The 207,631-nt window shown below is 35.5% G+C and overlaps 1 protein-coding gene across 2 annotated transcripts; it reads right to left on the reverse strand.

Moving 5' to 3' along the window:
- Positions 1-451: 451 nt before the first annotated feature.
- Positions 452-201,621, reverse strand: LOC117335640 (ephrin-4-like). Of its 2 annotated transcripts, none has more exons than XM_033895779.1 (7): positions 201,318-201,621; positions 11,397-11,517; positions 9,001-9,181; positions 8,278-8,382; positions 7,240-7,383; positions 5,200-6,878; positions 452-4,032 (listed from the first exon to the last, which is right to left on the reverse strand). In XM_033895779.1, the coding sequence occupies exons 1-6, from the start codon at positions 201,443-201,445 to the stop codon at positions 6,709-6,711; spliced, it is 849 nt and encodes a 282-aa protein (XP_033751670.1). In that variant the 5' UTR covers positions 201,446-201,621; the 3' UTR covers positions 452-4,032; positions 5,200-6,708. The 2 variants fall into 2 exon arrangements, with proteins under 2 accessions (XP_033751670.1, XP_033751669.1); XM_033895778.1 differs by lacking the exon at positions 201,318-201,621 and adding an exon at positions 68,977-69,433.
- Between the last annotated feature and the right edge of the window lie 6,010 nt (positions 201,622-207,631).

The following is a 207,631-nucleotide window of genomic DNA, read 5'->3' on the forward strand; positions in this document are numbered from 1 at the left end:
TATGGTATGGTTGTACCAGGAGGTATGGTAGAGTTGTACCAGGAGGTATGGTATGGTTGTACCAGGAGGTATGGTATGGTTGCACTAGGAGGTACGGTCTGGTTGTACCAGGATGTATGGTATGGTTGTACCAGGAGGTACTTTGGTATATATGTACCAGAAATATTGTACTTTAACATTAGATTCTATGACGTAAATCATGCTCCACGACAGGTAAACAAATAACTTCTCCAATATGTTCCAGAAATACTTCATCACAATGGATCCTTTCATCATGGTATAATTGGTCAAGTAATCATTTTCCTAATAAACCTTTTGGAGACCAAATTTTTTTCTCCTGCTACTTCTGAACATTTCGCCATCTTTGACAATATATAGCAATTTTACTATTGTATGGTGCCAGACTCTTAACACCAGGTTAATTGGTGAGTAAAAAAAAGTAAACAAGAACTCCATTTTTATGTTTGTTCGTTTTTATTTCTCTCCTCAGTAATGCCTTTCAAACACTTTTCCATTCATACAATTCATTTGTGTCACAATATTTTGCAAAATAACCTTCAAAATTAAATTATTCCAATGAGCATACAAAATTTACAAATTCCAGTCTATTGCACAAGATGATTTCATTAGTGGTTCTAATTAATGTAAACCTCTCATTGTTTTTGATGACAAGTATTGTATAATTTAATCATTTTGTCTCAAATTACTTAAAATAGAACCTAACAATAGGCCAATATAATTGATTATACAATATTTAACACACTTTTACGAGGCGCAAGCCAAGAAATGTATTGCATAACAGCATTATATATCCATTACACATAGCCACTAATGTTGCTATGATGTAAACCATTTTTAACAAGAGTATAATTTAAATTTTTGTTCATTTGTTTCAATACATCAAAATATTACAGTGAAACCTTGCTCATTTACGTCCTTGTTACTTACAGGGCATGTGAATCAACATTTAAGATATTGACCTTCACGCTGTGGGAATCAACATTTAAGATATTGACCTTCACGCTGTGGGAATCAACATTTAAGATATTGACCTTCACGCTGTGGGAATCAACATTTAAGATATTGACCTTCACGCTGTGGGAATCAACATTTAAGATATTGACCTTCATGCTGTGGGAATCAACATTTAAGATGTTGACCTTCACACTGGGAATCAACATTTAAGATATTGACCTTCACGCTGTGGGAATCAACATTTAAGACATTAACCTTCGCGCTGTGGTAATCAACATTTAAGACATTGACCTTCACGCTGTGGGAATCAACATTTAAGACATTGACCTTCGCGCTGTGGTAATCAACATTTAAGATATTGACCTTCACGCTGTGGGAATCAACATTTAAGACATTGACCTTCGCGCTGTGGGAATCAACATTCACCTTCAGGTTTAGGGAATCAACATACATTCACTTTCTGAGTGGAAGCTATTCACCTTCAAGCCCTGGTAATCAACACAATGTTTACAAGACAGTTTCCAGTAAATTAATGCTACAGTATATACATCATTCACAAACTAATCCCATATGAGCAAGGATTCCACTGCAGTATAAAGATCAATTTCTAAATGTGTGAATTCATTTTGAGGATTTTTTATTCGCATTGCATGAATACACAAATTACTATTGTCTTTTTCACACATCACCGCACACATTTATTACAGACACACTTACTCGAATTACAGATACACCCAACTTCAGCCCGGATACACTTCAGTTGTTCACACACTGGACTCTCTCCTTTCGATCACATACTTGTAAAAATCTGCTAGCATCACACCTCACAAGGCAAGCACAAAGGGCGATAATCACTGCAGGATTGCCCTGCACGATAATCGAAAACACATTTCCGCATAAATATTTAACATTTTGAATCACTGCATTAGAGTTATCTACCCTTCAAGAGCAGAGAACTATGGATTTTTCATTCATTTTCAAAACAAATGTGCCTTACACATACAAAGTGAACATTGTGCATGAAATATCAAAGCAACAAACTCTTCGCAAAAAAATAGTTGTACGTTGTTTACCGTGATGATACACATACTTTCACACTGCTCGTGGTCGACTGTGTTTTCCATCAGTTTTATTTTACAAACTACACAATAATTACAACTGTACAGAGATATCTACAACATTTTTCATTTGAAAAACTTTTGTACAATTTGTTCAGATTAGCAGACAAAACAGCACACTTTGATAAATAATGAGTTAGACATGCCCCTATCACATGGTACACAACACATCCACAGTGTCTAACTCTGCATGCCAATATATATATATTGCTTTTCATCATGTCAAAATTACTTTTTAATATATATTTGATGGAAACAATAACTAAAAACATCTGAGGTTAAATAAGAGCTGGATGACTTTCCGGTGTTATGGGAAAACATTTCAATCCAACTTCTGATATTTCAATTTATGGAAGTATTATGGTAAGTTCATTGAGAAAAGAATAAAACAAATTCACAATCATTTGTAATTTAACTTAATTACCCATTGTCGCTCATTATTGTATGACAAGGGTCATCATGCTTGAGAATATTTGAAATTTTAATGTTTTTCTTTTCTCGAATATATAAAATCTGTACTATATATGTATTACATTCAATGAAAATTCTCATGAATCCATAGGAATATGACATTTTTAAAAGTATTTGAAATGTGTTTAACACCAAATTTACCCAATTTTGAGGATAGAGTAAGATATAATCAGTTATTGTCTCGATTAAATATAATTATGCATATTCATTTATCCATAACATTGAATTTTTAGAGTGAAAACCATCTTCACTTAACATAAACAACAACGTAACACACATATATTACAGAGAAGGGATCGGTACACAACTCAAAATGGTTCTGTGAGCAATTTGAGATTTTTGTTTTTATGATTAATGATTCAGTAACAGGAAGAATAATATAAATAACCACATGGTGATATTTACTTGGTTGAATATTCATCACATGAATATTATTAAATATGTGAATATTCATGTATGATAATTACATGATTGAATATTCACATGCTTATCAATATGTGAATATTCATATATGGTAATTACATGTACATTGTTGAATATTAATTACATGAATATTACCTATATCTGAATATTTATGTATGAAATTGATCTGAACATTTGTAACATTCAAATTAATGTATATGTACATATATTGACCATTCATCAGCATCTGACACAGCACCTTATCAATCTCCAATCAGAAACAGACCCTCCAGCACATTATATCAATGATAATAGGTAATATCATTTTACGGTTGCATTGGCTTTACTTTATGTAATGCACTTGTCAAGCTTAATTGTTTTCAAGTTACTGACTTAGTTTTAAAGTAGAAGAATCCCTAAAGTAACCTTAATTACTGAATGTCGATTCAGTTCAGTAAAATTATATTATATCTAGAAAACTAGTATTTTTATCTGACAAAGAGTAAAACTGTAATAAGGAAACAAATATTTAGACAAATCATTCTATATATTACCCCAAAAAAATTCAGATCTCAAAATATCTTTTATAATCTAATATCAATTGTAAGTTACACTAGACTTATGTTTTCAGATTTTGTATCATTTAATCCATTATCGAGCTATTGTTCATAAAAAATCCATCAATCTCTACAAAGTTTGTTTTTTCAAGTCAAACAATTTTATATGATTATTTTTCTAAACTGGTCCATCATAAGAGAAAACAACCAACATTTGACAATATACAATATATGATATGTTTTATGAACACTGTAAAAAAGAATATATACATAAATATTCATAAGTTGACATTTATGATTATTACGAATAATCAAAAGCTAATTATCATTATGAATATTCATTAGTTGACACTAAATTATAATGTAAAACTTTACATTTTATGAAACTGACGAGGTAATCTGGAAATGATATTTGAAAGGCAATGTCTGTTGACTACGAAATGTTACCTGTACACGTGTAGGCTGTGTAAATGTTACCTGTGTAGGTGTATAGGCTGTGTAAATGTTACCTGTACAGGTGTTGACTGGGTAAATGTTACCTGTGTAGGTGTAGGCTGTGTAAATGTTACCTGTGTAGGTGTATAGGCTGTGTAAATGTTACCTGTACAGGCGTTGGCTGTGTAAATGTTACCTGTACAGGCGCTGGCTGTGTAAATGTTACCTGTGTAGGTGTAGGCTGTGTAAATGTTACCTGTACAGGTGTTGACTGTGTAAATGTTACCTGTACAGGTGTAGGCTGTGTAAATGTTACCTGTGTAGGTGTTGACTGTGTAAATGTTACCTGTGTAGGTGTAGGCTGTGTAAATGTTACCTGTACAGGTGTTGGCTGTGTAAATGTTACCTGTGTAAATGTTACCTGTGTAGGTGTTGACTGTGTAAATGTTACCTGTACAGGTGTAGGCTGTGTAAATGTTACCTGTGTAGGTGTTGACTGTGTAAATGTTACCTGTACACGTGTAGGCTGTGTAAATGTTACCTGTACAGGTGTAGGCTGTGTAAATGTTACCTGTACAGGTGTAGGCTGTGTAAATGTTACCTGTACAGGTGTTGGCTGTGTAAATGTTACCTGTACAGGTGTTGACTGGGTAAATGTTACCTGTACAGGTGTTGACTTTGTAAATGTTACCTGTACAGGTGTAGGCTGTGTAAATGTTACCTGTACAGGTGTAGGCTGTGTAAATGTTACCTGTACAGGTGTTGACTGGGTAAATGTTACCTGTACAGGTGTTGGCTGTGTAAATGTTACCTGTACAGGTGTAGGCTGTGTAAATGTTACCTGTGTAGGTGTTGACTGTGTAAATGTTACCTGTGTAGGTGTTGGCTGTGTAAATGTTACCTGTACAGGTGTTGACTGTGTAAATGTTACCTGTGTAGGTGTTGGCTGTGTAAATGTTACCTGTGTAGGTGTTGACTGTGTAAATGTTACCTGTGTAGGTGTAGGCTGTGTAAATGTTACCTGTGTAGGTGTTGGCTGTGTAAATGTTACCTGTGTAGGTGTAGGCTGTGTAAATGTTACCTGTGTAGGTGTATAGGCTGTGTAAATGTTACCTGTGTAGGTGTATAGGCTGTGTAAATGTTACCTGTGTAGGTGTATAGGCTGTGTAAATGTTACCTGTGTAGGTGTATAGGCTGTGTAAATGTTACCTGTGTAGGTGTATAGGCTGTGTAAATGTTACCTGTGTAGGTGTATAGGCTGTGTAAATGTTACCTGTACAGGTGTAGGATGTGTAAATGTTACCTGTACAGGTGTTGACTGGGTAAATGTTATCTGTACAGGTAATGTCTGTGCAAACGTACTGGTAAGCCTTTAAGGTAATTTGAAGTCAGGAAAGTGGAATGCATGGTCTAACTTTTAAAACAACAGATCCATCAATCATAATACATATATCAGATCATTAAATAAAGCATCTCTTTACATCTCCAGATGTCTTTACACAGATGAAGATGACTTGTGTAAAACTGGAGTTTTTTTCATTACAAGTATTTAGACTTGTCTCCCCTCCTCCCTGTTCCAATCTCTGATCCTATCATCAAATTTATTCTTCAAAGATTATTTTTTCTGATTCTACACTGTACTTAAGTACAGCTTGTTCACAATATTGTTATATTAATATGCTACCGCATTGTTAAATTCATGATTTATATATATAAGCCAAGGGGAGATAATTACTGAAGCTGAGATTATATTCTGGGACTATCTTAGACTGCTACATCATGAAGACAACATTATTCTGCTGTTTAAACAAAATTCTCAGATCACAACAAAAATCACAGCAGGATATGAACAAAATCAAAATAAAAGAGTTCATCGGTGTAGACTACCACACACATGTATCAAGTTCCTTCCAACATTGATGGATGAGAGAACAGGTCCCTCTCAATTCTACTTTCTTATACAGTCATAATCCAGTGGTGAATGTTTGTATCCAATTCGATGAGGATGTTGGAAGTCTAATTGAATGATGAAATTGTGAATCCTCATTGAAAATATCTCGGTGTTTAAAGGCGATGAAAATGAAGATCACAACATCATCAAATGAACAACTTACATGACATTGGAAATTGATTGCATTTTAAACTGCAATAGCTTAGGTCTGATGAAAATGATGACATTTGATTGGCTAGTCCTGATGAAGCTCACATTCATGTGCCATGGCGCAACCATGGTGATATGTACACAGATGGCAGTCACACACGGCTGAACAAGAAAGTTCTCCAGCAATGAAACCTGCTCAATGATATCCCCAGGTAATGGAGAAGATTCCACAATAGGTGAACAAGACAATTCAGGTTCCAGGTCCTAGAAATGATTCCACTTTGTGATGCAGACAGTTCGGAGGAAATACAATCTCCCATTATGTGGAATAAGCAGAATTGGTGACAACATTGTTTTTGTTTCTACTAGAAACAGTGTTCAAACATTTGCTGGCACCAGTGATGACCATGACTATATAGCTATATAGCCTCATCATGCGTTGACTTCATGACCTTTTGACACTGGAGCAGTGGTGATAACGAAGGAGGAAGGTCAGGAGGAAGGTCGTGACCTTCGTTGTGAGTGCCGTGAAATGAGGACGTGGTTTAACGCTATGAAATCCTGGGGACAGCGTATTAATTATGTGTAACTTTTTGACTGTGTGACATCACTATGAATGCTTTGTCAATTTAATTATTTTTGGCTAATACTATCGTACTAGTAGTAGTACAAACGTCACAAGGGCTAACACAAAAGTCACAGTAACACTGGCTTGCACTTGGCCCACCCCTGCATTGATAATGCCGGTGTTTTTCTCCCCACCAGGGGCTTCTATCACTATATTGGGGTCCACTGGAGTTCCATCTGGAAATTTGCTCGCTGGAAATAGAAAATGTAATAATTGTATTAAATTCACTTAAAACAAATTAAATAAGGAAGTTAATTTATGCAACACAATTTAATCTATGAATCCAGTCTAATATATTCCAATTTTATGAGATCATTTATATGCACAGTGCATCTTCATCTTATATACCAAGATAAGAATACTTCTATTTTATAATGAAGATTTTCCCAATAACCGGAGTAAATTTTCAACATTTTCACACCATAGTTTATACTGTTGATGATAATATCACAGCTCCCAGCATGACGTCATATCATCTCTAATAATACTTAGAAAGTAAGATTCAACAGCAGAACATGACATGTATTGTTACCATGGTAACATGATGCTTACTTGGCTTTTTGGTGGTGGTTGTTGGTGGTTTTGTAGTTGTAGGTGTGGTTGTAGACTTCGTGGTGGTTGTTGGATGTGGAGTGGACGTCGTTGATGATGTCCTGTTAGTTGGCGATGTATGCGACGTATGTGGCATTGGTGATGCTAAAAATAAACATACCATTACAGTTAGTTTAACCACAGAAATCATTTCAAACAAAACTATATATAGATTTGGTTTTATTAATTTACTGTGTGTTAACAGACCAAAGACATCAGGGCTCTGTTATAAACTTTCTCTACTGCTGTTCATACAGATTGTTAATGTCACGTGTCCGTATCCAAGATTGGAGCATTTTTATAGTAAAATTTAATTCCTTGGCTCCTTGATTTAGAAAAAAACATCAGAATAAGGGGTTGTTATATTATTATAACTACAGGTATATATAAGGTCTTTTATCTGGTATTTAACTAATTTTATTAGATGATGTTCTTATCTTCATGACTATTTTACTTTACATTTGTATAATTTTTTTTTCTTTATGATTTTGTTTATTAGGTATGTTTTTTTCTATATAGATATTTTTACAATGTAATATTAAGTTTTCTTTATATAAGAATACTTTAACAATATTATGGTTTTTTTTGTATGACTCTTTTTACAATAACATGTTTTTTCTATTTAAATATTTTTTACAATATAATCTTTTTTTCTATATGACTTTTTTTACTTTGCATTTGTATAAATTTTTTTCGATATGATTGTTTTTGAAATATAAAACTTTTTCTTTGTAAATATTATTACAATGTAATTTTTTTTATATATGACTATTTTTACAATATATATATTTTTTTCTTAATGACTATTTTTATAATATATAAATATTATATATATTTTCTTTATGACTATTTTACTATACAATTTTTTTTCTGTATGACTATTTCACTATTTTTTTTTTTTTTTTTCTATACGAAATGTATCTCTATTTCAAAATACAATTTTGTTTTCTGTATGACTATTTTTACAATATATTGTTTTTTACGTTGAGTGTTTTTTACCTGTTGTAGGTCTCACTGTCAGATCTAAAATCAGACGCATGTTTCTCGTCCAACAGGAGCCGTTCACCTGGTTATTTATGCCATTCTGTGTTCCTGTAGATGTGGCTGGAATAAGTAAAATAAAATACATATATAAGTATGTAACGCTCCAGTAACCAGGTCACAGGAGACACATCTACATTTGTACAGAGTGTTCAATTCCATTAAGACATAGCTAGTGTCATCGTAAAACACAGACATCTTTGTGTTAATAGATTCAAACTGCTCCCAAAGTCATTTCTCAAAATCAATCTAAGCTGCTTAATGTGAGATTTCTCTCCTAAAATGACTAGATTTATGTCTAAAGACCTATAAAGTTTTTAGAGTTGACCTGGATAAAGCAAAAAAAAGCTTCGATCACGAAAATGTTGACCTATCTTCAAGGTCACCTGCTGCCAGTTACTGAATTGACTGAAGTTATAATGGTAAACTGTCTTACAACATTATGTATTGATGTTGATCCTGGAGAGATAAAAATCATATTGTTGCACCGATATCATTAACACCATATTTAAGTAATACTATGATGACAATATGAGGACATGTTGATATTGCTTGATCTATCAGATTAATGAGATACTTCTCAATGTTAAGTGATGTCTTATATATAAACTTAGATATCATATGATCTATCAGATTAATGAGACTTTTCAATGTTAAGCGATGTCTTATATATAAACTTACATATCATGTAGTACTTTTTCCCTTCCGCGAAGTCAGGTAGGTTGGGGATCGGCTGGAAGGATAGTATCAGTAACGTGAAGGGTTGGCTCACCTCCCCAGGTGTGGAACAGTTTCTAATTTGTGTTACATTTCTTGATTTAGGGTTTATTATTGTACAGCTTTCATATTCTTCCTTTGAAACCTGAAAAATCAACAATATTTCCATAATTAACCGGAGACAACATGTGTAGAAATCACTAGGATGATAAGCTGTACTTGGAACTAAATGTAGTAGTGAACTTTCTTCATATTTTTGATTCTAAATAAAAATGATTGTTAGATCTAACCTATAATCTTGCTACTTATATGAACATTGGCTCTATACAGATGGATACAATCATGTTACTAGAGGATCTGGGCTCTATACAGGTGGCTAGAGTCATGTTACTAGAGGACCTGGGCTTTATACAGGTGGCTAGAGTCATGTTACTAGAGGACCTGGGCTTTATACAGGTGGCTAGAGTCATGTTACTAGAGGATCTGGGCTCTATACAGGTGGCTAGAGTCATGTTACTAGAGGACCTGGGCTTTATACAGGTGGCTAGAGTCATGTTACTAGAGGATCTGGGCTCTATACAGGTGGCTAGAGTCATGTTACTAGAGGACCTGGGCTCTATACAGGTGGCTAGAGTCATGTTACTAGAGGATCTGGGCTTTATACAGGTGGCTAGAGTCATGTTACTAGAGGACCTGGGCTTTATACAGGTGGCTAGAGTCATGTTACTAGAGGACCTGGGCTTTATACAGGTGGCTAGAGTCATGTTACTAGAGGATCTGGGCTTTATACAGGTGGCTAGAGTCATGTTACTAGAGGATCTGGGCTCTATACAGGTGGCTAGAGTCATGTTACTAGAGGATCTGGGCTTTATACAGGTGGCTAGAGTCATGTTACTAGAGGACCTGGGCTTTATACAGGTGGCTAGAGTCATGTTACTAGAGGATCTGGGCTTTATACAGGTGGCTAGAGTCATGTTACTAGAGGATCTGGGCTTTATACAGGTGGCTAGAGTCATGTTACTAGAGGACCTGGGCTTTATACAGGTGGCTAGAGTCATGTTACTAGAGGATCTGGGCTTTATACAGGTGGCTAGAGTCATGTTACTAGAGGATCTGGGCTTTATACAGGTGGCTAGAGTCATGTTACTAGAGGGTCTGGGCTCTATACAGGTGGCTAGAGTCATGTTACTAGAGGGTCTGGGCTTTATACAGGTGGCTAGAGTCATGTTACTAGAGGATCTGGGCTTTATACAGGTGGCTAGAGTCATGTTACTAGAGGATCTGGGCTTTATACAGGTGGCTAGAGTCATGTTACTAGAGGACCTGGGCTTTATACAGGTGGCTAGAGTCATGTTACTAGAGGATCTGGGCTTTATACAGGTGGCTAGAGTCATGTTACTAGAGGATCTGGGCTTTATACAGGTGGCTAGAGTCATGTTACTAGAGGACCTGGGCTTTATACAGGTGGCTAGAGTCATGTTACTAGAGGACCTGGGCTTTATACAGGTGGCTAGAGTCATGTTACTAGAGGATCTGGGCTTTATACAGGTGGCTAGAGTCATGTTACTAGAGGACCTGGGCTTTATACAGGTGGCTAGAGTCATGTTACTAGAGGACCTGGGCTTTATACAGGTGGCTAGAGTCATGTTACTAGAGGATCTGGGCTTTATACAGGTGGCTAGAGTCATGTTACTAGAGGGTCTGGGCTTTATACAGGTGGCTAGAGTCATGTTACTAGAGGATCTGGGCGTTATACAGGTGGCTAGAGTCATGTTACTAGAGGATCTGGACTTTATACAGGTGGCTAGAGTCATGTTACTAGAGGGTCTGGGCTCTATACAGGTGGCTAAAGTCATGTTACTAGAGGACCTGGGCTCTATACAGGTGGCTAGAGTCATGTTACTAGAGGACCTGGGCTCTATACAGGTGGCTAGAGTCATGTTACTAGAGGATCTGGGCTTTATACAGGTGGCTAGAGTCATGTTACTAGAGGACCTGGGCTTTATACAGGTGGCTAGAGTCATGTTACTAGAGGACCTGGGCTTTATACAGGTGGCTAGAGTCATGTTACTAGAGGACCTGGGCTTTATACAGGTGGATACAATCATGATACTAGAGGGTCTGGGCTTTATACAGGTGGCTAGAGTCATGTTACTAGAGGATCTGGGCTCTATACAGGTGGCTAGATTCATGTTACTAGAGGGTCTGAGTATAAGGAAGGGAGATATGATATATAGGGTCAATATTATGCTATAAGTAGATATCAACAGCAAAAATATTGATCAGATCTAATTTTTCCTTTAAGGTCATTAAAATTTTTCTTTCTTTTATGAACACGAGGTGAATAAAGCGGTACTTACCAAGAATATGGAGTAGTATTCCCACTTATCTGGACTTTCCTTCATGTCAGTGTAGTCAGGACATATAACATCTATGTTATCATTGAGTTGGACATGTATTGAACTATCACGTCGACGAAATCTGAAAAACACAAAAGAAAAATACATCAATGATACAGAAAAACATGTCGAATTGCTTTATTACAGCATTCCCTGTAACAAAAAGATGCCTGCTTTTGCAATTTACCTGAAATCAAGAGAAAGAAGTGGATAGATTTCTTACTTACCTAATTCCCTACAGTACCGACTCCCTCACTAATTCCCTACAGTACTGACTCCCTCACAGAATCTCACCTCCAACCCCAGGAGAGTTACAGTCAAAGGCTAACAATCACATGTTTTCTCAGTTTCTCTTAATTTTCATTATTGATTTTAAACACAAGAAAACTTCCAGATGTTTCAAATTCCGAGACAAAGGGATATATTATCTCGGTTGAGTGAGCTCTGTGAGTGGGTATATTTCGGCCCTGTGAAAGCTATCCAGGTTCTTGACAGACTTTGTACTTACCTGTTTACACGACATCAAGGAAGTCTGATCATTGTCACATGTTAAGTGTGATAGTGTCTACTTTTGTTTGATGTAAGTTACACGTGTTGATGAAAGTGTCCCTAAAGATGTCCATATGTCTGGGTTACATATTTCCTGTGACCTTGCCTTTGGATCTTAGTATCAAGGTCACAGAAGATCAAGGTCAAAATCAATTTGATCGCTTTGTATATATTTTTTTGTGTGGATACTGTGTATATATAGCTCTGACAACTTATCCTCCCTACCAACAATTAATCTGACAACCAATCCTCCCAAATGCAACCGACAATTAATCTATCATTTGAAGAAGCACTGCCTCCCATCATTTCCCCATACTGACAATATTAAAAGGTTTGACATTTTATTTCATCTTTATAACTTAATAGATGATACTTTTCCTAACATACCTAACAGAACATCCTCAGCTTACCCTCTGACCTTTGGTAACCATGGCTTACCCTCTGACCTTTGGCAACCTTGGCTTACCCTCTGACCTTAGTAACCTCAGCTTAAATTAGCTTAATTTCTGACCTTTAGTAACCTTAGCTTACCCTCTGACCTTTAGTAATCTCAGCTAACCTTTTGACTTTTGGTAATATAACCTCATATTAGCATTTTGACCTTGAGTAACCTCAGCTTACCCTTTGATCTTTCATCATGTTTGCTTACCCCATTGACCTTCGGTAAACTTAAGACACCTCATTTGACTTTTGGAAACCTTAGATACCCTAATGGTAACCTTAGATACCTCATTTGACCTTTGGTAGCCTTAGATACCTTATTTGACCTTTGGTAGCCTTAGATACCTTATTTGACCTTTGGTAGCCTTAGATACCTCATTTGACCTTTCATAATTTTAGATTCCTCATTTGACATTTGGTAACCTCTGTTTTACCATCCTCTGACATTCAGTGCAACCCCATGACCTTTGTAAACTTAGGTATACCATCAGACTTTTGGTAAACCCAACTGCGGTAACCTCTGACCTTTGGTAAAATCAGCACATTGATGTTATTTTGTAGCTATCATTTGTGTCTGTAGACTTGGACAAATAAAATTTCTCCCACCATCGGCCTATTTTAAAAGTAACGGACATGCCACAGGAATAATGCACTGCTGCACTGTTAGAAGTGTGCATTGAGACATCGGTTCACACACTCTAACAGGATTAATAACTTCAGTACCACCCGCTATAGTACATAGGTAAGAATTGGCTATCGGTTACCTCAGTATTATCCTTGTACCATATCTTTTGAAGCCGTAGCTTTTGGTAGATGACTTGCAGCCACAGATCAATTTGAAGTAATTGCAAGTATCACAGCCAGGGCTCGCCAGCCTTGTCCACTCAACTAGCCTCCCATATAACCATCACAACCAGCATATTTATAGGATAGAAATTAACACAATTATTTCTATACTTCTATGACATGCATGTCCAAGCTCAATAAATATCATGTTCCCAGTACAGAATCGATTCCTCTTCCTTGCAATTTCTGTTGTAATCACTTGAAGAAAGTCGAACCACATCCACACATACAGAGGATATTGATGTACAAATGCTAACTACCAGGCGTGGTCCCACACCAGTGACACATGAGGATGAGATTTACAATCAAGGTATATACTGTCAGCTCTCTATATACTCCTGTCACATCATTTGGATTGGGCTGTTTTATACATGCTTGTTTATTTGTTGAGTTTTTATAAAAGTCTTAAATTAGGAAATATATTCCATCATAAAGAAATAAAAAACTGGCACCAAATTGTACTTGTATTATAGCACTCTTCTTTTTTTAACATGTAAATAAATCTTTGAAGAAACTAGTGCAAATGCATGTTTATGTAATATCTAAAAGCCGTTGTAATAGCTTAAAAAAATACAGTAATTTTAATGATTTGAGTTTTCGTGTGGGTTTTGTCATATTGCTTTCGGTTGAGGAAATGAAAGTTTAAATTATGTCCTAAAAACAATTCGAAGTGATGTGGAGATGAGAAATAAGGATAGGAAGATGAAAATTAGTCCACAACATGGTGAGAAAGAAACCGCACAGCTTTGATGAGCTGAATTCTCGGGAGAGTTTCCATGAACAGATAGCTAATTATATGTTTGGACATTTTGAGCAATCTTACATGCTTCATTAAGTGTGCCTCGAAAATTCATCCATCAAAAACCAAAGTTATAGCACCTCATTGACCCGGAATTAAATCTGTGATCGGGCTGAGGAAGTCACAAAGAACCTAGTGGATTAGCTGTCTTATTTCTTCACAGAGGATGAATGCATTACAGTTCTGTCTTGATATTGGCTAAAGTCATCTTCACAGTTACAAATAAATCTCATATTCCTGCAGAAAGAGCTTTATCATGGAAGAAAAAAAACTAGAATTATCAGCGTTCAAGTGTAGAATTTGTGTGTGTATGAATAAAAATGTTTTCAGATTTGACTGATTTCTAAAGTGAAAATGACAAATCTAAGTATCAGGCAATTAAGATATCAATGATTAATCTTGTTTGCCTTATTCCACACATAATTTTTCTTTCTAACAAGCAATTAATGAAATAATGATTTGGATCACCAAGAAGCATTAGTAAGACACACCACCCTATGTCACTCGTCAACGTAATCCAAGACGCCAATGTTCGTCACTGAACTGCACTTTTTGTTTTGTTGAGACTTTTCAAAGATGAAACTGACACGCCTCATTATTAACTTTAATTACAAATACATGCCAGAATTAAAGTGTCACAAATCACACCAAACTCAAAACACAACTAAACTTGATACTGTCAATGTTGACCTACCCCATCCATTAGCACTAATGACCATGAGCAATGGACAGGGCCTTTGTAGAGGTTACGTCAGTATTATGGAGACGTGTCAAACTGAGAGTAGAAAATGAAAATATCCCACGCTTCATGAAGAGTATTTAGGGCTAACTACCAAATTTAATATGTCTGCAAGCATTCTGTTATTATAAAATGTCAAAAATTTTAGAATTATCTGACAAATAGTAGACAATATGTGATATATAAAATTGATGTAAAACATCGTATAATGAGATCAATTTACTAAAATATCCAACTCATTACCATTGAAAATTTAAATACCTACGAAAGGAAAGTAAAAAATGGTAGTATTTATTATTTGTCGTAAATCTTTCTTATTGCCTAAATCAACCCTGATTATACAGGTGTGATGATTAACTGAGCAAACCTCTGCAGACTTTCCACCATTGCCAGCGGCATTTAAATATTAAGGTATTTTATGTATGGGTATACATGTTTATGTTTAAAAGTAAAATTGCAATGATGATGTTTTTATTTACATTAACAGAAATAACGACCATTATACATGCGTAAATCTAGCGGGATCCTTTTCAGTAGACCGTCCACTAAACGTTGTGTACAGGAGTGTCTACCATCGGGTTACCAATCCATATCTCCCTGGATCCACACTCTGTGATAACCTGACTTCTGTCCGCCCCTCGGTGGGAGCTGGACTTACAGGCTATACTGTGGGAGACAACTCCCGCGGGGATGATGAATTTGACAGAATAACCTCCTTACGACATTTACCCTACCACTGTCAATTTCCACAGTGATTTGTTTCTGAAAATTGATTTAACCCTCATATCAGCTGTCCCTGAAAATTGATTCCACATCGTGTTTTGCAAACATTGGACTGACAGTTGTGACGGGTAGAGCTCTAGTCAGACACTCGATGGGAGCCAGCCCCACCCCCATGAAGTATCAGTACAAATTACTAAACCATGTGAAAGCATAACTTTCTCATCAAAAGGGAATAAAACTTATCTCTAGACAATAAATCATGTTTTAAAAATTACATAAAACAGAGAGGGAATGGCGATATTCGCCTGATCATCCATCACTAAGTATCAATAACGGTATATTGAGTTTCCTGGTGGATTTCTCCACCTATTTATCAAGATCTACGGTCTGGGATTTAATTAATCTAGGTATTTCATACAGGGGTCAAGGCATTGGGGAGCAGGCCAAATTTAGTGACAGTAAGTCACAGACCCTGCCCATGTAAGATGTTCTTAGAAGCATTGATTGTGTTTGAAATTTTGACAGCCCAAATTGATGGCATCGGTTGTTCTCCTGGTCACTTCCCATCATGCAACATCCATCATGAACACAAGACATCGACAAGCTAAGTTCTCCCTAGAGAGAACCCAGTCCTGTTTTTCCCTGTGTATAACTTTGTATATATACTACATAATTTGCCTCATAGCAATACCCTAATGCCCAGAAATCCAATTTGCTGGTTCTCTGGAGTTAATACTTGACTGAGGTGGGGTTGTTTTCCTCCCACTAACCTCAGGGGGAAATACACAAATATATCTATTGTCAGTGTTCATTTGGAAACTCATTTCTACTGAAAGCCATAGAAATCGCTAAACAATAGGAACAAAAAGCACTAAAATTGGATGGTTTGTGAGCATTTGTCTTTGAGCAAGTTGTGAGAATATTACTGTAAACCTAAATTAAAAAAAAAAAAAAATAAATAAATAATCAAAGAAATAAAAATACAAGGCCTGATATTTTTCTGGTACAGAAACCAGTGAGCCAAGAAAACTAATACCATTCTACAGGATGTTTTTGGTCATTATCTGCTTACCTTACTGCCTTTCTAAGAGTTATCATATTATGCTACACTTCAGATTTCATTATATAAAATAATTTTTTCTGTCTAATCACCGAATGATTTAGTAATTTGCCATTAGAAGTAGTAATGGCTGAAGTATTAGGTTTTCATCAGGATCTGCTTCTTTTAAGGTTGGTGATCAAACTCCATAATCTCCATAAATCTGGACAAAGGCACATAGGGCTGATCCAATTCTGTCTCTTAAATCAACGCTAGGAATAATGGAAGAGATTGTTACTTATGAAAACCCTCACGGCTGCCTCTTCTTGATTCAGTTAACATTCTATTCCTTGAGTTGGGAGCCAATCAGATGGAAAATGAAGAAACTGTGAAAAGGGGCAAATAATGAACTTAGGAATCGTTTACACAAGCCAGCTAGGTGGCCCTTAGGGAGTCGGATCAACTTTCTCCTCATTTTCGCATTAGATTCCCTTTCCATTTTCAAGGCGTTTTCCTGATGAAAATTCTCAAACTGTCACATTGAGTTTGACATCAAAACATTCAATTGACCCTGATTTTCGATAACGAGGAAAAAGTCATCCACCGTGAAAGAATTTATGAAATCTTAGACTTGGATGAATTGAAAGGGATTTGATTTATGGATGAATAATGACGAAATTAGCTGATGAATTTCTTCTCCAAAATTGTTGTTTCCCAAGTAATGGAAGTGATTTTAGGAAAATTGATTGTTATTTCATTTGGACAGTTTGTGTTACTCACAGCTTGTCTTGTCAAATCCAATTAAAAATACAAGTTTTATTTAAAACATGCATTAATTTAAAAAATGATATAAATTATTATGTAGTATGACTACAGGTAGAAGTGTAGTTTTCAATATTTAGTTGTTCATCAAACATTATCATCATCTAATACAAATTGAACATTGTATAAAAAGAAAGTTTTACTGTTAAGACTTTCTAAAGAAAAGTCATTATATAGAAACATTAAATTTCACTGAAAATTATGAGCGATGACAATTTTAAGAAGACTGGAATAACAGTACTACTCTGATCTATTGTAGAGACTAGATCCCTGCCCGCCAATCTGCCCTCGAGGCCAGCTGTTCTCAACAGGTAACTGGTCCTCTAATGTGGAGGGGACAACTTCCCCGAGTCTTTATCATCTGCTCAAGCAGAAGACATTAATGACCTCACAGTGACCATTGCTCATCATGAAAATGGACATGTACTACAAAAGTGGGCATTTCAACCGATGACCGATCTTGAATAGGGATAAAAATTATGGACCCAAATGCATTTGGACAGGTGTCCTGCTGTGATAATATGTAAGTGGAGGAGATTAACTGTGGAGAACCAGGGTCTGAATTGTGTTGGTCATTGCCGATTTGGTGACCAGTATGCTGCTTTCACACCTTGGGCCAATGGTCAGTAATTGAGGTAGACAACATCCCAATGGTGCTGATAAAAATCTGTGTTACCAGTGAACAGACCGACAACACCTAAATGTCCACAATTCACACTGTCGGCTAGAAAGGTCAGCCTCATTGTACTTACTAACGGGGGCTATGATTGATGGCTATACTGGTAATTTTCTGGTTCAACAGTTATCCACATACAGTGTTACTAGCATTATAACAGAAATTGTGTTCATTTGATGTATTAGAAGAAACAATATCTGCGCTCTCATGGTTCTTGTAAGCTCCAGACAGGACATTATCAAATTTATTTTCTAAGGTGGGACCTGCTTTCAAAAAACTTGAGACTGCTCCGACATGGACTATTTGCCAAAGTTTACTTCACAATCGAAAAAACCTAGAATGATGGACCAGACAATAAATAGACATCTCACATTTAACCAAAAGTTTATAGTAAAAATCCTAATTACCTTTATATACTAAAATGGCCACTTTATTGGCAGAAATTAAAATTAAAGATAATATTAAAATATTGGTTTTAGCCAAGATGGTCATTTGATGACAAACTGTGAAGTTGACTGTTTGAATAATTGTCACTGCTGAATTTGGACAAATGATGGCTGCATGCACAGACTATAAAATTTAATAGCAGCAAAGCTTGTATAACTCAAACATTGACACAGTGTGAAACGTAGGACCCAGTTTTCTGTCGCTAATGATACTTTGTACATAGTTGCTCTGCCATTTTTATAGCAGGCACACCTAATGACTGGTCAAGACCCGAAATCCAATTTCGTCTGACATATGCCGGTGGCTAAATTGACAGAATAGAGTATACTTGTAGCATCTTTGTGAAGCAAATTTCTTGGGAATTCAGAAAATACTATAATGCCGAACCCTTCATACAAGTCATTTCGTTGCTTTTATTGCTTGTTGTACACGCTCTGAGAGTCAATCATGGCGATGGTTGAGGAAGGTTTCTGTCAAAGCTGAAGAGGATCTAAGCCGCACAAGTATAGAAGATTCCAAGGCTGGTTTACAAATCAATTCTCCTTAAACTGGTAAATTTTTACCTACAAGTTATTGGATACGCTAAGGCCACATTCAGTGTATTTCATTAGTATGAGATCATTTGTACACAGAAAGACCACCATTAATTAAAAACCTAATTCAATTTACAGAAAATAAATTCTATTACCATGCAGATAGATAGCCCAATTGAAGAATTATATGCACACACAACAAAAAAGCTACAAATCTCATATCATTTATATAATCAATTATTAGGTTAAAATGTCGCACATTTTTTTCTGCATGAAATGACATACAAGTAGATCTCTCAACAGTTACAGAAACACATCGTTACTCAATGATGTCAAAGTAGAAACAAACTATTGACTATTAACAGAACCCCTATCTTTATTTCCAGCTTGATCTGTCTGAAAAGAGGTATTTATGAAATTAATGTTGAAGACCTGGTCATGATGGCCATTCATTTATTTAGCCATAAATCTCCAGCATAAGGATGATGTGCCATCAACCGTGATAGGAGATAGCGTGCTAACAGAAGGTTTACCTCTTCAATTCGGTGCGACTCTGCAGAAATGCTCTACACATTTCCTACGAACTTAATTAAGCTTTTTTCAAGTAAGAGTACAACTGTGCTTGATAATGGTTAGAAATAAAGAGAAAAGAAAATCTCTCATTTGACACTGAAATCTTAAATTATGTCATTAGCAAGAAAGTAATGTTAAATGTCAAAAGCTGAAATTAATGTGGGGATTTTTTCTAAATAAAAAATGATCAGTCGTTTAATTCAATGAATCCACAAATGTGTTCTCATTTTCTCTAGGATTTCCTCAAAACCTCAAATTAGAAATCCCAACAGTTACAATCACTCATTAGGTACAGCATGTTTTTAATTCTAACATGTATTAATTAGTAGCTTTTGGTGTACTATATGTGTGAAAATACTAAATTGGTACATCAGCATCATTTCAGTATTTTTATACAGCAAGTGTGACCTTGGCATTGACCTTGAAACCCTGAAACATAACGATGTGCAGAATATACTCAGACTTTGTATAAAGTTTGACCAAAATCTGTCATTTTAAGAATGATGTTACTAAGTGTTTAAATTGAATCAGGATGGAAAGCGACTCGACATGACTTGATAGGACAAGATGTACAACCCCATTTTATTACGGGGTATAAAACGATTATTGACAATTGATATCTATGTATTTTATATCAGGCAATACAAAAGATACTAGCTATATAGTTTCACATGATTGGACAGTTGACGTCAAGGAAACAAAAAATTGGGTTGGATTTGATCAAATTAAGAAATAATCAGATGGTACCAACCAGCCAAAGTCGCATCAATAATGAACATTTCGTTATTTTGTATATATGCAACAAGGTATTTTGATTCTAAATCAGGAGAAAAAATCTTAAAAAAAGCAACTTAATAAAGCCAGCTTTAAATCAATCCTAATATCTTATATTGATTTTCAAGACAACTGAAAGGAAGCTGCATCACAAACCTCAATGATCCGAAATAAATATGTCACTGAAAATCTTTACCCAAATCAAGGTCATTTGGAAGCTTGAGAAAAGTTTGATGGTCTCATTATTTATAGAATTACATTTAGTTTTTATAAAAACATAAAGAAACATTTATATGATTCAGATTGCGATGGTGTAATAAGATTGGAAAGGACCATGCTGTTAAGATGAAAATTTAGACCCACAAGCCTGTCTGTTGCCATGCACAATTTAGAATGGTGAATAACATGAGTGCTCGTGCTTTAACTTCATTTGACAGAAATTTATGGCTACCCAGCAGTCAGAAAGAGTGATACGTTTCTGTTATGGTTCAGTATGGTAGCGAGTCTTCCAATCGCGGAACAATTTACGAATATTTCTGACATTATTACTCCGTTAACGTCAGACATGTCCTTACTTTATTTGCGCTAATCGTTGCGATCGCAACTCATTATACAAGCTTTCTTATTCTAATCCAAAACAAAATTAGTTGTTTCTGACTTATTGATTCCAAAATGAGTGAGTTTAGAACAAAATTGTAAGCATTTCAATTTTGCTTGGATGGATGTGTGCTCGGTCAAAACAAGATGTAGCAGAATGTGGCACCCTCAGGAAAATTATGTGACAATAAACGACTGGGAATTGCTTGATAGGGCTATCATCACCATCGCCAACACAAAGACGCCAGCTCTGTTTTATGGAACAAAGGGTGATTTCACTGTGTAAATGCCATTTCCACCAGCAGATGAATATTTCAGGGGCCTGGTATATCAGTAGGGTTTAATTTATTTCTGTAGATAAATCTACAAAGATTTGTTTTTTTATTGAGAAATGCGGTCTTTATTCCATTGTTCTATTGCAATTGCCAGTTACTTACATCCAGATAGGATGATAGGGACATAGTTGGCAGTATATGACACACTCCTCGGGAAACATCAATGATTGGTCAGTCGAGCTGTGACTATACAACTGTAAAACTTCAGAATGGACACTACATGAATATAAAGTTCAACCCTTTGGAAAGAGTTTTTTCTGACAAATACCAAAACTTTTTTCACATTTACATTTCAGAAGTTAAGAATATCAAACAGACCATATGTAAATCATTGTGGATACTGATATTACCTGAATAATAACCTCCAGCGTTTACCTGTAAAATAACCTCCAGCGTTTACCTGTATAATAACCTCCAACGTTTACCTGTAAAATAACCTCCAGCGTTTACCTGTATAATAACCTCCAGCGTTTACCTGTATAATAACCGCCAACCTTACCAATCAACTGTCTATTGTCCCAGCGTATGCCGGATTCTCTAGATGACATACACACTAGATGATAAAACGTGGTATTGAATGATAAAAGCGACTGGTGAAGGTATTATGATGGTGTGCTGTCTATATCCAATAGTCAAGCATTGTCCATTCAGTGCTACTTTCCAATTAATCAATTTGGGGAAACCAATTGGAAAGAGTAAGTGTGTGTAAGCGTCCCATCGAGAACTGCCGAGAAATTTGGGGACTGGACATGCATATTAATGAGCTTAGTGAAGTGATTGATGGCCTTTATATTGGTCAGTTAGGAATACGTAATGACCTGGGACTATGAAAACAAAGGGCAGCATGTCCGTCTGTATAGTCTGACCAAAGTGTCTCCCCCGGAGATGACTAATGGTGAATTCCTCATCCACCCATACATCACCAGTCCAAGGTGAATGCTGGTTTGTAAATGTCCCCAGCAATTAGTCGCCTCTCAGGAGAGGACACAAGATATTGAATTGCCCTCTGAGTTCTCTGTGTGTGTTGGTTTCAGTGCTGTGTGGTCGACAAGACAGACCCTCAGATACTTCATCATATCAAAATCTGCCAATCTTTCATCATCACACCACATTTCAAATCCAACACTTTCTAAAAATTATTTCCAATATGATTTATTACTTGACAAAATTTCAAGGTTTTGTGTATTAGAAGGTTTAATCATTACAGCATGACTGATTCTTTTGTTCTGAAGTGACCATGATCCTTTTTTTCAGAGTGACCGAACATGAGAGCAGTCTTTTTTCCATAGAGATTATCACTTTCTAATTCTTCAATATGTCCGTCATCAATTCCACTATCCAAACACTCTGTTATGTTTACACTCTGTGTGGTTTTTTTTTCTGTCAACAACTTCACCCCATTAAAAACATCTTTAACAAATCTCAAGATGAAGTAATTCATATCTAAACTGGAAAACATGTTGTTGAAATAACAATTTTGAAAAAAATAAACGTCAAAATATTCATCCAACCTGAGCATATATATGATTCACTAGAACTTTCGATCCAGTTGGATGAAAGTTAATCTCTTGGAGCATTCTTCTTATGAATTGAAGTGCTCTCTAAAATGACAAAATCTCCGAGATCATAAAGAATAAAGATGGAAAACATCAGGCATTTAAGTCTCTTCTACCTAAAAACGGACCCGACACACACTCAAAGCTCCCTGGAGCTAGCCATGCAGCACACCTCCTGTGATAAGACACGCAATATGGTTGATATATCCTAATATCAGTCAGATTCTAAATATTTCCATCCTCCTATCTCAAAACAGAAGATGCAAATGTGAGTGTATCTGCTTTGTAAGCAGCAACACTTTCATCGTTACTTGTATGACATGACAGGCGGCCCTGCAACAAGGCAGATACAAATGATAGGATTGTCTATAACACATGACCCCTGACCTTTCCTTCTATACATTAGATATTTGCGGCTGCTCATTCAGCAAAACTTCAGAAAATTCCACACATCAAACACTGAGCCCTTTATGTGTAATAAAGTCTATGACTTATAAAACGACATGTAAGATGATTTAAAACAGCATCACAGCCCTTTTAAATCTACACAGGCAGCGATTTTACGATTTGACATTGATGATATGCTAATGTAGAGTAAGCTTGGTAAATCCCAACATAAACCAATCCTCATGACTTTATGCCCAAATTATCGCAACATGGTTCATTTTGTAATCTTAACTTCTTCTACTGGATTTTCTGGCAACAAATAATCAGAAAAATAAAAACCTTCAAGATTTTAAATTCCCCAAATGTCGTTATACACAGGCCTATTTTACTTTTGTTGTCACGCCATTTTCCCCCTAGTTGAATGTTGTGTCGTAAAGCATTGGGATGATTCAGATGGAGTGAGGAAGAGAAATGTGCCTTGAGTAGTGTTTTATTGGTAAAGGATCCTTAATCCCATCAAGTGTATCCAGCTTTTAAGGACAAGAAATATTTGGCCTGGCTTCAGGTCTTATTCCAGCATTCACAGTCACTAGTCAATCACCATCTTGAAAACTTCCATGTAAATTGGAAATTTCGATGTTGTATAAGATGGAGGGGAGGGGGGCTTTCTGCCTGTAATTTATTATTGGGTATTTATTTAACCATAAACTCCTGTCACTGAGACCCCTTTTATGACCCAGCTGGGACACTCCGTAGGAAATGGACTCTCTCTAGCTGTGTTAACACTACCGCAGGGTTTCTGCGGTTTTCCTTTAATGAAATGAATTTTAGAAGCCTGCATCAAAATTTATGTTATTTAGTTCCTGAAAATCATGCAATCTAGTTTCCGAGGCAGTGTTTTGTCTCAGTGTTGGTTGATCTTGGTACGATGTGTGTGCCGTTGTTATGTACTGCGACACATAATCAAAACCAGTATGATAATTATAAGGAAGTACAGGACAAATTGATATCTTGTTTTCCTAACAGTGGGAGTAATACCAAAAATATTCTAAATATCAGCCTACCACTAACTTTCTTTCTCAATCTAACTGTTGATAACACTATTCATGCAGCCACAAAACTCTGTGTGAAAAAGAAGCTAATGACACCGATTTTCAGGAGACATATACTCTTGTGAGCTCACACCGTTCAAAACAAGAGTGAATAATGCAACAACCAGACAGGGACTCGAACCCACGACCTCCTAACTCTACACGGATGCTCTAACCATTTAGCTACCTGGCCATCGATATTCAGCCCAGTCGAGTTCCACTATACGCTCATATATGGTAAAATCCAAATACCAAAATCCTGTCAGTTGAAATTGTGATGAAAAGAATGATATTTGTGTATCTCAGTGATTATCACAGTCTGTTGGGTATTTCCGAACCCATGGCAGTTCATCAGACAGTATTTGCCAGGTATATAAGGCTCAGAATATATTGTGTGATAAAACACTGGTAAAGCGATTCACAGTGAAAACAAGTTAACACAATCATACTGCTTTATGGTCTGTCATTTCATTTAATTATGCATAGCTCATAAAAATACCTCATTCTATTTCTGATGTGCTAAATAAAGGCAGTGTAAATAAATGTCGCTCGTAAAGTGGTGGAGAGGCAATGAAAATTGGGGCCCCTTATGTCAACAAAGAACAAATCAACATAACAGACTGAGACCCAACTTCTGCCTAAATGGTTCATTTGTTTTATCTTAGAAATGCTGATTCTCTTTGGTATAATGGAGTTATATATAGATAAAGACAGTGTAATCCTTTAGGGGAATCCCATCAGATCATACAAATGATATACGTATATATAACACAATAGTTTTCCTGTGTCTATATGCTGACTGTGTCATTCCTCTTTTGGATGTGTGTGAGGGTGTGGGGGAAGTTCCCTTAGAAATATTAAAATATTAATTTTATTATCATGTTGTGGATAAATTGAGTTCAATTATATCTGCTATAATTAAAAAAAAAAAAATTTTAAGAAATAACTTAAGAAATAATTTTGCATTGTGTTGACTGATGTCACTTAATGACATTTGCTATTCTGATAACTATTTTCATTGATAATTTTGTAGAGATGATTATTTCATATAAAGCAAGTACTTCATCTTTGTGACATTTTCTTATCTCTTATCCATGTGCAGTAAAATAAAAATAAAATGCAAGTGTTCCCGCGGCATGACAGAATCAAGTGTTCCCGCGGTATGACAGAATCAAGTGTTCCCGCGGTATGACAGAATCAAGTGTTCCCGCGGTATAAAGTGTTCCTGCGGTAAAGTGTTTCCGCGGTATGACAGAATCAAGTGTTCCTGTGGTATGACAGAATCAAGTGTTCCTGCGGTAAGGTGTTCCCGCGGTATGACAGAATCAAGTGTTCCCGCGGTATAAAGTGTTCCTGCGGTAAAGTGTTCCTGTAGTATGATAGAATCAAGTGTTCCTGCGGTAAAGTGTTCCCGCGGTATGACAGAATCAAGTGTTCCTGCGGTAAAGTGTTCCTGTGGTATATGACTGAATCGACCAGAGAATCGTTTGACACCTACCAGTGCTTCCTATCCGTAAACTGCCCAAGGGGAGAGAACAGGGACAGAGACGGCATTTATGACATAATAAACATGTCAGCTGATGATGATATTGGAAACAAGTGCTGTGTGGAGAGTGAATATAACATGCTGGTTTCTTCATCTCATCAGTCAATTTCACCATGTCATTGAAATATTTATCATGGAAACAAAAAAAAGATGTAACAAGTAATCTATCTGTACATATATATAGACCCATGTTCTAGTGCTATTTTACTGCCAATCTCCTAAGGGCTTGTCGTACACCGCATAACATCAAGCAAGATATTGTCTAACATTTATCGTACAAAGATTAACTGATTTATGAAGAGGTTTACTTTTATCGAAGATTTAATCTTTGCTTTGTCACCACTTCTTACTTTACCTCTCTTTTATATAAATATATAAATTTTTTGCCCTGCACATAAATTTGTTTTTATTTTCATGTTCATGGAGAGAAACAGCTAGTGTTTGTGACAAAACTTGCAGCTTTATGTAATACACTAAAGGTTGTGAAGCTCATATATTGCCTACTTTTTGTGTCATGCCAACACTTTAACAACCATGCTGGTTCCAGCTATTCAGTTGTACTGTACAGTTACTATGCCAACAAGGATACTTTACTGTTTTATGATCAAAGAGTGACCACTATCCAATGACATTGGACCAAAGAGACTGCAGCCTTCAGACCAGGGAACCCTTGATAATCACATAGGCCAGTTTGTTCTAAGGGAGCAAATGTCCCGACTTTGTCAACATTTGACACAGTATATATAAAGCAGGAGAATGACTAGGCAGGATGGACTAGGAAGGATGTAGGTAGGCCTCCCACTTACATCCCCTTAATATCTTGTCCAACATTACACTTTGGAGAGCTTATTTGTCTACTCACCCATTAAAATTATACTTCGGAGAGCTTATTTGTCTACTCACCCATTAAAATTATACTTCGGAGAGCTTATTTGTCTACTCACCCATTAAAATTACACTTTGGAGAGCTTATTTGTCTACTCACCCATTAAAATTACACTTCGGAGAGCTTATTTGTCTACTCACCCATTAAAATCACACTTTGCAAAAGCTTAATTGTCCACTCATCCTTTAAAATGACACTTTGAGAGGTTATATTTTTATATATTCATCAATTAAAATCACACTTCGAGAGCTTGTCTATATCACCCATTAATTAAGCTGTCAAGACCTTGTCCATTCACTAATGTAAAATATACTGTCAATGCCCACAAACATGACAACATGGAGCTTACAAGCCCAATTACCAATCCATATCTCTTTGAGTCCTTGCATTGTCCATTCACCTATATAGCTAGCTATTACACCTTTTACTGATGTGTGTCACAGCTGTCCCCAACTACAAAATAGGTCTAAATGTGTTGCTATACTACAGCTGAGACAAACTTTACAGATGCATTATAACATTGTTTGTAAGGCCAAATTTTACATTTCATAACAGACTTTTCTCATGTTTTCACACCTGCCCTGATTACATTGTTGAAGCATGAGATTTTACAATGTCGCTGCCCATTGCTACCTCTGGATCCATAACTGTTCAAACATGGCAGTATCAATTGTTTGCAGACAATCGGATGCTTGGTGCCATGCTTGATTAGGCTCCTTGTGACTTTATGAGTTCAATCTGGTGAAGTTTATGCTTGCCTTATTTGCAATTCTTCTGTTACAGCAGATTTATGAGTGTGTATGATTTAGGTCTCTGGAGAATTTCAGCTCTACAAGCAAATAGTTATTCACCTATTTAGGATTATACCGTTTGTTGAGATTTATGTTTGTTATATCTCATATCTCTGGTCGTAATGACATGAAACTTGTCGATAAAAGTTTGAATTACTCTGGAATGTACTGAAGGTTAGCATCAAGCCACAGTGTGTAAGAAACAATGGTTTAATTTAGATTAACAACCTGTCAACTTGGCATGCTATCCAATCAAATGTGACAATAAGAAATTCTAATTCATTCCAACTATTTCACCAAACTGAATTTGTAATTAATTATATAAGAATACAGTCTGTGATTTCAAACCTTAACAGATTGATTTTTATACATTTCCTGTCTGTAGTCATTTAAATAGCTCAGTTTTCTAATAAAAACATCATGTTACAACAAATTTAGACTGCAATAAATCACTTTTCCTTGTTCACACTTTACTGACAGCCGATGCTCTCTAGTTTCTGAAAATTCTGTGCTTTTCCCTATTTCACTAAACAATTTGTAGAATATTGGTAATAATTTGTAAGTTATTTGATTGTTGGAAAGGTTACAACCACCCGTAAATCTATATTAAGTTCTAATTGAATTTTAACTATGATTACCAGTTTTCATGTCAAAATCAATTACGCACTTTATTTCAGATATCGCTAATATTAGACAAAACTTTGATAGTGATCAAAAAACAAATTGTAAATGGGCATGAAATTTCAGTGCTTGCTGAATGACCTTGTTCTAGATATGGCGAGAATAGCAATAGACCTAAATATCAATCAGTTCCTCAGTAATAAATTTTCTGTTGTCTTTAAAATTTCTGTGTGAGCTTTAAATGTTTACTTTACAACAGATATTTAACTTTCAGTATATAAACATTGCTATCAGAATAATCCATTAGACAAACCAAAGATTTCTCCTTCAGACTCATGGTGTAGATACCTTTCTGATAAAAGGATACATACAAATTTCATTTAAAAGTTTCATTGAGGCCTAAGGGAACCTTACATACTAAAGCCAAGGCGCTCTGTAGTCAACATAAAGATCTCGAACAGTATTTCAGGACCTGGTGGAATGCAGTCAATTCACCACAAGAAAATACAGTCTGTAAACAAAGTTCTCATTCATTTTCACAAAGTAGGTAGATAAAATGGCTCGAGGCATTACAAGTTGTTTTCACATCTGTGAAACTTGCTTTTCAAATATTTTTTATGAAATCAAAGGTAAATTACATATGGCTAATAGAAAATGGTTGTTATAAAACTTGAGTATTGAAGTGTTTTGTATTTTATATAAATATTCAATTGCCGTTTTACAAATAAATCCATCAGTGTCATTTAAGGACAAAATCAAACCTTCATTCCATTTAACAATGAAAGCATCAAAAAGTAATTAATTGTAAAGTTTCTGATCAAGATGAAAAGGTTTCAAACAATATTTGAGAAAAAGATAAACCTGATGTGTTAAAAACTTTGTGAGAGCCACTCGGGCTAATCCCAACACACTTAGCTCAAATTACATGTCTATATTGTACTGTAAACAGCGGACAAAGACTGGACAATGGCCTCGCCATCTTACAGACATTTTTAGGTGGCATTAGGAAGGCCATCAAAGGAACACACTGCCTAATTGAAACAAGATTTGTTTACATTTAATTGTATTCAAACAGCTACGTGAATGATCACCAGAGGAGTCGGACAATGGAAGGATTCAATTAAAATGTCTCAAGAGTATTTCTTTAACAAATAAAAGATCATCGTTTGTGTGAACCACCCACATTCAGGCAGGAAAACTTTCAGAAATACAAGTGTATTCAAGGATTTTTTTCAGATTAGAATTGAATCTACTCTTAAATGGTTATTGAATTTGATGGTGTTCAAAAGATATGGTGTCAATAGCCACGTTCAACAAGACACTTTGTGTAGATGTAGTGTCAATAGCTACATTCAAAACAAGACACTTTATGTAGATGTACATTATCAATGGAAAAAGTCATATAACAAAACAATGTCCTTTATTAAAGGATTTTTTCACAAACAGAAAAACGTGAATGTACTGTAACAGAACATTACTATATATCTCTCCAAGGTCAAATCACCACTAGGACGTATCGATGTACCACCAATGACAGACCTGGCCTCAATCACAAACAAATTTCTATTCTTAAAAGTGGAAATCACCAAACCACGACCAAAAAATCATTAAAATTGTAATTTGCACTATCTGAAGCCTTGTAGCAATCATTACATTCCTTAAAACCTCACATTGCACTTTAATTTTAATTTATGGTGTGAGCTTGGAATGCAGACAATTAAGTGAAATGTGGAGTGTTCTTTTGTCGTCCATGAACCCAAATGCCAGCACAGAGTTATAGTTTCAAATACCCCTGCTGCACCAAGAGCTAATGATTTTCATACATCAGAAATTGTAATAAATTATTAGCTCATTTAAATTTTTTTCTTCACATTCTACAAACATACACAATACAATAGTCACTTTTCACAATTGTGTTCCACTAACACAGCAAACATCATAATGTAAAATTAAATTGGAGTTATATTTGCAGACTTGACAAATGTGATATGAATGTGTACTTGCTGCCACTAAGGAGAATGACTCTCCGATAAATTACTTGATACACCCTCAACTAATAATACCCAGACCCTAGTTTTACATGTGAATACTGCCTTTGCTGGCACAGACAGGCATGAAGGAGCTCTTGACCTTTCAAGTAGAATCAGTTCAAGATGGCGAATGAAACACCGTTGTGTAATTTATGCAATACCAGGGGCTGCTACCTGGAAGATCTCTCGTAACCTCTTCACAACTTAAGTTGTTTCTTTGTAATTAAAGTCCCAGCGTAATTTCAATCCTAGTTAGATGTTTTCACCTGTGAAGATTCTATATGATCCACCAAGTTTCTCTAAAGCTTGATAGGTATGCAGCCTTTCAGCCTTGGAGGTAAGAATGGTGTATAGTTTATTGCAAGCAAACAGTATCACTCCCAATAGATCCAGTCTTCCTCCAAGGTAAGGTAATAACAATAGAACGTGTCTTTTTACAATTCCATGTCCTCTCATTGAAGTTAATACATGTTAATCTTAATTTGAACATTACGGTAACTACGGTGATGCAGATGTGTACAGCATTACCATGGTAATACCTACTCAGCGCCTGTATCAATGTGACCATACTTGTTTGCTATCCACTCGTATGGTGAATCTGTGTCCATTAAGGTTTGATTTAGTGGAAGGCCCTGTGTAAACGAGTGTAGAACCCATGTAAACTTTAACCGGATCACGTCCACTTCATGTCGAGTGGTCAATATATATCTATAAAGCGAAACAAGAACCTTTCGGTCATCTGATTCCCACAGACATCCTCCAACAATGATACGTCACCAGAAGCCGTCAACTTGAGGTAACCACATTGGTGTCACTATAAACATACTAACAAACTCAATCATGTCATTACATTTACTCGTTAACCGTTGCCAGATTGGATTCCGATTTCACATTTCGTGTCTTTTGATCCATTATAAAATTTGCCAGAGGGCTAATCTGTACCTGGGTGTTGTCTGTACTCTTAGAAGGAAGAGTGTCCGCCTTGTCATGACGGTATAAACAATGAAGCTGTCAGCGATTCTATAAAGGATAGAAGCTGTTACGCTGATGCTAGTATGAAGATCATGGCACTTTTGGTTGTCTGTTTTTTTTTATTATGGTTTTGCTGCAAATATATTGATTTTCCAAAAGTTAAAAAAAATAAGAAGGCATAAGGTTTTGTTTCAAGTCATTTTTTTAATGGTAAATGTTACCAGCTCTTAAGTCGGCCTCCGTCATGTTGTTCCTGTTTATCTTATCTTTTATTCGAAAGTGAAAAGTGAAAGTGATGCGAATATGTTATTGAGTAATCATAACAGGGAACATCTTGGAAACCAACAATGGGATAAATTGTGCTGTTTCCTCGGTGTTCCGAAAGATTATCATTCCGACCTTCTACACATTAAGTAAAAGGTACCAAAACCATGAGGGATGCTACCTCTATTGTACGAAGCACAATGAGGTTAGCGAGTGAAGCCTACAGATTATGGTTCTAACAGCATACACATGACACCTTATCAACAGTCACCTAATTGGCATTCACTTCAATTAACAACCTTTGCATACCAATGTTACTAAGAATTGGAATAGGATTTAAGATTCACATTTGATGTGTCAATGAGAAAGGAATTGTGTGCGCCTTGTTAACATCAGGTCTGCATGGAATTCACAAAGTTTTAAAAACCAATTCAAACAATCTCAAATTGACAAATTGGCTTGTTGAATCTCATAGCCATGCAGTTCAAGGCTCTCAACCACAATGAAAAAATGAAGAAATCAATACATCTTTTTAAATAACATTCTATAATATTTTTTGGGTTAAATAATAACTTGTCTGTAACGGAAGTTTGAGGAGAATATCTAACGTTTAACCGCACTTCTAGTACAGAAGTTGAATGTCTAATTTGTAACCCTACGATTTATGTTGATTTAAAGAAGGTATCACAACTGTATAGAATGTGAGATTTATTCATCAAAAGCTTGCAAAGTATACAACTTAAAAAAATTCAAATTGAAGGTGAAATAAATAGAATATTTTTTCTAATCACCAGGTTGTAAGATTTTTCTCATCTTTCCATTATTCCTACTGGCCATATTTTACACTTTGAGTTGTGAGGCTGTATTGGTGTACAATAAAATCAATGTTTCTAGTAGATATCCAATATAACAATGACCTCGTATCATCGAGCCGTGCATGTTCAGGGGCAATCTATTTCACCGTCATAGATCGCTCACAGTGGCGAGAAGTCTGCTCAGGAAGCAGGCTGTTGGTATGATTGGGATAAAGTAAGTGTATTTGTCATTTCTGTATCTTTTCTCAGCCAAAGAAATTTCAAAGAAAAGTCTTATATCTCAATAGATCTATTCACGGTTATTGGCGTATGCGCTCTCCGTTGGGGTAGCCATTTGCCCTGAACAGATGATGTTATGATACGTTAGGAGAGTATCTGGCAGCTTGCATGACGGACGAACATTAACAAGATGAAATGGTGTTGAAATTCTGCCCCACTGCTAGTGCATTACATTATACCTTACTGTGGTGAAATCCTACAATATTTTTATTTATTTCAGACCGAACATGTTCTCTCTATAAAAATATTTCAATTTATCATGTGGTTCTGCGTCAATACATAATCAGAGCTCTGTTGAGAAGATGATTTACAAACCTAAATAGTTTGTTGATTGTGTTGGCCATACATGTTTGTTTCATGTAATAAAATTTTACAGATATTACGTAGAATGATGAACTGGACTTGATTGTACAAAATCGGCAACTGACTCGGAATGTCGAGTGGAATACATAGGAAGACAGACCTCGTCGATCACTAGTGCGATGTTCCTCCGCATACAGTACTGAACAGACATATCAATAAAACCACAGGTGGGATTATGTAGTTATTGAAGGTGACATTTTAAAATATGACAATTTAACTGAAGCGTACATTATAGATGTAGAGTGTATCTGGCCTGAATAGTGATCAACTCCTTGTGAAGTATTGACAGTGTTACCTCCGAGCCAACTTTACACACATACACATCAACTCGTACATGCATCATTATGTGTGCATCAGCGACTCTGACAATTTCTATTAACGGATCATTTCCCTTTTACACTTGTTCAATCAAGTGTAAACAAAACAGCTATGAGTAAAATTTATTTTCACTAACAGACCAGGTAACATCAAAAGAAGCACTGAGAACAGTTTCATTTTAAATCATTTAGGTGTCATTCGTGTATTGTATTCTGAAAATTTACTGCATAATGAAAATAAGTTAAACTAAGGATTCAAGAGATGCGAGTGTAATAATGTAATAATGTCTAGTAAAGTTCAATATAAAAGTGACATAATAATATTACAAAGCCGACACAGACCGAACTTGGAAGTCAGACAGGGGTGTGTGAGAAAGGGGTGTCAGTTAGGGGTGTGTGAGACAGGGGTGTGAGACAGGGGTGCGAGACAGGGGTGTCAGTCAGGGTTTCCCAGTTAGACAGCCCCTATCTCTTCAATGCAAGGACTTGATGAATCCTCCACTGTAAACCAAAAGCACTAATATTTGACACAATAATTTTTTTCAGATTTCTTGGTAAGCCATGGTTGCTTCCAGTATATATGTAACCAGGGCATCATAATTATCAGGCAGCAGTTCCCTTTGAGGTCCACATCATTTAATGGGAATTATAGGCAGCATGTTAAATTCAGTCCCCCTACATAGTTTAATTTCTTATCATTCACTATAACAGTAGCATTAAAACAAGACAGTTTAAGTATTTTACACTTGTATTTAATCACCATAAATCTTTAAATTTTCTTAATAAGATTTTTTCCCATTTTTCCGTTGGAAGGGAATTCTCACTACTGACTTTCAATCAAGAGATCTGTGTAATTTACACACCAAACTTCCGTCTAGGGTTCTTTATTAAGGGTCGCTGGTGACACTTATGATCACCTTCCATGACAATATTCTGGTGAGATTCAATACTACAAATAAACACGGCTCTAAGTCCGGCCCAATGAAAACAACCCCCTGGCTTTATAATGTCTATAGTAAGTCCTGACACCTCTGATGTATCAACGACACCCGAGCTGGTCGGTTTTACCAATACAATAGCAACATTTCTATATAAAAAAAAAAAAAAAAAATAGAGAATAAACCAAAGCAATACCCATCATCTAAAATATAAGATTGAATATTTCATGAATAATGCAAATGTGTAAGTGCTTATCTGCCTTAGATTTTCTTTTCTATTTGGAGTTAGTCTCCCTAGGGAAGACGAAATTGACCCCTCTATGCAGGATTGTCCGGTTATTTTGTCGTAGGATATTCATTAAGTCCCTGTCCAATGTCAGGATTTAGCAGCTCATTTGACTGATCAGAGTGAAGCCTGTGTAATTGTACAACAGAGGTATATCACTGACTAAATCTATCATCAACATCTTTGTTACCCACACAAAAGGAAGGACATGGAGTGACCGTTGAGTGGACACTAAGGGTCAACCAGTGACCACTTGAGAAATAATTCACAACCCAATGAGTGATTACATGCAGCAAAGCTTTAACTGGTAAATCGAGATAATTATTGATTTTCACAGTAATTATTACATCAGACTGTGAACGCTCTAGGTAATCTATATCCACTATCTCTATAAATCAGTAAGTAATTTTGTTAGAGAAAAGATTAACTTATAAAAACATTATATAGTGATAATATAATGTACAGTGAAAGATCTTTGTAAATCGATGGTGTAAATTACTTTTTCACTTACAAGCGATTGCAGTTATTATGCAATTTCTTATTAACTAAAAATACCTAATGGTGTTTTGAAAGTGTTAAATATGATCATTATCAATCAACTACACCAGTATTGTAATAATTAATATTATCCAGCACATCAAGTAATAATCTATAAAATCTTTGAGTATGTACGTTTACGCTTGAACAATCAAATGAGTTTTACAAAAACAAACCCCAGTGGTCATGGTAGTAAAAATTAAACTAGAAAAATAAAATTCTAATTAAGCAAGGATAAAATCATCTGATTGATATAACTTAGCCATAATTGAAAATTAATCATTTTCTCATCATCTTTTAAAACAGGGTGGTTTGACAAAATTTGCGTCAAAATAATGATTCCAAAATTGACAACGTAAGAGATAAGGGAATAACTTGTCAATGAATTTTATCGCTATATCTCTACTGTCCAGTGGATGACGAGGAGGATTGTAAGGAATCTGCCATTTTTATCCTTGTTACAGAAGACTAGTACAAAATGAAAAAAACATTTCAAAATGTCCATAAAAGAAAAATCAATGAGAAATATCTTGATGAAATAGCTGGCATGTATTGTAGAACTGAAAGTCATTCCTAAATTAAAACTTCTGTCAATACAGGAGGATTATATATTACTACAGAGTGGGTGTCCGAGGCTTCATGGGATCGGAGAGGAAGCATGGATATTTTCCGTGATGGGAATGAAGCCTTTATCAGAAGGGACTGGATCTCCCTGTGGTTCCATGAACGATGACAATGGTGATAGTTGTCCCGACCAGCATACGTACAGCCTCACTCCTGTACTAGTTCCATCATCCCAACATTGATCCAGATCTTTCCCAATTTATACTCAATGTCTGGCCATATATGTCGGGAACGGTTTACCCAATTCCTCCCGAGTTTTGAATAATTCTTACAGATATATTAGATTGTGAGGGATTTTTGTCCACATTATGCTAGCAAACGGAGCGGCAAAGGCAAGTTATTATTTTCCGAGTTGTCAAACCAATTTTGATGCTTTAACAATCATGTGAAGAGTTTCCTCTATACCAATGTTACATAATCAAAAACTGATGGATCAAAAAACAGGATGCATTTCATCTTTTTATGCCAAATTACACTGCATATTGGGAGAGACTAATGTGTTTGTCTGTACGGGCCATGAAGCCTTCTGCAGGTCACAGCGACCTACATGTTGGGTGAAATCTGATATAGATGTTGCTCAATGTATTCCATCAATCTTTGATTAGATCACAAGTTGGAAAGATTGGATCACAAGTTGGTAAACTACAGTAGAAAAGGACAATAACGAAAATGATTTGGGAATTACATATCGTACAACTGCAAATTACCTTCATGTATTTTGAAAGATGAAATTATTTACAATGCTGTTTTACAGATAAGCTTCAAAGCTATAGTAAACAGAAGAAATATCTCAAACCTATCAGTACATGTGTACTATAATGTTTTATATCATTGCTAAATATGTTGAAGTTGCATCAGGCATGCACAATTTTTGTCTCTGCCACTTGTACTTTTGTCTATGGCTACTGTAGCTATCAGTACAGCATTACACTGCCCTCTATGGTCAGCCCACTATCAAAATACTCTCTATACCACTATGGTCAGCCCACCATCAAAATACTCTCTATAACACTATGGTCAGCCCACTATCAAAATACTCTCTATACCACTATCAGCAAATTGTTGTACTACTCTCTATGGTCAGCCCACTATCAGAAAATCGTTGTGCTACTCTCTATGGTCAGCCCACTATCAGAAAATCGTTGTGCTACTCTCTATGGTCAGCCCTCTATCAGTAAATCGTTGTGCTACTCTCTACAACAAGCCCTCTATCAGTAAATCTTTGTGCTACTCTCTATGGTCAAGCCCTCTATCAGTAAATCTGCCGAACTAAGTTTGTGTCTGGGAAAAAAGAACAATCGTTTGATGTTGACAGCTATTTTTGAACTTTTCATAATTTTCAATGAGGTGGGTCTAAGAGATTGCTGTTGACCATGAAATCACCCCCTTTTCTTGTAAAAGCTAATGAGCCAATTCCATAAATACCAACCATTTAAATCCTGAACAGACTTTAAATGACTAAACTTGTTTTCTAGTTCAAGTCAAATCTGGCCTCGAAACATAAAATACGAATGTGTATCACTCCCAACAATATCAAAGCAACAAATTCAACAATCAGATCTTCTAAGTGTTACAAATCCAAGACTTGTGAAATAAAATTATGTCTTTGAAAATAAATTGTTGGGACATCTAAAGAATCCAGGACCAGTTATGGTAGATTTTGTCGTAAAGATTGACATTTGAGTCATTACAGACTTTGTACAGTGACAGCGTGAGGTTGGAGTTAACAGGCTAATCATATGCTAATTGAATTAGGTGGCTCAGGATTAAGCCTAAAGGGGTGTCCATGGCTGACTGTTTGTTCTGTACTCCAGGAAGACTTCACCCAAACACAAGGTACTCCATTCTAGACAGTGGGCTATCTAATGTACACAAACACCACAGGACATTGCCGAGGCTAACAACTCACCAATCCGATTACCAGTTATACAAACCCTTTACTAATCTGACCAATCAGAAGTGGTTCTACTTAAACTGAACAATCAAATGCTATCTGTAGGTGAAAGTTTTGGTTAACCTAGCCAATTAGATGATCCCTTACATAAGTACAATGTTTATGCTCAGCATATTACCTTATCTTGTACTATCATAGAAACACCGATAAAAGGAACATAAGGCTCGTCATCTCTAGGTCTCCATAGCTCGACAGGTACTTACCTGTGCCGAAAATTACATTCTTGATATTAATGAATGTGTCTACAGACAGTCATAACTCAACGGGGTGCTAACACAGCGGCCTTTATCTACTTTACCCTGTGTATTAAAATCCAATGAAAATTTCTCATTAACCAAATTGTGAAAATTGACGGTAATTCATCTTCGTCTACACTCACAATAGAAAAATGATGTATTTTGTGTAGAGCATTCTTCAACAGTTATGTAATTGCTGTACCTTGTAGTCAGGGCAGCTCATACACTGGACTGTCTATATATACCAAGATCATTAGTGCGTAAAGGAATTCTGATAGAGGTCATTACATACACCAAGAGGAATTATCGTAAGAGCTCACAAAATGGATGGGAGACCTGATGGTTTAACAGAATCACTTGACAGATTTATGGCAGCCGATAACAAAAAACTCTTAAACATCCCATAGAATACGTCAATTATTAGGATACAAAAATTTTACAGGCAAATTTTTTATGGAATTATAATAATACACGCTGGCAAGTCATAATGCATTTCACAGACATTAATCTATAATAAATTGGAGACGTCTAATCTCCCGTGGGGGCCTCTTCCTTTCTATTTATCATATTTGCACAGCCTTTCCATTACCAAGGTGAAATTCTCCTAACTGAAATGACCCCTTCTAGGCCCAGGTTTACACCACAGCCAAGGTTGACATGCAGACCAAAATGGCCTTGACACATCAGGGGATTTGACAATTGTTCTATGGAACAAAGTACAGATGTTTCATCACCGAAACGGATCTCTTCTCTCGCAAAACATTCACACTATCCCCTGCATCTTCCTTCTTATAGAATTCTGGAACAGCATTAAGATATAGAATATTCTAGATCTGTAATTATTAATTACAATATTAAGATGTGGAGTACTCCGAGATATTATTTTGATATTGTTTACAACATTCAGACTTAGTACACTGTAATACTATTTACATAATCTCTCCATTTCTATTGGGTCGCTTCCAAATCACTCTCATATTTATCATTTCCTTGTGCCATTTTAAACACGCAAGTGTCCGGATGTCAAATATAAATGATTTTAAATGACCTTTCTGAAGCTGTGTCTTGTGTAATTTACAGAAACTGTGAAAATATGAGATAATAATTTGACCTTTCCCATAAAACCAATTGTTCAAATAGAATAGAAAACACATTCCTCACCCCACAGTTTTAGAGTATTACATCTGGAAAGATATTTTTATCAATTATAACTACTGTTACACAGACAATTTAGCCATCTTCCATGACAAATTGCTGTGAGTAATATCAAACATTAGCCGTCAGTTAGCCTTCCCCTCCCCCCTCCCCTTCTCTCCGTCCTGTTGCTCACTTGGAGAAAACTCAGCAGAATTAATTTCCCATTTCTCACTGGTGAGCAACAAACTGTAATTGTACGACTTCCCTAACATGTAATTTAACAAATAGTTAGCCTTTATCACCGAACCAAAGCAAGTGTAATTTTGTCAATATGAAAACCAAAGAAAATGTTTATGTAGAAAAAGTGATTAGTTTTTCGTTTGATTTGTAATCTGAGTTTCTATTAGAGTATAGTATGTTGTCAGAATCTCCGTAGTAAGAATGTATATATATAGCTCTATATTTGGTTGTTTTTTATGTTCTAGGAGATATTTTCGCCTTATTAATTAAGATCAGTGGTAACTTGTGCAGAAACTTCTGCCTATGATTGCTGTACATGTACACATCTTATCTGAAGGTATGTTGTTCACAGTACAGTACAAAGGTATATATATATATATCTAAAAGCTACATTTTCTAATTAATTCCTCCCAAATCAAGGTTTGTAAAAGAATGATATACAATTTCAATATCACTAATGTTATACAGTTATGCATGACGTGATCCCATTTTATTACCTGTTTCAAGTGTATATCAGACCTTAATTCACTCAGGTGTGTTAACAGCTGACAACATTGACGTCCTCGGTGGGCCAAGTCTTACTTTTACTTTATAAACATCTACACTTTTTAATTATTAATCAAATTTTTAAATAAGTTATGTATAAGCTGATTTTTAACAAGCATACAAAGTACCATTTTTGGATGAGATAAATTTATCATTGTAGATTACTTCTAATTAAGGTAAAAAATGTATGAATAAATAGCTATATAGAAAATGTATAAAACTTTGATAAAGATTGATTAAGTGGTGTAATATGTGGTGCAGTCCCATGTAAAGAAGTTTAAGTATGACCAAACTTTGATGATGTATGATAGGATTATTCCTCACACTTTGTGTGCGGACACTTGGCTCACACTTCTGTGAATGGACACTTGGCTAAAACGTCTGTGAGCGGACACTTGGCTCACACTTTTGTGTGCGGACACTTGGCTTGTAATTTTATCATAACAGTATGAGAAGCTAACTGAACAGATCGGCCTGCTATCATTGAATTTAATGACATTTCAATGACTGGTAACCCATACGAAATGCATCGTCCTAGCTGAAATCCTTACTCATCCAACACCAATGTCGTGGCTGGGATACTTGGCAATGTCTGGTTCTCTTAATAGTTTATCATTTCTTTTTTTCTCACTTTTTGAAGAAAATAAATTCTTTATATCTAGCCACTGATGGATAATTTATGTCTCTCGATATTGAATGTCCAACAAGGTCTTACCTAAAACTGAACACAAGCTGTGTTTAAAAACATGGTATCTGTATCAACATGGTAGCTTGTTTCCAATTAAAACACATCAGCAGTTTCCTGTTACCAATTCCCAAACAAAGCCCCATGATTTACTTACACATTTATTAAATGTTCCATGTCAATTTCAAACAATAAAATTGAAGCTGATACATTCATTGCATTAAAGGAGTCCAGGCAGTCATTGAACTGCCTCTAAATATGTTTTCACCTAGCTGCATTAAAAACTGCATGGGTGATGATTCATACTAACAGCCCCGAATGTCCAGGTGTAAGTTACAGGACGACTGTACATGTATACCTGACATACGCCAAGCATGCTAGCACTAAGTTAAAGCACCTGACATTCCCGTCGTTGTTATAAATAACCTCAACACATGCCATCAGATCATTAACAATGACAATTAAACAATGATACAAAGTTATCTGAAATGGCACAACACCAAAACAAGGCCCAGAGACAGAAAGTGATCTTATATATGATACCACACAGAATGAGAGACGTCCCAGCAGTAAACATTCATACCTTTAGATGTTACCAATTAGAATCTAACTTGATGCAAAAGTTGGATGAAGTCTTTGAAATTCTGGTCCCCTTCACAGTGTGTACCATATGTTGTAGACCAATATTCCCTATCCTACCCCTTACCCTCATATTACACCATATCAACCTGAACCATGGGGGCTTATTAATATCAGCTACCAACAATGTATTGACCTTTAGTCCTATTTATCCTGGATGTTATCCTCTATTGCAGACATATTAGCAACACTACAGTGGTATATACGTCAATTCACGACATGGGGTTTACGATTGAAGGTACCAGGAAATCTGCAGAACATCTTTGACAATCTAAGTTTGACATCTCAACTGCCTGAAGTGGGCCTAATGGGATGTATAATCTGCTACTGTACAACATGTACAAGTCAGCTTCTATAGAGTTGGTAACGAAAACCAGGAAGGAGTACATCTCTTCCATACGATTTGTATAAAGTTTTTTTTAAGACAAACAGAATACCACTGGTCTTGGATATAGAATGGAGGAATGGAATAGGTGGACAATGAATCAATGAAATTGGACAGTGTATGTCTGAAGGGGTCTCCGTGGGCGACAGTGTGACCTTCTGCTGCAATGAAACCAACATATAAGTATCATCAAAGTAAACAGATGGTCGATACCCAGCTATGATTCCAGACCATATGATTCCAGGTGGAGAAATCAACCTCTAATATCTGCAAAACTGACCACCATAAAGGTCAAGGTCATCTCTAAAAATGGGTAAAATGTCAAGGTCATCTCTAAAAATGGGTAAAATGTCAAGGTCATCTCTAAAAATTGGTCAGTACAACACTTTTTTCCGATTTGTTGCAAACATTAAAACAAAAACCCCAGCAAACTCACCACAGCAATTACTGAAAACCTATATGCACTTGTACCAAAATAATCCAATGTTCTTTGGTTCTTCAGTCAGTAAAATATTATCTATGATAATTCCAAATGGAATCTTCGGGGTAAAACGGTACATCTGTAGATAACAGTGTTTCGAACTTAAGTGTTTATATATATATGCTAAAACCTTTATCCTATGTTAAAACCTTTATCATAGCTAAGGAATCTTGGCCATTGAATGCACATGCTGTGCCAACAGGATTTAATGCTAACAAATCTGTCTGTAAAAACATTCTATGGGACATTAATTTTACAAATGCATATCTGCATTCATGGTATCTCAAACACTGAATCAAAATTACACAAGTAAATTTTCACATATTTCAGACAGGGATTAAATCATTTATATGGATTTTATTATACTTTACGGACTAATGATCTAGATTTTAATATTTCATCACTTGCCTCCGTTTTCATGATGTGAGGTGCCATGTTGAGTCCAGTTAACCCAATATAACGAGTTCATGTTCAATACCAGTTTCTATAACAACCAACCCTAGTTTCTATAACAACCGACCACAACAATTTGATTAACCAAAACCCCTTCAAAATGAAATACAGACTTGAAATTACATTTCAAGGACTGGCCCAACACCCATCCAACTTGTTTTAGTTTTTCCCAATTTAATCGTTAGGCTTCCTACTGTTTACACAAGTGTATATATGAACCAGTTACAACATTTGTACAGGAATGCATCCATAACAATCCATTTTTTATGCTTGCATGATTGAGTTCAATTAAGATTCATGATGTTTGTTACTGGTGTCTCAAATAAGGATTTTAGAAGTGGGTGTCTGTGTGTCAGGTGGTAGTTATACATACAGCAATGCTCTTTCTCTACACTAAATGCACACCCAAGAGGTTCTGTAGTAACACATTTGTGGCCATTGTTTCGCATCTGTTTCAATTCACAAATAATTTCACATAAAACTGCAGAGAGAACAGCCAAACATGATGTATTTAATACATTTTGATAAAATTAGAAAATTTATCAATTTATACAATTCTTATCTGAATGTGAGCTTTAAAAACTGTTTTGTTTATTGATTTTTTTTTCAAATTCTGGTAATTATATAAAAAGCTTCAACTCAATAGCCAATGTCAACTTTGAACTTTTCAAACAAAATCACAAATTAGGAATTTTCTCATTTCAAATTGGATTGCGTCATGCACCCTTATCATGAGTTAATTAGAAGAAACGGAAAAGATTTGAATAATTTAAATGAAATGGAATCAGCATTCATATATATATAAAGAGGAAGTGATGTGGGTCTGGATTGACGCTTGAGCATGAAACATAAACTTTATTGTACTTTTCTGTTATTTTGAAAGCCTCTTTTTTATTTCAAGATTAAAAAAAAATTAACCTACATATCAAGTAAAAGGTTTGCAGCAGCCATTTTGAAAATTGAATCATGGGAGATTCATTGACCCAGCTGTACTTAAGACCATCAAACTGGTTAGTGAGATCAAAGGGCAAGGTCATTGAACTGTGAAAACCTAAGTATGCAATAAAGCAGTCCACAGTCATTTAAATGGACATTTTGTCAGGGGACAGTATACAGTTCCAACTCCTGTAGAACACATTCTGTGTCTACTTCAGAAATCAATCAGGGCTCTATTCCACACTCAGAGCTTCCGCAAATTAAGAAAAACTCATCCATCTGTTGATAAAATTCAATCTTCTAAAAAACCTTTTTTTTGCTATAAGCTAATCTGAAAAACTTGGGAGCTGATATTGTGAGGCAGTGGACTAAGAATAGCTAAAACGAGGCTGACAAGTGATGATTCGGAGAGATGGCTAAGTATTATTTCGCACGATATCACTGGCAACATCACGTTTCAATTCTTTGATCACCTGAAATTGACGACCGGTTCTGCTAATACATTTACCAACACACCAACTGTTGGACAGAAATTCAATAAACTTCGGCATTCCTAAACAAATTTTATTTTTCCATCAATGCAGGACCAGGTTTTGTTGAGCAGATATAGGTGTGTGACATATGTTCAGACTTTTATCAACACTTTGTCAGGTGATTAAGTTCAATTCATACTCTATTCAAATCATAAACATCCCAAGGTAAATGTTATTCAAACATGGAAGATCCTGGCTGAGGTCAAACATATTCCCTTTGTAAATGGCCTCATTACTAAATATCATAACCTTGTTGAAGGCCTATTTAGGCATCCAGACTGCATGATTCCAGACATAGTCCTATTCTTCATGAACTATAACTGATAACTCCGTTGTTTATGTAAAACTTCAAAACTTCACCGTCAACTAAATACCAAGATAAAAAAAACATTTTCCACATAAATAAACATCTTTTGTATTATCATCATGTTACTGACTGGTTTTGATACAATTTTTTGTCTGGTTGACTTGATGTCTCATAGTCCAACACAGAAAAGCAAAGATCAGTCATTTGCATTTATTTTTTTTAGCCTTTCTTGGCAGTGATCCTAAAGTTTGAAGAATGGGAGGTGAATTTCTTCTAGAATTTCAATCAAACCAATCTTGATAAAAATTTGAAAATCTTAAGTGCACATAAATCCTGCAAATTACACAAGACCACCAGAATACGTCTGTCATCAAGCAATCTGGAGATAAAGTTTGGAATTCTAGTATCACCGAACTCTCAGCAGTATGAACCTATCTAATGAGATAAGATCCCTTTTTTTATCCCTCCTGCTGTCTTCCGCATCAAATTAGGAAGGAATCCAGCAAACAACTCGCCTGAAATTGACATTCAAGAAGGCAAATTTGACATCATAGCCAATCCTCTAACTGGCATTTTTTTACCATTAAATATGTTGTATTTTTAGCCAGAAGATATGAGTTTAGGAAATAAATGCAGGTGTTAGTATTTTGCTGTGATATTGTGAGCAGATGATAGTGTTACCATCACATTTGTGTGTTCATCCCACTATATAACAATACCTGTACAAGGTTTTCATTGTAAAATCTACAGCACAGGTGTGTCAGCCAGTTGTTACTCAGGTGTGTGGGAACAACTTCTACAGGTAGGTATTGTTTCCTGAGGACACTTTCAAAGATGGATGACAAGAAAATCTAAGTCTAAAAAAATGTGTGAAAAAGATTAATGTTGTGTTTTTTTCCTCTTTTTCTCTTCCTGTGTGTTTTGTGTGTAGGATCATTGTTACACAACATCCTGCAAGGAAAGGTAGTCTGCCAAGTGGATACACGATACTGAAACAATAGGCAGTGTTACCACTGGTAGAACGCTTTAGCCTTGAACTGGTGGTGTCAATATAGAATATACCAACTGACCCCAAACTAATTATTATACAAGAACTGTCGGAGGTAAAAACCGACAACTTAAAAAAGTTAGAAATTAAATATTGTGTGTATTTTTACTCCACTTTCATCGGTTAAGTTCCTTAGATTATGGGTATATTTAATTTAGATATCTGTTGCTAAAATTTGACAGATCTACATAAATCAGATTAATTATTGGTTATGAAACTAATGAAACTATTCAATGTTAGTCTTCATATCTCTTTATTATGCCCATTTAACTTGACCTTTTACCTCTGACCCCTGATCGAAGGTACAAATATGCACAAAGATTCTCAAATCAGAATGTCCAAATACTAATGTCAACCTGATCAACAGTCACATCTTATCTGGTCTGTATAACTATACCTCTGCACTTCAAAAGAGTTCCACAAAAGTTGCATGTTGTTGTCAAGATTAAAATAAACAACCCAGAGAAAATATTCTAGTCCTTGCATGACACAGACAACAGACAGACCATGTTGGGCGTAACATAATTTCCCAAGGTAAATACTCGACAAGGGAAAACCAGCGAAAAAAGTGTGTCATCTCCAATGGAAAGATGGCTAGACACTGCTGTACATGATAAAGAATTTAATGAGGTTGGTTTAGTAAAACATGGCTTCCCTGATTAAGATTAAATCTGCAGGTCAATGTTAATATTTTTAATATTGTCATAGGTCATGCCTCACATCTACCTACTCCTGATTAACAACTGTAGACATCTTATGGTAATGTCCTTCATGTAACTGTGGCAGGCGATATCTTCATATGATACAAGGCATTATATACAGACATCAAATAATCTGTGACATAATTCATATGTTTTACAATATTCATACATATTACAAATCATACGCAGTCACCACATGCATGCACGTCACAGGCATGGAAGGCCGTCCTTAAATGACCTTAGCTATTGATAGGATGTTAAACAAATAAAACCAAACCAAACCAAACATGCATCGCATATCACAATTCATATATGTATTACAATTCATACGTTTTACAATTTATATGACACAAAGTGATTTAATATACTTGGTATAGATTTAGAAAGTCACTGTTCACTGTCCAACATAAGGAATCCTGTCATTAAAGATACTGATCAGTGATATTACCACTTGGTCCTGGATAATTCACTTTAACCCTGACCAATATGTATATCTTTTCCCCCTGGAATATTCTGTACTGAGGTACTGTAGGTTCAGTATCACACACCATCAGTATTAGATAACAAACAACCTGTACCAATCTACAATGTCTAAATCCACAGGATGATTACAGGATAAAATGATCTCTCTCTAATCAGACAATCGTACACTGTAGTACACTGCTGTGTAATAAAACAATACTCAACCTTCTCAACCATGATAGATAATTCACCTAATAATTCAGAGTAATCTCCCCTTGGGGAAATTCCGAAAAAATTCTTTTTATATTATTGAGCCACTTTTTCTCTGTTTTATTTGAATGTATGAAACAGCAAGAGTACTTATGGCCTTATAACTGTTTAAAATCAGTAGGTCAGTATGTTTTACTTATCTGTGAAATCCATCAGTTAATGAATTCTTTACATAAGGGAAATAATATTGCCTGACATAGAGACACACATTAGACACAGGGAAATGGGAGCCTCATATTTGTAAATATTCTGTTTGATGTTTTGAACTCAGGACTCATGCATCAATAGTTAACTGCTTAAACTCAATATTGATTGACTAAAAAACAAACAATGGATATATAGACATTTGACTTTGCACATATAAAAAAAGAAAAACATAAATCTTGGATTTTTCAAATTAGACAAAAATTCAAGCATATAATGATTTTGGATGTTGACAGTGCTGTAATCCCTGTACCATCGACTACTCAAGTGTTCCATTCACACTCAGATGCATCATAAAGACCATCAGACAGGTTCCATCTCCCTGTCACAGAGGATGTTGACAAATCTAAATGTTTCCTTCAACAATGACATCTTTTATTGTCAAAGGATGCAGACTCCAATTAGAGAATGGTTGTTTCATGTAAATGGCTTATTCTGAATTCTACCTGTGCGGATTGGAGTAGAACACAGCTAATGTTGGACTGAGTTGACTTTTATTAGCTAAAATCCGAAATTAAGCATTAGCAAAACCTTTAAGTAATTTCTTGTCACGTGAATTTTCAATTGTCAGGAAATGACAGGTAGTGAGAGGGAAGCCACCTTTAATTAAAATGTGTTGTCTCATGTAAGAAAACTCCATTATTTTCTCAAAATCATTATTGTTTTGGTTTTAATTCTGGAAGATCCAATTATAAACATTACAACTTAACCTTAACCCTGTGTAGACAGGAATATGTTGGTTCTATCCGTGACAAAAATACTATTTTCGGTAGAATTTCTACTAATGGATACTGGAGTTCCAGTTCAGTGTGAATGAAAGAGACCATATATAGCTAGCAGATCTATTAAATAAACAGCCTTCCCTAAACAATTCATTTGTAAAAGTTTTGCTGAAGAAAAACAATTACTTGGTTAAATGTTCTGGAAAAGTCTATCAAGCAAATTTGGAAATTGACAAAAATGCTTTGTCTTAATATTATAATAGAAATCAACTGTTTTGTGTTTCAGCAACAGGCAAGGACATTTTCGTATCACACCAGTTGAGATGATATATGGCACTCCAAGTTAAGGTACACATCTTACAGGGAACACTTTATTCTCATCTAATCAATTTAATTTCAGGACATAATTTTTTCAATGTGTCTTGTCTGGGAATTTTCAGAAGCCATTGAGGATTGAAGTTATTGAAAAATCAATTGACACTCTCCAAATAGCAGCGATATATTATTGTGACTTGGGCAATTCAAATTGAAACAATTACAAACTCGCACCGATACAGACTCGTGCTGCTGAAACGGAGCAATATTTAACAAAAAACCTGCATGTGAAAACCAGTAACAATGGACATCAAAAACAGCGCAAGGTCTCTTCACACTTAGGCCAATAAGACATTTGACTGAAGACTTGAGCGAATTTGTCCAGTTGGGGATCTAACCCCATAAGTTACAATTAGAACCTTTAGAATTCCAGCTCAAGGTCATGATCAAATGAACACAGAGAAACATTCAATACCCAATACTAACCCCATAAAAACTCTTTATAGAGTTTTAGTATAAATAAATTGGATTATTTTCTCATATTTTTCTTTTAAATTCATGGAATTGATGAATACAGTAGTGATGGAGATCCTACATTCTGCCTGACAAACAGGACAGAAATCATAGCTTGTGCCCGCAGAGTAAAACATGAACCAATACACAAAATGCTGATTTTCTCTAAACACAAAATTCAATTATCAGCTTCCCAATGCTTCTATTCACAATCATGACAGAGAGAGGATTCTATGCCAAAAAGTTAAAATTGTTACATCTGGATTCACCCATCTGTGGAGCAGTATGTCTGAAGGGGGTGTGTTGACAGCTAAGGGATATTTCAGCAAGTCCTTTGCCTATTACAAATCCCTGGAGACTTGAAGAAAAAATATCCACTCATTCTCACCTATTTCTATCTACTGCTTTCGTTCTGAGAGTCCTTTTTCTAGTTGAAGACTGTCGTACAAAAAATCTCAGGGACAATAATCCTGATTATTTCAATGATGCTTAAACACATCTTACCAGATAGTTAGAGAGTATGTAGTCATTAGTCAATGACCTTCATCAGGATTTCTCACATCACAGATCCCTTCAAACACTCAAGCAAACACACCCTATTGAGAACAAATCAATGTACGGCAGCGAGCACCAAGGACTTCCGGGAACTTCCTCGGACTTCCGTACACCATTAAGGAATTCCGGGCGGCAAATATGGCTACCTAGGTCGCTATTGTGTACAGGGATGAAGTTATAGGGTCTTCCAGTTGCTATGGCGACAGCGTGGCTAGTGTACCGTTAGATAGCCTGAATTAGGTCTGAATCATAGTAAGACTCGCAAGAGATTAATGATTTAATATTTTGTAAGTAACTATTGGATAAATTAATCTTGTCCAAGAAAATGGACACTTGGCTGAAGAATTCAGTTGAGGATATTAGAGAAATAAGACTGTCACCTGAAATTAATTTCTACCTGTACACGTTATTAACATCTACCATACCATGTCATATACACATATTGCTCACAATAGAAAGATTATGAACTGAATCAGAGGAAGACCATATATCACAATGATTATGGAAATACCCTGATGAAGTTACGATCAGAGAAAATTTGAATATGATCTCAGTTGAAGCTTTGGAATCAATGAAAGCCACTTGTTGGAGTCGCTAAGCATAGCTGGAAACTTGAGGCACACCATCAATAAAACTTGTCAGTTTCCTTCTGGCATGTGACGGAGAGTTTGCATGTTGAGTCTCCGATTGCTTCCATCTTCCTGTTAAATCACAACAACTTTATATCTCTTTTTTCTGTCTCTGCCAGTCTAAAAGTAAGGCTGAAACATTGCTAATATAGGCTTCCATGGTGTATGATTAAAGACACCTATTTCAGGGCCCAAGGGAACCAAAAGAGCTATTCACTCTCTGACACCACTGTGAATACAGAACTCAACTGACAATCAGGGTCTCACCAGAGCTTAATATAAAACTTTGGGAAAAGACATCAACATTTTAACATAAGTAAACAAGGGTTGAGCAGAAATTTCTCTATGCTTTTCAGTTTTGAAAATTTGGAAATCTAGAGACAAATATTAAATTTGATTTTATTTCAGGTCTATTTAAATCTTTTGTTTCCATAGCTACATAGTATACATTACAATAGGTCGATGATTGAACTTTTAACCGATTCCAGCCAAACCCTCATAATGATTACTCTGCATATATCTAGCTCTATTCTGCCTAACTGTTGTTCTGATTACTCCTCTTATCCAGCTTTGATTCTGCCTAACTATTGACCTTAGTTTCATTTCTGCTTACAAATGTGGTCATTCATGCAGTAGTTAGGACCAGGCGGCTAGCTGATTATAGTTTTTGAAATTGGCCAGAAGTTCACCAGGTCACGTAGGTGTCGTTTGATGACAATTACATTCAAAAGTGAAAGACGCTAATAACATGTGATGTCTTGATATCAGAGAGAGTACAACCAACCAACCGGGAACTCTTTTTGCCCTGGAGGTAGAAATTTAACACTTGGTCGCTGTCGCTGATCACAACCCCTGAAATCACCTGAAAGGATATTTGAGGAAATTTCACCAGCCGTTGTGTGCTCTGTGTTCACTCAGCATACAGTTCATTGTTCTTGCAGATGGCGAAACATGATCCTTTAGGAGTCTAAGCTTTGATAGGTACAATGGAAACCATGTTGTTATGAAATTCAGACTGACATATTGCCCTAACAAAACATGAGATATATATTTAACAGTCTATGTAATATAAGACTAGGAGATCTGCATCCTGATTGATTTAAAATACTTGATCTAATCACATTCTGAACCAACACAACACAATTGGTCATAAACAAATACATAACCTAATCTACAAACCAATTAACAGACAGCATACAAGCATCCTGGTTCTCCCCAAAAAAAACCCTTTTTCCTGCTATATTTGGACAAATATTGACAAATCGACACAGCATTAGTCATATAGCATTCCATCATATTTGTGTAGCAGATACCATGTATGGACATGTCATAGATTTTAATAAAACATAAATCCAATTCCTAATGCGAGATACCAGATACAAAGCGAGCAGATCGAAGCACTTAGGCTGTCATGTAAACAATGTATGTTTTATAACACATGCATATGAAAATTGTGCAACTGTAATTTACTATGGGACCTTGTAAAGGCCAAAAGAGCAAGGATATAAAGTAGTATGTCAAATATACTGTACTGTATCTGATAGATTGTCGATTAAGTGTTAAATTCAAGGTTCCTGCTGTAGAACCCGAGTATAAGCATAAATACAGGAGAACATTGTTAATTCGTAGTTAAACATTAGACAGACAAAGCGGATGAGATCTGAGTAGAGGAGGTGCTGCCACCTATCACTCGGAGACTACCGCCTTATGGCTGGACACTTCGCCCAGCCAGGCATGACAAACTGAAACCTTTACAAAACAGAGATGGATCCTGATTAAAGGTAGAGACTCTAACCTCACGATTTGTGAACAGGGATGAAATTGACCATGTAACTGTACATAATGTAAACTCTGACATACTGTGTTCTCACAGAGCCCACAGCAACTAACAATTCTCCAAAGTTTAAGGGTCAATTTAGACTTTTTAAAACCCTTTATTGCTTCAAATGACCATGGCTCAGACCTTGTTTAAAATCGACCAACCATTGATGTTACCAATACCATGTAATTAGGTCGTAAGTATCATTGACTTTGAGGATAGGGTACATTTCACCAGCTTGTTACCAGCTCCAATACAGGCCTTGTTAACCAAGGACAGCCGGTACAGAGGTGATCTGTCTGCTTTAAGACCCTACTGGATGCAACCTCATACCAGATCTGAAATATTAGCTCATGGATACCACATTAAATTTTATTATGAAATTTTCATGGGGATTCATCTTCAAATAAAAGGACATCATACAAGATTGTCTCCATGTCATCAAATTATAATTCACTAATTGCCTTGTCTTGAAAACTTCATTAGAAAAATCTATATCTGTATAATAGTAGTACATTTAACATATTCTAATCTTCATTATAAAGGTTAATTAATTACAGTAAGCACGTCATAAAAACAACCTTCAACTGCCATACAAAACACATGCATGCTGTAATGAGACTATTCAACATATCACATACTCTAGGAATTCTGACAGCTACAAAGATCCTTCCGATATATCAACCCCATACAAATATTAGAAACGGCTCATGATACTAAAGGACACAACACTGCATGTGGATATACCGACTACACAGTCTCGCAATTCTCCAGCGACTCTGGCACATAATCCCTGGCCTCTATATTGTCCAACTGTCAGAGATCTCCTTAAAATTTCAACAAAAATTGACTTTTTATTGTTATTTAATTAGAAATGTGTGCAGGCACCCATGCTTACTGCTACAGAATTGCTATTGACTGAAGAGTCGATAAAAAGCCGTTGGTATCGTGAATGAGTACGCTATTGTTTACCCCGTGTTATCAGCCGGCAAACTTACTATAGATTTATTGATGAGTAATTGAACGTAACTAGGATTCAATCACCAAGACTACAGGCATCTACCGAGTGATCGAACCAGCAAACACCTACATATCTTTAACAGCGTTCTATAAAATTTCACAGAAAGAATATTTCCTTTAACATGAAAAACATTCATAATTTAATACAAATGCTGATCTTAACTATTTAAAACAAAGCAGAAATGGCCTTGTCTTTGAAGAATGTTATCATTGAAACACTGACATGCAGGACTTGTGATTCAGGAAGCAATTTAGTTTTACTGTCATCTGTTGATAGGCCTTAACAAAGGCAGCTTACTGTACGAATACATTGCAAATGTTGCCTGAACTGCTATCCTACAGCTACTTTAGTACATGCATATTTTCTAAATGTTTAAAATTGAATTTAACGGAAATCTTATCGGGATAATCAATATTTAATGCAATATCCTAGTTTTAAATACGTGAGTTCACGAGACTGTGATTATAACATAACGAAACGATTCAATGCATAATTCATACCTATTTTTTATCTGCAATAAAAGTAGCATTTGTAAGGCAGTAAACCATACACCAAATATGATGTGTGTAGGGAAAAGTAAAAGGCTACGACTGATGGAATCACGCAAGCCCGCACACTTTATGGGGTTTACCATAGTAAACCGTACATATCCCACATATGGAGGTATTCATCAAACAGCCAGGGAGAGGAGTTGCTGTACTTTATCAATGTGGTGCACTTTGTATACAATGCATATATAACTGTATGAATGCCGAGCCAGCCCAAAGGACAAAGTCGTAAGTGTCCCGTAGGAACCACGACCAGCGTTTAGTTTTGTTCATTTTTCTTACCATAGATATATGTACATGAACCATCCATTCCTTTACCATAGTTGTACACAGCCCATCTACCCCTTTACCATGGTTGTACATCAACCTTACGGCCATAGTCTACCCCTTACCATAGTTGTACACAGTTCCTCCACACCTTTACCATGGTTGTACATGAACCTTACGGCCATAGTCTACCCCTTACCATAGTTGTACACGGCCCATTTACCCCCTTACCCTAGTTGTACAAAAACCTTTCCACCCTATTCTACCCCTTACCATAGTTGTACACGACCTATTTACCCCTTTACTATGAATGTACATCAACCTTATTGCCTTAGTCTACCCTTTACCCTAGTTGTACACGACCTGTCTACCCCCTTACCCTAGTTGTACATAAACCTTTCGGCCTTATTCTACCCCTTACTCTATAGCTAGTTGTACAGGACCCATCTACCCACTAAGTAGTTGTACATGAACATTATAAGCATAACCACCCCTTACCCTAGTTGTAAATGACCCATCCATTCACATAGTGCAATTGGATGATTGATTTTTACCCTCATCCCTGCCGCTACATCATCAAAATTTTCTCCATTATAAGGTATCACTGCCCTCTACATTGCTGTCCCTCCCAGCTACCAACACACCGGTGGTGCATGCTAGAGAGATGCACCTGCACTTTCAATGATTCAATTATCGTGTGTGTTACTGACAGCTTCTAGAACAATTAGATACTAAACAGCATCTTGTCTGAAGAATCCTTCCAATGTAAGACGACCACCAACACTACCTCACCCCATTGTTATGTATTGACAAAGGAAGTGTGTTATTTGTCTCCATCAATCGTCGCAGTCATATTTGTTGTCCCTGCTCAATCTTGTTTACCTCCGCTTGCCATTAACGTATAGGCCTGCTTTTATAGAGAATATGTAATCGTTTAATGTAGAGGGAGCAGACCATGGTGCTATTGCATCCATGTATCATGCAAGAAAGGTTTGGCCTCGACGCCGATTCCTTGGACTTTCCTGACCAGGGCTGCCGGTCTGTGGACAATGTTATACCAAATAGAAATCTGCTTCAATCAAATTGTCATGCTTAGCAAACAAAGCTAGACAAATGCGCGAACTTGTGCTTCCATTATTGACATGGAGCCCATCTCGGTCTGTGACCCATGATGGCCGTATTGGCTGCCAAGGAACTCATACCATTTCCCTGCTAGGCCTATTATAGCTACTTGATATAGAAAGCAGGCAAATTCATAAAAAAAACCCGGCTGAATCAAGACAATGTTCAGAAAGTGATCATCATGACTACATTCTTGTATCGAAGGTTTGTAACGAAGAGAACAGATGACACTGGTCACTACAGGTGTTTAAATTGATCATTGATTCCTTAGAGTGGTCAGCTGTGTGACTGTGTAACATTGTCCACTGGGTATTATTTGTTATTACAGATGGTGTTGACCAAGTCATTATGCGCTGGACAAATGACCACCACAAATCAGGCCATGGTTGTCCACATGGACAGGAACACACACCATTTGTCGGTCAGGTCAGCAGCCATTTGTCACACCATCAACAGATCAAACAGGAAATATTTACTATTTACTCTGGTTTCAATAGTGGACAAATAAGAGAAAGATTAACACAGTGAACCATATGTCACAAATCCTTAATACAAACTTACACAAATTTATCTTATTCCAAAATGGCGGAAATCAATACCATTGTAAATCTTGCAATTTCAGATCGGAAGGGTTTGCATGTCTTTCAACTCTCTATGGTATCATGGAAATGTCATCTAAATGAAAAATTCCGAGTTTGGCACCAAATATTGAACGGTGTTGTTATTTTGTAAATTCATCACCAGGGTATATAGACAATACAGATATGTAAACACAACACTGTCACTTCTGTACACTATCAGACTCTGGTAATATATGTAAATTGGATTCCCAAAATGATGAAGATATCACGCTATATATCGAAATACAAAGTCGTCCCATGTGTAGTTCTGGGTATTAATCATAACTTGTGTTTGCCAAGACGTAAAAAAACCTCAGGAAAAGGTCGGATGTTGACCCTGCGTATTAATAGCCCTCCACAGAGATGGAAGAAGTTACGAAGCATGTCCAAACAAAACCTTCCCACGAGTGTGTTTGTGAGACAGGCCGTAATCATTGCAACTGTGATCCTAGTCTGTCCCCATATCCCAGTGGCCAGATATGCAAATATTGAGGTTCCACCTTATGTAGATGAATGGACTCTAACAGGAAACAGTTATAGGTCGTGGGGATTAGGTCGAAATGCTTTGTGTCCAGTTAAAGACTGACACTAATTCTAATATTGTGTTTTACATTAAAATATCTCTGAGAATGTTTTTCTATCTAGCAGCTATGATAACACAGTTGTATAAAACATTTAGGGAATGTTTTATATCCAAGCAAGTGTCCATCAGAGAACAATGGATATTAAACCATATATTATATACTGAAATTCCAGTATGGACATTCGAGAAACCTTTTGACAATTGATTTCCTTTCCAGTAATAATATATTGGGACTGGTTTGAAAAATTACCCTTCTTGTATAAGATATTTGCCCTTACACAGCAAATGATTTCAATCAAAATTCCTATTTATAATTAGAAGATGTCGCTCAGTCAATCATTTCCAGATCGGCTACAGTCACTAATACAATAACTATGCTAATGACGAACTCATTAAAACAATGCTGATGACATTAATACCATATATCAGATGTTCCTTAAGGCTATTTCACAGTGCTGAGTTGATTATATCAACCTATCTACCTACTTAGACTAGGCTATAATGCCACGGTTGATGGAAGTCCGTTCTCTCTGCCAATCTTCTCCGCTTTATTGTGTTGACAAAACAAAGCTGTGGGGATTGATAGCTCCAGGATCTTCAGAAGAATATTCTCTGTACCAGAATGACAATATATTTTGAAAAGATAAGACCAAGGCAAACATTTCTTAGACCATGTAATAGTGATTAATGATCTCGTTTCTCAGAGCTGTTTGTCTTTGGCTTTCATGAAATATCTTCAGGTAAAGCACCATTCAACAAGCCAAATACTTCCTTACAAAGCCACTCTTTTGTGTAAAGCACTATCTCAGGGGAAACGCATGAAATATTTTCCTTTCGGAATCCACCATCACAAAAAAGGAATCCCTAGGCACGTTCGTTAACTCGTGTGTGATGTTATTTAGGTAATTTACGTGTGAGGGTCACGACTGCTAAGTCCTACTAAACCTGCCCTTCTGTACATCTGTCGAGTGGGGATTACCCATCTCGATACGGCCTAGTCCCCAAGCTTTTCTACAAAGCTGCCTCAATTGTTCATATCACCCTGGCATCCTTACACCAAAATGAATGCATTAAAGGCTGGATTTGTCCTCATTTCATCTAAAAGTCATTTCAATATCGAGAAAAAAAATACAACCGTCAATTCTTGAAACTGCTTCTGCTGACTGGATCAAATACCAATTAGGTTTGGTCTCTGGCCTGTACAAACCACTGTTGGTGACTCTTAATCACTCGTAAAAATATCTCAAAATGAAACATTCCTATAATAACATTTTCGATAAAAAAAGAAGTAAAATATGTTAAAGTAAGAAAGGGATATCAATACAGATGTAAAATGTTGGGCCTTGATCATATAACATGCTACTGGCCAGAAATATTATTCATCTATTTATGGATTTTTTTTCTAATAATCACTGCTTGAGCATTTCGCAGACCTAGAAACCCTGGTGAATAATTGATATCATGATCAATTTTAAGCTTGAACAAACATTATTACAATCTAAAATCTGCATTCTGTCATTCGCTCGGAAACTGAGATTTTATTATCAGTTAATTTTTTATCTGATTGCAGAAATTCAAAGTATTTTCCGAAAGTCCTTGTTAAGGCATTGGTGATTCTTTTTTAATGGAGCATGATGAAAACTTTCAGTATATGTCAATATCTGTATTGACTAGAATTTGTTAGCGGTACATGTGATAACGTAAAGCTGCTACAAAGGAAACTCATTACCTTTATAATCACAAGAGCTAAACATGGTCAGCCAAGTAGGTCTGGAACAAGCTTCCCAATGACCGAGAACTCAATTGAACAAGCTTCCCAATGACAGAGAATTCAATTACATCTATACACAACCGACAGTATCAGATTACCTATACAAGCATGTAAGAAACTTTGAGAGCCGGAGAAGATGAGCAAAGGATACAATGTTACTTCCTTCTAAATTGCATCAGTATGCAATATGTTTGGTAAAAAGAAGATGTTTACAAACATGTAAGGTAGAGTCGTTGGTTTATACCAGTGATATCTGTCCTCATACAATGTCTGAAATATTACAAATCCTAAAACAGATGATGATAATTTTTTTTTAAAGTTGTCTTAGGTAACCTTACATTAAAACACCACCATGAACTCTGTTGAAGCATGTATAGAATGTCACCTTAATCTTAGTGGAATCTAAAAATATCTGTCGTTATGGAAATGCTAACCTTGACCTTAGCGGAATAAATCTGAAACACAAACTTAATCAAGGTATATACAAGTGCTTTAGTTACTTGTACCAAGTCTGATGAAAATAGGATTCTACAAAGACTTCTAGGTTAGGTACAATCCTCCAGAAAAACAAGGAGGCCTCAATGCTACTTCATAGTTCAGGAGTGCCAGCACTGCACCATTATCTGAAAGGCTGCTGTGGTACAGAAAATGCAGGAGCAATATTCTCCAGATTTTAAGTATTCCTGCCAAGCAATTTGAAATCATTCTAACACCTCTTATCTCCAACTGATAGGATATCATACTGAGGCATGTATTTTAGGTCATTTTGGTAATGAATTTTCAGTTCTGCTAATGAACAAGCAGCGTTATGAGGTAGCAAGGAATATATACCTCGTGCCTATCGGGTTATCAGCATTTTAGTGGCACAAAAAGTGGCTCTTCCAGACACCACTTACCACAGGATGGTGAACCATACCCAGTGTGGAATGCCTGACATGTAATACTCATTGGGTATATCTCCATATTCCCTGGGCTGTGTGCACCAGACATTCATTAACACACTTTCTACAATTAAAATAGCTTTTATTCACACGTTTACCATTCCGTTGACTGCTTATGATTCAATTTGCAATAAAGGAACAATTCTTATAATTCAATTGATGAATCGAATCTAGAAATGTCATAAAACTACCACCAAATGACGTGTGCTTTATGGAAATTGCCTTTCGATAACTCTCAATGGTTCTAAATGCCTGGTTGTAACTGTGTTTGTCTTAAATTGAGGCAGTACCTTCTTACATTATTGTCCCCTTGTCGTCAACCACCACCCCAACCTTACGACAGTTCTAATTCAATTGATGGATCAATTTTCCGACTGGTTTCAGTTTGTATTTGAACTATAACAGCTAATGCAGTTAAATTTGAACATAAAGTACAAGCAACCCTCTTCCCCTCCATGGATCCTGCTTAGAAACACACGACAGTCCTGATCAACCAGAAGAATCGACCTCTATAAACTGTGGTGCAGTCTTTCAACTACAGATCTGCCAATCTCAGCCTTACACCAGGTAATCGGCTTCCAGGGGACTCAATCTAGGGGCAGCTTTTGATAACGGACAGGGGGGAATCATTTTTGGTAAAAATCTGGTAAACTGACAAAATAACAACATAGGGTTTCAAGAGTTAATAGAAGACAATATTGGGATGTTTTATGGTTGCCAACATGATATCATTGAAAAATACTATCTTCCCTATGGTGCGATATGAAGTGTTGAAAATTTGATGATTCTAATTAGTGGACCAATTACAAGTCATCAACTCAGTTATCTTTTTCAGGTGACAATATCAGAAGGGGACATAACTAGGATTTTACCTAGATTTACAAGCTAGGTACTGTTGTTGAAGATGAGAATGCTCATCATTCTGGAACACCTGGTTCGTACTCCATAAACCTTTTCAATGTCTCCATACATTATTCCATAATTATTGTAACATATTAATTGTCAAAATTGTCAATTAAATGTGATTATATAGTGATATAATGACAGGTACTATTTTCATCTTTACATCAAAGACTTATAAAAATATATGAGGTTGTTTAAATGATGGATCAATCAATTAATGTCTATAAATAGACGTGATGTAATCATTGCTTTTACTTCTTTCTTAACATGTTGACAAGTTCATAAATAAACAGACATGAAAACAGCCTGAAACCGTGTTGTCATTGCTGATATCTCTGAGGATATTTACAGAGACACCACAGGGTTAAAAATGCCCACCAAACACAGTGATAATGGTATCTAGGAGAAAGTAAACGTGGTAGGTTTGGCCTCGGGTGGTATCGGTGACCAGACACCAGTTTACCTACCAGACAACAGTACTGATCTGTTTAATCAATGTCTCCCGATCTTACTTTGAGGAGAAACATCTTACCTCCCCGTCATACACCTACACCTACAAAACTAAATTTAACTTAGTAACATTGAAAACTTACCTAAATTCCTAGAGGATAATCCAACATATTTATTGGACAAAAACTTTACAGCTTTCATTTGCCATTTTAATTTTTTGAAATCTAAAGGGAGATATTAGAATTTGAGTTATATAACCTGTAGAGCAATGTTATAACCTTATATAGATCAATATCTATCAGTTAAAAACCCAAGGGTGCTATGGCCAAGTAAGGAAACGTGTTAGGATGCAGTAATCCCTCCACTGGGTCAGTGAGCTAGCTAATTCAATGCTGAGTCAGACAGGTGCTAATGATAGAAAAAATGTATCTGTTTATTTCGAAAAAATTCAGGTGCTAGCAATTGTTAACGATCAACCATTATATATAGCATGCTGAATGTGTAAATTTAATGGTTAATTTGTGATATCTTCTTAAAATAACTTAAAAATATAAGACTCAGATTCAAGAATACAAAATTTTAACAATTACCTTTTTATATTGAAACATACATTTCCTTCAAAAATTATCAATACAGTTGATGAAGAAGTGTTTAAAAGGGAAATACAAATGTAATAAATATTCACTGGATAATATATGTCTGGAGATTTGTCTGGTTATCTACAGGACAGGTAAAACATGACAGGTAGGTTTTTAGATTAGAACTTGATTACAGGTGAGAGAATAGTTTGATTAGGTCCTAAGTACAATGTTGATCTTCTGATCAATACATACAGGTGACTTGTTTTAATTACTTGTAAACAAACAAAGGGTTGCATTACCGGTTTGACCTTCTCATCGCGACATGACCTTGGGGGCAGTCTTATGAAGTTGTTATAATCTAACCCTGTGGGTTTGTTTTTTATCAGACAAGAGTAGATAAGGATTAATTAAAAAGTAAAACACATTCTACTGATGTCCCCCTGTAGACAGATTTCTGGTTAGATAACACCACTAGTGTATGTTGGGGTGTTTCTCAAGGATAGAGATTTCACTTGTAAGTTACTAGGTTTGTGATGAGGGTGTGGTTCTGATCGAGACAATGTAAAACTTGTGTTGTCAGCATAGTAATGATGTCATTCAGATCTGTACACGTTATCACTGACATTAGATCACATTTTTTTTTTTTTTAAATATCATGATTTATATTTTTATAATTATCACTTAGAGATATTGATGAATTTACAAGTTCCTTATCAGTTCTCCTCTCTGGAATTAATGACTTTGTAAAAGCATGGTAATGTTAAGCTGACTAAGCTGAGTGAACTAATTGATATAAAGATGCACGATGTGCATACCTATACATAATAGAGGGGTGGAGTCTGTAAAAACATCTCCTGGACAGCTTGGTCTGTCTTTAGTCTGACAAGGATACACAGTAAACCTCCCATCTCCTGGTCCTAATTATCAGTCGTACATGGGCTGTATTATAGACTCCGGCTGTGGGGTTAAACTCATAGAACAATTACCTACATAGCTGTGATGATCTTCTTACTACCAACCAATTATTTGAACCCACTCCCCATCATCAGCAGCTATTCAACCTCATTCTGTCTGCTTCCCTCCCCTCTGAACAGTATGGTAGCCCCTTCAGCCTGTCCTCAATTGTCCTTCTCTCTGCTCCCTCCCCTCCTGTGTATAGCCTGTCCTACCCCCCCCCCCCCCCCCCCCCCCCCCCCCCCCTCAGTAGGTCATTCTATCTCCCCCTCCCCCTCTGTATAGCTACTTCTGCCTGTCCTATACTGCCCAACCCCCTCCCCTCTTGTTTGCTCCACCCCTCAAAAACCATCAGTAGCTCCCCCTGCCTGCCTCTCTACTCCCCTCTCATCAGGAGATATTCGTGCTCTCCCCACCCCCTCCTCCAGCTGTGCTACATTGTTTTCATGTTTACCTTGGGGTGTCCCTGATGGAGGTATATTGTTGTAACCCCTTCACACCAGAGGTGAGAATAGCTAACAGTTTTATCTGTATGTAGAGACTATATACTCCCACATCATTTGATGGGTCTGTAATGGTTTACTGTAATTACGACTTTTAACCAGGCAATTATCACACAATCAGCCTACTTTGCTCAGTTATAAGAGCAGGAGAGTTTTGATGTCCTTTTTAGATGTTATTTCTTTAAAGTTGCTTTTTATTGTAAGACTTTAATGCAAAATTTTTAACCAAGTAGATTTAAAACTGATTCCAACACTGGTAGTCAGGAAGCTCCATATTTGTTAAATATTAGAATGGTGTCTATCTATCAGTTCAGTGGTCCTCGGTTCAAATTTCTGTCTGGTGATTGTGTTTTTCCTTGACTGTTATATTTGGCACCAAACTCAATACTCTCACATGGAATGGTTTATGGTCTAATGTGTGTCTTTCACCTGGAAGACTTTGTTGTTGAGGATGAGACCGATATAGAGAAAATTGTGACATGTGTATTTCTATAATGTAAAGACTTGTGTATTTCTATAATGTAAGACTTCAAACGTTCTGCTTTGTGTCAAAATTTTTAACATATATTATTGGATATTTACACTTTTGTTATTTGTCAAGGTAGAAAAATAACCAGAAATATATAAGTATCTTATGATAAAAGTTCAAAAGTCTTATAGGACGACAACTTGCTGTGACCAGTGATGAACAATAATTCAGAGGTACCAGGTTTGAGTTCTGGTTGATGTCATGGATTCTTTCTCTCCTTTAACCACAAAAGAGTTCCACAGGAACCAGCAACAAGTTTTTGCCCTGTTGATGCTCTTATCAATGGTGTTTGTACCTAATGTAGAACTAAGATCTGGTCTACTTGATGTTCAATATATTAACCTAGAGCTATCAAACCAACTAGAGCTAGAGCAATGAAGCAGAAATCACAGTTGATTGGTTACACAATCTATCAACACAGATTTCATTCAGAAGGGTGTGGAGTTTACTTGTCAATAAACGTGTACTAATTGTACACACCTGTGTATCAATATTATCACACGAGTGAATCAATAAAATGACCCGCTTCTATTGGTCAACTGGTCACCTTGGTCATCAGGATGGTCACATACAGGTAAATGGACATTAAAATAGACTGATACATCTTACCTGTGAATCCATTAACCTGGGCTAGAAATAAAGCCTTAAGCCAATATATGGTGCTTTAATTTAACACGGACACTATGGTTCAATTAGTAAGTACTTCAGAATTGTTTGATGGTTTTGTTGATATCACAGAGTGACCTTGGATTTATGGGGAAATTATTTTACTGTTTATCACCAATACCTGAAGTATAGCTTACCCTATATAAACCACTTGTAGAGTACTGATAAATGATAGCAGCAACAATCACTGGACACAACCACTGGACACAACCACTGTAACGTTGATCTCCACAACCACGCTAATGGACACAACCATTTCTTATTCAAACGTTGGATGAGAGATCCACCGATCAATCCATGCATACTGTTCAATATAATTATGTGCACAAACGAAACATTCATTATTTCATCATTTTTCAGGTGAACTTTACGTTTGAACTTCAGAGACAGATTTCAACTTCATTAAACACAATAAACAACTGGGACAATTAAAATAATAATTTTCCACATGGTTTATCCTTATAATTACTTTTTAGGACAGTTTTTGGGTGAATAAGTTCTAGTGCAGAAAATCTGGTATATCACTTATGTGAAAGTAAATCCGTAGTGTTATTAAATTTTCCAAATCATCTGTGAAATGTAAACATGCTGGCATTGGAAAACCATGAATACAATGTGCATGCTGCATAAACCCTACACGCTTCACAGTTTGTCTGGAGCATCGTCCGACTATTCCGTTTCAAACAGAGCGGTTTTAATGTCATGCCTTTGGTCACATGGGAGTACCAGGAACCAGAGAAATGTTCTTGCTATCCCCAAGTAAAGCACTAAAACATAGCTGTTTCATACTTCTACAGAGAATTGGGCATCAGCGGGTCTTGGAAGCAAGGTTTATCAATTGAAAGATTATGAGAGAAACATGTGACAAAATCTATAGCAGATGATCAAAGTAAAGCTGAACCAAGGGTTTCATGATGAAAAATATTTCGAAATATATGACACTACAAAATCTGCTGAAAAAGCAATATGTATGTGAACAGAACCCAAGATTTTGTATTTAACAATCCATTTAAAATTTAATGGCTATAAGCAAGTGATAGCTAGGTCTTTATATACTTAATGACAATAACTTTGGCAGCAATGTTTGATGTACAAAAAACACATCAATCATCGAACCCCTCCAGTGAATGTGACAGCAAGGCCATCCAAATTTTTAACAACATCCTCTTGGCAAAAAATGCTCTTCTTCAAATGCCATGAAATTCTGCGCCAAAGAATAAGCATCAAATATGCCTGATACTTCACATCTGCAATTAATCTCCAAGGATGAATTTCGAGGAATCAAACTTTCAGAGGTGTTAAAACAGAAATGAAAGCAAACCAGAATCTTTGATTTAAAGTGTGTCTTAGTCACATTCAAACCATGCACACTCAACCTGATCTTCGCCTGATGTAAAATCTAATTTTTTTGATTCGTCATCTTAATCCTGACAAAATGCTAATTTGTATTTATATACATATAATCTCTGGCTCTATATACTTAAGCCTGATGAATAATCTGAATTTAAATTTTCAGTCAGAATCATGGATTGTAGCATGAAATTAACTTGGCAGTCTTTGGAGATTGGAATACAATTCAAAACATTCTTATCCGACCATATAGATGTAAAAATTGTCCCTGAGTGATGATGAGATACAGATGATGTATTCTCTAGTTACTTAAATTCCAAACTTAAGCAAAACTTTATAAAATGCTTTTTAGATTTTGTCTGGACTATGTTATGATAAAAGTTTAGTTTTGCATTGATAAGCATTTTTTTTTTTTAATTTGTGTCAAACTAACAATCTAATATTTAAATTGAGGTATTGCATAATGCTTACCCAGGTTCTAGTGGTATATTACATGAACACACAATCACACATCACATTCATATCACGGAGAAAGAACCACAATTATATATTGCCTAATATTCTTTTCAACAGCCAGACACTTGACTGATGGCGCCAAATACATGACAATTAAATTATAATTACAGGAAATATTCACCGTTTGCCGTTCATTTTTTCTTTCTTTTTAGTGATTAATACACAGAATTACAATCTGATCTACCAGTAGACTTTTGAAATCAAAATTTAAGTACCATCTGATAATATCACTTATGTATAGGAAGAATTTGGCTTTGAGGAATTTTAATTTATTTAGTCAATAGACCTGTATTAACATGTGGAAATTTGTATTCCCTATGAATATAGCTGTACCATGCACCACTTGTAACAATGATTTATATAACATGTCTAACCATAACTACAAAATTGTATGATTGACATTCCAATGCCTTTAACACTTTCTCCAGATATGATAGCTGTACATATGGCATGCTGTTTTATGTAACCTTGTACCATAAAAACACACACACACACAACATACAGTGGATACCGATATACACCTTATTCCTCTTCCCTCACTTCTACAGCGATTACAATCACTCTCCAATAAATGTTATTTGATTATAGGTCCCAACACATGACTGTTAAGATTAATAAATAGTAAAATGGAAAGTTGGAATAATTTCTGAAACCATCAGCAAATCTTTCATCTTGGATACACTGTTTTTAAACCTTCAGAAATGTATATAAACTCATTGAAAACATTCCGAACAAGGTCTATAATGAAATACCTGGAGATCTGAGCATACCTGTGTTCACACCTAAAGAAGCACCTGTCAATTTCTACCTGTGTACATATTTATGCAACATTCCCTTCAATTGAAAATAAAATGAACTTGAAATATCAAAAAACCTAACAGGCCTGAAGTGAATTTGAAAATTTATGTCTAATAAAGAACTTGAAAAAATAAATTAAGAATGCAGGCAATAGAATAGATCTATCGCTGGATTTTAATGACAATGAAGAAACTAGATTTCCAAATCAACTTGTTCATATAAATGCCTGTCCAAAGAAGCCACCGTCAATACAAATGTTGTATGTTTTGACAAAACTGTGAAGGAATATTGAAAGGAACTGAATGGATACAAATCTGTAATGGGTCCATGTTTGTATGTCAAAATCAGCTAGGCTTTAAAATACACACACTGTTTATTTGAGAATCAAGTGTACAATTCTTCAATCCCAGACAAAACTCAGCCCTTTTGGTTGTGTACCGCTTCAACTTGATCACGACTTGTCCTTTGTGTGAAACCGTTACTCTTTATGTTGCGAGAGATGGGTGGTGTTCGTTTTATATTTAAGGAGATTTTCCGACTATGTAAATGGGAATTTCAAAATCTTTATAGTAAAAGGCCTTTAAAAATGCTATTAAAACTAAGAGGGTGTCCAAATTATACTTAAAACCTATAAATGTACACCTACTATTCGGGGCACTATACCAGCCTAAATGGGAAAGCTAGATTGTATCTCACCCATACTGCCTTCCCAACCCTAACACTGGTCACCATTATAGTAAACTTTGTGGTCGGTCAGCTTTTAAAGTCAGTTTTATAGAAATATGATCAATTTCAATCAAATTCCATTAATTGAAATAAGCACTGAAATTTGTGTGAGTATTAGATCTATATTCATCGGACCAAAGAAAGATCTGTTCATTGGACCAGAGATAGTCATTCCTTGGCAGGTGTGTTCTTCACGACCGACTGTCGCTGTTAAATACATCTGAATCACCTTATTTTTCCTAAACCATTTCCGGCTGACTGAATCTTTCAGCTTTTATTATGAATTGATACAGGCATAAGTTATCAGTGTTATTAATCATCATTCAAAAATGTAAAATACTAGTACATATTTAACAGGTCATGAAATTTCAATCTCCTCAGTAGGAAAAAAAGACAAATTATATTGTGGAGGTTTTAATACAATTTCCTTTCAAACTATATCAGTTTTTGACAATGTGGCCAGCTATTGACAAGACTTAGTCGTGACTTTTCTTGAAAAGGTCTGTTTTTACCTCAAGCGCTTGATGATAGGGGTCGAGAAAAAGACACTTTTCAGACTGGTACTAAAACTGATCTCACTAAACCAACCCACACTTGTGGTCAATGTATTATATATATACCTGTATGTTCCCAAACAGGTAAAAATGTGCCAGGTACAGGTAATTAAAGTGGGCATACCCGACAGACTTTCAGGAATGTCGTGTTTAGTTTTCCATACCTGAATGATAACGGATGGGAGTGTAATTGACTCATACCAAAGATAGGGAAATGATTGCCTCACCATAATAACACAACATCTTCTAAGAATCCAGGCCAGAAAATTCCTTTTCATTTTTATGATAAACATCTGCATTTTAGTCCTATTTTACAAAATTTTGGGACAAACCATTGTTGTGTATAAGCATATTATGCTCTCTCTTTTTTTTTTTTTTTTTATACATAATTGAAATTCGAGAGGAATTGGAATTCTGATAAAATCTTCAATCGTTTCAGATGGTTTTTTTTTATAAAATTTAAAGGTACAAGAATTTCTTTTAAAAATCTGCTGTTACGTACGTAAATGAAGGTAATTAAGAAAAAAATGTTGGATGTAATACGTACCTTCAAATATATAAATATTACTGTTATTGCCGCATTAATTATCTCTGACCTTGGTAAACCCAGTCTACCAATATCCAGGTAATACATGCAAGTTCGTCATTATCTACATATAAAGGTAAAACACCAGGTGAAATATTCAGACTGAGGTACGACTTGACAGGTTAATTACCGAATATCACAAATGTCTGACATATCATTATAATATCTAATAACCCCAGACTCAGGTGTATGTATTACATCTTTTTTATTTAACCAATGTCCTTTATCATTTCCACGTACTTCTAATACAAATCACCTGTGCATATATTACCTTGAATTAACAAATTCAATTTTATATTAAATCACCTATACCACCTAGTTATCTTTATAAATAACACCTACATAACTCTGATATCATTCCAATTATCTGTGTACCTGGTGAAATACCTGTAAAACACATGTATGATATCACCAATAAACAATCTGTACCTGGACGGTTTCCATTTCACTTTGAACCTGCTTGTACCTTTGTCATTAGCTAACTGTACATCCATCTTGATTTATGTATGTATTGTATGAATCAATACATAAATCAAAGATTTTCTTTCAATTAGTATTCCCAAATGTCCCCTAGCCTACCACTATCTGTGTATTTCCTCCTCTATCTAAGTCTATCATTACACATCTGCTTTGGTTTGTTCACCTTTCTCTCATTTTCTAGGAAGAAATCTAACTTGATAAAATACCCAGCAAATAAATCAGCCATCCCCAGGGAAACCTCTTCAATAATTCATCCTTTCTTCCATCTCTCCATTTCTTCATTCCATTGTCATCATCGCCTCTTCCACATCTATTTACCTATTTATATCTAATCATCACATTTTGTGAATGTAATTGAATTATGAGAAAATTTAAGAGAGTAAATATATGGATTTATAGTGCTATTTAAATTCATGTATTCCTCACTTCTAATTCCAATGTTGAAAATTACTTATTAAACCTATGAAAAATGTTACCTGAAGGAGCAGTTATGATATACTCGAATGTTTATTTTGTATATTATGTTTTTTTAAAACATACCATCAAGATAACCTTCTGTTACTGTTAGTAGTGAAAGGTCAACCCTTGCCTGGAAATCATATATATATAACAATGGCTGTTTATCAGGGACAGGTAAGACAGCCAGTAGATAATGTAGGTACAGGTATGCTCATTAATCAGTTTGACAGATATATTACTATTGTCCAGGGGAAACTCACCTGATTGACAGGTAGATGTGATTCTACTTAACTGTGTCATTAATGGTCAAGCACACCTGAAAACTCAGGTGTTCCTAATGTCATTATGGATACAGTCTTAATTGAGTAACCTCTGACCAATGGTCAGTAATGCTGTGTCATTTGTTACTTTGACAACAGGAATTGGAGTCCTGTCTGGCTTCCGACGACTTTACAATGTAATGTTTCATCTCGTTCGTCTTGTGTAGCCAAAAACACCGGTTGTCAATGTCATCCGACATTAATTAAATTGTCATTATTTTTCGGAATACTTCCTGTAAAATCAATTAAATTTAAACTGAATTTGATTGTTAATTTTAATTCTTCTGTTATTTAAAAACCATAGAAGTTATAAAGCAATGTACTTACAGTGTGTTTGAGGAATTCCAGTAAATTGGGGGCAGTCTTCTGCCACTATCCACGAATGAAACCATTGACATCGCCAGAGGAAGCAAAACCACTACATATTGTAACAGCCAAGGCATCTTCCATACATGGCCGGGTAGTCCCAAACATTGGGTCATTGTACAACTTTATAAACACCCGTCGTATTGCTCATGTACCAGCTCCTATCTCCATAGTAAACACACTGACGTATTCCAAAAAAAATCCCGATTACATGTTTCACACCGTAAAAACTTCGGAGAAAAATCAGCACAAAATTTGTCACCTGAGTATATGGTGAAATATATCGGCTATAATAGCTCTGCTTTAGTTGTTAAGATAGCTAACTCACACATGGCTGTTTTAAAGCTATAGCAGACGTGCTCTCTCTCTTACACTGGCATAGTGAAACTAGCACACACGTTCTGTACTGAGCAGACCTGCTGAAATCAACAACCGAAGGGAAACCGAGGTCACATGACCAACACACCGGTGGGGTGCCGAATGGGGTTCAATCGACGTCTGCAGGTTTTGCGCTTCGTATGACAGCTTTAAAGTCCGTTCCTGTATTTTACGTCTCTGTTTCAATGAATGGGAATGCTTTGTATGATATACAGATAGACACTTTACACCGAGAGGAGTTAATCCCTTTGATATGCCGGTGGGGTTTAGCGATATCAAAACACTGGCTAATCTCAGGTATGCTGAAGAACAGTGGGGCATTAATTACAGGTAAACACAAAGCATTTCCTGTCCCCGTACTCATTAGTCCCTATTCATCCCTTCGGTATATTGTCACCTGGCACACTTCACTACTTATATATGTAACTCACTACATAGGTACACCTCAACATAAAATGTTCAAATACTAGTTGTTTGACATAAATGTTACACCCGTATTTTAAATCTAAGGATTCTCTGTTTAAATAATAAAAATAGTGTAATCAGTCAAAATACATACATTGTATTTTTTGAAACAACAACAACAAAACTTTAACAATAAAGTTGTACATTGTGCTAAATGGAATCACTTTACAACAATGTAACATAATTATTATCATTTAACAAATCTTTACATCCTTATATGGTTAAGCCAATTAAGGTTATTATCTGTAAAAAAAAAGTAAAAGTAGAAAATTTAAATAAGTTTGAAAAGTTATGAATATTAAAATGAATTTTAGACTTTAAATCTAATTACTATGATTATTCTTACTGACCTAACTCGAAAAAAAAAACAAGTCGGATCTGAGTAAGAATTATATTTCCTAATTTTGGATTTAGTGTCCATATTTATATCATCAATATATCACAGATTTGTCTACAGTGCTCCAGCATTACATTGATTGATCTCGGCAATGGGAACGAATTAAGCCAAGTGTCATATTGAAAATTACGCTTTCAGACCTTCACTGGGAATTCAAATACTCCATTTACACTCGAATGTCCTGCGATAGTGAAGGGTGTCCATTTGTACTGGCTGGTCGTATCAGGGTAATGATCCGAGACCAGGAGCTTGGTTTCAAGCAGGTGAAACTACAGGACGAGCTTTTGACGTTTATTTCATTTCACCAAATAACAAATGTAAAAACAGTGGTGATAAGGTCTCTATTAATTGGGGCTATCTGTATCAATTTAGAGGGAACTAGCAAGAAAAATGTATTCATCATTTATCCATGAACTAACCTCACATTTAGCCGACGCAAATGTGATCCCCAACTCCGATATCAGACTTCCCATTTCCATGAAATACTCCTTAAAATTAGTCATAGAGCTCTCATCAGTTTAATGAAATTTTAACTGTCGGACAAGAAAAATTGTTGAAAAAGTTTTGTTACTCCTCTTCCTGAATATAAAGAATATTTCACTTAAATAAGTTAATCTAATATAAAAGTTAATCATTTTTGTGTAAGTGAAAAGGAAAAATAGAGATATATTTTGAACAGAATAAAATAAATACAAAAGAAAATAATGAGCTAAAAACAATAATTATATGCCAGTGTATGAGTGATTCATTGAAATATATATCAAATCTTTATTTCTAATTACTTACAACTATTCAAAATGATGGACACTTCATAAAGTTAATTACATACTTTTGTACCTGAGTTTAAAATGTGTCAATTCACAGCGACAGGAAGAAAGGGGAGACAAACCCTACCTATTTACCTACTGTCACCTGTACAGGTTTTATAATCCATTTTAACTAGAAACAATTTAAATAGTAAAGTCTTCATTTATATATTGCATTATAACATAAGGCAAATCTACGTCATCAAATTCAAAGAGAAATAAACTTAATTTGAGAGAAACTGTGAACTATTTTGTTACCGAGATTGTAAATCTCTACCACAACAAAAAAGATTCAGAAATCCATTTATTTTTTTACCTTATCTCGCATCCAATAATATTTGATGACTTCCAGACAAATAGGCTTACACAATTTATTTTTTTTGTTAAGTTTTTACAGACAGGAGTAATGTGATGTCCCTATATATACACTGGTGTGGGATAAAATCTATACAGACCAAGATAAACCAGCTTATCAGTGAAATTCTAGTAAAACTTAACCAATTTGATTGAGTAAGAAACCTGTGGCGGAAGAAGAACCAAAGCCAGGGGTCGATAGAGGTCAGAGGTCATAGTGTCTGTCTGTCCATAAATATTCCTGTGGTGTTAGATTACATAACAGATGGTAAAAGTCCCCAAGTAATAAAGGACAGAGTTTATGTGCTGCAGAAAGAAATTACTGACTCGGGAGTCCTTTAAGGGCTCATAAACCTTCCTTTTCATTCAACAAAAATAAAGGATTATGTCAAAACTGTTTTGTTCAATGTGGCTAAGTATGGGATGGTCTACCTCTTTGGAGCTGGTTTTGAGCTATTTATTTTTTTCCCTTGTAACATAAGGGAATTACACAGCTCACATTATATTTAACGTAAATCTCCCAGATTTTGAATGTGAAATTACACTCTGTCTAAAAAATCCTCACATACACGCTTTTCATCGTTAGCATCTGTCATATTTCCGTTCTACTCCCTTTGTAAAACATTTGTAAAAGGGAGTCCTCTAATTTTGTCGTCCGCTTTGTAAATGCATTTTATTTTCTAGCTGTAAAATTTTCACCTGAACACTTTAGACGGAGTACAATGGAGAGATACACTTTTATAGGTACCAATGTCTATGGACCCCTAACATTAACAGGTATAGTGTGTGACATTGATTTAATTCAGGATAAAAATGGCCCAGTTTTATGAGGGGGTAGATCAGTACATGTTGAGAGGGACCCCAGATCGGATGTCAGCACAACAACCTACTCAAATAACTGACAATAAACAGCCAAATATTTAGGAGAGAACTATTCTGGCTATTTTACATTAATGTCTGAAAAAGTCGTTGGGTAAGTTCTATCAGACAAAGTGATAAAGTGTTGGGTAATTTGTGTTCAGGGTGTAATATTTGTGAATTGACGTCTTTGCGCAGGGAATTGACGAAGACCCATAGATAAAACCATAGGTAACACACAAATCATTGTGATCAATGGAGCCGGGGACCTACTCTACACATCTCATGATAATCTCATTATGTAGTGATAATTACTTTCTCATGTCTGCCGAAATTTCTTAAAATTTCCATTTCATGAAAAACGGACAAAGTTTTTTGTAATATGTTTATAAATATATAACACAAAACAATTAATTTTATTTGATTTTATCAAAGGACGAGTCAAGTTTTAATATCTTTTATCAATTTAAAGGCATCGCAAATTGTTTTGTAGATTAATCTCAACAATAAACAAAGTTTTGTGTAAAAATAACAATTGTATAATGACAGCAATTTCCTCGTTATTTCAAAAATTTGAAAATTAAAATATGAAATGCATGACTTTACATATACATAATGCATTTAGTTTGATTTATTAGATATTAGTTGTTTGACAACTTAGAAAAAATGTTATTAAAAAAAATCATAACATGCCCACAATAAAGTGATAATAAATTGCCATAGCAACACCATGAATACATAGCTATTACATAATCATTAATGCTCATGCAGGGTTATACAGAAGCTTGTTTGATAAAAACTCTTTGAGAGAATATTATAATAGAGCTCTAAACACCTCAATGATTGAGACTCCCATATCCCTCTTTTATAAGCATGTAATTTACAAAACTATTCATGTTGTCTTCATTCAATTTCAAACCCCGTATTTTTTCTCCTTAAAATTCACGTTTCTGATATGATCTCAAGAAAACATCTAAATTGATTTTAAGGGAAGAAAAAATTTAATTGAGTATTCTTATTTTCATTTTTATTTGTGTTTGGGAAGCTCAAAATCAAATTCAACTGAAAAGCACAGACTCTTTGAAAAATGCATTATTGGACCAAACATGCAACACTGTAGTATAATGAAATTACTATACCAAAACAACATTCACCACAGCCAGTTGTATTATAACTGCAAGGCATTATCAAGACATAAAATAATTTCTATTGCTTAAAAACAGGAATTCTGTATTTTCTAGAAATGAAATATAGATTAGGATTTCATGCAGTAAAACATTCAGTTTTCAATATGGTTTCTGTTGTGTTAACTGAAAAGCATTCGATAAATGTTCAGCGTTTATTAAATATATTAATTAAATATTTTATTGAATTTAAAATTGAAGCAAAAAAACAGTCATGATATGTGATTAAAGATAAAACCCTGCCCCCAATATTTCAATTACAGTATAAACAAAGGGAGGTAACAAAAATGTTGAAAAAATGATTTTGATGATCTGACCTAAACGAGTTAATCCTGATCTTGAAAAAAAGAAATATATGAAAAGATTACAATTTCTGAAACATTGTTGGTCTACTGGGACCACTTCAATGCTATCATAAAAGGGAACTTTTCTAGAAAATTTGATTTATTACATGCAACAAATAACTATCATCTGTTATAATAAAGTTGTGGTAAGTAGACCCGATGGGCATCTACAGACTTGCAAACTTAGAGAGATTTTTGACCTGTTTAAAGCAACCCCCTGTACTTATATATAAACCACATTCAGATAAACTCCAAAGCAACCCCCTGTACTGGTAAACCACATTCAGAGAGACTCCAAAGCAACCCCCTGTAATGGTAAACCAACTTCAGATAGACTCCAAAGCAACCTCCTGTAATGGTAAACCAACTTCAGAGAGACTCCAAAGCAACCCCCTGTACTGGTAAACCACATTCAGAGAGACTCCAAAGCAACCCCCTGTACTGGTAAACCACATTCAGAGAGACTCCAAAGCAACCCCCTGTACTGGTAAACCACATTCAGAGAGACTCCAAAGCAACCCCCTGTAATGGTAAACCACATTCAGAGAGACTCCAAAGCAACCCCCTGTAATGGTAAACCAACTTCAGAGAGACTCCAAAGCAACCCCCTGTACTGGTAAACCACATTCAGAGAGACTCCAAAGCAACCCCCTGTAATGGTAAACCACATTCAGAGAGACTCCAAAGCAACCCCCTGTAATGGTAAACCACATTCAGAGAGACTCCAAAGCAACCCCCTGTAATGGTAAACCACATTCAGAGAGACTCCAAAGCAACCCCCTGTAATGGTAAACCACATTCAGAGAGACTCCAAAGCAACCCCCTGTACTGGTAAACCACATTCAGAGAGACTCCAAAGCAACCCCCTGTAATGGTAAACCACATTCAGAGAGACTCCAAAGCAACCCCCTGTAATGGTAAACCACATTCAGAGAGACTCCAAAGCAACCCCCTGTAATGGTAAACTACATTCAGAGAGACTCCAAAGCAACCCCCTGTAATGGTAAACTACATTCAGAGAGACTCCAAACCAACCACCTGTAATGGTTAAAACCAACTTCAGAGAAACTCCAAATTTGTTAACCATCTTCGAGACTCTGAAGCAAACTCTTTTACAAAAGACCATCTCCAGACTGTTCTGAGAAACAATTCCAAATTAGGAGATGTGCAGTACACACAGATTACTAGTAAATATGATTGGTGTCTCCAGACAGGTAATTTTGTTTTGGCCAGACACAAAAAACAAAGAAGAGTTTGAGATAATATAGGTAGTGGCGTAAAACACGTGGTAATTAAGTAGCGTTAAAAACTGATTATAAACGACCATATACCTGAACAGAGTGATTTGCGACGGCTTCTTGCAACAACATTTTCTCTCCAATTTCCCATTTTTCTCATTTAAATTGCAATAGGAGAACAATAAAAAGCAACTTTGAGGGTAATTTTGTCCTTCCATTATCCACGATGGACATCCAAGATAACAAATCCTATTGCTTATAGTGGTAAAGCCCAACCACATTCAAGTTAGAAGTGGGCTAATTTTGTCTTCACGACGTGATCCTGAATCCATATAAAATGCTTTCATTAATCTGATTTTGCCTACCCCAATCGGATTTCAGTGATTCGTGAGATCCGTTGTCGGGTTATGGCCGTCCGGTCTGCTATATGTCCATTGTTTGTAATCCCTGTTTGTGACCTTACGAATGAACATGAAACCTATACAGTTCCTTAATGAAAAATCTGTTCAGTAATTAGCCCCCGTCTCTCGTCAAAGACAGTGAATAAAATATGCACTTCTTGGTCATACGACAGTAACTATGACCAGAAGCTAATCATAAATGTAAAACACTGAAATAATTTCGACAAGACCTTTATAAAATTTCTTGACTTTCACATTTTTTACACAAGAACCCAGTTTTAAAATTCATCAATTTCCTTTGGTAAAGTAATTAAAATAAAATGCTCATTTGGATAGTGTCACATGATTCTGTAATGACAGACTGTCAAATTGTGAAAACTAATGCAAAGGTTATTTTGAGGTCAAAAGGAGAATGAAGTAGGGGAACAAAGGGAGATAATTTGGAGTCACAGGGCAAATTTTAACAGGTTACACACATCAATTATGGCCAATGACAGAAATACATTTCCTTTCCTCATGATATTAATGGTCTGTATGCACTTGCAGTGCAAGTTTTCGTCTATTAGACACGGCTACAACTGATGGACCCAGCTGCTAATTACAATTCAACTACAAAATTCACGGTCTGATTGAGATTCGATCATAACAAAATACAATGTTTTATAAATTGTAGTAACCCGCTGCTGGTTATTTTTCATGTTTATAGGTATATAAGCTTGGAGTCATAGGTTGTTTTTCAAAATATGATGAAATTATCAAAATGTTTCAATAAATTTTTCATTATAACTTGGTAGGGTAGTTGATTTAAAAAGGACGTAAAACTGAACAATGACAGAAATGCCCCAGAAGTAGAGAATGGTTATTTTCATATCTCACATAAACTGTTTAATGAAAATCACTGAAATCTGATGGAAATGATCATTGTAACCAGTCCCTTGGGGACAGTCCCCTCTAATCCCCTATGGCCTCCTACAGGGTCTCTGAAATCGCAGCATAATCATCTGTATAATAATAATATGGCCCCATGCAAGGGACTGACCATTGGCTATTTCAGATCAACAATCCCCTGGAGTGTCCGCAGTATCAAGTGACCATTCATATCCATTATCAGTAGTACAGATTATGCATGTTTAATATCTTATGACTGTTATTGCTTGGTAATCTCTTGTTCATTTTTAATCAATATCTATAATCATTGATGAATAGCTCCCACTATTGTACTCTTGTCCACCACAAAATAGGTCAAGCTTATGAAACACAAAGCGAAATTTTCTAATTGATATTATTTTTCAAATTACAACTAGAAATTAATATTTTCAACTTCAGGACAAATCCTTTTTAAATCCAGAGCAAATTACTTATCTCTTTCCAGAGATATTGTTAGATAAATTATGTTTATATTACTGATAAAGTTGACGAGGCTTGATACATCTAACCTGCTTTGTTGTATGTTAATATGTTAATTACCAGGTGGATCAGGTTTCTACCAGCAGAGACTTTGGGGATTGTAATTAAAATCATAGCATGGAGTTTCTGCTACAACACTGTATCAACAACTGTTCAATGATTCAACATACACTAGGTATGTGTACAAGTTTTTTGTGTAACACCTTTCCCAAACCAAAAAAAAAATATAATAAATAATAGATAAATAAAGCTAAAATTTCATAAAACAAAGACATCTTAAAGTTGTAATGCTTTGATACTTTAGAAATGTCCTTTAAAGTTGCACCTTTTATTACACAGCCACTGAACCAGATTTTATTTTCAAGCATAAATTCATTTTCTTTGAACAATTTAAAAAAAAAACCAACAACATTGTCTTTGTTATTGCTGGAGACTCATTGAAATTCAGTAACTGGACACTGGTCAGTCTCTGCTGACTCACTAAGGACATGGCCTGTCCAAGACAGGTACTAGTTATATCTATTTATACCCTAATTGACCAGTAAATGATCCTAATTTTGATCATTACTCTGAATGTAGAACAAGTGTTGGGAGTGTGTACTTTACCCCTCCTATACTGGACACAGCCACAACTGCTGTGAGACTGTTAGGGGTCAGTATCTGATCCACACAAGTCCAGCAGCTGGAGCAGGATCACCCCCTGTACAGTGACAAGTGGACTGCCATCAGTAGGTAATTACAGGCCTGGTAGGACTCCACTCTGACCACTTAGGAACAGTTAGTGGTGAATGGTCCCATGGCAGGGACTAGTGACTCTAGGAAACAATCCCTCTATCCTACAAACCCTTTTGTCTGTACCCACAACACATGTTATGTTACATGCCAATGTTTGTGTACATACAATATATAAAACCAATTTGGACTGTCACCAGTCTCTAGAATATCAAAAGTATAAGTAAAATTGAGCTCTATAATTTTGATTTCCAGGTTATATCTGATTCTCGACCCTAATTTTCAAACTAGGGGGAGATAATCTACATGTAGTATTATAATTCAGATTGGCAATTTTTCACACAAACTGATGGCCATACAGTTTAACGAAATCACTACAGATACCAAATATATAAATCAACAATTAAGATCAAGTAGAACTACATGTATAAGTATATATTGCAGAGTTGATACAATAATTCCTGCACACTATGTAGATAGTATTGTATAACACAGGAATATATTTGGCACATTACATTACTGACCAAGGTCATAACAAAATATTTACATTTGCTCTGCATTTTCCTACTGACACAATGCTAAGAGGCAGTTGTCACCATACGCCTATAACACCCAGTGCCTCAGGCTGTAACACCCAGTGGGTCATGTGACATTAAAAAAGGCGGGATTTTTTGTGTTGGTTTAGTTTTTTTTAAAGTTGACGAAAATAGTAAGACAATGTATATATTTTTTAAAGTTGACGAAAATAGTAAGACAATGTAAATATAAGTATTGAACTGTGGGAACGGGTTCCCATGCCATTTGCCCACCATACATCTTGCTGCCATATCGACTATATGAACATTAAAACCACTGTTCATTACTTAAATATATCACTTCAACTTAATACAGGAATATGTGTGTAAACCTATCAATGGGTAACACACTATCTTAACGGCGGATATATAGGTGTGGAAAGAAATTTAAAATGAAAGTGTTTAGGTCAGAAATGTACATTTATTTTCTCATTCTCAATGACTTCTTTCACAGTGAGTAAAACCAGAGTATACCAGTGATAGTATGATCCATCAATCATGACTAGGACAGAGTGTATGTGTACTGGGGGATGCTCCCCCTCCCCGGGACTCACGATTGATGTCACACAGGTTATCAGGAAGCTATCACCAAGAAAAAACTGCAAGGTGTCTATTGGGGAGATGGAGCTGTTATATTGATATCATTAATCAGAGTTTATCAGGGTGGGGAATGGTTGGCATCTCTGACTGAGAAGAGGGGTTCAGTTGGCCATAGGCAAACCATTAGTGCTAATAGTCCTTCACTAACACAGTAAACATCACATATAGGGGAAAGATTCCTTACAATCCCAGCCAAAGAGTATTCTAAGTGTTATGTTGTCATTGAACCCAGTACATTGTTTTCTCAGTGGTAGCCTCTGTTGAAACACTTTCCCTTAACGTTGATGAAGACTGATATCTTGTTATTCCTATCAACTTTAAGGCAGAAGAAAAAAATCTGTGGCTGACAGGAAGTAAATCAACATTCTGTTGACAGTAAGTAGAAGTCAACTTATTGTTGACAAGAAGTGGAAATCAAGTTTCTGTTGACAGGAAGTGGAAAACAAATTTCTGTTGACAGGAAGTGGTAATAAAATTCCTGTCGACAGGAAGTGGAAAACAACTTTCTGTTGACAGGAAGTAGATATAAACTTTCTGTTGACAGGAAGTGGAAATCAACTTTTGTTGACAGGAAGTAGATATCAACTTTCTGGAAACAGAAAGTGGAAACACATCCACACCATATTGACCACTGGAGAATAGAAACAAATGCTCACCACTTTGACAGATATGAAGTGGAATAAGCAAGGGAGTAGAAACATTGACAGGAAGTCATACTGACAGGAATCTAAACCCTTGTTACATTTAGAGTTAGTCTTACCTTCTATATAAAGCAACACAGGAAGTTGCTGTTAGCCTCTCATTAACTGGAGGGTTCAGCCAGGAACAAAAAGTGAAAAGTACCGTCTTGAATGTCCCACAAACTAAACAAGAATACTCGCCAATGCAATTAAGCTTATCTTATCAAATAATTAACTGACAAACAGAATCCCTGATAAGTTTTGGTTTACTAAAATGTCTACCAGGCCGACCTAGACATCCAGAGAGGCCACGGCTCCAGGAGGTATTTGGTTCACCAAACAGCATGTATTTATAGTGCGCATGTGAGATGTCTCAGCAGGAAAGTGGCTTAGTTATAAAAAATTATAAAAAGATGAAGACAGTGACAGAACATGGTTTCCTGATACGGCTATCCCATACCAGCTGTCTAATGTTTGGAGAGGAAATTTCACAGATGATTTCAGAAACAGGAAATGTACAATTTCTTAATTTGACCAATTAACTTAACACTGGGGTGTTAATTCCAGCGGAATATTTGAAATAAAAGACTAAACTTTGAAAGAAAAATGCAATTAAGTTTAACATGCTTGATTATTTTTAACAAGTAGATGATTTGTAGAAATATTGGCTTCTTATCATGTATAATGGGCAGTGGATCCGGGTGTTCTTTTTGGGATAAACTTAGAGAAGTTATGAAGAGTAATAGGAATGCATTAGGTAAGAGTACAAATGCTTGGATGTGAAATTTGTTAAATGAACAGATAACAAATCACTCTCACAGCAATAGAAAGACAGCTGCTGATAGCATAGACATTCATCCCCAGACGTCTTACGGGAGTTTGAAGACAATTACCATGCAAGGAGACCTCTTCATCATTTCTTTAACATACATTTAAAACTGTTCAGATTTTGAAAATAAATCCAAGTGTTATAGCATGGTCGTGTTTAGAACTGAACATTACACAGTTGTCAGCACCAAAGTATTGTTTCAGGAAACAATTAACCAAATTGATTAAAGAAATATTTTTTGAAATTAAATTGACCATGCATGCTTTCAAATATATATAACAGAAATAAAGCGATGTACACATCCTACATCTGTGGAGTGTAATATTTGAATCCAATGATTAGTCCTCAGTAACACATTATCTAAAAGATGGAGGGCAATTTATACAGAAACGAGTTACTGTAGTGCAGCCTAGAATATTAAGCTGGATTTGGAAACTGAATGGAAATTCCAAATCTGAACACATCTATGATTTAACACCTGGTCAAGGAATCTATGTATACCTATTGCACCTGATCAGGGAAGCCATACTGCTCCATCTAAACAATTCCTCACAACCATATCAATTTTGGGAGCTCCACAAACACAAAACAGCATTTGGTGGAATGTTGGAATTGTTCCAATTACATTAATTTGTTCCAAATTTTCTTCCCACATCTTGTGGTAATGCTAAATGTCTGCGTAATTCCAGTTTATTTACTTAAATATCAACATGTCTATGTTGAACCCTGGAGTCTGGTACAGTGTAAGACAATGGTGTAAATAATCAGACGTTGGCAGTCATCCTTTCACAGATTTCTAACACTTACCATGGATACACTAATCTTTCTGTACCTTTTACTTTTGCCAAAACCCTTAACTGTGTTTTACCATGGATCTCATCCATGGGTACTCAATGCAAAGCATGGAAGCTCTATAAACACATACACATCGTAAATATTCTCAAGTTGATGTAGTGACATGTCAGTGCGTACAGAAGCTCCTACATGACTGTGTTTCTCGTACAGAAGCTCCTACATGACTGTGTTTCTCGTATGGAAGCTCCTACATGACTGTGTTTCTCATACAGAAGCTCCTACATGACTGTGTTTCTGGTACAGAAGCTCCTACATGACTGTGTTTCTCGTACAGAAGCTCCGACATGACTGTGTTTCTGGTACAGAAGCTCCTACATGACTGTTTCTCCAGTTATTGGTTGGGTTAGATTCTGGCATAATATACAGATTCTATGCAAGTTTTGAAAGAAAAATTTAAAACAAAAATTGAAGATTTGAATCGATGTCTCCAGTTTCATTGTACGAAGTATGGAAACCTGCAAAGGATGTGATCTAAAATACATTTTTCCAAACGATTTCAAACAAGGTTTTGTGTCCAAATTCCCAAACTTACATCTCGTCAACTTCCACATTTTAAATATATACATTTGTAAATCTAAATATCTCTGTAAATATATGATTTAATGTAATTAATTAATTAATACTGGATCAATTAACAAATATTAATTGTTTAATTTGATCAACTATATCCTTCATAATTACTATTTTTCACAATATTTAGTTTCCCTATGCATTGCACTACACTGTAGCTACGAGATACTTCATTGTCGCTGTCCAATGTATCGTGGCTGTTTTTCCTCCGTGGAATTGCCCACTGCTACGGACACTGCTGGTCACTACTTGTAGATGGTGTTGATCTAGTGATTTTGTTGATATGGACTGGACATGCGATAGTTAGAATTGATGGTTAGGGATGATATTGGCAAGCAACGATAGTCAATGTATGATGATGGTTAGTGATGTGCTCCGTCCCTAATATAATTACTCGTTTTCATTTCTGCAGTGGACATGTCCATCTGTATGTGGCCCATTTTCATTAGTATGGTAAAAATCAATTTCCCTGTTAATATGTGATTCTAAATTTCCAGTGTCCAGATGGCGCTGTGTTTGTCTTCTGGTCAACTGGTGATATGTCTCCACTTCTGACCAGTGATATCCAACACTTTACCAGTGATGCCTGTACTTGACCACTAAGTCCACCACTTTTCAGTGTGATGCCTGTACTTGACCACTAAGTCCACCACTTTTCAGTATAAGCCTGGCACCAGTTATCAATTTGATCATACCCCTCCTTTAGGTAGACAATCAGGAATATATATGAAGAGGGCAGGAGGGGAGGAACAAGAAGAGATAGTTCTCTGGGTCTATCATCAAGAATATGAAGAAGAAAAGAAGAATTCGTAGACAGAAATGGAGGCCTATGATTATTTCCCACAATTCAGTTCCTGCAGGAATTATCTAAACCTATCCCACAATTCAGTTCTTGCAGGAATGATCTAGACGTATCCCACAATTCAGTTCTTGCAAGAATAATCTAGAACTATATCTGGACTTATCCCACAATGCACTTCTTGTAAGGATGATTTAGGCAAATACCACCATTCAGTATTTGCAGGTATGATTTAGACCTATCCCACAAATCAGTTCTAACAGGACTGATCTAGGTTTTAACCCCACACCTCAGTGCTTGCAGGATTTGGGCTTAATTCCACAATGATGGAGGCCTATAAAGATCATACATGTTTTCTGTCAATATATCCAATGTCACCTTGGAACGTGCCTCGTCCCTGAAGATGAGGAGTTGACAATGATGAGGAGTTGACAATGTTATCACTGGTTCAGCTGGACACCAGTATGTTTTACTGGCTATTAAGTGCTGTCTTTCCCAACACCACATCCTCGTACAATATCCTTTTACATCGCTACATTTCCCGACGGCCATTTTTGTTTGTTTATCCTCTGTATACAATGTATCATAATATCCCCATTTCCGTTGCTGGTTTATGATGCTATTTCAGCTTTTTGTGTCGTGTAAGAGTGGTAAACATGAGACATAAATGTAAGACAATGTCATATATAGACATTGTTACACCATTATTATGGTTAGCAACTAAATGTACAGCTATTAGGTTTTGGTATTATCTTGTTTTTCTGCTTTTTAGAGTATAACACAGTACCAATTTTAAGAGCATGTAAAAGACGTTCCCATTACACAAGTCAGGAATATCTTCAGGCTGGCTATACTGTCGTGGATTCATGGTGGATTTCCATTATAAGCATCCTGTACCATTGTATATTTGTAATGCTCTCTCAGTCAAATACGGAATTTTTGTGTTCGGAGTTTTATTTCTTTCCACTAATATAGTTTATAGCTGTGTATTGTCCTTATTGATCATTTTAATCTGTGTTTTTAGCGGTAGATGGGTTTAACGTCTCTGTCTTGTTGTTGTGTCGCTGGTTTACGTTCTGTTCCGTCACGTCTTTCACTGATTACCTGAAGTATGTCGTTAGATGACGAGACAAATTGATACCGCGCCTGACAATGATATACTGACATATAAAGTGTCTCGATCCATGACAATTAAAGTGTTGGCGCAGACAAAAACTGTCGGTCTTGTCCGTGTTGGCTTTACGGCTGCCACAGTGAAAGTGGCCATGCCATCAGGGAATGTGGCAATGCAGGATGTACAGCTTTCTTATTCGAAAACCAATTAAGAGTTTTATTGAAAATTATTGAATAACTTTCACAGTGACAAAAAAACACACCCTGTCACCTGGTGCCATGAATAAACTTGGTATACAATGATTTTGAGTTTAAATTTAGATCAATACCGATGGAATCATAGACTTCCATTGCAAGTCTTGGGGCATTTTATTGCCCAAAATAAATGATCTTAGTGCCATTCCCCGCTGTGTAATGCTTCACTTATAACAGAAGGTAAGTGAGAATTATTAGGAAAAGAACCAATAATTTTGATTATTTGGAACTTTGACTAGTTCACTTAACTATGAGGAATGATTTTCTCTGTAAAATGATTACTGGTATCTCAAACAAGTTGCCTCTAAATGATAGCAAAACTACATACAGCGGTAAATTTTATTAAATATTGATGGTTGATATGGATGTTATATAATATAACAGTTTAATATCAAATAACATGTATAAGGTGACGTAATCATTGAAGGAATATTGATTCTTAAACTTTTTCAAACAGGAAATTCAATGGTTTAGATATAAAATATATTTTGCAATATCTAGCTTTTGTTTCTTACTTGTTGTTTACTGAACAGAAATCAATTTGTACATATCAGTGTGGAGGGGTTACGCTTGGTCTGGGTCACAAGGTTTCACTGAACACTATTTGTGATAAACCGTTCTTTACCATGATTTCCAGTCCTTGTGAAACATTTCTGCATATGACGGTGTGAATATCGGTGTTTGTGTGATCTGAGCGGTTCACCGCGACTTGTAAGTGTCAGTCAGACCAGACAGGACCAAATGGATCCCTGAAATGTACATGACGAGGAGCAAGGCTTCCAGGCTAGCGTGTGGTTATACTGTCGCGTTCCTCGTATCACAATGTCTCCGACACCTCTCCCGCGCCATTACATGGCTCTAACGGAGCCATGCATACTTCATAAACACGAGGAATTATGGTCTTAAAATTATAATCCTCATCATTGATAATAACATGCTGTCATAAACTAGGCGAATACAAAAATCGTGTGAGTTTTTTCAAGTAAAGTAGCTGTATGTCAAGTATCAAGCGTTCTGAAACATGTCTGTATCTCCAGAAGCACTCTAGAAAATGTGCACGGTTCTGTTCCGTGAATCAGATGTTAAATGATCAGTAATACATTTATCATTTTGCTTGATTGATCTATCAAGTACTCTGATTATGAGAAGCCCTGTCAAACGGAAACGGCAATGACTGCAATATAGATTATGACACGAGTAGAATTCGCCATGGCCAGAAAACTTCGGAGAAGAAATACCCTATGGTGATATCAGACTTCCAAACACTGTCATACATCATTGTCTAAAATCATTTTGGCAAAATTGAGACAACTCCTCATTTTTTAAATTCTTCCTCATTTACACCAGCAGCGGTGTAGCATTTTGGGGTAATTGAGCAGACAGCTTTCAGCTCTTCTCTGCTATTGTCAGTTGACATACACATGAGCTTCTTGAACATTATTTATTTTCTTAAGAAAAAATGGAAATATCTGTTAGAGAAGTTAACATTACTGGTAATTTTTTTGTCAAATTAAAACAACTCTTGGGATGTCTAAGCAAGGGTTTCTCAGAGTTAAAGAGAAAATTTATGATACCATCATTTCTTTCAGTGTGATTAATGTAGAATATGACTTATATATTATCTGTTGAGACTGAAATCAACAAAAGTAGACTTTAGACAGATGGTGTATATTTGAAGATCAGACATTCAACAGAATTTGATGATGGGACACATAACTTCTATGTCACATGAAAAAGTTTGGAGAAATGGCATACAGAACTGCTTCGACATGACACCAGAAAATTGGACATTAGAAGCAACTTGGAGATGTGACATAGGAAATAGGATATGTTCAAGCCCAAATTGGAGAAGAGAAACAAAACACCACTTGGATACAGGAAATGAAATACTAAAAGATTTCCGTAGCACGAATTCCCAAAGAAAACCATTCAACTTTTCTTCCATTTCAAAGTGTTCAAACAGAACCAAATTTCTTTGAAGACAGAATTCAACAAATTACCTTTAAATTCACGTGAGACCTACAGTGAACTTTGACCTGGAAAGCTTGCCTGCTTCAACTTGCATTAATGAGGCAATACAATTTTAATAAAAATGCATCATATGAAAGTTCTGAAAATACCATATCCTCACAACATTTGCTGTTTAGGTCATAGGGCACCTGTTACTGAGGGGTAAAACCACTGAAGTGACGTCTCAAATAACTGCTCTAGAAATAAACATCACTCAGTTCTATTCCTACAGATTTGTTGATGCTTGTTAAAATAGAAAACATGTGAGCAAACGAAGAAACATGTCTTTTTGATTGAATCAACATTTGTGAGTAATAATTTTCTGCAGCTGTATGAGGAAGCTATGTAATCCCCCTAATGAGTGATGGTTCCTGTACCAGGGCAGGGCTACCATGTCAGTGGGTGTGTCTGTACCAGGGCAGGGCTACCAGTGTCAGTGGGTGTGTCTGTACCAGGGGCAGGGCTACCATGTCAGTGGGGGTGTCTGTACCAGGGCAGGACTACCGTGTCAGTGGGTGTGTCTGTACCAGGGCAGGGCTACCATGTCAGTGGGTGTGTCTGTACCAGGGGAGGGCTACCATGTCAGTGGGGGTGTCTGTACCAGGGCAGGGCTACCGTGTCAGTGGGGGTGTCTGTACCAGGGCAGGGCTACCGTGTCAGTGGGTGTGTCTGTACCAGGGGAGGGTTACCATGTCAGTGGGGGTGTCTGTACCAGGGCAGGACTACCGTGTCAGTGGGGGTGTCTGTACCAGGGCAGGGCTTCCATGTCAGTGAGTGTGTCTGTACCAGGGGAGGGCTACCATGTCAGTGGGGGTGTCTGTACCAGGGGAGGGCTACTGTGTCAGTGGGGGTGTCTGTACCAGGGGGGGGGGGGCTACCATGTCAGTGGGTGTGTCTGTACCAGGGCAGGGCTACCATGTCAGTGGGTGTGTCTGTACCAGGGCAGGGCTACCGTGTCAGTGAGTGTGTCTGTACCAGGGCAGGGCTACCATGTCAGTGGGGGTGTCTGTACCAGGGCAGGGCTACCATGTCAGTGAGTGTGTCTGTGGCAGGGCTACCATGTCAGTGGGTGTGTCTGTACCAGGGCAGGGCTACCATGTCAGTGAGTGTGTCTGTACCAGGGCAGGGCTACCATGTCAGTGGGTGTGTCTGTACCAGGGCAGGGCTACCATGTCAGTGAGTGTGTCTGTACCAGGGCAGGGCTACCATGTCAGTGGGTGTGTCTGTACCAGGGCAGGGCTACCATGTCAGTGGGTGTGTCTGTACCAGGGCAGGGCTACCATGTCAGTGGGTGTGTCTGTACCAGGGCAGGGCTACCATGTCAGTGGGTGTGTCTGTACCAGGGCAGGGCTACCATGTCAGTGAGTGTGTCTGTACCAGGGCAGGGCTACCATGTCAGTGGGTGTGTCTGTACCAGGGAGGGCTACCGTGTCAGTGGGTGTGTCTGTACCACGGCAGGGCTACCATGTCAGTGGGTGTGTCTGTACCAGGGGAGGGCTACCGTGTCAGTGGGGATGTCTGTACCAGGGCAGGACTACCATATAGGTTGGACATTTTTTTTTTTTTTTTTTGGATACCATTATTTTATTCCCCCAGCATTATCAGTATACATGTATATATATATATACTTATAGCTATACCATTAGGTTGGACATCTTATCAATGAATCACAGATTACTCAGTTCATATTGAATCAACATTTTTGAACAATTTTTTTTCTGCAGCTTTGATTCAATAGATTTACGAAAACAAAAAATAAATTTTTGTAACAAGATTTAATGAAGCACACAAATAAAATACCCATCTTAACACTTAAACACCATACCGATCAGGCCATGAGAAAAATTGTTGTGTGTTGGGTATTGAATAGTTGCATTTGCCAATCTGATTATTATTATATAGAAATTCTTGTTTTTAACTAAAAGTCTTACCTCAGTTTTCAAGAGGCGACACTGGTGGACACAACATTCAAAAGTATAAATAGTCTTTCCTACTTTTGAGGGAAATTCTTAAAGGGTCACTGGTGACATTGGGAAGTATACATATATCATTAAATCCTTAAATTAAGGAGGTTTACTAAATATTTTTCTATAAGGATGGAATTTTTGTAAACAGAGAACTATTGATGAGAGACAGATGTAGTATTGCCAGGTAGTAGTGTACAGTGATGGCACCATCTACATCCAACATCTCCAGCTCCGGACCACATAGGAGGAACATATGCTCCTACAGAAAGAAAGCCCTCTCGTCATAGCCTGCCAAGTCCCTGTCTACACACAATATACATGACAGTATCTCCTCCCTAAAGGAGACAGCCATCATTTATTTTGTACATTTTACTTATTTAATTTATGTTACATGTATAGTGACCTGACAGTAATTAGCCTGAATTAACAAGGAACATTGTAAACTTCATCACATTCTTGTGAAAACGACAGTCAATATCAGACCATTAGTTTATTAAATACCTTATGAGTTCTTCAAGATAATCATTAAAATTTTCAGGTGTACAATTTTCAAAAAAATATTGTAAAGTTAGAAATGTTTAAAAGCAAATCCCCTGGTGTACAATTTGTAAGATATAGATATATTAAAGTACAATCGAACTCAGCTAGGTTACCAGCCATGTTTTTTGGTGTTTTTTACAGTAACCATGTTGTAAGAATTTCTCTGTTACTTCTGTAAGATCTATATTTCTCCTACGTATGTGCGAGCCTCTGGGGACAGAAGCTTTCCTTTCCAGTTCGTTCATACAACCTCAGCTCAGAACCATTAATGACTCAATTATCTCTCACATAAAACAACCATTTGTTAGATATATATATTAAAACACAAAGAAACAACATTTGCTTTGAGTATAGTATTTCGGCCCCTCCGAGATTCCCTCCTTTTGATATTGGCACACTGTTTGACAAAAAATAACTGAAAATTATGAAAATATTCGGAAAAGAAAAAAAGGAAGTTCTGTTAGAGGTTCAACAATCTATAATGCTATGTCACCATGAACATTCCGACTTCCCTACAGGGAAATAAATCTGCCGACAATGTATAATTATGTAGCAAGTCTATAAGGGTGTAGATTGCCAGGAATGTATTTTAATGGGCCTCGTTGGCTGTAGAAACGTATGTCTTCTATCGGATCACCAAAAACGTCTATCAATTCACGAAATTACAGAGAATTATAAAAAGTGAAAGACAAAAAAACCACCCTTTATTAGGTAAAAAAGTGCAGCTAGTCACAGCAATACTAAGGTAGTACACTCTCTATTTAACAACAATTTATATCAGGCATGGAGGTCAGGTGACAGAATGTTGTTATGACGATGATGGAACATAAATCGCGGACATGTTAGAGGTGACAGCAGGCATTTGTACAACAAGACCATCATGTCACATCTATCTTCTGATGCAGTGAAAAATGTTCTTGTTTCTCATAAAAAAAAATTAAAATACCTAATGTAGATGTTGTGTTTTATAATTTATAACTTTTGTAGAGTAGAATGCATGACAAAACGTGACACTTATAAATAACATATGCTGTAGGTATGTTGTATCTTTAATTTTGTTAGGATGACCTTGACGAAGATGCATTAAGAGAGGAAAAAGGACCAAGTCAGGACTCGAACTCAGGACCTCCAAACTCTCACTTAACCGAGTGAGCTACTTGGCCAAATGTGTTAACACAATCCAACCAAAGACAATCAGGACCTCCAAACTCTCACTTAACCGAGTGAGCTACTTGGCCAAATGTGTTAACACAATCCAACCAAAGACAATCAGGACCTCCAAACTCTCACTTAACCGAGTGAGCTACTTGGCCAAATGTGTTAACACAATCCAACCAAAGACAATCAGGACCTCCAAACTCTCACTTAACCGAGTGAGCTACTTGGCCAAATGTGTTAACACAATCCAACCAAAGACAATCAGGACCTCCAAACTCTCACTTAACCGAGTGAGCTACTTGGCCAAATGTGTTAACACAATCCAACCAAAGACAATCAGGACCTCCAAACTCTCACTTAACCGAGTGAGCTACTTGGCCAAATGTGTTAACACAATCCAACCAAAGACAATAAGAAGTTTTGGTCAGCATTACTTTTAATTTTACTTTTTTCATAATAATGTGACTTTACATTCTTATTGGTTGTCACTATAACCAGGTAATGACTAGGATTAATATCAATGATGTAACAAACACGTATTGTTTGGATTAAAGTAAAATCTGTTAAGTACCCCAAGTGATGAACCCGATCAACTTAACAGCTGAAGAGACTGCCCATTGTCCACTACTGGTCATTTTATGGGAGCATTTGATATGCTCTTGACCTTTTTGTGGGTCCTACTGGTCAAATTTTACAATTAGATCAGATGTTTAATACCAGATAGAGAAGTTGGAACTCTCCTGTTTATCTTATCAGTGGAGGTAATAAAAGCTTCTCCCTTGATGTTGAGGATGTGTTTGAATTTTATATACACTACGAGTGACAACTGCAGCAATGTAATACAGTTTTATAGATATTCTAGGTGAGGATGACCTCTCTGATGGACCCAGACTGACCTATGGTCAAGGAAAGAAACTCTACACTTTGGGAATGTACATAAACTAAGCAGTGGACATACAGATTACTTGAGTTGGAATGCATCCTTCATTGTGTAGTCATTTCAGACTTCAATGGTCACACATTCAACTTTTAATGAAGGTGGGACATTTATGTGTAAATTTTAGGTCTGGGTCTAGGGTCAATAAAAGGCTGGAATGAGATTTATTGAGAAACGTGTCCCAGTTGACACTTCTTCAAATCAGTGTTATTTTTTTATTGTTTCCCCGTTTTGACCTGCTATTCGTTAAGTAGGTTACAGTCGTATACATGTACTTCCAGAAATCCAACAAAATTATTTTTGACCCTTAATTAACAATTTATAAATACATGTACATTTTAATATGTTATACATGAATTATGTTTCTCAGCCAGGTTTACAATTAATTATTTCTTTTTTAATAATATTAACATTTTAATACAATTTTACTAAGTGAAGCATAAAAAAAAAAAAAAATCCAATTGAATCCTCAGGTCACATTTTTCATTTAAATGTACAAAATTAAAATCAATATGAGAATTCACTGTTAATGTGTCACTTTCCTTCCTTTAAAAAAAAATAAATTAAATCATCAGAAACTCAAGCCCAGGTCACCAAGTACATTTATAATTTTTTGTTTCTTAATTAATATTATGTTTTGATCATTAATTTTTTAGATGATCCCACGATGAATTTTCTTGTACCAAATAAACGAAGACCTCAGATTTTTTGGTTAGATCTCTTCTCTCGTAATCTTGTTTTAAATCCTGAAAAAAATCCACTTAATTTTTGAGTCCAGTCTATCCCTTCTGGGAATGGTCGGGTGTTGATCACAAGGTCACAAGCACTAGTTCATCCTTCATCCTTAAATTTCAATCTCATTATTTTGAATTAAAATTGTTAAAACAAAAAAGCAAGGTGACATTGATTAATAAAGATCTGTTAATGTTATAAAAAATTTAAAATTTGTCTAAGTTAAGATACTGGCGATAAATATTTCACCCTTCTCTTAAAACATAATCCTATACTTTTATTCTGATTGATTCAGGTCGTTAAAGCCCACTTGAAACATCTTCCTCATTTTTTTTAAAATACAGAACAAATAGAATATGAAATATGGTTGTCTGCTGATTTGAATAATGAATGTAGATAGAGTCAGTTAATTAAGAAGCTTACAAATTTGTCACTTGGAGACGCACGTTACAACACAAATTCACATCCATCAGTGTCCCCGGCCTTCCTGTAGATTGGACCTCAACATGTACCTTTTTCATGCTGTAAGACCTTGCGCTGATCAAAACGCGTGTTTTCCATTTCTCAACCTTTATGAGAGTGTGCTGTCGGTAGCTCCTTCCCTGACCAATGCCATTTCCTACTCTCGTACTCGCCAGAGGAAAGGAGATGAGCGAAAATGTAAAAAATCATTACAATTTCATTATTTGAGCATCAGCCCAGTTTGACAATCTGATAACTCGGGAAGATCGGCAGGAGAGTGGGTTTTTTACATACGTATTTGCCTCCTAGACCCTTTCAAACCACGCATCTTTCACGTGTCGATTTCAATTTAGCGGGAAAACTGCACAAATCGCATGGCTGTAAAGCCCTAATTGGACACATATTGATGCGTTTTCTCCGAGACTTTCCATGTCGATTGCCATTATCTCGGACACCAAACCTTTAATGATCTACCTGAAAAGCAGGCAAGGCCCTGTTGCATATTGGAAATTGACATCAATCTTGTGTAGGCGCCGCAGCCTCATCCAAACATCATGGCTTTGATGTGGGAAATGAATATGAAATCGAGGCTGCTTGTTTTTAGGCAGTGACCCCTGCCATCAACAGAATCCTAGAAATTTGTGTGATTCATCTTGGACGAAAAAAAACCACTCAATATTCCCATCGTCCAGGGTATAAAAAACACAGGACATGATTGTAATCTAGGCAGGGGCTACTCTATAAATTGATTCTCTGGTTTGTCCCTTTACTTGTGACAGGGATGTGCTGTGGCCATTTCTGCGGACACATACAGCAGTCAGCCGATGAGGCTGCTGGTCGGCATGTATGATTTCAATAATTCAGGGTTAGATAAGATATCAATGGGCTGAGGAGCAGGCACAAGATTACTGCTATTCATGCAATAGTGGAATTAAAGCCAGTCAACGCCATGACAATGAGGCCAGAGAAAGCTAGATAAATGTGTGATTATGATTAGTGGTGTATATCCTATCTAATTAGCCAGCTTGTTAAATCTGTTAGGTTGACAACTGAACAACACAGCTGCTGGATGTAAGATCTACTATCATTATGACTTTGTATAATTTATATACCATGGGACCTTACAACTTGTATTTTTACATAAACGGAACATTAATTTATAGAAGATTGTTTTTTATACAACTTTAATGCCAAAGGTATCTTTTTATATAATTCATACACAACATTTTTCATAGGAGGAACATATAGATTAACCAGAGTTTTTTGCATTAATTTAATGCCATAGTTATCTTTTGATATAATTCATATACAATATATTTCATTGGAATATATAAATTTATGTAAGAATTCTTTCTTATATATTTTTTATGCCAAACATATCTTTTTATATAATTCTTATACATTTCAAGGTAATATAAAAATGTGCAGAAAATTGTTTTTTATATAACTTTAATGCCATATGTATCTTTTTATATGATTTATATGCAATGTATTTAATAGGAATATAAAAATTTATGTAAAAATTTTTTTAATATAATTTTACGGTATAGGTTTTTTATGTGATTCATATATAAATCCTAAGAAATATATATGAATCATATAAAAAAAACCTATGGCGTAGAATTATCGTTAAAAAAATCATAAATAAACTAATTCATATTCCTATGAAATATATTGAATATAAAAATCATATGAAAAGAGACCGCTATGGCATTAAAGTTATAGAAAATAGAATATATATTTTGTAGGATTTATATATGATTGTATTTATGTAACTTTTATACCATATTTTTTTTTAAATATATAATTCATATACAATATATTTCATATAACATATATCAACAGATTTTATGCCTTTAATAAATCACACTTTTGTCCCTTTGTCTATATTTACTTTTATATTAAAATTTCAGCATTTGTTATTAATACACAATAATGAGAGAAATATTTACAATCCAATTATGTCTATTCCTAATGAAAATGTTTACAATCTTGCTAATCCTATTATCAATGGAATAATAAACAACCTGTCAATATTAACAAGAATCACACAGAGGATATCATTGTAAAGACTACTGGTGATTTTCCAATGTTTATTAATAACCGAAATATTTACTATCAGTTATGAATTCGTAATTAATAGCCAGTCCAACACTGAGTTATTAAGACCTTATTAAGACCTCCAGTAATGGTGGTCAGTGTAGCAAAGGGGTTGCAGTTTTCTCCAATATTAGAACCATTTATACAAAGCTAATCAAGCTTAATGCTATTTTTTTCATATTATCTTTCGTTTTTAATTTGATGAAAATGTGAAAAGATTTTTCAGACATTTTTCTGATGGTAACAAGTTTTAATCCAAAAACATGAAAAATTATTTTCTTTCTGATGATTAAAAGATCTGAGATAAAAAAACAAATCCTCAGAAAGTTGATGAACCTGGATATTACTTTATCGGGATCAATAGACTGTTCCATGATAAACTTCTCCACCTTGCTGAAGCTGGAGGACACAGTTTTAATAATCTTCCCTCCACTTTGGTATCCATCTGGTCATTTTGTATCAATGGATTTATGACCACTGGATTCACTACAAGGCTGATATGTGAAATGAGGAACGGTCATAAAGTCGTGAGTAGCCTCTCAGGGTATTGTCCACGTACTGCCAGCTGCTGAATGACCAACTTTTCACTTAAATCATTGTCCACTACCCGTGGACCCGATTTATTGTAAATAAGATAACTTAAACAAAGAAAATAACTGTCATTCCAAATTCATAACTTTGATATTGGTAGAAACTTTTCCTTTTCATGTTTTAAATATGGAAGTCTATCGCTAATCTAATACATGTATGTAAATTTCAAATTTGATACAATTTATCACCAACACTATAATTAATGGAAATATTTATAATTTTTACCAAAGTTTAACAGTACAGAATTAAACAGATTGTATTAAAAAGAGTGTTAAATCGAGCCTTCCATGAGCATGACAGCCAGGTTTATAATAGTTATGGTCATTTTATAAACAACACCCATGTTGATGTGGGTATTTTATATATAACAGCCACTTGATTGTCATTTAATATGATCAATGTCAATACGACTATTGATCAGACACACTTAAATATTAACATAAAGTTTCTGTTTTGGTACGGAACTTCACTCCAACCCACTCAACTTTAGTACCTCTCAGCCTGTCCTTGTTAACAATATTTTGCAAATTCCAGAAATTGGCAGTTAATGTGTGGCTTTTATTGTATGGTAAACATGTAAAACTCTAACCCTGGAGAGGGGGAATCAGTCAGGGACTGTTACAGGGAGTCAGTAGTCAGGGTTTATAACATATATTATTGTGAAATGTGGAGTTATGTTCTTATAATTATTTCCATACACATAAATCTTTTGAGAAATGAATAAATGTGACCCATGGCCACTTCAAATTCAACTTTTATGAGCATACCTAGTAATAAAAACAGGTATACTGGAGTACCTGGAAAGACAGAGTGAGGAAACTGTTCTACTGAACGTACTACAAAGCGTGTGGATGGAAAAGAGGCTGTGGCGCGCCCACGGTGTGAACATTTTATGACAATTTTATTGTTAAGTAATCTACAGCTTGTTATGTTAAAGTTCTCGACAACCAACCGATGGGATGTACACTTCCGAGACAGTGTGAGGGACATTCGTAGATTTCAACTGATTATATCGATTATGGGGATTCACGCAAGAATATGAAATAATTATACACTGTTTATAACCCTTGAGGGATTTGACAAACCGCAGTATCTTGGACCACCTATGATGGGTGTTTCACCCAACCCCAAGTTACAACAGCCAAGGCCATTCAAGCCAACCCCAAGGTACAACAGTCAAGGTCATTCAAGCCATCCCTGAGGTACAACAGCCAAGTCCATTCTAGCCAACCCCAAGGTACAACAGTCAAGGCCATTCTAGCCAACCCCAAGGTACAACAGTCAAGGCCATTCAAGCCAACCCCAAGGTACAACAGTCAAGGTCATTCTAGCCAACCCCAAGGTACAACAGTCAAGGCCATTCTAGCCAACCCCAAGGTACAACAGCCAAGGCCATTCAAGCCAACCCCAAGGTACAACAGCCAAGGTCATTCTAGCCAACCCCAAGGTACAACAGCCAAGGCCATTCTAGCCAACCCCAAAGGTACAACAGCCATGGCCATTCTAGCCAACCCCAAGGTACAACAGTCAAGGTCATTCAAGCCAACCCCAAGGTACAACAGTCAAGGCCATTCTAGCCAACCCCAAGGTACAACAGTCAAGGTCATTCTAGCCAACCCCAAGGTACAACAGTCAAGGCCATTCTAGCCAACCCCAATTACAACAGTCAAGGTCATTCTAGCCAACCCCAAGGTACAACAGCCATGGCCATTCTTGTGCTGGACTGACAATGTTTTCATGTATATCAGCCAATCAAATGACGGGTATACATAGCCAAGGCTAATCTTATGTTATAACTATATAAGTACATAATATTTAAAACTTTCTTCAGATAATTGATATAAAGAGGAGTTAAACAGGAGTTAAAAAGTGTGTTAAATATTGTATAATTTGTAGTAATATATGTCAATCAGCATGTGTTAAATTAAAGAATCAAACATTGCTGTAAATAATTGTTAAGAATTTCTCCGTACATTTATCTGAATTACACATTCACTATGTAAAATGTTCAGATGAATATTATATAAACAGGGGTAAAACAAGTCTGTTAAAAGTGTGGTATAATATGTAGTAAAATAAATCATTACATGAATATAATGTGTTAAAGAATCAAACATTGTTTCAATCATCAATTGTTGGTTACGCATACTCAAATGATAACAAAATTATCTAGTATGTTAATCAGAATAATTTAGTATGTTATAATCAGAATAATTCATTTATACACCTTATAAATGATAAATATGGAATCATTTATTTGAATGTCGCTCCAAAAGAATATTATATGATTTTTTAGCATGTGACATTTCTGTGCAAATAGAGTTCAGCAAAGAGAGATAACTCAGTCTGGATAACATTTTACTACTTCAATTTTATTTCAAATGCACCTGATGAGTAAATCGCAGAGTGTATATTTTTTTTACCTCAATTTTACCCTGAAGCTAGTCCATATCTCTGTTGATAAAGAAGATGTTATTTCAGGGTCAGAAAAAATTACAAATCTTCAGTAAGATCTCAAACTTAGTGGAATTTGACCTCCTACTGAAAGCGAGTGCTCTTTGATTGTTGAAGGTGTGAATAGGTTCTCTCGTCAACTTAGATTAACACTGTCTTTGATCCAAAAAATACATTATAGTAGCCCATTAATGGCCAGGTGTCAGAACCAGTTTGCATGAGGAAAGTGATCGCCTTATTATGATGTAATATTCACATCAGAAATTGATTTACAGCATCGCCAATGGAAATCATCATGCAGGCTAGCTAAAACTGCTGCAGGTTAAGCCAAATCAAGAACCTTCCATACAAATTAAACCTACCACATAGAGAAACCACACACGACCAAGAATGTTTTACATACGACAGAAAATTCCTAAAAATAGATAAAAGATTATAGTATTGGGACAAAATAAGAAAAAACATGAAACAAAATTTTAATGAATTAGAATTGTAATGTGAAAATTGGAAAAATTCTAAACATGCACTGTGACCAAAAAAAAAAAAAAAAATCAAAATTGGAAAATCAAAATTGCGATGAAATCTCTGAAAATTCTAAAATATGTTAAAAGGTTTAAAATATCTTCAAAAATTGAAAAATTATAATTACTACACCACAAATTTATGAGTTATATTTTTATTTCAAAGTGACATGGATGAAGTAATATTCACACTGGAAAAGAAGCCATAAAGTCTAATGATGTATCGTTTCCTATACAAGACTGGCACATGTAATAATATATTACTCAATTTAGTTTCTTACATCATTTATGTTCAGTAAAAAAAATGCATCAAAGATTATACAGGAAAACTTTATAAAAAGATAGATTTCTTTTAAAAAATCTGCCAGTGATTATTTGAAGAACACTCCGGTGAATTAAAGAGTGCTACTGCTCTCAATGGAGCACGGTGGTTAGATGTCTGGCCTCCTCTAAACATTTGTACACAAACTTGGTACCCAGAGATTTCCTACAGATTTCATGACATCTGTCAAAGGAGTCTCCGGAGAACATCCAGGCTAGACAATTAATGTTCCTTAGTTTTGTCAACGACAAATCACAACGCGTCCTGTACTGTAATCTGCTCACAGTTAATATTTCTCTCAGCAACAAACAAAACGCATCATGAATAAGGCTGTGTAAAAAAAACTTCAGTTTTCAGATTCATAATGTAACTGGCATAAAAATGGGCAAGTTTTAAGTCAAGCCCACTAAGAAACTTAGATTCAATTGAAAGCACCACATCCTCACCGAGTGTCTAAAAGCTCCCCAACAGTTCCTCCACCATCCCTTTAATGAAATCATTATTCAACAGTAAATATTGATTGTTTAATTTATCATAATGAAGGATTTTTAATATTAATCAAATCTTAACTTATTTATTTTGTTTCCATAAATTATCCAGACATTTTGCAAATCTTGACAAATGGCTTAAATATCTACATAAGTACTTCATACAAAAACTTTAAGAAAATTTTTCATGAAATTAAACATTTATAAAACTTTGACAGTATAGTTATTGCAATGTATGAAGTCTTCCATCCTCGGCATTTGCTCTAGTCGTGCGCGTTGTTTTTTTTAAATGGTTGTTGATATTCCTACTGATCCTTGGTGTTTTGTATTGGTGTGAGTCAGACTCATTTCAGACTTGTCATATTGTGTGCCACTGTGAATAACATTTTATCGAAATGAATTTCTCATGTAAAAATTAGTGTGAGGTTTTCTCCAATTTCTATGTCAAATTCAGTCACCGTTAACAAAAAACATCTCTTCTTTGGCTTTTTTTCAGCCTTAACTCCCTCAAAAATAAAATGGAATAATTCAACCGGAATCGAAAGTGGAGTCCATTTTGGTCATTGTAGGGACTAGAGAAACAAGTTAAATTGTCAAACTTAAGATGTTCACCTCTTTTTCTTAAAGTGCTTTCAAGGCCTGGGGATGGAATAACTTGATTTTCCTTCTAGATACCTTGTGGCTGTACTGGGCGACAACAATGCCATTTTCTGATGGCAGGCTATGGAAAGAAACCCTTTAATTTCACATAATGCAGTTTCATGGAATCAAAACCTTTTAAACTTGCTAGAAGACACAGAAAATATCTATTTTAGAGGAAGCTTCAAAGGTTTCAAATATTTTATTGTGTCCAAATGAAGATAAAATTGTTTAAGAAAAGTCTTACTAGTGTCAAGATAGAATATCAGTAAATATCAGCAATCAGAGAAAAAAAGAATTACTCGGTAACGGTAGCTTACGGTGGCATATTTCAGCAAAAAATAATCACCGTCTATTTAGATCTGAAAATGGCCCATCTGATTTAGTTTTTATTTTTCAAATTTATTCTTATTTTGAGCACGTCTATAGTTATCATTCCTTGTCAGAGCAATGAAACTTTAATGCAAAAATCAAAACTTATTTTTTCAAAAATACTTTATACCTATGTTTTCAGAAGTGTAATTAATAATATTTCATATTTTCTCCAAAAATATATTAAGGTACTTTAATGAGGCTATAAAAAGTATTCAAATAATACTGATTTGTTTATGAAACCATTTGTCTAATGACTGAGTTTTTACAACTGCTGGATCCAGATGAGAGATAAAATGGTATTATGGACAAATGATGACTACTCCAATAACATAAGACAAATCGAAAATTGGAGCTGTGAAAAAAATCCAGCTAATCACGGATTACAAACATTTTTTTTTCTTTTTGAAGAAAAAAAATCACAAGTTATCATTTGACATGACTAATAAATCTTCTATTAGGGTAAACAATATTTAAACTCTTGGAATTGTCTTTATCTGGAAGCGTAGTGTGACCTGAGCAGTCGCGCTCACATGCATCGCTCGTTTCATCAGCCATTCTACGTAACCTGTGACCATCATTGCCTTTTTAACAGCCTGTGAATATCCCATCCATCATGCTTCTCTCCATGTGGTTCCAGAATTTTTGAAACTTTTTGACAGATTTTATGGCTAACTGGAGAATAATCCTATTTTCAATACCATCGTAAACCCTCATTAAATTATCAAGGCCTCTAAGCTCTGCTAGTAAAGATGTAAAAAGGTGCTAAAATCAGAGTTTCTGAAACTGGATAAAACAACAAAGGACATTGTGACACAAAATCACCAATGATTTCATCGCAGGAATATTTTAACTCAATAAATTTGACAAAAATTTCAACAGATTCATATTCAATTAGTAAAAGCAAAAATTATAGGCTTGTCATAAAAATATGAAAATAGTGCCGAAATATTGAAAATTATGTAAAATCTAACACTTCCAAAACCGAACTTTCAAACCGACCCATAACTCTCGTGACCAGTTAATGGACAGAAACACATTGAGCACCGTTTCAGGGGCGATACTTCGTCGTAACATTGGGAGTTATCTTTAATTTCGGGTGCCTTATCTGTCTGCGAGGGTAACACATATTTTGATCGCGTTCCAGGCAGGAGAGCATACATGACAACTATTTCATCTTTTTCATACATTTGCAATCACAAAAACGTGATCTATGACCGGAGGAATCATTGTTTATTGGAGAGGTCTGGCTGTATCACAGAAAATCTATATCTGCGGTACAACACAGTGTCCCGAATCCTGTTACAAAACGAATAAATGACTGAATTAATTATAATAAATAATTTTGATTGGCTCGGAAATGTTTGCCACCGCAGATCCATGCCATTCCTGTAGTTAAACTACAGACCAATAGAGCTTTATGGAGTAACATCATTTTAATAGAAAAAAAATTGGTGTTTGTGGTGCATTAAAAATTGAGGATTCCTCTTGTTCTTGTGCAACAAAATGACACCTTCTGTAAAGGTGGTGGTTATTGTTTATGGGTGTAGCATTCACTCCATCAGAAATTGTACAGAGGGTATACCAAGGTAGACTTATTAATATTTTACTTATACAGAGCATGAGAACCTGTAGTTAATCCTATACCTTGGTAAAAAAGACACCCTCAAGTTTTTTTTATTTGTTTTATGGTTCAATTTTTTTCCACATTTACCAAAATAGTGAGTCAGATGTATTCTTCACAGAAATTCTGAAACAGACCATAACTGTTTTCTATTTTTTGTGTGATTTTATTCTCATAAGTAATGAAAAATAAAACCCTTTGAAAATTAAATATTTTTTCTACTGCATGTATAAATAAATTCAATAGCAGTCTTATTTTAGTACTTTTCACTTTTTAAATATTTTACTTAAGCTACCATTGTACAGATAACAGACCTGTAATGTTTTGTGATACACATGTACACTATTTGTGTATCAATTAAATGTATCAGGGTCTGCCTATTTTTTGTATCTCTGAAAATAAATCTGATATGAACGGGAAAAAAACCCCAACATAGGTATACTGTCAATCAACCAAACTCTAATTAATTACGATTTTTGTCTCCTATTTGTGTCCCCATTTTTGGGTTATCATTTCATAATCCTAAAGTAGTCATTTGGTCTTCACTCTATACCATATATGGTAATAATGTCATCCACATAAAATTGTGTTTTATCAGTAATGAATTGGAGAGACATTATAAACTGACCACTGTATGGAACCTTAGAAGTGAGAAGTCCTGCTGGTGACAGATACACTACTTTGGATGTGTCTGGACAATCCCGCACTGTAACAAACACTGATGAGTAGACAGTCAAAGACCTTGACCTTTGTCAGATGTGTGACCTTGAGGGGCATTCAGATAGATTCCACAGGAAATGTCTGTGTCCTATACATACCATATATAGCTTTTCTTATTTACTTCCTAAAGTTTAATAGATTTCTTTCACAATAAATCTTAGTCAGTTTGAAAAGGTCAGGCTAGCTGGAGTTATACTTTAAGCCTTAGTCTAGGAAATCCTGGTCAGTGTGGAATGTAGCTAGGAATTCCTGGTCAGTGTGGAATGAAGTTAGAGAATATTGGTCAGTGTGGAATGAAGTTAGAGAATATTGGTCAGTGTGGAATGAAGTTAGAGAATATTGGTCAGTGTGGAATGAAGTTAGAGAATATTGGTCAGTGTGGAATGAAGTTAGAGAATATTGGTCAGTGTGGAATGAAGTTAGAGAATATTGGTCAGTGTGGAATGAAGCTAGGAAATTCTGGTCAGTGTGGAATGAAGCTAGAATTTATCTGGTGGAAAGCTAAATCAAGATAGAAAATCCTGGTCAGTGTGGAAAAATATATTTAGCTAGGAAATCCTGGTTAGAACATGTGGAATGCTATATTTAGCTAGGAAATCCTGGTCAGTAGGAAATGCTATATCTAACTAGGAAATCCTGGTCTGTGTGGAATGCTATATTTAGCTAGGAAATCCTGGTCTGTGTGGAATGCTATATTTAGCTAGGAAATCCTGGTCTGTGTGGAATGCTATATTTAGCTAGGAAATCCTGGTCAGTAGGAAATGCTAAATTTAGCTATAGGCAATCCTGGTCTGTGTGGAATGCAATATTTAGCTTGGATATTCTTGAACTTAGGGCCCAATAATTAAATATCTTAAAAATCTACTCTTTTTAATGCCCTGATTACTTTGGAGTTGATAAAGAATTTTGTTTAATGGTTCTTTTCCATGTCTGATCTTTTTTCCTAAGTCATGTACCTCTAAAATTAAGGTTTATTAAAAATAATAGGCACATTTTCTCCATTTCTTTCACTTTCGTCAGTTATTTCTCTCTCTCACTCCATTCTGTAGAACAAGTTTTTTCTTTCCTTTTTGAACCTTCTACTGTGAAGTAACACCTGTTGCTGTGCCTGGCTGTTAGCACCCCCACACATCTTCATTACTGGACCAGATGAGGGGACCAGGGGCAGACTTTGGGGAGAGGATTCGGAAGAGTTTTCACAGCTGTGTTTATCTTACCTTGGCCAGCGGGCCAGGTTTTCTGAGACTTTCCATAAATATCAGATTAGTCACCAGTACAGCACACACATTATAATTTTGTTTCTTTGATAAATTTGATAAATTTTACCCCAATTATCTAAAATTGTTACACACAAAAATAATTTTCATTTGTATAAGTTTGATATAAACCATACTGAATCAAATGTTTAACATGTATTTCCCTAATCACCTAAACACTCATTAGTAACTGTTTATAGAATTAATCCTGAACTCTTTTGTGTAGGAGGGAAAACAATCTAGCTGAAGATAAGGACAGCAGTGAATGGATGAGGATTGAGAGGAAGATGATAGAAAAGAAACTTATACAACTCATGCAACCTTTTTGGCACCTTTCCTATACCACCTGACATTTTCCATTTAGACTGCTTGGCACAGATTTATAATTCAACTGATAAGGTAAATCCCCAATTTGTAAAATTTATGAACCCAACGAAAATCAGCAATTACTTTTTACATAGTGTTTCATCATGATGTCACAAGTATTTTTTTCATTTTGAAATAAATGAGTAAGAGAATAAGCTGTGACTGAAATCAGGACCTAGCTAACCTCATTATAATCTTTATCTACAATTCATTCTATACTCTGATTAAATGTCCAGTACAATCTGCCAGCCATTCTTCCACATTCCATAAAACAGCTTAACAGAAAATACAAGTGGCAAAATAATTCAAAATTTAAGTTTAAAGCCCACCCAAAATGCTTCCTGTGTGGAAGGGGTCTGGCTTCGGTATATCTCAGCTGGCATGTCTACCCCCTCCCCTCCCTCTATATGCATCTTATTGACCCCCCTCCCTAACCTCCCCTCCCTCTATATACATCTTATTGACCCCCCTCCCAACTACCCTCTATACATCTCACATATGCCCTAACTTTACCCTAATTAGTATATGACCATGTCATCTTAAACCATCACTTTCCTTACTCAGCATCAATTCTCCATAGTTGGAATACCACAGTGGCAACATACATTTAATAAGAAATCAGATCCTGTAATTCCTTTTTAGCTAAAGAATGCTCGGAAAGATTTTTTTGCCATTTTTGGAAAAGAGAAAACCTGAGCAGTACAGTCAACATTAATATCAAAAACATTCTAAAAAAAATCTGTCTTTTTTTTCAGTAAACAGTTTTTATTAAAGTTTATAGCTGTTGGAGGGGATGAGGACATTTAACTGTGAAACAGGAGGTATATTTGGTCTCTTCTCCTGTCTGTGTCCTACTATAGTACAGGGTGACCCAAAGACTAAAGTACAGAATAAAAGCACAACAGACCGATAGTTTACATCTGTGACAACATCTAATACAGTGAGGACGTTTCAGGTTTGTTACCTTCAAAGTAAATAGCTGATTTAACAGTTACCAGTAGGGGATCTTAACACCTGGTTTATTACTCTAAAAAACTGCAAAAGTGTTGTCTCATCAAAGGTAAGATTTACATGTATAGGTGAGGGATGGGCATCTACAGGGGGGGGGGGGGGGCATCTACAGGGGGGGGGGGGGGGGGCATCTACAGGGGGGGGGGGGGGCATCTACAGGGGTGGAAGGATGGGGGGGGGGGCATCTTCAGGGGTGGAAGGAAGGAAGATGTGGGGGGGGGGGGGGGCATCTACAGGGGTGGAAGGAATGAAAATGGGGGGGCATCTACAGGGGTGGAAGGAAGGAAGATGTGGGGGGGGGGGCATCTACAGGGGTGGAAGGAATGAAAATGGGGGGCATCTACAGGGGTGGAAGGAAGGAAAATGGGGGGCATCTACAGGGGTGGAAGGAATGAAGATGGGGGGGCATCTACAGGGGTGGAAGGAATGAAGATTGGGGGGGGCATCTATAGGGGTGGAAGGAATGAAGATTGGGGGGGGCCTCTACAGGGGTGGAAGGAAGGAAGATGTGGGGGGGGGGGGCCTCTACAGGGGTGGAAGGAAGGAAAAGGGGGGCAGCATCTATAGGGTAGGGAGGAAATCTTCAGGAGTTTAGTGGGTAGGTGTTTTCAGGGGTTGGAAGTAGATGAAACAAATATTACAAGGGTTAAATAGTTATCGCGTTTTAGTTTTCAGGTTATTTTCTAAGTTAAGAATATTTCACTTGTGTATGATATTTCCATTGTAACAGTGTGAAAATCAAATAAAGACCATTATATATTATTACGGGGTAGTTTATAGTAAACATAAACAACTGAGGAAAACTGTTTTTATGACTGGCCAGGCCTCATACACATAATCTACACCACCTAATTGCTTATTCAGAAATATCTGCAGCTTACACCACTACACCAAGTCCATGTTTTTAAAAAGAATTTTTCAATGGTGCAGTGATGGTCGGCTGATACTCGGACATGGCAATTTTGACAAATTGTCTTTTAGATGAAATGAATACTTGTACCTTGATCGTAAAATATTTACATACCTCGATGAGAATTGTACACACATATATTAATATATATTTATCACAGAGTGATTATGACAGGAAATTTAAATCTTTAACCTTCGAATCAACAACGCATAGTGCATACAACATAATTCTGGGGACATATGATATTTTCAAATCAATTTAAAGATAAAATATTCACTCAGATTTAAAGAACCACTGCAGAAAGCAAAATTGGAGTTTCTAGTACATAAATTGGGAGTTGTGAGTCTGTACACACCATGTCAGATCTCGGTGATACAGATTTAATGTACATGATACAGGTAATTACTATCCAACATACACACCAACTCCTACAAACACCAAAGGCCTAAAACATGCTTTCGTGAAATTGACTTGGACATAAAAAATCATCAATATCTACAGTTGGTAGCTACAGAGAACCCATCTCCTCCGAAGTGTAGATAAGAATCTTAGAGGTTGGGACTCTCACGGGCCTGCCATGTTAATCCTGCAATCTTTCGACCAAATTCAGTGTAATGGTGTCCTCCTGTGCTGGTTCTCTGCTTATAGGCAAAATCAGGCCTCTGAGAGTCATTGGATAAAAAGTGTTTTCTGCATTGATAAGGCTTCAGAGTCCAAGGGTTCTGTTCAGTTCCCGTAAGATTGACGACCACTGGCCTGTTTCTTCTCCATTAGATACATCCCAGAAAATTAAACATAGCCAGAGATGGAGACCAATGGAAAATTAGGAAATTTCATATCTTTTTTTTTCTGATGGTCTTGCTTTTAAATTTTCTTTAACAGATGATCTGTTGTGATGGACAAATTTAGAATCCTGCTTCCCGTGAAAATAAACATGGCTGGGAATCTGGCCAAATACAGATAGGTTTCTACAATACTGATGGATGTCATACTCTGCGATCCTTTGTAAATTTCAGCGGTGATTTTTTTAATCCTGCTTTCCCCAGAAAATTATTTGGAAGCCAAATATCTTGGACACTATATGAGAATTAATCTCATGCTGTAAATATGTTACATTGTATGTTGTTATATATGACGCCTGTTATACTAGTTCCTAGCCCACCACGCTCATCTGAAGTTGTCCTAGCGATTGTGTGGACTCAAGCTACAATAATTTGTTCAAATTTTCTTTCAGAAGCAGGCACTCGGTAATTGCTTTAGTGACTTATCTGCTGGAATCACAGAGCAAAAGATGGTCCATAATGGTTAGTAATGGCCAGAAGTTATTGGTCAATGCAGCTGATTAGCTAGGGAGACCTTGACCACTGGACTTTTCAACTCTGATGGCCAAAGATTCCACTCGCCCTCAGCACTCAAACCTTTTCTACCTGGAAGACATGTTGTGGAAATGAGTTATTACTGATGTTTTGGAGTATAAGTAAGTGATGGGTGTCTTTTAACAGTTTAAACAGTACAGAATCAGGACAGTACGAATTCTGTATCTGTTCCATAATGGTTCTATAATGGTATAAACAGAGCTACGTACCCCTCGGCTGGGTAACACAGAACCATACCGAACTGTTTACACGGACGTTGGATCTCCCACCTTCTGTATAGAGCTACATACTGTATAAAAACATATGTACAATTACTGAATCAATTCTGCTCCTGATGACTATTATCATGTTTTTAATTACCTTAAGTGAGGACATCTTTGAATTTGTGATGCTGTCCCTTACAAGTCCAACATATACCTAAGTTCTGATCAACAATAGGATTATCAACATCTAATGATGAAGTTTATGTAGTTATCAACATCATTCATCATTCCCTATTTCTCCGAAAAAAAAAAAAAATCAAATTCCAAGGTTGCACTCTCACTGAACCCTTTGATATATCAAAGAATTTTTTTTTAGCTGAATTAAGACAGAAAATAAACAACGGAGTGGGTGAAACAGATTTCCAGGTACCACAGAACACAAGGATGCTGGTTTTAGCCTGTACTAATTTGTCATCGAATTACTTTGAGATTTGTTTGGCAGATTTTTTCCCTGTGAATTTACAAGTTAAGATCTGTTTAAATCATGTGGTATCGCTCATCTGTTTTATGTTAACTGGCCTGACTTTACTTATCCTGAATCAATAAACAAGGTTTCCTGTGTTTACATCACCTTTCAGTGGCTTTTTACCCACTAAAACAGGTCCCGAGGAATGTGGCCAGGTGTTTCCAGGCTTCCTCAGCAGCCGTACCACAAAAAAGCAGGAATTTCTTTTAATTACCCACATATGCCATTTCGCAGTGAACTTAAACAGTGATTTAAAAAGAATTTTACCTTTTTGCAAAAAAAAAAACCCACCAAAAAACAAAAAAGCGAGTAGATGTAGCAGTTTATAGTTATTATCAACGTAGTTCAGTAATCACCATCACTAAAACTAGCTTGTTATTTCAAATCTAAAATTACACATCATTACCAAATACCTAGAGCAAGGTCATGGATCCCTAAATAATCGTTTCCTGTAACTCAAACAGAAGTTGATAACAGATGACAAGATAAATTAGTTACAAAATAATATTCAGGACATATATTTGAATGTCCTTCTCTCCTTTTTTAATACATGTGATAAAAGAAATTTTCAATATATCATGTGAACAAACCAGTTACTGTGTAAGGGTAAATAGTATCATTGTTAGGTACCCAAGGGCTTGAATACATTGACAGAAATCTGATAGTAACAGAAATGGATGTACAATATGTATTATGAAACGTAACTAAATACACGACATTGTCATCTGAAACATCTGTCTATTAATTAATAAAACCTTGAGGAGTTTCCACTGTGTGGCTGCGCTTCCTCATCATAAGACCGATGACAATCACTGGGAGGTCAAGCGTCTAGAGAAACGGTTTGTCCTGATCAGCAGTTTGTCCTGATCAGCGCTATGTATCCCTTTAACTTGTGAGAGATGGAAGCTGTAAAAATGCTCAAGTAGACATGGGAAGAGATCACTTATAATGAGAGATATCTCCTCAATAAGGCATTCCCTTGGCTGGTAATTTATAGGTCACATGCTAGACATTTCCTGTCTGAGAAATATTGTCAAAATCGGCTCTTTTCAAATCAGACATGTCCTTCACACTCCTTCCTGTCAGCATCCCTTTCTGTTGAAATTTGTGTCAAAGACAAAGAGTTCTTCTTTATTGTTCTATATTAGCGCTAATTTCTTCACAAATTTGTGTCGTAAGTTGTAATTCCAAACTAGATGAAAAATGAGCTTTTCGTGTGTACGTATTTTTCTTTTTTTGCTCCTCGTCTGTAATTTCAGATGTAAATGGATGCCGTTAGCCTCGTACAAAACAATGAATATCCACGATCACTTTCTATCCTCGAGCCTTGTCACTTACAGTAAAAATATCCTACAGAAAATAATTTATTCAGTATTACAAGAATTCAAGACAAAACCATTGTTGATAAAGTCAATACATATAGATGCCAATGAAAGTACAAAATATCTCCAAGAATAATTTATTTAATATTACAAAAATCCAAGATGAAAACTTTGTTTTGACAGTCTATAAATGGCAAAAAAAATCAATTAATATTTTTAAACAAATGTTATTTTCAAATGAAAATTATGAATAAGCATCACCAGGTGTTGGAAATGAGTTTTGATTTTACAATAGATAACTCTATATATTTATAGTAAAATGTTCCAGCAATTTAAGCATTTTGTCTGCATCTTGCTGCTATGGTAACCTCATCCAGATGTGGAGCCCAGCCACGTCACATTTAAACCCTGACACACATCTTTGACAGGTATCTTGGGATTACACACCATTTGACTCTGATATTAGGCTATTCTCGTACCTAATTAACTAGATGTGTTTAAACAAATTAATTAAAGGAAAAACTTCTATAAAATCGGATGGAAAGAAATTTTCCTTTCCAAATGAGCTGTCAATCAAACGAAAAGAAAAATGGCATAAAATAAGGGGTTGGATCTTGGACGGATTGCAATCATTTTCTGCTCCATGTTAAGCGACCCCTAATGAATACCAACCATCACAAAAAATACAAAGAATTAGTCTAATTTTGATAGCCAGCCAGCCTTAACAAGCCTTGACAAGATATTTCTTTCTAGTTTTTGTCTCTGTCGCTTTTCATGAGAAATTGAACAAAGCCAATATAAAAACTAAGTTAGATCAAAATTCCATAGGCGGGAAAAGCTTGTGCGAGGTGGCTACGGAAATCCATTAAATCTAGGCTCTCTCCGGCTAACTATCAAAGAAACATCTCAAAATACACAATAGCCGCTCCAATCTTTCTGTGTTTAGGGCTCCGGGTGCTGATTAAAAGGTTCCATAGACGGATGCTTGATTGACAATCCAAACATTCAGGTGACAGGGATGTCTCGAAGGTTATCATTTGGTTACATTGTCTTAGAAATGCTTTTTGTCTCAACAATATCAGATATTCAAATAATGTTTATCTTGGTTATATATAATGACTTCACGTCTAGTGATATTTCAATAAAGTATCAAGTTACGATGACTACATTCACTAATTACACAAAACACACTCATAATTTATTATTACATATACATATACAAATTACAGCGAGTGTATATTTTTATTATTCCTTTCCAATTAAATATTTGTTTTCTTGATATAAAAAAAAATGTAATAATATACTTACAGCAACTTCTATTTATGTTGCAGTAAACAAAAAGGGAAATTTTCCTTGTTGTTGTTTCACTTATGATCTCAGAAATAATATTGGTTTCTGCTACAAGAGAAATAATTTTGAATTATTTTTCCATGTGTAAGCCGACTCCCTTTTGGTGCCCCGATGGTTATGCAGGAAGTGGCGATTATTCAATGTTACATAATGTTGGTGTGAAGCGGTGCTACATAATGAGGAGAGTTTGGGTTTGAGTCGGGTTTGGATCAGTAATCAGTTCTTTGCGGTTCTATCTCCACACTCCTCTGATGAGCATGACACGTACTGCAATTTACATCACAATTTTACACATCAGCACAAAGGCACACGCCATTCCAAGGTCAACAAATGGAATTTGAAGGTCACCAAAGTCCTTTTCCCGGCAACTTTAATATTGATGAAAGTTCTGCATGTCTTAGCTTTTATTGGTTGTTTCTTAAATTTGGATTTCGAGATGTGCTAATGTTTGTCAAAGGTTACCTTAGAATTGATGGGAGATGTCGGAAATATAGGCTTCGTTGCAGCCCGACCTAAAGTCGTCTGTACAGATCTGTCAAATGACCTTTATGCAAATTAGGGTCAGGAGTTGGCATAATTTACTGAGAATGTAGCAAAATGCTGTAAGACCTCTATAAGACTGATGAAATTATCCAAAGTAGGAGCTAAGCTGTTTCTGCAATGCTAATGATAATCAAATCATTAGGTTGAATCTATCATGCCGACTTAAAGTAATTATTGTAAACATTTACGTCAACGAAAATTGGAAATAACATCCACAAGGTCACATAGATCGGAAACCTGTTAGAGCGATGTACTTCCTGTCCAGAGTATTAATCTGTCTTGACTGAATGGTTTTAATGACCAGACCCTAATAGGTAGAGGCCAGTTCCCTATGTGAACTGTCCACTACATGACCAAATCTTGCCTAACCTTCAGATCGCACCATGTGAGCTGGGGATAGTAGAACTAATAAATATCTGGACCGCTGACACTCTTGTTAAGACAACTAAATACCCTGATTCTGTCACTAAGTAAGAGGCTGGACCTGATTATAAAGGAAATTCCATGTGGACGACAAACCAAGTCCTTCAGATGTAAGGTAAACGAGGACTAATCTGTACATGATTAAAGAAACTCTGATCCATATTGACCTGATAATGAATGGCTGTCAACACTACACTGCAGTTCCTGGTCACAATTGAGAGTGTCCCCCGACGTTGTAAAACTGGACATTGTGTATATGTTGTGATGCTACTGACTGGTCATCTGGTGTCCAGAACACAGACCTTGGGCCAGTTGGCAATGACAGTGGTCAAAGAATGGCTATTATTGGAATGGAGATTGTGACCAAAGAATATCTATTATGAGAGCAGTATTGGCAATTAACTCAGGGTCAGTGAATGGCCGGAGCCAAGGCTAGTGTTAACAGGTGCTGACGATTTACCAGAATACATCAGGCTGAAAAACGACAAATCTCTTCAGGGGCCAATTATGGGGGAACCGTTTATTAAGTAATCTGTCAGATTAGCACATTGAAACCTCAAAACATGTTTCAAATACACAAACAGCTACCAATGACACTATATATGGAAGTGTATGATCACATCTTTACTTGTTGAAAAGATTTACTTAGATATTCTTGATAATCCCTTAATGAGGCCCTCTGATCCCATTACAATTTGAAGAGTAAAATAGCACTGTTGTCATGGTGACAAGCTCGACATAGATAATCACAAGTTTTTTCAATTACTCTTCTGTTTATCTCAAAACCAAGATAACTGTCATAAATATTCAACAGAATTTATAAAAGCAGTTATAAAAATACATAAAAATGTAGCGGAAAATATATGAAAAATGTTTATTGATCATGATGACCTTTTACCTCAGTTTTGTAAAACATGTATGATCACGATAGCCATTCTGAATCAGACTTATCGACATATGCTTCTCCAAGACCTACATACCACCGTGCGTCTCTGACAGGGCCAAGTGACATTATAGTTACATGTTTCTAATTTCAGAAGGGGAGAACAATGGTCTAAAGCCATGCTCTTACACAGTATAGGATTCTCATTGGTCACAGTCGTATAGTATTTTTGACGTTTCCGTCACAACTTTACGAATATCAACAAGAACAGTCACAATCAATACACGTACCAGTCCAGACTGTTAGGACGAGATCAGAATCAACTCCAATCCGATAATCCCTTTTGTGGAAAGAAACATTCAACCAAAATGCTAAATGTATTGGATATGAAACTCAATCAATGACAATTATAAGTCTCTCCCCGACCGACCATGTTCGATGTCCTGCGACCTAATCCCTATTCATTGGACCGTGCTTGAATCCTCTCTCCCCAGGTTTCTATATCAGCTTGATGGGAGTCGGCCTGGTGTACAAGCTATTTTAAAAGCCCTCTACAAATTATGAAAGAGAACTGTCAGTTGATATATTTCAGATCAGTCTGTTCGATTTGACCATTTCTGACCTGTATAGCCATCGTCAGTGTCAATCGAATCTTCTACTGCAGAATACAGCAGACATTATTCGTTACTATGACGATAAAGATGCTATCGCTGATATTGAACAATCTTGACCCAACACAAGACATTTTGATTTTCAGTTGCATTGACAAGTTATCAGAGATAGCCTGAGAGACATACATCTAAAAAATTAATCTTGTATCGCAGAAACATTGAACTTCAACCTCAGCTCTTCATCTCAAATAAACTGTTCCGAGATTTGATGTATAGGGGATATCAAATGGTATTTTCCTTACACAATATATTTTTTGAGTATGACAGAATTATCATTCTATCTTCACTTCATTCCCATCTTAACAGCAAACTCCACTGATTTCAATGCAATAAAAGAAGACTCTTTTCTGATTCGTAAAATCAGAAGTTCCAGTATTTGGTTACAATCTATTTTCCTACGGTTAATTATTGGTACTGTATATATGCATTATTTAAAAAAAAAAAAAGGTTTGTTGACAATAACTAAAACATTAAGGGTCCATCCTGCTGCTCCTCACACTTGTAAGAGGTCTGTTACCCCTCAGACTCATTAGATGTCTCTCTCTCATCTGTCCCCTTCTTTCTCCTTAGATTCATTAAGGATCTGTCTAGTCTGTCCCCTTGTTCTTCCTCAGACTCGTTAGGGACACATACCGGTACAGGGTACCTTCCCTTGTTGCTCAATTCATTAGGGGATCTGTCAGCTTGCACATGAATGCCAGTGGTCATCCCTTCCATAGGGGATCTGTCAACTTGCACATGAATCCCAGTGGTCATCCCTTCCAGACATCTTATCAGCTGTCCTATCTCAATATACGACTCTTTTATGTTCTAATCAAATATAGTAGATTATACCTCCTTCACATGACAAAATTGAGTTGTCCACTGTACACTTCCTCTTGTGATGTATTACAAGGACTATCAGGGAAAGATAACTCTAATCATATAATCTTTATACCTTGTTATAGCTCTGAAGGACAGTAATAATGAGGACTGGAATCTGTAGATTAAATTGATGTTATAAAGTGATACTTGTCTTAACAAGGGTACAGAGAGAAACGAGCATATTGTCTGCCATCACAGAAATGTTCAGAATCATGATATATATTAAATTATCTATTTTTATTCAGTGAAGTAGTTTATTCTGTTATTATGACAGTAATAATTCTGGAATTATAATTATTTTCTGTCCCCGATATATATACAATGTAATTACTACGACCATGCACTTTAGATGTCATCAGGATCATAAACGGAGTTACTGCCCTTTTGTTCTATAAGCTGCCATTGATTGTATTAGGAAGGCGATGAGTTACTGTAGTGGTCTAACAGAACACTCTAACACACAGCTCCCTTTACGTAACTAATCATACCTTTAATTCAATTTACACCTGTTTTCTGTTAAGCCTCTTACAATCGCTCCAGAGTAAATCGTTCATTCATCAATGTAGCGCAGTGGATTAAAAATTCAACAGGAAATCCGCAAAAACCAATCAACCAATCGTACAGCAGAAACTGGATGACATGTAATAATTTAACATTTTGCATCCAATCGTAGACAGCAAGACTAGTGTTCCATTACCTGGATACACACATTTCTGCCAATTCCTATCGAAATGGAGATTGGATTTTGGCACCAAAACTAATCATGCCATGTCTGAACGTGTTAGGTTTTTTTTTTACCGTGACGTATTGGTGATGTTTCATCTAGACAGCCTCAGCTAAAAACTCGACACATGACACTGTCACCTTTACAAGACAATCAACCAATCAGATTCCTTGATAAATTAACACATATTATGCAAATAGTGTTGTCTGATTTGTGATGTTTCAGAAGGTCCTATACAAAATAACTTTTTTCAGCTGAATTTAGTTTTTTTTTTAAATAAGAATCAATTGACATCATCATCTTCAAACAAAGTGTCACAGGTATGATATCTGATGAGGTTAATAATTACCTATCTAACAGTGAAAGAGGTAACAACAAGACAATATAAACTGTTTATTGTTTCTTTATGAATGTAACAAATCATAAACAAAACATTGGGAACAAATTCTGTCTTTATTTAGATGAACAATCACATTATATTGTTACTGATATATACAATATTTCCTGTAGTGGTAATTTGAATCATATCTCCAGTAAATAGACTTAGTTGCACATTTTTTATTAATTGGTTGATTTAATTGAGTACACGAAACATGTTGATCTGAACTTAACAACTAGAATGATAATCTTCATGAATTAGCAAGTATCATACAATTATTTAAGGTAAATGTAAATCATAAAATATCTTCTAAAACTGTCCCTATCACTTAAAGGAATTTTTTTTTAGAGTTATGAATTTTGCCAATTAACTGTGATAAAAGTTCTTTCATCTTTTAACTACTAACTACTGTCATGTTTTTTCACACAAAATTATTTGTACTGAGATATAATCTCATGTCAAATCCTATAAAATCCAAGATGAATTGCTTTAAATTATTACAAAGATAAAGGAACAAAATTCAATTGTTCAACTCTCTAGATATTTTAAATGCAAAAAAATTACCAGGTAAATATAAATTTCATAAAAGTGATTTCTATATTTATGAAATAATACTACAGGGGAAATTCGTTATAATCTTTACATTTTTACATTAACTGATCATAATCATCTTATCTTTACATTTACCATCAATTGATTAAAATCATTTATCTTTACATTTTTACAATAATTGATTATAATAATTTTATTTTAACATTTTTACATTAATTGGTTATACTTATTTTATCTTTACATTTTTACATTAATTGGTTATAATCATTTTATCTTTACATTTTTACATTAATGGATTATAATCATTTTATCTTTACATCTTTACATTAATTGATGATAATTACTTATCTTTACATTTTTACATTAATTGATTATAATTACTTATCTTTACATTTTTACATTAATTGATTATAATTACTTATCTTTACATTTTTACATTAATTGATTATAATTACTTATCTTTATATTTTTACATTAATTGCTACATTCACTATCTGAACAATCTATTTGCTGTCTAAAAAATTTATATTTGTGAAATTGCTATCTTAAGATTTTATTTTCATAGTCTTACTGTCTAAATCATTTTAATTTTTGAATATCAACTTTCCAAGCATAATATATTTTACAATAGCTAAAAATGTTGAAAATTGTCTTTTAGCATCTCTACTCTGAGCATAAAAACATAAAAAACAAAGATAAAAATTAATATTTCTAGCAAAGATTTGATTAAAATAAAAACACTGTTTTGGTCTAAATTTCTGGGACAAATTTAATCACACATTAAATTTAAAATTTAAAATACTTGTAGTTCCTTGACCAAAAATAATTATGTGTCCCTTAATCAATTGCTTTTTCCTCTTCATATTATTATGAAAATATATTGGACTTAAAAGATAAATTTCAAAAAAATTGAATATTAGAGATATATCTACATAGCTATGTAGTGAGTATTCTAAGATGATCAAGTCACATGACCATATAACATAATCTGTTTAAATCGCAAGGACACTGAGTAAACCTGCCGTTATTGAATTATTTTCAATGATTTTTTTTCTATATCTCAACTAAAAATAATCTTTAGTGTGATTCCCTAGGAGGTGTAATACATTTCTATCATTTCTGCTAAGATTTATCAATATTGTAAATGAGAGCTGCCTCAGCGCGTGACAAACTCTGATATCTCATCAGTAAAATGGAAACATGCTGGAATTAGCACTGTCACTTGAAAAGGAATTTTATAATTAATTTCACATAAAAAAGCAAATAAAGTTTAATGTGTCGACCGTGGATATCTCCCGGTTATTTCAGTCAGCAACTTGTTTATTGGCAGTGAAATATAAATAATACGGTGATACAATAACAACCGGCCAATCCTTCTGTTAACTCGCAATGAAAGGTGACTGATATACCCCTCATATCTTCAATGATTATAGTCCGTGATGAAACCTATAGCGGGGTGTGGAGTCACGTAGGCAGTAAACTAAACAACTAACAAACTATAACATACTAAAATATCATATGTGTCATTACCAAGACTCAATCTAATATTGTCATGGTTACGAAATAAGTACAAATTACAGGTACAATAGGTATGAATCTTCCAAAAGAATATTCTCACCTTTTTTATCATTATGTAATACAAATGATACTAATAATAGTCAAAACATGAATTATAAATAAGCTCTTTAATTAAGGAAAACAATAAAGAACGTCTTGATGTCTGAATTAACCTCCGACAGACTCCCAAGTAAAAGGTTAATTTTCCAACCTGGTTGCTCATTGAATTAAGGTGTAATTACTGCCGCGGGATATTTTGGAGTTGAGTTTCTTCCTAATCCACAATCACAGAAGCCAAAATTCCCGTCGAAAATATTTAAATTTTTAAAATCCTAATTTTCAATCATCTTTCATTAGGTTGTGCAAGACAATGAATTGTAAAAGGAAAAAAGGGATTTCACTGAACTTTAAATTACAACGACACCAAGTAGAGGCCAATATCTGTTTGTGGTCGGTGTTACGAAAGCTCACACAGGCCAATTTCATGGGTGTCAGGTCAGTGAAATTACATTACTAGTGATTTACATGGAGTATTTCTCTTCTCTATAGCTCATCATACGGGTACATTTGACAGCAATTACCAATTGGCCTTACACTTAACACCGACTTGGCTTCAAGTCATATCTCTGATAATTCTGTCTCGTATTATCTAAACATTTCAGTTTAATGGTAATGCATTGGGTCCCCAACATCCAATTTGAGTTAGTGTAAGAGCATTATGATTAAATTGAAATGCTTAAATGACACCAATAATTTCACTTTTGTCAGTATAACATATAAAATGCCTTACATCATGTTTACCGTCCTATATATCGAAAATTAATTCTTAGTCTACACACCCAAAATCAGATGCATGTGATTTTAAATGAAAACATATGATTTAGCTGGCTTTTATATGTAGGAATCTAAGTAAGTAGTTTATAGAGTGCATTATTGAACCAACCTGACCGCGGACAAATTGAACTGCCTTTAATTAGGAACACTGACAGAATACGCTCCATCACTGTACCGACCAGAATAGCAAAGTTATCAGGCCTATGAAATCATTCAATAGGTCACCATTTATAAACCTGCACAAACAGTTAATGAATCTCACGTAAATCTGGTGTTGTTCCGTCAGGCAGAAGATAACCTGACTAACAGTTGATCGAGAAGTAAAATGAGAAATACCTGTACTGCTACGGTTCATTGGACAAGGACAAGTCAACCATGTCTCACACTGTGTTACAGTGGCATATGGGCTGTTGACTGACAGAGTGTACTTAAAGGCAGTGAAGAGTTCTCATAAGGGAACCAATATTTGAAACAGATTTTGCATCTAAATAAAATCAAAATTCATATCGAAAAAAAAAAAAAAAAAGACCAAGAAAAGAAAATGAACAAAAATAGAGCTTATATATAGTGTAATAATTTCTAAGAAATATTTTGTCTTAATTCTTAATTGACAGTATCAATTTATGAAATAAAATCCAGGTGGTGTTTGGGCATCAATATTGACATTTGTGCTGATTTTAACATCTATCGAATTTTTTTTCACAATTCTGTAATTTAATGTTTCAATACAATTCTATATGATGAAATTCAATTTGAATGAATCATTTAACGAGAGGAGATATTTGATAGTCATACCTGTGACTGTTCCTAGGATCCTTACACCAGTATACCTTACAGGAAAGTTCTCAGGTTGTGAGTGAATGGACTAGGTTTAATTCAGTTAACAAGCCCTTCATCAATCATATTGTCTTCTGTTTAAATACAACCAAAAAATACTGACAGCTTCTTGACCTCTAAGTACATTGTCAAGGTCACATAAGCAGTAAATTAACAATGAAGCACTAGTCAGTGTTTATAGATTGAAATTCAAACCTGCAGGTGTTTTATTTGAACTGTCAGTGAAATTAAATATCAAGTGTATTTCAAGAACATGACAAAGGCACATTTTCTGTTCAATGATTCACTTGTCAGAAATAGATAGTGTATACTTTCTTTTTGACAATTTTAGGATTCTTCTGGTGACATAAAATACAAGAGTGTTATACATGTATAACCAGTATGGATATCAGAAAAAATTCAATCTAATTAAAATTACATCTCTCATTACATACCATAGCATTATGAGAGATCTGAATTCAATTAAATTGAGAAAAAATATTGCCTCTCAAATGTTTTGCTCACCTGAAAATCGAAAATGAATTATATTTAGATTAAATCTAAAATTGTAAAGCCAAATATATGATAGTCAGGTTTCTTCAGGAACTAATTCCTGTTCTAGTAGGTGCCCGTGAGCTAATAAGCTAGTGAAATAGTTATAAAACTGTGAGCCATATAATCAGAGACAGATAGAAAAGGGGACAGGATAAGCCTATTTATAGTAACGCCCCCTTTTCATAGACATTGTATTTGTGTTTTGCTGAATTGAACACATCTTGAGAAATCAGAAAAGTTGATAGGCTTTTCGAACCCTGACCCGTCAACGCAATAAGTGAGTAGTCTCCCTTCCACCTAAACAGTCGGCAGGACGATGAATAGCTTTGCTTGATCAATAAATCGGATGAATACCCGATGTGTGTACCAGACATTATAAAAGGTACCTTGAGCCACACACATAGGCGCTTTGTAACCAAGTCATAAATTATCACACAAACGCTGATTCGTTAAAATCCCAGGGTATTTACATATATTTTGAATGGCAGATCTGTGTCTTGTTAAAAATAAAAGGGCAAAGAAAAGTTTGGAAGTTATTGATCAATCTTGAGATTATTCATTTTCTTTCACAATTCAAGCTTGCTCAATTTGGCTGTAATTAGGGTATTTAGCTAAACTCGAGGTGTTGCCTTACACTCGGCTGTCAATAGAATCGTGACCATGTTATCTTTTTATCTTTAAATGACGGCACCGTATTGTCAGACTTTTGTCATAATACTTGTTGTTTGAAGTTACTTTGTTGCGCTTTTTGTTCTACAAAACTATGCCAGCTAATCACCTATTGTTGCCTGCTCTGGAAGCCATATTATCACAGTAGATTATCTATCCGGTAATCCTAGAACATTCTTCCGTCCCTCTCATTGAAATAGCCAGACAATGAAGGTGATGGCTCCAATACAGAAGAAAGGAGGAATTCAAAAATACAGAAACAAAACACATTCCGTACAGACAATGGCCATGTTTTCTTAAATAACAAAATGTCACGAAAACAAAGTCTGAATCATCCACAATGATTGGCTGATGGTCATACAGGTGTAATAAATTTAGTTCGTTAACAGAGGGGCGGGTGTGAGAAGTTATATACCTCGTTTTAATTACACACCTCCACCAAACCCAAGGACAAACAAGACACTGGATCTTATTGGTTAATATCAGTAAAATTATCTTCTTGTGACGACAACAACACATTTCTGAAGTATTGGATTTTTTTATTAGATTCTTTTTGTAATGTTGATAAATAGGAAGTATATATAATGAGTGAGATAATTTGAAATTTAATTTGCTGCTTTCAGACCAACAACAAACATTGTCTGGTTTCTTCCCTGTCTAAAACAAATCGAGAAGTCATGGAATGGCCAACTTTACATCAGTGAAATCCATGAGCTAAACTGTAACCTAGTGAACTCCTCATTATAGCCGGGCATTGGTACCCTTTAATACCCAACATTACCGACACAGGGTATCAGACTATAGCGGGCATTGGTACCCTTTAATACCCAACATTACCGACACAGGGCATCAGACCAGCGATTTATACCCAGACAGTAATTAGGCCTGCTTATCGAGGGGAGGGGATAGATGTATACCAGTCACAATAGAAAAGTACCGCCCATTCAAGTACATGTTTGTAGTCCCTCCCTCTGTATTGACAGGGCAACAATCCCGACAGACGGTGACAAGACAATATCTCACCTCAAAAGTTTGATGGTACGTAAAACGAGTCAAATTCAATATTTCTGACAGTAATTGGAACACTAATGATCAAATATAAAATACTTAAAAAACGCAAATAGAGTAAAGATTAAAAACTAATTTATATATAACAATTTAACTATTTTCTAATTTAAATTATTTAATTTTTTCAAAAGTATACAATAGTAAATGGCCTTATAGCAAGTCTTTACATTTGGGATTTAAAACTTATATATTTCACACAGTGTGTCTCATTTTGTAATTTTGTATTGAGGAAATCGTACCACATCCAACACCAAACCATCAGGGGACAATTTGATCCTGCTGAGTCAAGCGATGTCTAACCCTCTCAGGGTGACTACATGAATGGCAGGCAGCGTGGAATATTGTGACACTAGCCGGCTGATTTCTCAGGAACTAAACAAGTAAAACTCAACAAATATCACCGAAATGAAAAGCAGAGGACAATACTCTCAAACTTCATAAAACCATAGGTGACATACTCGAGATCTCAAAATCCACTACAAACAAACAGCATGAACAGTGTTATATTGGTGGCTAACCTTGTCATTTTTAACAGGTAGAAGCTGGGTAACATAAGTCCTCAAAATATAAGGGTCACCAGCAATTCGGTCCATAATCAAAGCTTTTCAATATTTATTCAACTCAATATCAAACAGATTTATCATTCTGAATCTATTTCACTTCTAATAAAATTTATTTTGTTGAAAAAAGTGAGAAGATTTAAAAATTTTAATTTGATGATAGAAATATACATCAGTTACTTGGATTCCAAATATTACCTAAAAAAAACTTTTTTTCTATTTATTTAAACAACCAGAAAATCTTTCAATCACATGCATATGTATACAGTCTTCTGTATAATCATTGAGGACTTTTCTACACTCACTTTTAAAGTAAAGATGGTTTCCGCTTAATGCCCTGTGACAAATGTTTGAAAAATATTCAAGTTTTAAAATTCATTTTGGCATTTATATAGCTCTTAAAATATTCATATAATTAAATTGAAAATGTGTTCAGCAAAAAAAAAATTAAAGTATGTTTTAAAATTATTTTGAAATTTTTTACTTTAGAAATATGACATGATTAATGTACCTAAAAATTTACATTTGATAATCTGATTAAATATTTGTATCAGTATACACGTGACTCAACACCAGTTAATGATATATATAACATGTGTTTCTCACAGTTTGAAAATGTGCCGTGTAATTTATGAACCAGCCTAGAGAATCAAAATGTCACAACCAAGGAAGAAAGGTATCTCTAAGGAAGGTACACAGGTACACAACGGATTGAACACACTAATGAAATAGGTAAATCTGTGATCAGTTTATGGCACATTCCACCGATGTATCTCCTCACCAACATTTACCTGACCTACATTTGGAAATCCCAACATACAAAACACTTAATTGTATTCTAATACCAAGACAGAGATAGATCACAGATGTTGATAAAACTTTAATGCCAAAAATCAATCTGTTTCGGAGAAAGCCCGTTCAAGTTGTCAAACAGTGGCATATGTGTGAAGCTGTTATCAGGAGAATTTTGATAAAATTTAAACACTTGAGGTGGAAATGACATTCCAGTTATAATCTTTATTCTAGGTGTTGAAAATTCTTAAGTGTTGTGTTTGTTCTCTAGTTTTAAGTATAAATATATCACTTTCCCTGATAAAGTTTTATAAACAGGACAAGGTAAGAGAACATCAACAGGTATACCCAAATGTCACATCAAATATAAACCTGCTTCCTACAGCGAAAATAATCTTATCAGAAAATTCATTGAAATAATAACATTTTTTTATGTTAAAAATGTTATGAAAAAAATTTAAATTATTTTACAACAATTTATATCATCTTATATTAATCACGCTTGTTGGCCCAGATGGAAACGCGCGAGGGTGAAAGGCATACTGTGCCACCGGCCAGCAAAAAAAAACCCAGTTAAATCCAGAATTCATCAATTTCATGTCAAAAACCTATTACTGAATGCTTTCCTTCAACTATGAATTTTGACAAGAGACATATCCTGCCTAATTTAAAATCTAACACTGTCATTTGGAAACCTCTACAACAGAAGTATTACTGATAGCGACAATGCAATAGAACACTTGTGTCTTGGAAATTTCTTTTCTAAATCTGAAATTTCTGCTGACAGTCAATCCTGCTGGGTAAATGTGCAGGACTGATTCCAAATTAGCTGTGTATATTTCAACATACAGGCACCAGATCAGAGATATGAACCTGGAAAGTGTCAATTGAAGTAATTTAATTTATTTTCCATGTTTTAGAGACAGGGTAGACTTGGCTAATGATGGCAGTAGATAAGGTTCTGTATTAAAACCTGACAAGGACATGAATGCCATGGTAGCTATGGTATTTATAAAGAGGAATAAGACAAACTGGGCACGAAGTCTACCTGGGTTTAAGGACCCATCAAACGTTCTGACGACTAGAGATTCAGGTACTTAGACACAAGACTTGGAGATAAAGGTGTTTTTTAACAACAGAAAACTGCATTCCATAGCATTTCTATATCTCTGACAAGTGTGAAGGTCACAGTGTCACGAGTGTTGAAAGAATACTTAGATCATTCAAACAGCTGCCATTTTAGTCAGATGTACACATCAGGCAAAGACCTTTTATCACCTATCAAACATGGCATAGTAGGTACTTATATGTTCTCAAACATACTTATGCAAACAATTTTTTTTTAAATGTAGTTATAATTTCTTTCAATCAAAAAGATAGGTATTTTTTTTCTTCAGACAAAAGTCATGATGGTTTCAAGGAGTTCTTTATGTCTCAATTCATCAGAAGAAAAAAGATTAAGATAGAATTGTAAGAGTTGTAGCCAGGATATAAACATACTTCTTATAACTCAAAAAAAGTCATGTGAAAATATATCACCTTTTATCTCAATCTTCCCTACTGGTCTGGCTATTTGGAATTTAATCATTCAGAAGGAAATATGCCATACATGTAGTGTTCAATTACAAAACACACATGAAAAATCAAACATTTGAGGAATTTAATTATTCTATTGCTGAATGTCATTTAAAATGAATACAGGAAAGAACATTCATACTTACACAAAATCTCTCTTTAATTTTAAAACCAATATGCTGATCTATAGCAATAAAACATTGACATTCAATATTGATAAATATTTGAAAAGAAAACTTATGCTAATTCAGGTTGATGTCACTGTATCCTCTGGAGCCCATGAAACAGATGCTGAAACAATATTTCCTTTTTGTCCTGAGCACAGGAAGCCATTGCTGGCCTGATTGGCATTAGCCACATTTTTGCTTTGTTGCCATGGCAATAAAAATCATGGTCATCAGGATGTTTTTCTTTTATGGCTGACTAGCACTTCCTTTGTTTAGCTCCAGGGAAACTATAACATTTTAAAGTCAATCACAATATTTAGACAGAAGCCAGGTGAAGACAAGGTCAGTCTGTTTTCTTGCCTGGTAGCCTTCAGCCATCTTGTACCAAAAGTGCCCCTAATACAAACACTGCCAGGTCACATTTCAAACAAATCCTCAGCCAGCAACAAAACTCAGCAATTTTCAATTTCCTCTTTGCTTCTTGGTAATCATGTTTGTGTGTAATGATAAAAGAGATGACTATATTCTGTGTATCATTAGCAAGGACAACGCTTCCAGCCGGGGGTGATGTTTTTGACCATGATGCAGAATAGGACATAATGGAAACTGTAATGAAGGGATGATAGGTATCAAATATTGATAACAGATGGCGACACAAACAAGGAACCCATATAGCCTGGCAGTTACCAAAAACCTAGATGTCTCCATGGTGTTTGTCACCAAGAGAGACAAACTGGTCAGAATCAAACAGACATAGATCTTCCTCATCACTGGAAACACATTGTATTTAACAAAATAATAAAAAGTATATTTTCTTTTCTGTTGAACTTCTAATAGAACCAATGTAATACCAGATATTATATCAAATTTAACACAGACCAATAATAACTGCAGTGTAGAGAAAGAAACATATTTAATTTCCTGGCAATCCCAGACTCATTTGTCAAGCCAATTAAACATAAATTCAGAAGCAGTTGAACCAGTTAAAATCTTTCGCTAATTTCCGGAATCTTTATAATTAAGTAAAAGAAATGCTGTGTAAATGTAAAAATGTCTTTGTTTTATTTGTTCAAAATTTAAAAAAAATACAAATTTTCATTCTGACCAAAAAACCATGTGGGAGAGAATACATGTGTTGTGGTTTGACCTAGCTATTAGAGTAATTATATGGACTAGAAGGGCCCATTAACATGCTCGTTGACATTTGGCCTTCTTCTGTCCCTCCCTACCCTCCATCACCCAAACACTGGCTGACAAGCGGTATCCCACATACATTAGCTGACCATAATAGCTGGTTGACAAATTTTATGAAAATGGATTTAGATCAAATAACTCTAACTGCAATTAAAAGAGCGGGAATCCGGAAATTTGATGATATCCAAACTGACTCTTGCAAGTCAAACATAATTTGACTGACCGTCCAATTGGATGGTGCCAGACTCCAAAGTGCCCAGTTAATTGGTGGTTGACCACTTACCTGATTTATGGTCCAGACTTAATCATTTCCAGTTAATTTCTGCTCATCAGAGTTAAACTGATGGATAAGCAGATCAATTAAAATGCTGGTCAGGATTTAGTGACCAAATATTACAACTGAAGTCCTGATGGATGGGGTAGAGAACTCAAAGGTCAGGGGTCACTGTGAGGTATCTATAGAAATTATAGCCAAAGCTTAAGGTCAAGGGTCATAGTAAGGGAACCATAGGATTGGAGATGGAATAGAATCAAAGTCAGTTCTAAGTATTTTCAATTGATTACTTAAAGGTAAACACACACACATATAAATAATATATATTTGTTATCTATACTGGTTTGTAACAGGCTGGCCCTAGATATTAGTATCTGTAGTTACAGTAAGTGATGTGTATACCGTCTTCATAAACATCAATATTCTTTATTGTCAAAATAAAATTCATGACATGTTCAACATCATGCACTCTCCTTATACTTTCAGATAGAACACATCATAGCTAATAGTTCTTTCATTTTGTCAAAGTAATTGCAGTGTTTCTATGAAACTGTCCCTTGACAAGCATATCGCCTGCCCTGGATGTCACATGACGGGTAATGACCCACGTTTTTATTTCCTTTGTCAGAACAATGGCCGTGGATCTGATAATACTGGACATTCAGAGAGGATGCTTCACAACTCCTGCAGGTGTTCAGTAGCCTACTTGACAATGGCCATCATGCTGCAGGGAGGCTGCATGGTATACCTGTCTTGTGTACCCTTTGTTATCACTTTGTGGTCAAGACAATCAAAAGCAGGAAGAAAATGTTAGGCATGTTGTAATTTAGGATGGATCATGTTGTGTAATTAGGATACTAAAAACGTTTTAAATGATAATAATGATAAAATTAGAGTCTGCAATGACACTTTTGAGTTGAAACACTCTTCTTCCAAGTGGTCGACATTATCATTGTACAAGTGTTGATTATTTTAAGAAATCTTAAGGAATTAAGGAGATTTTATTCTGATTGATATGAAGAACTGTATAACGAGTAAAGGAAATATACTGATGTTTAACTTATATATACCAGCTGCTTCAAGTAAGTGTTATTTGAAATATGTAAACTGTCAATAAAATTGAGCAGCAAAAACTGGAAACTATAATGCTCAGAAAACCTGTCAGTTCACTTCATTTGCACATTGAGGTTCACTTTCTTTCCTTGCAAGGAACGAAATGGACTATCAATCCTTAAACGTAATCCATTCAAAGATGAGACCGAGAAAGATTAAACGTTGTACTCATTTATTGAACTCCTGCCTTCATTTAGATGGAAAAAGCAAATCTAAGATAACTTAAAAATGAGCATGCCTTTTCCTTCCAGCATGTCTGATACTTTGATACCTCAATCTACTGTAAAAACCACAATGTCAAACACTGGAAACCATTTTAATGAGGGGTAATTAGGGGAAAGCACCTGGACAATACCTAAAACATATATCACCCTATAATACACATCCGATTCAAATTACAACCCCGTCACAGGCTCTCCAACAACACAAAATGATGGCTTTCTGTCAGTGAAATTGAATTTTAAACACCCCAAACTCCCCAACCCGCCATCAGAATATCAGACTATCTGGTAGATTCCAGGAACTGGATGTAGATTTGGTTGTCGATATGGCAACGCAGTAAAACAGGCAAAACAAGAAACAACTCTCCAAGGAGACTCCTAAATCTTGGAGTATCAAAGCTGTTCTCTGAGTAAATGGAAGTTGGCGGCCATTTTTTATTCCCTCTAGAGTTTAGAGATTGAGTAAAGCATCATCTTCAATGCAAACATGCAGTTATTTCTTGCTTAGATGCAAATTTTCATTCACAAAGGGTACTTAAACTGTAGTTATGTGCTGTTCATAACAATCTATTGTATTTGTGAGAAAGTAAGTGCTTTTGATCTTGATATACAAATATGTACGACATCTGCTTCAAGGCAGAGAGTACATATAGACTTTTTAATAATTTCAAAATGTTCCCAAAATATTTATTTTATATTATAAGAAAAGTCCAATATTTATGTTATTTCAACATTGATGTTGTTTCATTTCTTTGAATTTCATAATTAACTACAGTTGAAAAATAAAATCTGTCCATTTTTTCTAAATCACTTCACATGGTGGTATCAGTGAATGTATCGCCTTAATTGTCAGTTAAAGCTACAGTCACCTGTGAAGTATCTTTTAACAGTCTGATAAAAACATTCTAATTCCTACATCTGGTGATGAGCGAGTGGAACGTTGAAGAAAAGTAGTGTTTTGAAAGAGTGCCAGTGAGCTAGACAGAATACACAACAAATATCTTACTTTGGTTTAATTTACTTCTATCACCAAGATTACATGGAAACGTAAACATTTCCGGGCGTGGACCCTTGTATATCTAAGCTAAGAGTTCTGGTACAGAAAATGACAAAAAACATCATTTTATTTCTGAGATTGTATGATATAAGTTAAGCTGGTACTCCATGAAGTAATAACATTTCAGCTGAAACTAGAAACATAACTTTAAGAAATATAGTATTTCTATTTTTGTCTAAAATAATTAATGAAAAAAACAGTAATGAAAATAATAAAATGATTGTATTTAAAAGTTTAAATCTATATATAAAATAAGCATTATAATGTAGAGATGTAAATGAATAGATTTTGATATGTCAGCTGATTCCTGTGAGAGTTGGATCCCTTTGGTCACTTTGGTCACTATAACTGGTCATTGGTCAGTATCACTTACAGATTACAGGCCAGACAAGTGGGTCGGGTGTATACAAACAAATCATTATTTATCTATTTGTATCTCGGGCGTTCCTATATCACTAAGTAGGGGTAATGGTCATTGTCCCACCACAATGGACATTAGTGTGGTCAAGCTTTAATATCCTGGTCATATTGGTCAGTCACAAGTTAATAGTCCACATAGACTTTCCTCACTTACACGTCTATTATCATGACAGGAAAATCAGAGGTAAACCTATTTTCCATCAGGTAAAATTTCAGATAGAATAGAAAAAAGAGAAGGGTTAAGTATTGGAGTAAGGGTTATCAGATGGGGTTAGGGTTAAGTATTGGAGTAAGGGTTATCAGATGGGGTTAGGGTTAAGTATTGGAGTATGGGTTATCAGATGGGGTTAGGGTTAAGTATTGGAGTAAGGGTTATCAGATGGGGTTAGGGTTAAGTATTGGAGTATGGGTTATCAGATGGGGTTAGAATCAGAGTATATGGGTTGATCAATATACCTCCTTATATTTTAATTAAACCACAACACATGATTACTCCTAGAAAAACTATAAAGATATATTTGTAAGACTTTCGTTACATAATCATGTTATAAGGTTAATCGTTTTAGTCTGTCTATTCTGCAGTAAAATCTAAAAAGTTCAAACTGTACCAACCTGAGGATTTTATTGTGATTAACTAGCACAATGTATAGAGCGTCTTGAGCTTGACTCGACTGACAGCAGGAAATCCATGAAAAAGGGATTATAAATATACACAGTGATAAAACGAAGAATCTAATTCGGTAAACACACAGATCAAACTGTGGTCCAAGTTTTGAGTCAAACTCAGAACCCTTGAAATGAAGCCTGGTCTCCCTGGATAGCCATAAACACTCAAATGGACCCATTTTCACAGACAATGATAGAGGCTTACGAAAAAACTGATTCCACAGGAGACTCGTTGCTCGAGATGCAGCTGACAGCATCATCCAAATTTATTTCAAATCAATTTTCATGCAACATATATCTCTAAGTGTAACGTCCAACGAAACAAATACTTAATGTCAGCGAGTACCTCTTAAATTTCTGTGTCTTGAAATTGCAAAAGAAAAAATCTGGAGAAAAAATCCAATTTGGTTTGATGGTTGTTTGGTTAAACATGTTTCATCAGTAAAAAAGGACCATGATAAAATCACATTTCATTTCATTTTTTTTTTTCACTGATTAGGACAAATCATTAAAGAAAAAATATTTTCCTAAAGCATTTTTGTTTCTGGGTGTTTAATGCAATGTTTAATATTTCATGTGCTTTATGCGACAAGGGAAATAACTTTGATAAATATGTGCCTCGCCAGTACAAAGATGACGGCCCTCATATGTAACGATGTCAATTCAATTCTTCGCCATAATGATAGATTATTCAGTCAATTCAATAACTGATAGAAAAAGCAATTTTCACCAGCGATATTGGCTCTCTTTAACCTCTGTATTGCTCTCAATTGCTCCGCCATTTTGTGACGAACTCGTCTGGGAAAACCTCCTGTGATTTGATGACGAGAAAAATGCGACAAAAGTGAAAATGAGGTTAGAGTATGTCATCTCAAAGGCAATATTTCATTTGTAACCAATTTATAACGAAAAATATGCCCTGTAAAATATCAAACTTACAACTTAGAAGCCGCCTTTCAACTCTCAGACAAATGTAATAAATGTGTTCAGGAGATTTTTCATTTGTAATTTTCCACCCGAAGAGACAGCATGAAAGGCTGCATTATTAGAAATTCCAGTCGTGTGGAATACCAGCAAAACACTTCTCGGCTCTATTTTACTGTCATAATCATATTTACTTTATAAACCCAGCAGTGCTGATGAACAAACATGAATTTGAGAAAACCTATTGCATCAGGAATGTTTGTTGAGAGAACTTTTCATGTATACATGCATGTATCACATATCCTTTGTGGAGGTTTTTTAATTCCAAACCAAATCTAAAGTACAAAAGATGTGTTATTGATAAAAAGACCCTCGATCAATGAACTATTATTAAAATCCTAAAAATCCACTATTAGAGCAAATAGAGACGTTCAGATGTTTTTAACTAGAATATGGCACAGAAAGAAATTATCACAAAACACGTTGACTGTTCTAACACATACTTGTAATACCACTGATGGGAAAAGAAAATTACAACACATTTAAATTATATTGCAGGAAATTATTTTCTCTCAATACTATTACCTAATTATTTTCCATAATTGAGAACTCCCCAAAGACATGCATTTTATGCCATACTCCAGGGAGATGTGACCAACTTTTGTTGTAATTGTATCATATATTGTTGAAAAAAATAGAGAAAAAAAAAATAAATAGACTACAGGTTCGAGGGTATTTTTTGCTGGTTGGAGACTACTTTAGTGTGTTACTATGAAATTCTAGCCTATACTGTCACTGATCGGTGGGTGTTCAGAACCTTCAGGGCTTGTAATCATCCTGTCACGACAAGGTGTACATTACATCGGACCCTTAGTTATCACCTTCGACAAGCAGCACCAATTTTACAGTGTTTTACGAGTCTGAAAACAGAAACCGTTGGAGCCAAGAACGCACTGTGGAGGCACACATGTAACATCTATTGAATTGTAATTATATAATTGATCAATGAAGTAAAATATATACAGAATGGTATTGTATTTATATTATATAAAAAATTCACTCAGCTATGGAAAATGCAATACCTGAATAGTTTTTGCATTTTTTACTTTGCTTTCTGACCTTAATTCTACAGCTTCAGCTTCCTCCTGGATCATAGTAAATCTTTTACAATCCGAAATATGATTTCAACCAGTTTTTAATCATTGCATAATAAATTTGCATCAATTTCCATTTTCTTTAAAAATAACTCATTATTCTGACAAACACATGAAGAAAAGAGAAATGATTCATGTGTGTATGTTATTTTTAATCACCCCATAATTAATTTACCTTCCAACATAGTGAGAATTACCATGTAATGGGTGTTCGTATTACAACATCGATGAAGATATCTTGTTAAGAATGTGCACTATGCCGTGGTTGCCATGGCAACCCTCCACAGGTAACCAGTTTATACCTAGCCCGTGTGACCTTCCCCGGTCTTATTGGGCGGCCTGCAGTGAGGGGATCCTATCATAATTATACAATGACATCATACTATGTCAGGACACTGCCAATTTACTCCTCATTATACTGTGCATCCGCTGCAATTTCCGCTACCCACCCGGACCAAATTACTGTCGTAAAATACGATTCTACGTTGTTTTTACAGAGTGTACTTGTTGATTCGAAATAAAAATATCACCTGCAGTTTTCATCAAAGAACTAACCATCTGTAAATTTTAATAATGCGGATAAGATGTAGACATCTTACAGCTTACCCTAAGATATGAGGGAAGTTTTAAATGACGTGCTATAGGTGCAAAGTACAGTATATATTGTGTACATCTAGAGGTTTAACATGTGACCAACACATGTACAGGGTTTAATTAGATTTATATGACAACTTGTGTACAGATATCAGCACACTGGGTTTTATGGTGAGGATGGATATAGGTTCCATCATTAAATGTATCGCTACACCATTACCATAAATAAAGTAGAATATATTTTAACAGTTTTCTGTATAAAAGTTATGATAAGGGTAGCCTATAAATAGTTTTCATGCTGATTGATTTTGCATAACATCATTTGACATCCTTAATATAATTTTCTCCCAACACGTCAGTTTCAGCAAGTACAAAGTACATGCCAACCTCTTGAAGAGCCCTTTATTGTACTAAACATGTTCTGTATATGATAATATATCACCATTTTGAGAAGAATGAAATTTCAGTTATATTCAGCTTTCCTGGACTTTATGGAAGACATGATGGTTTATGTCATATGCGGTATAAGAAACATTGTCTGGATAATGTTGTGGGGGATCCCAATGACTTTATTCTGGCTTCTTCCTGTTGCCTTTTGTTAAAGTGTTCTCCCATTTACTTCCTTTAGTTTAAATATATCCCCATGTCCCTCCTTTAGTGTCTCTGTATCCTTCCCTTAGTTTAAGTGTCTCCCCATGTCCTTCTTCAGTTTTAATATATCCCCATTTCCTTCCCTTAGTTTAAGTGTCTCCCCATTTCCTTCTTTAGTTTAAGTGTTTCCCCATTTCCTTCCTTAGTTTAAGTGTCTCCCCATTTCCTTCCTTTAGTTTAAGTGTCTCCCCATTTCCTTCCTTTAGTTTAAGTGTCTCCCTATTTCCTTCCTTAGTTTAAGTGTCTCCACATTTCCTTCCCTTAGTTTAAGTGTCTCCCCATTTCCTTCTTTAGTTTAAGTGTTTCCCTATTTCCTTCCTTAGTTTAAGTGTCTCCCCATTTCCTTCTTTAGTTTAAGTGTTTCCCTATTTCCTTCCTTTAGTTTAAGTGTCTCCCCATGTCCTTCTTCAGTTTTAATATATCCCCATTTCCTTCCCTTAGTTTAAGTGTTTCCCCATTTCCTTCTTTAGTTTAAGTGTCTCCAGGATCCCCATTTCCTTCCTTTAGTTTAAGTGTCTCCCTATTTCCTTCCTTAGTTTAAGTGTCTCCACATTTCCTTCCCTTAGTTTAAGTGTCTCCCCATTTCCTTCTTTAGTTTAAGTGTTTCCCTATTTCCTTCCTTTAGTTTAAGTGTCTCCCCATGTCCTTCTTCAGTTTTAATATATCCCCATTTCCTTCCCTTAGTTTAAGTGTTTCCCCATTTCCTTCTTTAGTTTAAGTGTCTCCAGGATCCCCATTTCCTTCTTTAGTTTAAGTGTCTCCCTATTTCCTTCCTTAGTTTAAGTGTCTCCACATTTCCTTCCCTTAGTTTAAGTGTCTCCCCATTTCCTTCTTTAGTTTAAGTGTTTCCCTATTTCCTTCCTTTAGTTTAAGTGTCTCCCCATGTCCTTCTTCAGTTTTAATATATCCCCATTTCCTTCCCTTAGTTTAAGTGTTTCCCCATTTCCTTCTTTAGTTTAAGTGTCTCCAGGATCCCCATTTCCTTCCTTTAGTTTAAGTGTCTCCACATTTCCTTCCTTTAGTTTAAGTGTCTCCCCATTTCCTTCCTTTAGTTTAAGTGTCTCCACATTTCCTTCCTTTAGTTTAAGTGTCTCCCCATTTCCTTCCCTTAGTTTAAGTGTCTCCCCATTTCCTTCCCTTAGTTTAAGTGTTTCCCCATTTCCTTCCTTTAGTTTAAGTGTCTCCCTATTTCCTTCTTTAGTTTAAGTGTCTCCCTATTTCCTTCTTTAGTTTAAGTGTCTCCCCATTTCCTTCCTTAGTTTAAGTGTCTCCCCATTTCCTTCCTTTAGTTTAAGTGTCTCCCCATTTCCTTTTTTAGTTGAAGTGTCTCTGTGTGATTTCTTTAGCTTAAGGTTCCCCATGTCCCTTCATTGTCTAAATGTCTCCCATATGTCCGTCCACTTGTTTAAACGTCTCCCATATGTCCGTCCACTTGTTTAAACGTCTCCCATATGTCCGTCCACTTGTTTAAACGTCTCCCATATGTCCGTCCACTTGTTTAAACGTCTCCCATATGTCCGTCCACTTGTTTAAACGTCTCCCATATGTCCGTCCACTTGTTTAAATGTCTCCCCATGTCCCTTCATCGTTTAAACGTCTCCCATATGTCCGTCCACTTGTTTAAATGTCTCCTCTTCCTTTCTGTTTGTCCTTGTGTGCTGTATGTCTTTTGAGACATATATGTACTAGTTGATGTGTCGACACCGTAAAGAAAAGTGCATCAAACTCAAAATGGACATAGTAATTCCATTGTTCTCTCAAGTCATTGTTGTATATAAATAACAATTAGTAAATAGGAAGTTTATTGTGGCATGAAATTATTTTTTCCAATATCTATATTTAATTTCAGTCAATGTAATAATTTATTATTCATTGAGAAATGCCTCTCTCCTATCGCCGTTTATTACATTAGAGGTATATATACACAACTTTATCATGAATCAAAGTCATTTATTTTACATCTCGTATTTTCTCACCTAAAATCCTATAATTTATTGTTACATCAAATCATTGAGGTCTGACAATTGTTAATGCTTCAATGAAGTTAGTAGTTTATAATGTCTCCCAGTTAACACAATACACATACTACTGTTACTCTCCTGTCAAACATTCACAAAACTCAGACAATTCAATTGTGCGCCGAGACAAAGTGTGTCCCTACTACCTTTGATCAAACAAACAATAAAATTAGCGCTGGACCATAGCAAAATGATTTATAATCTAGAGTGTACAAATTAAATCATCTACTGAAATTCTGCATGGAACAGATAAAATATGATATGAATTGATTCGAGTATAGGGGAAAACAAAAGAACTGGAAACCTCGAATGCCCAAGGGTGTATGTGAAATTAATTATAGTATCTAATGCCTGTATCAAGCTACAGCACAACTCAGTAGCCATTCTCCCCATGATACCTATCATTCGCTCAGCCAGCCGAAAAACTGAACTTATAACTTTTACTCTTAGAAATCAGTACACAGCAAATGTAAACTCAGCACATTATAATAAATTTGTTTACTTTTATCAAGGAAAACTGCCTGTTTATTTTTAAAAGTTATACTTATTTTATAGATACTGTAAAAAAAATAACCATAGATAATTATATTAGGACAAGAATGAAATTTATAAGTAATACCACACAACAATATAGCTAGGGAGATATCTGGACATTCGACACTATAACAAGTGTTTATAAAATACAAATGTTTAAACTACTTTTAATTAGCTTTACCAATTAATTATTATTTATTAATTGTCACATTGTATTGAACATTACATCAGAATAATACTCAGATTTATTTCCATTTGCTGTATTCACATTGTGTCCACAGCCCAGACCTAGTCTGTTAAACACGGGCACGACAGGTGTAGCTGTTGAATGTGAGCTAGGTGGATATGAGTTACCTCCCTTTGACTAGGTACAGGGTGACTTGTTTCTGCTTTTGAATTAATCTAAAATAGACTGTTTTGCAGGATAACTAACAAAATACTGAATTTTTGTGTTTTATTCTTAAGCTGAAAAAAAACATATATATATATATATCAAAACATGCAATCTCTCTTTAGTTTAATCTTCCTTTTATTGTTTTATTTTCAAAATACAAAGATTTTGTATTTATCAAACTATTTAATCTCAAAATAATCAACAAAAATAGCAGATTTTTTATGAGTTTACATGACTCTTATTTCTTTGCACCAATTCTTTACTTCTTAAAATGCTTTGAAATATCATTTACTGGTATACATATTTCTAGGAAAATTTCAGAGATACTTCTAGATTTAAGATAACCTGCTCAGTAACCACTGAAACAAGGACATACAATATTATATTACCTTCCCGATAACATCAGTAGAACTATGATAACAATTATCCTTTAGACCATGTACAGATTTATTATACAAGAAAGCCATCAAGCATTCAAATATATTATCATGTGGTACTGCCACTAAAAATATATTCCATACATTTTATCTACATAGTTATATATGAATTGATATTGTTTCAATTATCATTGAAGAATAATTTTAAACTGCTTAAATCAAGCTTTTACATAAAATATTTTAGTATAACTAAATGTTTATATCAGGAAAATAGAATTCTGTCTGTAGTTCTGTTAAAAACTAACTCAAATCATGAGAAAATTTACAAAATTCGACCTCACAGATAGATTGGTAGCTTTGTAACTTTGATACAAACGTAAATGATGAAACTTGAAAAAGTCCTATTACTAATCATCATATACAAAGACACATATTTTTTATAAAATCTTTATAAAATCTATCATTAATTCAGTAATTGTTTACAGTGATTTGTTAAGTCTCTCCCTGCCATATACGACTAAGTGATACGTATACGGCCATGTCACAGTGTTTTTTGGTGCGATACCTGAACTCCTGGAGCCCCGTCAGATTTGATTTTTGATATGCCTTGTGGTTAGGTTGGCTATTCTTTCTACGCAGTTTAATCATCATTAAAATACCAACAACCAAATAAGGTGTAAATTTCACATATTATCATATACAAATCATCCTGGGTAGAACTTGTATGTACCTAAACGCCCCTACATGGTTCATTAGAATTCTCCCATTGTGTAACATGCTGAAGTGTACACAGTCTTCCGTGAGGTTTTTCACGCAGGTATCGTATGATCGAGATACCACCCTCACATAAAAGATTCCATCTTTAATCTTAACCAGGGCCAAATTTATGAGGTATTTTTCACCTTTTGGACAAAAGCACCTCTATCGAAACACCTCCCTACTAAAGGTGACGTGGTTGACCATGGAACCCTAATTATACCTCTCCGATTCTATCTCCGATGTAGTGTTTCCAATTGGTCACTATGTCACCAGCTACAATGGTCAGTCATGATGGGTCAAGCGTTTAATTACATATCTTGGTATCAGTTTTCACAACTTGTATCTCTGATATATAATATGTCTAGTAGAGTTCTAATATGATCTGGATTATGATAACAATTTTTAAACAAATAGAATAATTTTGTGGGAAAGTTATAACTCTGCATTTTGATGTATTTAATGATAGTGCTGAAAATGTTACTTAGGATTCTCAGCCAACTTTAATCTACCTGATACTGAAAAATGAATGCCACATAAATCATATTCAAAAGTCACTTTGTTAATGACAATTTATTTCGGAAATAAGTTTTTCGTACATTTTTTTGAAAACTTCTATTTTTTATACTGTCTATACACCTAATGACAATTCAGGTAAACTGAGTGACTCTTTTATTTACTGATATCAGAAATGAGATACGTGTGATAACTCTCAGCTCATTCGAATTCCTTCTAAAAATTCTCAGAATTTAATTTCATGGAAATGTTTTGATATTTTGTAAAAGTTTATAATGTAAAATCTTCACAATTCTAATTTACATAACAAAAAAATTGATAATTAAAAAAAAATCTCAATTTTGTTAAATATTTGACTTTATCACGCTGGATTATAAATCATTCAAACGCCCACAAAAGCTGATACAAGTCTTCTGAAATACAGACATTGTAAGCGTTCAACAGCCAAAAATATAATTATCCACAATCTGTTTTTTGCCTTTTTTAAGGTTTGTGAACAAATACCTAAATGCATCCAGTGTAAAATTGAACATCTTTCTTATCTCTGCTCTCATAAGTTGTTTATTATGTCAACGTCACACCGTCACACCGTGAAATAACTTCCAATGGTACGGCCAGGTGCTTTCACTGTAAACCACTCATGGCTTTAATTGTACCCATCAATAAATATTTATGATCTGGGGAAGTGGCAGTTATTTCAAATTTAAATCCACTACCTTTGAATATTTCAGTGTCAAGATTTTCTTTATTAAGTAAATCAATGGGGTATACCTGCATGGGTACTTTGATTAACTTGACCAATAAGATTAATATCTATATTGACTAAACAGGTAAGTATTTATCAATTTTCTTTATCACAGTTTTTCATTATATTAAGGTATTGTCTATGAATGAAATAATCGTTCATTAATTTTATATGTATTTTTTTAATTTTCACAATAAAAAGACCGAAAAATCTGAGAAATGATAAACCAGGGTTCTCACAGTGTGCTACATAGTAAGTATTCTTGAAAATAAAATTGGTGAAAAACTGTATCTACCAGACAGATAAAAACATTCTTATGAAGTAGATATGACTTAATCATCATGGCTAATTAAAAAATCAATTACAATTTCTGAATTTATTTCCAGAACCCGGTTCAAAGACAATGTATGAACCCTAGGCAATAACCAGTGCCCCATGCACCTCGCTTGAAAAGGGCATATTCCTTCTGACCCGAGTGTGAAGTGTGATCTCGTATCGGGTATATGCCAGGGTAGCCCGCTGTGACCACTGGTCAGGTGAAATGTAGCCTGAACTGACCTTTCCTGAGTGCCCTAAGTGATACTGACCAGGTGAAGTCTCCCCTGTAATAAATCTACCTGAACAACATTTATTTACAACAAATGATGTATCCAGACCCAGGATTATGACACCTGCCTGGCTTCACCTGATTGCACTATTAATCTTATCAAGTGAAAAAATCATATTTCAACCTAGCCCAATAATCAGAATTTCATCGTCCATCGCCCCTAGACAAGTGACCAACAGTATTCTGGCTTCATTAGGCCCCTGGAGTGGAAACAATGACATCCGGTACAACTTATCAGCATACAACACAATGTAAAATATAGCTGCTCACTGAATAAAATATCTTCCTTTCAAAATTATCCAATTATTCCAATTAACTTTCAAAATCACAGTATTCTAAATATATTTTGTATCTCTTAATCTTATACAACACTAAAACGGTTGATAACGTAGTGTATTCCAGTTTCATTAATTGACCAGAGATTTTCTGCTGAACTACACAAGATAAAAAGCAAAAGCAAAAGCGATTTCATTCAAATTGATAAAACGATTTCATTCCCAATTGATAATTTTTTTTTTCACTGATGCACAATCTGTAACTGATGTAAATATCTTGTATTCCAAAAATAGAAAAAAAAAACGGAGAGAAATCAAAGGATTTTTGTTTGTAGAACATAGAATGTGAATTAACCAGTCCCAGTTCATAACACATGCAAATATCCGCTAATTGATGGCAGTATAGCCCTTACAAATTTACAAAATGACAGAATCTGGTGTAGGAGAGTTCTCCATTGAAGGCAGTGTTCAGTCTTTGTTAGTAGTGTCTATACCCCTAGTCTGTTCATCAGAATGTCAGAAACTCCACACTCCCAAATACAGTTGAACTTAATTAAAGACAATTCAATGCTTTCTATGAATCTGTATATTTCTAAAGGGATGCTTGATGTAGTCACTAAACACTCATTAAAGCCTGATTGTGAAGTTAGCCATGAGAAACAGCTGGTTTCAAATCAAAGGAAGCTCTTTTTAACTAACACACAAAACACCCTCACATAGGTTTCAATACATCTGACCAGCGTATTGATCTGAAGGGCCTTAAAGCTTCCGTGAGATTTTGAAAAAGGGATATTATTCTATACCTCAGTCAAGTTGACCGTATATTGATTGAAAACCCTTAAAGCGTCCTTGGTTATTTAAAACAGGGGATAGGAGGAAGCAATATGCTGTATCTGTGACAAGTGATAAATGTTATATTGATTCTCTGATATCCTGTGAAATAGACAGACCATGTGGCCACCTCTTTACTACATTTATCTGACGGCATGCTTAATCTAGGGGGCCGTAACCAGTATCTCTACCCAAAGTCTACCCTGCTCAAGTGGGATCACCATACCGATTGTCTGCCCTTGGTAAGTTTCTCCGCAACAGAGAAACGTTCAATAACTAAATTTATTTTGGAGGCGATACATGCATTAGATATAACCTATTTGTAAAATGTCACACCTACAACACTTTTCATTTACTCGGCTTCTGTCTGTACATATCAGATTAGTCTAACCCATACACTGATAAAGCAGTCCCGAAGGTACTCCCAACATTTAACATCATATTCCTAGTGTAGAGAAAGCTTTATGGCATTATCAAAGCATTTAAAGAATGCCACAATAAATAATTTGAAAAACATTTTCAGAAATAAGAATTGTTTCAATATCTTTTTCCGAATTCTCTTCCCAGAATTTTTCTCAATTGTTTTCTGAATATTGGCCTTCCTTATATTGATAAATTCATGTGCAATGTGTCACAGCACTGGATATGAAATTACTGTACAAGATATCTGGACATGAGCAGACATTCTCCAAATCAAACACATCATACCATTCTATTCTGACCTCATGAGCAATTTTGTGCTGCTCTGCCAATAATATTTGACCTGTGACCCCAGACATGCTCAGCGAATGACTTCCTGTTTGGCCTGTGCGACATTGTCATCCCTTTAGGCATACTCCAGGCTTGACCTTCCATGTCCTCTGACCTCAGGTCATCATTGATTTTGGAAAGAGACCACTAAATAGCATGCATGGTAGTACTTGAGAGCTAAATTACCTCCGTAATACTAACTTATCCTCACAATATTCGATTCTTGAAATTCTAATACACTCATTAAGAATTCTTTGAAAGCTCATCAATAACCAAATATTTTTGCCTGTGATCCCAGCCTGCCAGACATGTGTCGCCAGTCGTAATCTTATGTAGAATTGTCTTGCCTTAGAGCCATCATAATCTTATTACACGCTGTCGGTGTAACATACATGTAAGGAAATAAATGTTCGAATGGTATGACAGAAAAAGATCAGGTATAGAGATCACATACTCTTACCGGGGTCAATCAAATGTTCCTTTACAAAGTCAGAGCTCAACATTTTCCCAACCCATCACATTCTTCAAGTTTTACATCTGAATCATTAAAAAGTTTTCAATTTTAAGCTGTGTAATGACTTGGATCAACAAACCAACCAGTGATCTCCCAGAGTGATTCAGTCTTAATCAAGCTAAATGTTAAACGTATTGGAGTTTAAGTGATATTCCGGAGTATGATACTTACAAGATTAGTCGAGACAGAGACACAATGTTGACAGTATGCAGTAAGGCGGTAGAGGGATTACAGGACAAATTCAAATTCTCATCTCATTTTATCCAACACATAAGGACACTTGACAATCAAGATTTTAAATTTCATAGTAAAGATAATGAAATATCTTCAAAATGATATTGAAAACAACAGAGGGTTAGCTGAAACATCTTCAGATGCTGGTTTACCTCAATACCTTCTGAATTATTCTTGAATACCAATATGTTAGATATCATTTGTTTAAACCTTTGTAAAGATTGTAAATCATGTAACTACCAGTTTCATAAACTAGACAAAAGTTTCAGATATGTAAGCTAAAACAAAGGTAATACACAGCATAGCACAGCAGCTAGGTAAAGTATTTAAAAAATAAGTTTCAAATTTGACAGTTTTCTTACATAATGCATTTCAGATATGAGAGTTTTCAAATAAAACAAGTTTTTATATTAGAGTTTTCACATAGAATAAGTTTCAGATTGGAGAGTTTTTAAATATAATGAGTTTCAGATTGGAGAGTTTTTAGATAAAACAAGTTCCAGATAGAATAGCACAAGTTTCAGAGCTAGGAAAAGGTTAAGATAGCCGGAGATGTTTTCCGATGACACAGATAATGACAAGTCCATTGGAAATCCATTGGTAGATATTACGGAATTGACTACAGACACATTTAACAAGATGTTATCGAAGGTTTGCAGCCACCGTAGCAGCAAGTCCACCAGAGGGTGCTACATCACTGGTATCAATCCTCCTGATCCCCTTTCTTATCTTCCCCTGATATATAGGAACTGTCAAAAGCACAAAATACTCTCTATTTGGTGCTGTCCAATTCTGCTTGAACATATATCTAACCTATTGTTTAGGTACTTAACTTCATTCAACAATATTTTTGACAATAAATAATTTTGTATATATCTGCATTGCAGTCAATGATCTCTAATTATATTCATCATTTGTTTAGGAATCATTCAAAAATTCTGACAAATAATGTTACTCCCTAAAGAGCTACTAACATATTACATACGTTACAAGTTACTTCAATGATATGTGTCAGAGTTACTTCCCCTGTTTAATTAACAATATTTCATCATTCAGATAACAATGTATATTCCTCTGAACCGTTTAAAAGTATCATTAATTAATCAATTAAGGAATACCTAGCTACACATTTTCTTATGGTGGAACTCTTTAGAACATAAAGAACATAAAGTCACAGTATCAGAGGTGTCATGTATCCTTTAATACTGTTCTAGCTGTTTGGTCACATTTACCTTGAACTTCACACCATGGATTCAATGGTTTTTTGCCCTCACGATGAGCTGAGGTTTAGTAGGGAGGTCAATAAAAAGAATACTCCTTTAAAGGTCAAAACATCAAGTTCAAATTAACTAATAAGTTAATATTTAATGATGATCCATACAAAATGTGCTGTACAGTGTCTTCCTGAGTGTAATTCTGTAAAAGGTCTGTCACAAACTACAAAAACGGTGATATTGTCACCTTCATCATATCATGACTGGATAAGAAAAGTATGAGATGTTAATAAACTAAATAACACCAGAGTTCATACACAAGATATCCATTTGTAAATTATGTTTAATGTATATTGTTCACACAATTTACACATGATCCTAATATTATAGAAACACACAGACTTTTAAAGTAAGGTAATATTGAAATACTTAAAGTATACCTAGAGGCTTAAAATACATTAAGACAGATATTTTCTAATGTAAACACTGGAAGTGAGACGATCGCCGTCATCATGTACTCGCATTGCCCCTAACCCAATACTCGACGATGATGATTCGAGGATCAATGACACAGATCATATGACCCATCTATATAGCTGTTCAACAAACCGTGACCTATACGTCATAACAGATACACTTATAAATGCCATTATTTCACATTACAACAGATAGTCCAACTGTATGGGATCTTTTCCTAGAGAAAAGTTTTCAAGATGTTCCGATGTACTGCAGATTTAGGGAGTCAACAATATTTCTTGTACATTACCTAGATCTTTAGTACATTGGAGTACATTGGAGTACATTGGAGTACATTGATGTACATTGGAGTACATTGGATACCAACCTGGTCAGAACACGTGGACGAAATTTTGTAAGGAAAATTCTTATTTTAGTAGCAAAATGGAAAAAAAAAAAAAAACATCAAAGGAAACTCAATATTTATGACTCAAGCAATAACCCAGAGCGGTCATGTATATTTGTTTTTATCAAAGGATTTTTTTTTTTTTTTCTTGCAATCTTAGTTCTCAATGTATTTTTTATCAAATTATTTGTTAAATATCCCCTTATAGTTTGGGGTTTGTTTATCAATTTTTTTTAACTGCTTTTATCTACTGTTTTTTAATTGATGATTTTGCAAAAATAAATTAGGGATTTATTTGAGGATAAATAGCTAGATGCTTACAGTCAACTTCAAAAAGTCTGCAACAGCGACATATATCAATTATAAAACCTGGTTGGCCTTACTCTTCTTCTTAATTATGAGTTGAGAATAACTATTCAAGTGTTTTCATGATCTTCTGATATTTGTTATAAACTAAGATTATGGAATGGGTTTGATCACCAATCAATCACTTCAGTAAACATAAGGACAGATTTGATTTTTCCTTAGTTATCAAGGAAGATAACCAAGGATTTTATTCTGTTTTCTGTTAATTCTGAAACAGAACTCAACAGTTATCAAACATTAAGCTATAAAACTGTCCACACTGTTAAGGCACCTTTCCACTGTATGGGGTCCCGAGTTATGATATATTAAATATTCCTGTGGTGTCAATGCTCAAGTAATGTATACAGATATTTATACACCAAGTTCACCAGATTTCTCTGGAAATGGAATTACATGTCCATTAACAGCAAATTATTTCTGCCATTGTTTTCCTACTAATGACATTTATATCCAGTTTCAGAGAAGCTTCTAGGAAGGCGTCCAAATGATGTCATTTGAACAGACAACGGGTAAAATATGATCGCTGGTCAGGATAGCTTCACCAGCATATTCAAATTTATATCAAACTGATTTGATTCTGTTCAGTTTTCGAAAAGATTCAAGCTTTTATTATGAAAAAATAACTATGAATAATCAGAATTTCAGTTTGTAAATGGGTTGTTTCCACTTTGAACCTGAAGCAGAGAACTAAATCTGGTTGTTTGTAAGTTGACCAGACATTCTATAGAATACCAAAGTGTCGTCTGTATAACTTTGAGGTGACAAACTCAACTGTGTCCTCAAAGGCCATCCAGGAAGCTTACAGGGACATGTATTGAGTTAGAAATTTCATCACACGGCAAACAAAATTGAATGAAAATAGAAGCATGTTTTGCACTTTAAGCTTTGGAATCAGACATTGTAAGAGCTTCTAAGTGAACATTTTCATCCATAACTAACTGTAGTACATTTTTATTCACTGTTTCTGTTAAAATAATGCTTTTTTGTTAATGAAATCTATGACAAAGTGATCTCACTTTTCCTAAAAGCTCACCATGATTTCATTGTAGACATCCTATACAAAATATCAAGATTTTTCCAGAAACATTTCAATAAAATAATACTGCAGAAATGAATGATGTAATAACAAAAAATGAAATAACATCTGACTATCAATATCGCTGTCTCAGGATACCGATAAACATCACACAACAGTAAGTCAATTAGTCGACCTTGACCTGTTAAGGTCAAATGTTACAGTGATGTGTTGACCTTTTATATGGACCAGACAGAGAACCGTTCAATCAAAAGCAATATAGATTCCTCTACAACACTCGCCATTTCAACATAAATCTACTTGATTGAATCCCCCACACAGGAATCTAATCTAACCTAGAAGGTTGTGATTTTGACAAGGTATATATATAGACATGGATGTCCCCACTTTCTGTTTTCCGTGTCTTGGTGGTATAATGTAGGACAAACTATCCAAGATATAGCTCCCTTCAAATCAGTTAGGTTGCCTCCCCTGACAAATTATCCCAATTGTAATTCTTCATTGTCTTACAATTCCCCCTCGTCACACACGCCACAATCGTGTCGTCTTGTTCCTCACAAAAATTCCTCTTGTCAATACCACTTAGAACTTCCCACACCATAACGACAAGGTTACCATGGTTATTTTTGTTATATCGTTCACCGTCATCTCAGTATTATATATATAAGTTAGCGGGAACTACCTGTCTATACTGACCAGCGGGAACTACCTGTCTATACTGACCAGCAGGAATTACCTGTCTATACTGACCAGCGGGAACTACCTGTCTATACTGACCACCTTTGTAGAGACAATTATTCTACAAACTTATGTCACCTCTTGTCTATAGTAACCTATTATGTCGAGACCATATATTTATAACTGTTTTCTTTGATGTATAGTTTTATTCTGAGAAACAAGTGTTTGGAAGTGAACTTTACTAAATCCACAAAAGTACATGGCGCTATTAAAATTATGAAGTAATCACAACACTTTAAAATTGCTTCCTGTCGTGTAAGCTATTCAGAGTGTAAGATAGACATTGTAAAAGCTACGTTTACAGTCTCTAAAAGTTGCGTGATTTGTCGTCGTGTCAGTAAACCTTATGCATGTTTCTCTACCACGGATCACCAGCAAAAGCAATCTTACAGTTTACTAATTCTAATGAAAACTCGGGACAAAATTTTGTCAAGATTGTGGTAAACTGAGCCATGCCAGACAAAAACAATGACAAACAAAAAGCTCATGATGATTTAGAATAGATGAAATGTGATCGAGTAAGATTTGGGTACACAATTTGCCGGTGTTCGCCTTGTCTTATGCGACAAAAGCCAACACATTAGTGCTAAAATGGAGAAACCTGAGCAGCTAATTTGACACACACTATTATAGATTCTGAAAAGATTCCAGTTTATCTGATGTGCACACTGGGATATGATACGACCAGGTTTGTCGGGTATTGATATAACTTGTCCGAGCTCTTCATTGTCGGTGACCCCTTCAGCCTACGTTGAGTTAAACGTCTCTACCGTCTTTTGTTCTGGTGTATTTATAACAAAAAAATCCCTTCTCCTTGCCCTGTTTCAACCTTTTAAGAAAATATATGCATTTGCGTTAATTGCAGTAGGGCTATGTTGAAGTTATGTAATCGGCTAACACCGTTATTACTTCCTAGCTATGAAATTATCATCAGGATCAGACAGGATTTGAACGAAACCATCAAATATACATCATTTACAATATTTACCCTGTAATAAGCCCAGAGAGGGACAATGGAAACTACAATGGTAGAATGGCAGGCTTACTGCAGTATGACAGAACTGTAAGAGACTTGGGCGCATGGGCTTATCACCAGGTATACACCAAAAATTATACACCTTTTATACCTTACAAGTGACTGTTGAGGTTATTATTACAGTATTGAGATAAGAATGTATCTCTACATCCAAAAAAGTAGTGAACATGTATTGCTACAAGTACTTAAGATGAGCCCATGGACTGTTGTCTGGTATCGTAGGGACGCTGTCAGTGCGACTCCTTGTGGACACTAATTTATTGCCAATTCAGTTAAAAACAAACAAACTTTAGAATCAAATGTTTATGACAAAGGGAAAGTTTACATAGACATTTTTCAGGATTTGTCACTGTATAACTTGCACTCAATAAATGTACAAAATGAATATTACGACAACCTCACGACTGTAACTCGTAGGTTTGACTCTAGTGCCTGACTTTTTGCTAAAATATTTGAGTTATTTGTTTGTAGCGTCATTCAATGGAGAGCTCTGTAAATAATATTGTGTACATTCAGGGTGTTGTATTCAGTGTTTTGTAGGAATCACTTTCCGATTTATCACCTTGCACCTGTATCATGTGTATTTTATTGAACTTTTCCGACCTGATATATGATAAACTGTTGGTCTCTATACCTAAATCATATTGTCTCATGGCTTACAACAGAACAACGTCCAGATGAAATCATATCCCTGTCATAATTTATCTGCGTCATAATTCTCCTGCAATGCAGTCAAGACATGAACTCTCCAACCTCAGAAATGCATTATGCTGGAGAGTATCATCTAAGGGCACACAACTCTTTTCATGGCCCTGACTCTTCTCCTATTTCTTTTGGTAAAGGGTCGAAGTCATTCTCATGAATATTCAACAGAAAGTGATAAAAACAAGAATTTACCAAATAATTTAAACATGCCTAAATCTAATCTAGTCCCTATCAAAACACTTAGGCTTCCTGTAACATAAGAACATTTCAAAGGAATGCAAATTTTATTATTTTCCAAACAAAGTTTTCTCCTGCCCTTTTATTGAAAAACACAAGTGTACCGGTTTGGTGTATGAACAAGAGTTGATAATAAATTGAATAGATATGATTCAGATCTCTGATTTATGATACCATATCAAGCCAGAAGTTTATATCATGTTTTTCAATGCTGCATTCACACATACAAAGTTTCTATAGTCTACAAACCAGGTGATCCAGTTAACCGCCATCCGTCAGGTTAACAATCCATACAAATCTGTCATAAACACAACAACATAAACTCTCACTTTGATGAAACCAGCACAGATTGGTAAGACTGATCTCTGCTCTCCCGACTGGTATCTCAAGCTGACAACATTTTTAGGTGAACTGCTATAAAAACAGTTTCATATAACTTAAGCTTTAAAAATGGTAGATATATGTTGTATTTTTCATTACCTACCAATAGAGTCTAAAACCCCATATCTAACACATGTTTTAAAGTACATTTAACATATCTAAAACCTAATTTTTACCATCTCTCATTTCAATTTGATGATGCCTAGGCACTTTGGCAATTACGGCTTTCTGAAAAAAACATTTCAAAAAGGAAATATCTACTTAATTTAACTGAATACAGCCGAGCAAACATAAATACGGCCTGATGTGGAACCTGCTGACAGTGATGGCTACCAAGATATCAGTTTGTCTGTTTTAGTACATAATATCAACTTTGATGAGTCTTATAAAGGATTTTTATAAGGTATGCAGTTTTATATTTCTGACACATTAAGTTGTATATAATTTTTATTAAAACGTATAAAGCATAAAGAGTGTTATATTGTTAGTCTGCACTTAGAATGTGTAATATCTGTCAGTAGTACATGATGTAATGATCTTCTTTATTGTACTCGAGGACAAATTATTCTTAGGAATATAATTATACTGTTGAACCAAGGATCCAGTTTGGATTTAAATCAAGAATGTGCACATAAACTAGAAAAAAGACTTCAGAAAACCAAAGTTGCAAAGTTAAATTAAAATATTTATGAGAAATAGAAGGAAAATGATCAGAATTACCCATCTTCAAGTAAAGTCTTGCCAAGTTCACTCAGTTCTGTGGTATTGAGAATCACTGTATATATACTTTGTCGTAGTACAGTACTAAGGACTTAAAGGTAAACCTCAATATTGTACTGTAACCTCCATTGATTATGGCGGGAACATAAATTGACCATGACTACGACATGGACCAGTACCCACAATGCATTGAAATTATCTTTTCACTTCCTCATCCTCATCAAATGTTAAAACACTTGTACAATATAGTCATTGTCCACAATGCTGTGAGGAGAGTATGACATCCCCATACAATGGTAGTTGACTGAACGAAGACTTGTCATCAACCATTCCAATACACAAACAGATGATGTCAGTTGGAATGAAATGACAGGAAGATACCTCATTGAACTTTATCTATTATATATTTGTAAAACAAAGATCTGTCCATCAGAAAATGCAGCCATATGAAAGAACTGTCAGCAAATTGTGTCAAAACCTCTGTCTGCTAAAAAAATGCTAAAAAATGTGTTCAAAACAGCGCTTACTTGCTCAGTGAAGTTGTCTTTTCAAAACAAAATTGCATGCTCAAGGAGTCATTTTGCTCAGATCTGTGATGATCGACTTGCTTCTCTGCCCCAGACCTAAAATGTTGACGCATTTTCCTGCTCCAGACCGACAGTGTTGACTCATTTTCCTGTTCCAGACCAACAGTGTTGACTCATTTTCCTGTTCCAGACCAACAGTGTTGACTCGTTTTCCTGTTCCAGACCTAGTGTTGACTCGTTTTCCTGTTCCAGACCAACAGTTTTGACTCGTTTTCCTGTTCCAGACCTACAGTGTTGACTCGTTCACCTGTTCCAGACTGACAGTGCTGACTCGTTCACCTGTTCCAGACCGACAGTGTTGACTCGTTCACCTGTTCCAGACTGACAGTGTTGACTCGTTCACCTGTTCCAGACCGACAGTGTTGACTCGTTCACCTGTTCCAGACTGACAGTGTTGACTCGTTTACCTGTTCCAGACTGACAGTGTTGACTCGTTCACCTGTTCTAGACCTACAGTGTTGATTCGTTTTCCTGTTCCAGACCTACAGTGTTGACTCGTTTTCCTGTTCCAGACCTACAGTGTTGACTCGTTTTCCTGCTCAAGACCGACGGTGTTGACTCATTTTCCTGCTCCAGACCGACAGTGTTGACTCGTTTTCCTGCTCCAGACCGACAGTGTTGACTCGTTTTCCTATTCCAGACCGACAGTGTTGACTCGTTTTCCTGCTCCAGACCGACAGTGTTGACTCGTTTTCCTGTTCCAGACCTACAGTGTTGACTCGTTTTCCTATTCCAGACCGACAGTGTTGACTCGTTTTCCTGCTCCAGACCGACAGTGTTGACTCGTTTTCCTGCGCCCAAAGACTCCTTTATAATAGCCTATGGTGAACTGGCAATATATTTTTTTAAGTCAATATTTGATTGATTCTTGTATTCGGAGAAAAGGTATCAAAATGTCAAGATAGTCATAATTTCCAGATCTCATTCAAAATTGATTGAAATGTTTACAATTGCTAATGGCTTGAAAAAGAGTCGACTCATGTGGAATCACGGAGGATAGGGCTATCTCTATAAAGATGATATTTTCCATTTATAATTCTCCATTTCAGGAATTGATGTTCCGACATTTATATTGTCCTGTGTAGCCGATAGAGATTTCCAATGTTGGTAATGTCCTGTATAAGGGAGAATCAATCAACCGATCAGGGCATCGATAATGGAAAGAAAACTGCGCTAATGGGCAATATGCTACAATTAGACAAAGTCTCCGAAGTATTGCATTGGGTCGAGGAATCATTTGGGTTACTAGCATACCAACATACAATCTCATCTCTTATCAGTCTCGTAAATTAATTTCACTGAGGACTCTGATGCAATCTATCTGTGATAGATGTAAAACTATCTATCAAAAGATGGGAAGCTTTGTCTGTCCGCTTCACACCTGACAAATCCTACATTAGCATTGGCTGATACTTGTCTAATGGGAAACGTCAAATTAACACTAAACATTGCCTCAATGATGTAAGATACTCTTGGGTTGCAAGCTTTAAAAATTCTATCCGATAAGCGAACAAAATGTTAATTTCCCTTAACACAGTGCATATCTATCTCATTTGCCATCCTTCTATATTTTCAGCATTAAAACAATTGAAATTTTACTTTGATCATCCATCAAATGAGTTTTTTTACATCCCTCAATCCCAAAATAGATAAAATTACCTCCCTTTAATATCTTCTGTCATGCACAGAGCAAAACCTGATTTAATGGCAGATCTTGACATTGCCATCATGACTAAGTATTGGCCTGTAGTATTCTCACACTGATACTCTATAAAACAATCTAAACAGGACTTTGATCATTTGTTGGTCCGAGTGGCTTATTTCCTTATTTGTCTTTTATTCCCATGACAGACGAACCAAATTATCTCCCTTTAAATTTAAGCGAACAAGCGATTGATGAGCAAGTTCCGTATTAAATGAGAACGCTAATGATCCGTTTAGCAATTGACATGATTTTTATTTCACAAAGCCTGACGCCACATCTCGTTACCACGAAGTCTTTTATCGCTTTCTCATGTTTTAAAAAAAAACAATAAAGGTTGGAGAAACAATCAAGGATTCCTGAGGGATTCATCAACAATTACCTGTGAAATGACATGTGAGGTCCCTGTCACACAATAGGTATGCAGGTATATACACTTTTTACTCACGCTGTTTAAAGAATTACCTCCTCTTGGTGAAATCATGTAGTACATATATAAATGTTTAATGTATATGAAAACCTTCTCCTCTAGTAGTGCTACAGAAAATGAAAAAAAGGGGGGGGGGGGCAATTACTGAATTCTGGTGTAAGGGTAATTACTGAATTCTGGTGTAAGGGTAATTACTGAATTCTGATGTATTTGTAATATTGTAATTTAATGTTTAACTTGTTTTTCTTTTTTTAACATTTCCTTATTTCAATGATCAGGTTAGAACACCTTATGTACACATTACTGGTAAACATAATTACAAAGATTTTCCTCACTAATGAAGTTACATACCTTTCCTATGGTAATTATCTATTCTATAAAACTATTTTAAAAGGCTATTGATTTAAGTGGATTACACCTTTGTTCAGGGATCCTGTTATCTTAAGCCTTGTTTTGGTGTGAACCCTGACATTTCAGTTAACAGATGAACGCTGACCGGTAAAGGCTGAGGTCAGGACTAGAATCAGGACTAATCTATAAAAAGAATTACACTATCGTATTCAGGGAAGTTTTTTATTTCTATTAATTCATACCTAGAATAAATGATTTGATGTTATGATTAAAAGTATCCGATACATAAATTCAGGGTATTATGTGTCAAAATGAACAATGCAGTGGTATTATGGTTTTAAGACAATGGCAAAAAGCAGTACTGTTGCAGTGTTTTTAATTCAATTTTGTGACAAAATTTATTCATCTTAGGGCAATAAATAAGATGAAAAGAATCCTGTGTGTTTGAAGGAAGATTAGAATAAATACAAAACTAAAGGGATAGTTTGGGGACAGTCAGCTTGCTAACCACAAAACACATATCCTGCTCAAACTTCTAAGTTGTACGTTAGGAATGTGGGTATGCCAGGCGCCACATTGAGCCGACTACCTTTAACGAGATATACAGATACTTCAGGTGGATAACTCTGTTTGTACTCTCATCATCCTGTTGATTTTACAGGTGCTTATTGCTGACTCAAGTGGTCAGTGAGAAAGGCCGAGTGGACAACACTTGACCTCAAGCTAGGATATTGGAGAGATCATTGTCCAGAATTCTGTCAAAAAAGGAATTTGGATGAGACATGAAAATGTGTCTTCTTCAAAAATTATACAGAATGAAGTAACAAATCTTATTTATTTCAGTTAATTTTGTTATTTATACATAAAGTTCCTATTTATAGATATATATATATAAATATGCCTGTATCTTATTTAGTCTGAATCTCATACAGACTGTATCTCATACAGAGTGTATCTTATACATAATATCTTATACAGCCTGTATCCTTTGTACAGCCTGTATCTTACTCAGTAGTGATAAGTATTGAGACTTTTACAAAGTGTATCTAATACTGTAACCTGTATCACATGGAGGGAGAAGGTTGCGTGGCTGTGACAAGTCGAGTATGTTTCTGACCTTTTGATATGGAGGGAACCTATATGTGTACTCCTTGTCAATATGGCGGCCTGTCAATACTTCCTGTGGATATCACATTGTAGAACACTTACATATCCACTTAACACACAAACAGTGTCCATCTGTCCTTCGATATAGCTCGTCAAAACAGAGCTAAGAAAATATTGCTACTTGTCATCGGGTTTAAAGGGACTTGTCTTAGAACAATGGCCTGTGAAGTATGGATTTAATCGGCGTTAACGTCATCTTATATCATATAGAGGGCGCCACCTCCAGTCGGAGACGTGCAGCTTGAGATTCATCAAGTGATCCAGTTATGTACCACAGGATTACGTACAAGCTAGAGGAAACAGTCAACCTCTAAATATTATTACAAACAAATTATTAACAGAATTTTACAAGTTTCCCACATGTATGAAGTATGCATGACCGCTCCACCAGTATGTACTGTACGTGATTAGGTAGATCTTAAGACAGGATGACACGGCTATGTGTACAGGATGACACGGCTATGTGTACAGGATGACACGGCTATGTGTACAGAATGACACGGCTATGTGTACAGGATGACACGGCTATGTGTACAGGATGACACGGCAGCCAAATATTGTTTTACCTGTACACATTCTGTAAATGTCAGATATAATATTGAAAGGACCATGTATCTCATAGATACCTTCATCAATATCAATTACAGAAATTAGATTGTAGAATCTCAAGGTCCGCAACACTACTATCAAATCACACTGCCCTGGTTACAGACTTCCATTGTTTTATTTTCCACAGTTATAATACTAGAGTCAACAATCCTGCCAAATAACTTGGCCAGGTCAGTTAATTCACTTCAGTAAAATTATCTTAGTTCTGATTTACTAAATTTTTCTCAGTGTTGATTTAAGGATATTTGCTACCTTACTGAAGAGTTTCACATCATAATATTCCTAAATTTTGTAAAGTGAACCAGTGTCTGAATACTTTGGTCTTTATTTCAAGTCTCTGCATGGTTATATGTACTGTAATCAGGTTGGCAGATAAAACACTTCAGAAATTTATGTAAAAAAATGGAAAAATGAAAAGTCCATTTCAGCCAAAAATTGAGGTCAGAATCGTTATAATTTATTTTCCTACTTTGGCAAAGATAATACAAGATAATGCAGGGCTTTTAAATCTGCCTCCAGTTTTTGATGAAATTAAGATAGAAAAAACAGATTGTATTGCCCAAGATTTTCCATTATAGATTTTGTAAATACAATGCAGCTTCTGTGTGATGTGACTATAATAACCTTTCAAGCTTTCAAGTATATGACAGAAGTGTGAAATATGTACTTTAAAACAGGAGGAAACTTTTTGAAAATAAATACGTTACAGACATTGTTAATAAAAATACCTCAAGTAATCACCAATTTTATCTCTGTTCTCTTCAATATCAGAAATTTATCGGGAACTTGTTCTAACAACATCGGCGAGATTTATGACTAAATCAACTCTATCTAACCACCCTAATGCAGATAGTGCTACATTATGAATAAAAGAAAATCTCATAGAAAAAAAGGAAAAATATTTGACGTTAGAATTACAGTTAGAAATTCTGACTTGGCCATTAATGAAATGAAACTTAATGACTTTTGTTGATGTGAATACTTCTAAACCACAGCACTTTCGAGAGTATAAAAAGTACCACAATTTCTGGCCCCTAGACGGTAGCATTTCTCAACATGCCAAGGATTGTTGAAGCATGTACGTCAGTGTTGGTAACCATGGTAATATTGGTGTCACAACCACACAAGTGGCAGTCGACATTACAGATAATCCATGTATATCTTGTAACGCTTACAGGTCTACATCAACAACGAGGCGTGAACAGCGACTGTAATACCTAACATTTCTTCATCAATTATTTCCCTTTGTTGAATGGACATATCCGTGACGAAATCAACAGAAATCAACAGAAGTTGGGCGATAATCTACTGTTGAAGAATGGCTTGGGACAATATCTCCTATCATTGCCAACAAACTAATGCCATCTCAATCAAAGAGATACAGGATAATGTTACGAGTGGCAGATTCCGGAGTTGGAGTCGTGATCTCGGAACCTCATAAATAACTCACATCACAATGCATGTCGGTACTACATTAGGTTCGCAAGGGAAAAATTGGATTTTCTGTAAATATACATATAAATTTTTATTTAATTAGATTGTGTCACACATTGCATGCACACAGTGCCGACTCCTTAACACAGAAGTGGAAACAAAGCTAGAGTTGTCAAATATGGGCTGGGCTAGAAAACTTTATATATCATCACTCTGGCTATTGTACATTCTGACCAAATAGAAATTTGGATAGAATTTTCAAAAACTTGCTTAGTATATCCTGAACAAAATATTGCTTTTAGACTACAGAGGAGGTGCAGACATTTCGGCAGGGACTTAAATTGCAATCAAGAAATATGATCACAAATGATTCAGAAAATTAAGAAAAGAGATTCATAACGAGCATTTAAGTTATATTAGAAAATTATTTCCAATGCAAGATGTCTTCACTTAATTATTTCAATATGTTTTTATCCACTCATCATTTTGCAATCCATCTTAGCTTTGTTATCATTGGCAGGACTAAAGTGAGTCATATCCCTAAAACTCATTTATCACATTCCCAATAAAAACATAAGGGGACACACAGCCCTTTCTCACCAACCCAAATCACAATTGACACTCGGGTTTTTAGGGCTAAATTGAGTGTTTGTTGGAAATTTAGCACGAAAATATTTTGTTATCATTTGAAATCATTATCCATATTTATTAACTAATCCTAATGCCAGTCAGACTGTCATCAAGTTAACTATGTATTCAAAGATCTATTTATAAAACATCAACTACTGAAATTTCTTCTCAGTAGCAACGTGTAATTATACCAGATATTACATAGAGAGTCACATTCCTGGTTAACTGACTTAGCGTCACAGAAGAACTATTTATTGAATATGACCACTTGGTCTTTACTCACTCTGCAGGATAATCACAGTTCCTACGTTCGTTTGTAAATTCTAGCTACCACCAATTGGTTCTATAGAGCTTAATTGTTTAGAAATTAAGTGATAAGGAGATTTTAAGTAGCTAAATACCACATTTAAAAATCACCACTTTTCCTCCATAAGATTATATAAACAGTAACACTGCCTATAGGTTTATACAAATTTATCAAGGCCTAAAACATAAACAGTATGTGGGGATACCATATGATGTATCGTAAGGAACCCTCACAATGTAAACAGAAAGTATCAGCGAGGTAGAATGATGCCAAATTAACCATAAAAACAGGAAGGCTATTCCGCCATTGCGACTGTAGATGTCACAACCAAGCATAAACATGCAAGTGTGTTGATAAATCTGGACAGTTAACTTCCGTTTGTAATCGTTGTAAGATTATTAGTTTAAGTGGCACAAGGCTTCCACGGTACTAACATCTACACTAGATTTCAGATCTAGTAAGTTTAAACGTTGAGGCCTAGTCTATGACGGGAACAAGGCCTGGGTAATTTTCTCGGTACTTTGTTGTGTAAGGAGACTGTAAGTGGATAATTTCCCACTTCAATTGATTCTGATAGACATAACAAGCGCAAGACATTTGATCGGCCTCCAGGATTAGCATCCAAACAAATCTCCCACACTGTAAAAGTAGTATCACCCGACTTTAAAGAGATTTCTATGCAAGATTGAAGGACAGTTTAATTCCACTTTAAAACAGTGCTTTATGCTTCAGATTTAAACTATTTGATTTTACTTGAACTTTAAATGTTTAGTTCAGCTTGGGTATAACAGGTGCTATCTAAATCACTATCTCGTTAATGACATTGAACAGTATGTCTATGGTAATAATGAAGTTAATGATGCTGTATGAATAGTATGGATACCCTAATTGATAATGGTTACAAGAATATAAGAATTAACAAATTAAAATAACCTAAGAATTAGGTAAAGCCCATGTAAGCTATTTTTCATATCGATAATATCAATACTTAGCATAGGAAAATTTTAAAAATATTATATAAAAAACTTACAAGTTTTATTTCGGTAAACTTTGTTTATCAGTACGAGGTAATCAATTATAAGAAAACAACTAGTCTGCCATCAAGGCTTTGTCAGACCCCCTGTTACTATAACTGCAATATAAATAAAATAATATTGGTGAATACAAATACATAATCTTGAACTAATAATATACAATTATAAAAGTTTTTGCTTTATAAAAAGAAATTATTTGAAACAAAATTATTTCACTGTAATACACTCCTAGAAAATCTTTTTTCCGATAGCATTGAGTAATTAACAGATACATGTATGGTGTATACTCTACTCGACACTTTGAGGGGGCGGGGCTGTCTACTGGACATTGTGGAGGGGGCGGGGCTGTGTTAATGTGACCACACACCCCTGTCTGTCTTCTGCGAGGCCAACAACACCTCCCCACCACAATGGCTAACAAAGTCACGGGGCGGACCACATTGTCTCAGGTATGGCTTGTTTGGAGTTTGAGCAACATAATACAGGTATTGTTCAGTAAAACTCACTTCCTAGGACTGATACTCCGGATCTGCTGATATAACTAGCTATGACACAAACTTCTCACCAACTCACACAAATCAAAGTAAAGTGAAACTGAAGCAATCTTCAGCACAACAGAGTGAACTTGAAAAATTAACAATACAAATTTTTCGCAAGATATTCTGCATATTACAAGACAAATACAAGAATATGACATACATTTTAAAAGAAGCCTCTGATATCAATATACTTTATTAAGTGCTCAAAATGTCTATAAGCTTGAGAAGCTCTCCATGGTCAACGGTTCAGACTGTGGTGTGAATATCTGTTCACTGTCAAAGGTTCAGACTGTGGTTTGAGAATCTGTTCATCATTTGGTCCAGTCAATGTCGACGGCCCAGTCAGTAATTTGACTGTTGACGGCCCAGTCAGCGATTTGACTGTTGACGGCCCAGTCAGCGATTTGACAGTTGACGGCCCCAGTCAGCCATTTGACTGTTGACGGCCCAGTCAGCGATTTGACTGTTGAAGACCCAGTCAGCGATTTCACTGTGGACGGCCCCAGTCAGTGATTTGACTGTTGACGGCCCCAGTCAGCGATTTGACTGTTGACGGCCCCAGTCAGCGATTTGACTGTTGACGGCCCCAGTCAGCGATTTGACTGTTAACGGCCCAGTCAGTAATTTGACTGTTGACGGCCCCAGTCAGCGATTTGACTGTTGAAGACCCAGTCAGCGATTTCACTGTGGACGGCCCCAGTCAGTGATTTGACTGTTGACGGCCCCAGTCAGCGATTTGACTGCTGACGGCCCCAGTCAGTGATTTGACTGTTGACGGCCCCAGTCAGTGATTTGACTGTTGACGACCCCAGTCAGTGATTTGACTGTTGACGGCCCCAGTCAGTGATTTGACTGTTGACGGCCCAGTCAGTGATTTGACTGTTGACGGCCCCAGTCAGTAATTTGACTGTTGACGGCCCAGTCAGTGATTTGACTGTTGACGGCCCAGTCAGTGATTTGACAGTTGACGGCCCAGTCAGTGATTTGACTGTTGACGGCCCCAGTCAGTGATTTGACTGTTAACAGCCCAGTCTGTGATTTGACTGTCGACGGCCCCAGTCAGTGATTTGACTGTTGATGGCCCCAGGCAGCGATTTGACTGTTGACGGCCCAGTCAGCGATTTGACTGTTGACGGCCCCAGTCAGTGATTTGACTGTTGATGGCCCCAGGCAGCGATTTGACTGTTGACGGCCCAGTCAGTGATTTGACTGCTGACGGCCCAGGCAGCGATTTGACTGTTGACGGCCCAGTCAGTGATTTGACTGCTGACGGCCCCAGTCAGCGATTTGACAGTTCGCCAATGCATTTGTGTTGTTCTCCTGCCCACCATTACACATACAATGGTTGAAGTTTCTAAAATAAACCCCAACAAATTAAGAGGAAGTTTAAAATCTGATAAGAGGAAATTTACATGACAAACAAATATAGAGATTAACAGAGCAAAACAATCGTGGATCTGTGGGCTGGTATTGGGGGCGCTATTCGTCACATCGTAGACAGGATCAGGCTAGATAGGCTAGGCTATGGAAGTGACACATTTTGACATAAAATGGTTCATATCAATTGTTTCATAGGAAAAAGGTCAAAGAAATTAGGTATGATTCTAGGTTGGGAATACATACGGTATGGTTAGTACCGATCCCAGACAAAGCTTGCCCTGTCAGCTTCAAATACACTTTGAAATACAATCATTTATCAATATGTGTTTGTTAATTTTCTTCATTTTCTGACTCAATTTTGTTTAATGCTGGAAAAAAGCTTACAATTTTTTTTTTTTTTTTTTTGCATTTCTGTATGAAAAGTATATTAGTTCCTTGTTCAAAATGATCCTAAGATGTTTTCTTTCCAAACTAAATATTTGATTTCTTCCATAATGGAAATTAAGAAAAACACAAAACACTTCAAAGGAAATGGTCGTACAGGTGGTCAAATTTCTAGTACAAATAAAATTTAAATATGTTGTCAGAAAGCCAGACTAATTCAGACTAATGCAGTATTTACCAGACAGAATCTACAGAGAATTATCTGTTAAGACTTTGTACAAACACCAGTATCTACCTGATAACGGACGAGAGATTTCAGCTGAGATATGTATGTACTCATCTCCAGCTAATTACCCACCTGTACATTTTTATCTCTCGTTAGTCAGCAGGTGAGACATATTAACCAATATTGCGATAAAATTTGGAATCACAAATACCATTTATTCTGATAATCAGCAAAGTTTTATAAATTAAACTAATAATATACTTAAATCAAAAAATAGATTTAGAAAGGTAATCAAGAAGATAATTAAGGTAGACATCTAATTTTAAACATAACTATTTTACATATACAGTCATTAATTTAATGTACTTAATAATAATCTACCAGTATTAGTTTAATTAACACCTGTGCTGTCAGCTAATTACAGGTACATTATACTACAGGTGGCCCAGATATCCAAATATGGAATTTAGAGAGACATTTTAGTATCATATCCTATATTCTCATAGTTTTATTTCTTTTCATCTTTGTCATCTATATATACATGTATACAATGTATCTAACACAGGTGGTGGGGGTGTTTTGATTACATAATCAGTTCAGGGTCAAGTGTCTGAGATTTCCGGGGTTTTATGAGGGAAGACTGCTCAAATCCGGGAGAAATTTAACCCCGATTCGGGAAATGTACCAAATCGGGATTAAGGGGAAATTTTAATCGTTTTCCGGGCACTTCCCGCGTAATCCGGGATGGTTGACACCTATGCTTAAACTGAACGAGACAAAACCCAACACTGTTTTTATGTTAGAACTGTACATTTTTAATTTCTTACATAAGTACTGGTTTTAGTCTTGAAGTCGAGACGTACCAGGTAAATTATATTCAGGTATATAACAAATAATGTAATGTCATGTCCGATACATTCCTGTAAATGTCAGTGACAGTCTACTAGTGACTAACAGACGATACTTACAGCTTCATTACAATTTTATTATTTTGTTCAAACATTATTCTTATTAAAATTGTTGACATTCACAACCCAAATTTACATTTCTGATGCATAACGGTAACATCCTTGATTATTTTACAGTTGAAGAAAGTATGAAACAATTTTAGATACCTGATATGATAAACCATGCAATCTTACCTGGGTAATTAATGGAAGTAATCATGAATTTAATGCTTAAATTACCTTGAAAAAAAAATGAAATTAATTAATTGTCAGCAAATTACATTAAAATCAAAAGTAAAACATCACTATGTTCTCAAATCAATACATGCAATAAAATAAACAATATGAAATACAACAATTAGTTTACTCTGGGTCGATAATGAACAAATCCACAACCGAATCCAAAGTATCCTACAACCAAAAATGACCGACAAATTGTGAGGCTCTCCGTCTGAACATTTATGGATTTTCCTAGTATGCACCTAAAAACCCGATAGATGTAGATTTCACCTCAACAATCATCACCGTCATAAACTTCATGTGTTAATCACCATCGCCTGTCACACAAAAATATCGAGAAATCAACCGCCCAAATAACAGTGTTTGTACTTAATTGTCAGTAAATTAACACTTTGGGGATACGCTCCATCGCCCTCGGTCCCTAATAAGTACCAGTCCGTGGTAAAACTTGGAGGTCCACGCTCACATTTGTACCAGCATCGCCACGGTGACAGGTTGTCGTGACAATTACAGGACAGTATTAAATTCAAACTGTTTTACACCTTTTCACTAAATTCAAATTATGTACTTTTGATGTTTTGGCGAGACGAGGTCACTTAATCTCACAGAAAGACGAATGTTTATCACAGAGTACGTAGACAACAGAGCCCTGTAGACTGTGATCATTCTTTTCCCACCTATATCGCACATGACATAACTATAACATAATTTCGATATCAAAATGATTTCATTTCTTATTTTAAAGTAAAAAATTGTCTTAACTGTCACCTTGACAATGAGGAAAACCAACCTAACCAGTGATTAAAATGATTTTTTCTCAGGTTTTGTGTATATTGTACAGTAATGAAAAACTGTTTTATTGATAAAATAATATGTTTTAGTTGTTAAAAGTACTATCTATGCTTTGAGATGTTCGTTCCTGTTTCCAAAGCATAACTTTACTAAGGAGTCTGTCCTTTGACATTTTACAAATTTAATTTCAGACATACATTTACCAGCTTTTCAGTGTGATATCTAATACGCCATCCCTAGAATGTATAGTCACATCTAATGAGGCTGATTAGTAGCTGGTTGAGAAGTTAATCACCTTTTATTGTAATATAGGTTAATTTAGATAGTCAGAGCAAGCATGCAGGGTTACATATAGGTAAGTGATGCTGATCAAGGAAGTGCTCCATCTGCATCACTTAGGTCCACACTTAGAATCTCACCACAGAATCAGCTATCATGTGTAACCCAACACCCACTGGTATCCAAATTATAGAAAACCATCATTAAAATGTCAATGTGACCCACACAAGTTCACCAGGAAGTCGTACCTGTGGGGTGAATTTACGTGATCACACGATGGACATTTTAAAAGTGATTATTAAGCTAAAAGCAGTAAGATACATAATTATGTACCCAATCAGTGGGATTACCTATCTTTAATCTATCTACCTACAGTCATTAACAGTAGGAAGATATAAACCATCTATGACTACAGGGCAGTTTATGTTTCCATGGGATTAGCAAGCTGCACCATAACACCCCATGATGCACTTTATATTATACGCCATTGTACTGCTCCGGTACATCGATGTGACCAGTAGACAACTCATTACCAGGCGATTATATAGCAACCCTGTTTGTCCTTCCCTACACAGATAACAGATTATTTCTCATACCCTTTTTTATTTTTCTTTAATTATGAATCATGGAATCAGTTTATAACCTGTGATTGACCAGCGGTCAAGTACAGATCGTCATGGAAACAGGAAAAGACTATAATTTGAGAATTATCTTTGCTATTCATACAGGAATTATGAGATCAAATTGTAGGGAAGAAAACATCAATAAACCACGATTTCATTTGACAGGGATTTTCTGTTAATTTGCTTGTAATTACAGACAAGATACAAAATGATACTGCTAGTCTCGCCAGTCTGCTGTCCAGCCATTTTACTGCAGGGAACACAGTAAGCTTCACCTGATAATCAACAAATCACTCTAATACTGCAGTACAGACAATCGGGAGATAACTCAGGCTGAGTTATCAAAGTTATTAAATATGAGGCCATTTTTGGACAGAAATCTGTAATATCACAGACAGGGAGCTAATTACCTATCCTCGGTCTTTATTAGAACTAGACAAAGGGAAGACAACTCCACAGAAAACAAGTTATTACTATAATTGTGTAACTTGTTACTAACTTAAAAAGAGATAATTTTGTAAACACATTACGAACAGATACCTCCTACCAGTATATATAAACTTTTTATCCATGTAGCAGATGTTTTAATGTCCAGGATATTCTATAAAGTACACAGCCCAGAAGGAAAACCTAATTAGTATTTTTACGTTCTAGCTTTGCCAATCTTCATTACTATTCCAGTTCAAGGTCTGCTGACATTACTGACATATAAATGTATTAACTAGTCAGGCATTGTCACAAGCATTTCCTTCTTCAACACAATATATGGTTGTAATTGTCACAATAAAAAGACTCGTAAAATTTGTCCATGAATACTATTTACTTTTTTTGTTTGTTTTCAACTATGTTTAACATGACTACCAGTATGTGTCCCAGCTTAGCTGTACAGTGGACCCGCGATAATCCGGACGCCGATAGTCCGGAAAACTCACAGTCCGGACGGAAATGCACGGGAACGGATTTCCGTAACGTTATTTGTACTCACCAGTCCGGAAATTCGGATTCCGATTCCGGAAGCCCATTTTGGGAACGGAACGTACTTTTCATTAGTAAATTTCCCTCAATAATCCGGACGATTTTTTCACCACGAGGAGAAAAAAATGTCGGGGCAAGTCACCCGTGTCGACAGCTGTACAGACTATCGCTTGACACTGTGCGTAGTCATAGAGACCGCTGCCAGGTCATAGCCCCGGGTGTTTACCTGTGTTACAATGTGTAGCTTTTGTTTTTATAACGGTACATTGCTTTTTCTCTACAACCTAAATGTTACAGAATTTATGCACAAACATACAGTACGTGATACGATAATTAATCAATCTCAAATACATGTAATAAATTTATGATCGGTAATTAACATCATTAACACTTGTATTGGGTAAACACGGATATCGGCTTTGTAACACCGTTACGTGAAAGGACGACTCATTAAAAGATTTACGTATTAAGCAGTGATCACAAGAACTAGGTTGATTACACACAAATTAGTCAATAGTCGTCTGATACTTAACTAAGCGTCACATTGTTAAGTGAATACGGGTTTAATAATTATCGGACATCTTGTGTAGTTCTCGCTGGTGTCGCGTACTTTTAACTAGATAGCTTGGGGTTTCTGGTACGTAAAAATCATAAAAAAACATGGACTGACGGTAAGTTGTAAAATCCGGGTATTTTATTTAAGGTATTTAACGTTTGTAATTTCTACTTGATTGTGAACCTCCGGGACGTGACACATGTGCGTTGTTTGTAGGTCACATATGCCCGCTATAAATGAAACGATTTTCACTTTACATGTTCTTTTAAAAACATAGTTTATTTTTTACTTCTACAAAACAAAACAAGAATCATATCAGAAACATAAGTATATTTATTGTTAAAAAGTCTGACAAGTCTGACGTGTTTATGAAACGTCCCGGATTGTATATAATCAAGGGAGATAACTCTTACATGACAATTTTTTTGACCTGGTACACGAAATTCGGCAGTCCGGAAAACTCGTAATCCGGACGGTTTGGACTGGGAACGAAGGTGTTCCGATTATCGAGGGTCCACTGTATAGATCTAAAACTCTAACATTGGTAATCTTAAGATTATTGTCGCACTATTACCACTCTTAATCTTTAATACCTACAGTCAAATAATAAGGAGTGTTAAATCAAGACCTTAAGTTTACATAAACAAATCATCGTAGAAATCATTAATTTAACTTGGTAAACTTATAATGATAAAAATTAGCAGGACTCATATAGATTGATCTACCTCCATCACCATCATCAATGAAATAAATCTGTTTAGGAATTCAAGGGATATCATGTACATAAACTTTTTATTTCAAAAGTGGTCAGGTTTGACAGTGTGATCTTTGACCTTTAACCTTGTTAGATGACCACCAAATTCTAATCAGGTGAAGAATCTGGTGGTGTGATGTAATGGTGTGAACATGAACTAAATCGTTCAAGGAGTTCAAGAGATATCATGTACACAAGGTTATCGTGGACATATTCACACACACACACACACACACACACATATGTCCTGCCTTTACTAAGTGGGACTGTTGTATTAGGACTTGATTCGTTTATATAAATATGCTAACTGTAGAATGAGATTTGTATGACAAGGTTAACTAGTTTTAACCTTTCCATCAATAAACATTTAGGTTGTCAACAGCTGATGATAAGGATACATGTTTATCATTAGGCTCCAGACAATGCTATAAAACATTTACCTGACCCTGATTATAGACAATGCTATAAAACATCTACCTGACCCTGATTAAATTAACATTTAGAAGCTAATGAACAAGTCAGGAGTTATACCATATCTGCCTGACAAGACAAGCTTGACCTATGACCTTTTTAGATACCTGCCGTCCTAATTTTGACTTCAAAGAACGGGATTTTCATTACAGGTGTAAATATATGCAAGTCAATGTAAGTAATTCCCCAACGGAAACTTAATGTACAGCGGGATGTGTGTTCCAGCCAAGCTCCACACATTAACATCAATGTCAATGTGTAGAACTTTCCTCTACACACTACAGGTAATATTATTGGAAATTAAACTCTGTTAACCCCTGCTGTTTATACCTTATCACAGTGATATCATGACCCCTCGTAGGATAAATCTTACTTTTAGTAACGCCATCACCGATGTCGAATTAACTTTGAGTTCACTTTCAAAGAATTATGATGGAGCCTGGTACCTTATTGTATCGGTGTATAATCATATTTCAATTTAATAAATTTTTTATTGAGAATTGCATGCATTTATAAGTAGTTCATTCAATATGTTAAATATTACCAAAGGCTGGGCTTAATATTTAGCATGTGCTTTTTTTTTTCTAACTTTATTACCATTTACCTGTGAGGACTACATCCTATACCTGGTCCTTTATCTCATTAAATTGTTTTACTATTTACCTGTGAGAAGTTTTATCCTCCAAGACACAGACAGGACAAACTGAGGCGACTACAAAATATATCAATCTTTGCCAGAATCTAATAGGAAATGATTTAACTATTACATCATATAATTACAATAATTTTATTATCCATAAATAAAATAGGGTTCTTCATGATAAACCAAGAATTATTTTATTACTAAGGAGTCTACATTCTTGCATGTAATTACCTGTGCAAAGGTAACAACTAATGATCGTAACAGACGAAAGAAGACAATTTTGATATGATTACAGAGTTTATTCCAATAAACTGTACTGTCGATCAGAGCAGCTCTATCTAATCTGCCTTGTGAGGTCTGCTGTGCCTCTGAAGTACAAATGTCAGCGAACCATCCAAAAAAACTTGTATATGTTCGTTTCCAAACAGCTGTAGTGTGTCGACACAGACCACCTAATGTCAAACTTCACAAAATACAAAAACCATATCACGGTATTTCTTTACCGCAAATCTAAAATAAACAGCCAGCAATCAGACGTTTTCATAATTTGTCAGTTACAGTATCAATGGGATATTTTGCTAATGAGGACAAGTAGCCTGCTTATACTATCAAATTGGCTTGGTTACCAGACTGCCTGATGTATATACGTACCTACCACAGGCCTGAAGAATCCAGACGCTATTGTACACTGGACTAACATCAACCCACTGATCCCATGTACTTCGCTCCTAGGTAACTAGGTATATCTGTTATATATATGATACATACATAAAAAACTTAATGATAATTTACGAAACAAAATCAGAAAACCAGTATATATGTAGACTACTGAAGTTGGTACGCACATATGGAGGTCGACATCGGACCGAGAAGGACCACCTAGCCGCGCCCATGTCCGTCCCAGGGAGATGTCAAGCCCTGTGGACGTACCGGATGGATAGGACAAGACTAACCAGAGGGGACACAGGCACCGGAGGCACTCGACCACTGACCCCCTAACATCGCCTGAACATAGCTCATGCAGTGGAAGGAGACGTTAAACCGGTAACCAACCAAACAAGTTGGTACGCAGTACATTAATTTCCGAGATCAGCGATCACAGGATATCACTAATTCCTTGCACTTAGGCTTTCTTATAGGATGGAAACTGTATCAATCTTGTTGGCCTAAAAGAAGGGGTCCAAGAACACCCAGATAAAACCCACATGGTCGGCTAGTGTCCCCAATTTTGTTTTCACGTCCAATGAGGTCACTGAAACCTTGCCACCTAAGTAAAAAGTGGTGTTACCACTATGCCACCCAAACATCCTCAAAGTAAGACTTTCATTGTGCGGTGGAGACAAATTCATGATAATGATTTATTGCTGCAAGAAGTACCTTATCAGTACAAGACTAAACTAGGGTATGCTTATATACTTCATCACACATACAGGTACACAGTACAAGCATTTCGGTATAAGCATTCTGGCCTCATACAAATGTATCATACAGCCACATACTTCCAACAGGTAGTATATAATACCCTGTATACATGTCCCCACTCACAAACGACTCTAAATCAGTCTAACTACTAGGTGATATGTTAGTATTGGTCAACTCTAATATCTCAACAAAAAACCATAAATGGTTTTAAGTTACGGCCAACCACAACTCAACTAGACCGTTTTATGACAAAATAAATAAAATATGACCCATTCTGTTTTGACAATGAAACAGAATACCCCACTCAGCGATGAAAAATACAAAGTAGACTCCATCACTGCGACACGTTTGACCATATCTAGGTATTTTTGTGGAATATGATGAATATCACCACTAACGACAAACATTTGGTTTTATCGGGATAATTCATCCAATGAATCCAGTTTACCTTTTAGTACCTTGACTCAATTTTCAGCAATAACAAGCTTGTCGGCAGCAGTAAATATCACTTAAGCTGACGGTCAAAGCTCCAGGTACCAGCCACTTGTATACCCAGACATTGAGCCCGACAATGAGCGGGTAGGGAAACTCTCAAGATTAAACAGTAGTTCTACCCCATAAGTGTTTATAATTTTTACATTGGCTTATTTCCCCTAGTTTGAAACTCCAAGATACCAAAATTATAATTAAAGCTTTATTTTATTCAATTTCTTTAGCATTCTCAGAGATAAGGGCATGCAGTCCCAGAACAATAACACTTTATATTATACCAGCTAGAACTATGTTAATTCTAACCTTTTAAAGTATGAATACTGCCAGAAATATGATGACAATGCCATTACGGACATCCTCAAGATAACTTTAACATGTATGGATAAGTATTCGATAGAACGACTCCTGATGTATAGAATTCTGACAATCCTGCATTTGCACCATACAGAACACATTTCAATAACAGCTAGTCCACAGTTTCTTCCGAAAATAAAATGAGATACCAGATAGACATCAGAGTTGTGTTGTTGGTCCACTATACCTTGTAACCGTATACCCCTAATGTGGTAAGCAGATTCACTTTCTTTTAAAATTTTACATCAAACCTTCGTACATCACAACAGATGGGACCAACATTTCTCAAGATTTACAGCCGAAATAAAATTCCAGAGATTGTTGATTTTGATAATCATCAGACAAGCCGGAAAATAGTCAATTTACTATTTGCTATTACTGCAATTTTCATTTTCATCTACACCTTGTACCTGTAATTAGCTCAGCCATCAATCGCCCCTAACAACCAGGTAACTACGGCCACGACCCATTGACCACCCTTCACACATGGCCACGACCATTTCAAATGTCCAGACTGAATGACCGGTGCTTGCTCCATCCAGATCGAGGTGACACCCAAAGTGTTAAATGGTCAAGGTAACCATTGTCCAGCTGGAAGTCCAGTTAATAAGAGTTAGTCTGGGAGCCTATTAATTTGTATTAGATTTCACAGATAATGTGTCTCCCTATTCACTCTCATCATGCTGTTTTGTGTGTCGGCCATGAGGACAGGAAACTGAACATTTCTGAAGGAGGACCCGACATTATGATATTCCACATCAGTGATTCCATCAGTCCAACATAAAACACTCTCTGGCACTCAAAACAAAACATTCCCTGCTCTTAAAAGGTTCTGTTATAATCCAAAAACAAATAAAAATGTATTAACTATTTACACGGCCGTGAAGTCAATCAGGGTCCGCACACATGACGTACTGTAACATTAGGGCTATTTCTTGTTGTTTTTTTTTGCTTTGAACATAAATATAAGAACAAATTGCCTACTAACATTTACAATGGCCTATAGCTAAATAGAGCTGCAACAAAAGCATTCAAACATATTCTCCAAGATTTGATCATTACTGAACATTAATTGCATAAAATATTTTTTTCATTTCAATCCTTATATAAAACTGATCTTCCACATTTAATTACAAAACTATAATGGATTCATAGATGGAGGAGTTTAATGACTTAAAAGTTGGTACAAACTAAAAGGTCATTAACTGTCTTATCGGTATATATGCAGGCTACAGTTTTAATAAATAACGTTGTACAGTATAACACAGCCTAACAGACAGACAGATGTATAACGTGTCTTTAGAAAACAGACATTAATACCTATCAAACCTGTCTAATTGTGATTTTTTTAAGTGGACTAATTAATTTTTTATGCAAATTAGGTATTAATAGGAAATCCAGTGTAATGAATTCATCTAGATCGTAACACCTCGTATATTTACATTCTAGCTGGAGGGACGTTCTGAGATTGTATCTGAAAACCAATACACTTGATGATAAGTCACCCAACACTTGGTGTCGAACAATTTCAACTACCAATTTAAATAACTTTTTGATAATCGTTTCCGTGAGAAAGTGTGACATCAAAGTATTAATCGTACCTGGTAATACATCTATAGAGTGTCTACTCCTGGCATTCTCAGGTAGTCGCTATCTAATTAGTAATTACAGGTAAGTCTTCTCTAATTTGATTTTACAGACAGGTAACCATACTCATCTAACACCTCTATATAAATATCTAGAAAACTTACCTAAGATTGACACACTATGAACAGGAATCAAAGATCTACTTAAGTAGCTTGATGTTACCATATCAGAGGTAATTCTATAATAAGTGCTTATTTTGCACATTTTGTGTCAGTTTAATGTTTGAAGTTAAGTTTCTGATCTCAACAATGCATGTAGTTATTTAAACACTACCAATAAAAAAATATCTAATGTTTGTTCTGTCATGTAAAATTTTAGCTCAAAGATTATCACAGATTGAGAATGTTTAGGCACACACGCATGGTTCTACTCCAAAGTCTTCCTGTTATCCTTCTGTCATTAGTACTAGGAAGTACCACCCAAACCTACCACACAATCCAGATAACCAATATGGCCTTCTTACAACACAACTCTAAATCCTTTAAATCATTGACATGGTTTAACTGATTGGCTTTCACAAAAAATTACCCACATCCTTCATAAAAATATCTGAATGACCTTCATACATCTGTCACAACAAATACCCAAATTACCTTCAAAACCATCACAACAAATTACTTCAATGACCTTCAAAACTATCACAACAAATACCCCGATGACCTTCAAAACCATCAAAATAAATACACTGATGACCTTCACAGCCTTACATAACTCATGCCAATGACCTTCACTACCTAACACAACTCATATCAATGACCTTCACCTTCTAACATAACCCATGTCAATGACCTCCACACTTTTAACAGAAAACACTATTACTGGTACCACTTTATTAACACGTATGACAAACTTTCTTATAACTTTAAATCCTGTTGTGACTTATAAGAAAATACCAAAGTTTTTAATATATCTTAGTTGTTTGTGTCCTTGACCTATAAACCTGTCCTTAACAATAAACCTACACACACATACACTAGGTACACTCCTAGCTATAACACATGTCAGATTGATACAGACAATTCCTAGTAATAAAGTCTACCAAACAAAACCTCCACTTCTATCATGTGTTTGGAGTCTGGCCCTTTAAACAATACTCTGGATTTCCACATTCTTACCACAAGAAACAATTCCTTGATCGAGCTTTGCAATGTTTCAGCAGTCGTGTTTTTTTGTGACGGTGATGTATTACAATGTTGGATCTAGTATCCGCAGTCTCACCATCAGACAAACGGAACATGTTAAGTAACATTGCAAAATATCCAAAAGGTTTGAAATTAAATTGAATTTTTGTCAGTAACAAATTTGAACTCTTCTAACCAACATCTATCTGAGAGCACTGCATTGTGTCATTAGTGAGACAGAGATTTATAAGACAGGACCATGCAAGCTCCAAACTTGTCAATCTACTCGGAGACATGGCTGACTGGGGATGATAGCCGCCGTCTGCTGTAGCAGATACAGCCACAGTTTTCTAAGGAGCGTCTCGGATTGGGATATTGACACTTTGGAGTGTATAGCTGAGTGGGTAACCAAAGTCTGCCTATACCTCACCACAGACATGGAACTGAGCTCACAGTCTGATAGACAATGTCAAAAATAAAACACATTTCTATGGCAAACCTAAAGCAGAACAATTACAATATTATATGATTTCTAGTTTGAGCTGGATACTGTGGACATGATCATGAATGTATTACTGAGTGCAGATACATTGCACTGGATAGTCCTTCTGGTATCAACTATACCCACTGACCCATCATGACCTTGACCTAAAACTCCAAGGTCACAGGTCAATATCAATTCCACTATTATAAGAATGAAAACCAATTAATAGGTATAAAAATAGCTAAATAGTAAACTGCTTTTACATCAATATAAAGCATATACCCAAATAGACTCGACCTTAATAAGATATACAGAGTACAAGGTCAGGTATATGTTACACCTGTTTATACCTACTACAATACTAACGAGTCGAGGAGCTCTTCGGTAGCGTCCTTCACCATACTTAATACACCTGTACCTGCATAATGTTCTGTTCTTGATTTCACAAAGGTCAGAGGGTCACAGCTAACAAGCCCTCCCCTCCCTGAATGGATGTTATTGATAGAAACACACTAATTCATTAATATGGGAGTCACAATACTTATAAACACCTGAGTCTCACTGATTCAGCAAAACAAACCTACTGCACCAGACTTATGTTAGCTAAATTACAACTTCTGATTATGAGATATCCATTACATGTATCTACTAAACAAATATTGCACCTCATTTCCATGATATCTTTGTAAATATATCACAGAGATCTTATTTCAAAAATATGTGAAAGAATGCAATTTAAACCTGTTTATAACAATGATGTCAAATGTTTAGAAAGATGTACTAATGACACTCAAGTAGTTCTAATACTTCAGAAGTTTTCATAATAATTAAAGGGAGATCACTCTGACATGTATTATAGTGATAATGTGTTAGGTAGCATATCTCCTTAACTCCAGTCTCCTTACTAAACTTTACAACCTGTAAGATTTCATTTTTTTGTTGCATTAATCAGAAGAATTTGTTGTATTTTTAGATTCTGAATGGTCTAGACAACTGAATTGTGCTGGCCCATTACCTATAGTACTGTCATAAAAATTAAATGAGCAGAATATTTACCACCATTTTTTTCTATAAATTGGGTCATAATGATAATTACCCAGGTCTGGTTTTTTTCAGGTATACTATTAATGTTCCTATTGCATGTTAACACTGTAGTGTAATAGTAAGCAGTATGTATGAATGATTAGAGGAGAGTGATATGGTACAAATGTCAGGTGGTAATGTCCTAATGACAACATTTAACACAGTAAGATTGGCCAAAATTTAGATTAGGATCAAAGGGCACCTGTCATATCAGTCGCTGTCAATTAAAATGGATATCGGTAACAAATCAAGCATGAATCAATTGAAACATATTACTATTGATTATATATATATATGGTATGTGCTGATTTGTCAAATTACCATATATATAAACCAGTGGTACATGCTGATCTGTCATAATATACAAACAAGTGTATTTATTGTATTTGATGAACCAAACAAAAATAATTCTTTGTGAACACTTCCACGTTTTGCAATATGAAAAAAAATCTAAAGGGTATGAAAAATGTAAAACAGATTTTCAGTCAGTTGTCAGGAACTGAATTCTGTCCGACTTAGTGTCCAGTTGTATTTGTTGGCACATACAGCACTGACCAGCTGTCTGTCCGACTTAGTGTCCAGTTGTATTTGTTGGCACATACAGCACTGACCAGCTGGCGAGAGATCATGGGTAGGTAAGATCATGGGTAGGTATATAATCTCCATATAAGGAGATTAGTACAAGGTTAAACCTGAAACAACAGTGTAGATGGATCAAGACACTTACATCACCACACATAAAGCTGTACCACATTCTTTGTGGGCTTCAACTGCCAATTTATTAAATTGTCTGGAAGTACTTCTCAGCAATGGGTTAAAAACACCTCATGTTTCTACCTGACGGTCCTCATGGTAAGCCTTTTGTCATGGTTGTAATCTGTGGACGTTCTGTGGACGTTCTGTGGACGTTCTCGAGTCTGTTGAGACTTGACTGGGATTACTACACGTCAGTGTGACCAATACACTCACAGTAATACAGCAGTATGATGAAAATAGAACAAGTAGCAACAAAGAACAATAGATTTCCTCCTGGGTATTACCATGCTAATAATAGAAAGGCCGCAAATATGTTTTTGTCTTTTCCTTTTTATTCAGTTTGAAAAAGTTTTATAAATAACTAATGTGTGATGTTATACGTGCCGATGTTTACTGACCAGAATGCAAGCGTAGAGTGCAGTGCCTATTTCCTCGAATGCTCGTGGCCGAGATACCAGCTGTATCAGCACGGATTCTATTGCTATCTGGGGAGAGCGCTGACGCTGGCGACAGTCTGGAGGTCTCTATCTTACTACAGTACATGCATCATTCAGGAGAGCGCTGACAGTGGCAACGATCTGGACAATCTCTTTCTTACTCCACGGATAATTTACATATACAACAGGATTATCTATAACATTCTGGAGAATTTCCTATTGAGTAGAATATACAGTACAAGTACTACTGTATATTTCGAAATCCTAATGTGTTATATTTTTCTGTTTAATATTTTGAATGTCATGTTGGAACAAACTGGTGATTTGTACCTCTGTATAAGGTCAGATTTTTAGTAGAATGTATGAAAAACATCTACAAACAAAAATCATCGTGTGGCAACCAAAATGCCTTTTTTTATTCTTGAAGATTTTCTTTTGATAAAACTCTGTACAAGGATCTTTATTGATATGAGGGTCCAGAATATGGACGATGCCCAGTGTATTGGCATACAAATACCATTTTTTACAGACCCCTTACATCATTTCTTTGACAAACAACTGACTTCAACATTTGAGACCTGGAATTGATGAATCCTTACTGAATCATTCAAGGTCCTTTTATAAGAAGAATCTTTCACCATTGTTTGTTTGTAATTTTACATCAAACATGAAATTGATTTTCTTCAATTTTCTGATAGAAATTGGAAAAGTTTAATTCATTCAGTAAAACTCTAAAGCTTCGTGAAGACTACAATATTAATAGTGAAGTAGGAAATCCTCAGAACAATGGAGCAAGGTAAACAATTTGCCGTTAACGGGTGATGTCATTACGATAGTCGACAGAGAAATAATTGACCTTTGAGTGTGATGTGCTTCTACAGATCCCTACACTAGAGTTTTAATTAGTATATTTGATCTGGAACTGATAATTACTCAGAAACACAATATGCCAACAATGTTTTAGGAAGAGGAAAGATTTTTATATCTCATCAATCTACAAACACCTGCATTTGTGGAGGATGCAGATCAATGTGCTGACAATCTTTGAAATAGAAGCCTTAAACTACAACTTAAAAACTGTCATAGAGTAAGATAAAACATTATTACAAACTAGAAACTGATTTAGGCAATAACTGACCAAAGACCAAACCTTGTCTGGTGTCTATGGAAACAATATAACCTTGTCTGTTGTCTATATGGTAACACTGTAACCTTGTCTGGTGTCTATGGTAACACTATAACATTGTCTGTTGTCTATATGGTAACACTGACCTTGTCTGGTGTCTATGGTAACACTGACCTTGTCTGTTGTCTATATGGTAACACTGTAACCTTGTCTGGTGTCTATGGTAACACTGTAACATGGTCTGGTGTCTATGGTAACACTGACCTTGTCTGTTGTCTATATGGTAACACTGTAACCTTGTCTGGTGTCTATGGTAACACTATAACATTGTCTGTTGTCTATATGGTAACACTGACCTTGTCTGGTGTCTATGGTAACACTGACCTTGTCTGTTGTCTATATGGTAACACTGTAACCTTGTCTGGTGTCTATGGTAACACTGTAACATGGTCTGGTGTCTATGGTAACACTGACCTTGTCTGGTGTCTATGGTAACACTGTAACATTGTCTGGTGTCTATGGTAACACTGTGACATTGTCTGGTGTCTATGGTAACACTGTGACATTGTCTGGTGTCTATGGTAACACTGTGACATGGTCTGGTGTCTATGGTAACACTGTGACATTGTCTGGTGTCTATGGTAACACTGTAACCTTGTCTGGTGTCTATTGTAACACTGTAACATGGTCTGGTGTCTATGGTAACACTGTAACATGGTCTGGTGTCTATGGTAACACTGACCTTGTCTGTTGTCTATATGGTAACACTGTAACCTTGTCTGGTGTCTATGGTAACACTGTAACATTGTCTGGTGTCTATGGTAACACTGACCTTGTCTGGTGTCTATGGTAACACTGACCTTGTCTGGTGTCTATGGTAACACTGTAACATTGTCTGGTGTCTATGGAAACACTGTAACCTTGTCTGTTGTCTATGGAAACACTGACCTTGTCTGGTGTCTATGGTAACACTAACCTTGTCTGGTGTCTATATGGTAACACTGTAACCTTGTCTGGTGTCTATGGTAACACTTTAACCTTGTCTGGTGTCTATGGTAACACTGACCTTGTCTGGTGTCTATGGTAACACTGTAACATTGTCTGGTGTCTATGGTAACACTGTAACATTGTCTGGTGTCTATGGTAACACTGACCTTGTCTGGTGTCTATGGTAACACTGACCTTGTCTGGGTGTCTATGGTAATACTGACATTGTCTGGTGTCTATGGTAACACTGTAACATTGTCTGGTGTCTATGGTTACACTGTAACATTGTCTGGTGTCTATGGTAACACTGACCTTGTATGGTGTCTATGGTAACACTGACCTTGTCTGGGTGTCTATGGTAATACTGACATTGTCTGGTGTCTATGGTAACACTGTAACATTGTCTGGTGTCTATGGTTACACTGTAACATTGTCTGGTGTCTATGGTAACACTGACCTTGTATGGTGTCTATGGTAACACTGTAACCTTGTCTGGTGTCTATGGTAACACTGACCTTGTATGGTGTCTATGGTAACACTGACCTTGTATGGTGTCTATGGTAACACTGACCTTGTCTGGTGTCTATGGTAACACTGACCTTGTATGGTGTCTATGGTAACACTGTAACATTGTCTCGTGTCTATGGTAATACTGTAACATGGTCTGGTGTCTATGGTAACACTGACCTTGTATGGTGTCTATGGTAACACTGGCCTTGTATGGTGTCTATGGTAACACTGACCTTGTATGGTGTCTATGGTAACAATGACCTTGTATGGTGTCTATGGTAACACTGACCTTGTCTGGTGTCTATGGTAACACTGACCTTGTATGGTGTCTATGGTAACACTGTAACATTGTCTGGTGTCTATGGTAACACTGTAACATTGTCTGGGTGTCTATGGTAACACTGACCTTGTCTGGTGTCTATGGTAACACTGTAACCTTGTCTGGTGTCTATGGTAGCACTGACCTTGTCTGGGTGTCTATGGTAACACTGACCTTGTCTGGGTGTCTATGGTAATACTGACATTGTCTGGTGTCTATGGTAACACTGACCTTGTCTGGGTGTCTATGGTAACACTGACCTTGTCTGGGTGTCTATGGTAATACTGACATTGTCTTGTGTCTATGGTAACACTGTAACATTGTCTGGTGTCTATGGTAACACTGACCTTGTCTGGTGTCTATGGTAACACTGACCTTGTATGGTGTCTATGGTAACAATGGCATTGTCTGGTGTCTATGGTAACACTGTAACCTTGTCTGGTGTCTATGGTAACACTGTAACATTGTCTGGTGTCTATGGTAACACTGATATTGTCTGGTGTCTATGGTAATACTGACATGGTCTGGTGTCTATGGTAACACTGTAACCTTGTCTGATGTCTATGGTAACACTGACATTGTCTGGTGTCTATGGTAACACTGACTATGTCTGGTGTCTATGGTAACAATGACCTTGTCTGGGTGTCTATGGTAATACTGACATTGTCTGGTGTCTATGGTAATACTGACCTTGTCTGGGTGTCTATGGTAATACTGACATTGTCTGGTGTCTATGGTAACACTGACATTGTCTGATGTCTATGGTTACAAAATCATCCCTGCTAATCAACCTCATATATCAAATCCATATTTAAAGAATATTTATTACTCTATAATGAAGTCTGTAGACACATCTGATATAAATCAAAAGTTTTCAAGTAATATACACAAGACAGTTTGTTCATGTTTATAATGTGTATCATGCTAGATCATTTTTTATTGTAGTTTTGACAGAAACTTGAACGACACATTCCTTAAGATTTTCAATTTAAATTTTGCACAATTACATCTTTGATTGAATTTAGGTATCAAGTGAACCAATAAGAATTTATAAGACAGCTCTTAATTCAATTTGACAAGTAATATGCAAATTTTACCTGACCAATGAAATATCAGATTTCAAGAGGGGAACAGAATGTCATTTTAACACCCAAAATAGATAATTCTTTTGTTGAAATTAGTTCTCCATTCCTGCCTAACTACGTGCCTCTCAGATGGCGTAACTCTAGCACGCCAATCTGACGAGAACTCCTTCCACTCACTCAGTCTCTGTATAAACATTTTCTCTGCAGGGTTCCGAATAAATCTTTTTTCAAGAAATCGTAATTCGCCAACATAACAATGACTTAATACCATGGTAATTCGGTCTGTGAATTTTTTAGTTCTCCTAGACGAGGTTTGAATTTCACCCCTCGGCTGGTCTGAATGCAAGGCGAATCATTGGATGACACTTTTAAATGTTATTTTGATCTGTCTGAAGTTCACAAACCACATGTAAGCAATCACTGAGGTACTTAACCCTTAATTGTGCAAATAACAACCCGCACATCTCTGTCTGTCGCCTACTGACATCCCAGCCTCTGTCTCACAACACTAGAAAACTGCTAGGTCCAAATATCTGGGGCGAGTATAATAGTGAGCCATCATTTATTGGGAAGGCATGCAAGTTAAACACTACCTACCAAAATCAACGACAATCACTACCTACCAAAATCAACGACAATCACTTCCTACTAAAATCAATGAAAACCACTTCCTACCAAAATCAAGGAAAACCACTGCTTACCAAAATCAACGAAAACCACTTCCTACCAAAGTCTATGACAACCACTGCCTACCAAGCTCAAAGACAAGTACCACCTACCAAGGTCAACGACAAGTACCGCCTACCAACATCAATGACAAATGACTGCCTACCAAAATGAAGGACAAAGCACCTCTCTTTTTCCACAACCCCTGACTGTAACAACCCCAGGTAGCTTAACAATATATGTATTCATACAACCAGCAACAATTACAGTCTTATATACAAAGAATACAATGTCCATCAAATTAACATGAATGGGAGCACCATGTTTTGATCTGAGGTACAGCAGTACATGTGGATCCAGGTTGTGAAACTGCTCTACAGTGGCTTACATAATTCAATCAATTAGCAAACATCACAACATCTATTACCGCTGAATCAATCACACGATAAATGCCAAATCCCAGACCATCATCCGATTTCAATTGCAAATCTGTGAAGACAGGAATATGTCTGACAGCCCTAATAGTGTCTGATGCTCTGATCAGTACCAGGATTATTTAATCTCACACAGTTTGTCTTCTTTATTGTTTATACATCTTTTCATTGTACAAACAATCAGGCACATGTGACCTCCGTAATATTGGTAAACAGTGTTGTTGGGGTAATATCTAAGCAGAAGTATTTATAAAAGTAAATATTGTCTTGCGAAAATCAGCTGATTCTGAACGTGACTGTTTAGTTAGGTTCCACAGCAGGGCTCCGGAGCTTGTCACTGTATCTGGAAACACTGACAAAGAGATAGATGGAGCTTCCTAAGTTCCGCGACACTCTTGGCTCCAGGAAAATAAACGGACCAAAACATGCCATGCTCCGGATTTCATTCTACAACACATCCTCACTTGATAATAGAACTACATGTATTTGTTTACTTATAGTTCAGATTCAACCTGACAAACATATTACTTATACAGCAGTGTTAAAATGTGTTGAAGATGTTACATATTTTTAATTTTATTTTTTTATTTTTGTCATGCAATAAAGACATTCAGAGAGTAGGTGACATCTTGTCTCGCGGCAGTTAGCACTACGGTGTGACAGGCGTCGCCAGAATCACAGGAGACATCAACAGTATGCATTCACATCGTGCTTTCCTGTACTACGAGATAAGGATCTTTACATCATCATGTTTTAACACAAAAAGAGATAAAATGAAATATTGATGAACAAAGTCTCTGTATAGCATGTTTTATTCTGTTATAAAAACTTATATAGTAACAGATAACTGAAAGTCACTCAAGGTCAAATTCATACAGAAATAATGAATTCTCAAGTCACATCATTATCATTATTTTTTTTAAATGTTGATTTTTTAAAAATAAATATATAAATACTTAACAAGTACCTGGAATATTTCTTTGAACCATTGCAAGCACACAAGAAGCAGATTGTTTCCTGCATAGATTGTACAGTCATGCTGTGTGGGTACCACAATACAAAATGAACACGAGACAGATAGTTATTCCTTCAGGCCGAATCAGGGTAAACATTCACTTCTCAGGAATCACTAAAATCACAAATCCATGTGATGTACATTCTCTTTGATGTGGTCAGTACATCATTTTAACATCCTTATATAATGATGACAATCCAGGAAAACAGCTCAGAGGTATACAGAGGGCCAATGTAGAGGGGTGGGGGCTGCTAGAGAGGGATGGGGGCTGCTAGAGGGGGGGGGGGGGCTGATAGAGAGGGGTGGGGGCTGCTAGAGAGGAATTGATGGCTGTTAGAGGGGTGGGGGCTGCTAGAGAGGGCTGGGGGCTACTAGAGGGGTGGGGGGCTGCTAAGGAGGGATGGGGGCTGCTAGAGAGGGATGGGGGCTGCTAGAGAGGAATGGAAGACTTCTAGAGGGGTGGGGGGTGGCTGCTAGAGAGGGATGGGGGGGCTGCTAGAGAGGGATATGGAAGGCTATTGGAAGGGATGGAGGTGGGGTGGGGAAGGGGTATCACCGTATGATTGAAATCAATAAACATTATTTACAATTTATTCTAAAATCCTCTAATCAAGGCAAATGGAAAATCATAAAGAAGGATTAAGAATTTTATGAACTGTGGATATAAAAGGAGTTTTGTATCCATATCAGTATGGGTAGTACAATGGTGACATTTGATATCTCACCATACATAGTTTGCCTAAGGACATCGCTATCTTGTTTCATATTTTCCACATAAAGGTGACCCATAAAACTCCCAGTTCAGAAAAACTTTATATTTCGTTTTCCCTATAACCAGAATAGATCAGGAATGTGGAAAAACCTGTACAGTGAAACCTGACTTTACCGACCGTTGACTTGAACAATTAACATCCTGTAATATTCCACCATATCCACCAGAACAGCTACATGTACTTGCCCCAATGTCATTTCTGACACTGATTTTACCAACATACTGTCTTCTCCGACACATTGACTCAGACCCATACAGTGTCGGTAAAGTCAGGTTTCACTGTATCCGACACATTGACTCAGACCCATACAGTGTCAGTAAAGTCAAGTTTCACTGTACATATTTAGTAGCACTTTAATCAAAGTTATGATATAAAAATTTAATTTTATTGAAACAGGTAGGTTTTATCTAGCACTGTTTGTCGTATTGGAACAACACACTGATGTACTTAGGAGGTGACTGTGTACATTTCAAAATACGACACCATTAAAATAGTTGTAATATTGTATAAAGAGGATGATTTTATCGTTTGTGTGAGTTTTCCCCACGGGACATATGATCATCGCCAGGTGTATCACAGGTACATACACAACAACAAAACTGACATTTCTATCACCACACCAAACACAGTTATACTGCTGACCCCAATATCTAACACACCAAGATTTCAAAATTTTACTTTATAAAACATGTACCTGTAATTTGGTATGTCCATCATTTACTTCCCGTACTTCCTTACACATTAAGGTTATGAAGAAGACATTATCATTTATCTATAAAATTAGCCCTTACACATACATGTTATTCTCATTTGTTAGATCACTGCAATTCAATGGTACAATAGTATACCCCTGGAATAGGATATCAAGACTCAGGTCCAAGAATTGAAATTACTTCAGAGTCATTGTCCAGTCTTTGGATGCTAATATCGAATGTCATGTCTTATTTCTTTGATTTTTAACCTCTGTACTTGCATATACAGTATATGAGATACAAAAAATTGTTTATGTCTTTATTCCAAACCAATATAACCCATCCAAACTCTAGAATGACACGACTGTAGCATAAAATGTCGCTGTAAGGTCGATCTACACGCTTAGCCTTATTTAAAAGTACCCACAAAACACCAATTAAAGTTGAACTTCAGTACAAATTCCTAAATGCTGTCCATCACAATAGGACCTGTCATAGATAGTCCAATTATTATACTAATTTTCTACACAAAATGTTTAAACTGAAGTTATAGAAAGTGAAAATTGGGTAGTTGTGATCTGGTGTGTCCTTTAGACTATTAACATGTGATAAAAGCTGTGTACAGGTGAGTTAATACCTGTCTATACTATTATACCTCATCAGTTCCAGGTAATTAGTTCTCAGTACCGTGAATATACACCTCATCACTGCTGTAGTATACCCTAACACTCACCTTTATAACAACAGGTTAATAGTTGCTCTAGTCATTGTTGTACAAACTGTACCATTAATATCAAAACAACAAACCTAAAAAATTAACCTAAAAGCCAAATCATCCCTTTATATTTATAATATCATTGTTATAGTTTATCAATTTGTACTTTTCTTCCTTTAAAACTCTTGAACTACAACCATCAATAAATGAACATCTCTGAAAGGGCATAAACTGCTCAAGGAATACAATTTATCATCAAGGTTTTTGTGTGTTAAGTGTCTTTTTGTCACGGTTAGTGGACCAACAAACTTGTTATATCTGCTATAATTTATAGCATGTCTTCAGACAGGTATTCAGGAAAACCTTTTATTAATTTCTAATTTATGTTTATGAAAGTTTTTTGTATTTTCTGCATCACTTGGGATGTATAACTAAATGTTAATTCAATTTTCTTCCAAGCCACATTTGTACAGTTTATGGCGGGGACCAGTATACCTATATAAAACCTTGCTACTCCCAGCTGTACTTCAGTAAGAAATGGATGTTTATCTTATTCAAATAGTGAAAAGCAATCCGTATCACACCAATGTTTGTTGAAATCCATACGAGAACACAATAACAATGTTCCTACATCTGTTTTATAAAATGTAAAATAGATTTTAAGGTTTAGTTACAAGTTCATGAATCTACAAACATAAAATATGGCCTTTTGAAACATTTCAACAAATTAAATGAAATTCCGGAAGATAACAGATTTTAAATTCAAATAAAGGTAGAATTTATTACCTGGCCTAACAAGAAATAAGATGTAAATTGTGACTCGGAAACCTTTTCCATAAGTATTATCTTTCTCCTCCATAAACACCCTGCTGCTTCCTAAAGGGTGGCTGTGCAATTAGATATATGTTTTCTTTTTTTCCCACAAATATACTTAATGAGAATTTACATAAGGAATGTCAAAACAAATTGTATCATACTTACTGTTCCACCAATCTGAGACTGTTTAAGCATTTCTAATTCGTTTACAGAGTTATAATTACATTTATACTGTTTATAGTCCAGAATAAATTAAATATTCTATCAAAGTTTTAAAAAGGAAGAATAAATGTTGATACATTTTCAATTTTTTTAGTTCATGTGAAATAAGGAGAGATATACTTTATTTATATAGCGTTCCTTAGCTAAGGTCCTATGAATTAATTTTAGTCGGGAGATGATTCAAGTTGCCCTTTAACTTGAACTTCAGAATTTGTTAAGGTCTGGTAGGAGTCTATACGAGAATCTGGTATGAAACTACATGAGTGACTTATTATGAATCTTTTATTTCGATTTCTGCAGACAACTATTACACAATACATGTATTAGTTTTAATATATACAGCCTCAGTGCATATATACAGAAGCCAATACATGACCAGCTCTCAAACTGTCAGCTGAACAACAAACCACACCTTTAACTTGGAGGGAAGCACCAATACATGTACCAGGCATGAATATAAACTTGTTTTCTAATTAGAGTAACAACCACACTCATTGTGTATCTGTGGTGGACATTTTCACCTGTAGTATACCTGAGATTTTCACTCTTCACTTTCACCTGAGATGACCTATCTGGCCATTATTTATATTAAAATCAATAACAGGCCCACAGGATACCTATCAATGCTAGTTATCAGGGCTTTCCACACATTGTAAACACAATCATAGGCCAGTTCACTGCCAAGTCATGTATGTTGTCCACACGGCCTGCCTCATTCTGACCGTCAGATTCGGTCAGTCTGGGACATTTCAGGTTGTGTGGTCATGAAAAGGCAAACCAAACTTGGACAATAGAGATTTAGGGTCAAACGCGTACTTCTCATCTTTTGGTCGACTGCTGTTGTAAGAGGAAGCAATAGGACCAGCCCTGAGAATCACCTAACTATAGATAAGTCCACGACTGTGTGGGGTGGATGCTATACAGGGGTCCTTCATTCTTCTCCTTGTCTGAACACAAATAAATACACAATTTACTTAGGTATTCAGTCAATTCACCATTGCCAAAGCATTTCTGTAAAAAATTCACATCCAATTTCTTGCTTGTTTGCCTTTTTCAAGTGTTAGCAATAAGTCTGCAATATGATCTCTAAACTTTTCTAATACAAGCAAGTCGCAAATGTGTCGTCAATGAAATAGTGTTGTCACCTCTGGCTAAATTCTATTACTGTTCTCAACAGGGATTTTGTCATAGAAAGATTTATCCCCTTCCATTTGAGCATATTACAGGGCCAATTCCCCGCTCATTAGACCCCATACATTGACAGATGTGATTTCAAAGACAAATTCTTTACAGATAATTTTTTCAAGGGACGAATCTTGTGAAATTTCAAATTGTGTCTTATATACGTTTAATATGCTTGATCGACACTGATTTCTGTCGCTTCTATAGGAAGGGCAGTGATCAGTCTGCTATCTCTGTACCTTACTGTATATTGTAACAAGTCTGGGTTCACAGGAGGCCGCCATACACACAACCTTATAGGTCCAATTCCAAATTATTCTGCCGCTAAATCTTTTCAGATCCATTTTTCTACTCTTTATAACCTTCAGTTTTGATGTATACTTGTCAGCCAATCAGACAGTAATTCCCCAGACACATTCAAATTACAGGTCTAACTCAGAACTTTATCTGACAATATCATGTTTTAAGCTATGTTTTTATGCAATAAACTTTAACCCTTATAGTTTATAGAATTCCTTCAGAAAAAACAATTGAATCAATTCAATTATTTTTTACTGTATGTGGCTGTTTCATTTGTATGGACCTTTTTGAATTGGTAGAAACTGGCCATGTAGCAGAAAACAGACAAATGACACACACTCAAAGATAAGTTCAAATATAATCAAATCACAAGTGATTTAATGAATAAACCCAATGAACATTTAACCATCTGAAGTGCTATTATCCAAAAATATTCCAACAAAATGTGTCGTTAGAATTTGGGATGTTGAGGTGTATGCAGGTATATATGTAACTGGTAGGCCCACACAGATAGGTATAACACTCCAATGTGTCAGATGACAAGTGGTCTACAACCAGACCGTTACCCAGGGCATGCATGTACAACCAGACCGTTACCCAGGGCATGCATGTCGTTGCATCCTGATTTGACATTCCCGTATCCATCTTGCATTACTAAGTGATAAAGGGCTATTGAGAACAATTTCCTGTCGGGTCGTAAGTTGTTAAAGGTGACGGCAATTCGCAGATAATTTGTGCCTTACAATCTCAGTGTATTTATAAATCACTATCGGGAGGACTTAATTGTCAAATGAAAATTCACTTCATCTTCAAAATTAATTCAAATGAATAAATTTGCATAATGTCCTTATTTAACCTTGATTTGGGCCGAGACCCCCTGTTGACCTGAAAACGTAGGTGCACGTTTAAGTTCACTAAATCAAACAAGCCTTTGTATTGGCTACTTTAAACCATGGGCTGATGATATGCAACAGTTATGGTACTTTTGCAGGTGAATCCTGAGGTTTACAACAGTTATCATACGGTGACAATTTTCAGAGTACCAGATATCCTAACTTATGAATAGCATGAGAAAGGATATTTAAATAATGTTGAAATTAATAAAACAAAGTATATTAATGTATCAATTTTAATAAAACGATATTTAATCAATAAAATTTGAAGAACCGATGTAACATTTTGGAAGGATACAATCAAACCTGTGTAAATGTGAGCCTGTATACCACTGCTATACTCACAGGTATATAAATGTCTGATGCAGGAGGTAATTGATTGATAGAAAGGTATGCACATTTTAATGAGAACTTCACTCTATATTCATAAGACTTGAGATGCAATCAACACACACAGAGGAAAATTATATTCAAAGAACCTTTCCTCTGCAAATGGACTTAATTAACTTTCTGACATTTGATAAACACAGGAGTCCAATGTGAAGTGGTTACCTAAAATATCTTTTACCGCAAAAATGTCCGTTAGTCAACCGTCACACGCACCCCTATCACATTATTCCTTCTCTCGCTGCAGTTTGGTTTCAGTAACAAAATATTTTTTGTCAAATTTGCATGCTTATGAGCACAAAATCTGCTACACCTGTCTGTGAATGAAAAATTTGTTTTACTTTGAGACTTTAATTTGACACAATTATAATAATTTGTTACTTTGACACAATTATACTACTTTGTTACTTTGACAATTATACTACTTTGTTACTTTGACACAATTATACTACTTTGTTACATTGACACAATGATACTAATTTGTTACTTTGACACAATTATACTTCTTCGTTAATTTGATACAATTATACTAATTTGTTACTTTGACAATTATACTACTTTGTTACTTTGACACAATTATACTTCTTCGTTAATTTGATACAATTATACTAATTTGTTACTTTTACACAACTGTATTTCTTATCACACAATTATTATACTTTGTTACATTGACACAATCATACTTTATATTATCACACATTTTTCCATTCCCACTATCATAACTACTGGTTCTTCCTTGACATAATTTGTTACTTATTTTTTTTAATTTTTCTATCCAAAAATTGTGTTTCCTTAATGTTATCTATTCATTAACGTTTTGAATGAACACAGTCATGGTGTCCATCCTTAAATCTTTTAAACTTATAAATATAACACTGAATGTCCTTAATGACCTTGTTACAGCTGTCAATCTTTCTCACAAAACAGTTTCAGCAGTAATGAGGAAATGTAGACAATTTATCTATACACAAGCTGATGTATATAACAGTCAGGGGGGAAAAAAGCAAGAAATTCCTTAGGAAAATGGATTTGGTTGAGGCGACAATGGAGTCGGTTGATGTGGACGGAGTGACCCGCCCCTTCTGTTGTACATTGTATGCCATATACAACAACACAATTGAAGCGATGTGATTGGTGCATCCTCAGTCATAGTTCACTCGGACAACACTCTCAATAGGGTTTTGTGCGAGACACTACAGGAATAATGGCAGCGATACCCGACATGCCAGCTGACAACTGTTGTAAACTCCCTCCCTGATAGTTGTCCAGGTGGTGAAGCGACACCTTTTGTCACACCTGTAGGATTATGAGGACACCTTTCCTTATACTGTTACCTACCTCACCTGTACACTGAAGGAAGGAGTTGAAGAAAAAGGGGAAAAAACACATATCTGCCAAGTGCCCCGATAGGAATCGAACTTGGGTCTCCAGAATGAACCAACAGACCCAAAGAGGCTGGCTCCATTAATAAAGTGACAGAAATGGTACAGGCCACACTGACCTGTTCTTTAGTATCACACTATTTTTCAAAACAATTTAAGTCTACTTCCTCTTTTTTAATGTGGTGGTGTCATAATAGCAGGTAACATGGGTAAGAAAATATAAATGTTATTTTCCATTCTCAACTGGTTCAGAAAATATACAATGTATTCTCCGACTCTTATCAAAGTAGGTCACTGGCTCAAAAAATATAAAATGTTATCCTTATTCTCTAATGGCTCAGAAAATATAAAATGTTATTCTTTGACTCTTATAATGGCAGGTGAGTAAGACAGAAGTATGAGAAGTTAGAAAGGAAGTGATGTCAGCACTAGTAGAAATACTGGATTAGAAAACCACACATGGATTATGGGGTTCCACTGTGATGACAGAATATGTCAGGTGGTGGGGATAAGCAGTACCTTTTCAGTGCTTTATGTGACATCGGAAGTCTTATCTTGGTGGACAAGACAAGACACGACTGAGAGACTTTGTACCAGATTACCAATCCTATTATGTCATACAACACATTCCTCCAGATTAATATCATAAATGGATTTAATCCTTAAAGACTTTTATAATAAATATATTAAGGACAGTCTGATCTACGAGTAGAATAGTAGATTTAATCCTTAAAAGACTTTTATAATAAATATATTAAGGACAGTCTGATCTATGAGTTGAATAGTTTCTAAGGTTTTGATGCGGTGATATTATTTAGTGGATTAAGTCAAGCTCATGTGGTCAATAGTCATCTCGTAAATCTTAATACATGTATGTCTTTTAATGTCCGCTTAAAGGATATTTTTAACTCCAGAAATTACTGTATATAGCATTCCTTTATCAAACTTGATTACCAATCTTAGATATATATATATATATATGATCACAGATCTACATGGGTGTTTTTTCTATTCTAAAATAGATGAATCTCTGTAAACTTTGGTTCTGACCCTAAATATATATAAGGGTGTTCAAAATATTACATACGTAATCTCAAACTTTATAGTTCATGCTATTTATAGATGCAATGATAAATAAGTTTACTATATATGAAGCTCTGTCTCAGCGGTAGGGAGAGAAAATGATTGCAATAATGATTCCCAACATCCTATAGAGCTTGTAACCACATTCAATTTCAGTCCTATTACACCATTTTTATCACATACATAATTGAATATTAAGAAGCATCAGTAAGTATTTTTCATTTACTGTAGCATCATTAAAGAGTGATATATCATTCAGTTTTATTTCCATAAAGTAAAAATTATCTCAAAATTTATTACTACAGTCATACATCATTTCTTCATTTTTCAAGCAAATGAAAGAAATGTGGGAAGCTTATATATGAATCTGAGGATCTCATCAGCAGAATGTTTGACATGTAGCTGAAATTACCTGTAACGGACCCCCCAGGCATTTACTGTAACCCCCACTCTGATGGCAGGCTCTCCCCAAGAATCGCGGCCAGCAATCGTCACAAATATTCTCTATTTTTCTATTCATGTTCTCCCTGTGGTGCTGCGTTAAGATATTTTCTTCCTTTTTCCATCTATCAACAGTTTTGCGTCAATTATGTATAAGAATTTTTTTATTTGTAGGTTTGATGTATATTACATACGGAAGGAGCACCAAGTGATTCTACTATATATAATACCAGAGTTTGAATATTTTCCTTGCCCCTAACAGCCCCAGCAGTTTCCTTCAGAGTTATAATAACACCACACGGCTGGTGTCCCAGTGTCAGCTGGTTTATATTCCAAAAACGTAACCAATTGATTTGTGTTCGATTAGGTCAAAATGCAATGTAGGAGATGTAAAGTGGATATCAATTTCTGTTTTTTGTTTTCTTTGTGACTTCATATCAATCTTGTCTCCTATTCATTGGTAACAAATAGCCTGCCACCCCGTCTTGCAATAAAAGCTAGCATTTCTACACCTCAACAAACAAGCGATTAAGAAAGTGACATATTTGATTTGCTATGAATATACTAACATCTCCAAAAAGTTGATCTATAGAAAAGCAGCACTTTATGATAGACATGTTTAGCATTCAAAACGCTAACACAGAAATAGAGGTGCAGACTCTCACGATCAATGTAAGAATTCCGACGGCCTGAGAGCTTCGTGTTTGTATAAGCAGAGTCCATTACACGTTTATAAAATACCAATACCCTATATATCTTTAACTTCAAATGCTTCAAAGCTTAAGTAATTAATTGTTGAAGTTTTGGCATTATCATACATTTGACGTTGATGTTTGAGCAATTTTGATTTGTGATTTGGTAATTCAGCATACCTGAGTGTCAGAAGTGTTTCCAGCTGTTCACAGCGACCACCATTTTATTGCTGATATGGACAGGTTGGCTTTAATCTGGCATCATTTTTTTATCATTTATTTCAACATTTTCAGAATCAATGACAACTAAGCGACATAATCGTAAATTTCCGCGATAAGCAGATAGAGTTAATTTCTATTTTCCAAATTATTTGTCGATACATCAAGATGTTTGGGACAGTGTGATTATTGTGGACTCCCAATAAACACGACATACCACGTAATTACAGTCCTGTTGGCCATTCCCGAGCTGTGCTATACAGGGGAGATAATCCTGGTTACCATTCAGTAAGATCTATAGCTGGTACCCAATAAAGATCTCGTCAAACTTTTATAGATCTTCAGTACACTTGGTCAAACAATAGATTACCTGTATGTTCAAAAACCACCAGTAATAGTATCCTTTTCCAAATTTCTTACATTATTGATAACGATAAAACCCAATTTCTGATCAATTTATTAATTTATTTTTTTTAATTTCAATATTTTCAATTTTTATCAAATAATGTGGAAGTTAGTTGACTTATAGAGGTATAAAGGGGATTTTTACTGTCTACAGACAAATGTCAAATTTAAGGTCATTTAATGTCATTTTGAATATCAAAAAAATACATATTTAAGTTCACTGCAAAGTACAAACATCCTGTAGTTTCCTTTATTTCTCAACTTTTACTTTCCAATTCAAAGAAATTTCCTTACACATCAGTTCTTTCTGATGTAATGGAAGTCTTAATTATTTCTTCTCAATTACTTCCGCCTATAGGTTCAGACAAGACGATATCACCAACACATTCTATAGAAATATTACATCAGTTATAAAATAATAGACTTGTAATGTCTGTAACTGGAGGTATAAAGGTTGGTACAGTCGCCTCCCTAATTGATCATTCTGTACCAATTCAACATTCACTTATGTTCATCTGTGGTGACTTTCCTGTATAAAAGTGTGCTCATACTTATCATACTGGGTTATTAGGAGCACACGGGTTTTATTTCACACACATCAAAGTGATAATACATTTTAATGAACTATATCATTATAGACATGATACTTATAATCTTGAGATGTTGGAAACTGATTACATCGATCTGAGAAGATGTATCAATGGTTTTTTTTTATCGTAATACCTACATCGATCTGAGAAAAAACTATCAATGCTTTTATCGTAACTCCTACGTCGACCTAGGGAGAGTGAAACCTTGCTGTTAGAGATTGAAACCTTGCTGTTAGAGATTGAAACCTTGGTGTTGGAGATTAAAATTGAAACCTTGCTATTAGAGATTTAAACCTTGGTGTTGGAGACTGAAACCTTGGTGTTGGAGACTGAAACCTTGGTGTTGGAGATTTAAACCTTGGTGTTGGAGATTTAAACCTTGGTGTTGGAGACTGAAACCTTGGTGTTGGAGACTGAAACCTTGGTGTTGGAGATTGAAACCTTGGTGTTGGAGATTTAAACCTTGGTGTTGGAGACTGAAACCTTGCTGTTAGATATTGAAACCTTGGTGTTAGATATTGAAACCTTGGTGTTGGAGACTGAAACCTTGCTGTTAGATATTGAAACCTTGGTGTTGGAGACTGAAACCTTGGTGTTGGAGACTGAAACCTTGGTGTTGGAGATTTAAACCTTGGTGTTGGAGATTTAAACCTTGGTGTTGGAGACTGAAACCTTGGTGTTGGAGACTGAAACCTTGGTGTTGGAGATTGAAACCTTGGTGTTGGAGATTTAAACCTTGGTGTTGGAGACTGAAACCTTGCTGTTAGATATTGAAACCTTGGTGTTAGATATTGAAACCTTGGTGTTGGAGACTGAAACCTTGCTGTTAGATATTGAAACCTTGGTGTTGGAGATTTAAACCTTGGTGTTGGAGACTGAAACCTTGCTGTTAGATATTGAAACCTTGGTGTCGGAGACGATGAAACAGTACTGCATAGATACCATCCTGCCAGACACATTCTGGCTATATCATGGATATCGAGGACTCTCTCTAGACTTGACCCAGGAGAATTGCCCACTCTACTTAAATCACTCCCATAACCTGTTCACAAAATTAATTCCACATAAACCTTATCAGTAATTCCACTGATAACTTACAATCTGCCAAAATTGTCAAAAAAATATCAAAATATGGTGTGGGTATCTGCTTCAAGTGTCTTCTGGGTAACCATAGTTACCAACATAAATGACATGACCCAATTGAATAGAATAGTCTGTCACTGATGTCTCCGTGTAATATAGCAATCTGATACACGATCTTACAACTAGGGACAGATTGCATGATTGAAGTATCGTCCTATGAAGATGAACTTGAGATCAATTGTAACGATTTCCTGCTGAACTTGTCAACTACGTCTGACAACTTTTCCTCCTACCTTTTCCCAATCCTATCTCAGTACTTGGACAGGACATAAACAGAAATCTGTCAGTCTTTGGAATATTTTCTGTCAGAAATGCTACACCCTAAGTACATGTTCAGAAATTGGTTGAGGAGACAGTGGTGTGTAAATGATCAAGCCTTTTTCTGATGTTAGTGTGTTATATAGGTATAGGGGCTGGGCCGTTCAGACATACTCCAATACTCTGTCAAAATCTTTACAGCCTTGCTGGCTATAATCCTACCGAACGCTTCATTTTCTGTCAAAAAACTTTATACGTCAATAATCTGTAATTTTCTATGAATTATATATATATATTCTATACTTATATAGCCCTAAAATAGGTCATGGGTGTTAGTGTATAGTTTATACCAGTACCCATACTGATATTTACAGCTCCACATCTCGTTAAACAATCCATGAAGAATTAATTAGTGATGTCAGGTGAGGGAGAAGTAGTATGTCATTTCAGCAATAATCATTGCATGTAGTTTTATTGAATATAACTTTCTTCACGCCCAATAAAACGTGTAAGCTAGGGGTTGACAGACACGGCAATGACTGTCAACTTAACAGGCTGTTCCCACGTATCCACTCAACGTCCTCAGGTAAAGCCAACTTAACACAGAACATCAAACATTCATTAACATTTAACAAAAGGATCCTCACTGAAATCACTATCATAAATATTTCTGTTTTAAATTAACAAAATATAAACTTAAAGGCTGAATTCAGAACACATTCTTCTAACAGAGTACTGGATAACAGCAAAATTATTATATTTTTGAAATTGAATTTTCAGCATTTCCAATATATATTACCATGGTATGATAAAGACAAATATTTTGCTTCCATACCTGTCCAGGTATAAACTGTTGCTATATTTAGTAACGTGTCCTGGAAATAAATATCTATGATGGTCCAGAATCTCTTTGTATGTTACAAACATAAAACATTATGTACAACAGGCCTAGCTCATAATATTTGTCATCTTACAGCAAGAATATATCCCTTCAAAATTTAATATTACAGCCATACAGATATACAAATCTTGGTGATATCACAAATTGTTACATACCAAATATAGGAATATTGTTTTTGTTTTTATATTCATTCAAAACTTATCTGAATGTTGTGTAAATACTTGTAATATCAAAGTTAACACATACGTTTATATACTGCACCCTGATATACAACCTGATGTGATGGATCAATAAATATACTGTAATGGTTTGGTACAGATGCTGAGAGGTTGAGAGGGGAGGAGGGGGGCATTATGTATTGGAACAGCATGGTAGCATTACATGGTAGTGATATGATCAAATTGACCATACTTCATTGTATTATTACAGTACAATTAGCAGGATATGGGCAGTGTATTAACTCCATAGATATCTATACATTGAAGCTACATGTATGTGCAGTGTTCAATCTATACACTTCTGGTATATATAGTGTTCATATAGTTCAACTCATTAACATTTCCTTTAGCTATATATTTTGTTTAACCCATAGACTTCTAGTGTAGCTATATATAGTATTCAATCCATAGACTTCTAGTGTAGCTATAATAATGTTTAACCCATAGACTCCTACTTTAGCTATATAAACATATATATACATGTATATAGTGTTCAATCCCATAAACTTTTCCTTCAGTTTTATATATGGCCACCGCGGCCCCTCATAGTGTTCAACCCATAGACTTTTCCTTTAGCTTTATATAGTGTTCAACACGTCGACTTCTAGTATAGCTTTAATGTTCAACCAATTAACTTTTATTTTATCCACATGTAACCCCTTAGACATCTTACAGGTCTATATAACTGTAGGACAGGTCTATATAACTGTAGGACTATACAATATCAGTAAGACATGACATTAATTCTTAGTCATACATTCCTAAGCCATTCAAACTGATGTACTAACAATAAAGAGTCACGTTTCACCGGTTTGATTATTATGTGTAATGAGACACAAATCAATATGTTCAGTTTGTGAGGTATACACATGTGTTTATATTATTTTCAGCATGAATTAACTTTAGAATCCTCTAACAAAGAACCAGTAAATAACTTCCCCATCTGATAGATACTAATCCTCAGTGTTGAGATTACACTGGACATATAGGTATGTAGTGTCCAGATAGTGAACTGAAGTACAGGACACTGACACATCGCACACTCGGCTGAACCTTACACTCGACTTATAGCAGGACTAAATGCAGTTAATAATGGAAAAGAGAAATGATTTCTGGTATCTACAAAAGAATTCAAGCATGCGGCATGCACCTAATAATTGAACGAAAAATAGAATCTTCAAAAGAATTCTAACGGAAATAGCAAAACCAATCACATGTAGTCAAGACCAAAGCAGTATATGACATTATGTACACACATCTAGACAAGTACACACGGGATCAGGTAAAACATTTATCTGATCCAGAGTAAACTTTTTAACAATCGATTCAAATTCTGTAAGCAGTGAGTGTGAAATAGTCCAAATAAAAGATCCATTGTAGTAAAACCTTATATCCGCTTAACTAACTTTCCTCAGTTTATAATTATACACAAAGTAACAAGATGGCACAGGTTTAATAATGAGATAAAGTTAGATATTCTTTACTCCAACAAACATACAGCGTGAAGTTTCTTTACTTTGTACAAGGATTCGCCGAGTACAGAAGTCAAGATGTTAATAGCATTTGTTGCGTTAGAGGGGTTGAGCAAATATAAAATCCTGTTTTCAATCTAACCAAAAGGACAGCCAAAATGAATTTCATTTCACATAAAAAATGAGCTGTGAATTGAGAAGAAGCATATTACGTAAAGTGTTTCAGCATTTGTAACTCACTAAGGTGAAGCATAAGGACTTCATTTAAACATGTAATGAAAATGTACATATTATATATGTATTTCTCATGGGCTATCCTATATCAAATAGCATGCAAACTAACTCTAATTGAAATGATCTATCTGCCTCTGATTCCCCACTGTCAGTTGGTGCAGTGTAATTAGGTTTGTTTTCCCCTTTCTCCGAGACTTTGAATCAGTGACAATATATAGTACCATGACCACGTTTACATAACAGGTAGGCTACTCTGCTAAATTGTCCTCATTTATTTCTTCTCTGATACTAATTCACTGTCATAGCAGTAAGCTACCTCAATAATAATTATAAATTTCTTACAAAAGCTCGGACAAACAGCCATTATCATGAAATAGCAATATATGCAAATTATGAGCAGATGGCTTCAAAGTAAGGATAGTTAAAAGTGCTGTTTTCTGTCCTAAATTGTTGGTCGGCTATCTAGTACAGCCCCTGATGTTAATCTTATCACAGTGCTGTGAGCACTGTTAATTTTGTCAACAACTTAAGCAAATTTATGTCCCATGAAAGAATAAGGCTGAAACCTACGACCGCGTAAAAAACCCAATGAAATCAGCCTCGATTGACAGGACGTGCTACAGGAGAAATTTGAACTGCCCACCGAAACACCTACTGTGAAAATTAGAGATATGAAAACAGACTAGCCGACTAACCACACCAACTTACTACTCTGTATGGAACCAGACACTTCGAGCATTTAATTATTCCTAACCAATATCCCTTGATGGACAATTCCAAAATTGTGACTTCCTGCTCATAACTGTCAATCCCTTTTGTCATCAATTTTTAATATTCTTTTTCTTATCTTGTATCTGATGTTTCTAGATGAAAAGGACAATTATTTTCCTTATTTTGCATTTAGTTTTACACAAATCTTTATTTTAATTGAATAGAATTTTTTTATTTTTTCTATAAATTGATTGAAAATCAAACAGTGCATATATATTGCCTTCATATCAATATACACACATACACGTATTTTATTATAATACTATACCTTTACTGTATATTTCAAAGCTTTATTATTTATGTTACATCAATTAAGTTATGGAAAGTATTCTCAAAATTTGTTAAAAGTAACATTTAGCTTTTATTAATTTGGGAAGATAACATTTTTACATAAACCTTCAATGGGTAATGTTTCTACGGTAATTCATTTCTATAAAGTTGAGTCGACAATTATGCAAAACTTCATTCCTGATAAACCTTGTAGAATGTATCTAAATTTAATTGAAATATTTCATATTCTACCTGCTCAGAATTTTTAGGAATTTCATTCTTAATTAACTGTAAAGATTTTGAAAATTACTAATGCATCATTCAATTATAGACATTAAAGATAATCATGCCCCGAACACAAATAAAATCACAAATTTATGTTTCAGATATAACAAAAAAAGCTCGATACATGTATATCAGATATGGATTCATGCCACTGGACACAAAGACAACTTAAACGCAAACTGACAAAATGAGTCCCACAAAAATCGAGAGGTTACAGTGAAAATACTGTGTCCTAAAACTAGAGAACATTTAGCTAATATACCATCGACCTTTTTTTGTGACAAAAGAAAGCTATTTCTTTTGAGTACACCTCATTACAATTCATAGAACTGGTATGCGGGTCTGCCTAATTAGACTCCAGTATAATACATTAGTAACACTGTGGAATAATTGTTTACTTTGACTTTCAATAAATGTTTGAAAAGGTTGACTTATTCTTCCAAGTGTCTGTGATTTGGTTTGTGCGACGGGTTACCAAGGTGTTTCCAAACTGGCGACATGCTGGCGCGTTCTACGACGTTCTGTTCCCTTACTCGCCAGATCAGGATGAATATTTCAGAAATTGTTCACATTCTCCACCAATGACAGTTATTACAATGGACATGAGAGGATTCAATATGTAGACAATCCGCGGACAATTAGATTATTGTCACTAACTCCTCCCAGTCTAATTTTCAGGGTTTAAACCAGGTTTTTTGCCAAATACAATTATCATTTACTTATATTTGTACATTTTTCGTTAATTCCACCCTAACTTTTGTTATCCTCGACTTATACGTCCCAATATATCCCCTATTATTTTCATGGCTCTATTGATCCCATACATTTCCATTGATTATGTAGAATGTACAGGTTTCCTTTCTAAGGGATTTGTTATTTAGATTCATTAACCATAGTTAGTCTTAATCAGATTTCTAATAATAACGAATTACTGAGAAGTATATATAGAAATGTATAATGAAAACTTTAAGGATCAGGCATGCTATTTATTTCCTGTTGTAGTTGTATTGTGACGAATACATGAATATATGTATTTGGGAGTTTTTTGTAGAGCATCAAGCACTATCTGAGATAATTAGCAGTTTAAATTGAAATAATGTTTTAAATAAGAGAGAAATATTATCAATCCATCCACTGAATTGTGAGTACTCTATGGGTTTGACAATGAACGATTTCCTTCAGTACAGCAAACAAAATGGTTATGACCAATCTACATGTGTATTAATGCTCTAGGCTGTGAATTCAACTGTTAGAGGTAAGGAGGGGCAACATATTCTCAGGAGGGGGCTATCTGCTCAACAAGGGTAAAAACAAACCTCCTGTCACTCAACTCTATGGGGAAGACGTAGAACCAGGCTACCATCTTATATAGCCATCATATCTCCACTTACGCTTTTCAACAGCTGACAATTAAAATTATCTCTAATCAAACTATCAATGTATTAAGTTGGGCCTCTAGATTTTTCTGCTTATTAAAATAAAATAAAGACAGGAATCTCTTTCAAATCATGACATAAAAGAGAAGACAATAAAATTATGGTATCTTTAGTATCATATCTGGAGGAGGCAACCTCTACTCAAACATTGACTCGCCCCAAGAGGAAAATAGCATGTGTAAAGTTTATCTCATTAAGTCCATGTATAAATCCTGCCTACCCTAATATCTGCGTGCATGTCATTTTAACCACATTTAGAAATTGACATTCTATTTTTTGAAAGAACTGGAATATTTTGTGAACACATTTGTGACTTTGTGGCTGGGTGTGATACCAGTATTTGAATGTATTACATCCCAGAATTCCAATGGAACCATCATATTTATGATGGTTATATCTACCCCTCATCTTCCTAATAAATACAATCAAACTTTCACTTTTATATTTGATAAGACCGAACATTTAATAATATCTATGGTGGACAGGTATCCAAACGTACACGAATGGACACAAAATCAACAATCAACACATACACCTGTCTATTAATGCCCACACCTATTTCGGTTAATCTGCGTACTCAGGTTGGTAAGCTCTTTATTAAGTACCAACAGTATTTTAACATTTGTGTATTATTTGAACTTGCTCATGAACTGTGATGATATTTCCTCAAATAAAGAGGATTATTGACTTATAATCCACAAACAAAATAATCCTAGTAAAGTTTTTTTCTGGTGAAGTTCATCGTTTATAACTCAACGTCAATGAACCGTGGAATGTCCATGACTCAATTTTCACCGTCCCAAAATTTCCCATGAACTTAAACATTATAGTTTTACAACAACTCAAATGTTTGAATTAAACATGATTCCTGTTTATATTGCTCAATTGGGGGTGAGATTATTTTCAGAAATGAAACAGGTGGAAAAACAAGCGCAGCGTTACATTAACGGATCTAGACTGTGTATTAACAACACCTCTATATTCATTTGTAAATATGGTTTGTGTTTATTCTAAGTCTTGACAAATGTTTCCCCTAGGATTTAACACAACTCTTTCTACTTGTATATTATAACCGATTGGTATATTTTAACACATTTTTCAACTCTAGGTGTGACAAGTTTATATTCGTGCCGTAACCCAGCGTAACAGTTTACTTCCAGATAAAATTCCCATTTGACGGAATAGATCAGCGATTAAATGCCTCCTCATTAATTCTCCACAGTTTACAAACAGACTATTTCATTATAAATTTTCTTTCACTCCAGAATAGATATTTCCTGACTGTTGGCGAGATTCCCCATTTTTCATTCCTGTTCCGCCCTTTCCCCTCCACATTATATTTACACACTCCTGTTTCCAGACGTTTTTTTGTTATGTAACAAAATTCTACTTCAGAAGAAATGATAGGTTTGAGGTTGATTTAAAAGCATGTTATCATGTAGCGATTACAAAATATGTCAGATTACATATCCCATTAATGCTCTCATTTCTTACAGTTATTTGTCAAGATATAATCTAGAATTAATTTCTTTTCATCTTTTTTAATTTTTTTCTCAAAAAATTACCTGGTATTTTTTAATAGTTTAATATTAATAAGATTTTGACAGCACCTCTACCTGTCCGGCTGATGAGGATCTACCTTTATACACCTGTGGACAATGTACAGGTGTGACTATGTAGAACTAAGGATGCTGGTGCTAGCTAGTTTATCCCACGGAAAATATAAACATTGTCTGTTTACTTTTGACTATATCCAAGTTTCATTAAGATCAAATAGTGAATGAAGAACATTAGCTAAAATTACCCTGTTTAACAGTCAATTATCTCCCACCACAATGTAGGACAGGGCAGACTCGGGCTAAAATAGGCAGATGACAGACCATTTAGGGCCGGACATTAGATAGGCGGACTAAGCTAAACAAATATGTACATGCCACGCTTTTAAAATTCTCGGGTATCATACCAATACATTGGTATGCTTCAGTGATGGATACATTAAAACAAACATCTACCCGCGTAAAATACTTTGGTTTCTTCATTCTCAAAGTTCTTATCAGTTTCTTTTAAGATCCAAAAATGTCTTTGACGATGCAATTATTTTCTTTATTCATTTATATACATCCTTTTTTTCAATTTGTTAGTAATATTTGTTTTATCTTGAATCTAAAACATAAATAAAAAATAATTAAACTTGTAATACAACTTAGATAGATATCTGTTACACCTTATAATTAACAGCTCACTGGGTAAAATTTTAAAAACTATTAACTCTATGGTAAAATTTACCCACTGAAATTTCACATAAAATAAATGGCAAAAAAAATTCACAGGTAAAATTTAACAGTTAAACATTAAGAGGTAAAAATTAAAGTTGAATCTTACTAATGGTTAAAATTGGACAGGCAAAAATTAACACCAAAAAAACTCCCAGGTAAACATAACATTCGAAAACTTCATTTAAAACTTAACAGCTAAATATGTATTGGCAAAAATTCAAGGTGGTTGTTTTAAAGTTAAAATCCAACTCGAATTCGAACTTCATACAAATTTTAGAGATAATCAAGAAAACAAACAGGTGAAAATAAAAAGCTCAAATCTAACAGGTAGAATTTAACAAACAAATCTTTATAATTAAAATCCAACCAAACTGAACTAGAATTAGAACTTTAACTTGGTAAAAATTTAACATGTAAAAACTTACAGAAAGAAAATGCAAATAATTAACAGCTGAAAAATGACAATTAAACAGAATAAATTTCATAAACTATATCTATTTGATTCACACACATGGCTTCCCTCCATTTTGCTGTCATTTCTGCCCTGTGACAGTTATGCTTCCACGCTTAAATAAGTCTGTGTCATGTAATATTTTATAACCCTCATTTGCATATTTGATTGACAGCCTGTCTGAAACATTTGTCCAGGCGAGAAAAATCAATGTCACAAATTGAGTCTGATCTGGACAATCGTCATCAAATAATTTTCCTTTCTGACAGAGGCTGATATATAATTAATAATGCATTAATGATGATAGCATATCTTATTTAGAAAAAAACACAAAAACAAATTGAATCATAAAAGTTGTGTTTTTATTTTACATGTGCTATTTTCACAGTACTATCATTTCCTATAGTTATAATGGTGTATAACTGCCAAATTAATTGATATGCATTTGAAGTTGGCCACCAACCCCAGTAATTAATAATCAGGGATCCCCATTGTGGTTCCCGTTAAGGAATGCTGCCCCGTGTTATTAATGATCCACCCAATGTTTCCCCCCATTAGCGGGGTTACGGCTGCAGGCTAACTAACTGACAATCAACACGCATACTTCTCATTACCTAACGAAAAAAATTCAAATTCAAATCTTAGCACTACAAGATCGTCCTCTGTTTCAAGATAGACACCCAAGGACTTTGGTTGAAAAAAAAATTTAATTAAAATTTATAAAAGATAGTTCAACATACAGTTGAACTCAGTTTTCTATTCAGTTCAGTTGTCACAAGCTTTTTAATGTCAATTTTATTTTTTATTTTTTTTTTTTAAATGTCAATAGCTTAAGTGTAATAATTGATACAGACCCCGTTGTAGTTAATTATGTAATTAATTTTCTTTTTCTTCATCAATAACATTTATTCATTATTTCTTTGTTATTAATCATGAATTCCATAGCTTCAAAATCTAAATTTCTACTTCATTTCTGTATAACCACACTTAGTTGTATTGTCACATACCGACATAATTCACACATATTACACGAGATTACAACTAAAGTATATGACATTTGAATGCGGTTATTACAGAAGCATAATCATATATCATATATCATATATTGTCTGCTCCATTCCCAAGCATTGTTTTAAACGTAATTTATCAGTGATTTTCGAGACACAAATATTTGAGTCATGGACTCACGCTTTTCCTGTTGGACTCATCTTAGTAATGGGACACATCAAAACTTTGGAAATTCTACAAAATACTATCGAGTCTGGTTATATTTTCTAGCAAATCAACAAAGTAGGACCTTTCTACCCACAGTAAAATATCACATAAACACAATCCAATCAGAACCAGTCAAGATCACAGACTCGATGAACGAGCCTACAACTCTAATCAAACAACAAATTACACAGTAAAACAGTGACAACGCCATCTACAGCGGACATGTTGAACCGGAAAGATTGATTTTGAGCTACACTTGTTAACATCTGGTATCCAGGCATGATGGTTTCCTATTTTAATTATTCAAAATCCACATGAAACCAACCTGTGATGATTGCTATATCTAAAAGTAAAGAGATGATTTAAAACAACTATAATCCATTAGGTAGGATTGTCCATTACTATGACCCAATGTTAAATGAGATAGACATTCTGAGGAGATCAAAAATCGTATTGTTCCACTATTAATGTACATTTGTAAATGTTGAGGAAAGCTTGACATTTCCTCGGAATGTACACATCAAAGTTATTTAGTTGGTCAGGTAAAAAAGTTCAGGTGAAACACACAGGTGAGAATCTTACAGGTACATCATGTTCATGGCCGTGAGGACCATAATGTGTGTCTCTTGTCTATCTTACAAATCAAATTTGTAGTGAGAAAAATATTCATGGCAGTATCATTTGAGGACAGATAAAACGTCTGAAATATCAGGATGTGAGTTATGTGTGACTTCATTTCGCTCGACTGAAGCTCTCGGGAGCAGCCTGTGTAATCAAGAGGCCCAGGTGTACACAATATGTAGATGGATCTAGATGGTTTTTCTTTAATTAAAAACAGAAATCCCACAAACATTGTCGATTAGAGTAGTTACTGTTTTATAATATTATGTATTGTGTATCACTTACCTTTATAAATAGCATTGTGTACTTTCTCTTCATCACCACACATATATCACGGCAAAAACATATATCAAAAATATCAAAATCAATATCAAAATCAAAAAACACGATAAACAATAATGACTAATAGTGTACTTACAATGTGTTGGTTTTGTTCCAGTAAATATGGTGATAGGCACTTTCAACTGAACTAGTATATAAACTCAGGGTTTGTACCGCTATTACCATGATCAGAAAGGTACACTCGCGTACACTTATCCACGGCATACTGAGTTTTTACAATTCCATAGAGTTTTCAAACTCTACAGACACAAAAATATGATTACTCTAAATCCAAACAATCAGCTGTCGAATCACAAATATATTCCAAATTCACTCGAACGGCACTTAAATTTGGGAGCACCCATGCCACCGTACTCTGTGTACTATAAAATACACAGTGTTCTGTCAACCCACTCGCCTGTATGGTTATCACGTGTGTTCACCAACATTTTTTGTTTTCTAGGGGAGACAACTCGTATACACTGCTACCTGTTGAAAAGTAAGCGAGTGGAGATTAAATGTTACATTGTTGTGAGCTAGTAGCTGTCAGTCCGTTCGATCGAAGAATGCTTTACGAGCTCGGCCTTATATAGTACTGGCTCTATTTTAATATTAATGTTTCAGTCATATCTAGGATGTGCATCTCTGAGCGATTCAGGCATCTGCAGTCGTCATCAGAGTTTTTTTCCGCCTGTGTAATTTCGCGTCAGAGTAAAACGAAGGTAATTGATGAAAACTCGGCCAACATACAGTTGTTTCACTTTTTCTTTCCTGGAAATATTATTTTGATTGAAGTGTTATCTTATCAATTACGTAAGTATGGATTTATATGATATCATTACAGGGTAATATATAAAAATTACGTGTTACTTGTCCATAGTCACGATAGTAGAGACTTGGTAAAACATGGGTAGGCCTAATTAGCGATAAATTAATTTATTTTGACCAAAAATAATTTATGTTGAAGAAATATACTGCTTTTCAAAATTCACAAAACAGAATAGAAATTTGGTATATTCTTCAAAAATAGTTATTACAAAACCTTACAATTACATGATAACATTCAGTATAATAAAATACATAATTTTGTAACTTTTGTATCTCGTTGCCATTATTAATAAGATATTTATTAAACAATTATGCCTACACGTGAACAGTTCAGATACTGTTAAACAGAGAATTTATTTACATTTTCCTGAAAGTTTATCTAATTGTTTATCGATGTTATCTGTTGATCATAAGTTGTCAACTGTGATAGTAAACAACGTCCGATAACACATGGACAGGTTTAACTGTGATAGTAAACAACGCCCGATAACACAGGGACAAGTTTAACTTTTCAATAACTATACTATCTGCTGGTATCTCTTTATATACACGAACTATTTTATAGATAAGTTAGGAAATATCTCTACTATTGTCCAGGCCGGATGGTTTTATTATTTGGAATAAACAAATGAAAAAGATAAAATGTTTTTTACTAACAGTGAATTTAGTTATACAGCCAAGGTAATTCTTAAAAAGCAATAATGTATGCATTTTAATTAAATTTATTTTTAGGTACCATTTTAAAGGAATTTAGATTCAAATAGGTAACGACACGAAACTTTGAAATCTTTCACGATTTACCAGCAAAGTAAAACGTTATATTTTATTTGCCTGTAAACTCTACATTCCTGTATTGGAGTACATTACTATAGGCTAGCGGAGGGGACTTCTACACCCGGTAGGACGTGTACAGACAGTTTATAAAGATAAATTTATATCCAAGTGTTGGATTGGTATTACAGACGACAGACAGACAAATGACACTGGAGAAAAAGTGAGATACTTTGCGGTCTTTTTAAACAATTGTTATCCTCATCCAGTCTAAACAAGAGGCCGCATTATAAACAGAAAAAAATATCTTACCACGTTTTTAGAGAAATAACATACATGTTATTATATTTAATTCATTTTGAACTTTTATATCTCCAATTAACCTTCACAACTACATTAATTTTACTGGTTCATACTGAACTGGAGACAATATAAAGGCGATCCATGTTCTATTAGACAATGTTAATAGTTTCAATACGTAAATGAGATGGAAAACAATGTTAGATTCCATATGACGTGATTTTATATATGTTAACTTAGATACAGGTACTTTAGATATACCAGCTAGTAGATAAATTACCCATGCACGCCCCTTAACCTAACTGAAAGGATAAAACGTGTATACATGTACATGTATACTAAGAAAAACTTACAAGATTTACCGACGTCACATTTCACTTACTATATGGTATAGAAATGGGGCGTAAGGGTTGTTTAAATCGAATGCAAATATTATGTAAAATTTGTAATCAGTAAAACCATAATAACGCCCCGCCCTTGAGTAATAGATTTAGTGTTGTATGGTGTAGTCCCCTACACAGCCAAGACCTCCATTTTTATATAACGACAGGAACAAGTCGGACAAATGGATATTTGTTATAGCTATCGAATTTCATTTATTTCGAGGCAAAGATTGTTTGGGGAAAATTCCTTTAATGTGACGGAGTCGGGTTCGTTTAGTCCATTACCAAATTCACTTTTAATTCATATTTCATTTTTTTATGAGATTTTATAACAATGCATATGTATAATTATATGCACATTTGCCAAGACTCTAAACTTTAAATAGATTAACATCGCTTTTCAATTAGAAAATTTGAAAGAAAGAAATAATTGAATGCTGTATCAAAAGGAAAAGACAGACTACGGAAACTCCATACATGTTTTACTGAAGGAATAGACATGAAGAATAATGGGAGAAAAAAAAGAAGTAGGTACGTTCAGAGTAAAGAACAAAACGGTCAGAGATTTACTGGATATTTGTACAAGTCTTCTTAATATATTGATCAACTTTCGTCAACTTTTTATTTAATACATGTAGATGTTCACTGTTGGCGGAATCTTTATTTGTATATTGGGGGAATACGTACATAAGTTGTAATAACTTATGCCCAGTTTATTGTTCATTGTTGATTGACAATAAATATTCATGTTTAAATCAAATTTAATTGAAACAGTACTCTCTTATTCTGTTCATATTGCTGGTTTAAAACTCCTTGAAGTTGAATTAAATCAGTCATATATCTTTTTAAAATATCTAACTACATCCTTGTTTTAAATTCTTCATTTTAGAAATCGATCTAATTAAACCCAATTTATCTAATTAAACCAAATCTATCTAATTAAAACCACATCTCATTCAACTTGGTTTTCCCACACTTGGTTACTTATAACGTACGGTATAGACATTATATGATATCTGATTTTAATTAGGTTATATTGATCGTAAATCTATAATTCTTAATATATACTGATCATACTTCTCGTTATATTCGGGCTATGGCAAGCCAATATAACATTTACTTCATAACGTTTTCTGTCCAATATTATATACTTTGTAGTTAAAACCATTTCATATGATACTCATAGGACTCCATGGAAATAAACAAATTCAAAAACTCGCAAACACGGTTTTCAATCGCTGTTTGTCAAAAGATAAATGTCTTCTCAAATATATTTCATTATAATGTATAGATATATGTAAATATACATGTATTGATAGAATCAGATACTAGACATGGGGATGTTAAATTCCTCCTCAGTAACAATACCTTATGTCGATCTAAAATGTTCCAAATATAATTACTGTAAAAGAAATGGGTTTGGGATTCATGGATATACTTTAGTCGAGATGAGATAGACATAAGTATTCCCCGTGGTAGACACATGTGCACCACATATTTAATAACAATGATATCTGACCAGAGGTCAGTTTGACCAATAGTTTGTGACCGAGTTCGATTCAGCATCCAGCTAAAAATGTCAGCCATTCTCAAGAAACAAGAACACGTGCTCGCTCTGGTCTGCACATGCATTGCTTGTCAGTATGTATCAAGGCTTACCAAGACTAGTAAACGAAAAGCTGAATTAGCTTGATCTATTACTGATAGTATCTAAGTTTCTTACAAAATAAAAGAAACACTAAATATGCAATATTTTATTTTATTTCAATATTGCTATTAAATCCATAATCTTTTTTAAAAAAGTTTAATTATGCACGTGAGAATTAAAACTATACCGATATATGACCTATACATTAAGCTGGCGGAACTGTCAGAAATACCAGGCCACATACAAAATACAACTCCATGTAGCTGTCTCGACTCCTCTAGAGCCGTCACGTCCAATGCTGAAGTACAACGCCTCGCGATCCCAGTCCAGATTGGCGGTCAGCACCGGCGCCAAAGGACCAGATTCCTGCCCCTTCCGTGCCCACGCACGTTCCAAGCTTCCGAGCTCAGATAGCCAACAGTCTCGTCACGGCAATGACGTGGAATGAAAGATGGCACAACAGATGAACAATTCGACAGAGCAGATGATCGAATCAATCTGACTGGGCAGACGACACCGGCGAGGAAGCTGGTATCGTTGATGGTTTTCCTCCGCGGGTGAAAGTGCCGTCCAGATCACCGTTCTGTTGCGATACCAACCACTTCATAAACGTTTTGTCATTTCCAGTCTAAAGAACGCCACTTTCTAACATCTACCAGAATAGTCGTCTTTCAGGTTCTATTTACAAACTTTTATTTTTGAGCAGAATTTAAAAAGATGGATGCTCGAATACCAACATTTGTATCATCTACAACAGGAATCAGACACAGTGTCACATAGTGCTCCCATGTCTGATAACTACCATAGGTCACATAATAGGGACAGCTTAAATAACACTCCAATACATTGAAAATCACAATTTCATATCTGATTAGTTTAAACCAACTGTGATGGCTGGTTCTAGACATGGGAGTAAAGCAAAACTAACTTTTAGACCAACTGTGATGGCTGGTTCTAGACATGGGAGAAAAGTAAAGCTAACTTTTAGATCAACTGTGATAACTGGTTCTAGACATGGGAGCAAAGTAAAGCTAATGTTTAACCAACTGTGATGGCTGGTTCTAGACATGGCAGTAAAGTAAGGGTAACGTTTAGACCAACTGTGATGGCTGGTTCTAGACATGGCAGTAAAGCAAAACTAACTTTTAGACCAACTGTGATAACTGGTTCTAGACATGGGAGTAAAGTAAAACTAACTTTTAGACCAACTGTGATAACTGGTTCTAGACATGGGAGTAAAGTAAAGCTAACTTTTAGATCAACTGTGATAACTGGTTCTAGACATAGGAGAAAAGTAAAGCTAACTTTTAGACCAACTGTGATGGCTGGTTCTAGACATGGAAGTAAAGTAAAGCTAACTTTTAGACCAACTGTGATGGCTGGTTCTAGACATGGGAGAAAAGTAAAGCTAACTTTTAGACCAACTGTGATGGCTGGTTCTAGACATGGGAGCAAAGTAAAGCTAATGTTTAACCAACTGTGATGGCTGGTTCTAGACATGGCAGTAAAGTAAGGGTAACGTTTAGACCAACTGTGATGGCTGGTTCTAGACATGGCAGTAAAGCAAAACTAACTTTTAGACCAACTGTGATAACTGGTTCTAGACATGGGAGTAAAGTAAAACTAACTTTTAGACCAACTGTGATAACTGGTTCTAGACATGGGAGTAAAGTAAAGCTAACTTTTAGATCAACTGTGATAACTGGTTCTAGACATAGGAGAAAAGTAAAGCTAACTTTTAGACCAACTGTGATGGCTGGTTCTAGACATGGAAGTAAAGTAAAGCTAACTTTTAGACCAACTGTGATGGCTGGTTCTAGACATGGGAGCAAAGTAAAGCTAATGTTTAACCAACTGTGATGGCTGGTTCTAGACATGGCAGTAAAGTAAGGGTAACGTTTAGACCAACTGTGATGGCTGGTTCTAGACATGGCAGTAAAGCAAAGCTAAAAGTAAAGCTAACTTTTAGACCAACTGTGATGGCTGGTTCTAGACATGGAAGTAAAGTAAAGCTAACTTTTAGACCAACTGTGATGGCTGGTTCTAGACATGGGAGCAAAGTAAAGCTAATGTTTAACCAACTGTGATGGCTGGTTCTAGACATGGCAGTAAAGTAAGGGTAACGTTTAGACCAACTGTGATGGCTGGTTCTAGACATGGCAGTAAAGCAAAGCTAACTTTTAGACCAACTGTGATAACTGGTTCTAGACATGGGAGTAAAACAAGGCTAACTTTTAGACCAACTGTGATGGCTGGTTCTAGACATGGAAGTAAAGTAAAGCTAACTTTTAACCAACTGTGATAACTGGTTCTAGACATGGGAGTAAAGTAAAGCTAACTTTTAGACCAACTGTGATGGCTGGTTCTAGACATGGGAGTAAAGTAAAGCTAACTTTTAGACCAACTGTGATGGCTGGTTCTAGACATGGGAGAAAAGTAAGGCTAACTTTTAGACCAACTGTGATGGCTGGTTCTAGACAT

The sequence above is a fragment of the Pecten maximus genome, chromosome 10 (genome assembly GCF_902652985.1).
Source record: "Pecten maximus chromosome 10, xPecMax1.1, whole genome shotgun sequence".
Lineage (NCBI taxonomy): Eukaryota > Metazoa > Mollusca > Bivalvia > Pectinida > Pectinidae > Pecten > Pecten maximus.

What these genes read in the sequence shown, in the direction of transcription:
- LOC117335640 (XM_033895778.1), bottom strand. Translation starts at nt 69,131, where the DNA reads ATGACCCAATGTTTGGGACTACCCGGCCATGTATGGAAGATGCCTTGG. An exon ending in AATACTACTCCATATTCTTG is followed by an intron (nt 9,182 to 11,396) that starts GTAAGTACCGCT and finishes TTGATTTTTCAG; the next exon opens with GTTTCAAAGGAAGAATATGA. An exon ending in GAAAAAGTACTACATGATAT is followed by an intron (nt 8,383 to 9,000) that starts GTAAGTTTATAT and finishes TACTTATTCCAG; the next exon opens with CCACATCTACAGGAACACAG.